Source organism: Bacillus rossius, chromosome 7 (genome assembly GCF_032445375.1).
Source record: "Bacillus rossius redtenbacheri isolate Brsri chromosome 7, Brsri_v3, whole genome shotgun sequence".
NCBI classification, from domain to species: domain Eukaryota; kingdom Metazoa; phylum Arthropoda; class Insecta; order Phasmatodea; family Bacillidae; genus Bacillus; species Bacillus rossius.
In genome coordinates this window covers 72,117,088-72,386,663 of record NC_086335.1, presented here as the reverse complement: position 1 = coordinate 72,386,663, position 269,576 = coordinate 72,117,088, and the positions used below count along the sequence as shown (strand labels likewise).

Sequence of the window (269,576 nt, the reverse complement as noted above, 5' to 3'; positions counted from 1 at the left end):
GTTGGTCTGGTTCCCTGACGAGGAGGGGGGAGAGGTTTCTGAGGAGGAGGACGACGAGCCACTGTGACCGCTGGACCTCAGCCTGGCGGATGCCACGTTCCGGGTGTCCGTGGACGAGCCCGAGGACGGGGAGGAGGCACCGGACAGTTTGGCCCCAGTCAGGACGTGCTGCGCGGACGACAGCGAGCCAGTAGAGTTCACTCCTGTCCCCGCAGTGGAGGCGAGTTGCCCGACCACCCAACCGGACACGAGGGAGCCTACCACACTCTGCCCAGTAGAGACCCATACCAGCACAGTCCCCACCACACGACCACAGAGAGCCCGCCGACGCCCAGCCTACCTGGCGGAGTTCGAGTGGTCCAGGTCCCCGTCGAGCTACTCTACCCGGGCGTGGCCCATAGGGGGCGTTCCAGTGGCGCCAACACTCATGGCCGGACCCATATCATTCCCCCCATCCATGTCGTCCATTCCACCACCACACCACACCCCGACCACACTGAACCCCCCACCCACTTGTCACCATATTGTGCTAGGAGTTGCGCACGTCGCCGCCCAGTCCAAGGAGGGTAACGGACACGGGTCAGGGCGTACCCCCTTGCCATTCATCGAGTGGGAGAGGCATTCAGGGCAGAATCATCACATCACAACACACCACCACTCCACCACGTAGTCTAGGGCTCGCAGTGTGGCAAACGTCAGTGAAGTGCTGAGCGTGTGAAGCGAGGCGTTGATGCACATAGCGGTCTCAGAGAAGGGGGGGGTATTTGACACCGACCGCCAATGCTCCTCTATGTCGCATAGACTGCTATGCCTCATCAACGTCTCGCAAAGGCGTGTGCACTGAACGCGCTCGTGCGTGCAGCAAAGTGTAGTTCGTGCGACGAGGCGAACGCCAGGCAACAAGTGCTACGCCGGCGGAAGGATCCGGCTGGGTGTGGCATATCCCTCCGCCGCACTACAACAAATTATTTTATGTATATTTTTCCACAGGTTTTTATTAAACATTATCTTCATCAATTAATATTTCAGTCCTTTCAAAATCATGTTTCACTGTGCGCTTTGTCCCGAACCTGGCTGGTTCAGTTTCCCGCGAAATTTACACGTTTCCGCGGGAGGGTTGGCGGGGGGTAGGGGGGTCGCCCGCTGCGACACCGGCAGTGTCCTTCAGGAGCTCGAGGAGGCCGGCAGCCTTCGCGCGACGCGGAACCATCAACTCTTGCTTTCACCGACATGTAGTTTCAATAGTATAATCTCTTATTAATCTTTTACGTACAGTTCCGCGGTCAGCCTCAATCTACCATGAGGTATTTCACTTATTCAAATCAGTGCTCCAAGATGAGTGTTCAACGTATTACGTAAGTACTGTGGGAAGTTTACGAGATGATACGTCAGCGCTTCACGCCCCAACTTAGCTTACCGGCTAATTAGTTTTGGCCCGCACGGGGCAGCCAGAAGGCGACACGTGCCACCAAACGTTCTAACGAATCAGTCCCTGGGACACATCTAGGAATCATGTAGAGTTGCCGGAGACACGGGCCTACGTGCCGATAGCCCAGTATAATAAGTATCGTGTAATAGTGAATTGTCTTGTTCGTCAAGGTATAAGTTGTCATGTTAGAGTTTATTTTGTAACTGCCGCATCGTGTGTAAAAGTACGTCCTTCACGCGCATTAAAATCGTGAGCCGCCACTGAGGAAGTGGGCTGCGCGTGTGACTAGTCGATCTGGGACAACTGTTACGGCCAGAACGGGCAGCACTATGTATAGGGCTGTGCCGTAATAAATTCATCATTATCCTCCAGAAACTTTGTGTTCTTCTTCAGGCGTCCCGAGTGGCCATAACAGCTCGGGGGGCCCTACTGCGTTAACCCCTACCTCTATCCACAAGGCCGAACCCTCCCTGAGATCTCGAACCCAAACCAAAATCACATAAAAATCATAGGAGGTAGCGGGGACGGCATCAATCCTCTACCTGAAGACAGGTGCGCGAACGCAGCATGTCAACTAGGTATAAATAATTAAATGTAAGACTCGGAAATGTGTTACTCTGAACGAAAGAATTAAGTTATGTGGTGGGTTCCTTCAAACCGTACTGAAAGTGGGGCTGGCCACCAGGCCGATGTAAAAGGATTAAGAAACTTGTGCTGACCCCACCTTACACCTCAACCTGGAACCTGTATCTGGACCATACAATACATATTACTGTGCATTGTTTAATCATTTTGAATAATAATTATTTTTCAAATATAATACTGTTTTAAAAGCATTTTTGTAAATATTAAAAAATACCTTTCTAGAATAGGTGCTCTCTAAAAAAAAAATAATAATTAAAAATTTGAAAATTGTATTATTACATTCCTCTCAATCTATTTAATAGCTGATAAACAGCATTGCGTTATTTTAAGTAGTACAACAGTTTTCTGTTTTGAACAGTTGTCACGGTTAGGTTAGTTGCATGCTGTATAATGTTATAAATGTTTTGATAGTTTAAGTTGCTGCCATTAAAATCACAATGGTATTTTTTGGGTTATTAGTACTCACAAATACCACTTTTGGAATTTTCGCGTGAGAGAGTGTGTGTATTTTTTCTGTCAAGCGCCAAAATCAGGAAATTGAAATTTTGTAAATTTTTCATGTTATACGAAATTATTACTAACATAAAAAAATATTTTTGAAACATTCAGTTTTAAAGTTAAATATTTTTGATTTGTTCAAAGTTATGTAATTTTTTATTTACGTTAAATCATTATGTATTTGTAAATTATGAAAACTTGTTTTGTTTACGAATACACTGTTTTCATACAAACATTATGAAGTATAAATTCATTAATCTACGACAACAATATTTCAAACTACGAGAGAAAATCTGTGCTGTGCTCTCCCATTGTAATACAAGGTAATTTGAATTTCGCGTGCGTTCTTCAGGCTAAGCCGCTAGGATCGCTGCTTTTGTCATGTTAAAAGGTTTGAGTTTCCTATATTGTTATTGTTTTACAACAATATTTGGTAATATGGAAGTTGTCGATCAGGAAAGTACAAGTAATAAACTAATAGGTAAACCTACATTCAAAAAACGAAATATAAAAAAACAAGTTGCGAGGAAACGGAGAGGAACCGATTATGAAAATAGTAAGTAAAACTGAAAGGAAGGCTTCTTTTTGTTGTTTATTGTTCTCATAGGTTATGAAACACTGACAGCATCAGGAGATTCGTGACATATTAACTGTATCCAGGGGCGCAACAACAAAATTTTCAAAGGGGGGGGGGGGGGGCAATATACCTTTTTATAAAGAATCATCGATCCCCCCCCCTATTGAAGCGGGGGCCGGGGGTCCTCCCCCGGGAAAATTTGTATTTCAAGGTGGAAAATGGTGCTATTTAAGCAGTTTTATTATCTAAAAATTGATTACACAGCACTTTCTTTGCCCCCGTTTGCCCCCACGTCATTGTTTTAGAGGGGGGGGCAATATACCCTTGCCCCCCCCCCCCCCCCTGTTGTTGTGCCCCTGACTATCCGAGTGTTTAGGGTTGCGTCAACAGCACACACATCCCTACATCCCTTTGCCAATGCAACCACAATGTAGAGGACGCGTTTCTAATGAATGGATAGTATCCGAATACTTTTACTGTTAACATAACCTGTTGACATTAGGGCAAATATGTAGTTGGGCGGTATTTGCGAAAAAAATGTTAAAAATCCGAAAATACTTTTATTCTATGCTCTTTAACTTCCTCTTTTCAATAAAAGCGGCGGAGGTAATAAATTCCAAATACTTTAGGAGATATCGAATTTTTAATTTTCATCATATGTAGTTGAGCGGTATTTGCGAAAAAAAATATTAAAAATCCGAAAATACCTTTATTAGATGCTCTTCAACTTCCTCTTTTCATTAAAAGCGGCGGAGATAAGAAATTCCAAATACTTTAGGAGATATTGAATTTTTAAATTTCATCACAATTATAGCAGTGCGTTCCTGTGGCTTTCACCATTGTTTCTTGTTTACGAGCATCTATTTTTTTATTGGATAATGATGTCACGTGATTGTTCGTGATAGGCCAGAATTCAAATTAACCAATACGTGATTATTTACTTCATTTATTGTTTAAAATCGTGTTTAATTACCGCCTCCAACTTAGGCGAGTTTTTAACGTTTCTAATTTTAAAGTCTTATTTTTTATTGTTGCGCAAGTAATAAGTAACAAAAAAATTTTACGTGAGTTGTTTCTGTTCATCCTTTGTCCCGGTTTGTTAGGTCAGGTCAGTTACATTATAAATACTTTAAAACTAAAGAACCATTGAAATAATTTCATATTATTTCTAATGTACGCTTAGTTTCAAAGTATTTATAATGTAACTGACCGGACCTAATCGAACATTTTCATTAATTAGGCATTCACAAACACACGGCAAAATAAAAAAAATGGCGACGGTCGAATGATAAACACAGGTCTTGTATGCAAAATAAGAACGGCGATATCTCCTAAAGTATTTGGAATTTCTTATCTCCGCCGCTTTTAATGAAAAGAGGAAGTTGAAGAGCATCTAATAAAGGTATTTTCGGACTTTTAACATTTTTTTTCGCAAATACCGCTCAACTACATATGATGAAATTAAAAAATTTGATATCTCCTAAAGTATTTGGAATTTCTTACCTCCGCCGCTTTTAATGAAAATAGGAAGTTGAATAGCGTCTAATAAAGGTATTTTCGGATTTTTAACATTTTTTTTCGCAAATACCGCTCAACTACATATTTACCGACATTAGTTATGGGCAGAACGATTCTTTTTACCGAATCGATTCTTTTGTCTCGGTTCCATGTAATGATGGGAAGCCTTCATTTCACAAACTAGAGAGCCACACCCGAAGTTCCCCGAAGTTTACATGATTTCACAGTATCTTTAATGTAGCTATCCTAACCAAATCAACCGTCCACAATGTTGTAAAGTATTTATAATGTAGCTAACCTTACCTAATTGACCATTAGTATCCTCTTATCAACACCTTCATATTTGTTTACAATGAACAAAAAAAAACCGAAGATGCACATCTGGCTCTCTCGTCTGTGAAAAGATAGCTTTCCTGTAATGATGCGTTCAAAAGATTTGTTATTTTCGTTCTACGAGATGTGGCTGGCTCTTATCAAGAATCATAACTCATTTATCCCCTTGGGAGTTTTAGTTACGTCTTTGCGCCTGGCTGGTTATCGTAATCTTCTTGGCTCGGATAGCTGACGTCTAGCTGTATACTGACTTTTACAAAAATATTGACTGTTTATCGCTGCAAATGTTTCTTGCAGTGATGCATATATAATTCGGGAGTATTTGCTTACATAATTGCATTGATGATGATTCCTTTATGCACGTATCTAAGCACGATTATCCAAAGTAACGTCGGTGTGAGAAGCAGTGGTGTACCTGGGTTTTTCGTGGCAGGTTGATTGTACAATGGTTTACCATTGATTTTTGTGAAAGGAAATGGCAACCCCACAGTGTTGGACCTGAGTGGAAAATTTTTCTAAAGTTAAAAAATATATATACCTGATTCAACCGAAAATCAAAATTAGTACCTTTATTTCACCGACCAGGAGTGCGACACACTGAGTTAAACATGTCAAACATATTTACATTAGAAAATGACATATTAGCCAAGTGTTTGAAAAATTACATCAATATTGATATAAGTTTGACAGCTAATGACAATTTTAATATTACAGTTTTGGGTAAATTAAAAATGACAGTTAAATAAACATTTTCACTTTTTTTATATACATTTATAATTTATCATTTAATAAAGATATACATATATACTTAAGCAACAACTAAACAACCTGGTTTTATGACTGCTCTAAAAAGCCAGTACAACTAATATGAAGTAATTACTTAACCCAAAAATTGTAGAATTTTTATTCACTGTTGTGTTTGCAGGCAGCAGTGAAGATGAGACGCGCGTGGTGAAGAAAGACAGAAGCAGCACCAAAGAGAATCCTAATGTTCAGAAGGTATTAAAAGCTGTTTGACTGTTGGGGAGCCGGGGGCTAGTTACATCTCAATTTGTCTAGTATTTTAGCTACCAGATTTTGTATTATTGTGTTATTAAAGAGCAAAATAATGATTTTAAAATACTTTTAAGTATTATGAGAGAACTCACATTAACTCAATAGTATTACTTTGAGAAGGATTTAATAGGTACCTAAATAACTTTTTTTCTTTCTCGTAGCTTAATTCCTGTGTGTTTGTGCATTGGGTAGAATGTTAGCAGTGTGATGGGAAGCCAGTGTGGTCGGCTGGGCCGGGAGCGAATGCGCAGAGAATACAACGCTCGTGTGCTCCTGTCAGGATTGTGTACAAGCAGTGCGTGAGAGATGTTTGTGAGCGCGCAGCAGTGCACACACAGCCTGAGGCGCCTGTGGAGCAAGGGAGGTCGCAGCGAGGTGTGTCGACAGTCGGGGGGCACGCGCCAGCTGTCCGGTGATGCGGACGGCGCGACCGTGTCGTACCGCTCGCGGAAGGCTGCGCAGCGCGAGGGCCCAGCCGACATGGGCGCCACGGCCGTGCTGGAGACGGAGACGGAGACCAGCAAGGATGCGCAGTCCATCTTCGAGAACGCTCTTAAGATAAACAAGGTGAGTGCTCACTCTTAAGGTTATTTTTAAACTTTGCTCTGCATCATGACAATAGTCATACATATTAAGTTTGTAGGTGTAAGGACTGTAATTTGGCTTTTGAATTACATGCACTTTATTTCTCCAATGTAGGAGAAAAAGAATGATCCATTGTTTAATTAATTTCGTCATTTATGACACTGATTCACATGTCTCTAATTACTATATTAAAAACATATTAAGATTATTTTTATTGGCAGTTTCAAGAATGCTAATTTCAATAAATCTAAAAAGCAAGCAAGCAGTGGGGTAGGTAAAGCCATGAACGGTGATTGGCTGGGGCCTGCAGGAGCTGAAGGGAAAGGAAGACGATGGGCTGTACCGCGGCCTCAACAACTACACCCAGTTCTACGAGAAGCGAGACACGGCACAAGGGAACGCCTCCAGTGGGATGGTGAGTGGCATGCTGCAGTCGTGTCCTGCTCCACGATTACCACACAGGGTCTGTTGTCTTCTCAGATTGACTTTTATATTTTACCCTGGTCTTTATCTGTGAGGATCTGACCAGTATTTTTATTTACATTTTTGTTAAATCTAGATCTTAATATAAACTATCACAGCCAGAGTCACAAACTAACATTTGCTTCAGGTTTGAGGCAACATCCATCAAAATGAAATTGTTTCCCATCAATTTTTCATGCCATCTTTTTTGTTTGACTAATTTGCCCTTACAGTCACTTTGCTGTTAAAAGCCTAAGTATTTATGCAAACTTAGGACAGAGCCCTGTTTCTGAACTGCAGCTTAAAAACTAAACAGTCTTAATTTATGACACAGCCTACGGGCACTCACATCAGTGCTAGGCCCGGAGAAAGCAACATGCCTGAGTGGTGCTGTTCCTGACCCGTGTGTTGTTTCAACTTCATAAGTGAATTGTTCATGTTGAAACATGCCACTTTGTTCTCTCTGCAAGCAAGCCAGAACTGACTGTGTGCTGGTGTCTCAGGTGAGGAAGGGCCCCATCAGAGCACCGGCCAATCTGAGAGCGACGGTGCGGTGGGACTACCAACCCGACATCTGCAAGGACTACAAGGAGACTGGCTTCTGTGGCTTTGGAGGTGTGTGTTCCTGCGTGTGGTAGCTTGCGAGTGGAGTGCCTGGTGCACCACGAGAGCCGTGCTCTGCCGTGCTGCAGACAGCTGCAAGTTCCTGCACGACCGCTCAGACTACAAGCTGGGCTGGCAGCTGGAACGCGAGATGCAGGACGGCACGTACGGAGACGCGGACGAAGACCCGCGTCAGTACGAGGTGGACTCTGATGACGAGCACCTGCCCTTCAAGTGCTTCATCTGCCGCTCGTCGTTCAGCGAGCCTGTCGTCACCAAGTGAGTGCCGTCGTGTTCGCTCAGGACCAGTTCCACTGTTACACCTTCTGAAATCTTCTTGAAATGAACCATTTTTTGAAATAACTTGCCAAGATAGTAAAGTACATGTTTATTTAGAGCAAATAGTCAAATTTACCTAATTAAAATATATTTTTGTTGTATAATTTATGCAAAAAAAATTTACAAAGTTAAAACATGTTTGATTTTATTTTGAATTGTTATCAATAGTATAGTTATTTAGGACTGTGTAGCGTAAATTAGAATATTAGTATATGAAAATTGGTAGACAGAGTATCTAACAATTTGTTGTAAGGTGGAGATTTTCAAACTTATAAAAAATTGTTACAGCTTGCACATTACGACAATTAAGTTTCTTTGCTTTTAGATTCAGAACCAAGATTTATTATCCTACCATCTTTTCCCACCGTAACATTGAGTTCTGTGACATCCTGCATTTATGTGTGCATGTGTGTGTGCTTGTGGGTATAAGGTATAAGAGTAATAAAGAAAACAAAGTAATATTTCTCTTTTGCTAAATGCGACCCACAGTCCCCTAGCCTGAACAATTATTTCAGCTGTTTAATATTTTTTAAGTGACATTACTTTAAGTGCGTTGAGGGTGAAATCTTAGTAAGCAGTGGAAATGCAACGAAGTGTACAGTAGAACCCGTTTATAGTGAACCCGCCTATAATGAATTCCCGTTTATTGTGAATTTCCGTCTCAGTCCCGGCAAAATGATGTGAGGTTATGTATTAATTTATTGGATATAGCGTACAACTTTTGTCAATGTTGATACGTTTTCCCGTGTACCACGAACAAATTTTGCCGACATAATGCACATTTATCTCTAATATTTTCATATAATTACAAGTTTTTTCACAAAACGTCTATTCTGGATCACATTGAAGTTTTTCTCCGCAATACGCTACTCGATTGTCCACTGTTCATATTATAAACAAGTCGTATTCGAGTCTCCTCGGTAGGCTACGTGTAGCCATAAATGGTGATCAGGTGAAAATAAAAAATAGTTTTCCCTGCATAGTTAAATATGGGCGAACGCGTGTACATTTATTATGTTATCAAAATTAAACATAAATTATCACCACACAAATACGTATGTACGTTATAGCAGCAAATTCAATATTTTTACGTCTCATTCTTATCGTTCATGTTTCGGACATTTTGATCGAGTAAGGTTCGTAAGACTACCACTAGATAGAACTCTGTGGACTGCAGAAAATTTCGTTCCAGCTTTAGCAACTGCGATACTAAATGATACGTAGTGATCTTTGATGCGCCAGACTCGTTATTTTTCGTTTATTTACTTATGACAGTAAAAAGAATTTTGTGTTATTAAGCTGCAAATGTGCTTCAATAAGAAATACGTACATAAAAATGGGTGAAAAACGCGGTAAAAAAACGTAAGGCATTATCTGTGCGAGATAAACTGGACATTATTGAAAAGGTAGACTCAAACCCCACTGTCCCGCACGTGTTAATAGCAAAGGAACTGGGAATTGCAACATCCACATTAAGTACAATATTAAACAAGCTGAACAATCTTCTTTCTCAAGCTGCGAAAACGTCACAGAGTATTAAATGCTTGAAAAAAGGATAATACGCCGATGTCCAGGAACCATTAGGTAATAGAAAGTTTGTAAATGTGTAGTTCATTAAAAATAATATATGCATTTGCTCATAAAACTGTTGCTTTGAGTATTTTCATTCGTTCTATTCTTGGCTTAGGCCTATGTGTAGTTAAGATTTTGCTTTTGAGTATGTATTGCCAATATAAAAGTTTTCCCAGATATAAAGTTTCCCCTCTATAGTGAACATATAAATGACTCCCTTCAGATTCGTTATAACAGGGTTCTACTGTATATATAAAGAAGTGTTTATGTTTTTGCATGCCTTTTTTTTATGCAAATCTACTTTTTACTTTAACTTTGATGAAATTATGATCACTTAACCTTCAGAACTAGAGGAAAAATATCACTGTGTACATGAAATTTTGTGCAGCCACCTCAACCAGATTCCCCCCCCCCCCCCCCCCCCCCCCCAAACTTTCCATAAAATTAATTTTTTTTATTTTGAAAGAAATTTTGCCCAGCTGATAAATAAAGTAAAATGAAATGATTGTCTATATCTGTTTCGAAAAAGAGTAGTCCACATGTGATTTAGAAAAACCACCTTATTCTAATCCCATCCCTTTTTGCTGTAATTTGGTACTAAATGAAATTCTGTACATTTTCAAAATAAGACAAAAATTAATATCTATGTCTGATTTGGAAAAATACATTTTTTCATCTCCCATCCATCAGTAGTTCAAATTTCTGAAATAAAACAATGCATTTTTGTATTCTAAAAACTCTAAAAAAATATCTGTCTTTACTGTGTAAAGCCTGAGCCGTAGTAAGTACTTTGGCTTACATGTATCTATAAATGTAATTAACACTACATACATATATCCTTTGTGCTGAAAAACATTTTTCTGTTACAAAAGTTATGTAACCAATATGAACATTTTTTTAAACTTATTATTTCAAAAAGTTTAGTTTATTAAATCTAAAAGAAGTATAACTTATAATGCGCGTACACTTTTTTTTTCCCTCATTGAGAATTAGCAGATTCATTTATGCCACATAATCCCGGAATTAGTCAGGTCAGTTTGCTGAAACTGTGCCTGAATCGTGAGTGTCAACTGCTAGTTCCACCCCAGATGTCTTGCGACCGTAGCCCATGCCTGGGGCATATAGGCTGCGGCGCGATTCTCCGTGCACATACAGTAAAACTCGCTTAAGACGTTCCCACGTAACACGTTTTCCCCGTTTATTAAGTTGAAAAAATTATTCCCTTGATCACTTCCATATATCCCTATGTTAATATTTCCCTTTCATAACGTTTGTCTTTATATATGCTTCCTGCATATAACGTTCAGCATTTGTGGGAAAAAAATAAAATAATATTGTTTATCTTTAAGCTTTTGAACAATTTTTAAGGTTAATTTTAAAAATTTACATATTTCCAAATGTTTAATACGTTTATTGGTCCGAATATAAGGCGGCCATTTTTACATAAACGAGAGATGCGAAAATTGGAAGACTCCTTATTTTCGCACCCAAGACGTCAGCACCGCTAACATTAGTTCCAAGCTGAAAGCTACAGTAGAAACATTGTTAAACAAAATGTTCACGATTTTTTATATTAACTAAAACATCGTTACCTCACACGGGGAAAACGATAAATCCACCCAATATTGCAGTAATTCACAATTGTTTAAAGTTGAAAATTAAAATATATGTTCTTGAGTAAAAATGTGAATGTTGAAGCATCTCAAAATGGCAACCTTTTATTACACAATTCATATTTGTACTTTGTGTACAATCGCGTGTTAACATTTACGGTAATTTAATTTCAGATTTTTAACGGAAATATTTGTAATAAAATATCACAGCTATTTTCAGAACGATTGTTTACGTTTACAAACAGAAAATATTAAGAACATTTTGGATGTTATGTTTGGTAATTCACGGCTGCCAACTGTCTTTCCACAATATTTCTTTGTTGTAAAACAAACATTGCCGAACACGCCATATTTACAGGAATTTGGTTCGTTACTACAAAAGCTATTTTAATAATTTCACAGTAATCCACTCTTTATTTATGTAAAAACCTTTCAAACAACATAATTATCATAGATTTTTCTTTAAAATTCATAGGACAGAGACTCTCTGTCAGAGAGTAATATGGACAAATATTCGCGGTCACGTCACCGAAGTTATTCATGGCCGTATGCTTCACCATGGCAGCTAGCCACTTGTTTTGTTCCGGCAAGCTGCATTCTTTGTTTGCTTTGTTACGCTTAACACACTACTAAATAGTAATACGTAGCTTAAGTGAAACGGAAAGTTAAATGCGGTATACATAAATGCAAAAACGATTTTTATCAACACAAAACTTATGTCTAATGAATTTTCACATTAATTTCTACCAAAATTATTTTTACATTTGTTTGGCCTCCTGAAACTGTAGGTCGCCTTATATTCGAGCCAATACGGTAGTTATTTGAACAGAACAAGACCGTCTAAAAACCTGCGCCGCACGCCACACACTCTTCTATCTGTGCGCCATTTCGAGTGACGAATGAGAAACGCGCACGATCGTCGAAACCTGCGCCGCACACCACACACTGTTACTTGTGTGTATTTCGGCGAATCATATGCCTGCGTTTGTTTGGACTGAGAGGCTGTTCCACCAGCAGAGCATTTTCCCCATTCGTGGCTTAACTGACGAATGAGAAACGCCAACGATCTTCAAAACCTGTGCCGCACGACCAATCACCTGCTTGCATTCTCAGGGACTAGAGGCTGTTCCATCAGTACACCAATTTTCCAATTCAAGACACTTGACGAAAACAAAGTAAACCATATAGCGCCAGCTATTACTTTCTTTGAATTCTTTGCGTATATTTTTTAAAACAATAAATGTTAGTTATTGCTTTTTTTGCTAGTGTTTTGATAATACTAATTTTAATGTGCTTATTAAATTAAATACAGTTTTAATAATTCAATTTACTGATAAAAAATACGTCATTAGTTATTCCATTATTCCAGCATGCCAATGATAGTAAGTGTATTTTTGTGTGAAACAGTACATGTCATGTGAGTAAAATCGATTTTTATGTTGGAAATTACTTTTCCCTTTTAAGAAGTTTTCCCTGTTAACAAGTTTTAAGCATCCAGTCCCTTGAAAAACTTCTTAACAGTGTTTTACTGTATCTCTCACGACTCCTAGTTGAACACCAGCAACAAACTATTCCGACTGTGACCCTGCGAGTTGGCATAACTTAACACAGAAGATGCCTCAGTCATCATGCCAGCTGCAATCTTTAGTGGACTACACAGCAGTTGAAACTCCTAAGTTCTGGAATGATATGTACCTTTGTGTTGCATATCCAGACAACAAAATAAAGTACAAATAAAAATTTATATTTAACTAAGTTCTAAACTAGCAACGAATGTTAGGAGGAGAACTTCACAAACACACTTGCCATGCTTCTGCACTAGCTGTGGTGAGCCAGGCAGAGTGGCGTTGGAGCGCGCCTGGCAACATCCTAGTGAAGCCTGTGTTGTATCATTACACATGTTTGCTAGACCTTATGATTCTGTGTAACCAGATGTCCAGGAATTAACTCTTTGCCTTCAGAAATTAGCCAGTGGCCATAAATAGAAGTTAATAAAATGATTATAACCTCGATGAAAGCTAGTCTCTATCTAATGTTTGCTCACTTGATACAGTTTTCAGTAACTAATAGTACAATTCCTAAAATAAAAGGGTGACTTTTATTCAGACAGACACTGTTGTTTGGATTGTGTATTAAATCTTTAAGTTTCCCAACAATGGAACCGTATTCCCAAATGGAACAGGACCGCATCGTGTCAACTGTGGAGACTAGTGTGTCTTGTGAGTCTAATGTGAATGCATTTTGTGCAGGTGCGGCCATTACTTCTGCGAGAAGTGCGCACTAGCACAGTACAAGAAGTCGACGCGCTGTTACATCTGCAACCAGCAGACCAACGGCGTGTTCAACCCGGCGAAGGAGCTGAGTGCGCGTCTCAGGAAGGAGGCAGAGTTGGCAGAGACTCGGGTGTTGAGTCACTCTGACTCGGACTAACACGGCCATGTGAGGCGTGACCTGTGTCACTGGAGTACTGTGTGACATGCAGCCACTCTGACTCGGACTAATGTGGCGATGCGAGGCGTGACCTGTATCATTGGAGTACTGTGTGACATGCAGCCATCTCAGCTCACTGGTCATAACCATGAAGCCATTATCAGTTCTGAAGCTGGTCAAACCAGACATGTGTGTGTCTTCTAAATGCTCTACATGTAACATTCTTGAACTCTGTACAGCCTCACTTGTGCTGTATAATGAAAGTATCTTATAGTGTAGTATTATGAAATGTACTAATTCCTTAAATTTTTTTTGAACACATATATTTCTTAAAACTTAATTGATTTTAATGATGCTAACTTGGTGCCACAGTTTCATTGTTGATTGTAAGACACTGACAGGTTAAGTGACTGCCTAGGGTTGCAGACTGTGTGGCCATGTTTTTATGGTCTTCCATTTATTTACTTCCTAATTATATGAAAATTACTTTTATTAGAACTATCAGAAAGTTATTAATTTACTGTGGGCCTCTATTCAGAAAACAATAGTTGCATTCAATTAGGATTGGTAAGTATTTGACTAGGAAACATTATTTCAGTGGGTTTTTTTTAAGGATAAATGGTGCATTTGCGAATTCTTACTAAAAATTATCAAGTGTTTGTCAATGAAATGTTAATTTGATTATGTGTTTTGGTTACATCAAAAACATAGTTCCAATAACATATTGATTATTCTTATGGGTTGATTCATATCACACTTGCTCACCATTAGCCTTCATTGTAAACATATAGGAGTTGTCCTCGGACAACCATCAGACACAAATTCGAAATGTATGTTTTGATAACGACTGCTTTAAGAGGGACTTCGGCTTACACCTTCTTGCACTGAAGCACAGAGATTGGTAACCTTCGTGGTTCTCGCTAGTGTTCGACGTAAACTGGGCACGGCTGGATCTGTGTTTGCAATTCTTGCACCAACAACGCACTTACATTTGCTGTAAGATAATCTGTTAAAGTATGGTTACGAGGCGAGCTACGAGGTAGGCCAGTGGGCCGGCTAGCCAGTAAGATGCCCGTTAGCTCGCTGGTGGGGCGCGGAACATTAGCACAACTCTCTCTCCCACGCCCTCTTCAGTAACACGTCCATCATCCTTGGGAATCCCATTTTGTTCAGTAAGCTTTCGCAGTCCTTCAGTCACTGGATATCTCATGCCTAGGGACCTGAAAAATTCGCAATCACAATAAACTAAATTAACACAAATTGTGATGCTTTGAATTTAAAATATGATTTTTTTTTTTCCCCCAATTTCTGCACAAATAAACGAATGTTGCGTTTCCTACTGTGCCTGTGTTTTGTACCTCTTCTCCCCAACACCAAGAACCATCAACGTATCGTCACATGCCAGACCAAGGGCTGGAACAGCTTGGTTGAAAAACTACACGCTGGGCATCTAAACTGTGTTGCTTATGCCTCTTTTGACAGCTGATTTTTACTGCCTTTGAAATGTGTCGTGTGACAGATGACATCTTTCTTCCTCTCCTCTCTTTCAGGTGGCCACAGACTGGGAAAACTGGAATAAATCAGGGAATTTTTTATGATATGCTTGTTTTAGTATTGTAAGGGTTTGTTCAATGGCTGTTCGTTATTACAAGAACATGAGTTAGCTGTATCATTTTCAATTTAATAATCCACGCAGAATTTTTTTTTAATGTGCGGTTTAAAGTATGGTGCGGCTAATTCAAAACTTGGCAATGCTGCAATTTAAAGCTGCATAACAAAAGTTATGCTCAATGTTAGTTAACTTTATAATGGATCGTTATATAAAAATAAAATTAAAAAATGTGTTAAGCGCCAGTTGTAGTTTTTGTTTTATTTTTCAAAATAGAATGCTGCACAGACGAATCCAATCACTTTCAAAATTCTTCTCACTCATTCAACTCGTACATCCGCCTGTCAAGAATTGCTCGCAGCTCGGGCGATGAGAATTAGCGAAAAATAATGTAGGTTAAGTCCTTCAGTAACATTTTACTGTAAGTACACAAAATCAGTGTGGCCTCAAACATAGCCGCACCCAGCGAAAACGAATCGCCATGAGCCATACTCCGACGTCGGCAGCCGCAATTTCTAGTTAAAAGTGTCCAAAAAGTTTCTAAACAACAAATGATTAATTTACTCTCTTCGGCATGGCTCTAGCTACCGACGTTAAATTTATCCTCCTCAAAATTCATACATATTTGGTGAGAAGCCACCGAACGCGCCCTCCTGGTGCAGCAATCAACAGACGACCGGTGAAGTCATGCCACCTTCTTCATCACGCAGGAAGGAGAAGTCACATGACCTCACCGACCAATCACACACAATTCAAATCACAAGCCAATAACGGTACACAACATAAGCACTGAAAACCATTTTCCATACATATAGGCAGGGACCAGTGTCTCCAGTTGTTATTTTTTTTTTTTTTTTTTTTTGGGGGGGGGGGGGGGGGGGGGGGTTAATTTCGTGGAAATTTTTGTGGAAAAATATTTCGGAAACGGGGAAACATGAGGAAGTATTTAATCTGCCTGCCTAGTATTACTTCTAATGCCATCTCTTATCCTTTTTCGAACAACACATTTTTACCACCCACCACCTCTGGCTAGCTCAAATTAGGTGATGAGTGGAACATACAGGTTACAGGTCAAGAAGAAAAAAGAAATTTGTACGCAAAGTTCGAGGTATTGCCTGATTTATTTAGTCATTTAAAAATTCATACTAAATTTCGTACAACTGAATATACAAAAATTAAACGTCCATTAAAAAAAATAAACCCCAGAGCCATCGCTCGGCCCAGCGCTCATGTTTTCATCAAAACCGAATAAATTGTACCTTCTATTTTTGAAACATGCCCTAAAAACCATCACTGATTGTAATTGCATGTTTCAGGCTGATAATGTTGAACCTTTAAAGCTATTATCAGATCTACATAGTCTGCTGCTGAACTATCTGTCAATTTTAGTTCCCCCAGAGTGATTAAATTATGTCAGGAGACAATATTTGACAGATTTAAATTTCAGAGATCATGTGATGAATGTTAAATGTATCAACTTGGGATTTAGTTTCAATGAAGCAACAGGTGGTATTGACCACAACGATTTGAGGGTCATAAAAGAATGGTGTGTATCATTTCTTTGTCAATTATGCCAAGAAATCAGAAGAGAATTCCAAAAAATATGAATCTCTTGGAAAAAATTTCCTGTTTCCAGTGGCGTGTGGTGGAGTTATTGTGTGGGTAAGCTGTCTCACCCATCCCCGACCTTAAGGCGGGGGGCCCGGAAAAATTTGGATTTCCAGGTGCAAAATGGGGCTATTTTTGCAGTTTTCCTGGTAGAAGTATAAAATGCACTCGGCCAGCAAATAAGTTTTCCAAGTAATGGGCAGCCTGTTAACCACTCATTTTTTGAATATAAATTACAATTAAAATGTCTAACAAAAGATTTTCCTATTGTTTTTATGTCTAAATCAGGAGTCTGTCTCCACACTGCCAAACACTTTTTTTTTATCTTCAAAAGAAAAATAATTAAAATCAGTACTCAAAAAATTGCAAACAACGCAGTGGCTGTGTTCTCGGCTGGGGCCGGGTTGCAAGTCCTGCTCCATCCCGGGCAGCATACGCTGCGGAACTCACAGCTTACCTTGTTGGCACATGGACGGCAGTCGCAGATGAAGTTTACGTTCTCACTGGCTAGCACTTAAAACGAAAACAGAATAAAATGGGCACTGTTGCACACAATGAAATCATGCCTTATAAGTTGTAAAAATAAAATTTATTGTATTTGTTTGTTGCACGACGCGCACACACAGCTAAGGCCTGCTGCTCTGGGTAGAGCGGGCCTTGAGCGAACATTACCGAAGTAGTCTCACGAAGATACGCGAACCCTTTCCCCCCTCCGCCCGGCCTCCTCACCCGCCCAGTTTTCACGTTACCATGACAACCGGGTGACACACTACCCGACGCGCCCGCTACAGTGATCAGATCGCATTGGCACACAAGATGAAATTACCAGATAGCAAAAATTATTACATTACGCCAAGCAGCATAACAACAGGGTAAGCACTGCTTACCTAACGTCTATTGAATACATGCCACTGCCTGTTTCTCACCCGACTCTGCTACTAGCCAAGTCTGGCCTGACGTGGAGGATATAATGGCCAATTTCAAAGAATTGCTTGGAGCTGACAATGTTGACAGCGCTTTGGATGAATGGCGGGTTCTTCCGTATCAACAATGGAACAAAGTTAATTCAACAGCAGAAGCATTTTGGGGTGATGTGGCTGCCTTTGAAGATGCTGCTGGTGAGAGAAAATTCTCGACTATCAGCAAGTTGGTGACAGGTGTTCTGAACTTGCCGTTCTCGAATGCTAGTGTGGAGAGAGCATTCTCCATAATGAATGTGGTGAAAAACAAATTGATAAATAGAATGCACACAATCACAGCAGATCACATAATTAGAGTGTGGTACAGTTTCAGAAACGAAGGCTGTAATAAATTTGAGCCAAGCACTAAAATGCTCGCCAAGTTTAAGTCAGAGGATGTATATAATAATCATAACGATGTCAATGTCATGTTGCTTTTGGCATAAGTATGGTTGTACTGACATTATTGTTGTTTTATTCCAGTATAAATGATATATAGTTTGAATTAGTAAAATAGTACCTAATAGTAGATGTCGCTTAATTTCATTCGTTAATTGTACTATAATAGGTCAGTCTACTGTAATATTTATCACAGAGAAAAAGTATATTTTGTGTTGGTATATACTCAATATTATCAAAAATAAATAAATAAAATTATGCTGTTTGTAATTGTACTTTAGTCAGTCATTAGACCACAAATTAGTTCTCTTGTATATTTCTGAATTTATTATACCATTGATGGGGTACATAGTCAATGTATTGTATAACTTAAAAATATCTATAGCCTAATCATAAAAATAAAAAAAACCATCGTGATGTGGTAAATCAATAGAACAATGAAAAAACAAAATAATAAAAAAATTCAAAGTGACGCCCGTGCAGCAGGTTTTATTATTTTTTTTTATTTTTCTGGTTAGACTCAATTTTTTTATATATTAAAAAATTAATTTATATACTTTTATTCTTGATACGTACGATAGTTTTACAGCTCTGAACATATAATACCACACCTTTAAGCGGCCAACACTGATAATAAATAATATTTTTAAGGAATAGATAAGGTAGGTTAAAGATTTTTGGGGAAATTTTTTGTCAGCTATGGGGAAATTATGAAAACTTAATCTGGAGACCCTGACAGAGACTTCCCATTCTCCGTCCCTTCTTAATTTTATCAAAAACGTCTGGCCTTGGTTTCCCACGCTCCGAAGAGATATCGTTTCTGTCTCTCTCTTGGTGGGGAATCACCGTTTCTATCTCACTCGCACTTATACGTCTCATACTCATATACCTGCCTCTTTCTAATACTTACATCCCAGATCCCACACCAAGTCCATTGTTCTAGAACTTTATGTAACAGCCCGTTCTGAATAAAAATGTAATATAACACTATAGTACCATATTAAAATCAAAATAATTATTTTAGAAAACATTGATACACAGTGTTAGACAAATATAATTAGTATGTAAACAAAGTTTAAAAGCTTTCTTGAAAACCCTAAATACGTGATTATCAGACAATTATGTAACACGTTAATGAAAGTTATAAACAGCAATCCTAATACAAATTACTTGACAATATTAAACTTATTTAGAAAAACCTGAAAAACTAGGCCAAAACAATAAAAAAATCCAGTACAACGACTTATTTGTGAACAATTACATAAAAAATAGTAATGATTTAAAATGTCTGTTAAAATACAAAGTACATTTTTAAAACACCCAGCAAGTGCAAATATCAATCCTAAAATACATAAAAACGGTAAAATATTCTTAGCGATACTTTTTAAGAAATGTAAACACCCACGGCTGTATGTATGTACACACAGTAACAAAAAGTTACTAGTAAACATTACATATAGTTTATAAAAAAACGCAATAATCAGCTTATACGAAATATGTCGGTAAGACCGGAAAACAGCAGAAGTCATTGTACGCCTACACAATAGCTATTCTAGTGACGTGGTGAGAAGTGTATCCTATTTACACGTCTGGTGTGCGTTTCACCGAGTACATGCTTCGAAAAACTTGATAAAAATACATAAAAGCTGTTTGAAAATGAAATTATTTTACTAATTAGGTATGTGGTTCATCATCCTGTGGCATTCTATAGAGTATAGCTGCTGAACGTTATTAACGTTATTGGAGACATGTGACATGTGAGGCTTTTAAACTCAGGAGCTAAAGTCACGAATCACGATTCGTAATCTTTTCCCCCTGAAATTAAACAACAAAGTTTTGTATCATAGAACTACGGTAATCCCGCACAACCCTCCAGCGAGCTCCCTGTACAGGACTGCCAACTTAACAATATACGATTAGTTAACTCGTGAATAGCACACTCGTAGGGCGGTTGTAATTTTATACTCAATCAACGGCTATTAAACAGAAATCTCTTGTTCGTTTAGTTTAAATTGAACTCGTATGATATAGAAGTATAATGGTAAGGTTTTTGAACTCATACGTAGTTAGATGATCACGTCATGAGAGACCAGGTAGTTGGCAAGCCCGGCTGGAGAGGTCGGGCTGTACCTCGCTGGCTCGACTCAGCGGGGAGCCCCCTTCTGTTTAGGGTGATATATATACACAGGAATAACATTCCGTGGCAGATTCAACAACCAGCACTAGTAAGACCCGCGAGACGTCGTTCTGTTCAAATCAGCGCTGTTTATTGGTAAGTTTATACTTAATACATAATATATGTCATTTGCTACTTCTCGTGTGTTTACTACGTGAATCATTTTCATTTGAGGAAATTTCAATGTAAGTGTAGCTGATATGTTTGTTATTATTTTCGGGACGTGTAAGTTTTAATAAGTCATCCACGCTTTAAATTTCAATATATATTGTGGTGTAGTTTTAAGGAAGATAGTCTACATCCTATCTGAAACTGCGTAGTTTAACACCTTCCATGATATAGTTTTGTCACAGGAAGTTGCAATTCAGATATGGCTGGTACCACCGTGATTTGGAGCCCAGGAAACATTTGATTAACCTGTCATGATGTAACAGTGTAGGTTCTGTTGGTTTGTAATGGCACGACTCAAGAGACTGATCACGTAAACGGAAACCGATCTCGCGGAAAATTTCATTATTGCCATTGCGTGTCTTGCTTCCACAATGCACGAAAACTTAAAAAAATTGCAACCAAAGAGATGATCATTTCAAGGTTACGTAATATTTAGTTTTAAAAAATTCTATGCTTAAAAAGATCATAGCACGGGCAGAATGTCTGTATAACAAGAAACTACAAAGTAATACTAGACCACTAGATATTCTTGTGCTGGAAACAATTTTTTAACATAATTTATTTATAAAAATAAAACATGGCTACAAACGCTGCTAAGTACTCTGCTTCTATTGGTCGCGTGGAGAAACGTAAACGGAAAATCTGCATATCACTTGCAAGGTTATCCATAAATTATATTAGCAATAGGTTTGAAATTTTCGTCCTAACGGTTACTGCCAGGCATAAAAAAATATCAAAACTCATCCCCCACCCTCTGGTGAGAGAACTCCAGGGAATTGGCCCGCCGCCCCTCCCTTTAGTATTTTGCCGGGTATAACCATTAGGTTCATAAGCTTTTTTAATAATTTTGCTTAAGAAAAGGATACTGATCATTTAGTTTGGTTTTTATTTAATATTTCATTAAAACAAGTCATAAATACATGTGTATATGTATATATATATATATAAATGTTATTAAAACCATGGAAACAGATATCAAGTTTATATGAAAGAAACACTTAACAGTAACACGTTTGCAAACTGGTATTAAATGTAGACCACTTAGAAACAATTACTGCTGCTTCTGTGTATGAGACATGTCGGGCTGTAATGGTGAGGAAATACGTTATTTCATTTTTCATTTCATTTATTAGCGTCCTATATTTGACAGTACATATGTCCACGTTTTGTCAGTAACATTATAAATAAAATACAACATCATAATACACTAACAAAACAATATAAAAAAAATAATACATTATAACACAATAATATATGTTACAATAAAAAATGATAATAAAAAACAATGCAGCAATTTATGTAGATGCACTGAGGAATTCATTAACAGAGTATGGAGTATGGAGTAGGTAATCTTTGAGATGTCGTTTAAATATGGTATGTGATTGGGATGCTGTATTTAACAGGGATATCGGTAGAACATTTATTAGTTTAAGGGCCATGTAAAAAGGGTTCAATTCGTATTTTTTTGTTGAATGAAAAGGAATATGATTCTTATAAATAGATCTGGTAAAGTGATTATGTATTTAATTATTCTTTACATACTTAATATTTTGAATTACATAAATGACAACCGAATATATATAAATGGCTGGAAATGTTAAGATTTTGTTATTCAGGAAAATAGGCCTACAAGAATCTGTCTTACTAAGATTATAAATAATTCTAATAACCCGTTTTTGAAGCTTAAATATCATTAGCCAATTTAAGGAATTTCCCCAAAAAATAACACCATATCTCATTATTGAATATATGTTTGCATAATACATAGCCATAACTGCTTTATGTGAAGTTACAGTATTAATAGTTTTTATGGCAAAACAAAGAGAACTAAGTCTACGACACAGAAAAGATATATGATTAGTCCAATTTAGATTCTCATCAAGATTCAGTCCCAGTAATTTTGCTGTTTTTACAGTATTAAGAATATTATTGCCAATAGTCACTTCAATATTATTTAATCTATTTATTTGAGAGTTAAAATATATAATAGAAGATTTTTGAATATTTAGAATCAGTCTTGCATTTGGTTGAGGGTTATGGAAATTCTTTTTTGTAGTTCCTGTAAAGTCTGGCCTGTTACTATAATGGAGGTATCATCTGCAAACATGATAGTCTGGCCATAATCTAGAAACAAAGGTAAATCATTAATAAAAAGCAAGAACAAAAGTGGACCGAGAATTGAACCTTGGGGAACACCAATACCAATTTTCAAAATTTTTGACCTAGAAGTAGTGGTAATATTATTATAAGTCACATTAATACTAGTAATTTGTGAACGATTTGATAAGTAAGATTTTATAATATTGTTTGCAACACCTCTTATACCATATTTACTTAATTTTTCTAATAAAATATCATGGCTTACACAATCAATTAATAAAAATTAATAATAGTTAATTGTAGCCCACTAAGAATTACAATAATCATTCAAAAATAATCTCTGTGCGACATTATGTAGCTAATTTGTTTATGCTATTTTCCACGGACCTACCTCCTAATTCCCTGGTATGACATTTGTTAGGAGTGATTTCGTGAATGAAATGGAAGTTGATTGGAATGTAAATGTGTAAACATTGTGCTTCCTTCTGTGGAAGTCTCAAATCTCGAAACGATGGCAGTGTGTGTGATACATCCGTATGTATTAACTTAAATGAACAATTGGGGATGTCCATAGTGAAAAGTTTAAAAAAAAAAATACGCATTAAATTGTGACACTGGTGCAAGTAGCCACATGTGGGTCTACCATCTTGACTTCAGCTAATGGCTATAGTAGTTTCTGCATTGGACTTTCAACCTATTGGTAATGTGCACTGGTACATATTAAAATTTGACACTCAACGTGCCAAAAAAGTATAACTATCCCTAACTTAGCACGTATAACTATCCCTAACTTAGCACGACTAATTTGTTCCTAAAAATGCTCGTGTTATTCGAAATCGCGTATTCTGAAGCATTAGTTTCCATAAATAGCAAGGCTAATTTAATGTGTTACAAAATTGTGTATATTATATTTACGTAATATAAACGCGTAGAATAACACTCAACTATAAATATGTCACACCATTAATCTTTATATGCCTCCCATCACACTTTGTATGACAAATATGACACAGTGTAACGGGAGATACGTGGTTATGTACTTTATCGTCAATCAGCTGGTTGACTTGCCTGTCCGAGCGTGACCTTCAACTCGCGTTGCATACCTTTTCAAACCATGCTTTACTGACAGTGAAACTGATATTACTGACCGGATAGTTATATTTTATTTTTCAAAAATGAAAGTGTGCTTATTCACGTATCACCACCTGGCTCACACCAATCCTGTCAGGCCAATGATTATTTTTTTAATTGCAACATTCATTTAAAAACATTTTCTATGTGAATCATCTGTAATAGGTGGGGGCCTATTAGGGTTGGAGGGAAACCAGAACCTGGCTAGGACTGGGGTTTACGTGACTGGAGCAGTTAGGTAAGCAAGGTAAATGGTTTCAGGTACACAGACATTTTATTCAAATTCAATATTAATTCAAAATTCATATTACGTTAACATTTCCGATAATGTTAAGTTTAAACAATGCAAAGTTGAATACAAAAAGCAAGAACAAATTCAATATTAATTCACAATTAATATTACGTTAAAATTTCTGATAAAACGAGTTAGTTGACAATTATAATATGAATGGGTAAGCCGGCTACACAGTAGGCGATTCAATCAACGATAGTCAAAAAGGGACATAATTTCCACGTGTGAAGTTATATTACAATAAATGAATTTACAAATCTACCGCAAAGTGCAGGTGCACGAAAGAAAGAAGTTACATTACTCTTTAAAAAACTTTAACAAACAAATACGTGCGACGACGTCTCAGGGGGAGACAGTTACAAACAAAAACGGAAGTGAAGGTTAAGTTAACTTTAAAGCAATAATCCAAACAATTTTTGATCGGTGGCGGCCGAAAAGGAATTTAGACAGAACAAATTCAAACATAAATGATTCTACATTAGGGTGAGGGCCACCGCCTCACTGACGACTCGATCCAACTTACATTTCTCCCCTGAGGTCGCACACGCACGTAGATTAACTAGAAGCTCTTGGACTACATGCTAGTAAAATAACAACAGGTCAGCTACTGCTGACGACCAAGCCTGACAAAGGCAACCAGTAGAAGAAGGCCCTCTACATGGCTGCAGCTGAATTTATAAACTCGCGCGCATGCGCATATTGAAAGGTTGGGGGAAACGAGTACAAATTGAGCAAACACTAGGAGGGGGGGGAATGAGGGAGAAGGATGAGGGGAGTGGCGTGCTGGAGGCCCGCGATGACGCGCGCAGTTCAAACGCTGCGCGCCTAAACACTACACATCTGTTAATTTCTGTTCTGGTATCTAATTTCAAATATATTCTAGCTAGTACAACCAACAGCATCAGACTTATATAATCTTTTGATATGAGTCCTTATTTCGTAGGATTGTGTGCACAGTTGACTTAATTAAAACTTGAGCGCGACCAACATAAGCGTGGCCTTCATGACAATCTGCGCGCCGTAATACTTCTAGTTTTGTCTCATACTTGAACATGATGCATTATGACTTATGTGTGATCAAGCATGTACAGTTACCGGCATCTGAATGGGCAGACATTGCTTTTGTTTGAGTGAATTGCCTGCCACTGGCTAGACTGAGTTCACGGCCCGGTTTGTGACCAGGCGACAACGGCGGCACATCTGTTGTTTACAGAAGTTGAAACAGACTTCATGGCATCATGCCCGACTTTTTTTCCTGCGGAGATTTCGTGTTAACTGGAATTTACAGACGTGCTATTCAAGACTGGGGCAATTAAATTAACATCGCGCTAAATGAATTCGCGCAATCTGAAGACTTGCTAAGTGAGGGATAGGTGTATCTCTAAAATGCAGGCAACAATTTCAGTCTAGAGAGAAATGTCATCAGTTTAGCATTGAGATACTGTCATGTGATGCGTTCGGTACTCCTGTTCAGGTAGCTATGATGAAATAGTGCCATCTTGTTAAACAGATTAATAATTGGATTTTAAAAGAGGGGAAAATTTTTACCAGTTTTCCCTATAATGAATTCTTTTTCATTTATTTACTAATGCCCTGTATTATTTTTAAGAATTCTAGGTTAAATTTTGAGCGCTGAGTTATGTATAAGTTTATTTGCAACATGAAAACACTTTTACTTGTTACTGAGGTTAGATGTTTACAAATCACTGGTGAGAACTGAAAGATTGGCTCACATTTAAAACTATATATTGACGTCCCTCGGCTTGAGGCCCCCGGTTCCCTGCTTGCGTGAATGTCCATTTATGCCCGTACTGCTCTGCGGAGAGTGGGTTTAGGCCAACGTGGCCGGGACCGGGAACTGCGGGACCTGGAGGGAGGAGTTAGGTGGAGAGGAATATTGGTAAATTGTTCCAATAACGATTCCGTGTTGACGGTTTTCACGAGCCCCTTTTATTAACGGTTTATGACCCTGTTGCAGCCTGGCGAAATCACCGCGGAACCAGCTCCCCTCCCACGGCGACCCAGACTCACGTAACACCGTAAGGTCCGCTATGACGCCCCGGCACAGATGCTGCTTACACGTAGTACTAGTCCCGTTAAGCTACACCATGAAGAAGCGCGATGCGCGTGCGTCCTGTTACGTAACGTATGGTCTGGAATTCTCTGCGATTAACGTCTCTCGGAGACTCGTAAACTCAGTAACGCGGCGAATGACTCGCGGAGGCAGCTTGACTGCCGTACTCGGCTGGTAATGTCACTAGACGACTCGTAAACTCCGTAACGCGGCGATAGACTCGCGGAGGCAGCTTGACTGCCGTACTCGACTGGTAATGTCACTAGACGACTCGTAAACTCCGTAACGCGGCGAATGACTCGCGGAGGCAGCTTGACTGCCGTACTCGTGAACTGCAAAACGAGAAGAGGCCACGAGCTCCGGGTACGCGCCTCGCAAGCAGCGCGGAGCGGCGTACGCGACCGTTCTCGTTCGAGCCCTGAACACGACTGACTCTCCCCGCTAGCCCGCGGGCCGGCGCCCACGGGTTGCGGGGAGGGGAGGGGAAATCGGCCGGCGTGGGAGAGAGCCCCGTCTCGCGGCGCGCCAGGCTGCAATTACATACTACATCCTTGCAGAAACACAGAACATTCACAGCTTTGCTCATTAGCCCGCTAGGGCGCACGCGGGTGCGTTCCTGGCCGTCGCACTCCACTGGGGACACACAGGGAGGACGTTGACGAGGCATAACGGCCTGAGGGAGCCGAGGAGACACTTGGGTCGACGTCAATATATATATATATACATATATTCACTATTACTGGCCATCCAAGTTATTTCTCATTTTACCACTATATAATTTTGTGAAATACAAGGTCTCCTGACAGTGATATGCTTCTGTGAAAGAGAATCTGTAAAAATAAAATTATTAACTCATTTGTAAGTAGGTACCCAACTAAAAATTGTGGAGTATTTCATGCAGATTGCTGAAAATACCCGCTGGGAGCAAACCACCAATGATACAGAAGGTGAAATTCAATAAAGCTTAGGACACGTTAGTTAGACGGAAGGGAAATCCTGCATGAAGCAGAACGGGAATGGAGCAGCACTGGGCTTGTTGCAGAGTGGAGCCATGGACAAGGACGCTCAGGCCAACCGCACGAACCAGTGCAACCCGACGCACGAACCGACCGGCCCAGGTGAGCAGCCATCTGCGTCTGTTGTCTTGGCGAGCCTGCTGGATGTTTGTTGTGTTGTGATGGTTTATGTTGTAAGCACCCTAAATGATGATACTGCTGACATTCCAGACCAATAAGAGTCAAGTTTATTATAATTGAATGGCTTACTTTAGGCCCGTAATGGAAAAATGATGACTGTAATTTTTATGTTGCACATGCACCAAGCTACAAAATTTTCACAGGATGGCAGACCCAGGTGTAGCAACATAAACCCATTTATAGTCACTTTCATACAAGTTAGGGGACATACGGTGTGTCATACGAGACTAGTGAAACTACCCTGGAATATATTTGTAAACTAAATAGTTACAGGAAAGAGCAATTTAAAGTTTTAAAAAACATAGGGATTCTGGTATTACAACAATTTAATACATATTCTCCTTACAATCTTCTGTCAGGATTCGTAGGGTTGTAGTTATACTGCGTAGATTATACAAATTGTGCTTTAAGCAAAATATATATGAATACATTTCATTTATCGTATTACTATAATATTAAATAAATGTTCGGTCCATTGGATTGATTATTCCATACTAGATAGGCCTATATGCATATATTTATACTTAAAATATTAAATTAATTATGTTTGTTAGGAAATAATTTCCATGAATACACATAAGTAATAAAAAATTAAACTTTATAACAGCATAACTATCCATTAATTTAATCATTTATAGTCATCTAATGTGTGTGAAAACTTTTTAATGAATTTTAACTAGGTGGGCAGTATTTCAATTAAATTTTTTGTAAAAATCAGGTCGAAGCCAAGGTTTAGTATTTTTGAAGTTTTTTTTATCAGATGTTTTCATTGTATAGTTTAACCTTTTGCTCTGCAAATCTAATGATTTGATAGTAATGTAGCTGCTCCAGTAGCGAATGCTAGTAGTGGGTGCGTAACTACGTGCCAGACGCATTTAGAAATTTAGTGATATTGAATACTGGTCCATATAATTTAAAAAAATTATTGTGAATATTAGTGATAGAAATTGTGTTTATAAACTTTATCAAATGTATAAATATGTTGTTTGTATAATTTATGCATTATTATAAGTCTTTTCATCATTTTACTAAATTAAATAATTTATATGCATGTTTATAATATTATTGAATATGACTACTTAGTATTTATTTAATAAAATTTTATCACAGTAAATTTAAAAAAAAAATTCAGTGTCTTAAATCATAAATAATTATTACTTCTAATGTGTGTACTAAGAACAGACTTAAAAAAAAAAAAAAAAAAATGACAAAATGACAAAAATTGAAATTTTACTTTTTTTTAAATAAGGTAAATACTTAACTAATACTGCTCAACTTAAAATATAACTTATTTAATATATGCAACTTTTTGCACCATTCCACCAGTGAACATAGTAATTAAAGTACTATTGTCATGGAAATGTTGATTCATTGTATAATGTTCTTTGAGCAGTAAGTGTAGACCAATTGTTGTTTTCAAGCATATCTTCATCTAGCTAACTGCACTAAAGGATATTTCTGCTTGAGTAATAGAAATAGGGTGTGCCAAATACATGTCCAATGCAACATTCAGAAAGAAATATGTAAGCTATATTCAGGTCTTAATTTTTTGAGCAGTTTCAGAGGCAGTTGAGTAGATTTAGAAATCATATTACTCGACTTCTGTTATGTATGTGCTCATATGACCATTGTATTTTTAGATGAACTTACTGCTAGCTTTTTCACTGGACTCTTTGCTTCAATTCCTGATAGGAAAGTTATTGTTAAGAATATTCAGTGTTGAATTCTAGAAGTATAATTTCCTGCAAGTCCATAATTAAATTGTAAAATCTATCATCAGGTTCTATCGTATGACTGGTGCCAGAGGTAAATGGAGCCCCATTATGGAAGAGCTTTGGTCACTTGCTGCTTGTCACCATATGCTTATATCACTTGCTACCAGGCCTCAAAATACATTCTGCCTCCAAGCAATAACCTAGCAGTTTCTCCTCTTCATTTAGGACACTACCAAAAATCTTATCCATTTAAATACATTAGTTCTTCCTTCCGGTATTTTATAGTTTCTTGTATCCAGGCAAATTTTCTTGTATAAAGTTGCCATGGTTGTGAGTAAGTTATCTGCGCATATTGCATAACTTGTAAGGTTCCCAATTAATTCTATTAGCAATAAACAATTGACTTTCACGTTTGGACATACACTATCTTGCACATTAAAATAGTTAAGATAAGTGACCGGGCCCAACTATGCCTGCCAGGATTGCCACCGCGCTAGTGGGTTGTGGCTCATGCTAGCAATGTTGGCGGGCCTGTGCAGGTCACCAGGCTGCGTACGGCGGCCAGGGCGGCAAGGCAGACCTGGACAACCGTGCCAACCAACTGAACCCCAACAACCCTCGCTACGACGGCAGCAGCGGCGGAGGCAAGAAGTAGACAGCCTGGCTACGGCAACTCAGCTGTAATGATGTAATCAAACATAATCCTGGTTTACTCTTCTGTACCTCATATTGTCAAATTAGACATCCATGCATTATCTATGTTGTTTATGTAACACAGCAGTGTCAAATAATTAAAGAATTGGATACACTATAAAACTTAGCAGCCTTGTTTCTATTTTGAAATACTAGTTCTCAGTGTTTTGATCTCCAGTCCATGTGGGGGCCAAGTGTGGACGGCCCAACTCCTCTGGTGGATGTGAAGTTCCAGTTAAGGCCTATTGCATGTTTTAACACATTTGGAAACATTATTTTTACCATAATTTATCTTGGGAAGAAACATACCATCTACAATGTTGTGAATGAAGCTCTTAACCAGCAGTCTTCAACTGCACACTCAGACAGTTTCAGCAAGCTCAGTACTGGTGACTACACGAGCGGGTGAGCGACAGGCTTAGCGTGCTGTCTGGAGCATCTGGGGTGTGGCGTGGTGCAGCGAACAAGTGCGTTGAGACCTCAGTTTGTGTTGAGCCGAATAATTGTTTAGCCATCCCAAACATGTGATTTTAGTTTTCATTAATGCAATAAAAATATGTTTAGCCTGTGTATGTACTTGATTCACAAACATTGCCGGATTATTTTTTAATACGTTATATATTGCAGGCTGCTTTTAGATTAACCGAACAATAGTAAACTGACTACGGTACCAGCTGCATTTATTTAAAACTCTGTTTTTCTGGTTTCTAATATTCATTTCTTGAAACTGAAACACTCATTGAGCAATATTATTGTAATTTATTTACATTTGACTATATGTATGTTTACCACATGAAATAGGTTGTGACAAGAACTAACCACACATTAAATACCCTATGGTTATTAGTCACACATTTACAACATAGGCTCAGAACTCTGTGAATTTCAATGTAGGTCAAAAACATCAAAATTTTAAAGAAATACAACTTGGAATGTTAAGATCATAAGCTTCAATACTAAATTAAATAAATGCATACAACCAGATAAAAATTACATTATGTATAAGTAGCCTGAAATGTGTCCTGAGTTCTCTATGTGGTGTTATGTTTATAAAGTTTGTGTGTGAAGTCTTCAATAGAAAAATGGGTTTTTCTTTTTTTCTTGTGATTGATCATTAGTAGAGACCTGAAAAAGTAGATGTTTTTTTTTCTCAAAAATAGGTGTTATATTTCTCAAAACTATGTGTTATTTTTCTCAAAAATAGGTGTTTTTTTTTTAATAGGTATTATTTTCCTTACTTTAAAACTGGTACTGATTTTTTTTTTACAAAATTACGAATTATTGTTTACAAAAACTAACTTGGGAACGCACCACAATGCTGAAATGCCAAATTGACCACAACGCTGACAGCTAGAAAACTGCTGTGTACCACAACGCCGAAATACACTAATGCCGAAAAATGTCATTGCAGGACTGCTACAAAGGTTAGGTTAGACAAGGTTAAGTTAGATTAGATTAGGCTAGGCTAGGTTAAGTTAAGTTAGATTGTGGTATTTCGGTGTTAGGTACATTTAAGAAACACACAAAAATTCATTCAGTTATTTCGGCATTATGGTACACAGTTTTCTAGCTGTCGGCGTTGTGGTAACGACTCCACTAACTTCTGCTGTTCTTGTCTCTTTTTTTAATATTTAACTGTGCAGCTGCATTGTCTGCACATTAACGTTTTTGGGTCAGAAGCGTAGAAACCTTAACGTTTGAATTCTTCTGCCCGTATACACGCATTTACGGGAGGCTTAGGCATTTAAAAAAAAATATGGGTAACTTTATACTTAATTTAACATTAGCTGTACAATTATTTTAAAGCAATGCTCAAAATCCAGAAAACCACAACGAAAACAAACACATATAATCGCACTAACTACGTTACTTGTTGATGATAAAATAATTGGTTTTCGCAGCAAACTTGTTTACAGCTTCGTAGGATTTCATATTTTGAGGTTACGATTGAAGTTCCATACTTGTTGTATGTCTCTTTCGTGTTATTCAACTATAACTTTAAAATATGGGTATAGGAAAGTTTAAAAACTAATTTCAATAATTATTTAACAATAAATATTGTCGTTCGTATTATACTACAACGTAATTTATGTATTAAAGTTTTTGTCAGAAGAAACTTGTTTGTTTGAAAATAACGAACAAAACAGAGTGACCAACATAAAATCTCAAACATTCTTAGCAAGGCCGATTTATTTTCAACCCAAACGTAAAGGCACCGTTAAAAATATAAAAGTAAATTTAATCGATGTTATAAGAATATGAGAACAATTTATGAAAGAAATTGAACATTGCATTTTTATAATTATATAATTATGTATAAATATTTTTCAAGCCCGTGACATTTTATTTTTATAGTGCAACAAGTGAACAACCGTTGAGAAAAGGAAGATAGCGACTAAACTAAAAAATTAAAATAACCGTAGTATCTAGAAAAGTAATGAACTTACGGAAAATCTTTGTAAATATACGTATGTATAATTAATTACGATATATCTTTATTTTGATACGTAATTTTTAGGCGGCTTTAACAAAATTTCTTTAAAATGTGCCAAAATCATGATAAATAGGCATTTTCAATTAAAAGTGCAGAAATTCGCGTTTTACATGTGAAAATGCTTAAATTCGCGTTATCGCGGTAGCGAATTTTTCAGGTCTCTAATCATTAGTCAGGGGCCCCCACAAAATCAAAAAGATGTGTACAAATCTATTATTTCCACTAATAGAAGGAATAAATTCAAAGCAAACAGCAAGAAAGTGGTTCTACAACACCCCCTCCTTTCCAAGTTTTGGATATTTCTTATATCCTTGTAACTGTTCATGATTCTTTTTTTTTATTTCAAGACAAACCCATTTTGAGGTTAGTTTAACCCTCTAGCAAAACTGTTTTTGCCCACATTAATTTTAATTGTGTGCTGATGGAATAAATATGAAAAAAAGTTTGCACTCTTACACCCAGCCACCAGTTACAAGATTAGTAACAAAATACTACATTTAAAATTCATTTTGTTATTTTGTTCCTCCTCACACATCTATAAATCTCCAAAATACCAACCTTTTACTTTATTTAGGCCTGTGCAAATATTATTTTTTTATTAATATGAATAGTTTTTTTTTTTATTCATATTTGTAACACTTAACTTAAATGAGTATTCAATTGGTTATTTGACATCGCACACCTCGTAAGTTTGTTGTATAGGTACCAATGTTCACTGTTGTCTCATTATGAGCTATAAATACCCATTTCACATGTTTTAACAAGATTGCATAGTTAATTAAAAACATGAAAATCATATTTCTGATTTTACACGGAACAAGTATTCACAGTAACTTCACTATGACAAGAATATGTGCATAACTAGGGTTCTAAGTAGGTAAATATTACCTCAATTAATTACTATTTCATGAATGCAGCATTAAAAAACTTCAAGATTTTTATTAAATAATTGGATTTTGCTCTATTTTGCAGTCAGGAAAAATTTACTTAATCCATATATTGAGTAGCTGGTCCTGGAACATAAAGCAAAATAAAAACAGAAGTGAAAGGTAGGCTGGGTTATGTTATGTTAGCTGCTTAAAACTTTTTTTTTCCTTTAAAATATTAAATAATTTATCAATCATTTTATGTATAGTAATTGAAGCTAATTTAACCTAACCAACCTTACACTTATTTGTCTAATATTTCAGAAGCCACTACACTGAATTCAATATTCATGTTTGAAAATAATTTGGTATTCAACTATTCATATTCAATTGGAACAAAAATTATTGAATAATAATTTTATTTTTCAGCCCCCAAGGGCATAAAATTAATACTGGATGGCTTGTATGAAAAGGAAGCATTTATGCAATTTTTATTGCAATGAATGTAGTATATATGTATACATATAATTTATCTGTGCAGTGCAATACACCCGCTTGAAGTAACGCCCTAATTCATTCCAGGAGAACAGTGCTCATCTAAACAGCGGTAATCATGTACATTTTTTACATAAGACAAAATAATTTGTTATCTAATCAGGTAAGTGTACTTGCTGACAAAAATTTAATCAAGACAAGTCCCATTAAAATCAATTTACAACATTAATACATGTCTACAATACATTTTTTAAAATTTTGAATCATTTTGATATTAAAATACCTGAAATTAAATTTAAAAAATTCACAGACCGCATTTATTACAATATTAGGGCATGGGCATAGTAAGCACTAACAACATTTCTGAGTTACAAAACAATATTAATACGTATATGAGGTTTATTTCAGCTATAATAAGAATTTAAAAAAAGCATAAACTTAATGTATTCTATTAGATTATTTAACTGGTTGATGTATTCCCTACACTAAACATGTGTGTATCATGATATGCTTCTAGCGCATTATAGTAGGTGCCGGCTAAACTAGTGCTGAAAGCTTCTGGCTTTTTTCTCCAGAGCTGCTGACACAAGCTGGCATGGTATAAAGCTATTAAGGAAAGAACAAAATACTTTTTTGTTATTTTTGTCACATTATTTGTTGCACTATATTCAATGCTACACAAGTGCTGTTGATATAGTGTGCACATGGAAATAAAAATTCTTGTTAAAGAAAAAAGCGCTACTTCAGTCATACTGTAATTAATTGGTGTTGCTAATTCAAAACTGTGCAAATTATAACATTGTTACTTCATATGGTGGGTATACTTAGTATTATTACATAGTAGTTTATTCTTTCAATACTTTTAAACAAAAGAAAATTTATTCTTTACAACATAAGTGAAATAAAAAATAATATCACTAAAGTTGAAATTTACATCACTTAAAATAAAAACAAAAAAAGCATGTTCCTAGTTATTACTGAATTTTAAAATTTTATGTAACATGCTTACATAGTAGTCCTAGAGTCTGTCCAATAGTATATGTCAAGGAAAAATTCATAATTATAGTAAGAGAATGCATGTTCCTAGTTATTACTGAATTTTTTTAAATTTTTATGTAACATGCTTACATAGTAGTCCTAGAGTCAGTCCAATAGTATATGTCAAGGAAAAATTCATAATTATAGTAAGAGAATATAAAATGAGCTCAAGCATAACAAATCTTTGAGTTACTACGTATATTATAATACGTAAATAGCAGAAGAGCATTGCATGCTGAAGAACTTAATCTAAGAAAATACTTTCTTTTTTTATTTTTGCATCAACTAATCACATTTTCTAATAAAATACTCTGTACAACCTTCACAATTACTAAGTACTACATAATTATATACTAATCCTATATTACTCCAGACTTGTGTGAGTAAAGTTTCACTAGTATTATATCGTTTCCCCTAGTCAAAACAGTATAAGTTCCAATTTTTAAAGCTTTAAAATTAGGTTAGGTCGAATACTTGCCAAAAACCAGTGCACCCATAAAATAATTTTGTATTTACAGTGAGTTGTTCTGTAGGAAACTGGTACATGTAATTTCCCCTTAAAACAAGATAATCAGAACTAATTCAAAATCTATAAACAGAGAAGGGAGCACTCACGGTAATGCTGGAAACTAAAAGTGCTCAAGTGTCAAGTATGTGTCGAACGACTTTGAAACAGCATAGGTTACAGTTAAATAAGGAACAGGGAGTCAATCAAACTGACTGAAATGAGTATTTGGAGATCTGTAATTTTAAACACCCAATGACATGACAAGTTCAGTATACGATGTACACACTCCACACAGCTATTGGTCCAGTCACCGTAGAGAGCACATTCTCCACGCCTGCGCGGAGCCCGGCCGCTCAGCGGCGCTGTCATGCGCTGAAGTCCATGCGCGCCACCAGCGCACGCACGGTCGTCAGCAGAGTCTCGCGCTCCCGTGCGGTCGGGTCAGTCAGCACGGCATGCAGCCGCGCCATGTAGGAGTCGATGTTGCCGACCGTCGGCAGCTCGTTGGAACCTGCGCACGCACCAGTCGCGTGTCCGCCACGACCATGATACTTCATTGATACATGAGAGAGAGAATTTTTTTACAAGTCTGCTTTAAAAGCAGTAAAAATTACATACTGTACTTACTTTAATAATCATTACAACATAGTTGAAACCGAACTATAACTTTACATCATCTAAATCTAAATGGTAACCAAATACCCAGAGAAGGGGTGACTCGCACCTGGCACGGGGATGGAGGCGAAGTTGGAGGCGAGCGTGCCGCGCATGCTGTCCAGGTGCTGCTGCAGCGCGAGGTTGTTGCTGCGCTGCTGCGCCGTCTCCACCTCCAGCTTCTCCACGGCCGCCTGCATCGTCTCTATGTGCTTGTGCAGCACGGCGTTCTGCTGCTCGTAGTCCGTGTTGGCCTTGCGCAGCTGCCGCAGCTCCGCCTCTCGCCCTGCGCACCCCCTCGCGCTCTCACCTCCTCCCCCTCTCACCCTCCGTCCACTTGCACAGCACGACAGCTTCCTACTTCTTCGCAAGCTTTAAAGGTTAAACCAATATTCGTTTCAGAGACGTTAAAATGCCGATATCTCGTTCTCAACTCCGATAACAAAGCAAATTTTTTTAAAATATCTGCGAAATTGAATCTGCTAATGTTATTCTCGTCAAAGCTGCGTTACACTTACTTTATGGAATACAGGATTGAGTAAAAAAATTTGTTTAACAATTGTAATGTTAGAACTGATGTAAAACCATTCAATAAAAAATAATAAAATAACAATGCTAATATTAATACTGAGAATTCTTTAAACCAAATGAAGATTGAATGTGAAACATTAGTTAGGTTAGGTTACTAACATTTAAATATTTAGAATCTACCAGAAATTAAAAAATACCCTTTCACAGGATAATAAAAATACATTATTCATGAATTTAAGAATTACGTTTGTGGATATTTGGTTTTTTTGAATAGAAAAATCACTATTCCTGACATTATCTCCAGTGTATGTGCTGCGTCCAACTCGACGGGATAATCCAAGCATGTGAGCCACGGACAGTACTGTTTCTGTTGGACAGTAAAATTATGATTGTATTTAATTTTAAAATTTATCAATTTGAATCCTTCAGTTCTACTGGAATCAATTAAATCTGTCAATATTCATTTCCATGCTTGACATCAACCCATCACTACAGCAAATATTATATTTATATAGCTTTCACAAAATATTTATGCAATTTATTCCATGGTTTTATGATATTTAAGGAAGTTTTTAATATTCAAAATCAATAAATTTGTTCTTGAGAATCTTCCAATTTTATTAATGGAAGAGATGCTTGGCTGATATTTAGCAAATGAAGTAGTCTATTAAAAATTGATCCTATCGTTAGAAGCTATTAACTTTATATTCTTCTACCCAGGCCTATACACTACCTATTTTCTGGGTTTAGATTAGTTACTTTTAAACTACGTATTTTAAATATACATAATCACATATTTAATTATCAAGTTTCATAACCCACCTTTGTTATGATCCAAAAATTCTTCAGTGAATATCGGTATGTCGAAGCCGGGCATGTCGGATTCCTGCTCCGGCTCCTGAGCAAGCACACGGTCAATAACAACTGTCCCCCAGCCATGCTACGAACCGTACAAGTACATGTAGTCAGTAGCGGATAAGTGCGCACCTCCTCGTGGGCCGCCGCGTCGGTCGCCATCTTGTCGTCACGCTGCTTCTTCTGGGCCTGCTTCTGCATGAACAGCTTGTAGGCCTCCGTCTGCTTGTACGCATGCAGCTCCTTGAGGTAGCGCTCGCGGTCCTGTTCCGCAGCGTCCAGGTACATCTGCGGCAAGACACGGTGCAACACTGCCCTGCACTCGTCCGTGCTGTACCGCTGCCCGCCGTGCACAGGCAAGGTAATCAGTTGTACTGCTGTGGTAACAGCACGACAACACCCAGGGTGTAGCTACCCCTGTAGTCCAGCCGCGACCCCGACCATCACTGGGACTACGAGTTCTGCAACGGCAACAAAAGGTTTGACGATGGTGTTGGACTGCGCTGCGTTTCCCCTGCAAGGCAGCGACACCATGACCGAGGATACACGATGATGGAAAACAAGAAGGCGAAGCCATCCACCGTGAAATGGATGCAGGGCCCTACCCTCTCACCCCACCAAGAACCACAGGTTAAACCCCAGTTTGTCTTCCTCGAACAGGGGCTACACCATGCTCAGAAACAACCAGCTACAGGTCAACACGGTCAGCGTCCCAGAGTGCCATCATGCCATTACACAAGGCTTTAAAGCCATCGACGCGCAGCACTCGGTCCTTCAGAGTGACGAGATACCCAACAAGTTTGTCTTGTGCGGTTGTTGCCTGGATTACCTAAGAAACTATTAGCTATATCATTAATTTGATTTGCTCAAAGAGTAAAAATAAAACATAAGGTAATTTTTTTTAATATATCCAGAACTTATTACTATTTTCCTTGGTTAATAAATTAAAATACATAAAATTGAAGTAATTTACAAGTTAAAAACCAAGGAATGTACTCTACATAATTCTTTAAATTTTGTACTTTTAGTAAATATAAGTTTATGTTTATGGAACTAAACGAGACCTAAATATATAAATACAGAAACAATACCACATTGTTTGCTGATGAATGGCAGTGAAATATTTCAAGTGGTTTTTTTACCTCTGAAGGTTGTAGTCGTAGCTTCCGAGAAACAAGTTAAATACCAAGCAAAAAGTTGGTTAGGTCAGCTACATTAGTAACTAGTAATTTTTTTTTGTTAAAACTGTAATTCCAGAAGCAATACTCTACAACTTTCACAAGTAAATTAAAAAAAAAAATCTTCTTGAAAAATTTATAATTCCATAAACAGGGAATTCCGATAATTCAAGTATTTTACTGGCGGTTGACTGTTTTATTGGTTACCTTAGATTATGTTAGCAACATTACAATAGGTTAATTCCTATTTTACAGCAGTTTAAAAGTATCAGACATTGTCGAATGAACCACTGCGTAAAGCAATGATGGGTTACAGAGGAGAGTTTTGGTCTGTGGATCTAAAAGCTCTAAAGTGTCATGGCACCACACACAATGGGAGTTTTTCACCATTGTAATTCTCCATGTAGTTCACCAGTGGCAAGGAACGTAAATATTTACAGGAATAATTTAACATTGCTGTTTTTGCCAATGAGTTTTAACTTTCAAATATAAAAGAAAACTTTCAAAATATGCAGGCCTGGTTTAAGCACCAAAAATTTAGTTACTTAAATGAAGCATTTTATTTTAAAAATTCTGTACCTCTATTTTGTTTATAATTTTTGTGCATACATTAACCAGCAATAAATTAATTGTTTTATAAGTAGACGATCAATTTAATTGAAAAAAGACTAATAAAATGTGTATAGTTCATATTACCAAATGATAAATAATTACTTATAATTAAGCCAAAATTATTTTACCTATTAAGTAAAAAAAAAGTAATACCACATGGTTATTTTACTGATGAAATAATCTAAATCTATTAAAGTAAAGGTAGGTTTCCAACTAAGTTTGCCAGTCACGCTACGAGGACATGCAGTGGTAGCCACCTGCTTCTGGTCAGCCTGCAGCTGGCTCCACTCCACAGCCAGACGCTTCGTGATCTCCGGGAACGGCAGGTTGGGGTTCTCCGCTCGCACCTTCTCGCGCCTGTCGTTCAGGAACCTCACGTACCCTGCATCAGTTCCCTGTACTGCACTCTTCAAATATACAAGACAGTTGTGCTGTTTCCAAGCACAGACACTGACCGTATTTGGATAATATCTCAACCATAACGCTGCTCTAAATAGCAGCAGCGTGAGAGGCAGCACGTGTAATCACAGTTCAAAGTTATGTAATTAATTAGTGCAACTAAACGAGAATAAAACATGCAAGTGATGGCCACCCGTACGTGTGGCAGAACCGGAACACCTCCCTCCCAGAGGTCATCTCTACAACCCAGCGCGGGAGTGGCTACCTGTGAGTGGCTGGCGCGGTGCCGTCTGGTCGCGCTGGCTCTTCTTACGCTTCTTGCCTTTGGGGAACTTGACGCGTGCCTTGCCGCCGTTGTCCCCGGAGTCCGGCGCCTTCTCGTCGGAGCTGGCCTCCGGCTTGGAGGGGACGCCGGCCTTGGCTGTCCACACACACCGCTCTTCACTACTTGTTGCCATACAAGCCAGTCAACAGATGATCAATTTTTTTTTAAATATGTATGGAAGATAAAACAAGCCAATGTTAAGTATAAACGAAAAAAAAGGAATCAAGCCAGTGTAACCATACAAACAACATTAGTGTGGCTAATCTGCTAATTGTATCAAATTTAAGGTTTCTAAAAGCATCTCTTGAAAGTTCTGAGCAGATAAAACTGAAATAAATTATAATAAAGTATTTCTCCTGAAAATAATTTGGTAGCATTCAAAGTTGCCTTAACATTGAATCATCAATTAAAAGAATAATTTTAACAAAACCCCAACACAGCTTCTTGTTTATAGAAAAGCATATCCTGTGTCTGAACATTAACTGACTTAAGGGACAATCTTTCTCAATCACCAGTAGTATACAGATTTTACCCCCTGACTCACTTGTTTGAATACATCTTGAACACAGATTTTGCAGTGAAACTTCTTTGCTGAGGGGACTACAATTTTCGAGTGTTATAAATTCAGATCGCATGAGACGAATCGTTAAGTACGTGGTGAGGAAACCGGTAGAGGAGAGTGTGTCAGTGGCGAAGCCACTCCAACGCATGCTCTAGCGGCTGAATGGGAAAACATCAAGAGCAAAGGGGATAGGTATGTAGTGAAGCATGCTATACGCCAGTTGTAACGGCCGGAAGGCAGGCGGCAGGGGATGCCATGGGATTCTCGTTCGGCTGCTTGTGTTTTGTCTACTCCTCAGTTTCGTTAATGGCTAACTATTGACACTACCATATTGCTTTTATTTTATTTAAAGTATCTAAAATTTATTTTTTCATGTGAATGGTGTGATTGAAAATGTAAAAAAGACATACAGACTTCAAATGTTAGCTTTATAAGTGTAATTTATGTTCAATTGGAGTGTTTTTTTTCATTTTTTTACATTATTCAGGTGGAGATAGTGATTTAATATCATGCCTAAAAATAATAAAAAGACAGTTGCAGTTAAGAGTATTATCAAAGGCAACATGGGAATATACCACCAAAAGACATGCCAAAAAGTGTCAGTGAACGATGCGAGAGTACAGAATACAGAAAAAGGTTTTTTTTTTTACTTGAGATCATACCCGCATCCATTATGTATCTCTTGTTCAATAAAAAAATACAAATAATTTACCTCTATTCTTATAAGCCAGATTTTTCACTTCAGTCATGTGTGGACTTCACACACACCTTTTTTTTTAAAAATTCTCTTTAAGCCATCTCCCACTAAGCTACCTGAACAAATGGCAGGAAATAATGTTCTCTAATACAAAAATAATAATAAATGACCTTGCTTCTGCCTAAAAAGAGTGGGTCTGCAGTTCTAGACTGCAGCCTACCATTGATGCGGGAGACTTGTAACAGTGTGTGTTATGGTCTAGTCTATCTAAAACAGCAGTTACCAAAAGGTGTTCCGCAGAACTCTGGGGTCCGTGGTAGGGTCACAGGGGTTACCGTGAGTCAGGACAATGTCATATAAAGCAGGCACAGTTATTGTCAAATATCTTTCTTTGAAGGAGTTGGGGTTCCGCCAAAAAAAGTCGATCATAGGGTTCCCTGGCCAAAAAAAAATTGGGAACTGCTGGTCTAAAAGTCTCAACTGGCTGGAAGTCTGCGATAACAGCTTTTCATGTGTAAAATCACATATAACTGTATGCTGTATTTTAAAACTGTGTTGCATTTGCAGTCGTTGCTGACAGGCTTGTGTTGTCTGTTAGGTCTGATACAACGCTCAAAAATGATATGTGTGACACATTTTGTAGGCATGCTGTGTACTTTTTGAACTAAGCTGTTTCCAACTTGCTAGAAAAACAAGTTCTTGCTGATTGCTTTCAAAAATTGACAGGTTTCTTCCGGAATTCACAACTCATTCAAGGGTTCTGTATTTGCCTGATTGGGTGGCCGCTCTGAACAAGGAAGAGAACCAAACATGGACCACATCAAACTGCGGATAGCCGACACACAGCTCTGAACAATACCACGAAGGCAGCACAGATGGCGACAGTCATGACACACAGCACAGTTGTAAACGTCAACACACGTGGGGTTTTTAAGTCCTGACTGCCTCTCCTACCGCAGCCAATGGGCCAACACCACCAAGCATGCTCCTGGTCGGTTGGGCATCTGCGAGTCTTTGATACAGGTGCATGTTCTCTTGCGATGGTTGTAGATACATCTCCTTCCCCCCCCCCCCACAAAAAAAAAATCTAATTTTAAGTGTTACATTAATAAGAAACTCATTAGATTAGATTAGAGAGGCATGCATCTGTACAAATAACTAAAGAGAAATGTGAGGAAGAAACATGGGCGTACCTGACGGGGGCTCTGGGAGGACGGGTGACTGTGTGGGGGTGTCGTCCCGGAGGGGTGCTCCTGGTGATGCCGGCACGGGCTGCTCCATGGCCTCTGGAGCGCTGGGACTGCAAGAGAGCAGGGGCTGCACTCGGACAGAGATGGATGAGTGATGGGTATACAATGGAGCAGGGAAGGGTCATCTGAGGTGATGAGAAATATGAAGGGGTGCGTTTCAGGGGAGAAGTGGGTGGAAAGGCTGGTAAGGCTATTCAAGGTGGTGAAGTGTGAGGGGGGCTGGGGAAAGCTAGAAAATAGCTTCCACAGAGGAAGAATAGACCATGAGTGGAATACATATGGAGGAGACTTTCAAGGGTAAGAATTGTTCTGGTGACAAAAGTGCGGGATTGAAAAGGGCTTGCGGGATTATGAGTGGGGGTGAAGGAACTAAGGAGTAATCTAAGTGAGACTGTGTTAAAAAAATTCTCATAATTTTAAATAATTTGTTTTCTAGTTACCAATAACTATAACGGTTCGCATTCAATAATTATTTTACCATTAAACTTTTCACAATTTTTTTTAGTACGACGCCCCACTTATATGGTATTAAGTACCATAGAATTAATGTGTGGGAGGGCAAAGTAGGCAGAGGACTCTGCTACTGAACGGAAGTCCAATTGCAGATTTTAAAAAAAAATGTTATTTCTAATTTCAAAATGAATAGTATTTTAATTTTTTTTACTTGCTGTGACATTTAAAATTTACCTCAGTGGGTACTATAATTATAACCTCAAAGCTAACTTATCCTTTCCCATTGTAGCAGGACCTTTACAGCCTATGAGGTAATGTCAGGAATAGTGACTTCTCTATTCAAAAAACCTAATATCGACGAAAATAATTTTTAAATTCATGAATAATATATTGTTATTATCCTGTGAAAGGGTATTTTTAAATTTCTGCTAGATTCTAAATATTTAAATATCTGTAACCTAACCTAACTAATGTTTCACATGATTATTTTAATGGCTCTCACATAACCCAAATAATCTTTTGCACATTTTTTTAGTATTTTAGTCATATCACTTACAAACCAAAACACAATTTTACAATTTTTAAAATGTTGCTGACCTGACCTAACCTAACCAACCTTTGGCAATACCTTGGATACCGTGGGTTGGATTGGTGACTTCCTAAGCAACAGGACACAGAGGGTACGTGTGGAGGAAGGAAGGGCTACGTCAGGGATGCCGTAGGGCAGTGTGCTCGGCCCACTGCTCTTCACCATAATGATGAATGATATAGGAGAGGAGATACAACGGCATATTAGGCTTTTTGCATACGACTGCGTTGTATACATGGATGCTGAGAGGAATGGCCTACAGGATGATCTGAAAAGGCTGGAAGAGTGGGTGGAAAATAATGGTATGAAAATAAATGTGGCTAAGACAAAAGTGGTCAGGTTTACTGGGAAGAGGAAGATTGTCAGGAGGGAATATCACTGGAGGGGAGACGTGATAAGTGAGGCCGACAGCTATAAATATCTAGGGGTGGTGCTGCAAGGTAACCTGGGGTGGGTGAGGGGCAGGTAGACAAGGTAGTGAAGAAGAGCAGACAGGCACTGGGCATGCTGGGACGAGTGCTCAGGGGGGGAAGCAGCAGAATACGTGACAAGGCCTATAAAACTATGGTCCGCCCCATGCTGGAGTATGCCGCAGCAGTGTGGGACCCATACACGGCAGCACTTGAGGGAGCTGGAGGGGGTGAAGAGGAGAACAGCTAGATGGGTGAAGGGCAAGTGGAGGAGAATGGACAGAGAAGGGAAGGGGGAGTGCAGTACCACAGAGATGTTGATAGGAATGAGATGGGAGAGCTTAAAGGATAGAAGACAGGAGAGATTGGTCAAGATGTACCAGGTGCTGAGTGGAGTGGGAGGATGGGGAGAGCTGGGGGGAAAAGTCAAAATGGGAATGCCTAGAAGTAGGACGGAAAATACTAGGAAGGTTTTCAAAGAGAGGAGGAGAACAGAAAGGGGAAAGAATGCGATGGTCGTGAGGACGGTAGGGGAATGGAATAGGCTGGAGGAGGAGTGTGTCGGCTGGGAGCGTGGATCAGTTCAGAAGAAGATTGCGGGGAAAGTAGGGAATATGATTGCCACCGGGTACTTCTGTACCCAATTGCAGCTATTATTATTATTATTATTATTATTATTATTATTATTATTATAAAGTTCTTATGGGAAATAAGGCAATTGAAACTTAAAGAGAGAAATGTTGGTTGGTAATTCTGAAGGTGACACTCCTTTCCACAAAAAAGAAATAAAAGTTCTAAAATGATTTTACTATAATTCTTCAAATGTGTGTTATAATAGTCAAATAGTTAATCAATAGTTCACAGTTTAAATCAGTGAATAGATTAGGAAAATTAAATACAAAATTTAAATCGTGAGAACAGTTGGTTAAGTAAAAATACTGTGCCACTGTATTCATAAATTACGTACACAGTAATACAAAACAGTAAAATAAAAAATAAATAGTAAAGTAATAAAAATTAAAAGAAGCTATCCTTCAGAATTACCGTAAAAAGGTACATGGAAAATAGGTTCTACAATAGGACCGATGACTAAAAAACGCTATGGTATTGACGACAGCAGCATGGATATCTTGGATGAGAAGCTTATGATAGCAAGGAATGTGGCTCATTTAAGGATAACAGTGAAAGGAAAGGAGGTTGAATGCTTGACATCGGCTTGTGTCAAATTGAAGAAGTTTTCAAAACCAAATTCAAAATTTAAATATTTACCACCGTGACAAATCTAACGTGAGATATGTGTCTCAACAAGTATAATACCTTTTATTACAGGAAAGAGTTTCAAAAGATTAGTAATTCGATGGCGTAAATATCATAAACATTTACACAATATACACATCAACACAGCAATCACATAGAGTAGCAATCCCTTCGACAACGCAATGAGTATTTGACGCCGACCGCCGGTGCTCCCTCTGGTTCGCACAGGCCGTTATGTCACAACACTTAAGTGTATCAAACACACGCGAGCGTGATGTCCGCCGAGTGTGTAAAAGTGCGCCGCGACGAACACCGAAACGACGACAGCGCCCGGCCGGGTGTGGCAATGCGCCTAATTAAATATGTAATTATTCTGTTCAAATCAAAAACAACCATTTTAATAACAATTTAAAAGATATTTAATTCAAGGGAAATTATGTCTAATTGTTTTATAATCATATATTGTGTAACATGTCTTTTAAGCCCAAAACTGGCCGGGTCTGTTTTCCCGCGCTCCACGTGTTTAGGCGCGAGGCTGCAGGGCGGTCTTGAGTTCAGTTACCGTCGGGAGCTCACAGGGGTCTCACGCTCCGCGAACGCAGAGCCATCAACTTTCACGCTACATCCACGTCTCAGCAATAGTGTAAGTTCTTAAAAATCCTTTTACCAGCTCTGCGCCGACCCCACCCAGTCGCACGATATTTCGTGCGACTCGTCACCAATTAATTTTATCCCAACAGGGAACTTTGCATTTTCTACGTAATTTCGTGTCCAGAGATTAAGGACAGCGTAATTGAGTTACGCAGTTTCGGCTTCACAGCCAATTAATTGTTATCATCGAAGACTCGTAGCAACGTGTGTCGAGTTCTTACTCGCTAACTTTCGCCTTTTAACTTTCATCGTCTGTAAATGTGTTACTGCAAATGTGAAATCTAACCGAGTAATTTCTGATTAATAAGTGACTGTAACGTGTATGATTCCAGCGTACCGGGTTACGTACTTTTTGGGACCTCAATATTTCGCCACAGGTTAGATTGCAAATAACTTTGGAACGTCTGTTTGTATGTGCTGTTTTCCATGTTAATGTAACTGCCTGTAGAAACTCTTGCAGCACAGGAGATCTGTGACTATCCACCGCACCTTTCACATTTATAATCGGCCACTGTATAAGTCGGTGTACACCACTTTGCAACCTATCCTGGTCGCACGTACCGTTGACGTAGAGAGATACGCGTGTCGCAGCGGTCAGACAACAGACACGGCCAGTACCTGGACCAATAAGTGTATCAGTTCTGAATATAGTGCTGTGTCGTGTCAATTCGTTTACCAGTTATTTATAAGGTGTCCCGGGTGGCCTGAACAGCCCGGGTAGGTTTCGAACCGCGACGCGCTCCTGCCTGCAGCCACGAGGCTGAACCCCCATTAAAATCCCTGGGATCACTTTCAACATTAATAATCACTTAAAAAACTTAGACAGGCAGCGGGAGTGGCGTCATATTGTATGCCGATGGACACCGGTATCGACTATCGCTCGGCAATAGTCGCCAACAGAATTATTTAATTTTACAGGGAAAATTAAAGGACCTAACCATGGACCTAACACATTGTAATTAAATAAAAACTCTATGAAAAATGTTAGTGCACTTACTCAAATATGACTCGATATAGCTTTAATTTGATGCACGTCTCCCACAAAAATCACTATGTGCAGTTTGCGGAGAAAATTATTGTTTTGGCCCCAATTACTAACTTGTAAATGTGATCTTAAATATTTTCAGAGCGATTCTGTAAGCTTTATGGTGATCTTATCGCGCATCCTACTGTCCTCAACTAAATAGTTGGGTAGGTGTTTTTAACTCGCTACTGACTCAACATCGATAAATAGGTACCTATCTATAGATCTTGCTACTGTCCTTACGGGCCATATGTGGAGATCTCCCTTTTTCTTTTGGGATCCCTAAAACATAAAAGGTAGCCTTAACTACCATGCAAGAACCGTCCCTTCAACCTCCCTTCTTAAATGCGTCCTTAATTTTAAGTAAAGGAAGTGGTCGACCATTAGATCGCCAGATCCGAGCGTTAAGGCTTCCTAAAACATGATGGCAGACATGTTTTCGAAAAATAAAGTTAATTAATAAAACTTTGACTTTAATTTAGAGAGTAATTGGACTTGTGCTGCTTGTAAATAATAATAATAATAATTTATTATATAAACATATATGAAGAGTTCTACTGCCTATTTTAACATTTTAAAACATTCTAGTGATAGACAGATGACGTCGTCCGACCGAAGGCCACCCTAAAGCTCGACCTGCAACCGCCAGTATCCGACCCCGCTAACGGAACGCGCCCCTAGCCATGGTCCACCCGAGACAGGCGAGCCACTGGCAGACAAGGTAGAATCCGGCCACCCACAATAACCAGACCGACACTACAGTTAATCCCTCTGATAAATCACACGCAGAATAAAAACAACATTGCGTATAAGTTAAATGCTCTCTCAATGAAAATGCGACGTAGGAGTGCCCGGGCACTCACGTGTGAAAATGTGTCAGTACGTTGACGTCGTCCGACCGAAGGCCACCCTAAAGCCCGACCTGCAACCGCCAGTATTCACCCCGCTAACGGAACGCGCCCCTAGCCATGGCCCACCCGAGTCAGGCGAGCCACCAACAACTAAGGTAGAACCCGGCCTCCCCTAAATAAACAGACTTCAATCAACCACGTTATAAAAACAAACACTAATTATTAAACTATATTACGTAGTAATTTAAAGTCGGTTGACGGAAGTGCGACGTAGGAGTGCCCGGGCACTCACGTGTGTAACTACAGCAATACGCGTGTGAGTGTTCCCCTGGCGGCCTTCTGCCTGAATCAATCAACCAGACCTTATGACATAATTATTCAAACCTTGTGTTGCGTCATTAACCCCACCAGAGCAATCTGACAAGAGACGAACAGTCGCTGGTGTTACGTAAAACATTCAAACATAATAATTCTTAAATATAATAACTTTCAATTCATAGAAGGGACAAATGACCTTAATTCAGCCTTTATAATTAATATAAGAATTTAGCATCATTAAATTCTCTTATTAACTTATCAGATCAGAAATTAACGTAATGAGGTCAACCCTGGCGCGAGGGCCACCAAGCCTCGGCCGGACGCCATGACATGACGCCAGTTCAACGCGACTCGTGGACCGGGGCGGACGCACGTCCCACGGAGAGACGTCATCCTTTGTCCACACCGAGTTCACTTCTGGTAAATATAGTCATTCTTCAAACCCTTTTAATAATCTCTCCGTGTGTACCCGGTTCAGCTTTTCGGTCCAGGACCTAATCCGGCCGCATAAATATCACACCCCCCCCTGCACCACACTTGGTCCGCGGGGTAGGTGCATTATCCGGTACGGGCCGACTCCCGAGGACAGAACTTTTGTTAATCTCAGTCGCTGCGGCGCTGACACTCCCCGTAAGGGAACTCTTGAGCGAATTTAGCTGCGGTCCGCGCTCCACTGCCGTGGACGCGAGCACCGCCTCAATACGCAGATTTACGGGATTGGCCGCCTCCAATCACCCTCACCCCTCGTTGAGTAACCAGGCTCAGAAACGCCTAGGGACATGATAATACGGAATAATTAGTGACTTTGTAACATTTCTTTGTAACCTTGTGCAACGCACCCTCGTGTAACATTTTATTTTGTAAACTTGTGCAACGCAACTTCATGTAACAATTCTTTTGTAAACTTGTGCAACGCAACCTCGTGTAACAATTCTTTTGTAAACTTGTTCGACGCACCTCTCCACGTAACATTCGTAAACTTGTATAACGCAACCTCGTGTAACATTCCTTTTGTAAACTTGTGCTACGGTAATTCAGTAACTCTCAGACTCAGTTGCGTGTAATTGTGTAATTTGTATCTTGTAACGTCACCTCTTGTACGACGTGGCGTGTAACCAGCAACGTTACACCAGAGCCACTGTCGACTGAATAAATGACGCACGTCATTTATTACCTCACTTCAGCGTACACTTCTTTCAACCTGCTATTCCCAACCCCCGCCGAGTAGGGAAGTCCTCAAACCCACGCAACACCGCCGACGGTCCTAGTGGGCCACGCAGGGCAATCGACCCCACGACCCAACTACCGACTAGCACCAGAACTAGTCTGGCGCCCACCCGGACTCATTACATTTGCAACAGCCACTCCCGCTAGGAACCGCACCGGGACTCGAGCCCGAGACCCCGGACGACGGCAACGTGAGCGAGTGTCCCCCTGGCGGCCTTCTACCTGTATTAATTAAGTGTTTCAGGTGACATAATTAATACCTCCCTATGTTGGGCTTTTACTCCCCACCAGAGCGGTCTGGCAAAAGACGAACAGTCTCTCGTATGACTTACAGTTCAAAAACATAATCCGTAAACAGGCTAAATCTAAATCGTAGAAGGGATGTGTAATTTAAATTTAGCTTGAATAATCAATGTAAGAATTTAGCGCTCTTAAAATCTCTTGTTAACTTGTTAATTTGGAAAATAACATAATGAGGTCAACCCCGGCGCGAGAAGACACCGAGCCTCGGCTGGACGCCATGACACCACGCCAGTACAGCGCGACTCGTGGACCGGGGCGGACGCACGTCCCACGGAGAGGCAGCATCCTTTGTCTACACTGAAGTAACTCCTGGTAAATATAGTCACGCCACCCAAACTCTTTTTATTAAGCTCTCCGTGCGTACCCAGTCCATCCTTTCGGTCTAGGACTTAATCCGGCCGCGTAAATTAAAAACTCCCTGCACCACACTTGGTCCACGGGGCAGTTTGCCAGCATACAGCACGGGCTGCCTCCCGAAACACCGAACTTTTGTTAAAGTCATGCGCCCTGGCGCTGACCTCACCAACGTAGGACTTGGACTAAGTTAACTGTCGTCCGCGCTCCACCACAGTGGGCACGAACACCGCCTTGAAGCAAAGACATACGGGATTGGCCGCCTCCAATCACAGTCAACGCCTTATTCACGTAACATTTTTAGTAATTTTGTGCCACGCCTTATTAACGTAACATTTTTAGTAATTTTGTGCAACGCCTTATTCACGTATCATTTTTAGTAATTTTGTGCAACGCCTTATTAACGTAACATTTTTAGTAACTTTGTGCAACGCCTTATTCACGTAACATTTTTAGAGTGACTCTGTGTAATGTGTAACTTGTGTACTGCGTGACGTCAGCTTCTGTACGACGTGGTGTGTAATCCACTGTATTACGCCAAACCCACAGTCGCACGAATAAACGGCGCACGTCATTTGCCGCATTAATTCAGCGCCTAATTAATCAGCCCTACAAACCCCCAACCACCACCAAGTAGGGAATCCTAAATATCCCACGCAACACCGGCGACGGTCCTAGTGGGCCACGCAGGGGCAACCGCCCCCACGACCCACCTCTCGACTAGGAACAGAGCTAGTCTGGCGCCCACCCGGAGACATTCCATTGAGAACAGCCTTTCCCGCTAGGAACCACACCGGGTCTCGAACCCGAGTCCCCGGACGATGGCACAGATACTACAGTATATAGCCAAGACATGTGTTCACATTTGATGTTTTGTTAAAGTAGAGTTAAATCGTTTCGTGAGTGTTGATGTTATAAAATAACATTGTGGATTGATTTTAGTTTTCAGGGAGAGTTCTTACTGAAATACATAGCATAATTTTGGTGTTTTGTTAATTAATTCGTAGGTATATTGGGAAATTATGGAGTTTGAGATTATTATATTTGCGTTATCATTACTTCTGGCAAATTATTTGTTTTACTTTTACATTCTTAAAAATCAATTTCTACGAGTTTATAAGTGATTTCTTTTATTAAGAACATAATCTGCGAATATTGGAAAAACAACACTGACGTCGACCCAAGTGTCTCCTCGGCTCCTTCAGGCCGTTATGCCTCGTCAACGTCCTCCCTTGCGATATGAGTGCACCATCTGTGTAGTGCGACGGCCAGGGACGCACCCGCGTGCGCCCTAGCATGCCAGTGGGTTTCTTTTAGTGTGTAAATAATGTAATCGTAATTTATTAATTATTGTGTAAATAATCTTGTAATTTTCTCAAATGTCTCGCAGTGCTAATATGTAATCGCGGCCTGGCGCTCGTCCGCGCTGCGAGGGGAGGGCGCTCTCCCACGCCGGCCGATTTCTCCTCCCCTCCCCCGCGTCCTGTGGGCCACGGCCCGCTGGCGGGCGGGGAAGGGCAGTGTTGCTCAGGGCTCGATCGGGGACAGATGTACACGCCGCTCCGCGCTGCTCGCGGGGTGCGTCTTCTGCGCTCGTAGTCCGACGACAGTGTAACTGCACGGGTTGTCGCGGCAGCAGAGCTGCATCTGCCGAGTCGCTCACCCTGTTGAGTTTACGAGTTACGAGTCACGTCTCCGGTCGAACGTACTAGAACGCGGAAGCGTAGTCACGAACCGCCGAATCCTCGCCGTCATTACGAGACTTTTTACGTAACGGACCACGCACGTGTCGCGCATCTTAGTGGAGCAACTTTAATCGGGGACATTGTTACGTGGGGAAATTTGCAGTTTGTGTCGGGACGTGTTAACGGACAGGACGGTCTTCCGGGAGTCCGGGTCGTCGTGGGAAGGGCGCTCGTTCCGCGACGGACCTGCCAGGCTGCTTCAGTCTCTAAAAGATACAATAAAAGGGGCTCGTGGAACTGTTAGCATTGAGTTATCCTTGGTACCGCCTACCATTCTTCCTCCTCACCTCACTCTCCCTCCAGGTCCCGTATTCCCCGGTCCCGGCCACGTCGGCCTGGACCCACACCTCACCGACGAGAGCAGAACAGGCACAACAGGAATTTCAAGTAAACGGGGAAATAGGGACCAGAAGCCGAGGGACGTCATTTGGCGCCCAACGTGGGGCCGTAAACACACACGAACGCACGGAAGCGCACGGAAGCGCACACGGATGCACGTAAACGCACGCAGAAAGGATGGAGGCAGGTGCGGCCGCGCGGCGTGATAGCGACGCGAACCCGAGACGTCGCGCCGGCGCGCCGGCGAGAGATAACGCGGCGTGAGAGCGACGCGAACTCGAGACGTCGGCGCGAGATTACGCGACGTGGGAGCGATGGGAACCCAAGACGTCGGCGAGAGTTATCAAGGCGCGGGAACGTCGCGAACCAGAGACGTTCGGCGCAAGATAACGTGACGTGGAAGCGGTATGAACCGGAGATGGCGGGCGACGGGACAAGGATCGTTGGCGTGACAGATAGTGTGATGTGTGGTGCAATAGAGCCTGTGTAACCTTTGCTGGTTAAGGATGAATGGTTGTATGATGAATTAACATGTTAAATAATATTGTTCAGGAGCAAAATCTTACTTTTTACACACAATGAATTTAATGCAGATTAAGTTCTTATTTAACTTTGAAGGAAAGCTTATCTTAATTCAAGTAGTTTACCAGAAGCTTGCAAATTAATATGTGGTTATGTTAAATCATGTGAACAATCGGTTGTGTTAGGTTTGCTACCTTAAAAAAACTATAAGAATCACTGAACGATTAATTATAAATACCAATTAAAAATGTAGCTATCTTAATCCAACCGAACTTATTTACTATTTAATATTGTTTTTAATGTAGCACAGGTGGGGTGGGCAATTGTTGTTTCGGGACGGAAGGTAATATGTTTACGTGTGTGGCAAGTAGTGTGGTTCGGAACTGCTCAGGTGTGTTGAGTGGAATGAATGGTACATGGTTCGGCAATGGTGACCAGGAGGGCGAAGTCCTGCAAGGCAGCAGTCAATATCCATTGTGTCACACCATACACACCCTACATTTTAAGTTCTATCCATTCTTCGTGTGTGCGCTAGTCCATACAGTCAGGATTCCAGAACATGGCACATCTGTCACATCATGCTCCATCCACACTTCCACCGGGCCACAATGGCTCCACGCCAAACACTGTCATGCCATAAACACAATAGTCATATCAATTACTACACTCCTAAGGTCAGAAATCTTTTGGCCTTGGGTTCTCTGCCAGCGGAGAGTCGTCCAGTCCATGTTATATGGAACACTCCTCGCAGGTTCAGTACTACGAAAATCATGTAGCCACGCTGTCTACGAATGCTCACACAATGTATTGCGTGCGCCGAGAAAGAAGGTTCACTTGTGACACATCACATGCACATCACAGTCGAAACACGTGACATGTTGTTTATGAACATGGGGCCAAGTGAGTCCGACGAGACACGACCATGAACAATGTCCAAAGTTGGATGGGGAAGGGTGTCCAGCTTGATGAAGGGAAGGGGAATGCTTGTTAAGGAGTAGCGATGGGAGGGAAAGGAGCGATGGGTGAAATTTTAGATATCTGGGATTCGAGACGAGGGAGTACGTTATCACCGTCTATATCTGATGTTGCAGTTATCGAATCCTGAAAAGGAGAAAGAGCGGGGAAGGGAGGTAGCTTGGTGTCTTCAAATGACGAGGAGCAATTGTGGTCTAGAGGGGTCCAACCAATTGTCCCGGCTGATGAACCTACGCTTTCTCACAATTTCTGCACTGTTTTGTTGCCACACTGAGATTCTCCCATGGACTGCTGATGTTTGCTCCATGTTCGGGCAGCCAAATGTCGCGGGTCCATATCCAGTGGAGGGGTGGAGACATTGCAGATGTCGCTCGGTCGCTTTGTTGATGATTGGATGGTTGCTTGCTTGGTGCCAGCTCTATGGAAATATCAGCCCCCAGCTCTGAGGTGGGAGTGGACCATCCGGCCTAATGTGGCTGACAGAGGACGTCACCCACACAGAGAACTCTGCAGCGAAAACTAATCCAAGCAACCCACTTTTTATGGCCAAATTTTGTGGACAGTATACAGGTGACAATTCGAGGCAGCTGTAGGGGTGAATTGTGGAGCAAGGATGAGAAGGCAACAAAACTTTTCTTGGCCCTGTAAGGACCCCTGCTCGAGCTGCTTCAGATAATACCAGTTATGGACCTGAATGTCTACGCTGTATTAGTGGAAGCCCTTGAGCTGAGGTATGGTTACCAACAGTCGAGGTGTACAGGACTGCATTGAAAATATCGAGAGACTTGTGCACCTTGCAGACATAGAGGCTCATTCAGACTTCTGACAGCAACTAGCTATTAGCACATTTATAGATATATTCAAGGGTACAGAGGTTCAGAAAACTCTTCGCCTGGTTCGTCACAAGAAGAGTTGCGATGCCCTGTTTTATACTTTAGAGACAGAAACGGGCACTGCTAAGCCACCCCCAGGCAGCCACAAATCCCCTTCCCAGCCCACAGGAGAGATGCGCACGCCTTGAGAGACGACCGCCAACTCGCGCCTTAAGCGTTTTTTTTTTTTTTTTAATTTTCCCAACCTTACTTAAAGCTATGAGATTTTGGGAGAGGTCTGGGTAGGGAAGACTCTAAGTGCGTCTCAGGCCGAAGCCTATACTCTCTAATCATGCAGGGTTTAAGCCATGCGGGAGAGGGAGCATGTATCATGTGCTAGGAGGGGTATTGGCCAGCCATGGCAACGATTGGCGCCATGACTAACTCCCCTCACTATTTTAGATTAAAACTAGATAAGTTGGGCCCAGGTAAAACCTACATAGACACAGGGAAAACGCTGGGCACTGACATGCGGAATGCAAAATTTCATGCATTAATAACAAGCAGGTTGGTTACAGGAACCAGAAGGATGGTTCCGGAAGAAGAGTTGGACAGAGTAGAAAGACTATTAAGCAAAAGGGCGTGAGCTTGGACATTGTTGTCCGCATTTGTTTCTGTTTTTTTTCCTAACCTAAATTAAAACTAAGTGTATTTGGGAGAGGTCTGGGTTAGGGAAAGACTAAGTGCGTCTTAGGCCGAAGCCTATACGCTCTAATCATGCAGGGTTTAAGCCATGTGGGAGAGGGAGCATGCATCATGTGCTAGGAGGGGGATTGGCCAGCCATGGTAGCGATTGGCGCCATGACTAACTCCCCTCACTGACTATTCTAGACTATAAACTAGATAAGGTGGGCCCAGGTAAAACCTGCATAGACACAGGGAAAACCCTGGGCACTTACATGCGGGATGCAAAAGTTCATGCATTATTGGCAAGCATGTTGATTACAGGAAACAGAAGGATGGTTCCGAAGAAGAGTTGGACAGAGTAGAAAAGTGTCTACCATGCGGGGGTTTGGGGGCTTGCACATTGCTGTGCGCATTGGTTTGGGTGGCACTGGTTGTTTCGGGGGCGACTTTAGTCGTTTCCCGTCAGGCTGCCAGCCAGCCAAATTAATTGAAAGAACATAATTATATTTATATGACCGCAGCACCCAGTTTCGGTGCCGAGGTCGGGGGTTTATATATCCCTCGGGCCACCTTCCCCTATGTGGTTACTCCTTCTTCAGTCTGGACGGCTGGAGGGGAGGGTGGTCAAGTGACGAGTCACGTGACCCCTCCTCAGTCATGTGGTTACCCCCTCCACTGCGCCGCTCTGCGTGGGCCGCGAGCGCTCTTGTTCAAGTGGAGCGCCTGTGGGATTGGCCATCCGCTACACAGGCACGTACCGCGGGTGGCAGTCACTTCGTTGTGGGATGCGTAGCTACCACAACGTTAATACAATAAATATGTATAGGCCTAGTTGTTTTAATAACATTATATTTTATTGCATTTGTTTGGTTGCCATTCTTAACTGAAACCTGTATGTTCCTCAGCAGTGAACTATAATGGAAATATTACAAACTTCTTGTATACTATACTTTATTCTGTTGGTTCTGTTGTATTTTAGTGAATTCTATTGGGCTATGATAGTGTTTTTCACTGTATTCTATGGGTTTTTGTTGGTTTCTGTTGTATAGCATTCTGTTGGGATATGTTGTTTGCTAGTGTTTTTCATTTATTCTTTGTTATCTAGTGTTTTTGATTGTATTTTGTTGGTTTCTTTTGTAAGTCTATCTCTTGGGGTCTGTTTTGCTAGTGATCTTGATTGTATTATGTTATTTTTTGTTGGTTTCTGTTGTAAGGCACTCCATTAATTCTGTTGTTTTCTAGTGTTTTTCATTGTATTCTGTTGGTTTTTGGTGCTTTTTGTTGTAAGCCATTCTATTAGTTTTTTTTAATTTTAGTATTTTTTTGTTTCCTCTAGCAAGTCACTATTTTGGGGTCTGTTATTTTTAGCGTTTTAAATTTTATTCGGTTTTATTTTGTTGGTTTCTGTTGTAAGGCACTTTATTGTTTTCTGTTGTTTTGTTTTTTTTTGTAATGCTTTCATGTTTTTTTAATTTTTTTTTTAATATAGTCTGTTGGATTTTGTTGTTTTCTATTGCAAGTTACTATTTTTGGATCTGTTGTTTTCTAGTATTTTTTATTGTTGTATTGTGTTGGTTTTTTTGTAAATCACTCTGTTTTGATATTTTGTTTTCCAGTTTTTCCAATCTTTTCTGTTGGTTTGTATTGGTTTTTGTTGTAAGGCATTCTATTGGTTTCTATTGTTTCAATAGTTTTACTTTTTTGTTGCAATGCATTGTTTTATGATGTTTTTCTACTGTTTTCGATTGTATATAATTTTTTTTCAGTTATACTAATGGTTTTGAGGGCTGTGCGCACGTTCCCGGTGACTTTAAGGTGTTATGAATGGGCGCCACCACGTGTAAGGGCACGTGGACCCGGCGGAGTCTCTCGCTCAGGGCGTGACGTAGCCCAGGTGGGGACGAGTTACTAGCCCTTTCTACCCTATATAGATCCAGACCTGGCCCGCTCTAGGCGTCGGGCACGCCACACTCCTAGGCTAAGTAGACTCACTCGCCACGTGGTTAAATAAAGTACTCAGGTTTTACTTATACCCAGATTTAATTCCACGGACACGCTTCCCTCTACGCACGTTACACTTTACACGGTTAAAAAGCCTGAGGCACGAATCGGCTTAAGTGAATGCATGGTCCACACACGTGGCCATGCTATAAAGTATGCTTCGTACACAGTGGTTAAAAAAACTCGACTGAGACAATTAATTATTAATGCAGCCCGCCGACCGAGAGCTGCCCCGAGGAATGACGGACGAAAGAGATTTAAGAATTAATTAAGATGCAGAATTACTTGATCAGTGGTTCACAACGGTTGAGATCCCCGGGGTGCTGGCGCGTCTGCTCTCGGTCGGTGATGAAGATGAACTGGGGCGAGAGCTCTGCTCGTCTCGACTAACATGGCGCCTCCGCGCCAACACAATTACCGTTATTACCTTCTGTGATTCCGTGCCCCGGCGAAAGTCAAGTAAATTATAGATTAACATTGAAAAATATATAAAAGCCACTGGCAATTTAAAGTTCATTAATATTTACTTAGTTATTGAAAGTTTATATAAAAACATTCCTACCCTCGTCCAAGTCCGTGCCTATTCGGGTCCGCCCGGGCAACGTCTGTGGTTCTTTCAAGTAACATGATATTTAAATTAAAGAATACATGAGTAACTGCACAAACACTGGGGCAAAAAATGGATGAAAACAAAAGTTTTACAATTAACATTAAACTTAGCAAATTAGGGGTCGCCGCACTGCTTCTAAGCGCCCTCTTGCCGGGCTAGCAACACACACACACACGCACGCACGAGCGGGAGGTTTGAATAGAGTGGTTGGGCGGTGTCATATCGGGCTCAAAGGGGCCGCAGGCCCGGACGACGTCAATTTCTAATGTTTACTATTGAATTCTATTTTTTTGTCTGTTTCTGTTGTAATGTTCTTAATTTGAGTATTAGGTTTTCTAATGGTTTCCATTGTATTCTGTAGGATTTAGTGTATTAGTTTTTTATATTACACTCTGTTCTCTGTTTTAGTGTTCCATTGTATTCTGTTAGGTTTTTTGTTTTAGTAGTATTCGTATTGCATTAGTTTTTTATTGTGTTCTATGACATTATTATGACATTGAGAGTTTCTACCGAGTTGTGTTTGTGTATTTTAGGTTTTTTGGTTCAATTGTGTTTTAGTGTTTTTTTTCCTTTATTTTTGCTATTTAGTTTATTTAATAGGTTTTAAAATAAATTCTGTAAGAGTTTTTTATGTTGTTTTACATAAATTTCAGTTTATTATTAGATTATATAGAAAAATATTTAAAACAAGATACCAATAATAGTATAATGATCCAATGAAACCCACAAAAATTCAACACAACCGAACAGCTATTCGTTAGACAGAAATCATATTTAAAAACCACAGAATCCAATAAAAATACAATAAAAAATATAGAAAATTTGAATTTTTTTTTGCAACAGAATGTTTAAAATAAAAGTTACTAAAATAAACATGAAACAACAGACACTAACAAAAAATAAAAACATATGGTAAACTCTAGAAAACAAAAGATCCCAACAGACCAACTTGAAACAAAAAAAACCAACAGTATACAATCAAATAAACTAAAAAAAACAACAGAAACCAATATAATTACTTACAACTGAAAACATCATAAACCAACAGAATACAATGGAAAACACAAAAAATAGACCCCCAACAATGTGACTTACAACATAAACCAAATAAATACAACCAAAGACACTAGAAACCAATAAGATTGCCTACTACAGATAATATCATAAACCAACAGAATGCAATGAAAAATATTAGAAAAAAACATACAACAAACCAGTGCCTTGCCACTGGAGCCAACAAAATACAAGGAAAAGTACTAGAAAACAACAGAATGCTTTACAACAGAAACCAAAAAAATACAATTAAAACCAATAGAAAACAACAGACTCTAACAGAGTGTTTTCCAACAGAAAACAAAAGAACACAATGGAAGGCACAAATTTAAGATAAGAAAAAGGATTCTTTGCAGTGAAAACAAACAAAACACACATATAATACAATGGAAGTAACTAAAATACCACAGAAAACAACAAAACTCCTTTCAAGAGAAACCAATAAAATGCAACAGTACCTATACAATAGGAAACACTAGAAAACAACAGCCCCCAAAGAGTGAACTACATCAAAAAACAACAGAACATATTAAAAACACTAGAAAAAAACAGAATACTTTACTACAGAAACCAACATAAACCACCATAATACAATGAAAAATACTATAAAACAACTAAACCCCAAAAAATGTCCTGAATGAGAAAAAATACAAATGTATACACTATAATGCAACATAAAATAAAAAAAATGCCTTACAACAGAAACTACCAAAACCCACTACTAGAAAACAACTGATACCAACATACTCTTTTTACAAGAGAAACCAACAAGATACAATGGAAAACACAAAAACCCAATAGAAACTAGCATACTGTTTCACAACAGAAAACAACAAAACCCAAAAGATTCTTTTCATAACAGAATCCAACCAAAACCAATATATTCAGTGTGCTTTGGCAATAGAAAATAAAATAATTTTGTTATTATTTCGTATGTGAGCCTATTTCTTCCACAGAAACCACTGAAACCCAATAAAGCCGTTCTGTTTACAACAGAAACCAACAGAATCCAATAAAATACACTTAAATAACATCTGTCACACAACAGGTAACACTGAGATTCCTGTTGGGTTGTTGGTTTATGTTGTAAATATTTGGTAGGGTTGTGCCGTGTATTAGGGATTTAGGCACGTTTTATTTAAAATTTTGTAATCTTAAATATTTTTGGAAATATTTTTTTTTTCTTATCTTATTTTCTTTACGGCCAGGCCCTCAGCCTCTGTTCTCAGAGGCGAGCTGATTCTCTTTCCCAGCCTCATGCTAGGCTAGCATTCTGGCTAGTATTTCTCCCGCCTCCAGGCACGTCGGGGTCGGTAACTTTATTTCTTCGCGTGACTACCTTTTGCCTACAGCAGCTTGTGAAGCAGTGCTGAGCCCTGCTAACTCTGTCACGAATCGGTATAAGGTTCACTAGCAGCAAGACACGACAGGAGGATCCCGTGGGCCTTGCGTCCCACAGACCATGCGTTTTTTGAAGCCATCCCCCTCCTGCTCACCCACCCTTTCTTCTCAGAAGAGAAGCCAGGAGCGACGACCGCACGGGTACGTTAACCGAAGTCAAGGCCATCTCAGGCTTGACAGCCGCAGTTACGATTCTGGACTTTAATGACATCTAGTGACGGCTGTCGTCACTAACGCCACTTGTGGGCGTCGGCAGCGTCGACACCAGCGCTCGCGCGGAGGTAACGACAACCTCTCTCCCCTCCTTATGTCTCAGGCCGCTAGGTGGCACCTCTGGTTACTCCATTACCCCCTAGCTTGACACTCTCGTCGGTCACTAGTCGATTTATTAGTACTTCTTCTCGCCACCAAAAGATAGCGCCTCAGTCGCGCAGTCACTCCAGTAAGATCTAATTTTTTTTATGCCCGACACCTTCGGGTGGACTCGGTAATTTTCGGCTCAGAGCCTACCCCCCTCCCATTCTCTAGAGATCCCGCGCTTATGATATTCTGGTGATATCCCGCTCTGAACTTACTTCGGTGCGCGCCTCCTGACTGACTGGTACCGTTTGTATCTGCGATCTTCGGCGAATCATCGACATCGCATCGTATATTATGTAGTCTTCTCAGACTAGAGGGATGGAGTCCCTAGCTAAAATTATTAAGCAGTCAGTAGTTTAGTTGAAAGTAGAGAAACTTAGTATTTTTTTTATATTTTTTTAAAATTAATCATGATGACTTCCGTGTCTACCGCGCATCGTGGTTCGGGTTTTCGGAGACGAGATGCCCTCTCCTGAGCGCCAGGACCAACACCCTGTTTTGGTAAGTCTTGACGTCATCCCCCCCTTTAATTTTCCTTCTATTGGCCTTTTGCACCATTTAAGTATACTGTCTGGAAACAGGTCTGATTCTTTGGAATTTGGACTTCTGTTTCAGACAGGGTTCCAAGTTTGGGGCAGCCAAAATCTTCTGCCAGATCCTCTGGAGTCGGTTCCTGAGCAGAACCCACCATCTTTAGGCCAACTACCTCGATCACCGTCTACCTACAGCCCCGGGTGATACCCGAATAATTCTATTATTCTATTCACGAACTCAAAAAAAAAATAGTGTAACCCAGTTAAGACAGCGGACAGTAAAAGCAGTTCGAGGAGACGAAATTTATATAATGTTTTGCGAGGACTATAAGTACAACCTGTAAAGTTACCAATGTTAATTTCATTCATGTTTTTAAATATTGTAATTTTTGTTAAGCATTCAGGGCCGGCCCGATAGTAAATAAGTTCAATTAGTAAATAAGTGTAATTGTGAGGAATGTAAATAAGATCACTTATCAATGAAAAACAGACGTTACTAAGGAAAATTTAATCTATAAAAAAGAAAGAACAATGATTAATAAAATAAGGAAGTCTATAGACGTAACAGTTGTTTTTATTTATTTAATATATAATAACGATCCTTTTTCTCCCAAGTGTTCGTAGGGAGTCTCTAAATTTTCTTTGTTTACTCCTAGTGTCGCCTCTGATGTTGACTTTTATAGCTATTAATTCTGGGCCCCAGTATTCAGAGTTTCCAAATCTTTTTAACCACTTATTTAATTATTCTTTAAGACACTTGGGGTATTACAGGGTGCACTCTTCGTTTATAGCGACTCCCATTCAATGTTTTAACGAACAAACACAAACAAATTAATTTATAACTCCACACACGCAGCTAGTACCATCAAAGATACACCTGGAAAATGTGTGTAAATGCATCTTCAGTGTAAACACCCGGGCTCGGGTTTTCAATGAGAAATTCAAAAAATACTAAGTAAATAAAAATGTTTAGAATGCTTTCACTCTAAAAAAAATTAGCGTGAGAAATCCCAGTCAAGAGTAATAAAAATTTTTTGCCATACTTACACAAGTAAATTAGAACTAGACTCCAACAGGAATTAAGTTTTAATTAAAATAATGAAAAAAAAACTGTAAATAACTGTAAAAAAAACTGTTAAATATGACGCGTGCACGTAGTAAGTAGGTAGTTCAGTTAATACTTGCAAAGATTTTAGCAAACAATAAAGCAAACAGACAGTAACAATAAGTCCCTACAAATTTAAAAAAATTGCCAACCTTGTATTATAATCCTAAAGCTTACTTTGTACGTTTATTGTTTTATGATTATTCAAAAATATTGCATTGTTTAGTGGCTAAACAGAAAAATAAATTTTCTTGCGTATTTTGTGAACTCGTGGGTGTGTACGATGTAAGCATGTGAACAGTTAGTTACATGGAAGCATATGAACAGTTAGTTGCATGGAAGCATATGAACAGTTAGTTACATGGAATTTTTGTTATTTTATTTGGCTACGATGTTACTGTTATTGCGACTCACGAGTGAGAAACCATTGTTAACACGTGAATAATTTGGTCAGCCCACAAGAAACAAACACCAGGTAAAAACATACTAATTGAAGGGTCTAAAATAAAATAATATAAAATATTTATTTCTTCATGCATTTTATGTCATATTATAACATTTCAATACATGCCTACATTTTCTCGTCATTATGTAACAACGAAAGATATCGCTACATAAATATAAATTTAGATTTACTTAGAAGGAGCGGCAAAATTAAGTTTGGTAAAACGATAATCACGTGAGTTGTTGAAATTAGAGTAGCCACCTCCTAGATACAAGTAGGCAGTAAATGGATATAAAGTTTTTACCAACAATATGAATGTGACAATTATTAATGCTAATTTCAAAACATTGTGTCAAAATTGAAGTTATGTTAGTAGTGGGCGTTTCATGTGGAAATAAGAGATTTGTTTCAGACGTTAACACTATGCGTATATTGTTTCTTAAATTTTTCTTTCAAAAATTAATTGCTCTGTATCTCTGTCACAGAAAATAAATAGTTTGAACATCGCTACCCACACTATTTTTATTTTAAATAGTTTGAACATCACTACCCACATTATTATTGTTTTACTCCACCACTACTTTTTTCTGTTTCATTCAAAATAAGACATTTACTATAGTCAGTTTTAAATAGAAATATAAAAATTCATACTCTTATTTTAACACTGTAAATATTTACAACTGAATGTCAACAGTGCGTTCACTAAACTAGTTATCAGCATTTATTTTCAAAAATTGAAAGTTACAGAGTAATGAATTCTAAAAAAAATATGCTGCACATTTCATGTGGTCACAAAACAAATTTACATTTACAGCAGTTGTATATAAGTTAATAATTGAGTAAAATAATGTAATTTTATTCATAAATCTACAACATTTGTCATTACTTACAGGATATTCTTTTTGCAGTTATTATCCTGCAAAGATTTTTGTAAATTATTCAAGACAACAGTTAGATAAAAGTTTTTTTATAACTATTTATCAATGAACAGTCATATTTACCTACTGTTTACTAAAACTACATATGTGAGCTAAAAACAAATACAAATTACTTATATTGCTATAAAGCCAATTTATTTTCTTTTGTGATTGTACAAATTAATATGATAGCCAGATAGAAAGAAGAAAGTCTTACAATAGAGCTAACACATAAAATGATCTCAGTTAACAGCATGAAGTACACAGTACACCCGTATACACCCTAGGAGGGCGACTTGCAAGTGCGACTCAGCACCAGGAATGCGGTCTGCACCACCGTGTAGCGTGCACAGTGTTCTCATTATTTATGAAAAACTATGTCTGAAAATGCCCTCACCAAATTATCTTGAGATACACTCACACATACTTTTTAGCATCATTGAGTCCCAGCATTGTATCGAGAGACTTAGTGGTAATAGCTCACAATTAGACCAGTTAAGTAAACACTCGTGTCTACAGTGGGATATGAGGCCATAATGCCACATCGAAAGTTAGTTCTCTGACAACTTGACATCTAAAGAAAACTTGAATGGGAAAAGTTCAAATATATGTTCATAAATACATTCTGATAAAAATAATCCAATGATTTTGTCTAAATGAAAAACTTAATTAGTTAAAAAACGTTAAGTAGGTTAATATTCTAAGATTTGATCTACATAGCATACAGATTTATGTAACACTTGTCACTTAAATGTAAAATACATTTTACGAATAGTTTTCGCCAATTTTAAACCGTTAGAATTATCAATGACCAAGGTCAAAGTCCAGTGATATCCTGAAGTTACAATCCGGGCTCATGCCAACTGACTGAGGAAGTGACATTTGGCTCTCATTTTTCATTTGATGCTTGAGTTCACCTTGGGGATTCGCTTATATTTTGAATATGAAAGTTATTATCAATTCAACAGTTTTAACCATATCTCCTTTGTCACTAGGATCCCCAAGCAGCCATAACCTGATAAATGCAGTGGTTACATCAAGCCTGTGAATGAGGGCTACCGAAAACCTGACCACAATTTTCTAGTTAACAATCAAACCATAAAACCTGCCTACTGACAAAGTGTAACGGGGTGTGCTCCCGTTGCCGTTTTCCTCTGAACTTCTGTTTTAAACCTGAGTGGGGGTCAATGGACCCAAGTTTGATGACACGGTCAACCCTGTGTCTGGGTCTGCGGGTCAGTTCAACACCCAGACGGTTAAATAACTTTTTTCTACAATCCACCAACTATGAAACAGCCCACGGGCTGGGTACAATCAAGGCCCGCGCGGACTGTCCTGACACTCAACCACCACCATCGAGTCACATCGTGCTGCTTGCGCACAGCGACCCACCAACACCGAACTACAGGCTACGTCACTCCATCAATACATCATGCTGAGACGTAACTACATCAGCCGAGCATGTGACCAGGAGCTCGCTGATGTCGTTGAGGCACAGCTGCGGGAACGAGTGGACCAGAGGCAGATGCAACTCGCTGGCGAGTGCATCGCAGTGCTACTACCACTCGCTGGTGCCCGACAGGATGAGTGACGAGTGGCATTGACGAGGTCGCTGCCGTATCCTTAAGCACATCACCAGGGAAAGAGTGAACTGAAAGCGAACTCGCTGGCAACATCGTGGGACGAGTGACCCACACAACTACTGCAGGGGAATGAATAGTATAGAATGGTGCGAGCCCAATGCCTGCCTGGAGCGCTGTGGTGTGGTCAACAATCCGAGGAACAACCACCACCTGGACTAAGACATTTGAGGTGAGTAATGCAACCTAGCATATGCCAATGTAGGAAATATCCAGAGGCGACCAGCCCTGTTATCGCATGTGTGACACTGAAGTTACCTGCAGAGGCCACGTGACTGGCCTGAAATACAGCAGCTCATCTCTCCCCTCCTATGTACCCTGTCAAGATGGTACCACTGGAATATGGACCCAGGGCCGGCGACCCTGTGGTCACAACCCTCCTGACTCGGCAAGTTTGGAGACTCCGGAGGTCGTTTGCCTTCTGGATGTTGGGTCCTCATTGAATAACACGAACAGAGGTCTATGAGATATTTATGCAGGCACCCACGCAGGTGTACTAGCACCAGATAACCAATGGCAGTTGTCTGTTGATTAGTGATACCAGTGATTCTTTCGGATTGGCAATACAATAGAATGAATTGGAGCGATGCCATCGATCTCAATGATAAGTGATGGTTCAGCGATTAAGGGAGGCCTCATGGATGTAGGCGTGGTGGAGTTCAGGACACGCTGTGAATCGGCAGTGGCGGACATGTGCTCGGGGACACTGGTGCACGGACACGGACCGACAAGAAAAATGTGTAAATAGTAGATAGGTTTCAATTTTTTTTTGTGACAGACATTAACTGAAAATTGTTTCAATATTAATGTGTGAAAAATAAATAAATATACTTAGACTTAATCAATTGGACTATACCTTCGTATCATGCTATCCCAATTTAAAATCATATAATAGGTGATGAGGATGTGGTGAAGGGACGGCAGTGGGAGAGATGCACAGACCATCGGTGCTGATGGAGCTAGGATGGGACACACTGCCAAGGTAGTAAGACTTGTGAAACTGTTTGAGGTGATTAAGGGAAAGGGGGCTGAAGAAAGCTGGGATATAGGTTGAACAGAAGGGGGATAGAGGTAGGAGGAATCATGAGGGGGAGATCCAGAGGGAATGGAGACGAACAGAAAGAGGGAAGCAATTATTCCTGGTGAGGACTGGGTGAGAGAGGAATGGGCTTGGGGGAAGATAGTAGGTTTAAGCGGAGGGAAGGCCTTAAGGAGAAGTCTTCAGGAATTGGGAGGGGAATCCTTTCCACTTGGCGAAAGCCTAATAATAAGAGTATTAGTATATAGTTTCGACAAAAAAATTATACTTGACTTAACATATTGCATTAAAAGTGATACTATAGTGCTGCCTGTCTAGTTTCTTACTTATCACATAATAATACTACTGTTCACATATACACGATGGTGCATTACTATTCCATTTTCGTCCACTTAGTGTTGCAGTTGTCATTTCTAAGAACATGACTATAACAACTCACTAACATTGAATTTCACTGGAATACACAAGGCCAAACACTATTAAAATAACAAGAATATCTTACATCTGACCCTCACAATAATGTTTCCTTCAGATTCTCGCCTAAGGACTATATTAGCTTCTACACTAAAGCATGTAAAAGCAAGTTCATTAAGCAATTAGCTTCATCGCTTTTTTCATCACCCTCACTATGCCCAATACACAGTGCATTGTTTTGTTTAGGTAGCTCAGCCTTTGACAACATCACAGACCGGTTCTTACCATAGTTTCTTCTCTTTACTTACGACCAAAACATCATTATTTCTTTAATATGTCCAGTTGTTTACATATAAATAAACCCTGGATTAGTTATGTACACGGGAAGAGGCACATTCTGCAACTCAGCACTCACAGCAGTTAACGTGAGCCATTCAGGAGTCGGACTCCTGGCAGTGAGCAGGTAAGAGAGAGACCAAGCCAACCTGCGCTCCGCTCGCAGCACATTCTCACAGCAGTGCCACTGTACTATCTGCCGCCTGCCTCGCGTGCCAGCCTTTAGCTCTGAGGTTGTGCCCGTCCCTAACTATTGCCAACACCTCATCCAACAAGTTGCGAGTTAACTGCTAGAGATGTGTGTCGCGCCATCGACTTGGAACCACAGACGACAATGGTTATTTTATCAAATTTATCTGTGTTAAACTATGCTAACAACTTTATAGGAATGAGATTTGAATGATTGTTACACCAGTTATATTCATTTCACTTGGTTTTTGCAAATTATAAGAATTAAAATTATCTGTGCTTACAAGTGGCTAATATTTCATGACAATATTAAATGATTTTTTTAACAACATGAGGCCCCACATAAATATTTCGATTTGTTTTTATATTCTAAATGTTAAAGTTTATGTAATATCTGTTTTCTACAAAATTCATAAAAATGATATACAGTTTTCATGCAGGGGAGATTCTTTAAATTTTCAAGGTGCTACATCAATATTAATAGATTTAAGACAACCGTCGGTGCTCCACCTGCTCACACAGGCCGTTAGGCCTCATTGTCCCTCCTTCAGGGCGTGTCACCGAGGGATGGGAGTGCTAACGGGTCCAGGAATACGTCACATCGGGGCTTCTCGCCGAGCCATCGGAGTGGTCTCTCAGCCAGCATCGGGACTGGATGTGCTCGCGGCCGTGGAGACCATCGCTGCCTTCAACCACTAGCCATCACCTATTAGCCTCAATAAATGCCCCATGGCCCAAAAATTAAACCTGCGGGTTAAAACATCAACACTGCGTATTGCATACTACGTATTTCTTTTTGTATTTTGCGTGTCTGACAACGAGGTGTAGTGTAGACGCTTAATATGGGACTTTGTGGCAAGCTGTGTGCGCCCACGATGTGGACCAACTACATGGGCCCTCTGGGACAGTGTTCTATCTAGTGTAATTGTATGCCCAACTTTGTTCGTGTAAAATTTATGTAACTGTTATTTTTAGTGCCTGACACAGATACTTGGAACCCTTAGTCCGCGCTACATGCTAGCAACTACATCCCAGTCTATGCGACTACATGCCGAACTGCCCGCGAATAGGCTCTTAGGAAAAATCTGTAAGTGTATGTAACTTTGTACGTGTAATTTGTGCCAAACGCACCAGTGGCTAAGTAACTGGACCAGTGCTTAAGCGCAATGTGTCCAGCCATAAGTGTAAGTCAGTTTCGAATCGTCATACGAACAACCTATGACAGTGCATCAGGAGGAGTCCCGGATCTCAAAGGAGACAGGCTAGGCGCAGAGATATCACTGTGTAGAGAGCTGTGTTACTAGTACCAGAAAAGAGTCCAGAACTTCCGTCTTTCATTTCTAATCTAACAACATACCAATGGACCAACACCTTGGGAATCCCTGTTGAGAATTACATCCACTGCCTCCTGCCAGGTGGCCAGTCACCCACACCCCGAGTTCTCATGTGTACTCGAGCTCGGTAATCCGCTAGTTGGTGCTCCGGGTACAACACAGCAACACAACACTGATTATATGGCTTCGCATAGTTATCTGACCAATCTAATGTCTGTCCAGGGAGATAAACATAAGTATTACAGTGATCAGCACATAATATATTATTCTAAAAAATATGGCAATCTAGCTCAAGCAGTCAAAAGTGCCTGAATTTATAAGCAGAAATGTATTTTGAAGATAATGATAGTGCTCTGGCTCTGAAAAACTTAAACAAGTTTTAAGAAAGCAAGTATTAGAATTCAAAATTAGAGAATAAATTGTAAATGAGTAGCATCATAGACTTGTCAAGTGGCGAAGAAAATATTGATTAAGTAAAATCATATTTAATTGAAGAATTTAATCAATGAATTACATTGGATTTAATAATTAAAAATGTTTTTACTAAAATAAAAGTTCTAAAATAATAATAATATGTTAACATCCAAATTCCGAAAAAAAAAAAAAATTGAACTTTATCATGTACTTTTATGTCGGGCTTATTTGGCATATTAACACACATTTTTTTTGAACAAAATAACATTACAATGAGTGTCTATCGATGGAGTTGCTAATCTTACTGACGGCAACAGAAGCATTTTAAATAATAATTTGACAGAAAACGATGTTCAAACAAGTTTTTTCAGTTTTAAATTGTAAGTTGTAAATAGCGATGGACTGTGTCAAAGTACCACCATTGGCTAGTGGAGGGTGAGACATGGCACGGCACTTGAGTGTAGCGTGGTCAGCGTACTGACTACAGTGATGTGGGGGCTCACGAGATGTGTCAGGGTAAGACATGGCACAGCGCTGCAGTCTCCCTAGCAAGATAGTACAGTAAGCGCTCTGATTACTGTGATGTGCCACGTGTCAGCGCTCACGAGATGCGGCAGGGGGCACCACGCGGGCGCAGGTGTGACTTGGCACGGGGCTATTTGCGCCAGGTTCGGTGGATGGCGCGGGTCTCGGCCGCATCGTCGTCCGAGGTTTCGGCGGACTCCGAGGAGGACGAGACGAGTGCTGCGAGGCGCGGGCAGGAGCTCTTGCGGCGCTCTGGGGGCGAAGTCCGGTCGGGGAACAGCTCTTCCTCCGGGATGGGGTTGACTGAGGCGCCCAGCTCCAGCATGGAGCCCCTGCGCCCCACCATCTGCCTTCGGGCTATGCCGGGTACCTGTAAGGAACCTCCTCTCAATTCCCTGGTGGCCCAACCCACATCACTGAGTCTTGCGGAGGCTTCAAGTAACTGCGTAATCATTGACAGACCTGTTCAGTGACTGCACATACAAGTTGCCAGAAAATTATTATTTTGTTAACAAAACGACGGCCGACTGGCATAATTGCTGGGGCGTGCCAAGTCCCGCGCGCCCAGACCGAGCGTGGCCCGCTGGGGAAAGTTGGTGGCTCGCTTGACTCAGTTTAATACCCATCCTGCTCTCATCTGGCCAAGGTCTTAATTGTGTTCAAGTCCCAGCCCATTACTTTATCTAGATTGGTGCAGATCTCATGACATGCAAGCAGAAAATGTTTATGTTGCATGTATGTAGCCAATCGGCTCTATTATTTACAAGTCCCACTCATAATGAGCGAATAGCGGATGAATATTTGGTATGCAGGATCATAAAAATATACACTCTGGTTACAATAAACTCTTGAAAATAATAAAACATAAAATAGTAAGAAATAATATTTTTCATCACAGATAATATGTGGTATTCCGGGTGATGAGAGTAACAGTGTTATATGTCTATAAAACACACCTTATTATATTTTTACTACATGAAATGCTGCCAGGAGAAGTTGAAAATTTGTTAGTTTGTTTAAGCTAATTAGTTCATAATGGTATGGTATGCTCCCATTACTGACAGACTTGCTCAACATGTCCGTGTGTAAATCACACAGCACTCTTTTTGTTTACATTTGCTCCAAAACTGAGATTACCTCATAAAATGTCCAAGGTTGCGGCAGAGGCATCTTCGTGCGAAAACCAGGCGTCAGAATGTTTGTATACACATAGCGAAACGTCGCCAACTCTCATTCCATTATCAACGATGTCAGACTGTACCACTTGCCACCAATTCAAATACACGCGGAAGCCGGTTGTTATTCTTTTCCGAATATGGGTGGGCACAAATTGCACGCCATCTATCTGTCTGGGGGGGGGGGAAGAACTGATCTGCATTTACTACCTTGAAGAAGAAGGCTGCGCGATAAGACAGAGTCTCACTGTGTTGTTTTACAACGGTATCGCGCCTCGTTATCTCCTCGCCGCCCCGCTGCGCACACATGTGTATCAGGTTGCTCACGCCTTGAACCTGAGCTGGCACATCTGCGCGTCGCGCCAGCCTGTCGCGTCACACGCGATAACGATATTCTGCAGCACTGTTAGGCAGATTTCGTGTGCATCAAAAAGAAGCCCAACGTTGGGCGCCACATGATGTCTGCCATCCTGGAACAAGGGAAGTTAAGTTCGGAATAAAGGGGAATGGGGGTTCAAGCGCGAGCCGATGTTATAACTAGCATAACAACTGTGCACCAGCACACAGCAGGATGAGCATGAGACTTCTCAGAGCGACTCGTGCACAACGGACCTAGCCCTGGCTCAAAGCCTCCAGTACGCCGCTCACTCGGAAACTTAACACACGTTTTATTGAGGAAACAAGAACTTAACCTGCACCTCGCTACTGCCCCTTACAATCACAAACAGTACCAAATATTTATATTAAGTCAATACATCGAGGCCGGTCAGTTAATATGCACTACTAGCAATCTACCATTGGGGAGTGTCCGGGCAACGACCTGTCCACCGCGCGGGCTAAAAGCCAACTCTGTGAAGCGCGCTGGCCCTACTACTCCTGCACGCTCATCTCGCATGCAAACACAAAAAACATGAAAACTGGGCAGCGTAAATATTTATACAAAACTAAGGAGCCATGAAATACTAACATTATACCTAAAACTGAGTACATACAAACTTGAATAACTAAAAACTAATTCTAATTATGTGACACAATTAAAAGCAGAACATGTTCACTGCTTCCAATCTTACACTATCTTGCACTATACACGTTTGTGTTGAGTGGTGACGTTCCGCAGCGATCTCAAAGGTACAGAGGGAAATGAAGTTGCACATCATATTTAACATTGCTGTAAAGATACATTTACGTTAAAACACGATTTTTATTATCATTATCTGTTTTCTATAAAACTAGTAGAATTTTTATAACGAGGAATGATATAGGTACCTAGTGTTGAAAAACACCATTTTCATACTATTAGGATTTCATTTACAAAAATGCCATCACACTGGACATTAAAAAAATAAATACCAAAACAATAATGGCATCACCTGTGGGTTGTGGTTAGAATCCTGGAGTGGGCCTAGTGGCTGCTGGCTCGCTTTAAGAGAGAAAATGCACGAGGCGCGGCCACCAGCCTAGCTAACTTCAACCACTGAGTTGTAATCGTGGGTTGTCAGCTGTAACTAGGGTTACCAGACGTCCGGCAAAAGGAGGACATGTCCTCCTTTTTATGTATTTTTTGCGTCCGGCCGGATTTTCCTTAATGCTCCAAAATGTCCGGCTTTTTTATAAAGTGAGATAATTCCTGCAGTTACACTCTGAGTAAAGCGCGCGGTGCGCACTAATGCGCTGTCCGCAGAGTCACCTCACTAGTAAGTAGTTCAATGACAGCTTGACAGGTAGCAGCACATGCAGAAGCACGTGTTTTTAATATGCTGTATATGCGTAGTTTGTTTGATTATTTATACTGAAACTGTATTAAATGCCATAACATTGTAAATTATCGTACTCCATTGTAATTAATTCATGGCTTTTTAAGAAAATATATTGTCCTCCTTTTTAGTGAAATGTCCTCCTTTTTTATTATCAGTGTCTGGTAACCCTGGCTGTAACGCAGTCCACTAGGTCCGTGGCTGAAGCTACATACAAGCAATTATCTGTTATAATGCTGAACTCCTTAATCAATGGAGACGACTGATTCGTACATGATATTACCATGGTCAGACTATGAAGAAACGTACACGAATTTACCTTAATATGTTGTTTTATTACAAGAGCACACTAGTATCTACATTACATGGTGATACATTAGGGGCATACTAAATAATTGTTGACTATGCTTATATTATACATATAGTCCTAGCAGCATTCCTTTGGTGAAATATCACTTGCTGAGATCGGCTAGTGCCCTAAGTTTGTAAAGTTAACTAAGTGACTCGACATTAGTAAATGAAAAATACTTTGCTGATCCTGGCAGATGTATGCATGGGTGTATTAACTTAAACTTGTTCGTCTTGGAGTCGTCCAGATTATATACACGGGATGATTACACTAAACTCAGAGGTACATTATTTGTGTGTACACACGAGGTTTCGCATTTGCCTGGGGTCGCCTTGGGGGCGGATGATTTCCACCAGCGGGGGTCGCTACTGGCAGGGTGGCGACCAAGTTCTCCTTACACAAGTCCTGCCATCAATTACTGGATTATTAAGTGCAAATATATATACATATACTACTTGCTTACCTTATGCTAATAACACTATTAAATGCATATGCATATGAAAGAAAAAATTAAAGAAATATGTTCAAGCAGAATTGAATACTCTGCTGTGACAGTCAGATTTATCCCAACGAGTAGAGGCTGAGACATCACGGGGAAAATTTACATCTTAACGAATTTAAGTTTCCTGTATTGATGTAGGGAAGTCTACCACCACACACGTGAACCCAGACTCGTGCTGATGTAATGCGCAACAGGGAGGTTACCGCCAGCGAGGTGGGCGCGTCCTGCGAGCTGTCCTCGATGAGCAGCACGGAGGTCGGGGCTCGGGGGGACTCCACGCAGCTCTGGTGCAGGGAAGTCTCGGACGAGCTGCCGTGAGAGTCGTGGCCCGAGCCACAGCTCTCTCTTCTGAACAGGCCGATCACAGACGCCACCTTGGGCGTCTCGATGCCTCCTGCCAGCACATGCCTCAAGTCTACTTCAAACTTACATTCACATATATATGACTGTGTTCGAATTATTTTTATTTCATTTAAATGGGTTTGTAAAACAAATGATATGTTCGTTTTTAAAATTTGTTTGCACCAGGTATAATAACTAAATGAAAAACAATGGATGTAAAAAAAATTTAAAATAGCTCTTATAGTTAAATTTTTATGATGTTATTACATGGAATACACTCGCAAATAACTGCAGAAGTCCATAATACATACAGATCAGATCAATATGTCTCGTTTTCCTTAATCCATTCATGGTGCCAGTAAATAAAAGGTAAAGATTCAGTATCTAATGTCTTGTTAAAAATTTTATGTTTTACTCGTTTATTATTTTATTTGCTTATGCATGCATCTATAGAAAAAGAAAGCTCAATATAATCAAATATTTTTAATAAATGTAATTCTTAAAACTTGAAATGAAAAAGATCAATAGTCAAGACATTTAGACCATGAACAAATTATGTTATATGAATTGAAAAGAATAAATTTAAATTAAACAAATAGCAAAACCGAGTCGCCTAGTTAATCAAATACCGTTTAATCAAAAAATTACCCCTTAAAATAATGAATAATAAATTATTTTTCAATATTACACAGGAAGTGACCAAATCTATTATATGATACAGGCGTATTTGCAATGTTACGCAGAAAGTGTTTAATATAATTCAGGCAAGTTACTATTAATTCACTTCCGTCGGACTCATTTCAGGGGAGGAAAACTAAACAGTTATTACAGTCTAACTATTCTACGACTAAAGCAGTGAGGGCGATGGCCAGTAGTACCAATGTTACTGAGGAATGTTGCTGTAGGCCAGGTACTCCTTGTTGGAACACCAGGCAGGAAACTCACTCTGCTTCACCGGACAAGTGCTCTGACCCCTACAGCCCTGTCACTAGGGTAGAGTGTTCCAGGTCTAGCTATGCTATGACTAAAGCAGTGAGGGTGATGGCCAGTAGTACCAATGTTACCGAGGAATGTTGCTGTAGGCCAGGTACTCCTTGTTGGAACACCAGGCAGGAAACTCACTCTGCTTCACCGGACAAGTGCTCTGACCCCTACAGCCCTGTCACTAGGGTAGAGTGTTCCAGGTATAGCTATGCTATGACTAAAGCAGTGAGGGTGATGGCCAGTAGTACCAATGTTACCGAGGAATGTTGCTGTAGGCCAGGTACTCCTTGTTGGAACACCAGGCAGGGAACTCACTCTGCTTCACCGGACAAGTGCTCTGACCCCTACAGCCCTGTCACTAGGGTAGAGTGTTCCAGGTCTAGCTATGCTATGACTAAAGCAGTGAGGGTGATGGCCAGTAGTACCAATGTTACCGAGGAATGTTGCTGTAGGCCAGGTACTCCTTGTTGGAACACCAGGCAGGGAACTCACTCTGCTTCACCGGACAAGTGCTCTGACCCCTACAGCCCTGTCACTAGGGTAGAGTGTTCCAGGTCTAGCTATGCTATGACTAAAGCAGTGAGGGTGATGGCCAGTAGTACCAATGTTACCGAGGAATGTTGCTGTAGGACAGGTACTCCTTGTTGGAACACCAGGCAGGGAACTCACTCTGCTTCACCGGACAAGTGCTCTGACCCCTACAGCCCTGTCACTAGGGTAGAGTGTTCCAGGTCTAGCTATGCTATGACTAAAGCAGTGAGGGTGATGGCCAGTAGTACCAATGTTACCGAGGAATGTTGCTGTAGGCCAGGTACTCCTTGTTGGAACACCAGGCAGGGAACTCACTCTGCTTCACCGGACAAGTGCTCTGACCCCTACAGCCCTGTCACTAGGGTAGAGTGTTCCAGGTCTAGCTATGCTATGACTAAAGCAGTGAGGGTGAAGGCCAGTAGTACCAATGTTACCGAGGAATGTTGCTGAGGGCGAGCTGTAGGCCAGGTACTCCTTGTTGGAACACCAGGCAGGGAACTCACTCTGCTTCACCGGACAAGTGCTCTGACCCCTACAGCCCTGTCACTAGGGTAGAGTGTTCCAGGTCTAGCTATGCTATGACTAAAGCAGTGAGGGTGATGGCCAGTAGTACCAATGTTACCGAGGAATGTTGCTGAGGGCGAGCTGTAGGCCAGGTACTCCTTGTTGGAACACCAGGCAGGGAACTCACTCTGCTTCACCGGACAAGTGCTCTGACCCCTACAGCCCTGTCACTAGGGTAGAGTGTTCCAGGTCTAGCTATGCTATGACTAAAGCAGTGAGGGTGATGGCCAGTAGTACCAATGTTACCGAGGAATGTTGCTGTAGGCCAGGTACTCCTTGTTGGAACACCAGGCAGGGAACTCACTCTGCTTCACCGGACAAGTGCTCTGACCCCTACAGCCCTGTCACTAGGGTAGAGTGTTCCAGGTATAGCTATGCTATGACTAAAGCAGTGAGGGTGATGGCCAGTAGTACCAATGTTACCGAGGAATGTTGCTGTAGGCCAGGTACTCCTTGTTGGAACACCAGGCAGGGAACTCACTCTGCTTCACCGGACAAGTGCTCTGACCCCTACAGCCCTGTCACTAGGGTAGAGTGTTCCAGGTCTAGCTATGCTATGACTAAAGCAGTGAGGGTGATGGCCAGTAGTACCAATGTTACCGAGGAATGTTGCTGTAGGCCAGGTACTCCTTGTTGGAACACCAGGCAGGGAACTCACTCTGCTTCACCGGACAAGTGCTCTGACCCCTACAGCCCTGTCACTAGGGTAGAGTGTTCCAGGTCTAGCTATGCTATGACTAAAGCAGTGAGGGTGATGGCCAGTAGTACCAATGTTACCGAGGAATGTTGCTGTAGGACAGGTACTCCTTGTTGGAACACCAGGCAGGGAACTCACTCTGCTTCACCGGACAAGTGCTCTGACCCCTACAGCCCTGTCACTAGGGTAGAGTGTTCCAGGTCTAGCTATGCTATGACTAAAGCAGTGAGGGTGATGGCCAGTAGTACCAATGTTACCGAGGAATGTTGCTGTAGGCCAGGTACTCCTTGTTGGAACACCAGGCAGGGAACTCACTCTGCTTCACCGGACAAGTGCTCTGACCCCTACAGCCCTGTCACTAGGGTAGAGTGTTCCAGGTCTAGCTATGCTATGACTAAAGCAGTGAGGGTGATGGCCAGTAGTACCAATGTTACCGAGGAATGTTGCTGAGGGCGAGCTGTAGGCCAGGTACTCCTTGTTGGAACACCAGGCAGGGAACTCACTCTGCTTCACCGGACAAGTGCTCTGACCCCTACAGCCCTGTCACTAGGGTAGAGTGTTCCAGGTCTAGCTATGCTATGACTAAAGCAGTGAGGGTGATGGCCAGTAGTACCAATGTTACCGAGGAATGTTGCTGAGGGCGAGCTGTAGGCCAGGTACTCCTTGTTGGAACACCAGGCAGGGAACTCACTCTGCTTCACCGGACAAGTGCTCTGACCCCTACAGCCCTGTCACTAGGGTAGAGTGTTCCAGGTCTAGCTATGCTATGACTAAAGCAGTGAGGGTGATGGCCAGTAGTACCAATGTTACCGAGGAATGTTGCTGTAGGCCAGGTACTCCTTGTTGGAACACCAGGCAGGGAACTCACTCTGCTTCACCGGACAAGTGCTCTGACCCCTACAGCCCTGTCACTAGGGTAGAGTGTTCCAGGTATAGCTATGCTATGACTAAAGCAGTGAGGGTGATGGCCAGTAGTACCAATGTTACCGAGAAATGTTGCTGAGGGCGAGCTGTAGGCCAGGTACTCCTTGTTGGAACACCAGGCAGGGAACTCACTCTGCTTCACCGGACAAGTGCTCTGACCCCTACAGCCCTGTCACTAGGGAAGAGTGTTCCAGGTCTAGCTATGCTATGACTAAAGCAGTGAGGGTGATGGCCAGTAGTACCAATGTTACCGAGGAATGTTGCTGAGGGCGAGCTGTAGGCCAGGTACTCCTTGTTGGAACACCAGGCAGGGAACTCACTTTGCTTCACCGGACAAGTGCTCTGACCCCTACAGCCCTGTCACTAGGGTAGAGTGTTCCAGGTCTAGCTATGCTATGACTAAAGCAGTGAGGGTGATGGCCAGTAGTACCAATGTTACCGAGGAATGTTGCTGAGGGCGAGCTGTAGGCCAGGTACTCCTTGTTGGAACACCAGGCAGGGAACTCACTCTGCTTCACCGGACAAGTGCTCTGACCCCTACAGCCCTGTCACTAGGGTAGAGTGTTCCAGGTCTAGCTATGCTATGACTAAAGCAGTGAGGGTGATGGCCAGTAGTACCAATGTTACCGAGGAATGTTGCTGTAGGCCAGGTACTCCTTGTTGGAACACCAGGCAGGGAACTCACTCTGCTTCACCGGACAAGTGCTCTGACCCCTACAGCCCTGTCACTAGGGTAGAGTGTTCCAGGTCTAGCTATGCTACGTATAAACCAGTGAGGGTGATGGCCAGTAGTACCAATGTTACCGAGGAATGTTGCTGAGGGCGAGCTGTAGGCCAGGTACTCCTTGTTGGAACACCAGGCAGGGAACTCACTCTGCTTCACCGGACAAGTGCTCTGACCCCTACAGCCCTGTCACTAGGGTAGAGTGTTCCAGGTCTAGCTATGCTACGACTAAAGCAGTAAGGGTGATAGCCAGTAGTACCAATGTTACCGAGGAATGTTGCTGAGGGCGAGCTGTAGGCCAGGTACTCCTTGTTGGAACACCAGGCAGGGAACTCACTCTGCTTCACCGGACAAGTGCTCTGACCCCTACAGCCCTGTCACTAGGGTAGAGTGTTCCAGGTCTAGCTATGCTATGACTAAAGCAGTGAGGGTGATGGCCAGTAGTACCAATGTTACCGAGGAATGTTGCTGTAGGCCAGGTACTCCTTGTTGGAACACCAGGCAGGGAACTCACTCTGCCTCACCGGACAAGTGCTCTGACCCCTACAGCCCTGTCACTAGGGTAGAGTGTTCCAGGTCTAGCTATGCTATGACTAAAGCAGTGAGGGTGATGGCCAGTAGTACCAATGTTACCGAGGAATGTTGCTGTAGGCCAGGTACTCCTTGTTGGAACACCAGGCAGGGAACTCACTCTGCTTCACCGGACAAGTGCTCTGACCCCTACAGCCCTGTCACTAGGGTAGAGTGTTCCAGGTCTAGCTATGCTATGACTAAAGCAGTGAGGGTGATGGCCAGTAGTACCAATGTTACCGAGGAATGTTGCTGTAGGCCAGGTACTCCTTGTTGGAACACCAGGCAGGGAACTCACTCTGCTTCACCGGACAAGTGCTCTGACCCCTACAGCCCTGTCACTAGGGTAGAGTGTTCCAGGTCTAGCTATGCTACGACTAAAGCAGTGAGGGTGATGGCCAGTAGTACCAATGTTACCGAGGAATGTTGCTGAGGGCGAGCTGTAGGCCAGGTACTCCTTGTTGGAACACCAGGCAGGGAACTCACTCTGCTTCACCGGACAAGTGCTCTGACCCCTACAGCCCTGTCACTAGGGTAGAGTGTTCCAGGTCTAGCTATGCTATGACTAAAGCAGTGAGGGTGATGGCCAGTAGTACCAATGTTACCGAGGAATGTTGCTGTAGGCCAGGTACTCCTTGTTGGAACACCAGGCAGGGAACTCACTCTGCTTCACCGGACAAGTGCTCTGACCCCTACAGCCCTGTCACTAGGGTAGAGTGTTCCAGGTCTAGCTATGCTATGACTAAAGCAGTGAGGGTGATAACCAGTAGTACCAATGTTACCGAGGAATGTTGCTGAGGGCGAGCTGTAGGCCAGGTACTCCTTGTTGGAACACCAGGAAGTGAACTCACTCTGCTTCACCGGACAAGTGCTCTGACCCCTACAGCCCTGTCACTAGGGTAGAGTGTTCCAGGTCTAGCTATGCTATGACTAAAGCAGTGAGGGTGATGGCCAGTAGTACCAATGTTACCGAGGAATGTTGCTGTAGGCCAGGTACTCCTTGTTGGAACACCAGGCAGGGAACTCACTCTGCTTCACCGGACAAGTGCTCTGACCCCTACAGCCCTGTCACTAGGGTAGAGTGTTCCAGGTCTAGCTATGCTACGACTAAAGCAGTGAGGGTGATGGCCAGTAGTACCAATGTTACCGAGGAATGTTGCTGAGGGCGAGCTGTAGGCCAGGTACTCCTTGTTGGAACACCAGGCAGGGAACTCACTCTGCTTCACCGGACAAGTGCTCTGACCCCTACAGCCCTGTCACTAGGGTAGAGTGTTCCAGGTCTAGCTATGCTACGACTAAAGCAGTGAGGGTGATGGCCAGTAGTACCAATGTTACCAAGGAATGTTGCTGAGGGCGAGCTGTAGGCCAGGTACTCCTTGTTGGAACACCAGGCAGGGAACTCACTCTGCTTCACCGGACAAGTGCTCTGACCCCTACAGCCCTGTCACTAGGGTAGAGTGTTCCAGGTCTAGCTATGCTATGACTAAAGCAGTGAGGGTGATGGCCAGTAGTACCAATGTTACCGAGGAATGTTGCTGTAGGCCAGGTACTCCTTGTTGGAACACCAGGCAGGGAACTCACTCTGCTTCACCGGACAAGTGCTCTGACCCCTAGAGCCCTGTCACTAGGGTAGAGTGTTCCAGGTCTAGCTATGCTATGACTAAAGCAGTGAGGGTGATGGCCAGTAGTACTAATGTTACCGAGGAATGTTGCTGAGGGCGAGCTGTAGGCCAGGTACTCCTTGTTGGAACACCAGGCAGGGAACTCACTCTGCTTCACCGGACAAGTGCTCTGACCCCTACAGCCCTGTCACTAGGGTAGAGTGTTCCAGGTCTAGCTATGCTATGACTAAAGCAGTGAGGGTGATGGCCAGTAGTACCAATGTTACCGAGGAATGTTGCTGAGGGCGAGCTGTAGGCCAGGTACTCCTTGTTGGAACACCAGGCAGGGAACTCACTCTGCTTCACCGGACAAGTGCTCTGACCCCTAAAGCCCTGTCACTAGGGTAGAGTGTTCCAGGTCTAGCTATGCTACGACTAAAGCAGTGAGGGTGATGGCCAGTAGTACCAATGTTACCGAGGAATGTTGCCGAGGGTGAGCTGTAGGCCAGGTACTCCTTGTTAGAACACCAGGCAGGGAACTCACTCTGCTTCACCAGACAAGTGCTCTGACCCCTACAGCCCTGTCACTAGGGTAGAGTGTTCCAGGTCTAGCTATGCTATGACTAAAGCAGTGAGGGTGATGGCCAGTAGTACCAATGTTACCGAGGAATGTTGCTGAGGGCGAGCTGTAGGCCAGGTACTCCTTGTTGGAACACCAGGCAGGGAACTCACTCTGCTTCACCGGACAAGTGCTCTGACCCCTACAGCCCTGTCACTAGGGTAGAGTGTTCCAGGTCTAGCTATGCTATGATAAAGCAGTGAGGGTGATGGCCAGTAGTACCAATGTTACCGAGGAATGTTGCTGTAGGCCAGGTACTCCTTGTTGGAACACCAGGCAGGAAACTCACTCTGCTTCACCGGACAAGTGCTCTGACCCCTACAGCCCTGTAACTAGGGTAGAGTGTTCCAGGTATAGCTATGCTATGACTAAAGCAGTGAGGGTGATGGCCAGTAGTACCAATGTTACCGAGGAATGTTGCTGTAGGCCAGGTACTCCTTGTTGGAACACCAGGCAGGGAACTCACTCTGCTTCACCGGACAAGTGCTCTGACCCCTACAGCCCTGTCACTAGGGTAGAGTGTTCCAGGTCTAGCTATGCTATGACTAAAGCAGTGAGGGTGATGGCCAGTAGTACCAATGTTACCGAGGAATGTTGCTGTAGGCCAGGTACTCCTTGTTGGAACACCAGGCAGGGAACTCACTCTGCTTCACCGGACAAGTGCTCTGACCCCTACAGCCCTGTCACTAGGGTAGAGTGTTCCAGGTCTAGCTATGCTATGACTAAAGCAGTGAGGGTGATGGCCAGTAGTACCAATGTTACCGAGGAATGTTGCTGTAGGCCAGGTACTCCTTGTTGGAACACCAGGCAGGGAACTCACTCTGCTTCACCGGACAAGTGCTCTGACCCCTACAGCCCTGTCACTAGGGTAGAGTGTTCCAGGTCTAGCTATGCTATGACTAAAGCAGTGAGGGTGATGGCCAGTAGTACCAATGTTACCGAGGAATGTTGCTGTAGGCCAGGTACTCCTTGTTGGAACACCAGGCAGGGAACTCACTCTGCTTCACCGGACAAGTGCTCTGACCCCTACAGCCCTGTCACTAGGGTAGAGTGTTCCAGGTCTAGCTATGCTATGACTAAAGCAGTGAGGGTGATGGCCAGTAGTACCAATGTTACCGAGGAATGTTGCTGAGGGCGAGCTGTAGGCCAGGTACTCCTTGTTGGAACACCAGGCAGGGAACTCACTCTGCTTCACCGGACAAGTGCTCTGACCCCTACAGCCCTGTCACTAGGGTAGAGTGTTCCAGGTCTAGCTATGCTATGACTAAAGCAGTGAGGGTGATGGCCAGTAGTACCAATGTTACCGAGGAATGTTGCTGAGGGCGAGCTGTAGGCCAGGTACTCCTTGTTGGAACACCAGGCAGGGAACTCACTCTGCTTCACCGGACAAGTGCTCTGACCCTACAGCCCTGTCACTAGGGTAGAGTGTTCCAGGTCTAGCTATGCTATGACTAAAGCAGTGAGGGTGATGGCCAGTAGTACCAATGTTACCGAGGAATGTTGCTGTAGGCCAGGTACTCCTTGTTGGAACACCAGGCAGGGAACTCACTCTGCTTCACCGGACAAGTTCTCTGACCCCTACAGCCCTGTCACTAGGGTAGAGTGTTCCAGGTCTAGCTATGCTATGACTAAAGCAGTGAGGGTGATGGCCAGTAGTACCAATGTTACCGAGGAATGTTGCTGAGGGCGAGCTGTAGGCCAGGTACTCCTTGTTGGAACACCAGGCAGGGAACTCACTCTGCTTCACCGGACAAGTGCTCTGACCCCTACAGCCCTGTCACTAGGGTAGAGTGTTCCAGGTCTAGCTATGCTATGACTAAAGCAGTGAGGGTGATGGCCAGTAGTACCAATGTTACCGAGGAATGTTGCTGAGGGCGAGCTGTAGGCCAGGTACTCCTTGTTGGAACACCAGGCAGGGAACTCACTCTGCTTCACCGGACAAGTGCTCTGACCCCTACAGCCCTGTCACTAGGGTAGAGTGTTCCAGGTCTAGCTATGCTATGACTAAAGCAGTGAGGGTGATGGCCAGTAGTACCAATGTTACCGAGGAATGTTGCTGAGGGCGAGCTATAGGCCATGTACTCCTTGTTGGAACACCAGGCAGGGAACTCACTCTGCTTCACCGGACAAGTGCTCTGACCCCTACAGCCCTGTCACTAGGGTAGAGTGTTCCAGGTCTAGCTATGCTATGACTAAAGCAGTGAGGGTGATGGCCAGTAGTACCAATGTTACCGAGGAATGTTGCTGTAGGCCAGGTACTCCTTGTTGGAACACCAGGCAGGGAACTCACTCTGCTTCACCGGACAAGTGCTCTGACCCCTACAGCCCTGTCACTTGGGTAGAGTGTTCCAGGTCTAGCTATGCTACGTATAAACCAGTGAGGGTGATGGCCAGTAGTACCAATGTTACCGAGGAATGTTGCTGAGGGCGAGCTGTAGGCCAGGTACTCCTTGTTGGAACACCAGGCAGGGAACTCACTCTGCTTCACCGGACAAGTGCTCTGACCCCTACAGCCCTGTCACTAGGGTAGAGTGTTCCAGGTCTAGCTATGCTACGACTAAAGCAGTAAGGGTGATGGCCAGTAGTACCAATGTTACCGAGGAATGTTGCTGAGGGCGAGCTGTAGGCCAGGTACTCCTTGTTGGAACACCAGGCAGGGAACTCACTCTGCTTCACCGGACAAGTGCTCTGACCCCTACACCCCTGTCACTAGGGTAGAGTGTTCCAGGTCTAGCTATGCTATGACTAAAGCAGTGAGGGTGATGGCCAGTAGTACCAATGTTACCGTGAATGTTGCTGTAGGCCAGGTACTCCTTGTTGGAACACCAGGCAGGGAACTCACTCTGCTTCACCGGACAAGTGCTCTGACCCCTACAGCCCTTTCACTAGGGTAGAGTGTTCCAGGTCTAGCTATGCTATGACTAAAGCAGTGAGGGTGATGGCCAGTAGTACCAATGTTACCGAGGAATGTTGCTGTAGGCCAGGTACTCCTTGTTGGAACACCAGGCAGGGAACTCACTCTGCTTCACCGGACAAGTGCTCTGACCCCTACAGCCCTGTCACTAGGGTAGAGTGTTCCAGGTCTAGCTATACTATGACTAAAGCAGTGAGGGTGATGGCCAGTAGTACCAATGTTACCGAGGAATGTTGCTGTAGGCCAGGTACTCCTTGTTGGAACACCAGGCAGGGAACTCACTCTGCTTCACCGGACAAGTGCTCTGACCCCTACAGCCCTGTCACTAGGGTAGAGTGTTCCAGGTCTAGCTATGCTATGACTAAAGCAGTGAGGGTGATGGCCAGTAGTACCAATGTTACCGAGGAATGTTGCTGTAGGCCAGGTACTCCTTGTTGGAACACCATGCAGGGAACTCACTCTGCTTCACCGGACAAGTGCTCTGACCCCTACAGCCCTGTCACTAGGGTAGAGTGTTCCAGGTCTAGCTATGATATGACTAAAGCAGTGAGGGTGATGGCCAGTAGTACCAATGTTACCGAGGAATGTTGCTGTAGGCCAGGTACTCCTTGTTGGAACACCAGGCAGGGAACTCACTCTGCTTCACCGGACAAGTGCTCTGACCCCTACAGCCCTGTCACTAGGGTAGAGTGTTCCAGGTCTAGCTATGCTACGACTAAAGCAGTGAGGGTGATGGCCAGTAGTACCAATGTTACCGAGGAATGTTGCTGAGGGCGAGCTGTAGGCCAGGTACTCCTTGTTGGAACACCAGGCAGGGAACTCACTCTGCTTCACCGGACAAGTGCTCTGACCCCTACAGCCCTGTCACTAGGGTAGAGTGTTCCAGGTCTAGCTATGCTACGACTAAAGCAGTGAGGGTGATGGCCAGTAGTACCAATGTTACCGAGGAATGTTGCTGAGGGCGAGCTGTAGGCCAGGTACTCCTTGTTGGAACACCAGGCAGGGAACTCACTCTGCTTCACCGGACAAGTGCTCTGACCCCTACAGCCATGTCACTAGGGTAGAGTGTTCCAGGTCTAGCTATGCTACGACTAAAGCAGTGAGGGTGATGGCCAGTAGTACCAATGTTACCGAGGAATGTTGCTGAGGGCGAGCTGTAGGCCAGGTACTCCTTGTTGGAACACCAGGCAGGGAATTCACTCTGCTTCACCGGACAAGTGCTCTGACCCCTACAGCCCTGTCACTAGGGTAGAGTGTTCCAGGTCTAGCTATGCTATGACTAAAGCAGTGAGGGTGATGGCCAGTAGTACCAATGTTACCGAGGAATGTTGCTGTAGGCCAGGTACTCCTTGTTGGAACACCAGGCAGGGAACTCACTCTGCTTCACCGGACAAGTGCTCTGACCCCTACAGCCCTGTCACTAGGGTAGAGTGTTCCAGGTCTAGCTATGCTATGACTAAAGCAGTGAGGGTGATGGCCAGTAGTACCAATGTTACCGAGGAATGTTGCTGTAGGCCAGGTACTCCTTGTTGGAACACCAGGCAGGGAACTCACTCTGCTTCACCGGACAAGTGCTCTGACCCCTACAGCCCTGTCACTAGGGTAGAGTGTTCCAGGTCTAGCTATACTATGACTAAAGCAGTGAGGGTGATGGCCAGTAGTACCAATGTTACCGAGGAATGTTGCTGTAGGCCAGGTACTCCTTGTTGGAACACCAGGCAGGGAACTCACTCTGCTTCACCGGACAAGTGCTCTGACCCCTACAGCCCTGTCACTAGGGTAGAGTGTTCCAGGTCTAGCTATGCTATGACTAAAGCAGTGAGGGTGATGGCCAGTAGTACCAATGTTACCGAGGAATGTTGCTGTAGGCCAGGTACTCCTTGTTGGAACACCATGCAGGGAACTCACTCTGCTTCACCGGACAAGTGCTCTGACCCCTACAGCCCTGTCACTAGGGTAGAGTGTTCCAGGTCTAGCTATGATATGACTAAAGCAGTGAGGGTGATGGCCAGTAGTACCAATGTTACCGAGGAATGTTGCTGTAGGCCAGGTACTCCTTGTTGGAACACCAGGCAGGGAACTCACTCTGCTTCACCGGACAAGTGCTCTGACCCCTACAGCCCTGTCACTAGGGTAGAGTGTTCCAGGTCTAGCTATGCTACGACTAAAGCAGTGAGGGTGATGGCCAGTAGTACCAATGTTACCGAGAAATGTTGCTGAGGGCGAGCTGTAGGCCAGGTACTCCTTGTTGGAACACCAGGCAGGGAACTCACTCCGCTTCACCGGACAAGTGCTCTGACCCCTACAGCCCTGTCACTAGGGTAGAGTGTTCCAGGTCTAGCTATGCTACGACTAAAGCAGTGAGGGTGATGGCCAGTAGTACCAATGTTACCGAGGAATGTTGCTGAGGGCGAGCTGTAGGCCAGGTACTCCTTGTTGGAACACCAGGCAGGGAACTCACTCTGCTTCACCGGACAAGTGCTCTGACCCCTACAGCCCTGTCACTAGGGTAGAGTGTTCCAGGTCTAGCTATGCTACGACTAAAGCAGTGAGGGTGATGGCCAGTAGTACCAATGTTACCGAGGAATGTTGCTGAGGGCGAGCTGTAGGCCAGGTACTCCTTGTTGGAACACCAGGCAGGGAATTCACTCTGCTTCACCGGACAAGTGCTCTGACCCCTACAGCCCTGTCACTAGGGTAGAGTGTTCCAGGTCTAGCTATGCTATGACTAAAGCAGTGAGGGTGATGGCCAGTAGTACCAATGTTACCGAGGAATGTTGCTGAGGGCGAGCTGTAGGCCAGGTACTCCTTGTTGGAACACCAGGCAGGGAACTCACTCTGCTTCACCGGACAAGTGCTCTGACCCCTACAGCCCTGTCACTAGGGTAGAGTGTTCCAGGTCTAGCTATGCTATGACTAAAGCAGTGAGGGTGATGGCCAGTAGTACCAATGTTACAGAGGAATGTTGCTGTAGGCCAGGTACTCCTTGTTGGAACACCAGGCAGGGAACTCACTCTGCTTCACCGGACAAGTGCTCTGACCCCTACAGCCCTGTCACTAGGGTAGAGTGTTCCAGGTCTAGCTATGCTACGACTAAAGCAGTGAGGGTGATGGCCAGTAGTACCAATGTTACCGAGGAATGTTGCTGAGGGCGAGCTGTAGGCCAGGTACTCCTTGTTGGAACACCAGGCAGGGAACTCACTCTGCTTCACCGGACAAGTGCTCTGACCCCTACAGCCCTGTCACTAGGGTAGAGTGTTCCAGGTCTAGCTATGCTACGACTAAAGCAGTGAGGGTGATGGCCAGTAGTACCAATGTTACCGAGGAATGTTGCTGAGGGCGAGCTGTAGGCCAGGTACTCCTTGTTGGAACACCAGGCAGGGAACTCACTCTGCTTCACCGGACAAGTGCTCTGACCCCTACAGCCCTGTCACTAGGGTAGAGTGTTCCAGGTCTAGCTATGCTATGACTAAAGCAGTGAGGGTGATGGCCAGTAGTACCAATGTTACCGAGGAATGTTGCTGTAGGCCAGGTACTCCTTGTTGGAACACCAGGCAGGGAATTCACTCTGCTTCACCGGACAAGTGCTCTGACCCCTACAGCCCTGTCACTAGGGTAGAGTGTTCCAGGTCTAGCTATGCTATGACTAAAGCAGTGAGGGTGATGGCCAGTAGTACCAATGTTACCGAGGAATGTTGCTGAGGGCGAGCTGTAGGCCAGGTACTCCTTGTTGGAACACCAGGCAGGGAACTCACTCTGCTTCACCGGACAAGTGCTCTGACCCCTACAGCCCTGTCACTAGGGTAGAGTGTTCCAGGTCTAGCTATGCTATGACTAAAGCAGTGAGGGTGATGGCCAGTAGTACCAATGTTACCGAGGAATGTTGCTGAGGGCGAGCTGTAGGCCAGGTACTCCTTGTTGGAACACCAGGCAGGGAACTCACTCTGCTTCACCGGACAAGTGCTCTGACCCCTACAGCCCTGTCACTAGGGTAGAGTGTTCAAGGTCTAGCTATGCTACGACTAAAGCAGTGAGGGTGATGGCCAGTAGTACCAATGTTACCGAGGAATGTTGCCGAGGGTGAGCTGTAGGCCAGGTACTCCTTGTTGGAACACCAGGCAGGAAACTCACTCTGCTTCACCGGACAAGTGCTCTGACCCCTACAGCCCTGTCACTAGGGTAGAGTGTTCCAGGTCTAACTATGCTATGACTAAAGCAGTGAGGGTGATGGCCAGTAGTACCAATGTTACCGAGGAATGTTGCTGTAGGCCAGGTACTCCTTGTTGGAACACCAGGCAGGGAACTCACTCTGCTTCACCGGACAAGTGCTCTGACCCCTACAGCCCTGTCACTAGGGTAGAGTGTTCCAGGTCTAGCTATGCTATGACTAAAGCAGTGAGGGTGATGGCCAGTAGTACCAATGTTACCGAGGAATGTTGCTGTAGGCCAGGTACTCCTTGTTGGAACACCAGGCAGGGAACTCACTCTGCTTCACCGGACAAGTGCTCTGACCCCTACAGCCCTGTCACTAGGGTAGAGTGTTCCAGGTCTAGCTATGCTATGACTAAAGCAGTGAGGGTGATGGCCAGTAGTACCAATGTTACCGAGTAAAGGTTGCTGTAGGCCAGGTACTCCTTGTTGGAACACCAGGCAGGGAACTCACTCTGCTTCACCGGACAAGTGCTCTGACCCCTACAGCCCTGTCACTAGGGTAGAGTGTTCCAGGTCTAGCTATACTATGACTAAAGCAGTGAGGGTGATGGCCAGTAGTACCAATGTTACCGAGGAATGTTGCTGAGGGCGAGCTGTAGGCCAGGTACTCCTTGTTGGAACACCAGGCAGGGAACTCACTCTGCTTCACCGGACAAGTGCTCTGACCCCTACAGCCCTGTCACTAGGGTAGAGTGTTCCAGGTCTAGCTATGCTATGACTAAAGCAGTGAGGGTGATGGCCAGTAGTACCAATGTTACCGAGGAATGTTGCTGTAGGCCAGGTACTCCTTGTTGGAACACCAGGCAGATAACTCACTCTGCTTCACCGGACAAGTGCTCTGACCCCTACAGCCCTGTCACTAGGGTAGAGTGTTCCAGGTCTAGCTATGCTACGACTAAGGCAGTGAGGGTGATGGCCAGTAGTACCAATGTTACCGAGGAATGTTGCTGAGGGCGAGCTGTAGGCCAGGTACTCCTTGTTGGAACACCAGGCAGGGAACTCACTCTGCTTCACCGGACAAGTGCTCTGACCCCTACAGCCCTGTCACTAGGGAAGAGTGTTCCAGGTCTAGCTATGCTACGACTAAAGCAGTGAGGGTGATGGCCAGTAGTACCAATGTTACCGAGGAATGTTGCTGAGGGCGAGCTGTAGGCCAGGTACTCCTTGTTGGAACACCAGGCAGGGAACTCACTCTGCTTCACCGGACAAGTTCTCTGACCCCTACAGCCCTGTCACTAGGGTAGAGTGTTCCAGGTCTAGCTATGCTATGACTAAAGCAGCGAGGGTGATGGCCAGTAGTACCAATGTTACCGAGGAATGTTGCTGTAGGCCAGGTACTCCTTGTTGGAACACCAGGCAGGGAACTCACTCTGCTTAACCGGACAAGTGCTCTGACCCCTACAGCCCTGTCACTAGGGTAGAGTGTTCCAGGTCTAGCTATGCTATGACTAAAGCAGTGAGGGTGATGGCCAGTAGTACCAATGTTACCGAGGAATGTTGCTGAGGGCGAGCTGTAGGCCAGGTACTCCTTGTTGGAACACCAGGCAGGGAACTCACTCTGCTTCACCGGACAAGTGCTCTGACCCCTACAGCCCTGTCACTAGGGTAGAGTGTTCCAGGTCTAGCTATGCTATGACTAAAGCAGTGAGGGTGATGGCCAGTAGTACCAATGTTACCGAGGAATGTTGCTGAGGGCGAGCTGTAGGCCAGGTACTCCTTGTTGGAACACCAGGCAGGGAACTCACTCTGCTTCACCGGACAAGTGCTCTGACCCCTACAGCCCTGTCACTAGGGTAGAGTGTTCCAGGTCTAGCTATGCTACGACTAAAGCAGTGAGGGTGATGGCCAGTAGTACCAATGTTACCGAGGAATGTTGCCGAGGGTGAGCTGTAGGCCAGGTACTCCTTGTTGGAACACCAGGCAGGGAACTCACTCTGCTTCACCAGACAAGTGCTCTGACCCCTACAGCCCTGTCACTAGGGTAGAGTGTTCCAGGTCTAGCTATGCTATGACTAAAGCAGTGAGGGTGATGGCCAGTAGTACCAATGTTACCGAGGAATGTTGCTGAGGGCGAGCTGTAGGCCAGGTACTCCTTGTTGGAACACCAGGCAGGGAACTCACTCTGCTTCACCGGACAAGTGCTCTGACCCCTACAGCCCTGTCACTAGGGTAGAGTGTTCCAGGTCTAGCTATGCTATGACTAAAGCAGTGAGGGTGATGGCCAGTAGTACCAATGTTACCGAGGAATGTTGCTGTAGGCCAGGTACTCCTTGTTGGAACACCAGGCAGGAAACTCACTCTGCTTCACCGGACAAGTGCTCTGACCCCTACAGCCCTGTCACTAGGGTAGAGTGTTCCAGGTATAGCTATGCTATGACTAAAGCAGTGAGGGTGATGGCCAGTAGTACCAATGTTACCGAGGAATGTTGCTGTAGGCCAGGTACTCCTTGTTGGAACACCAGGCAGGGAACTCACTCTGCTTCACCGGACAAGTGCTCTGACCCCTACAGCCCTGTCACTAGGGTAGAGTGTTCCAGGTCTAGCTATGCTATGACTAAAGCAGTGAGGGTGATGGCCAGTAGTACCAATGTTACCGAGGTATGTTGCTGTAGGCCAGGTACTCCTTGTTGGAACACCAGGCAGGGAACTCACTCTGCTTCACCGGACAAGTGCTCTGACCCCTACAGCCCTGTCACTAGGGTAGAGTGTTCCAGGTCTAGCTATGCTATGACTAAAGCAGTGAGGGTGATGGCCAGTAGTACCAATGTTACCGAGGAATGTTGCTGTAGGCCAGGTACTCCTTGTTGGAACACCAGGCAGGGAACTCACACTGCTTCACCGGACAATTGCTCTGACCCCTACAGCCCTGTCACTAGGGTAGAGTGTTCCAGGTCTAGCTATGCTATGACTAAAGCAGTGAGGGTGATGGCCAGTAGTACCAATGTTACCGAGGAATGTTGCTGTAGGCCAGGTACTCCTTGTTGGAACACCAGGCAGGGAACTCACTCTGCTTCACCGGACAAGTGCTCTGACCCCTACAGCCCTGTCACTAGGGTAGAGTGTTCCAGGTCTAGCTATGCTATGACTAAAGCAGTGAGGGTGATGGCCAGTAGTACCAATGTTACCGAGGAATGTTGCTGAGGGCGAGCTGTAGGCCAGGTACTCCTTGTTGGAACACCAGGCAGGGAACTCACTCTGCTTCACCGGACAAGTGCTCTGACCCCTACAGCCCTGTCACTAGGGTAGAGTGTTCCAGGTCTAGCTATGCTATGACTAAAGCAGTGAGGGTGATGGCCAGTAGTACCAATGTTACCGAGGAATGTTGCTGAGGGCGAGCTGTAGGCCAGGTACTCCTTGTTGGAACACCAGGCAGGGAACTCACTCTGCTTCACCGGACAAGTGCTCTGACCCCTACAGCCCTGTCACTAGGGTAGAGTGTTCCAGGTCTAGCTATGCTATGACTAAAGCAGTGAGGGTGATGGCCAGTAGTACCAATGTTACCGAGGAATGTTGCTGTAGGCCAGGTACTCCTTGTTGGAACACCAGGCAGGGAACTCACTCTGCTTCACCGGACAAGTGCTCTGACCCCTACAGCCCTGTCACTAGGGTAGAGTGTTCCAGGTCTAGCTATGCTATGACTAAAGCAGTGAGGGTGATGGCCAGTAGTACCAATGTTACCGAGGAATGTTGCTGAGGGCGAGCTGTAGGCCAGGTACTCCTTGTTGGAACACCAGGCAGGGAACTCACTCTGCTTCACCGGACAAGTGCTCTGACCCCTACAGCCCTGTCACTAGGGTAGAGTGTTCCAGGTCTAGCTATGCTATGACTAAAGCAGTGAGGGTGATGGCCAGTAGTACCAATGTTACCGAGGAATGTTGCTGAGGGCGAGCTGTAGGCCAGGTACTCCTTGTTGGAACACCAGGCAGGGAACTCACTCTGCTTCACCGGACAAGTGCTCTGACCCCTACAGCCCTGTCACTAGGGTAGAGTGTTCCAGGTCTAGCTATGCTATGACTAAAGCAGTGAGGGTGATGGCCAGTAGTACCAATGTTACCGAGGAATGTTGCTGAGGGCGAGCTATAGGCCATGTACTCCTTGTTGGAACACCAGGCAGGGAACTCACTCTGCTTCACCGGACAAGTGCTCTGACCCCTACAGCCCTGTCACTAGGGTAGAGTGTTCCAGGTCTAGCTATGCTATGACTAAAGCAGTGAGGGTGATGGCCAGTAGTACCAATGTTACCGAGGAATGTTGCTGTAGGCCAGGTACTCCTTGTTGGAACACCAGGCAGGGAACTCACTCTGCTTCACCGGACAAGTGCTCTGACCCCTACAGCCCTGTCACTAGGGTAGAGTGTTCCAGGTCTAGCTATGCTACGTATAAACCAGTGAGGGTGATGGCCAGTAGTACCAATGTTACCGAGGAATGTTGCTGAGGGCGAGCTGTAGGCCAGGTACTCCTTGTTGGAACACCAGGCAGGGAACTTACTCTGCTTCACCGGACAAGTGCTCTGACCCCTACAGCCCTGTCACTAGGGTAGAGTGTTCCAGGTCTAGCTATGCTACGACTAAAGCAGTGAGGGTGATGGCCAGTAGTACCAATGTTACCGAGGAATGTTGCTGAGGGCGAGCTGTAGGCCAGGTACTCCTTGTTGGAACACCAGGCAGGGAACTCACTCTGCTTCACCGGACAAGTGCTCTGACCCCTACAGCCCTGTCACTAGGGTAGAGTGTTCCAGGTCTAGCTATGCTACGACTAAAGCAGTGAGGGTGATGGCCAGTAGTACCAATGTTACCAAGGAATGTTGCTGAGGGCGAGCTGTAGGCCAGGTACTCCTTGTTGGAACACCAGGCAGGGAACTCACTCTGCTTCACCGGACAAGTGCTCTGACCCCTACAGCCCTGTCACTAGGGTAGAGTGTTCCAGGTCTAGCTATGCTATGACTAAAGCAGTGAGGGTGATGGCCAGTAGTACCAATGTTACCGAGGAATGTTGCTGTAGGCCAGGTACTCCTTGTTGGAACACCAGGCAGGGAACTCACTCTGCTTCACCGGACAAGTGCTCTGACCCCTAGAGCCCTGTCACTAGGGTAGAGTGTTCCAGGTCTAGCTATGCTATGACTAAAGCAGTGAGGGTGATGGCCAGTAGTACTAATGTTACCGAGGAATGTTGCTGAGGGCGAGCTGTAGGCCAGGTACTCCTTGTTGGAACACCAGGCAGGGAACTCACTCTGCTTCACCGGACAAGTGCTCTGACCCCTACAGCCCTGTCACTAGGGTAGAGTGTTCCAGGTCTAGCTATGCTATGACTAAAGCAGTGAGGGTGATGGCCAGTAGTACCAATGTTACCGAGGAATGTTGCTGAGGGCGAGCTGTAGGCCAGGTACTCCTTGTTGGAACACCAGGCAGGGAACTCACTCTGCTTCACCGGACAAGTGCTCTGACCCCTAAAGCCCTGTCACTAGGGTAGAGTGTTCCAGGTCTAGCTATGCTACGACTAAAGCAGTGAGGGTGATGGCCAGTAGTACCAATGTTACCGAGGAATGTTGCCGAGGGTGAGCTGTAGGCCAGGTACTCCTTGTTAGAACACCAGGCAGGGAACTCACTCTGCTTCACCAGACAAGTGCTCTGACCCCTACAGCCCTGTCACTAGGGTAGAGTGTTCCAGGTCTAGCTATGCTATGACTAAAGCAGTGAGGGTGATGGCCAGTAGTACCAATGTTACCGAGGAATGTTGCTGAGGGCGAGCTGTAGGCCAGGTACTCCTTGTTGGAACACCAGGCAGGGAACTCACTCTGCTTCACCGGACAAGTGCTCTGACCCCTACAGCCCTGTCACTAGGGTAGAGTGTTCCAGGTCTAGCTATGCTATGATAAAGCAGTGAGGGTGATGGCCAGTAGTACCAATGTTACCGAGGAATGTTGCTGTAGGCCAGGTACTCCTTGTTGGAACACCAGGCAGGAAACTCACTCTGCTTCACCGGACAAGTGCTCTGACCCCTACAGCCCTGTAACTAGGGTAGAGTGTTCCAGGTATAGCTATGCTATGACTAAAGCAGTGAGGGTGATGGCCAGTAGTACCAATGTTACCGAGGAATGTTGCTGTAGGCCAGGTACTCCTTGTTGGAACACCAGGCAGGGAACTCACTCTGCTTCACCGGACAAGTGCTCTGACCCCTACAGCCCTGTCACTAGGGTAGAGTGTTCCAGGTCTAGCTATGCTATGACTAAAGCAGTGAGGGTGATGGCCAGTAGTACCAATGTTACCGAGGAATGTTGCTGTAGGCCAGGTACTCCTTGTTGGAACACCAGGCAGGGAACTCACTCTGCTTCACCGGACAAGTGCTCTGACCCCTACAGCCCTGTCACTAGGGTAGAGTGTTCCAGGTCTAGCTATGCTATGACTAAAGCAGTGAGGGTGATGGCCAGTAGTACCAATGTTACCGAGGAATGTTGCTGTAGGCCAGGTACTCCTTGTTGGAACACCAGGCAGGGAACTCACTCTGCTTCACCGGACAAGTGCTCTGACCCCTACAGCCCTGTCACTAGGGTAGAGTGTTCCAGGTCTAGCTATGCTATGACTAAAGCAGTGAGGGTGATGGCCAGTAGTACCAATGTTACCGAGGAATGTTGCTGTAGGCCAGGTACTCCTTGTTGGAACACCAGGCAGGGAACTCACTCTGCTTCACCGGACAAGTGCTCTGACCCCTACAGCCCTGTCACTAGGGTAGAGTGTTCCAGGTCTAGCTATGCTATGACTAAAGCAGTGAGGGTGATGGCCAGTAGTACCAATGTTACCGAGGAATGTTGCTGAGGGCGAGCTGTAGGCCAGGTACTCCTTGTTGGAACACCAGGCAGGGAACTCACTCTGCTTCACCGGACAAGTGCTCTGACCCCTACAGCCCTGTCACTAGGGTAGAGTGTTCCAGGTCTAGCTATGCTATGACTAAAGCAGTGAGGGTGATGGCCAGTAGTACCAATGTTACCGAGGAATGTTGCTGAGGGCGAGCTGTAGGCCAGGTACTCCTTGTTGGAACACCAGGCAGGGAACTCACTCTGCTTCACCGGACAAGTGCTCTGACCCTACAGCCCTGTCACTAGGGTAGAGTGTTCCAGGTCTAGCTATGCTATGACTAAAGCAGTGAGGGTGATGGCCAGTAGTACCAATGTTACCGAGGAATGTTGCTGTAGGCCAGGTACTCCTTGTTGGAACACCAGGCAGGGAACTCACTCTGCTTCACCGGACAAGTTCTCTGACCCCTACAGCCCTGTCACTAGGGTAGAGTGTTCCAGGTCTAGCTATGCTATGACTAAAGCAGTGAGGGTGATGGCCAGTAGTACCAATGTTACCGAGGAATGTTGCTGAGGGCGAGCTGTAGGCCAGGTACTCCTTGTTGGAACACCAGGCAGGGAACTCACTCTGCTTCACCGGACAAGTGCTCTGACCCCTACAGCCCTGTCACTAGGGTAGAGTGTTCCAGGTCTAGCTATGCTATGACTAAAGCAGTGAGGGTGATGGCCAGTAGTACCAATGTTACCGAGGAATGTTGCTGAGGGCGAGCTGTAGGCCAGGTACTCCTTGTTGGAACACCAGGCAGGGAACTCACTCTGCTTCACCGGACAAGTGCTCTGACCCCTACAGCCCTGTCACTAGGGTAGAGTGTTCCAGGTCTAGCTATGCTATGACTAAAGCAGTGAGGGTGATGGCCAGTAGTACCAATGTTACCGAGGAATGTTGCTGAGGGCGAGCTATAGGCCATGTACTCCTTGTTGGAACACCAGGCAGGGAACTCACTCTGCTTCACCGGACAAGTGCTCTGACCCCTACAGCCCTGTCACTAGGGTAGAGTGTTCCAGGTCTAGCTATGCTATGACTAAAGCAGTGAGGGTGATGGCCAGTAGTACCAATGTTACCGAGGAATGTTGCTGTAGGCCAGGTACTCCTTGTTGGAACACCAGGCAGGGAACTCACTCTGCTTCACCGGACAAGTGCTCTGACCCCTACAGCCCTGTCACTTGGGTAGAGTGTTCCAGGTCTAGCTATGCTACGTATAAACCAGTGAGGGTGATGGCCAGTAGTACCAATGTTACCGAGGAATGTTGCTGAGGGCGAGCTGTAGGCCAGGTACTCCTTGTTGGAACACCAGGCAGGGAACTCACTCTGCTTCACCGGACAAGTGCTCTGACCCCTACAGCCCTGTCACTAGGGTAGAGTGTTCCAGGTCTAGCTATGCTACGACTAAAGCAGTAAGGGTGATGGCCAGTAGTACCAATGTTACCGAGGAATGTTGCTGAGGGCGAGCTGTAGGCCAGGTACTCCTTGTTGGAACACCAGGCAGGGAACTCACTCTGCTTCACCGGACAAGTGCTCTGACCCCTACACCCCTGTCACTAGGGTAGAGTGTTCCAGGTCTAGCTATGCTATGACTAAAGCAGTGAGGGTGATGGCCAGTAGTACCAATGTTACCGTGAATGTTGCTGTAGGCCAGGTACTCCTTGTTGGAACACCAGGCAGGGAACTCACTCTGCTTCACCGGACAAGTGCTCTGACCCCTACAGCCCTTTCACTAGGGTAGAGTGTTCCAGGTCTAGCTATGCTATGACTAAAGCAGTGAGGGTGATGGCCAGTAGTACCAATGTTACCGAGGAATGTTGCTGTAGGCCAGGTACTCCTTGTTGGAACACCAGGCAGGGAACTCACTCTGCTTCACCGGACAAGTGCTCTGACCCCTACAGCCCTGTCACTAGGGTAGAGTGTTCCAGGTCTAGCTATACTATGACTAAAGCAGTGAGGGTGATGGCCAGTAGTACCAATGTTACCGAGGAATGTTGCTGTAGGCCAGGTACTCCTTGTTGGAACACCAGGCAGGGAACTCACTCTGCTTCACCGGACAAGTGCTCTGACCCCTACAGCCCTGTCACTAGGGTAGAGTGTTCCAGGTCTAGCTATGCTATGACTAAAGCAGTGAGGGTGATGGCCAGTAGTACCAATGTTACCGAGGAATGTTGCTGTAGGCCAGGTACTCCTTGTTGGAACACCATGCAGGGAACTCACTCTGCTTCACCGGACAAGTGCTCTGACCCCTACAGCCCTGTCACTAGGGTAGAGTGTTCCAGGTCTAGCTATGATATGACTAAAGCAGTGAGGGTGATGGCCAGTAGTACCAATGTTACCGAGGAATGTTGCTGTAGGCCAGGTACTCCTTGTTGGAACACCAGGCAGGGAACTCACTCTGCTTCACCGGACAAGTGCTCTGACCCCTACAGCCCTGTCACTAGGGTAGAGTGTTCCAGGTCTAGCTATGCTACGACTAAAGCAGTGAGGGTGATGGCCAGTAGTACCAATGTTACCGAGGAATGTTGCTGAGGGCGAGCTGTAGGCCAGGTACTCCTTGTTGGAACACCAGGCAGGGAACTCACTCTGCTTCACCGGACAAGTGCTCTGACCCCTACAGCCCTGTCACTAGGGTAGAGTGTTCCAGGTCTAGCTATGCTACGACTAAAGCAGTGAGGGTGATGGCCAGTAGTACCAATGTTACCGAGGAATGTTGCTGAGGGCGAGCTGTAGGCCAGGTACTCCTTGTTGGAACACCAGGCAGGGAACTCACTCTGCTTCACCGGACAAGTGCTCTGACCCCTACAGCCATGTCACTAGGGTAGAGTGTTCCAGGTCTAGCTATGCTACGACTAAAGCAGTGAGGGTGATGGCCAGTAGTACCAATGTTACCGAGGAATGTTGCTGAGGGCGAGCTGTAGGCCAGGTACTCCTTGTTGGAACACCAGGCAGGGAATTCACTCTGCTTCACCGGACAAGTGCTCTGACCCCTACAGCCCTGTCACTAGGGTAGAGTGTTCCAGGTCTAGCTATGCTATGACTAAAGCAGTGAGGGTGATGGCCAGTAGTACCAATGTTACCGAGGAATGTTGCTGTAGGCCAGGTACTCCTTGTTGGAACACCAGGCAGGGAACTCACTCTGCTTCACCGGACAAGTGCTCTGACCCCTACAGCCCTGTCACTAGGGTAGAGTGTTCCAGGTCTAGCTATGCTATGACTAAAGCAGTGAGGGTGATGGCCAGTAGTACCAATGTTACCGAGGAATGTTGCTGTAGGCCAGGTACTCCTTGTTGGAACACCAGGCAGGGAACTCACTCTGCTTCACCGGACAAGTGCTCTGACCCCTACAGCCCTGTCACTAGGGTAGAGTGTTCCAGGTCTAGCTATACTATGACTAAAGCAGTGAGGGTGATGGCCAGTAGTACCAATGTTACCGAGGAATGTTGCTGTAGGCCAGGTACTCCTTGTTGGAACACCAGGCAGGGAACTCACTCTGCTTCACCGGACAAGTGCTCTGACCCCTACAGCCCTGTCACTAGGGTAGAGTGTTCCAGGTCTAGCTATGCTATGACTAAAGCAGTGAGGGTGATGGCCAGTAGTACCAATGTTACCGAGGAATGTTGCTGTAGGCCAGGTACTCCTTGTTGGAACACCATGCAGGGAACTCACTCTGCTTCACCGGACAAGTGCTCTGACCCCTACAGCCCTGTCACTAGGGTAGAGTGTTCCAGGTCTAGCTATGATATGACTAAAGCAGTGAGGGTGATGGCCAGTAGTACCAATGTTACCGAGGAATGTTGCTGTAGGCCAGGTACTCCTTGTTGGAACACCAGGCAGGGAACTCACTCTGCTTCACCGGACAAGTGCTCTGACCCCTACAGCCCTGTCACTAGGGTAGAGTGTTCCAGGTCTAGCTATGCTACGACTAAAGCAGTGAGGGTGATGGCCAGTAGTACCAATGTTACCGAGAAATGTTGCTGAGGGCGAGCTGTAGGCCAGGTACTCCTTGTTGGAACACCAGGCAGGGAACTCACTCCGCTTCACCGGACAAGTGCTCTGACCCCTACAGCCCTGTCACTAGGGTAGAGTGTTCCAGGTCTAGCTATGCTACGACTAAAGCAGTGAGGGTGATGGCCAGTAGTACCAATGTTACCGAGGAATGTTGCTGAGGGCGAGCTGTAGGCCAGGTACTCCTTGTTGGAACACCAGGCAGGGAACTCACTCTGCTTCACCGGACAAGTGCTCTGACCCCTACAGCCCTGTCACTAGGGTAGAGTGTTCCAGGTCTAGCTATGCTACGACTAAAGCAGTGAGGGTGATGGCCAGTAGTACCAATGTTACCGAGGAATGTTGCTGAGGGCGAGCTGTAGGCCAGGTACTCCTTGTTGGAACACCAGGCAGGGAATTCACTCTGCTTCACCGGACAAGTGCTCTGACCCCTACAGCCCTGTCACTAGGGTAGAGTGTTCCAGGTCTAGCTATGCTATGACTAAAGCAGTGAGGGTGATGGCCAGTAGTACCAATGTTACCGAGGAATGTTGCTGAGGGCGAGCTGTAGGCCAGGTACTCCTTGTTGGAACACCAGGCAGGGAACTCACTCTGCTTCACCGGACAAGTGCTCTGACCCCTACAGCCCTGTCACTAGGGTAGAGTGTTCCAGGTCTAGCTATGCTATGACTAAAGCAGTGAGGGTGATGGCCAGTAGTACCAATGTTACAGAGGAATGTTGCTGTAGGCCAGGTACTCCTTGTTGGAACACCAGGCAGGGAACTCACTCTGCTTCACCGGACAAGTGCTCTGACCCCTACAGCCCTGTCACTAGGGTAGAGTGTTCCAGGTCTAGCTATGCTACGACTAAAGCAGTGAGGGTGATGGCCAGTAGTACCAATGTTACCGAGGAATGTTGCTGAGGGCGAGCTGTAGGCCAGGTACTCCTTGTTGGAACACCAGGCAGGGAACTCACTCTGCTTCACCGGACAAGTGCTCTGACCCCTACAGCCCTGTCACTAGGGTAGAGTGTTCCAGGTCTAGCTATGCTACGACTAAAGCAGTGAGGGTGATGGCCAGTAGTACCAATGTTACCGAGGAATGTTGCTGAGGGCGAGCTGTAGGCCAGGTACTCCTTGTTGGAACACCAGGCAGGGAACTCACTCTGCTTCACCGGACAAGTGCTCTGACCCCTACAGCCCTGTCACTAGGGTAGAGTGTTCCAGGTCTAGCTATGCTATGACTAAAGCAGTGAGGGTGATGGCCAGTAGTACCAATGTTACCGAGGAATGTTGCTGTAGGCCAGGTACTCCTTGTTGGAACACCAGGCAGGGAATTCACTCTGCTTCACCGGACAAGTGCTCTGACCCCTACAGCCCTGTCACTAGGGTAGAGTGTTCCAGGTCTAGCTATGCTATGACTAAAGCAGTGAGGGTGATGGCCAGTAGTACCAATGTTACCGAGGAATGTTGCTGAGGGCGAGCTGTAGGCCAGGTACTCCTTGTTGGAACACCAGGCAGGGAACTCACTCTGCTTCACCGGACAAGTGCTCTGACCCCTACAGCCCTGTCACTAGGGTAGAGTGTTCCAGGTCTAGCTATGCTATGACTAAAGCAGTGAGGGTGATGGCCAGTAGTACCAATGTTACCGAGGAATGTTGCTGAGGGCGAGCTGTAGGCCAGGTACTCCTTGTTGGAACACCAGGCAGGGAACTCACTCTGCTTCACCGGACAAGTGCTCTGACCCCTACAGCCCTGTCACTAGGGTAGAGTGTTCAAGGTCTAGCTATGCTACGACTAAAGCAGTGAGGGTGATGGCCAGTAGTACCAATGTTACCGAGGAATGTTGCCGAGGGTGAGCTGTAGGCCAGGTACTCCTTGTTGGAACACCAGGCAGGAAACTCACTCTGCTTCACCGGACAAGTGCTCTGACCCCTACAGCCCTGTCACTAGGGTAGAGTGTTCCAGGTCTAACTATGCTATGACTAAAGCAGTGAGGGTGATGGCCAGTAGTACCAATGTTACCGAGGAATGTTGCTGTAGGCCAGGTACTCCTTGTTGGAACACCAGGCAGGGAACTCACTCTGCTTCACCGGACAAGTGCTCTGACCCCTACAGCCCTGTCACTAGGGTAGAGTGTTCCAGGTCTAGCTATGCTATGACTAAAGCAGTGAGGGTGATGGCCAGTAGTACCAATGTTACCGAGGAATGTTGCTGTAGGCCAGGTACTCCTTGTTGGAACACCAGGCAGGGAACTCACTCTGCTTCACCGGACAAGTGCTCTGACCCCTACAGCCCTGTCACTAGGGTAGAGTGTTCCAGGTCTAGCTATGCTATGACTAAAGCAGTGAGGGTGATGGCCAGTAGTACCAATGTTACCGAGTAAAGGTTGCTGTAGGCCAGGTACTCCTTGTTGGAACACCAGGCAGGGAACTCACTCTGCTTCACCGGACAAGTGCTCTGACCCCTACAGCCCTGTCACTAGGGTAGAGTGTTCCAGGTCTAGCTATACTATGACTAAAGCAGTGAGGGTGATGGCCAGTAGTACCAATGTTACCGAGGAATGTTGCTGAGGGCGAGCTGTAGGCCAGGTACTCCTTGTTGGAACACCAGGCAGGGAACTCACTCTGCTTCACCGGACAAGTGCTCTGACCCCTACAGCCCTGTCACTAGGGTAGAGTGTTCCAGGTCTAGCTATGCTATGACTAAAGCAGTGAGGGTGATGGCCAGTAGTACCAATGTTACCGAGGAATGTTGCTGTAGGCCAGGTACTCCTTGTTGGAACACCAGGCAGATAACTCACTCTGCTTCACCGGACAAGTGCTCTGACCCCTACAGCCCTGTCACTAGGGTAGAGTGTTCCAGGTCTAGCTATGCTACGACTAAGGCAGTGAGGGTGATGGCCAGTAGTACCAATGTTACCGAGGAATGTTGCTGAGGGCGAGCTGTAGGCCAGGTACTCCTTGTTGGAACACCAGGCAGGGAACTCACTCTGCTTCACCGGACAAGTGCTCTGACCCCTACAGCCCTGTCACTAGGGAAGAGTGTTCCAGGTCTAGCTATGCTACGACTAAAGCAGTGAGGGTGATGGCCAGTAGTACCAATGTTACCGAGGAATGTTGCTGAGGGCGAGCTGTAGGCCAGGTACTCCTTGTTGGAACACCAGGCAGGGAACTCACTCTGCTTCACCGGACAAGTTCTCTGACCCCTACAGCCCTGTCACTAGGGTAGAGTGTTCCAGGTCTAGCTATGCTATGACTAAAGCAGCGAGGGTGATGGCCAGTAGTACCAATGTTACCGAGGAATGTTGCTGTAGGCCAGGTACTCCTTGTTGGAACACCAGGCAGGGAACTCACTCTGCTTAACCGGACAAGTGCTCTGACCCCTACAGCCCTGTCACTAGGGTAGAGTGTTCCAGGTCTAGCTATGCTATGACTAAAGCAGTGAGGGTGATGGCCAGTAGTACCAATGTTACCGAGGAATGTTGCTGAGGGCGAGCTGTAGGCCAGGTACTCCTTGTTGGAACACCAGGCAGGGAACTCACTCTGCTTCACCGGACAAGTGCTCTGACCCCTACAGCCCTGTCACTAGGGTAGAGTGTTCCAGGTCTAGCTATGCTATGACTAAAGCAGTGAGGGTGATGGCCAGTAGTACCAATGTTACCGAGGAATGTTGCTGAGGGCGAGCTGTAGGCCAGGTACTCCTTGTTGGAACACCAGGCAGGGAACTCACTCTGCTTCACCGGACAAGTGCTCTGACCCCTACAGCCCTGTCACTAGGGTAGAGTGTTCCAGGTCTAGCTATGCTACGACTAAAGCAGTGAGGGTGATGGCCAGTAGTACCAATGTTACCGAGGAATGTTGCCGAGGGTGAGCTGTAGGCCAGGTACTCCTTGTTGGAACACCAGGCAGGGAACTCACTCTGCTTCACCAGACAAGTGCTCTGACCCCTACAGCCCTGTCACTAGGGTAGAGTGTTCCAGGTCTAGCTATGCTATGACTAAAGCAGTGAGGGTGATGGCCAGTAGTACCAATGTTACCGAGGAATGTTGCTGAGGGCGAGCTGTAGGCCAGGTACTCCTTGTTGGAACACCAGGCAGGGAACTCACTCTGCTTCACCGGACAAGTGCTCTGACCCCTACAGCCCTGTCACTAGGGTAGAGTGTTCCAGGTCTAGCTATGCTATGACTAAAGCAGTGAGGGTGATGGCCAGTAGTACCAATGTTACCGAGGAATGTTGCTGTAGGCCAGGTACTCCTTGTTGGAACACCAGGCAGGAAACTCACTCTGCTTCACCGGACAAGTGCTCTGACCCCTACAGCCCTGTCACTAGGGTAGAGTGTTCCAGGTATAGCTATGCTATGACTAAAGCAGTGAGGGTGATGGCCAGTAGTACCAATGTTACCGAGGAATGTTGCTGTAGGCCAGGTACTCCTTGTTGGAACACCAGGCAGGGAACTCACTCTGCTTCACCGGACAAGTGCTCTGACCCCTACAGCCCTGTCACTAGGGTAGAGTGTTCCAGGTCTAGCTATGCTATGACTAAAGCAGTGAGGGTGATGGCCAGTAGTACCAATGTTACCGAGGTATGTTGCTGTAGGCCAGGTACTCCTTGTTGGAACACCAGGCAGGGAACTCACTCTGCTTCACCGGACAAGTGCTCTGACCCCTACAGCCCTGTCACTAGGGTAGAGTGTTCCAGGTCTAGCTATGCTATGACTAAAGCAGTGAGGGTGATGGCCAGTAGTACCAATGTTACCGAGGAATGTTGCTGTAGGCCAGGTACTCCTTGTTGGAACACCAGGCAGGGAACTCACACTGCTTCACCGGACAATTGCTCTGACCCCTACAGCCCTGTCACTAGGGTAGAGTGTTCCAGGTCTAGCTATGCTATGACTAAAGCAGTGAGGGTGATGGCCAGTAGTACCAATGTTACCGAGGAATGTTGCTGTAGGCCAGGTACTCCTTGTTGGAACACCAGGCAGGGAACTCACTCTGCTTCACCGGACAAGTGCTCTGACCCCTACAGCCCTGTCACTAGGGTAGAGTGTTCCAGGTCTAGCTATGCTATGACTAAAGCAGTGAGGGTGATGGCCAGTAGTACCAATGTTACCGAGGAATGTTGCTGAGGGCGAGCTGTAGGCCAGGTACTCCTTGTTGGAACACCAGGCAGGGAACTCACTCTGCTTCACCGGACAAGTGCTCTGACCCCTACAGCCCTGTCACTAGGGTAGAGTGTTCCAGGTCTAGCTATGCTATGACTAAAGCAGTGAGGGTGATGGCCAGTAGTACCAATGTTACCGAGGAATGTTGCTGAGGGCGAGCTGTAGGCCAGGTACTCCTTGTTGGAACACCAGGCAGGGAACTCACTCTGCTTCACCGGACAAGTGCTCTGACCCCTACAGCCCTGTCACTAGGGTAGAGTGTTCCAGGTCTAGCTATGCTATGACTAAAGCAGTGAGGGTGATGGCCAGTAGTACCAATGTTACCGAGGAATGTTGCTGTAGGCCAGGTACTCCTTGTTGGAACACCAGGCAGGGAACTCACTCTGCTTCACCGGACAAGTGCTCTGACCCCTACAGCCCTGTCACTAGGGTAGAGTGTTCCAGGTCTAGCTATGCTATGACTAAAGCAGTGAGGGTGATGGCCAGTAGTACCAATGTTACCGAGGAATGTTGCTGAGGGCGAGCTGTAGGCCAGGTACTCCTTGTTGGAACACCAGGCAGGGAACTCACTCTGCTTCACCGGACAAGTGCTCTGACCCCTACAGCCCTGTCACTAGGGTAGAGTGTTCCAGGTCTAGCTATGCTATGACTAAAGCAGTGAGGGTGATGGCCAGTAGTACCAATGTTACCGAGGAATGTTGCTGAGGGCGAGCTGTAGGCCAGGTACTCCTTGTTGGAACACCAGGCAGGGAACTCACTCTGCTTCACCGGACAAGTGCTCTGACCCCTACAGCCCTGTCACTAGGGTAGAGTGTTCCAGGTCTAGCTATGCTATGACTAAAGCAGTGAGGGTGATGGCCAGTAGTACCAATGTTACCGAGGAATGTTGCTGAGGGCGAGCTATAGGCCATGTACTCCTTGTTGGAACACCAGGCAGGGAACTCACTCTGCTTCACCGGACAAGTGCTCTGACCCCTACAGCCCTGTCACTAGGGTAGAGTGTTCCAGGTCTAGCTATGCTATGACTAAAGCAGTGAGGGTGATGGCCAGTAGTACCAATGTTACCGAGGAATGTTGCTGTAGGCCAGGTACTCCTTGTTGGAACACCAGGCAGGGAACTCACTCTGCTTCACCGGACAAGTGCTCTGACCCCTACAGCCCTGTCACTAGGGTAGAGTGTTCCAGGTCTAGCTATGCTACGTATAAACCAGTGAGGGTGATGGCCAGTAGTACCAATGTTACCGAGGAATGTTGCTGAGGGCGAGCTGTAGGCCAGGTACTCCTTGTTGGAACACCAGGCAGGGAACTTACTCTGCTTCACCGGACAAGTGCTCTGACCCCTACAGCCCTGTCACTAGGGTAGAGTGTTCCAGGTCTAGCTATGCTACGACTAAAGCAGTAAGGGTGATGGCCAGTAGTACCAATGTTACCGAGGAATGTTGCTGAGGGCGAGCTGTAGGCCAGGTACTCCTTGTTGGAACACCAGGCAGGGAACTCACTCTGCTTCACCGGACAAGTGCTCTGACCCCTACACCCCTGTCACTAGGGTAGAGTGTTCCAGGTCTAGCTATGCTATGACTAAAGCAGTGAGGGTGATGGCCAGTAGTACCAATGTTACCGAGGAATGTTGCTGTAGGCCAGGTACTCCTTGTTGGAACACCAGGCAGGGAACTCACTCTGCTTCACCGGACAAGTGCTCTGACCCCTACAGCCCTGTCACTAGGGTAGAGTGTTCCAGGTCTAGCTATGCTATGACTAAAGCAGTGAGGGTGATGGCCAGTAGTACCAATGTTACCGAGGAATGTTGCTGTAGGCCAGGTACTCCTTGTTGGAACACCAGGCAGGGAACTCACTCTGCTTCACCGGACAAGTGCTCTGACCCCTACAGCCCTGTCACTAGGGTAGAGTGTTCCAGGTCTAGCTATACTATGACTAAAGCAGTGAGGGTGATGGCCAGTAGTACCAATGTTACCGAGGAATGTTGCTGTAGGCCAGGTACTCCTTGTTGGAACACCAGGCAGGGAACTCACTCTGCTTCACCGGACAAGTGCTCTGACCCCTACAGCCCTGTCACTAGGGTAGAGTGTTCCAGGTCTAGCTATGCTATGACTAAAGCAGTGAGGGTGATGGCCAGTAGTACCAATGTTACCGAGGAATGTTGCTGTAGGCCAGGTACTCCTTGTTGGAACACCATGCAGGGAACTCACTCTGCTTCACCGGACAAGTGCTCTGACCCCTACAGCCCTGTCACTAGGGTAGAGTGTTCCAGGTCTAGCTATGATATGACTAAAGCAGTGAGGGTGATGGCCAGTAGTACCAATGTTACCGAGGAATGTTGCTGTAGGCCAGGTACTCCTTGTTGGAACACCAGGCAGGGAACTCACTCTGCTTCACCGGACAAGTGCTCTGACCCCTACAGCCCTGTCACTAGGGTAGAGTGTTCCAGGTCTAGCTATGCTACGACTAAAGCAGTGAGGGTGATGGCCAGTAGTACCAATGCTACCGAGGAATGTTGCTGAGGGCGAGCTGTAGGCCAGGTACTCCTTGTTGGAACACCAGGCAGGGAACTCACTCTGCTTCACCGGACAAGTGCTCTGACCCCTACAGCCCTGTCACTAGGGTAGAGTGTTCCAGGTCTAGCTATGCTACGACTAAAGCAGTGAGGGTGATGGCCAGTAGTACCAATGTTACCGAGGAATGTTGCTGAGGGCGAGCTGTAGGCCAGGTACTCCTTGTTGGAACACCAGGCAGGGAACTCACTCTGCTTCACCGGACAAGTGCTCTGACCCCTACAGCCCTGTTACTAGGGTAGAGTGTTCCAGGTCTAGCTATGCTACGACTAAAGCAGTGAGGGTGATGGCCAGTAGTACCAATGTTACCGAGGAATGTTGCTGAGGGCGAGCTGTAGGCCAGGTACTCCTTGTTGGAACACCAGGCAGGGAATTCACTCTGCTTCACCGGACAAGTGCTCTGACCCCTACAGCCCTGTCACTAGGGTAGAGTGTTCCAGGTCTAGCTATGCTATGACTAAAGCAGTGAGGGTGATGGCCAGTAGTACCAATGTTACCGAGGAATGTTGCTGTAGGCCAGGTACTCCTTGTTGGAACACCAGGCAGGGAACTCACTCTGCTTCACCGGACAAGTGCTCTGACCCCTACAGCCCTGTCACTAGGGTAGAGTGTTCCAGGTCTAGCTATGCTATGACTAAAGCAGTGAGGGTGATGGCCAGTAGTACCAATGTTACCGAGGAATGTTGCTGTAGGCCAGGTACTCCTTGTTGGAACACCAGGCAGGGAACTCACTCTGCTTCACCGGACAAGTGCTCTGACCCCTACAGCCCTGTCACTAGGGTAGAGTGTTCCAGGTCTAGCTATGCTACGACTAAAGCAGTGAGGGTGATGGCCAGTAGTACCAATGTTACCGAGGAATGTTGCTGAGGGCGAGCTGTAGGCCAGGTACTCCTTGTTGGAACACCAGGCAGGGAACTCACTCTGCTTCACCGGACAAGTGCTCTGACCCCTACAGCCCTGTCACTAGGGTAGAGTGTTCCAGGTCTAGCTATGCTACGACTAAAGCAGTGAGGGTGATGGCCAGTAGTACCAATGTTACCGAGGAATGTTGCTGAGGGCGAGCTGTAGGCCAGGTACTCCTTGTTGGAACACCAGGCAGGGAACTCACTCTGCTTCACCGGACAAGTGCTCTGACCCCTACAGCCCTGTCACTAGGGTAGAGTGTTCCAGGTCTAGCTATGCTATGACTAAAGCAGTGAGGGTGATGGCCAGTAGTACCAATGTTACCGAGGAATGTTGCTGTAGGCCAGGTACTCCTTGTTGGAACACCAGGCAGGGAATTCACTCTGCTTCACCGGACAAGTGCTCTGACCCCTACAGCCCTGTCACTAGGGTAGAGTGTTCCAGGTCTAGCTATGCTATGACTAAAGCAGTGAGGGTGATGGCCAGTAGTACCAATGTTACCGAGGAATGTTGCTGAGGGCGAGCTGTAGGCCAGGTACTCCTTGTTGGAACACCAGGCAGGGAACTCACTCTGCTTCACCGGACAAGTGCTCTGACCCCTACAGCCCTGTCACTAGGGTAGAGTGTTCCAGGTCTAGCTATGCTATGACTAAAGCAGTGAGGGTGATGGCCAGTAGTACCAATGTTACCGAGGAATGTTGCTGAGGGCGAGCTGTAGGCCAGGTACTCCTTGTTGGAACACCAGGCAGGGAACTCACTCTGCTTCACCGGACAAGTGCTCTGACCCCTACAGCCCTGTCACTAGGGTAGAGTGTTCAAGGTCTAGCTATGCTACGACTAAAGCAGTGAGGGTGATGGCCAGTAGTACCAATGTTACCGAGGAATGTTGCCGAGGGTGAGCTGTAGGCCAGGTACTCCTTGTTGGAACACCAGGCAGGAAACTCACTCTGCTTCACCGGACAAGTGCTCTGACCCCTACAGCCCTGTCACTAGGGTAGAGTGTTCCAGGTCTAGCTATGCTATGACTAAAGCAGTGAGGGTGATGGCCAGTAGTACCAATGTTACCGAGGAATGTTGCTGTAGGCCAGGTACTCCTTGTTGGAACACCAGGCAGGGAACTCACTCTGCTTCACCGGACAAGTGCTCTGACCCCTACAGCCCTGTCACTAGGGTAGAGTGTTCCAGGTCTAGCTATGCTATGACTAAAGCAGTGAGGGTGATGGCCAGTAGTACCAATGTTACCGAGGAATGTTGCTGTAGGCCAGGTACTCCTTGTTGGAACACCAGGCAGGGAACTCACTCTGCTTCACCGGACAAGTGCTCTGACCCCTACAGCCCTGTCACTAGGGTAGAGTGTTCCAGGTCTAGCTATGCTATGACTAAAGCAGTGAGGGTGATGGCCAGTAGTACCAATGTTACCGAGTAAAGGTTGCTGTAGGCCAGGTACTCCTTGTTGGAACACCAGGCAGGGAACTCACTCTGCTTCACCGGACAAGTGCTCTGACCCCTACAGCCCTGTCACTAGGGTAGAGGGTTCCAGGTCTAGCTATGCTATGACTAAAGCAGTGAGGGTGATGGCCAGTAGTACCAATGTTACCGAGGAATGTTGCTGAGGGCGAGCTGTAGGCCAGGTACTCCTTGTTGGAACACCAGGTAGGGAACTCACTCTGCTTCACCGGACAAGTGCTCTGACCCCTACAGCCCTGTCACTAGGGTAGAGTGTTCCAGGTCTAGCTATGCTATGACTAAAGCAGTGAGGGTGATGGCCAGTAGTACCAATGTTACCGAGGAATGTTGCTGTAGGCCAGGTACTCCTTGTTGGAACACCAGGCAGATAACTCACTCTGCTTCACCGGACAAGTGCTCTGACCCCTACAGCCCTGTCACTAGGGTAGAGTGTTCCAGGTCTAGCTATGCTACGACTAAGGCAGTGAGGGTGATGGCCAGTAGTACCAATGTTACCGAGGAATGTTGCTGAGGGCGAGCTGTAGGCCAGGTACTCCTTGTTGGAACACCAGGCAGGGAACTCACTCTGCTTCACCGGACAAGTGCTCTGACCCCTACAGCCCTGTCACTAGGGAAGAGTGTTCCAGGTCTAGCTATGCTACGACTAAAGCAGTGAGGGTGATGGCCAGTAGTACCAATGTTACCGAGGAATGTTGCTGAGGGCAAGCTGTAGGCCAGGTACTCCTTGTTGGAACACCAGGCAGGGAACTCACTCTGCTTCACCGGACAAGTGCTCTGACCCCTACAGCCCTGTCACTAGGGTAGAGTGTTCCAGGTCTAGCTATGCTATGACTAAAGCAGCGAGGGTGATGGCCAGTAGTACCAATGTTACCGAGGAATGTTGCTGTAGGCCAGGTACTCCTTGTTGGAACACCAGGCAGGGAACTCACTCTGCTTAACCGGACAAGTGCTCTGACCCCTACAGCCCTGTCACTAGGGTAGAGTGTTCCAGGTCTAGCTATGCTATGACTAAAGCAGTGAGGGTGATGGCCAGTAGTACCAATGTTACCGAGGAATGTTGCTGAGGGCGAGCTGTAGGCCAGGTACTCCTTGTTGGAACACCAGGCAGGGAACTCACTCTGCTTCACCGGACAAGTGCTCTGACCCCTACAGCCCTGTCACTAGGGTAGAGTGTTCCAGGTCTAGCTATGCTATGACTAAAGCAGTGAGGGTGATGGCCAGTAGTACCAATGTTACCGAGGAATGTTGCTGAGGGCGAGCTGTAGGCCAGGTACTCCTTGTTGGAACACCAGGCAGTGAACTCACTCTGCTTCACCGGACAAGTGCTCTGACCCCTACAGCCCTGTCACTAGGGTAGAGTGTTCCAGGTCTAGCTATGCTACGACTAAAGCAGTGAGGGTGATGGCCAGTAGTACCAATGTTACCGAGGAATGTTGCCGAGGGTGAGCTGTAGGCCAGGTACTCCTTGTTGGAACACCAGGCAGGGAACTCACTCTGCTTCACCAGACAAGTGCTCTGACCCCTACAGCCCTGTCACTAGGGTAGAGTGTTCCAGGTCTAGCTATGCTATGACTAAAGCAGTGAGGGTGATGGCCAGTAGTACCAATGTTACCGAGGAATGTTGCTGAGGGCGAGCTGTAGGCCAGGTACTCCTTGTTGGAACACCAGGCAGGGAACTCACTCTGCTTCACCGGACAAGTGCTCTGACCCCTACAGCCCTGTCACTAGGGTAGAGTGTTCCAGGTCTAGCTATGCTATGACTAAAGCAGTGAGGGTGATGGCCAGTAGTACCAATGTTACCGAGGAATGTTGCTGTAGGCCAGGTACTCCTTGTTGGAACACCAGGCAGGAAACTCACTCTGCTTCACCGGACAAGTGCTCTGACCCCTACAGCCCTGTCACTAGGGTAGAGTGTTCCAGGTATAGCTATGCTATGACTAAAGCAGTGAGGGTGATGGCCAGTAGTACCAATGTTACCGAGGAATGTTGCTGTAGGCCAGGTACTCCTTGTTGGAACACCAGGCAGGGAACTCACTCTGCTTCACCGGACAAGTGCTCTGACCCCTACAGCCCTGTCACTAGGGTAGAGTGTTCCAGGTCTAGCTATGCTATGACTAAAGCAGTGAGGGTGATGGCCAGTAGTACCAATGTTACCGAGGTATGTTGCTGTAGGCCAGGTACTCCTTGTTGGAACACCAGGCAGGGAACTCACTCTGCTTCACCGGACAAGTGCTCTGACCCCTACAGCCCTGTCACTAGGGTAGAGTGTTCCAGGTCTAGCTATGCTATGACTAAAGCAGTGAGGGTGATGGCCAGTAGTACCAATGTTACCGAGGAATGTTGCTGTAGGCCAGGTACTCCTTGTTGGAACACCAGGCAGGGAACTCACACTGCTTCACCGGACAAGTGCTCTGACCCCTACAGCCCTGTCACTAGGGTAGAGTGTTCCAGGTCTAGCTATGCTATGACTAAAGCAGTGAGGGTGATGGCCAGTAGTACCAATGTTACCGAGGAATGTTGCTGTAGGCCAGGTACTCCTTGTTGGAACACCAGGCAGGGAACTCACTCTGCTTCACCGGACAAGTGCTCTGACCCCTACAGCCCTGTCACTAGGGTAGAGTGTTCCAGGTCTAGCTATGCTATGACTAAAGCAGTGAGGGTGATGGCCAGTAGTACCAATGTTACCGAGGAATGTTGCTGAGGGCGAGCTGTAGGCCAGGTACTCCTTGTTGGAACACCAGGCAGGGAACTCACTCTGCTTCACCGGACAAGTGCTCTGACCCCTACAGCCCTGTCACTAGGGTAGAGTGTTCAAGGTCTAGCTATGCTACGACTAAAGCAGTGAGGGTGATGGCCAGTAGTACCAATGTTACCGAGGAATGTTGCCGAGGGTGAGCTGTAGGCCAGGTACTCCTTGTTGGAACACCAGGCAGGAAACTCACTCTGCTTCACCGGACAAGTGCTCTGACCCCTACAGCCCTGTCACTAGGGTAGAGTGTTCCAGGTCTAGCTATGCTATGACTAAAGAAGTGAGGGTGATGGCCAGTAGTACCAATGTTACCGAGGAATGTTGCTGTAGGCCAGGTACTCCTTGTTGGAACACCAGGCAGGGAACTCACTCTGCTTCACCGGACAAGTGCTCTGACCCCTACAGCCCTGTCACTAGGGTAGAGTGTTCCAGGTCTAGCTATGCTATGACTAAAGCAGTGAGGGTGATGGCCAGTAGTACCAATGTTACCGAGGAATGTTGCTGTAGGCCAGGTACTCCTTGTTGGAACACCAGGCAGGGAACTCACACTGCTTCACCGGACAAGTGCTCTGACCCCTACAGCCCTGTCACTAGGGTAGAGTGTTCCAGGTCTAGCTATGCTATGACTAAAGCAGTGAGGGTGATGGCCAGTAGTACCAATGTTACCGAGGAATGTTGCTGTAGGCCAGGTACTCCTTGTTGGAACACCAGGCAGGGAACTCACTCTGCTTCACCGGACAAGTGCTCTGACCCCTACAGCCCTGTCACTAGGGTAGAGTGTTCCAGGTCTAGCTATGCTATGACTAAAGCAGTGAGGGTGATGGCCAGTAGTACCAATGTTACCGAGGAATGTTGCTGAGGGCGAGCTGTAGGCCAGGTACTCCTTGTTGGTACACCAGGCAGGGAACTCACTCTGCTTCACCGGACAAGTGCTCTGACCCCTACAGCCCTGTCACTAGGGTAGAGTGTTCCAGGTCTAGCTATGCTATGACTAAAGCAGTGAGGGTGATGGCCAGTAGTACCAATGTTACCGAGGAATGTTGCTGAGGGCGAGCTGTAGGCCAGGTACTCCTTGTTGGAACACCAGGCAGGGAACTCACTCTGCTTCACCGGACAAGTGCTCTGACCCCTACAGCCCTGTCACTAGGGTAGAGTGTTCCAGGTCTAGCTATGCTATGACTAAAGCAGTGAGGGTGATGGCCAGTAGTACCAATGTTACCGAGGAATGTTGCTGTAGGCCAGGTACTCCTTGTTGGAACACCAGGCAGGGAACTCACTCTGCTTCACCGGACAAGTGCTCTGACCCCTACAGCCCTGTCACTAGGGTAGAGTGTTCCAGGTCTAGCTATGCTATGACTAAAGCAGTGAGGGTGATGGCCAGTAGTACCAATGTTACCGAGGAATGTTGCTGAGGGCGAGCTGTAGGCCAGGTACTCCTTGTTGGAACACCAGGCAGGGAACTCACTCTGCTTCACCGGACAAGTGCTCTGACCCCTACAGCCCTGTCACTAGGGTAGAGTGTTCCAGGTCTAGCTATGCTATGACTAAAGCAGTGAGGGTGATGGCCAGTAGTACCAATGTTACCGAGGAATGTTGCTGAGGGCGAGCTGTAGGCCAGGTACTCCTTGTTGGAACACCAGGCAGGGAACTCACTCTGCTTCACCGGACAAGTGCTCTGACCCCTACAGCCCTGTCACTAGGGTAGAGTGTTCCAGGTCTAGCTATGCTATGACTAAAGCAGTGAGGGTGATGGCCAGTAGTACCAATGTTACCGAGGAATGTTGCTGAGGGCGAGCTATAGGCCATGTACTCCTTGTTGGAACACCAGGCAGGGAACTCACTCTGCTTCACCGGACAAGTGCTCTGACCCCTACAGCCCTGTCACTAGGGTAGAGTGTTCCAGGTCTAGCTATGCTATGACTAAAGCAGTGAGGGTGATGGCCAGTAGTACCAATGTTACCGAGGAATGTTGCTGTAGGCCAGGTACTCCTTGTTGGAACACCAGGCAGGGAACTCACTCTGCTTCACCGGACAAGTGCTCTGACCCCTACAGCCCTGTCACTAGGGTAGAGTGTTCCAGGTCTAGCTATGCTACGTATAAACCAGTGAGGGTGATGGCCAGTAGTACCAATGTTACCGAGGAATGTTGCTGAGGGCGAGCTGTAGGCCAGGTACTCCTTGTTGGAACACGAGGCAGGGAACTCACTCTGCTTCACCGGACAAGTGCTCTGACCCCTACAGCCCTGTCACTAGGGTAGAGTGTTCCAGGTCTAGCTATGCTACGACTAAAGCAGTAAGGGTGATGGCCAGTAGTACCAATGTTACCGAGGAATGTTGCTGAGGGCGAGCTGTAGGCCAGGTACTCCTTGTTGGAACACCAGGCAGGGAACTCACTCTGCTTCACCGGACAAGTGCTCTGACCCCTACACCCCTGTCACTAGGGTAGAGTGTTCCAGGTCTAGCTATGCTATGACTAAAGCAGTGAGGGTGATGGCCAGTAGTACCAATGTTACCGAGGAATGTTGCTGTAGGCCAGGTACTCCTTGTTGGAACACCAGGCAGGGAACTCACTCTGCTTCACCGGACAAGTGCTCTGACCCCTACAGCCCTGTCACTAGGGTAGAGTGTTCCAGGTCTAGCTATGCTATGACTAAAGCAGTGAGGGTGATGGCCAGTAGTACCAATGTTACCGAGGAATGTTGCTGTAGGACAGGTACTCATTGTTGGAACACCAGGCAGGGAACTCACTCTGCTTCACCGGACAAGTGCTCTGACCCCTACAGCCCTGTCACTAGGGTAGAGTGTTCCAGGTCTAGCTATACTATGACTAAAGCAGTGAGGGTGATGGCCAGTAGTACCAATTTTACCGAGGAATGTTGCTGTAGGCCAGGTACTCCTTGTTGGAACACCAGGCAGGGAACTCACTCTGCTTCACCGGACAAGTGCTCTGACCCCTACAGCCCTGTCACTAGGGTAGAGTGTTCCAGGTCTAGCTATGCTATGACTAAAGCAGTGAGGGTGATGGCCAGTAGTACCAATGTTACCGAGGAATGTTGCTGTAGGCCAGGTACTCCTTGGTGGAACACCATGCAGGGAACTCACTCTGCTTCACCGGACAAATGCTCTGACCCCTACAGCCCTGTCACTAGGGTAGAGTGTTCCAGGTCTAGCTATGATATGACTAAAGCAGTGAGGGTGATGGCCAGTAGTACCAATGTTACCGAGGAATGTTGCTGTAGGCCAGGTACTCCTTGTTGGAACACCAGGCAGGGAACTCACTCTGCTTCACCGGACAAGTGCTCTGACCCCTACAGCCCTGTCACTAGGGTAGAGTGTTCCAGGTCTAGCTATGCTACGACTAAAGCAGTGAGGGTGATGGCCAGTAGTACCAATGTTACCGAGGAATGTTGCTGAGGGCGAGCTGTAGGCCAGGTACTCCTTGTTGGAACACCAGGCAGGGAACTCACTCTGCTTCACCGGACAAGTGCTCTGACCCCTACAGCCCTGTCACTAGGGTAGAGTGTTCCAGGTCTAGCTATGCTACGACTAAAGCAGTGAGGGTGATGGCCAGTAGTACCAATGTTACCGAGGAATGTTGCTGAGGGCGAGCTGTAGGCCAGGTACTCCTTGTTGGAACACCAGGCAGGGAACTCACTCTGCTTCACCGGACAAGTGCTCTGACCCCTACAGCCCTATCACTAGGGTAGAGTGTTCCAGGTCTAGCTATGCTACGACTAAAGCAGTGAGGGTGATGGCCAGTAGTACCAATGTTACCGAGGAATGTTGCTGAGGGCGAGCTGTAGGCCAGGTACTCCTTGTTGGAACACCAGGCAGGGAATTCACTCTGCTTCACCGGACAAGTGCTCTGACCCCTACAGCCCTGTCACTAGGGTAGAGTGTTCCAGGTCTAGCTATGCTATGACTAAAGCAGTGAGGGTGATGGCCAGTAGTACCAATGTTACCGAGGAATGTTGCTGTAGGCCAGGTACTCCTTGTTGGAACACCAGGCAGGGAACTCACTCTGCTTCACCGGACAAGTGCTCTGACCCCTACAGCCCTGTCACTAGGGTAGAGTGTTCCAGGTCTAGCTATGCTATGACTAAAGCAGTGAGGGTGATGGCCAGTAGTACCAATGTTACCGAGGAATGTTGCTGTAGGCCAGGTACTCCTTGTTGGAACACCAGGCAGGGAACTCACTCTGCTTCACCGGACAAGTGCTCTGACCCCTACAGCCCTGTCACTAGGGTAGAGTGTTCCAGGTCTAGCTATACTATGACTAAAGCAGTGAGGGTGATGGCCAGTAGTACCAATGTTACCGAGGAATGTTGCTGTAGGCCAGGTACTCCTTGTTGGAACACCAGGCAGGGAACTCACTCTGCTTCACCGGACAAGTGCTCTGACCCCTACAGCCCTGTCACTAGGGTAGAGTGTTCCAGGTCTAGCTATGCTATGACTAAAGCAGTGAGGGTGATGGCCAGTAGTACCAATGTTACCGAGGAATGTTGCTGTAGGCCAGGTACTCCTTGTTGGAACACCATGCAGGGAACTCACTCTGCTTCACCGGACAAGTGCTCTGACCCCTACAGCCCTGTCACTAGGGTAGAGTGTTCCAGGTTTAGCTATGATATGACTAAAGCAGTGAGGGTGATGGCCAGTAGTACCAATGTTACCGAGGAATGTTGCTGTAGGCCAGGTACTCCTTGTTGGAACACCAGGCAGGGAACTCACTCTGCTTCACCGGACAAGTGCTCTGACCCCTACAGCCCTGTCACTAGGGTAGAGTGTTCCAGGTCTAGCTATGCTACGACTAAAGCAGTGAGGGTGATGGCCAGTAGTACCAATGTTACCGAGGAATGTTGCTGAGGGCGAGCTGTAGGCCAGGTACTCCTTGTTGGAACACCAGGCAGGGAACTCACTCTGCTTCACCGGACAAGTGCTCTGACCCCTACAGCCCTGTCACTAGGGTAGAGTGTTCCAGGTCTAGCTATGCTACGACTAAAGCAGTGAGGGTGATGGCCAGTAGTACCAATGTTACCGAGGAATGTTGCTGAGGGCGAGCTGTAGGCCAGGTACTCCTTGTTGGAACACCAGGCAGGGAACTCACTCTGCTTCACCGGACAAGTGCTCTGACCCCTACAGCCCTGTCACTAGGGTAGAGTGTTCCAGGTCTAGCTATGCTACGACTAAAGCAGTGAGGGTGATGGCCAGTAGTACCAATGTTACCGAGGAATGTTGCTGAGGGCGAGCTGTAGGCCAGGTACTCCTTGTTGGAACACCAGGCAGGGAATTCACTCTGCTTCACCGGACAAGTGCTCTGACCCCTACAGCCCTGTCACTAGGGTAGAGTGTTCCAGGTCTAGCTATGCTATGACTAAAGCAGTGAGGGTGATGGCCAGTAGTACCAATGTTACCGAGGAATGTTGCTGAGGGCGAGCTGTAGGCCAGGTACTCCTTGTTGGAACACCAGGCAGGGAACTCACTCTGCTTCACCGGACAAGTGCTCTGACCCCTACAGCCCTGTCACTAGGGTAGAGTGTTCCAGGTCTAGCTATGCTATGACTAAAGCAGTGAGGGTGATGGCCAGTAGTACCAATGTTACCGAGGAATGTTGCTGAGGTCGAGCTGTAGGCCAGGTACTCCTTGTTGGAACACCAGGCAGGGAACTCACTCTGCTTCACCGGACAAGTGCTCTGACCCCTACAGCCCTGTCACTAGGGTAGAGTGTTCAAGGTCTAGCTATGCTACGACTAAAGCAGTGAGGGTGATGGCCAGTAGTACCAATGTTACCGAGGAATGTTGCCGAGGGTGAGCTGTAGGCCAGGTACTCCTTGTTGGAACACCAGGCAGGAAACTCACTCTGCTTCACCGGACAAGTGCTCTGACCCCTACAGCCCTGTCACTAGGGTAGAGTGTTCCAGGTCTAGCTATGCTATGACTAAAGCAGTGAGGGTGATGGCCAGTAGTACCAATGTTACCGAGGAATGTTGCTGTAGGCCAGGTACTCCTTGTTGGAACACCAGGCAGGGAACTCACTCTGCTTCACCGGACAAGTGCTCTGACCCCTACAGCCCTGTCACTAGGGTAGAGTGTTCCAGGTCTAGCTATGCTATGACTAAAGCAGTGAGGGTGATGGCCAGTAGTACCAATGTTACCGAGGAATGTTGCTGTAGGCCAGGTACTCCTTGTTGGAACACCAGGCAGGGAACTCACTCTGCTTCACCGGACAAGTGCTCTGACCCCTACAGCCCTGTCACTAGGGTAGAGTGTTCCAGGTCTAGCTATGCTATGACTAAAGCAGTGAGGGTGATGGCCAGTAGTACCAATGTTACCGAGTAAAGGTTGCTGTAGGCCAGGTACTCCTTGTTGGAACACCAGGCAGGGAACTCACTCTGCTTCACCGGACAAGTGCTCTGACCCCTACAGCCCTGTCACTAGGGTAGAGTGTTCCAGGTCTAGCTATGCTATGACTAAAGCAGTGAGGGTGATGGCCAGTAGTACCAATGTTACCGAGGAATGTTGCTGAGGGCGAGCTGTAGGCCAGGTACTCCTTGTTGGAACACCAGGCAGGGAACTCACTCTGCTTCACCGGACAAGTGCTCTGACCCCTACAGCCCTGTCACTAGGGTAGAGTGTTCCAGGTCTAGCTATGCTATGACTAAAGCAGTGAGGGTGATGGCCAGTAGTACCAATGTTACCGAGGAATGTTGCTGTAGGCCAGGTACTCCTTGTTGGAACACCAGGCAGATAACTCACTCTGCTTCACCGGACAAGTGCTCTGACCCCTACAGCCCTGTCACTAGGGTAGAGTGTTCCAGGTCTAGCTATGCTACGACTAAGGCAGTGAGGGTGATGGCCAGTAGTACCAATGTTACCGAGGAATGTTGCTGAGGGCGAGCTGTAGGCCAGGTACTCCTTGTTGGAACACCAGGCAGGGAACTCACTCTGCTTCACCGGACAAGTGCTCTGACCCCTACAGCCCTGTCACTAGGGAAGAGTGTTCCAGGTCTAGCTATGCTACGACTAAAGCAGTGAGGGTGATGGCCAGTAGTACCAATGTTACCGAGGAATGTTGCTGAGGGCGAGCTGTAGGCCAGGTACTCCTTGTTGGAACACCAGGCAGGGAACTCACTCTGCTTCACCGGACAAGTGCTCTGACCCCTACAGCCCTGTCACTAGGGTAGAGTGTTCCAGGTCTAGCTATGCTATGACTAAAGCAGCGAGGGTGATGGCCAGTAGTACCAATGTTACCGAGGAATGTTGCTGTAGGCCAGGTACTCCTTGTTGGAACACCAGGCAGGGAACTCACTCTGCTTAACCGGACAAGTGCTCTGACCCCTACAGCCCTGTCACTAGGGTAGAGTGTTCCAGGTCTAGCTATGCTATGACTAAAGCAGTGAGGGTGATGGCCAGTAGTACCAATGTTACCGAGGAATGTTGCTGAGGGCGAGCTGTAGGCCAGGTACTCCTTGTTGGAACACCAGGCAGGGAACTCACTCTGCTTCACCGGACAAGTGCTCTGACCCCTACAGCCCTGTCACTAGGGTAGAGTGTTCCAGGTCTAGCTATGCTATGACTAAAGCAGTGAGGGTGATGGCCAGTAGTACCAATGTTACCGAGGAATGTTGCTGAGGGCGAGCTGTAGGCCAGGTACTCCTTGTTGGAACACCAGGCAGGGAACTCACTCTGCTTCACCGGACAAGTGCTCTGACCCCTACAGCCCTGTCACTAGGGTAGAGTGTTCCAGGTCTAGCTATGCTACGACTAAAGCAGTGAGGGTGATGGCCAGTAGTACCAATGTTACCGAGGAATGTTGCCGAGGGTGAGCTGTAGGCCAGGTACTCCTTGTTGGAACACCAGGCAGGGAACTCACTCTGCTTCACCAGACAAGTGCTCTGACCCCTACAGCCCTGTCACTAGGGTAGAGTGTTCCAGGTCTAGCTATGCTATGACTAAAGCAGTGAGGGTGATGGCCAGTAGTACCAATGTTACCGAGGAATGTTGCTGAGGGCGAGCTGTAGGCCAGGTACTCCTTGTTGGAACACCAGGCAGGGAACTCACTCTGCTTCACCGGACAAGTGCTCTGACCCCTACAGCCCTGTCACTAGGGTAGAGTGTTCCAGGTCTAGCTATGCTATGACTAAAGCAGTGAGGGTGATGGCCAGTAGTACCAATGTTACCGAGGAATGTTGCTGTAGGCCAGGTACTCCTTGTTGGAACACCAGGCAGGAAACTCACTCTGCTTCACCGGACAAGTGCTCTGACCCCTACAGCCCTGTCACTAGGGTAGAGTGTTCCAGGTATAGCTATGCTATGACTAAAGCAGTGAGGGTGATGGCCAGTAGTACCAATGTTACCGAGGAATGTTGCTGTAGGCCAGGTACTCCTTGTTGGAACACCAGGCAGGGAACTCACTCTGCTTCACCGGACAAGTGCTCTGACCCCTACAGCCCTGTCACTAGGGTAGAGTGTTCCAGGTCTAGCTATGCTATGACTAAAGCAGTGAGGGTGATGGCCAGTAGTACCAATGTTACCGAGGTTAGTTGCTGTAGGCCAGGTACTCCTTGTTGGAACACCAGGCAGGGAACTCACTCTGCTTCACCGGACAAGTGCTCTGACCCCTACAGCCCTGTCACTAGGGTAGAGTGTTCCAGGTCTAGCTATGCTATGACTAAAGCAGTGAGGGTGATGGCCAGTAGTACCAATGTTACCGAGGAATGTTGCTGTAGGCCAGGTACTCCTTGTTGGAACACCAGGCAGGGAACTCACACTGCTTCACCGGACAAGTGCTCTGACCCCTACAGCCCTGTCACTAGGGTAGAGTGTTCCAGGTCTAGCTATGCTATGACTAAAGCAGTGAGGGTGATGGCCAGTAGTACCAATGTTACCGAGGAATGTTGCTGTAGGCCAGGTACTCCTTGTTGGAACACCAGGCAGGGAACTCACTCTGCTTCACCGGACAAGTGCTCTGACCCCTACAGCCCTGTCACTAGGGTAGAGTGTTCCAGGTCTAGCTATGCTATGACTAAAGCAGTGAGGGTGATGGCCAGTAGTACCAATGTTACCGAGGAATGTTGCTGAGGGCGAGCTGTAGGCCAGGTACTCCTTGTTGGAACACCAGGCAGGGAACTCACTCTGCTTCACCGGACAAGTGCTCTGACCCCTACAGCCCTGTCACTAGGGTAGAGTGTTCCAGGTCTAGCTATGCTATGACTAAAGCAGTGAGGGTGATGGCCAGTAGTACCAATGTTACCGAGGAATGTTGCTGAGGGCGAGCTGTAGGCCAGGTACTCCTTGTTGGAACACCAGGCAGGGAACTCACTCTGCTTCACCGGACAAGTGCTCTGACCCCTACAGCCCTGTCACTAGGGTAGAGTGTTCCAGGTCTAGCTATGCTATGACTAAAGCAGTGAGGGTGATGGCCAGTAGTACCAATGTTACCGAGGAATGTTGCTGTAGGCCAGGTACTCCTTGTTGGAACACCAGGCAGGGAACTCACTCTGCTTCACCGGACAAGTGCTCTGACCCCTACAGCCCTGTCACTAGGGTAGAGTGTTCCAGGTCTAGCTATGCTATGACTAAAGCAGTGAGGGTGATGGCCAGTAGTACCAATGTTACCGAGGAATGTTGCTGAGGGCGAGCTGTAGGCCAGGTACTCCTTGTTGGAACACCAGGCAGGGAACTCACTCTGCTTCACCGGACAAGTGCTCTGACCCCTACAGCCCTGTCACTAGGGTAGAGTGTTCCAGGTCTAGCTATGCTATGACTAAAGCAGTGAGGGTGATGGCCAGTAGTACCAATGTTACCGAGGAATGTTGCTGAGGGCGAGCTGTAGGCCAGGTACTCCTTGTTGGAACACCAGGCAGGGAACTCACTCTGCTTCACCGGACAAGTGCTCTGACCCCTACAGCCCTGTCACTAGGGTAGAGTGTTCCAGGTCTAGCTATGCTATGACTAAAGCAGTGAGGGTGATGGCCAGTAGTACCAATATAACCGAGGAATGTTGCTGAGGGCGAGCTATAGGCCAGGTACTCCTTGTTGGAACACCAGGCAGGGAACTCACTCTGCTTCACCGGACAAGTGCTCTGACCCCTACAGCCCTGTCACTAGGGTAGAGTGTTCCAGGTCTAGCTATGCTATGACTAAAGCAGTGAGGGTGATGGCCAGTAGTACCAATGTTACCGAGGAATGTTGCTGTAGGCCAGGTACTCCTTGTTGGAACACCAGGCAGGGAACTCACTCTGCTTCACCGGACAAGTGCTCTGACCCCTACAGCCCTGTCACTAGGGTAGAGTTTTCCAGGTCTAGCTATGCTACGTATAAACCAGTGAGGGTGATGGCCAGTAGTACCAATGTTACCGAGGAATGTTGCTGAGGGCGAGCTGTAGGCCAGGTACTCCTTGTTGGAACACCAGGCAGGGAACTCACTCTGCTTCACCGGACAAGTGCTCTGACCCCTACAGCCCTGTCACTAGGGTAGAGTGTTCCAGGTCTAGCTATGCTACGACTAAAGCAGTAAGGGTGATGGCCAGTAGTACCAATGTTACCGAGGAATGTTGCTGAGGGCGAGCTGTAGGCCAGGTACTCCTTGTTGGAACACCAGGCAGGGAACTCACTCTGCTTCACCGGACAAGTGCTCTGACCCCTACAGCCCTGTCACTAGGGTAGAGTGTTCCAGGTCTAGCTATGCTATGACTAAAGCAGTGAGGGTGATGGCCAGTAGTACCAATGTTACCGAGGAATGTTGCTGTAGGCCAGGTACTCCTTGTTGGAACACCAGGCAGGGAACTCACTCTGCTTCACCGGACAAGTGCTCTGACCCCTACAGCCCTGTCACTAGGGTAGAGTGTTCCAGGTCTAGCTATGCTATGACTAAAGCAGTGAGGGTGATGGCCAGTAGTACCAATGTTACCGAGGAATGTTGCTGTAGGCCAGGTACTCCTTGTTGGAACACCAGGCAGGGAACTCACTCTGCTTCACCGGACAAGTGCTCTGACCCCTACAGCCCTGTCACTAGGGTAGAGTGTTTAAGGTCTAGCTATGCTATGACTAAAGCAGTGAGGGTGATGGCCAGTGGTACCAATGTTACCGAGGAATGTTGCTGTAGGCCAGGTACTCCTTGTTGGAACACCAGGCAGGGAACTCACTCTGCTTCACCGGACAAGTGCTCTGACCCCTACAGCCCTGTCACTAGGGTAGAGTGTTCCAGGTCTAGCTATGCTACGACTAAAGCAGTGAGGGTGATGGCCAGTAGTACCAATGTTACCGAGGAATGTTGCTGAGGGCGAGCTGTAGGCCAGGTACTCCTTGTTGGAACACCAGGCAGGGAACTCACTCTGCTTCACCGGACAAGTGCTCTGACCCCTACAGCCCTGTCACTAGGGTAGAGTGTTCCAGGTCTAGCTATGCTACTACTAAAGCAGTGAGGGTGATGGCCAGTAGTACCAATGTTACCGAGGAATGTTGCTGAGGGCGAGCTGTAGGCCAGGTACTCCTTGTTGGAACACCAGGCAGGGAACTCACTCTGCTTCACCGGACAAGTGCTCTGACCCCTACAGCCCTGTCACTAGGGTAGAGTGTTCCAGGTCTAGCTATGCTACGACTAAAGCAGTGAGGGTGATGGCCAGTAGTACCAATGTTACCGAGGAATGTTGCTGAGGGCGAGCTGTAGGCCAGGTACTCCTTGTTGGAACACCAGGCAGGGAACTCACTCTGCTTCACCGGACAAGTGCTCTGAACCCTACAGCCCTGTCACTTGGGTAGAAAGTTCCAGGTCTAGCTATGCTATGACTAAAGCAGTGAGGGTGATGGCCAGTAGTACCAATGTTACCGAGGAATGTTGCTGAGGGCGAGCTGTAGGCCAGGTACTCCTTGTTGGAACACCAGGCAGGGAACTCACTCTGCTTCACCGGACAAGTGCTCTGACCCCTACAGCCCTGTCACTAGGGTAGAGTGTTCCAGGTCTAGCTATGCTATGACTAAAGCAGTGAGGGTGATGGCCAGTAGTACCAATGTTACCGAGGAATGTTGCTGTAGGCCAGGTACTCCTTGTTGGAACACCAGGCAGGGAACTCACTCTGCTTCACCGGACAAGTGCTCTAACCCCTACAGCCCTGTCACTAGGGTAGAGTGTTCCAGGTCTAGCTATGCTACGACTAAAGCAGTGAGGGTGATGGCCAGTAGTACCAATGTTACCGAGGAATGTTGCTGAGGGCGAGCTGTAGGCCAGGTACTCCTTGTTGGAACACCAGGCAGGGAACTCACTCTGCTTCACCGGACAAGTGCTCTGACCCCTACAGCCCTGTCACTAGGGTAGAGTGTTCCAGGTCTAGCTATGCTACGACTAAAGCAGTGAGGGTGATGGCCAGTAGTACCAATGTTACCGAGGAATTTTGCTGAGGGCGAGCTGTAGGCCAGGTACTCCTTGTTGGAACACCAGGCAGGGAACTCACTCTGCTTCACCGGACAAGTGCTCTGACCCCTACAGCCCTGTCACTAGGGTAGAGTGTTCCAGGTCTAGCTATGCTATGAATAAAGCAGTGAGGGTGATGGCCAGTAGTACCAATGTTACCGAGGAATGTTGCTGTAGGCCAGGTACTCCTTGTTGGAACACCAGGCAGGGAACTCACTCTGCTTCACCGGACAAGTGCTCTGACCCCTACAGCCCTGTCACTAGGGTAGAGTGTTCCAGGTCTAGCTATGCTATGACTAAAGCAGTGAGGGTGATGGCCAGTAGTACCAATGTTACCGAGGAATGTTGCTGAGGGCGAACTGTAGGCCAGGTACTCCTTGTTGGAACACCAGGCAGGGAACTCACTCTGCTTCACCGGACAAGTGCTCTGACCCCTACAGCCCTGTCACTAGGGTAGAGTGTTCCAGGTCTAGCTATGCTATGACTAAAGCAGTGAGGGTGATGGCCAGTAGTACCAATGTTACCGAGGAATGTTGCTGAGGGCGAGCTGTAGGCCAGGTACTCCTTGTTGGAACACCAGGCAGGGAACTCACTCTGCTTCACCGGACAAGTGCTCTGACCCCTACAGCCCTGTCACTAGGGTAGAGTGTTCCAGGTCTAGCTATGCTACGACTAAAGCAGTGAGGGTGATGGCCAGTAGTACAAATGTTACCGAGGAATGTTGCCGAGGGTGAGCTGTAGGCCAGGTACTCCTTGTTGGAACACCAGGCAGGGAACTCACTCTGCTTCACCAGACAAGTGCTCTGACCCCTACAGCCCTGTCACTAGGGTAGAGTGTTCCAGGTCTAGCTATGCTATGACTAAAGCAGTGAGGGTGATGGCCAGTAGTACCAATGTTACCGAGGAATGTTGCTGAGGGCGAGCTGTAGGCCAGGTACTCCTTGTTGGAACACCAGGCAGGGAACTCACTCTGCTTCACCGGACAAGTGCTCTGACCCCTACAGCCCTGTCACTAGGGTAGAGTGTTCTAGGTCTAGCTATGCTATGACTAAAGCAGTGAGGGTGATGGCCAGTAGTACCAATGTTACCGAGGAATGTTGCTGTAGGCCAGGTACTCCTTGTTGGAACACCAGGCAGGGAACTCACTCTGCTTCACCGGACAAGTGCTCTGACCCCTACAGCCCTGTCACTAGGGTAGAGTGTTCCAGGTCTAGCTATGCTATGACTAAAGCAGTGAGGGTGATGGCAAGTAGTACCAATGTTACCGAGGAATGTTGCTGAGGGCGAGCTGTAGGCCAGGTACTCCTTGTTGGAACACCAGGCAGGGAACTCACTCTGCTTCACCGGACAAGTGCTCTGACCCCTACAGCCCTGTCACTAGGGTAGAGTGTTCCAGGTCTAGCTATGCTATGACTAAAGCAGTGAGGGTGATGGCCAGTAGTACCAATGTTACTGAGGAATGTTGCTGTAGGCCAGGTACTCCTTGTTGGAACACCAGGCAGGGAACTCACTCTGCTTCACCGGACAAGTGCTCTGACCCCTACAGCCCTGTCACTAGGGTAGAGTGTTCCAGGTCTAGCTATGCTATGACTAAAGCAGTGAGGGTGATGGCCAGTAGTACCAATGTTACTGAGGAATGTTGCTGTAGGCCAGGTACTCCTTGTTGGAACACCAGGCAGGGAACTCACTCTGCTTCACCGGACAAGTGCTCTGACCCCTACAGCCCTGTCACTAGGGTAGAGTGTTCCAGGTCTAGCTATGCTATGACTAAAGCAGTGAGGGTGATGGCCAGTAGTACCAATGTTACCGAGGAATGTTGCTGTAGGCCAGGTACTCCTTGTTGGAACACCAGGCAGGGAACTCACTCTGCTTCACCGGACAAGTGCTCTGACCCCTACAGCCCTGTCACTAGGGTAGAGTGTTCCAGGTCTAGCTATGCTATGACTAAAGCAGTGAGGGTGATGGCCAGTAGTACCAATGTTACTGAGGAATGTTGCTGTAGGCCAGGTACTCCTTGTTGGAACACCAGGCAGGGAACTCACTCTGCTTCACCGGACAAGTGCTCTGACCCCTACAGCCCTGTCACTAGGGTAGAGTGTTCCAGGTCTAGCTATGCTATGACTAAAGCAGTGAGGGTGATGGCCAGTAGTACCAATGTTACTGAGGAATGTTGCTGTAGGCCAGGTACACCTTGTTGGAACACCAGGCAGGGAACTCACTCTGCTTCACCGGACAAGTGCTCTGACCCCTACAGCCCTGTCACTAGGGTAGAGTGTTCCAGTTCTAGCTATGCTATGACTAAAGCAGTGAGGGTGATGGCCAGTAGTACCAATGTTACTGAGGAATGTTGCTGTAGGCCAGGTACTCCTTGTTGGAACACCAGGCAGGGAACTCACTCTGCTTCACCGGACAAGTGCTCTGACCCCTACAGCCCTGTCACTAGGGTAGAGTGTTCCAGGTCTAGCTATGCTATGACTAAAGCAGTGAGGGTGATGGCCAGTAGTACCAATGTTACTGAGGAATGTTGCTGTAGGCCAGGTACTCCTTGTTGGAACACCAGGCAGGGAACTCACTCTGCTTCACCGGACAAGTGCACTGACCCCTACAGCCCTGTCACTAGGGTAGAGTGTTCCAGGTCTAGCTATGCTATGACTAAAGCAGTGAGGGTGATGGCCAGTAGTACCAATGTTACTGAGGAATGTTGCTGTAGGCCAGGTACTCCTTGTTGGAACACCAGGCAGGGAACTCACTCTGCTTCACCGGACAAGTGCTCTGACCCCTACAGCCCTGTCACTAGGGTAGAGTGTTCCAGGTATAGCTATGCTATGACTAAAGCAGTGAGGGTGATGGCCAGTAGTACCAATGTTACCGAGGAATGTTGCTGTAGGCCAGGTACTCCTTGTTGGAACACCAGGCAGGGAACTCACTCTGCTTCACCGGACAAGTGCTCTGACCCCTACAGCCCTGTCACTAGGGTAGAGTGTTCCAGGTCTAGCTATGCTATGACTAAAGCAGTGAGGGTGATGGCCAGTAGTACCAATGTTACCGAGGAATGTTGCTGTAGGCCAGGTACTCCTTGTTGGAACACCAGGCAGGGAACTCACTCTGCTTCACCGGACAAGTGCTCTGACCCCTACAGCCCTGTCACTAGGGTAGAGTGTTCCAGGTCTAGCTATGCTACGACTAAGGCAGTGAGGGTGATGGCCAGTAGTACCAATGTTACCGAGGAATGTTGCTGAGGGCGAGCTGTAGGCCAGGTACTCCTTGTTGGAACACCAGGCAGGGAACTCACTCTGCTTCACCGGACAAGTGCTCTGACCCCTACAGCCCTGTCACTAGGGAAGAGTGTTCCAGGTCTAGCTATGCTACGACTAAAGCAGTGAGGGTGATGGCCAGTAGTACCAATGTTACCGAGGAATGTTGCTGTAGGCCAGGTACTCCTTGTTGGAACACCAGGCAGGGAACTCACTCTGCTTCACCGGACAAGTGCTCTGACCCCTACAGCCCTGTCACTAGGGTAGAGTGTTCCAGGTCTAGCTATGCTATGACTAAAGCAGCGAGGGTGATGGCCAGTAGTACCAATGTTACCGAGGAATGTTGCTGTAGGCCAGGTACTCCTTGTTGGAACACCAGGCAGGGAACTCACTCTGCTTAACCGGACAAGTGCTCTGACCCCTACAGCCCTGTCACTAGGGTAGAGTGTTCCAGGTCTAGCTATGCTATGACTAAAGCAGTGAGGGTGATGGCCAGTAGTACCAATGTTACCGAGGAATGTTGCTGAGGGCGAGCTGTAGGCCAGGTACTCCTTGTTGGAACACCAGGCAGGGAACTCACTCTGCTTCACCGGACAAGTGCTCTGACCCCTACAGCCCTGTCACTAGGGTAGAGTGTTCCAGGTCTAGCTATGCTATGACTAAAGCAGTGAGGGTGATGGCCAGTAGTACCAATGTTACCGAGGAATGTTGCTGAGGGCGAGCTGTAGGCCAGGTACTCCTTGTTGGAACACCAGGCAGGGAACTCACTCTGCTTCACCGGACAAGTGCTCTGACCCCTACAGCCCTGTCACTAGGGTAGAGTGTTCCAGGTCTAGCTATGCTACGACTAAAGCAGTGAGGGTGATGGCCAGTAGTACCAATGTTACCGAGGAATGTTGCCGAGGGTGAGCTGTAGGCCAGGTACTCCTTGTTGGAACACCAGGCAGGGAACTCACTCTGCTTCACCAGACAAGTGCTCTGACCCCTACAGCCCTGTCACTAGGGTAGAGTGTTCCAGGTCTAGCTATGCTATGACTAAAGCAGTGAGGGTGATGGCCAGTAGTACCAATGTTACCGAGGAATGTTGCTGAGGGCGAGCTGTAGGCCAGGTACTCCTTGTTGGAACACCAGGCAGGGAACTCACTCTGCTTCACCGGACAAGTGCTCTGACCCCTACAGCCCTGTCACTAGGGTAGAGTGTTCCAGGTCTAGCTATGCTATGACTAAAGCAGTGAGGGTGATGGCCAGTAGTACCAATGTTACCGAGGAATGTTGCTGTAGGCCAGGTACTCCTTGTTGGAACACCAGGCAGGAAACTCACTCTGCTTCACCGGACAAGTGCTCTGACCCCTACAGCCCTGTCACTAGTGTAGAGTGTTCCAGGTATAGCTATGCTATGACTAAAGCAGTGAGGGTGATGGCCAGTAGTACCAATGTTACCGAGGAATGTTGCTGTAGGCCAGGTACTCCTTGTTGGAACACCAGGCAGGGAACTCACTCTGCTTCACCGGACAAGTGCTCTGACCCCTACAGCCCTGTCACTAGGGTAGAGTGTTCCAGGTCTAGCTATGCTATGACTAAAGCAGTGAGGGTGATGGCCAGTAGTACCAATGTTACCGAGGTATGTTGCTGTAGGCCAGGTACTCCTTGTTGGAACACCAGGCAGGGAACTCACTCTGCTTCACCGGACAAGTGCTCTGACCCCTACAGCCCTGTCACTAGGGTAGAGTGTTCCAGGTCTAGCTATGCTATGACTAAAGCAGTGAGGGTGATGGCCAGTAGTACCAATGTTACCGAGGAATGTTGCTGTAGGCCAGGTACTCCTTGTTGGAACACCAGGCAGGGAACTCACACTGCTTCACCGGACAAGTGCTCTGACCCCTACAGCCCTGTCACTAGGGTAGAGTGTTCCAGGTCTAGCTATGCTATGACTAAAGCAGTGAGGGTGATGGCCAGTAGTACCAATGTTACCGAGGAATGTTGCTGTAGGCCAGGTACTCCTTGTTGGAACACCAGGCAGGGAACTCACTCTGCTTCACCGGACAAGTGCTCTGACCCCTACAGCCCTGTCACTAGTGTAGAGTGTTCCAGGTCTAGCTATGCTATGACTAAAGCAGTGAGGGTGATGGCCAGTAGTACCAATGTTACCGAGGAATGTTGCTGAGGGCGAGCTGTAGGCCAGGTACTCCTTGTTGGAACACCAGGCAGGGAACTCACTCTGCTTCACCGGACAAGTGCTCTGACCCCTACAGCCCTGTCACTAGGGTAGAGTGTTCCAGGTCTAGCTATGCTATGACTAAAGCAGTGAGGGTGATGGCCAGTAGTACCAATGTTACCGAGGAATGTTGCTGAGGGCGAGCTGTAGGCCAGGTACTCCTTGTTGGAACACCAGGCAGGGAACTCACTCTGCTTCACCGGACAAGTGCTCTGACCCCTACAGCCCTGTCACTAGGGTAGAGTGTTCCAGGTCTAGCTATGCTATGACTAAAGCAGTGAGGGTGATGGCCAGTAGTACCAATGTTACCGAGGAATGTTGCTGTAGGCCAGGTACTCCTTGTTGGAACACCAGGCAGGGAACTCACTCTGCTTCACCGGACAAGTGCTCTGACCCCTACAGCCCTGTCACTAGGGTAGAGTGTTCCAGGTCTAGCTATGCTATGACTAAAGCAGTGAGGGTGATGGCCAGTAGTACCAATGTTACCGAGGAATGTTGCTGAGGGCGAGCTGTAGGCCAGGTACTCCTTGTTGGAACACCAGGCAGGGAACTCACTCTGCTTCACCGGACAAGTGCTCTGACCCCTACAGCCCTGTCACTAGGGTAGAGTGTTCCAGGTCTAGCTATGCTATGACTAAAGCAGTGAGGGTGATGGCCAGTAGTACCAATGTTACCGAGGAATGTTGCTGAGGGCGAGCTGTAGGCCAGGTACTCCTTGTTGGAACACCAGGCAGGGAACTCACTCTGCTTCACCGGACAAGTGCTCTGACCCCTACAGCCCTGTCACTAGGGTAGAGTGTTCCAGGTCTAGCTATGCTATGACTAAAGCAGTGAGGGTGATGGCCAGTAGTACCAATGTTACCGAGGAATGTTGCTGAGGGCGAGCTATAGGCCAGGTACTCCTTGTTGGAACACCAGGCAGGGAACTCACTCTGCTTCACCGGACAAGTGCTCTGACCCCTACAGCCCTGTCACTAGGGTAGAGTGTTCCAGGTCTAGCTATGCTATGACTAAAGCAGTGAGGGTGATGGCCAGTAGTACCAATGTTACCGAGGAATGTTGCTGTAGGCCAGGTACTCCTTGTTGGAACACCAGGCAGGGAACTCACTCTGCTTCACCGGACAAGTGCTCTGACCCCTACAGCCCTGTCACTAGGGTAGAGTGTTCCAGGTCTAGCTATGCTACGTATAAACCAGTGAGGGTGATGGCCAGTAGTACCAATGTTACCGAGGAATGTTGCTGAGGGCGAGCTGTAGGCCAGGTACTCCTTGTTGGAACACCAGGCAGGGAACTCACTCTGCTTCACCGGACAAGTGCTCTGACCCCTACAGCCCTGTCACTAGGGTAGAGTGTTCCAGGTCTAGCTATGCTACGACTAAAGCAGTAAGGGTGATGGCCAGTAGTACCAATGTTACCGAGGAATGTTGCCGAGGGTGAGCTGTAGGCCAGGTACTCCTTGTTGGAACACCAGGCAGGGAACTCACTCTGCTTCACCAGACATGTGCTCTGACCCCTACAGCCCTGTCACTAGGGTAGAGTGTTCCAGGTCTAGCTATGCTATGACTAAAGCAGTGAGGGTGATGGCCAGTAGTACCAATGTTACCGAGGAATGTTGCTGAGGGCGAGCTGTAGGCCAGGTACTCCTTGTTGGAACACCAGGCAGGGAACTCACTCTGCTTCACCGGACAAGTGCTCTGACCCCTACAGCCCTGTCACTAGGGTAGAGTGTTCCAGGTCTAGCTATGCTATGACTAAAGCAGTGAGGGTGATGGCCAGTAGTACCAATGTTACCGAGGAATGTTGCTGTAGGCCAGGTACTCCTTGTTGGAACACCAGGCAGGAAACTCACTCTGCTTCACCGGACAAGTGCTCTGACCCCTACAGCCCTGTCACTAGGGTAGAGTGTTCCAGGTATAGCTATGCTATGACTAAAGCAGTGAGGGTGATGGCCAGTAGTACCAATGTTACCGAGGAATGTTGCTGTAGGCCAGGTACTCCTTGTTGGAACACCAGGCAGGGAACTCACTCTGCTTCACCGGACAAGTGCTCTGACCCCTACAGCCCTGTCACTAGGGTAGAGTGTTCCAGGTCTAGCTATGCTATGACTAAAGCAGTGAGGGTGATGGCCAGTAGTACCAAAGTTACCGAGGTATGTTGCTGTAGGCCAGGTACTCCTTGTTGGAACACCAGGCAGGGAACTCACTCTGCTTCACCGGACAAGTGCTCTGACCCCTACAGCCCTGTCACTAGGGTAGAGTGTTCCAGGTCTAGCTATGCTATGACTAAAGCAGTGAGGGTGATGGCCAGTAGTACCAATGTTACCGAGGAATGTTGCTGTAGGCCAGGTACTCCTTGTTGGAACACCAGGCAGGGAACTCACACTGCTTCACCGGACAAGTGCTCTGACCCCTACAGCCCTGTCACTAGGGTAGAGTGTTCCAGGTCTAGCTATGCTATGACTAAAGCAGTGAGGGTGATGGCCAGTAGTACCAATGTTACCGAGGAATGTTGCTGTAGGCCAGGTACTCCTTGTTGGAACACCAGGCAGGGAACTCACTCTGCTTCACCGGACAAGTGCTCTGACCCCTACAGCCCTGTCACTAGTGTAGAGTGTTCCAGGTCTAGCTATGCTATGACTAAAGCAGTGAGGGTGATGGCCAGTAGTACCAATGTTACCGAGGAATGTTGCTGAGGGCGAGCTGTAGGCCAGGTACTCCTTGTTGGAACACCAGGCAGGGAACTCACTCTGCTTCACTGGACAAGTGCTCTGACCCCTACAGCCCTGTCACTAGGGTAGAGTGTTCCAGGTCTAGCTATGCTATGACTAAAGCAGTGAGGGTGATGGCCAGTAGTACCAATGTTACCGAGGAATGTTGCTGAGGGCGAGCTGTAGGCCAGGTACTCCTTGTTGGAACACCAGGCAGGGAACTCACTCTGCTTCACCGGACAAGTGCTCTGACCCCTACAGCCCTGTCACTAGGGTAGAGTGTTCCAGGTCTAGCTATGCTATGACTAAAGCAGTGAGGGTGATGGCCAGTAGTACCAATGTTACCGAGGAATGTTGCTGTAGGCCAGGTACTCCTTGTTGGAACACCAGGCAGGGAACTCACTCTGCTTCACCGGACAAGTGCTCTGACCCCTACAGCCCTGTCACTAGGGTAGAGTGTTCCAGGTCTAGCTATGCTATGACTAAAGCAGTGAGGGTGATGGCCAGTAGTACCAATGTTACCGAGGAATGTTGCTGAGGGCGAGCTGTAGGCCAGGTACTCCTTGTTGGAACACCAGGCAGGGAACTCACTCTGCTTCACCGGACAAGTGCTCTGACCCCTACAGCCCTGTCACTAGGGTAGAGTGTTCCAGGTCTAGCTATGCTATGACTAAAGCAGTGAGGGTGATGGCCAGTAGTACCAATGTTACCGAGGAATGTTGCTGAGGGCGAGCTGTAGGCCAGGTACTCCTTGTTGGAACACCAGGCAGGGAACTCACTCTGCTTCACCGGACAAGTGCTCTGACCCCTACAGCCCTGTCACTAGGGTAGAGTGTTCCAGGTCTAGCTATGCTATGACTAAAGCAGTGAGGGTGATGGCCAGTAGTACCAATGTTACCGAGGAATGTTGCTGAGGGCGAGCTATAGGCCAGGTACTCCTTGTTGGAACACCAGGCAGGGAACTCACTCTGCTTCACCGGACAAGTGCTCTGACCCCTACAGCCCTGTCACTAGGGTAGAGTGTTCCAGGTCTAGCTATGCTATGACTAAAGCAGTGAGGGTGATGGCCAGTAGTACCAATGTTACCGAGGAATGTTGCTGTAGGCCAGGTACTCCTTGTTGGAACACCAGGCAGGGAACTCACTCTGCTTCACCGGACAAGTGCTCTGACCCCTACAGCCCTGTCACTAGGGTAGAGTGTTCCAGGTCTAGCTATGCTACGTATAAACCAGTGAGGGTGATGGCCAGTAGTACCAATGTTACCGAGGAATGTTGCTGAGGGCGAGCTGTAGGCCAGGTACTCCTTGTTGGAACACCAGGCAGGGAACTCACTCTGCTTCACCGGACAAGTGCTCTGACCCCTACAGCCCTGTCACTAGGGTAGAGTGTTCCAGGTCTAGCTATGCTACGACTAAAGCAGTAAGGGTGATGGCCAGTAGTACCAATGTTACCGAGGAATGTTGCTGAGGGCGAGCTGTTGGCCAGGTACTCCTTGTTGGAAAACCAGGCAGGGAACTCACTCTGCTTCACCGGACAAGTGCTCTGACCCCTACAGCCCTGTCACTAGGGTAGAGTGTTCCAGGTCTAGCTATGCTATGACTAAAGCAGTGAGGGTGATGGCCAGTAGTACCAATGTTACCGAGGAATGTTGCTGTAGGCCAGGTACTCCTTGTTGGAACACCAGGCAGGGAACTCACTCTGCTTCACCGGACAAGTGCTCTGACCCCTACAGCCCTGTCACTAGGGTAGAGTGTTCCAGGTCTAGCTATGCTATGACTAAAGCAGTGAGGGTGATGGCCAGTAGTACCAATGTTACCGAGGAATGTTGCTGTAGGCCAGGTACTCCTTGTTGGAACACCAGGCAGGGAACTCACTCTGCTTCACCGGACAAGTGCTCTGACCCCTACAGCCCTGTCACTAGGGTAGAGTGTTCCAGGTCTAGCTATGCTATGACTAAAGCAGTGAGGGTGATGGCCAGTAGTACCAATGTTACCGAGGAATGTTGCTGTAGGCCAGGTACTCCTTGTTGGAACACCAGGCAGGGAACTCACTCTGCTTCACCGGACAAGTGCTCTGACCCCTACAGCCCTGTCACTAGGGTAGAGTGTTTAAGGTCTAGCTATTCTATGACTAAAGCAGTGAGGGTGATGGCCAGTGGTACCAATGTTACCGAGGAATGTTGCTGTAGGCCAGGTACTCCTTGTTGGAACACCAGGCAGGGAACTCACTCTGCTTCACCGGACAAGTGCTCTGACCCCTACAGCCCTGTCACTAGGGTAGAGTGTTCCAGGTCTAGCTATGCTACGACTAAAGCAGTGAGGGTGATGGCCAGTAGTACCAATGTTACCGAGGAATGTTGCTGAGGGCGAGCTGTAGGCCAGGTATTCCTTGTTGGAACACCAGGCAGGGAACTCACTCTGCTTCACCGGACAAGTGCTCTGACCCCTACAGCCCTGTCACTAGGGTAGAGTGTTCCAGGTCTAGCTATGCTACGACTAAAGCAGTGAGGGTGATGGCCAGTAGTACCAATGTTACCGAGGAATGTTGCTGAGGGCGAGCTGTAGGCCAGGTACTCCTTGTTGGAACACCAGGCAGGGAACTCACTCTGCTTCACCGGACAAGTGCTCTGACCCCTACAGCCCTGTCACTAGGGTAGAGTGTTCCAGGTCTAGCTATGCTACGACTAAAGCAGTGAGGGTGATGGCCAGTAGTACCAATGTTACCGAGGAATGTTGCTGAGGGCGAGCTGTAGGCCAGGTACTCCTTGTTGGAACACCAGGCAGGGAACTCACTCTGCTTCACCGGACAAGTGCTCTAAACCCTACAGCCCTGTCACTTGGGTAGAGTGTTCCAGGTCTAGATATGCTATGACTAAAGCAGTGAGGGTGATGGCCAGTAGTACCAATGTTACCGAGGAATGTTGCTGAGGGCGAGCTGTAGGCCAGGTACTCCTTGTTGGAACACCAGGCAGGGAACTCACTCTGCTTCACCGGACAAGTGCTCTGACCCCTACAGCCCTGTCACTAGGGTAGAGTGTTCCAGGTCTAGCTATGCTATGACTAAAGCAGTGAGGGTGATGGCCAGTAGTACCAATGTTACCGAGGAATGTTGCTGTAGGCCAGGTACTCCTTGTTGGAACACCAGGCAGGGAACTCACTCTGCTTCACCGGACAAGTGCTCTGACCCCTACAGCCCTGTCACTAGGGTAGAGTGTTCCAGGTCTAGCTATGCTACGACTAAAGCAGTGAGGGTGATGGCCAGTAGTACCAATGTTACCGAGGAATGTTGCTGAGGGCGAGCTGTAGGCCAGGTACTCCTTGTTGGAACACCAGGCAGGGAACTCACTCTGCTTCACCGGACAAGTGCTCTGACCCCTACAGCCCTGTCACTAGGGTAGAGTGTTCCAGGTCTAGCTATGCTACGACTAAAGCAGTGAGGGTGATGGCCAGTAGTACTAATGTTACCGAGGAATTTTGCTGAGGGCGAGCTGTAGGCCAGGTACTCCTTGTTGGAACACCAGGCAGGGAACTCACTCTGCTTCACCGGACAAGTGCTCTGACCCCTACAGCCCTGTCACTAGGGTAGAGTGTTCCAGGTCTAGCTATGCTATGAATAAAGCAGTGAGGGTGATGGCCAGTAGTACCAATGTTACCGAGGAATGTTGCTGTAGGCCAGGTACTCCTTGTTGGAACACCAGGCAGGGAACTCACTCTGCTTCACCGGACAAGTGCTCTGACCCCTACAGCCCTGTCACTAGGGTAGAGTGTTCCAGGTCTAGCTATGCTATGACTAAAGCAGTGAGGGTGATGGCCAGTAGTACCAATGTTACCGAGGAATGTTGCTGAGGGCGAGCTGTAGGCCAGGTACTCCTTGTTGGAACACCAGGCAGGGAACTCACTCTGCTTCACCGGACAAGTGCTCTGACCCCTACAGCCCTGTCACTAGGGTAGAGTGTTCCAGGTCTAGCTATGCTACGACTAAAGCAGTGAGGGTGATGGCCAGTAGTACAAATGTTACCGAGGAATGTTGCCGAGGGTGAGCTGTAGGCCAGGTACTCCTTGTTGGAACACCAGGCAGGGAACTCACTCTGCTTCACCAGACAAGTGCTCTGACCCCTACAGCCCTGTCACTAGGGTAGAGTGTTCCAGGTCTAGCTATGCTATGACTAAAGCAGTGAGGGTGATGGCCAGTAGTACCAATGTTACCGAGGAATGTTGCTGAGGGCGAGCTGTAGGCCAGGTACTCCTTGTTGGAACACCAGGCAGGGAACTCACTCTGCTTCACCGGACAAGTGCTCTGACCCCTACAGCCCTGTCACTAGGGTAGAGTGTTCCAGGTCTAGCTATGCTATGACTAAAGCAGTGAGGGTGATGGCCAGTAGTACCAATGTTACCGAGGAATGTTGCTGTAGGCCAGGTACTCCTTGTTGGAACACCAGGCAGGGAACTCACTCTGCTTCACCGGACAAGTGCTCTGACCCCTACAGCCCTGTCACTAGGGTAGAGTGTTCCAGGTCTAGCTATGCTATGACTAAAGCAGTGAGGGTGATGGCCAGTAGTACCAATGTTACCGAGGAATGTTGCTGTAGGCCAGGTACTCCTTGTTGGAACACCAGGCAGGGATCTCACTCTGCTTCACCGGACAAGTGCTCTGACCCCTACAGCCCTGTCACTAGGGTAGAGTGTTCCAGGTCTAGCTATGCTATGACTAAAGCAGTGAGGGTGATGGCCAGTAGTACCAATGTTACCGAGGAATGTTGCTGAGGGCGAGCTGTAGGCCAGGTACTCCTTGTTGGAACACCAGGCAGGGAACTCACTCTGCTTCACCGGACAAGTGCTCTGACCCCTACAGCCCTGTCACTAGGGTAGAGTGTTCTAGGTCTAGCTATGCTATGACTAAAGCAGTGAGGGTGATGGCCAGTAGTACCAATGTTACCGAGGAATGTTGCTGTAGGCCAGGTACTCCTTGTTGGAACACCAGGCAGGGAACTCACTCTACTTCACCGGACAAGTGCTCTGACCCCTACAGCCCTGTCACTAGGGTAGAGTGTTACAGGTCTAGCTATGCTATGACTAAAGCAGTGAGGGTGATGGCCAGTAGTACCAATGTTACCGAGGAATGTTGCTGAGGGCGAGCTGTAGGCCAGGTACTCCTTGTTGGAACACCAGGCAGGGAACTCACTCTGCTTCACCGGACAAGTGCTCTGACCCCTACAGCCCTGTCACTAGGGTAGAGTGTTCCAGGTCTAGCTATGCTATGACTAAAGCAGTGAGGGTGATGGCCAGTAGTACCAATGTTACCGAGGAATGTTGCTGAGGGCGAGCTGTAGGCCAGGTACTCCTTGTTGGAACACCAGGCAGGGAACTCACTCTGCTTCACCGGACAAGTGCTCTGACCCCTACAGCCCTGTCACTAGGGTAGAGTGTTCCAGGTCTAGCTATGCTATGACTAAAGCAGTGAGGGTGATGGCCAGTAGTACCAATGTTACTGAGGAATGTTGCTGTAGGCCAGGTACTCCTTGTTGGAACACCAGGCAGGGAACTCACTCTGCTTCACCGGACAAGTGCTCTGACCCCTACAGCCCTGTCACTAGGGTAGAGTGTTCCAGGTCTAGCTATGCTATGACTAAAGCAGTGAGGGTGATGGCCAGTAGTACCAATGTTACTGAGGAATGTTGCTGTAGGCCAGGTACTCCTTGTTGGAACACCAGGCAGGGAACTCACTCTGCTTCACCGGACAAGTGCTCTGACCCCTACAGCCCTGTCACTAGGGTAGAGTGTTCCAGGTCTAGCTATGCTATGACTAAAGCAGTGAGGGTGATGGCCAGTAGTACCAATGTTACCGAGGAATGTTGCTGTAGGCCAGGTACTCCTTGTTGGAACACCAGGCAGGGAACTCACTCTGCTTCACCGGACAAGTGCTCTGACCCCTACAGCCCTGTCACTAGGGTAGAGTGTTCCAGGTCTAGCTATGCTATGACTAAAGCAGTGAGGGTGATGGCCAGTAGTACCAATGTTACTGAGGAATGTTGCTGTAGGCCAGGTACTCCTTGTTGGAACACCAGGCAGGGAACTCACTCTGCTTCACCGGACAAGTGCTCTGACCCCTACAGCCCTGTCACTAGGGTAGAGTGTTCCAGGTCTAGCTATGCTATGACTAAAGCAGTGAGGGTGATGGCCAGTAGTACCAATGTTACTGAGGAATGTTGCTGTAGGCCAGGTACTCCTTGTTGGAACACCAGGCAGGGAACTCACTCTGCTTCACCGGACAAGTGCTCTGACCCCTACAGCCCTGTCACTAGGGTAGAGTGTTCCAGGTCTAGCTATGCTATGACTAAAGCAGTGAGGGTGATGGCCAGTAGTACCAATGTTACTGAGGAATGTTGCTGTAGGCCAGGTACTCCTTGTTGGAACACCAGGCAGGGAACTCACTCTGCTTCACCGGACAAGTGCTCTGACCCCTACAGCCCTGTCACTAGGGTAGAGTGTTCCAGGTCTAGCTATGCTATGACTAAAGCAGTGAGGGTGATGGCCAGTAGTACCAATGTTACTGAGGAATGTTGCTGTAGGCCAGGTACTCCTTGTTGGAACACCAGGCAGGGAACTCACTCTGCTTCACCGGACAAGTGCACTGACCCCTACAGCCCTGTCACTAGGGTAGAGTGTTCCAGGTCTAGCTATGCTATGACTAAAGCAGTGAGGGTGATGGCCAGTAGTACCAATGTTACTGAGGAATGTTGCTGTAGGCCAGGTACTCCTTGTTGGAACACCAGGCAGTGAACTCACTCTGCTTCACCGGACAAGTGCTCTGACCCCTACAGCCCTGTCACTAGGGTAGAGTGTTCCAGGTATAGCTATGCTATGACTAAAGCAGTGAGGGTGATGGCCAGTAGTACCAATGTTACCGAGGAATGTTGCCGAGGGTGAGCTGTAGGCCAGGTACTCCTTGTTGGAACACCAGGCAGGGAACTCACTCTGCTTCACCAGACAAGTGCTCTGACCCCTACAGCCCTGTCACTAGGGTAGAGTGTTCCAGGTCTAGCTATGCTATGACTAAAGCAGTGAGGGTGATGGCCAGTAGTACCAATGTTACCGAGGAATGTTGCTGAGGGCGAGCTGTAGGCCAGGTACTCCTTGTTGGAACACCAGGCAGGGAACTCACTCTGCTTCACCGGACAAGTGCTCTGACCCCTACAGCCCTGTCACTAGGGTAGAGTGTTCCAGGTCTAGCTATGCTATGACTAAAGCAGTGAGGGTGATGGCCAGTAGTACCAATGTTACCGAGGAATGTTGCTGTAGGCCAGGTACTCCTTGTTGGAACACCAGGCAGGGAACTCACTCTGCTTCACCGGACAAGTGCTCTGACCCCTACAGCCCTGTCACTAGGGTAGAGTGTTCCAGGTCTAGCTATGCTATGACTAAAGCAGTGAGGGTGATGGCCAGTAGTACCAATGTTACCGAGGAATGTTGCTGTAGGCCAGGTACTCCTTGTTGGAACACCAGGCAGGGAACTCACTCTGCTTCACCGGACAAGTGCTCTGACCCCTACAGCCCTGTCACTAGGGTAGAGTGTTCCAGGTCTAGCTATGCTATGACTAAAGCAGTGAGGGTGATGGCCAGTAGTACCAATGTTACCGAGGAATGTTGCTGAGGGCGAGCTGTAGGCCAGGTACTCCTTGTTGGAACACCAGGCAGGGAACTCACTCTGCTTCACCGGACAAGTGCTCTGACCCCTACAGCCCTGTCACTAGGGTAGAGTGTTCTAGGTCTAGCTATGCTATGACTAAAGCAGTGAGGGTGATGGCCAGTAGTACCAATGTTACCGAGGAATGTTGCTGTAGGCCAGGTACTCCTTGTTGGAACACCAGGCAGGGAACTCACTCTGCTTCACCGGACAAGTGCTCTGACCCCTACAGCCCTGTCACTAGGGTAGAGTGTTACAGGTCTAGCTATGCTATGACTAAAGCAGTGAGGGTGATGGCCAGTAGTACCAATGTTACCGAGGAATGTTGCTGAGGGCGAGCTGTAGGCCAGGTACTCCTTGTTGGAACACCAGGCAGGGAACTCACTCTGCTTCACCGGACAAGTGCTCTGACCCCTACAGCCCTGTCACTAGGGTAGAGTGTTCCAGGTCTAGCTATGCTATGACTAAAGCAGTGAGGGTGATGGCCAGTAGTACCAATGTTACCGAGGAATGTTGCTGAGGGCGAGCTGTAGGCCAGGTACTCCTTGTTGGAACACCAGGCAGGGAACTCACTCTGCTTCACCGGACAAGTGCTCTGACCCCTACAGCCCTGTCACTAGGGTAGAGTGTTCCAGGTCTAGCTATGCTATGACTAAAGCAGTGAGGGTGATGGCCAGTAGTACCAATGTTACTGAGGAATGTTGCTGTAGGCCAGGTACTCCTTGTTGGAACACCAGGCAGGGAACTCACTCTGCTTCACCGGACAAGTGCTCTGACCCCTACAGCCCTGTCACTAGGGTAGAGTGTTCCAGGTCTAGCTATGCTATGACTAAAGCAGTGAGGGTGATGGCCAGTAGTACCAATGTTACTGAGGAATGTTGCTGTAGGCCAGGTACTCCTTGTTGGAACACCAGGCAGGGAACTCACTCTGCTTCACCGGACAAGTGCTCTGACCCCTACAGCCCTGTCACTAGGGTAGAGTGTTCCAGGTCTAGCTATGCTATGACTAAAGCAGTGAGGGTGATGGCCAGTAGTACCAATGTTACCGAGGAATGTTGCTGTAGGCCAGGTACTCCTTGTTGGAACACCAGGCAGGGAACTCACTCTGCTTCACCGGACAAGTGCTCTGACCCCTACAGCCCTGTCACTAGGGTAGAGTGTTCCAGGTCTAGCTATGCTATGACTAAAGCAGTGAGGGTGATGGCCAGTAGTACCAATGTTACTGAGGAATGTTGCTGTAGGCCAGGTACTCCTTGTTGGAACACCAGGCAGGGAACTCACTCTGCTTCACCGGACAAGTGCTCTGACCCCTACAGCCCTGTCACTAGGGTAGAGTGTTCCAGGTCTAGCTATGCTATGACTAAAGCAGTGAGGGTGATGGCCAGTAGTACCAATGTTACTGAGGAATGTTGCTGTAGGCCAGGTACTCCTTGTTGGAACACCAGGCAGGGAACTCACTCTGCTTCACCGGACAAGTGCTCTGACCCCTACAGCCCTGTCACTAGGGTAGAGTGTTCCAGGTCTAGCTATGCTATGACTAAAGCAGTGAGGGTGATGGCCAGTAGTACCAATGTTACTGAGGAATGTTGCTGTAGGCCAGGTACTCCTTGTTGGAACACCAGGCAGGGAACTCACTCTGCTTCACCGGACAAGTGCTCTGACCCCTACAGCCCTGTCACTAGGGTAGAGTGTTCCAGGTCTAGCTATGCTATGACTAAAGCAGTGAGGGTGATGGCCAGTAGTACCAATGTTACTGAGGAATGTTGCTGTAGGCCAGGTACTCCTTGTTGGAACACCAGGCAGGGAACTCACTCTGCTTCACCGGACAAGTGCACTGACCCCTACAGCCCTGTCACTAGGGTAGAGTGTTCCAGGTCTAGCTATGCTATGACTAAAGCAGTGAGGGTGATGGCCAGTAGTACCAATGTTACTGAGGAATGTTGCTGTAGGCCAGGTACTCCTTGTTGGAACACCAGGCAGTGAACTCACTCTGCTTCACCGGACAAGTGCTCTGACCCCTACAGCCCTGTCACTAGGGTAGAGTGTTCCAGGTATAGCTATGCTATGACTAAAGCAGTGAGGGTGATGGCCAGTAGTACCAATGTTACCGAGGAATGTTGCTGTAGGCCAGGTACTCCTTGTTGGAACACCAGGCAGGGAACTCACTCTGCTTCACCGGACAAGTGCTCTGACCCCTACAGCCCTGTCACTAGGGTAGAGTGTTCCAGGTCTAGCTATGCTATGACTAAAGCAGTGAGGGTGATGGCCAGTAGTACCAATGTTACTGAGGAATGTTGCTGTAGGCCAGGTACTCCTTGTTGGAACACCAGGCAGGGAACTCACTCTGCTTCACCGGACAAGTGCTCTGACCCCTACAGCCCTGTCACTAGGTTAGAGTGTTCCAGGTCTAGCTATGCTATGACTAAAGCAGTGAGGGTGATGGCCAGTAGTACCAATGTTACCGAGGAATGTTGCTGAGGGCGAGCTGTAGGCCAGGTACTCCTTGTTGGAACACCAGGCAGGGAACTCACTCTGCTTCACCGGACAAGTGCTCTGACCCCTACAGCCCTGTCACTAGGGTAGAGTGTTCCAGGTCTAGCTATGCTACGACTAAAGCAGTGAGGGTGATGGCCAGTAGTACCAATGTTACCGAGGAATGTTGCTGAGGGCGAGCTGTAGGCCAGGTACTCCTTGTTGGAACACCAGGCAGGGAACTCACTCTTCTTCACCGGACAAGTGCTCTGACCCCTACAGCCCTGTCACTAGGGTAGAGTGTTCCAGGTCTAGCTATGCTACGACTAAAGCAGTGAGGGTGATGGCCAGTAGTACCAATGTTACCGAGGAATGTTGCCGAGGGTGAGCTGTAGGCCAGGTACTCCTTGTTGGAACACCAGGCAGGGAACTCACTCTGCTTCACCGGACAAGTGCTCTGACCCCTACAGCCCTGTCACTAGGGTAGAGTGTTCCAGGTCTAGCTATGCTACGACTAAAGCAGTGAGGGTGATGGCCAGTAGTACCAATGTTACCGAGGAATGTTGCCGAGGGTGAGCTGTAGGCCAGGTACTCCTTGTTGGAACACCAGGCAGGGAACTCACTCTGCTTCACCGGACAAGTGCTCTGACCCCTACAGCCCTGTCACTAGGGTAGAGTGTTCCAGGTCTAGCTATGCTATGACTAAAGCAGTGAGGGTGATGGCCAGTAGTACCAATGTTACTGAGGAATGTTGCTGTAGGCCAGGTACTTCTTGTTGGAACACCAGGCAGGGAACTCACTCTGCTTCACCGGACAAGTGCTCTGACCCCTACAGCCCTGTCACTAGGGTAGAGTGTTCCAGGTCTAGCTATGCTATGACTAAAGCAGTGAGGGTGATGGCCAGTAGTACCAATGTTACCGAGGAATGTTGCTGAGGGCGAGCTGTAGGCCAGGTACTCCTTGTTGGAACACCAGGCAGGGAACTCACTCTGCTTCACCGGACAAGTGCTCTGACCCCTACAGCCCTGTCACTAGGGTAGAGTGTTCCAGGTCTAGCTATGCTTTGACTAAAGCAGTGAGGGTGATGGCCAGTAGTACCAATGTTACCGAGGAATGTTGCTGAGGGCGAGCTGTAGGCCAGGTACTCCTTGTTGGAACACCAGGCAGGGAACTCACTCTGCTTCACCGGACAAGTGCTCTGACCCCTACAGCCCTGTCACTAGGGTAGAGTGTTCCAGGTTTAGCTATGCTATGACTAAAGCAGTGAGGGTGATGGCCAGTAGTACCAATGTTACCGAGGAATGTTGCTGAGGGCGAGCTGTAGGCCAGGTACTCCTTGTTGGAACACCAGGCAGGGAACTCACTCTGCTTCACCGGACAAGTGCTCTGACCCCTACAGCCCTGTCACTAGGGTAGAGTGTTCCAGGTCTAGCTATGCTATGACTAAAGCAGTGAGGGTGATGGCCAGTTGTACCAATGTTACCGAGGAATGTTGCTGAGGGCGAGCTGTAGGCCAGGTACTCCTTGTTGGAACACCAGGCAGGGAACTCACTCTGCTTCACCGGACAAGTGCTCTGACCCCTACAGCCCTGTCACTAGGGTAGAGTGTTCCAGGTCTAGCTATGCTATGACTAAAGCAGTGAGGGTGATGGCCAGTAGTACCAATGTTACCGAGGAATGTTGCTGAGGGCGAGCTGTAGGCCAGGTACTCCTTGTTGGAACACCAGGCAGGGAACTCACTCTGCTTCACCGGACAAGTGGTCTCGCTCTCGTCATCTCTCTTCCAGGGCAGCATCGTCTCTGTCGCAGTTGGCGTCGTCACACGACTGCTGTCACCTGCAACATTGTAACTATTCTGTCTCCGCTCCCTTCATGCTTTCATAACTTACAACAACTGAACAAGAAGGTGCATATGGTAAAGAACAAAAAAAAAAATTCATTTTCAACAAGGATAGTTTTATTTTGTTTATGTAATTGATACGTGTACCATATGTTTTCACCATGGTAAGAGATGTATTTCAATCATTAGGTGTTGGGAGGGACATTTAAAGAATAGTTGAAATGGGGAAATTAGAACTTAAAAATTAGGCAAATGGAACAATCCAAGAGTAGAAAAATTTAAATGCCTTAACACATGGATCAATGATCAATCTGACCTAAAACAATAAATAAATGAGAGTATCATGAAATTATCCAAGACAAACTACAGCATGAGCCAGATACTGAATTCGTGAGAATTGTTATCAAAAACAAAGCTTACAGTGGCGTCCTGGCCCCTCAATGGCACAACAACTCTAAGGAGAAATAAAAGTGAAAGAAAATGTCTGGTATTTGAAAAAGAGATATTAGACCTGTAAATACGTAAATGCATGGAGCAAGTGAAAATTGAATAACCCAATGTGTCTCAAAACTGAACTCTTTATGCCTTAGATGGGCAGGGTAGGCGACTAGCATGCGTTAAAAGTGAAAGACCTGGAGGCACTAGACCACGATCAAAGTGGCAAGATGACGTGAAGAAAGACTGAAGAGAGTTGTGGGAGCCTGATGACTAGTGGCAGCCAATAACAAAACAGATTAGTCACATTGAGAAGTCAGCGAGGGACATAACATTTATTTATCGACTTATTTTATGTGGTGAAGTCGACCACTTAACCACAGACTTGTTATACAAATAAATGTAAAGTAACAACAAAAAAGAAAACATACATAACTAAGCTAACCAAAATAAAAGATAATAAACAAGATGATAAACAATGTATAAAATGAAATACAAACTAAATAAACAAAACAATTACTAGCAAATAATGAAACATTATTCATGCATTTTGAGCTACATGTTACTGATATCACAATTAATACTTTTTTTTCAATAGTAAACACACAAATAAATTTTATTTAACAAAACAATTAAAATAAAACTCATGTCAATTACATTTTCAAAACTACTTATCGTTAATTCTGCTTGGTAAAACTTGTAAATTAGCCCCGCATGAAATACCCTGTCGAAGGCTTTCTCTACATCTACATAGTCTTGTACGTTAAAGGCACTCCGCCAAACTGTTCAGCATTGATAAATTTAGACAATTTTTGGAACATAGATAATTCCTTCTGGAAATTTATAACCAAGCCAAAAGCCATTGCTGCAGAATTTATAGTTGTGAATTTTTACTACTTTGAAAAGAAATTTAGGTGTTGGCGCTTTGACTTAATAAAAGATTTCGGAGATGCAAGGCCCATATTTCTTTGTCACTCACCATTTTCCGAGTCTTTGGACAGCTTTTTGGCAAGGTCTGCGCCACTGGGGTCCCCTGCAAGCACACAACACACATAACATAGTAGTGATTCGCGTACACAACGCACAATACAGCAGCGGTATGCACACACAAGGAACAACATAGCAGTGGCCTACGTACATAATGCACAACATAGCAGTGGTTTGCGTACATTATACAAAACAGGGTTATCGCGAAATAATGAAAACTGCGATTGTTGTGTGATCTACTTAAAATAAATGTTGTATGTCAAAATAGTTTTTCACAGCTCTAGTTTTACCTTTTATGATTTTATAACTTATCTAATTTTTTGAAGATACATATATAATTATTCTAGCATAGAAAAAGAACCCTCGAACAAAAGGTTTCGCTAGAGGCTGTCTTCAAATTATTATTTATGTTAAGGTAATACTTACATTATATTTTAGGTTGTACCATTTCTTTAACTATCTTGAAATATACCATACATCTGAAGATCTGTGACAAGCCAGCTGTGGATCATGTTTACCCTGAGCTATGCCATTTAGGCAGTAGCTCGATCCTGGACTCCAAAAGTTCTAAAATAGACAGGATATAAGGAACAGCGAAGGCATAGAAAAACTATATTTAAAGGTTGAACACAGATGATGAAGGTATGTAGTTGAACTCGATAAGGTTGCAGTTAAATCTTGAACTGGTAAACTGGGTGAGCACCACTGCAATCAAATGCAAGGTAAAATAATTAATTACAAAATGCAGAAGAATATGATGGGGAAAATTTTTGTTGATTTGCATCCACCTAACAAATATATATGTTTTTAATAAGTTACCGATTTAAAATGGTGCTAATCCCAAATTTTGTTGATGAACGTTCAGGAGAAAACACTTATCCCTACACATTTGACTGGTAGAGGCAAATGGAATAAAATTCTTCTAATAAGCAACTAAATTCTGTATTGTAGATGGTTTCACAAATGTTTTACTTGAGCTAATGCAATGACGAAGTGAAACGCCGGCCGACCCAAAAAAAAACCTGGAGAACATGCAGTGGTTCAGTCGCTTGGTCCGTCAAAATCCTGTCTGTCAACATTTAATGGCAAATAAAGATGGTGTTACCCTGTGAGGGGTTTAATAGAAAAACTGTGATTGGCATGTTCTGAGTATCTACTTGTGTGGCAGGGCACGCACAGCCGTGCGGCAACACTGCCGGTGGTGCAGTGAGAAGAAATGTGAGGCCCCGATTGTCCGCGGGCCGATTTAAGTGGAAAGTCACTTGTTGGTGACGCGACTGGAGAGTGATGGATTGGGGGAACGATGTCACACGACGCAGAGAGAGATGTGCAGGTGGCAGCATCGTGAGGCCCCTCATTGGTCGCTGCCGTTAGGGGTCGTTCGCACGAAAAACGCGGATTGAACTTAGGTTTGAGTGATGCCAGGTTTTGAGCTCTAGTGGACTCGTGAAAAACCATTGATAGTTAAATTTAATGAATGTTAAACGATGAGATATGTTATTACCATGAATGTCCCTGAAAATGTATTTAAAGAAATACATGAAAATTGCTGGTCGACCGTCGATTGTCAACCGGGTGACATTTGATTCGCCGGTGGCGGCGTCTGTTTGTTGCGCTGCACTTGAGGTCGTGCACGCAGTTCAGTTGTTACCTGCGCCGTGCACCCCTAGCAATCCGCCGATGAGGCAAACGGCCTGAGCGTCAGGTGGGGCACCGATGGGTGTAGTTAGCGCTATTGTCATGTGCCTAGCATTTAGCGCAGGGAATATAGACTTGCGCACTATTGTCAAGTACACGTCGATAAGGCCCTGCTTTGGATGGCAATTTTTATTTCCTTACAGAAATTATTATTTTTTTTTGTTTGGGCCTTTGTTGGGAATGGTAATGATTCCCTTTCTCATTTACTATAGATAATTCAAAATAAAAATTTAGGTGCTAGAGATATTATCAGGTAGGTAAGTATTTTAAGAAGAAACATTCTATATCAAGAATCTTTAAGCAACACAGTTTATTCCTTAAACCAACTAGATCTGCAAACATATTGATTGATGTACTCTGTTAACATGAACATTATTACACATATAAATGAATCTGTACCACGATTATCAAGTGCACTATTATAATATAATAGTGAACAAATCAATCAATTAACACATTTAGGTTTCGAGTAAGCTAGAATCTAGTTCATTACAGGTGTACTTAGAGTTTACATCTGAAAGTGATCCCTAATATGTATCTACACCGCTTTTCCAGGATAAATCTCGCATATAATGAATATAAGATGTTAAAGCAAGTTAGTCATATACAATTACGATTGTAAAATAATGCAAGACTACTTAAGTATAAGAAAATATTTCTAACATTTATTCAAGCGAGAGATAAGTGATTAATTTTATGTAAAGAAAATAATTGAGCTAATATTTATAGTAATGTGTATAATTATATTGCTCGTGCAACTGAAATATAAAGTTTCTAAACCACTTAAAGTTTACTCAAAAATAATTAAAGTAACACATCCAGAGAGTTCTTAATTCTATAACATACACGAGTATGAGTATTGTTCATGGTAATTCCTTCACATATGTCCACCGATAAGTTCATCGCTGCAGGCTCCCCAAGCATCTTAAAGGATACTCGGACACGGAATCATGGAACTGGAACACACAGCTCCGGAAGATGCCTCATTCTCCTCGAAACCATGAACTCTCGAAGATGGAGCACCATGATTTGCAGTTAACTCTTGGATGCAGACAGGGGCGCAACAACAGGGGGGGCAAGGGTATTTTCCCCCCCCCCCCTTCTGAAACCTTGAAGTGGGGGCAAACGGGGGCAAAGAAAGTGCTATGTAATCAATTTTTAGATAATAAAACTGCTTAAATAGCACCATTTTCCACCTTGAAATACAAATTTTCCCGGGGGTCCCCCGCTTCTATATGGGGGATCGATGATTCTTTATAAAGAGGTTTATTGCCCCCCCTTTGGAAATTTAGTTGTTGCGCCCCTGGATGCAGAACAGTTTACTTTGTAACGATTCTCTGAAGTTCTGCACTGGCACTAGATGAAGCTGATTCTGAAGAGGAGTCCCTGTCTGTCAGGTCACTGCGGCACAGAAATTATTGTTAAAATCAATTTATCTATTTTTTCAATTTCTGGGATAATTTATAAATACATCTGGTCAGCGCTTATCATATAACGTATACAATATAATACATACATGGTGGTTATTGCTGCTACATGTAATTTGCGAACAGCAATGCTTAAGACTAACAACAGCTTTTTCTCTTCGTAAAATCCATTAATCTTACATAAATAACAATCCTTATAATCACAGGATAGTTTAGACATAGTCTTCTTAGGCTGGAGATTTCTTTGATGCGAATTACGACATCGAATGTCCCATTCGAAGTTACTCCCTCGACTAACTCGTTCCTAATAGTCTTTAGCAATACATTTCATTCACTGCTGTTCCTTTCAACCACTCAGAAGGGTTATTACAAAATTTACTTAGCAATGAAACCACACGTTATTATCAAAATCACATACATCAGACTGATATTATATTTATAATATTGTTACATGCATGCTGGGAGGCAAGGCCGCGACGCCCGGGCGGGCCTTCCAGCGAGCCCCAGCGGCCCGCATGGGTGCTGACGTCATGCGAGTCATGCGTGCCCCCTCCGCTCCCCGCTCGCCCTCCCGCCACGAACTATTGTCACCGACACTTTGAGCGGCCTGGGAATTCTGCGGCTTTCCAAAGGCCGCCGCGCGGAGTGGCGCGAATAAACGTCGCCTTTCTGGACTTTTCGGGCGTCGGGTCGGCCCGGGATGACACGTCTCAACACAGCCGCTCTCGTTCCTTCGAGGACGCCATGGGGATATAAGCGACGACGCCGGCCTTCACGGTAGTTCGTGAGTTTGGGGAGTTCCGCGAGTGAAGGGAGTGCGACATCGGCGAAGAGGGCGAGAGACCCCCTCGAGAGTGGCGCGACGGGATCGAGAGAGTGCGAGTGAGTGGCGCGAGACTGTGTGTGAGGACTGTCGAGCCAAGCAACAGTGAGGAGTGCGAACTGTGGAACTTTATAGACATTGAGTGACTTGAGAATAAACATTTTTAAGTGTCAGTGATTGGTGATCAGACATTTTTAAGTACAAAAATTTATTGGTAAAGTAAATATTATTAATTAATAAAACTGTAATAAAACTTAATTTGGCATTCTCTTACGAACCCAGTTTCCCCCACATTATTCGTAACAATGTTTCTTACGAATATGCACTTCTAAGCTAAGAATAATTTACTACACAGAAAAACAATTAACTAATTGAACAAGGACATTCATGAATTGAGCATAATTAGCACTAACACGACTTCCTATTTGATTCCAAGAGAAACTAAATATATATATATATATAATTTAAAAAATCAACATACGTTATGTAAGTGAATAAAAAAAATTGATAACATTACGAGATTATATTAAATCATTGTAAAAAATTTGGAATAAATTGCAAAATTATTCGATAGAAATAAAATTACCTACTACAATAATGTGACTATGAGAGAATACTTTCCACAATGGCATTAAGGCGCAGATGATCTAACTAGCAACTGCTACTGTACAAGTCCGCTAAGGCTCTACTGTAGTGTTCTTATAATTAAGGAGCAGGCTTCTAAATGAGCAAATACTACTGTACAAGACCTCAAATGCACTACTTCAATGTGCCTATACTGAATGCGCAGGAACTCTAGACTAGCGACTGCTACGGCACCTACGCAAGACAAGAGGCTCGCTAGGATGCAGTGCGCAGGACCACCTACCGCCGTCGGGGTTCCGGCGCCAGGGTAAGGACACTTCAGCTGCTGTGGGCAGATCGGCGAGGCTGCCGGCGGCTCTAGAATACTGCGTGACGACCCGGCACGGGCGAGGTGGCGGGGCCAGCAGGGAACTGGGGGGCTCGCCTGGCAGGACACACACACTTCAGGCGGGGACACACACTTCAGGCGGGGACACACACTTCAGGCGGGGTCATACACTTCAGGCGGGGACACACACACTTCAGGCGGGGACACACACACTTCAGGCGGGGACACACACACTTCATGCGAGGACATAGCGGGCAGAACACACACACTTCAGGCGAGGACATAGTCTGGCAGGACATACACACTTCAGGCGAGGACATGGCCTGGCAGGACACACACTTCAGGCAAGGACATGGCCTGGCAGGACACACACACTTCAGGCGGGGACACACACACTTCAGGCGGGGACACACACACTTCAGGCGGGGACACACACACTTCAGGCGGGGACACACACACTTCAGGCGGGGACACACACACTTCAGAGGCGGGGACATAGCCTGGCAGGACACACACACTTCAGGCGAGGACATGGCCTGGCAGAACACACACACTTCAGGCGAGGACATAGTCTGGCAGGACATATACACTTCAGGTGGGGACATAGTCTGGCAGGACAAACACACTTCAGGCGAGGACATTGCCTGGCAGGACACACACTTCAGGCGAGGACATGGCCTGGCAGGACACACACACTTCAGGCGGGGACAGTCTGGCAGGACATACACACTTCAGGTGGGGACATAGCCTGGCAGGGCACACACACTTCAGGTGGGTACATGGTCTGGCAGGACATACACACTTCAGGCGAGGACATGGCCTGGCAGGACACACATACTTCAGGCGAGGACATGGCCTGGCAGGACACACACACTTCAGGCGGGGACATAGCTTGGCAGGACACACACACTACAGGCGGGGACATAGCCTGGCAGGACACACATACTTCAGGCGAGGACATGGCCTGGCAGGACACACACACTTCAGGCTGGGACATAGTCTGGCAGGACATAGACACTTCAGGTGGGGACATAGCCTGGCAGGACACACACACTTCAGGTGGGTACATGGTCTGGCAGGACATACACACTTCAGGCGAGGACATGGCCTGGCAGGACACACATACTTCAGGCGAGGACATAGCCTGGCAGGACACACACACTTCAGGCGGGGACATAGCCTGGCAGGACACACATACTTCAGGCGAGGACATGGCCTGGCAGGACACACACACTTCAGGCGGGGAAATAGTCTGGCAGGACATAGACACTTCAGGTGGGGACATAGCCTGGCAGGACACACACACTTCAGGCGGGGACATAGCGGGCAGGACACACACACTTCAGGCGGGAACATAGCCTGGAAGGACACACACACTTCAGGCGGGGACATAGCGGGCAGGACACATACTCTTCAGGCGGGGACATAGCGGGCAGGACACACAAACTTCAGGCGAGGACATGGCCTGGCAGAACACACACACTTCAGGCGAGGACATAGTCTGGCAGGACATATACACTTCAGGTGGGGACATAGTCTGGCAGGACAAACACACTTCAGGCGAGGACATTGCCTGGCAGGACACACACTTCAGGCGAGGACATGGCCTGGCAGGACACACACACTTCAGGCGGGGACAGTCTGGCAGGACATACACACTTCAGGTGGGGACATAGCCTGGCAGGACACACACACTTCAGGTGGGTACATGGTCTGGCAGGACATACACACTTCAGGCGAGGACATGGCCTGGCAGGACACACATACTTCAGGCGAGGACATGGCCTGGCAGGACACACACACTTCAGGCGGGGACATAGCTTGGCAGGACACACACACTACAGGCAGGGACATAGCCTGGCAGGACACACATACTTCAGGCGAGGACATGGCCTGGCAGGACACACACACTTCAGGCTGGGACATAGTCTGGCAGGACATAGACACTTCAGGTGGGGACATAGCCTGGCAGGACACACACACTTCAGGTGGGTACATGGTCTGGCAGGACATACACACTTCAGGCGAGGACATGGCCTGGCAGGACACACATACTTCAGGCGAGGACATAGCCTGGCAGGACACACACACTTCAGGCGGGGACATAGCCTGGCAGGACACACATACTTCAGGCGAGGACATGGCCTGGCAGGACACACACACTTCAGGCGGGGAAATAGTCTGGCAGGACATAGACACTTCAGGTGGGGACATAGCCTGGCAGGACACACACACTTCAGGCGAGGACATGGCCTGGCAGAACACACACACTTCAGGCGAGGACATAGTCTGGCAGGACATATACACTTCAGGTGGGGACATAGTCTGGCAGGACAAACACACTTCAGGCGAGGACATAGTCTGGCAGGACAAACACACTTCAGGCGAGGACATTGCCTGGCAGGACACACACTTCAGGCGAGGACATGGCCTGGCAGGACACACACACTTCAGGCGGGGACAGTCTGGCAGGACATACACACTTCAGGTGGGGACATAGCCTGGCAGGACACACACACTTCAGGTGGGTACATGGTCTGGCAGGACATACACACTTCAGGCGAGGACATGGCCTGGCAGGACACACATACTTCAGGCGAGGACATGGCCTTGCCGGACACACACACTTCAGGCGGGGGAATAGCTTGGCAGGACACACACACTACAGGCGGGGACATAGCCTGGCAGGACACACATACTTCAGGCGAGGACATGGCCTGGCAGGACACACACACTTCAGGCTGGGACATAGTCTGGCAGGACATAGACACTTCAGGTGGGGACATAGCCTGGCAGGACACACACACTTCAGGTGGGTACATGGTCTGGCAGGACATACACACTTCAGGCGAGGACATGGCCTGGCAGGACACACATACTTCAGGCGAGGACATAGCCTGGCAGGACACACACACTTCAGGCGGGGACATAGCCTGGCAGGACACACATACTTCAGGCGAGGACATGGCCTGGCAGGACACACACACTTCAGGCGGGGAAATAGTCTGGCAGGACATAGACACTTCAGGTGGGGACATAGCCTGGCAGGACACACACACTTCAGGCGGGGACATAGCGGGCAGGACACACACACTTCAGGCGGGAACATAGCCAGGAAGGACACACACACTTCAGGCGGGGACATAGCGGGCAGGACACATACTCTTCAGGCGGGGACATAGCGGGCAGGACACACAAACTTCAGGCGAGGACATGGCCTGGCAGGACACACACACTTCAGGTGGGGACATAGCCTGGCAGGTCACACACACTTCAGGCGGGGATATACACACTGTAGGGGTGTTAGGCTGGTTTTGCCCCGCACAATGGGACCAATAAAAAACCTACTAATCACAATTATTCATCTGTCACCACACCTCTCTGCCCCTTCTACCCTGCCTCCCAAACCCAATTTAATCTAACTTAATGACTCTTCAATCTCAATAATTTTCAATTACTCACCCGCAACCGTCCTCTTTACCATATCATTCAACATTCAATTAGTCTTAGTTTGTGTTTATCAATTAGTCTCATTAATATTTCCCCTTCACTTAGTTAAGATATTTTATTGATTGGTCCTAAGAGGTGTGATCTTAGTATCGAACTTTGTTGGTAGATGTCAGTAGTGTAGGCCATTTTTTAATGTTGGTTTTTGAAATTATTCCTAGGTGTCGCTGGTGGTGTCTAACTCGGATGATGTCACAGAAGTTTGAAGGCTTTGCTGATGGATAGCGCCACCGCTGCCGCACATTTTTGATTTTTATATTAATTTTTTATAAAACCGTCTTATTGGCGGGTAGGATTTGAAACACGATAGCAGTGGGTGATCTCGAGAACATGTGGCAAGCATGCTAACTACAAGATCACATGACCAGCTGAGTATGAGAGGATTAAATAAGGTCAACAAGATTAGCAGAGAATAAAATTAACAAAGGAGGAGGATAAAATGATTCAAACATTTTGTCTGGGTATTCAAATGAAATGGTGGAAGGAGAAGACAAATATGAGAGTTTTAAAGTATCGGTGACCATATTTTAAAACATCTCTGGAGTATGTTGCAAATAAATGTATATGTCTCTCGCTCAATCTTCAATGGAGAATATTAAAGTGATGGCTATCTTTGCCAACATCTACCAGGTTCTGGAGTAACCTGAAATGTGTGTAGGCTCTCTGTGCAGGTCGCATTGTCTCAGCAGATTGTAGTCTTGCGTATCTTAAAAGTGCATATGTTTCTTAACACATTTTACCATCTTAAAATGAAGGGGTTTATTTATAATAAGAGCACTTAATAAATACTTGGAGTAAATTGATCATTATTTTAATAGTTAGTTTTCATTACAAGCACTATGTATACTCTCTCTTATTTCTTCAGAACATCTTTACAACCAAACTACAGAACTAAAATGGACATTTAAAATTAATTTCCAAATTTGATAGCTTGACATTATTTAAAAGAACACACATGCACAGAAATATAGTGAATAGAAATAATATGTTCAAAAGAGTAAACATATACAGAAATAAAAAACAAGTTTAGATATTTTATGGGCCAGGCATCCAGCCAATTTGAAAGACTCCATGGGCAATAGACCAGAAACCTAACCACATCCATCCCTGCATGTGACAACATCCCCACAACACTATTTAAATATGTAACTTCTTATGCAAGATGCAAGCCCTCAAGAACAGGAATCCACCGCACTTGAACCTCGCCCACACTGGCTCGAAGATTCACGTGCAGTCTTGAGTTCTGTCCACCACAGCAAACACTGGATGTGGCAAACCAGCAAGAGCGCTGTTAGACACATCGTGTGGAGCAGATACCCACATGCACATGTGTCGAAGATGAGTTCATGGATGGAACAGGCGTGGCAAGCACATAACGCGAGCCCTCCTCCACATCACTTGGACTTGGGTCGCTCAAAACTATGAGGGAGGGGAGGTAGTGGAGCGTGAGAGCCAGGTACTTCGATGTCTGAGGCAGGGGGCAGCAGCATTCGCTGCTATAATTTTTTCAGCTATTTCTTCTGCAGCAGCCTCAGATGCACACGGAGCAGCCACAGCGGCAGCTGGTAGCTGTGGAGCGGCGGCAGCTGGTAGCTGTGGAGCGGCGGCAGCTGGTAGCTGTGGAGCGGCGGCAGCTGGTAGCTGTGGAGCGGCGGCAGCTGGTAGCTGTGGAGCGGCGGCAGCTGGTAGCTGTGGAGCGGCGGCAGTTAGAACTCTATCCTCGCTCAACAAAGGAGAAGTTCACAAGCTGGCAGAAGCTTTTTTTGTAATTTTTCCTTCAATTTTTATTTTATTTTTTATTATTTTTGTGGTTATCTGATATTAAGGGCCCCGCCTACCTGGGCACACATACGGTGTGCAGAGCTTCAGGAAAAACAACGCGATTTCAAAACTACTCAAGATATCCGATTGGGGCCTATTTACGAATAGCATTTAAGAGTTCGCTGAGGACCGAAAAGTACTTTTAATTTCGGATTAAGTTTTTAAACTGTATTTTTAGAAGCGTTAAAATGCATAAAACGCGTGTTTTCAGAGTAATTTTTAAGCATAAAACAATCAGTACAGATTCTTGAATGCACTTAAGGGGCTTGCATAACACCTTTATCTTCATTTCTCCGCCATATAATGTTACGGTCACCGCTCAAATTTCACAGTTATCCTGTGACGACGAGACGAATGCGCGCCAGTTCAGAGACTTGCGCTTAGAGACTATACCGCGCTGGAAGCACCAGCGAAAGTCGCGCTCATCACCCCGCCTCACTAACACACATACACCCCTGACGAGGCGGGCCCCTTAAGGAGAACATGGGTTAGTTTTCTCCGTGTGCTCCTGATTATTCCTGTCAAAACTTCTGCTGCTGATATTCTCCGAGTGTTTATGGTTATTTCTGAATATTGATCTTTCCACAAATTATTTGTTACTTAACGAGTCAAGCAATTTTATTTTGAGTTACATTTAAATTGTGAATTTCCGCTACCAAATTATCACTAAAAAAAACGTGGAATTCAAACAAAAAAACATTTCTTCCTTCTTTTGCGATCGTTAGTGAGCATCCCGCATCCCACATAAAATAAATAAATAATATTTACCTACATGCAACACGTGGCGTCATCTGTTGACAAGAATCGGGACTACTTACAAGTTCCTTAGAATGAGATAAATTAATTCTCGTCCTTTTCGTTAAATGAGCTTCCTTTTTTTTGTGCTTCCTTTTTTTATTGTGCTTCCTATTCGTTTATCGTGCTTCCTAATGTGCTTCCTTTTCTATGATTATGCTTCCTCTTTGTCGAATGTGCTTCCGATTGTGCTTCTTCTTTGTCGAATGTGCTTCCGATTGTGCTTCCTTTTCTATGATTGTGCTTCCAATTGAGTTTCCTTTTCGTTGATTGTGCTTCCAAATTTGCTTCCTTTTCTATGATTGTGCTTCCAAATATGCTTCTAAATGTGCATCCTTTTCTATGATTGTGCTTCCTCTTTGTCGAATGTGCTTCCGATTGTGCTTCCTTTTCGGTGGTTGTGCTTCCAAATGTGCTTCTTTTTTCGTTGATTGTGCTTCGGTGCTTATATTTAATTTTGTCAGGGTTAATTTTGTAATTTCAATGAATATCCAAAGAAAAATAATCTTAATTAACAATAAAACAGGTAGAAGATAAGCAAACCAGATGTTTTTTTTTTTAAATTCGGTTACGATCCACCTTCCTAGTTCCTATTGTGAGAACTCATTAAATTTTAAATGTTTCTCCTTTGTGTCATCTGATTATACAGTTGTTACTGTGTAGCCCATATAAGGCAGCTTCCAGAACTTTTATAAATAAATGTATATACAGTTTTTCTTTAATAACACAAGGGCAGTAACACCACCTACTGGATGCGCCTGACTACCAGCTAGATATGACTTGCCACCTAATGGACGTACGTTACTGAACGCTGAATAGACATTCCTGGTCACCAGCTGGTCCTGCCTTGTTGCTGACTGTACATGCCTAGCTGACAAACTGAATGCACCTGGACGCCGATTACGTGCCTGGCTACTGAATAGAAAGGTTTAACTACCAACTGGATACGTACTCACCTTTCAGTATCTTCGAATATTTAACCATGAAGCGATGAAAAACGGTCCTACACGCCGTGACTCCTCGTGGTTTCTTGTACACGTTCAGCGCTGTTGCGCTACGCGGCTGGAGCTGCTACTGGATGTGCCTGACTACTGACATGGTGTGCCTGTCCGCCTATTACGTGCTTGGCTACTCAATAGACATGCCTTGTTATTCAACTGTTATGTATAACTGACTTGAAAACACATGTCAAGGAATGCAAAGGACTCGCTTCGCCTTCTGTGAAGACTGCAGAAATCGAGAAACGCTAGTAATTTACTTGTTTGTATTTGTAGAATTTATGTTGTTTTTTTTTTTAATTTGAATTTGTGTTGCTTTATTTCTCGAGCCTGTAATCTTTATGATAATATTAATTAAATAAGTATGCTGAAATTATATTGTTTTGCATCGATCAAGGATAGAATCGAGGACGGATATCGTTCAAATAAATCATTATTTTAATAAGTGTTTTTTTTTTATGAATTTTGGTATTTTTCGGAATTTCAAGGTCAATAATTACGAATTTCTAAGGTGTTATCCAAATGTCAAGATGGCGGATACTGTGAGAGATAACTGTCTGTTAATAAATAATACTGCACACTAGTGGCTAAGAATTAAACTAATATAACGGCAACACACACTAGCAGATGACATGTGTACTACATGACACTAGTGCTCTTAGTAACAAGTATTGAAAACAAGATGGCGGTGATGTTCTCTAGCAGGCGATGTGTGTTAACTAGTGCTCCTGGTAGCGAGAACTGAAAACAAGATGGTGGATCCAAGATGGTCACTGTTGTCAAGGTCAACGGTCAAATTTTTAGGTCAAAGGTCAAGGTCAAAGTCAAGGTCAAAGTCAAGGTCAAATGTCTAGTGAACAAAAATTAAACTAACATTGTGGTAGCACACTCTAGCAGGCAAAACAATATGGTGGCCACCAGCAGATGAAAACAAGATGGCGGACATGATGCATACTAGCTGTCGATATATACCTTGGCATTAGTGGTGAGAGGCCAGTCTGCCGGCAGCTTCCATAGAGGAAGAATCTGTCATATATGTATATTTTTATTTTTGCCTGCACCGGGTTCAAACGAAGGATGTGAAGTGCATGTTTTCAATAATACTTTATTAATGTTTGATTAATTTAATATTATATAAATTTAAAACATTTTCCATTAAAATCTGATAACAATTACAGTTTTTGAAGATTGTGTATGAGACATCATAACCCAAGATGGCGAAATGTTTTTATATAAATTTTTATAAATTTCAAAAAAAATTCCCGATTTTATAGCATAATAATTACGGATTTTCAAGATGGTGACCATAACAAAAATTGCAACATTGTTTTTAAATTTTTTATTAAAAATTTTAAATAAATTTTTTATGATTTTTTTTATTTTTTCCCGATATTCTAGCATAATAATTATGAATTTTCAATATGGCGACTTAAACGAAAATTGCAACATTAGGGAGTTTGGCATTCGATTACAATATGGCGGGAAGTTCGAGAAAACAAAATGGCGGAATTCAAAATGGCAGAAAGATCCAGAAAACCAAATGGCAGATCCAATATGGCCGCCGGGATGAAGGTCAAAGGTCAAAGGTCATCCAAGGTGGCCGCCGTTACGTCACAATCCAAGATGGCGGTCCGGTCCTCTCGACTACTCCTGTGGAAGCCTGGGCCAGAAGGAACTATTATTTACTACTCACATGCTAACAAACCACAAAATGAATATTGAAGTAGAGCTCGGCCGTAGACTACCTACAAACACGTAACAATTGTGGACTAATCAGAATTAAGGATTTGTGCCGAAAAACGGACATTTGTTTCCATGTGAGCGTTACCAAAGCAACTCAATTTAACCTACACAGTAATTGATTTAAAATCATTTTTTTAACACATCTGCATTTCATCACAAGGAAAGACATTTACGAACATCACACTTCAGGAAAACAAATTGCACAGACCTAGAAATATTTCAATTTCTTAAACATTGGCTCTGAATTTATATCAGCTATATCAGGAGGGGGGATAGGAAAAGCAAAATCGCTCGCTATAGCTGTATCCACTTTACACAAAGAACATGTTAAATGGCAAACAATATGGGAACTGCTGAAATACAGTTTTTTTGGATATACGCCATTGCAGTTTTAATTGTCATAAAAAAAATCCGAACTTAAAAACATAAAAATATCACAAAAAACAAGACTGAATCAACTTATGTTGGACAAACAGAACCAACAATGAAACTAAACAAGTATTATGAACAACACAACGACGACAGCACGGACAAAAGTTATTCAACCTCTAAGAATCAGACAGCACAAGAATCCCGTTGAAGGAACTTAGTTATGAAAAATAATATAACAACACTGTGCCGTTAATTACTAATTTCGACACTATATATTTTAAATTTTTATTATGATTTTAAATTTTTTTTGTGTGGAAATTTTATTTGCTCTACTATAGTGTGATTTTACTTTGTTAGTCTGGTGTACTCCTCTGAGTTAAACTTTGTCTCAGTGCTCTGAAGCCCCTTTCCCATCGGCGTATCGGATATTTTGCTGGCCTAATCCCTGACTGGCAGACAGCTTACCATTTCCCCCACCTTCAGTCACGCCTCAAGCCTGTAATATCATTTCTCTTCGAGACCCAAACTGCATAGACAAGCCTGTAGCTTGCAGGCGACCAGTTCTCAGAGACGAGCTGAGATTGGCCTTTTTCATCACGTATTAGTGTTAAGTTCGCTCCTCTGCAGGCACGACGGGACGTAGATTCCCAGCAGCGTTGCATTTTACCCTCACCCCCCCCCCCCCTTCTCAGTTCCAAGTAAGACCAATGACCGGTCGTAACCCCCTGGGCAACTGTGACCGTCCTCAAGGTCTCCTCGCAAAAAAACGAGTGCGCCAAAACTGATCGCAAGCGCTACCTAGCGACCAAGTCGCGAACTTCTCCGCTAGCCTACCCTCTAGGGCGCCAGAGAGCAGCACCTGCTTTCCCTTGAGTTATATGGACGCCGTGGGCGAGTCGATTGTTTTCAACTCAGACCCCTCCGACAGAGTTCTCTACTGTCGCCTAGTGATGCCAACTTCAAAACTCCTGCCAGAGTTTTTTTTTCCGCCCGCATTCGGGCAAGTTCGGAATCTTTCGGCGGCCCAGACCCCCTCCACCTGTAAGAGCCGGCGCCCCTTTTTAATTACGAGACGCGGTTTGCCGCGACACAGATCAGCGCGCGTCACGTTTGCAGACAGATCTCCGGCGAGCTCAGAAGACTCTGGAAGACTTCATCCGACCGCTAGCGACTATGTAATCGTCCTAAATAAGGGATGCTATCCCTCAACTAAATTCAAGTAGATTAGTCTGTCTGCATAGTGTTAGTAATTTTTTTGTTTTGAAATTTTCCCTTTTAATTTTTTTAACTATTAAGAAATCGTCCGCGCCCAGCCGCGCAAATCGCGAGCTACGGACCATGGCTGACTCCGCGATGGCAGCTTGAAGGCAACTTCCCTGTTTTGGTGAGTGATAATTCGCGACCTCCCCTACCTCCTCTTAGATTTTTCCGGGCATTTCTTGCCCCATGTACTGTCTGTATTCAAGTCCTAATCAGTCTTGATTTGGCTTGTTACAGTCAGGGGTTCGACCTCCCAGCGATGCACATATTCAGCTAGATTCGAGATCCAGCAACTACTGGTGGACGAATTGTCCACCAGTATGTTTTTCGGCAGTCCGAGATCCATCCATTAGAAGAAGCAGCTTTCTTCCATTCTACAGTTCGGCATTTTTAACTCCACACCTGGAAGACTCGGGTGATATGGTTTCTATTTCTATTCCCCCCCTTTTTAAAGACAAACCAGCGATAAGTGACTATCCACTTAATCCACTGATATGGTAAACTAATCAGCGACAAATTTAATGTAGTAGAACATTGCAAGTTGTAATAATGTATCAATACAATGTACTTTGTTTTAAATAATCGCGGGCCGGCCCCTTTTCGTTTTTCTTTTGTTTTTTTTTAAAAATCTTTGAAACTTGTTAAAACCTTTTGTATGTAAAGTAATGGAAACAAGATAATTCATCAGGGCAAATAAAACAGGGAAACTATAGATGATAATCGTGTAGTTTTTATTTATTGATTTTAACGATCCACCAACTTCCTCCTTGCTTGTTACAGGAAGTACCTAAATTTTGTTTGTTCCCCACCTCGTGCCGCCTCTGGTAAATCAATTTATTTAACTTATTTTTTTATCCAGCAAGTTTCCAAGGCTCTTTTTAATTAATTCAAAATAATTCAATTTTGAGGCTCGAGGGGTGTTACAACACAGACGAACACAGTTGGCTAACAACGTGGAGACAGATTAAATGCAGGCAGACAACAAACCTGAACAACGCAGCAAACATATAAACACAACGATGAAGATAAACAAGTACTATGGACAACACAACGATTATAGCACTGACGAACACAGAAGGTTTCCAATGACAACAGTTGCGACGTTTCAGGAACTGACGTCTGTTCTCATCAGGCACAAACAGACTGATCAGTTCCGTTTGTCGTACACCAGCTGATTCATTCTTGTTTTTTTTGTAAATTTTTTATCTTTATTTTTATTTATTTTCTGAATATTTCCTTGACAAACTGCAAAGGCGTATATTCAAAAAACTGCACTAAATTAAAATTCTCATTGCATTAATCATTTGAAGAACGAATATGGAAATTGCTTCAAGGACCAACGAATTTCTACTTCCATCGAGTATTAAGCTTGTATTCTGCAGTCGAAGTTCGCTCTCAAGGCGATATATAGCAGCACGGTGCTTGCCGTTGTAACCTAGGCCTCAGTATCGATCCTATCGATCGTAGTCAGCTGAGCCGTTTTCCCTGGCTCGAGTGCCAGGAAACAGGCTCCGCCTCCTCCGGCTGACGTCACCCAGTCTGCTCTTCCAGGACACGGCGCACACTCCGAGGCCAAAGTTTTGTTTGTGCCGAATAAGGAATCGCCTATAAATTGTTTCAAAACATTTAGCTTCAGAAATTCATTTGCTAAATAATATTTAATGGGAAGATAAACTCATGCTGAAAACATGACAAAAAAATTATAGTTTAACCGTTTAACACAAGCAAATATTCTAGCTTTGACTCACCATAAATTCATAAGAATACGGACTATTTATCGTTACAGTTGATTTAAAGTGAATATTGAGGCTTCACTTTGATGAAAAGTGCCTAAACACTTGCTTTTTGCGGTGACAGATATATCGATATCAGTGGTGGATACAGAAATGTTTTCGGGAAGTTGGGATATATCCGCCCCTCTCTTCCCTTGCGTTCGCCACAATCAGTAATGACACATTACTCAACGGCCAAGTTAGATCCATATAATCAAGTGAGTAGTGGCCCAAGCTGGGACTTGTTTTATTCTCTGAAGAGCACGGATAGAGTGGGAAGAGCGTCACTACCATGAGGGTGCACCCCTTGGTGGGAGTAAAGTACTTCCCAATAACATTCTACAGTTTAAAGGAGAAAATCCAGCTTTCAATTATTATGGAGAAATATACAATAAAAAAAGGCAAAACTTATATTCCCATCACATTACTATCAGACCTACTGAAGGCAGCGTGGGCCAGTAGACGACGCTGGCGCCTCTGGTTCGACCCCAATATGGATATGTTATTTTTCCCGTTTTTAAAGTTATCTTCGATAACTGAAAATTCCTATTTATTTATAGAAAAAAAAATTTTATATACTAAATTCAACTGCTAGAATGAAGGTCATGAAATAAGCAAAACACTGTTATAAATGCACAACATACTTTATTTTTCAAACGCATACCAAAATGTAACAATATTTACACATCGTTGCCACAGTAACTTTTACAACACGTAAAACACATGTTCTCTTCGTACCAACCACATTGTACAAATGTCACAGTTTGCATTAACATTTTTTTTTATGTGTAAACATATTTTCTCTCGGTATTCCACATTTGGCCGAAGTAAGTTCGTGAAAATATATATTTTATCCCGCTCAACATATTTATAAGGAATTCTAGTTTAAATTTGGTGTCCTAGTTTCTTATTATAGGTTTTTTTTTCAACAGCAGAACACACGAATTTGCTCGTTATCGAGGCTAGATGTTTACACATCACTGGCGAGAACTAAAAGACTCGTTCTCAACATTTTTTTTACAAATTCAAATGGAAGTAGATTACATTAATATAATTTTCGAATGTGACTCTTGTTTCTATCTGTTTTACAGAAGACCAAGCATATTTAAACATGTTTGTAGTAAACTTTGGAGTGCTAAATTGGTGAAGTACTGTAACCCCTCCCCTTATCACTGACAGAAGCGAGGCACGGGGGGGGGGGGGGAGATAAATGTAACAGAGATAGTGTCAAAGTACTGAGTACTACTATAAACATATTTATTAACAAACTCCATTTACAATTCAAGCCATAAAGCTGATCAATTATGCAGTTTATTCAGTTATTATTGGTCTTCCAATATACTGCCTTATTCCTCCATAGCTCTGCGAACATAAATGTTTAAGGGTAAAACACTAGCCTTAAATCAGATGTATACATTACCCTTAATTACAATAACTGAATGATAGATCTTTAATGTTCCGTTATTGCACCCAAAAAAAAGGGTAAGTAGTGTCTAATGAGGCAGTTACACTGTCAAAAAACTATTAACAGTTGTCACATTATACTTGACCCATAAATCGTTTACAACATGTTAGTTAACCGAAAAATCAACATATTGCCATTATTTTTAAACGAGATCAGAACTGTGAATATATTTAATCATTTACCAAATTTATTGTACTGTATACCAGATAAAATGCGTTAAACACGAATATAATATAATTTTAGTTTTACAAATTATATGAACAGCAAAACCTCAAGCATATAGGTAGTGAAATTTATGTAAGCTATAAACCAATCATAGTTCACGATTGACCAAGCACTTGAGCACATAATGGCCGGTAACATACAGTATTTAGAAGGCCGCACATACAGCACACTACAAGAACGACACTATGGGAAGAAGAGGCCAGCCAGAGGTGTCCACTGCTGACGGCTGCCTCCTGCTCGACGAGCCCACCTGGTGCGTCACGGCATCCCCTCTCATCGCCGCGCTGCTCGGTCACCGGAGCCTCGTCCCACTTCCTCGACCAGCCAGGCTCAGGTGCGCTGCGACCCCAGTACATCTCTCATTCCACACACACCCAGAGTTCAACGATTGTTTGCGTCACCGCTATCGCTAACTGCAAATCATGATCATATAAGTCTTGTAGGCGACGTCTTTCCTGCTTCTTGTTACAAGTCGTGAAACACAGTCTGTCACTCGCTAACATCGCCTGCTCCAAAACAAGACGTCACCCTTAGCCAAAGTTCACTTCACTCGTGGCGCCGAAAATATTCCAAGTCAACTTCTGCGAAATTTTTCCAAGTCCCAGTACCTCAACGAAGTACTCCTTGAACAGTGTTGGGGTGTCTACTGGTACTCAAAGGGCTTGCCAGAAATGAAGTCCTCGTGCGGGCTCTTGTGGTGACGACAGCTGGTGGCAGTGACTTCTTCATTGCCTCCCTCACAGGCCGTCGGCACACGCGCGCCGGCGACACCAGGAACTACTGTGTTCCCGGGACTCTGGGTGGGGTACCAGTCAACATTGCGACGGCGTGCGAAGTGGTAGATTAGCTGTCGCTTGTTGCTTCATTCTGATTTAGTGTTCGCTGAATGGCGGTATTTGTACCCAAAACCCGACCATTCATAAGCTGTTGGAAACTCTAGTTGGTTGGCCGGATATTTTTTTTTCCTAACCTAACTAAAACTAAGTGTATTTGGGAGGGGTCCGGGTTAGGCAGGGACCTAGGTGCTTCTCAGGCCGAAGCCTATACGCCTAGTCATGCTGGGATTAGCCATGCAGGGAAAGGGTCGCATGCATCATGTGCTAGGAGGGGATTGGCCAGCCATGACAGCGATTGGCGCCATGACTTCACGGCGCGGGAATCCGAAGACGCCCGAACCTCTCCGAGCGGCTCCGATGTCGTGACTAAGCGCGCAAACACCTGGCGCGCGCGTCGTTCTGGATCTCTGTGTACGTTCACCGAAGTTAATGAAACAGTACTAATTAGTGTATTTTAGTAGCGTCTTAACGCGACGCTATTTCCCGCTGTTCTTGTGATAGAATATGGACATGGGTGAGTACAGAGCTTCGAGAAATATCTGTTTTAGTTAACATACACAAAAAATTACAGTGAGTAAAATTTTTACACTGATAGTCCGTACTGTGGTAAATTAAAATTTATTTTTTGTATTTTCAATAAATAAACATTAATGTTCAAGTAATCAATAAAAATCTATTAGAATTGAAAAATAAAGTATCCAAATTGGTATTAAGTCTGAGTTGCCAGAGATTTTGTAAAGAAATTTCATAAGACAATATATATGCCAATTTAATTCAAGTATTGTAATTAAACCAAATATATTATGATAAAGATAAAATGATTCGCTTTATGCGATTAAAATTTAAATGTTTTAAATTCAACATGTTATTGACACTATAAAAAATCATTGGAATGATGTTTATTCTGTTTATATAGTACGTAATGAATATCTAGTCATATAAAAACTGTTGTTTAAGCTGCAAAAAGTTAAGTTTCTTAGAATATCATTTTAAATATAACAATTTTGACACTCATACAAATCAGATGTGCAATCTTCAGCCATTGGTTTAATGGTAGTTCAACGATGAATTGTACAAGATTAAGTTCTTAAATTGAAGTTATAAAATCAGGATAGACCTTTAATACATTTTAAGTATTACTGGTGGTTTAACATGAAGGAAAGTAATGTTTTAAAATTGGCCGAAGAAGACATTCTACAAACATAATGAAGATTTAAATCGTTACCACGTCGATACGAAGTATACCAATAAGCTTAACTAAGCAGAAGAATTGAGTTCTTGTCAAGAAACGATTGAGAAGCATTATTTTGAAAATAGCGTATATCCAAATCAAGAAAAGCTCAACTAACTACATTAGACAATATTGTTATAAAAGGGATACACACGACTAGTAATCGAAGCTAGTAAAGAATTTGATAGTTCTGTGTGGACTACATAATTTCGTGCCCAGTAAATAATTTGTCACTCCAACGTGTGACTATAAATGTTATAATTCATACTGCAGTCAGAGGCTCTAGCCGCTGGCTCATGCTGCCTTAGCGATTCTGAGTGCAACGTAACGGAAAATATAAGATGAACATCGTTTTTCAATAATTGACTGTTTCTAGAGAACTATTGAGAGTTGGGTTTTCTCTTTTACAGGATGAAATTCTATTGGGAAGTCGTAAAGGAAAGTCAAAATCGATGAACCAAAGATCGCGCCACCTCCTTGTTAGCCAAAGACCATCCTCACGAGTGCATGAGCCGCAGTGGGGCGATATGGGCGATACTCACGTGACGTCTTGGCTGTGAAGGTGATGCCGCTGTCCCAGTCGTCTTTAGTGGACTTGCTGGGCGGCCGCGGCAGACCCTCCGCATCATCCTCAGCCTCCTGCAGCACCTCGTCGATGTAGTCTGCAACCACCACCACACGTCACCCAGGTGCAGATACCGCCACACGTCACCCAGGTGCAGATACCGCCACACGTCACCCAGGTGCAGATACCGCCACACGTCACCCAGGTGCAGATACCGCCACACGTCACCCAGGTGCAGATACCTCCACACGTCAAACAGGTGCAGATACCACCACACGTCAAACAGGTGCAGATACCGCCACACATCTGTCGTATGCAGATGCCACCACATATCAGCCAGGTGCAGATACCACCTATATGGAGAAATATTCTGACAACTTTGAAATTATTATTTAATTATTTTTCTTCATGTTAAAATTAATAGAGGTATGCCAGGTTATATTACTGATGTGTAATAGTCTTTAGTGTATCCTTTCTGTATGAAAACTGTATAAACATGCTTGTTATATTGCAATTACTGGACCTATACGATTTTTTTGGTTCAATTCCACTTTAAAAAAAACTGACTGGGAGTGGGAGCAACCAGAAAAGAAGATTCTGTTTTCAAGATTGGAGTTGAATTCTAGCTTCTGGTTGAACAAGAAGTTTTGTTTATTTGATAGAGAGTTAAAATATTTTTACACATGGTTTTGGTGTGAATTATAACTAAAGACCACGAACATTAATTTACGAAGAACTGTCGTTATTGGTAGAACAACATTTGAGTGAATAATTCGTCGATACTGAGTTATGGAGTTAGTCAAGGTGTAGACTCCGCCGATGTAATTCTATGGTACATGTGGATAAAAAAGTCAAGAGCCACATTGTTCGAACTAACTACAAGATTCTGTGAAATGACAACGACCCATCCGAGTGCTGTAGGTTTTTAGGCAGTTTCTTCGAGAAAACTCTCAGTGTCTGCGGTGAGCCACCAGTCGAATCATCTTCAGCTATGTCGCTGCTGCGATTCACATGGTCAACGGACAACCGGAGATTGCTTCTCTCCACAAGTCCAGTCTGCAACTATTTCCGACAGTTGAACACTCCACAAAATTCACATTGTATTGTGGCAAAAATAGGTATGGTTCATGGTATGTAAAACTTGTCATTCTGTTTCAGGGTAAATGTTGTGTTATATGATATTAGGTAACTAGCATTCTCTTTCGAAAAGTTAGTCAATTTAATTTGATGATTGCTGCTTCAATTTAACTCTTTACGTGAATTGCTAATAGATTTTTGAAACCATATTTTAACGTTAACTCCTTTACTGTTTCTCACTATATCCCATAGGATCCCTGAGTATTAAATTTATCTTGTTTGTTTACTGTACTGACTGACTAGTTGTGCAAAGGTAATTGGTAATATTTGAACCATATCATGCACAACTAAATAACTTAATTTTTCTTTAGTTAACTTGATGACATGAAGCCAACTGATTTAATTATTTAATCCCAGCGGAGGAGCTGTTGTCAGGAGGAGCTAGCGCTGCAGTCAGTGGGCAAGTACCAGAGCAGCGAGGAGTACCACGAGGGTACATGACCTGACCTGACCTGGCTGCACGAGCATGCAGTGAATCCAAGTGGTAGGCAGCAGTCCAGTCCGGACTATGGTCATCAGCACAGCCAAGAGAAGCAAGGCGAGTAAGGTCTACAATATTTGCCTTCACTTCTCTTGGAATAATCACTGAACATTTTAACATCAGTAAAGCAGCTGTCATGAATTTCTCAAGAATTATTTTGAACTTTAAAATAAATAAAGTGTCCATACTATATTTTATTTATACAGTCTGTTTAACTACGATTAATTATATTTAGTCGGCGTGTGTCTTACCCTGAAAATATTGCCTTAATAATGGTAGATAATATGAAAAAACTAGTTTTTACTGATTAACGGCCCTAACTAATATTTGGTTACGTGGAATAATGGTTAAATGCATTGTTTTGTCCTAAGTTTAGCGAGTCGAGCGAGTTAAAGTGATCGGCGGGAGCTCGACTTATAACTAAAAGATGATGTCAATACGAGCAATATTGTGTTTCATCCTTTTTGGCTTTGTAATAATTTTTATCGACTGAATTTGGTCTTGCTGCTGTGTACCCTGTCCACCTGCAATTTTCTATTTCCTTCCATAACGAGTTTAGAAAACCAGTTAATCCGTCACATAACAGAACCATTACTAAGGAGAAGTCCAGTTACGCAGTGGAGCTGCCATGCCATTGGAAAAATGTTGTGTATTTCCTCATTGAATGTAATGTGTGAATGTTCTTGTGGAGAGTGGTGGAACTACTTGCCGTGGGAGAACTGCTTGGCGGTGCCGTTCTGCGTGATGCCCGGGAAACTGACGTGGTTCTGCTTGCCTTCCTGCAACACCACGTGACCATGCATCATTCCAGCGGCCAGCGCATCCGTGGCAGTTATCTGCATTCCAGCCAGTGCTCCTCGTGTGCAACAAAAACACGATCGAGCACACAACTACCAAAACTCTCAAACTAAAACTGGCACATGTGCCCGTGATATTCAGGAGTCTAACCCGTGCCAGCGACTCTTCGAAAGTTTTACACATTCCCTGAAGGCAAAGATTTAAAATGCCAATGGATAAATGCATGTAAGAGATTACAACAAATGTTTTACAAGCTGTAAACAAACATTTGCGCGCACGTTCAAACCAGTTATTTTGTGAGCAATCGGTAACACACAAAAACTAAATGTACAATGTAATTTACATAATCTTTAAGTCATGCTAAACAAACGCAAGACCGTTGTAACACTTTCATAGACGAAGCGAGTTAAGTGTTTAGCCATCAGTGTTCACATTTTTGGACTGTTTATTGGTACCGAATAACAGTTTTGAATGCCCTGGCTGGAGCGTGGACGGGAGGGCATCAAGGAGCAGTTGGGCACCAGCGACGCGACACCTCAGAGGCCGGAGACTCCTGGGCGACGAGATTCTCTTTTTCCTAACCTAACTAAAAATAAAGTGTATTTGGGACGGTTCCAAGTTAGGGAGGGGGCCTATGTGCGCCTCAGGTCGAAGCCTATACGCTTTACTCATGCAGGGTATTAGCCTTGCAGGAGGGGTCGCATGCATCATGTGCTAGGAGGGGATTGTCCAGCCATGGAGCGATTGGAACCATGACTAACTCCCCTCACTTCTTAACTCTAGACTAAACCTAGATAAGTTGGACCCGGGTAAAACTAGCATAGACACGGGGTAAACCCTGGGATCTTTCATGCGAGAAGCCACGCACATTGCTGTAGGCAGGCGGGTTCTGTATGAGTTATCCGTGATCATCTCGTTGTCTTAACTACCCCGATGTTGAAGACATACCAAGCCCTAATTAATTCAATCAGGTGTACACAATATCTGCTGCCTGTGTTACGAGCTAGGAAGTGCCCGGGCAAGCCCAGAAGCAATGTAGCGCATGCGGTAGCACAGGGCATTAGCGCGGAGGTACCTTGCCCAGGCGCTTGCTGCGCTTGTGGTGGTGCCGTCGCTCGCCCACCAGCCGCCTCATGTTCATGTGCATGCGGTAGTTGACCTGCGTGGACAGGTCTCTGTCGTGCACCGCGTGGCGGCTGTAGCTGAGGCGCCGGTGCTGCGACAACAACCAACACTCCACTCAGCAACACGTCACCAGGCCTGTCGTCTGTCACGGGCGTGGCTCTGGGAAGGGAGTGCTCACCCGGCGGTAGGGCTGGCAGAGTTCCTCGGCCAGTAGGTGGTGTATCCTGGCGTCTGTCAGGTCCTTCTTGGACGGATTGTACTCCAACTCCTGCATGTCGATGTTCCACGTGCTGGAGTCGAGATGGCTGAAGCTGGTGCTGTGGACAAGCACGAGGTCACTGCTTGCTCCCTGCTTCTGGCTCTGCCGCTATACTTCCCTTCCTTCTGCTTCTTGCCCTCGCCCATACCCTGTCGCTCACCTCCTGGCCCTAACACACACCCCTCTTTGCTATAACTCTCCCTATTCTCTTCCCCTCCTTCTTCTTCTTTCCCTCGCCTCCTGGCCATAACACACCTCTCCTTGCTATATCTCTCCCTATTCTCTTCACCACCTTCTGCTTCTTGCCCTCGCCTCCTGGCCCTAACACACCCCTCCTTGCTATATCTCTCCCTATTCTCTTCACCACCTTCTGCTTCTTGCCCTCGCCTCCTGGCCCTAACACACCTCTCCTTGCTAAACCTCTCCCTATTCTCTTTACCGCCATCTGCTTCTTCACCTAACCTCCTGGCCCTAACACACCTCTCCTTGCTAAACCTCTCCCTATTCTCTTTACCGCCTTCTGCTTCTTCACCTCACCTCCTGGCCCTAACACACCTCTCCTTGCTAAACCTCTCCCTATTCTCTTTACCGCCTTCTGCTTCTTCACCTCACCTCCTGGCCCTAACACACCCCTCCTTGATATATCTCTCCCTATTCTCTTTACCGCCTTCTGCTTCTTCACCTCACCTCCTGGCCTTAACACACCTCTCCTTGCTAAACCTCTCCCTATTCTCTTTACCGCCTTCTGCTTCTTCACCTCACCTCCCCATCCTTTTTCTTAATCTTTTGTATACCTACCATCAACAGAAATTGACAACCTACAGATAAAACAAAAAAAAACATGTAAACATGTAAACACATAAATACAAAATTATATACTAATGGAATTTCTACCAATAAAAGTAAAAATTATTTATCATTAGTGTTTAAGTATAATTTTCTATGTAAAATAAATACACTAGTATGCATAAGTATTGAAGTCGGTGTGTGTAGGTGTGTGTGTGTGTGTGTGTGTCAGGCCATGTTAATATTCATCGAGGCTTGGCAAGTCTGTGCACTGGCCGTCTGGTCACCCGTATGCGTATGTCCAAACCCTAGATTGACTCACACGCTGGGATTGCTCGCGGCTAGGGCGCAATAGGAGGAGGGTGTTGGGGGCTCGGGCGCGTTAGGAGGAGGGTGTTGGTGGCTCGGACGCAATAGGAGGAGGGTGTGGGTGGCTTGGGCGCGCTAGGAGGAGGGTGTTGGTGGCTCGGGCGTGCTAGGAGGAGGGTGTTGGTGACTCGGGCGTGCTAGGAGGAGGGTGTTGGTGGCTCGGGCGTGCTAGGAGGAGGCTGTTGGTGACTCGGACGCAATAGGAGGAGGGTGTGGGTGGCTTGGGCGCGCTAGGAGGAGGGTGTTGGTGGCTCGGGCGTGCTAGGAGGAGGGTGTTGGTGACTCGGGCGTGCTAGGAGGAGGGTGTTGGTGGCTCGGGCGTGCTAGGAGGAGGGTGTTGGGGGCTCGGGCGCGCTAGGAGGAGGGTGTTGGTGACTCGGACGCAATAGGAGGAGGGTGTGGGTGGCTTGGGCGTGCTAGGAGGAGGGTGTTGGTGGCTCGGGCGTGCTAGGAGGAGGGTGTTGGTGACTCGGGCGTGCTAGGAGGAGGGTGTTGGTGGCTCGGGCGTGCTAGGAGGAGGGTGTTGGTGATTAGGGCGTACTAGGAGGAGGGTGTTGGTGGCTCGGACGCAATAGGAGGAGGGTGTGGGTGGCTTGGGCGCGCTAGGAGGAGGGTGTTGGTGGCTCGGGCGTGCTAGGAGGAGGGTATTGGTGACTCGGGCGTGCTAGGAGGAGAGTGTTGGTAGCACGGACGCAATAGGAGGAGGGTGTGGGTGGCTTGGGCGCGCTAGGAGGAGGGTGTTGGTGGCTCGGGCGTGCTAGGAGGAGGGTGTTGGTGATTAGGGCGTGCTAGGAGGAGGGTGTTGGTGGCTCGGACGCAATAGGAGGAGCGTGTGGGTGGCTTGGGCGCGCTAGGAGGAGGGTGTTGGTGGCTCGGGCGTGCTAGGAGGAGGATGTTGGTGACTCGGGCGTGCTAGGAGGAGGGTGTTGGTGGCTCGGGCGTGCTAGGAGGAGGGTGTTGGTGACTCGGGCGTGCTAGGAGGAGGGTGTTGGTGACTCGGGCGTGCTAGGAGGAGGGTGTTGGTGGCTCGGGCGTGCTAGGAGGAGGGTGTTGGTGGCTCGGGCGTGCTAGGAGGAGGGTGTTGGTGACTCGGGCGCAATAGGAGGAGGGTGTTGGTGGCTCGGACGTAATAGGAGGAGGGTGTGGGTGGCTTGGGCGCGCTAGGAGGAGGGTGTTGGTGGCTCGGGCGTGCTAGGAGGATGGTGTTGGTGACTCGGGCGCAATAGGAGAAGGGTGTTGGTGGATCGGACGCAATAGGAGGAGGGTGTGGGTGGCTTGGGCGCGCTAGGAGGAGGGTGTTGGTGGCTCGGGCGTGCTAGGAGGAGGGTGTTGGTGACTCAGGCGTGCTAGGAGGAGGGTGTTGGTGGCTCGGGCGTGCTAGGAGGAGGGTGTTGGTGGCTCGGGCGTGCTAGGAGGAGGGTGTTGGTGGCTCGGGCGTGCTAGGAGGAGGGTGTTGGTGGCTCGGACGTGCTAGGAGGAGGGTGTTGGTGGCTCGGACGCAATAGGAGGAGCGTGTGGGTGGCTTGGGCGCGCTAGGAGGAGGGTGTTGGTGGCTCGGGCGTGCTAGGAGGAGGGTGTTGGTGACTCGGGCGTGCTAGGAGGAGGGTGTTGGTGGCTCGGGCGTGCTAGGAGGAGGGTGTTGGTGACTCGGGCGTGCTAGGAGGAGGGTGTTGGTGACTCGGGCGTGCTAGGAGGAGGGTGTTGGTGGCTCGGGCGTGCTAGGAGGAGGGTGTTGGTGGCTCGGGCGTGCTAGGAGGAGGGTGTTGGTGACTCGGGCGCAATAGGAGGAGGGTGTTGGTGGCTCGGACGTAATAGGAGGAGGGTGTGGGTGGCTTGGGCGCGCTAGGAGGAGGGTGTTGGTGGCTCGGGCGTGCTAGGAGGATGGTGTTGGTGACTCGGGCGCAATAGGAGAAGGGTGTTGGTGGCTCGGACGCAATAGGAGGAGGGTGTGGGTGGCTTGGGCGCGCTAGGAGGAGGGTGTTGGTGGCTCGGGCGTGCTAGGAGGAGGGTGTTGGTGACTCAGGCGTGCTAGGAGGAGGGTGTTGGTGGCTCGGGCGTGCTAGGAGGAGGGTGTTGGTGGCTCGGGCGTGCTAGGAGGAGGGTGTTGGTGGCTCGGGCGTGCTAGGAGGAGGGTGTTGGTGGCTCGGACGTGCTAGGAGGAGGGTGTTGGTGACTCGGGCGCAATAGGAGGAGGGTGTGGGTGGCTTGGGCGCGCTAGGAGGAGGGTGTTGGTGGTTCGGGCGCGCTAGGATGAAGGTGTTGGTGTTAAATTTAAACCATTAAATTGTTTGTATGTAGCTGCGTGGAGGTGTGGAACGTCCACGTTTGCGATCTATTGAGTGCCTCTCCGTCTCGGCTGTTCTACGTCCGCGTGTGTGATTTAAGTTGTACTGAGACGTAATGCACTAGCTGCATGATATAATTTTAATATTAATAATAAATACAATTTTAAAAAGTTCGAACACACATAGGCAAAGTGTAGTTAAAAAAACAATGACAGTCGGTTTTGTGGTAAGTAACCTTAAATAGTAATTTACTTAAAATTTAGGGTTTTGCCTATTCTAAGACACTACATCCAGCCAAAAAAAAAAGCAAAACAAACTTTATGAAAAGTACGTTGACGTTGAAAAAATTTGCAAAACAAAATATTGAAAAAGAGTTTAAGAAACAACACTAATGGTAAGTGGTGCTCGTGAACGCGGAGTATGCCTACTGCACACTCTAGGCGGCTGTGGTGGTTACCTGTCGTCAGTCCTCAAGAGGGGGAGGTCTGCCCCGGGACAGGCCCCGCTGGGGAGACACACACAGGAACACCCTTGTCAAGGCAAGCCATTTCCAACTTACACAATACATTTTTTGACAGTTTTATCTGCCCAGAAGTTTAGTATTAGGTACTAAGCCTTAATTTCTGCAAATTTCTGAAAAAATATTTTAAGAATTTTACTTCGAAGCATAAAAATTAAAAACTACTTTGCTGTTAATACATCAATAATACTAATGTTTGCAAAAAAATGTGATGTGGGCCACGTAGACGACAAAATCGTAGATAAACTATTTTTTGACAGTTGTCTGAAATGTTCCTTGTTGTATAAAATACAAATGACGAGCTCTCACACAAGATTATCATTTTACCATAATCACAAACTCGACCTAAATTTTATGGTTTATGTCATTAACACTATACGAATATGAGGACTGGAACAGTAATCAAAAATGTTAAACAAAAATAGAGACAATATTCAAAAAGTATTTTAAAAAAAACCTTTTCCAATGATTTTAACTGTGACAAATATTATAAGCTTGTTATATAATTATAAAAGTGTTGAAAACCTCTTTTTTTAATTTCCAGCTTTCTCGTTGATGTAGGTCTAATATTTCCTTTTATTTTAGTAAATACTAAAAAATACTAAAAAAAATTATAATATTAGACCTTAGATAAGTATGTTACGTTTAATATTTTATTCAATATGGATTTCAAGGTATCTGATGGTATTGCCATGATAATTTAAAAGATAATAATAACGAAATAAATAAAATCTCTAAACATCAATGCTGGGATAGAACTAGGAATAATTAATTTCTTTTGTTTTAATTTTCCCACGTTACATAATTTTAAAATATCTACGAAGTATTATAATTTTAATTTCATTATCTAAGGTACAAGAAAATGTTTTAACAAATGGATACATTAAATTGACATTTATTTTATGTATCCAAAAAGTAAGCAAATTGTAAATACTCTTGTTCTTTCCTAAACAATTTTATTGCTCTTAACTAACAAATTTTATTGCTTCTTTTAAGACATGTGCATATATAGTAATGAGGTAAGTCTTACTTCCATGAGAGACAGTGTACTATGTTTTTATATTGTCAGTTCGTCTATGGCGGGTGTTTAAATTTCTGTGTTTATTTCTGATATTTTAGAGCTGTTAAACCCGTGGAGATATTAGTCTAGTTAGTATCATTATATTAAAAGTATTAGTATTAGTATTATTATTTCATTGTACCTCCATTTTTCTATCAACAGATTGAAAACTTTATGGACGATAATTTTATAAAAAAAATAAGATTTTTAAAGAAAGTTATTGACCATGAAAGTGATATTAAGATTTGTAAGAGTAGTGACATGTCAATGTGTTTAACACTTCTTTGTATTCATTCATTTGTTAGTATATCCTGTGACTTCACTTCCTGTTAGAATTGAGAGCAAACAGGGCTTTTCCTGCTTCTTTAAAAACTAGAACACGTGATTTATCTGGACTGTATTTCCTAAGAAATACATCAGTAAAAGTACTAACTTATTTTGATATGCTTAATTAAAGCAGGGAAAATCTATGTATGGATTATTATAATCAATTGTACAGATAACGTGAAGATTTTGTGAGCAAAATTTCAGACAGTATTTTACTAATTCATTTATTTAACTTCACCGTTTTGTGTTGTATACAAGATTACTAAATAAACAAACATATAAACCAAGAAAACTGCTAAGTGAAGGATGGAGTGTAAATAATTTCTAGGTCAATATATTTTGGATAGGTAGTTGAAGAAATGCATATATTTGATTATAATTGAAAACTGAAAATTGATTAATTTTTGAGTAACATTAATTGAGAGACATCAATTCGGGATTTTATTCTAAAATTCTCACTCTGTTGTCGTATTTCAAAACTTATTTCTTATATTTCCAAAGCCATATAATACGTCTACTAACAGAATATCTTAACATTGTTTTTCTGTGAGAATTTAATGAAACTGGATACTTGTAAATGATCCACTATTAACTAAATACGTCTAGGCAAGAAACTTTAAGCACCTTTGAGGAAGGAACATTGACACGTTTGCTTAGCTATAGTCATTGAGATGGCTGTTATCAGGGTAATATGCGATTATTTATTTACATTTATGGAACTATTTTGTGTTATTTTGCTTTGAAGTGTCGCGGTGCATGGAAATGTGTTGCACCGCATGGAGAAGTGTCGGGCCGCATGGATAAGTGCCGCGGTGCATGGAAATGTGTTGCACCACATGGAGAAGTGTCGGGCCGCATGGATAAGTGCCGCGGTGCATGGAAATGTGTTGCACCGCATGGAGAAATGTCGGGCCGCATGGATAAGTGCCGCGGTGCATGGAAATGTGTTGCACCACATGGAGAAGTGTCGGGCCGCATGGATAAGTGCCGCGGTGCATGTAAATGTGTTGCACCGCATGGAGAAATGTCGGGCCGCATGGATAAGTGCCGCGGTGCATGTAAATGTTTGCACCACATGGAGAAGTGTCGGGCCGCATGGATAAGTGCCGCGGTGCATGGAAATGTGTTGCACCACATGGAAAAGTGTCGGGCCGCATGGATAAGTGCCGCGGTGCATGGAATGTGTTGCACCACATGGAGAAGTGTCGGGCCGCATGGATAAGTGCCGCGGTGCATGGAAATGTGTTGCACCACATGGAGAAGTGTCGGGCCGCATGGATAAGTGCCGCGGGGCATGGAAATGTGTTGCACCGCATGGAGAAATTTCGGGCCGCATGGATAAGTGCCGCAGTGCATGGAAATGTGTTGCACCGCATGGAGAAATGTCGGGCCGCATGGATAAGTGCCGCGGTGCATGGAAATGTGTTGCACCGCATGGAGAAGTGTTGGGCCGCATGGATAAGTGCCGCGGTGCATGGGTATGTCGTGCCACATGGAGAAGTATTACGCGTATGGAAATGTGTTGCACCGCATGAAGTGTGTGGACAGTGAGAGCGAACACGAACTACAAGTGTCCTTAGCATTTATTTCATCAACTAGGTTTAAAACATTTGTTAGGTGATTGATAAATTGAAAATCATGAGATAATTGTAAATATTAATTTAGTAAACAAATATACATTTTATTAATTGTAATCGCCTTTCGAACTCTCATTCCTCCGTTCGAAACAATTTGTGTTTATAAAAATAAATTTATAGGTACAAATGTAATTTGTGAAAATAAAATACACGTAAACAAATAATATTAAATAAATGTTAAAAGTATATTAATATAAATAAAACTATTAATAAAAATTTATTTGAATAGATCATTAAAAAAATATGTCAGAAACACCAAACCGAAGAGAAATATTTGTAACAATCATTCTGAAATTAACTTATTTAACAAAATAGTATCGTTGGGCAGGATTATGACAGAAAACTGGTTGATACACTTTAAAATACATAAACGTAATATTGTCACGTCCCATAAATTAACGTTTCACTGAATTTAAAATTTTGGTGTCTGTTAAAATTTACGAGAAAAAATTATTACATTAATTATAAAACAAATTTTATCAAACATGATTTGTATAAATATGTAAATAATTCTGTCTTTTGAAAATTATATGTTATATTTTAGAAAAAATCAAGATAAAAAGAAAATGATATAGAAATAAAAAATTCATAACTTTAAAAAAGAACTCGGAAACAGAATGAACTATTAAGTAAAAAATAATATTTTTAAAAATAGAGTAGACTATTCATGTTCGAAAAAAATTATCAAACTTCGTTTCTTTAGGAGATAAACTGAGTAACTATTTTCAAAACAAAAATTGGATCGTAGAAAAAATATTTCAATCAAATTTTAGTCAAAACATTAACCTGATAAAAAATAATTTTAGTAATTAAGAGGCAAAATTGCAACAAATACTTAATTGGTTAATCATGTAAATACTTCTGTTTTTCTTGTAGATGAAAGTTGACGCCAAAAAGGTCATGTTGCAGGAGGCTGGAGACTACAGGTTGAGGTGGAATGGGCCAGAGACTAAAGTATGGATGTTTGGGTGGCAGAGGCAGGAGGCTGGAGACTACAGGTTGAGCTTGAATGGGCCAGAGACTGAAGTATGGAGGTTTGGGTGGTAGAGGCAGGAGACTGGAGACTGCAGGTTGAGGTGGAATGGGCCAGAGACTGAAGTATGGAGGTTTGGGTGGTAGAGGCAGGAGGCTGGAGACTACAGGTTGAGGTGGAATGGGCCAGAGACTGAAGTATGGAGGTTTGGGTGGTACAGGCAGGAGGCTGGAGACTACAGGTTAAGGTGGAATGGGCCAGAGACTGAAGTATGGAGGTTTGGGTGGTACAGGCAGGAGGCTGGAAGCTACAGATTGAGGTGGAAAGGGCCAGAGACTGAAGTATCGAGGTTTTGGTGGTACACGCAGGAGGCTGGAGACTACAGGTTGTGGTGGCAGAGACAAGAGACTAAAGTATGGATGTTTGGGTGGTAGAGGCAGAGGCTGGAGACTACAGGTTAAGGTGAAAGAGACAAGAGACTGATGTATGGATGTTTGGGTGACAGAGGCAGGAGGCTGGAGACTAAAGATTGAGGTGGAATGGGCCAGAGACTGAAGTATGGAGGTTGGGGTGGTACAGGCAGGAGGCTGGAGACTACAGGTTGTGGTGGAAGAGACAAGAGACTGAAGTATGGATGTTTGGGTGGTAGAGGCAGGAGGCTGGAGACTACAGGTTGAGGTGGAAGAGACAAGAGACTGAAGTATGTATGTTTGAGTGGTAGAGGCAGGAGGCTTGAAACTACAGGTTGAGGTGGAATGGGCCAGAGACTGAAGTATGGAGGTTTTGGTGGTACAGGCAGGAGTCTGGAGACTACAGGTTGTGGTGGAAGAGACAAGAGACTGAAGTATGTATGTTTGAGTGGTAGAGGCAGGAGGCTTGAAGCTACAGGTTGAGGTGGAATGGGCCAGAGACTGAAGTATGGAGGTTTTTGTGGTACAGGCAGGAGGCTGGAGACTACAGGTTGTGGTGGAAGAGACAAGAGACTGAAGTATGTATGTTTGAGTGGTAGAGGCAGGAGGCTTGAAGCTACAGGTTGAGGTGGAATGGGCCAGAGACTGAAGTATGGAGGTTTTGGTGGTACAGGCAGGAGGCTGTAGACTACAGGTTGTGGTGGAAGAGACAAGAGACTGAAGTATGGATGTTTGGGTGGTAGAGGCAGGAGGCTAGAGACTACAGGTTGAGGTGGAAGAGACAAGAGACTGAAGTATGTATGTTTGAGTGGTAGAGGCAGGAGGCTTGAAGCTACAGGTTGAGGTGGAATGGGCAAGAGACTGAAGTATGGAGGTTTTGGTGGTACAGGCAGAAGGCTGGAGACTACAGGTTGTGGTGGAAGAGACAAGAGACTGAAGTCTGTATGTTTGAGTGGTAGAGGCAGGAGGCTTGAAGCTACAGGTTGAGGTGGAATGGGCCAGAGACTGAAGTATGGAGGTTTTGGTGGTACAGGCAGGAGGCTGGAGACTACAAGTTGAGGTGGAAGAGACAAGAGACTGAAGTATGAAAGTTTGGGTGGTAGAGGCAGGAGGCTGGAGACTACAGGTTGAGGTGGAAGAGACAAGAGACTGAAAATGTGTATGTTTGAGTGGTAGAGGCAGGAGGCTTGAAGCTACAGGTTGAGGTGGAATGGGCCAGAGACTGATGTATGGAGGTTTTGGTGGTACAGGTAGGAGGCTGGAGACTACAGGTTTAGGTGGAGGAGACAAGAGACTGAAGTATGGATGTTTGGGTGGTAGAGGCAGGAGGCTGGAGACTACAGGTTGAGGTGGAAGAGACAAGAGACTGAAAAAGTGTATGTTTGAGTGGTAGAGGCAGGAGGCTTGAAGCTACAGGTTGAGGTGGAATGGGCCAGAGACTGAAGTATGGAGGTTTTGGTGGTACAGGCAGGAGGCTGGAGACTACAGGTTGAGGTGGAGGAGACAAGAGACTGAAGTATGGATGTTTGGGTGGTAGAGGCAGGAGGCTGGAGACTACAGGTTGAGGTGGAAGAGACAAGAGACTGAAAAAGTGTATGTTTGAGTGGTAGAGGCAGGAGGCTTGAAGCTACAGGTTGAGGTGGAATGGGCCAGAGACTGAAGTATGGAGGTTTTGGTGGTACAGGCAGGAGGCTGGAGACTACAGGTTGAGGTGGAAGAGACAAGAGACTGAAGTATGAAGGTTTGGGTGGTAGAGGCAGGAGGCTGGAGACTACAGGTTGAGGTGGAAGAGACAAGAGACTGAAGTATGAAGGTTTGGGTGGTAGAGGCAGGAGGCTGGAGACTACAGGTTGAGGTGGAAGAGACAAGAGACTGAAGTATGTATGTTTGAGTGGTAGAGGCAGGAGGCTTGAAGCTACAGGTTGAGGTGGAATGGGCCAGAGACTGATGTATGGAGGTTTTGGTGGTACAGGTAGGAGGCTGGAGACTACAGGTTTAGGTGGAGGAGACAAGAGACTGAAGTATGGATGTTTGGGTGGTAGAGGCAGGAGGCTGGAGACTACAGGTTGAGGTGGAAGAGACAAGAGACTGAAAAAGTGTATGTTTGAGTGGTAGAGGCAGGAGGCTTGAAGCTACAGGTTGAGGTGGAATGGGCCAGAGACTGAAGTATGGAGGTTTTGGTGGTACAGGCAGGAGGCTGGAGACTACAGGTTGAGGTGGAGGAGACAAGAGACTGAAGTATGGATGTTTGGGTGGTAGAGGCAGGAGGCTGGAGACTACAGGTTGAGGTGGAAGAGACAAGAGACTGAAAAAGTGTATGTTTGAGTGGTAGAGGCAGGAGGCTTGAAGCTACAGGTTGAGGTGGAATGGGCCAGAGACTGAAGTATGGAGGTTTTGGTGGTACAGGCAGGAGGCTGGAGACTACAGGTTGAGGTGGAAGAGACAAGAGACTGAAGTATGAAGGTTTGGGTGGTAGAGGCAGGAGGCTGGAGACTACAGGTTGAGGTGGAAGAGACAAGAGACTGAAGTATGTATGTTTGAGTGGTAGAGGCAGGAGGCTTGAAGCTACAGGTTGAGGTGGAATGGGCCAGAGACTGAAGTATGGAGGTTTTGGTGGTACAGGCAGGAGGCTGGAGACTACAGGTTGTGGTGGAAGAGACAAGAGACTGAAGAATGGAGGTTTGGGTGGTAGAGGCAGGAGGCTGGAGACTACAGGTTGTGGTGGAAGAGACAAGAGACTGAAGTATGGATGTTTGGGTGGTAGAGGCAGGAGGCTGGAGACTACAGGTTGAGGTGGAAGAGACAAGAGACTGAAGTATGTATGTTTGAGTGGTAGAGGCAGGAGGCTTGAAGCTACAGGTTGAGGTGGAATGGGCCAGAGCCTGAAGTATGGAGGTTTTGGTGGTACAGGCAGGAGGCTGGAGACTACAGGTTGTGGTGGAAGAGACAAGAGACTGAAGTATGGAGGTTTAGGTGGTACAGGCAGGAGGCTGGAGACTACAGGTTGAGGTGGAATGGGCCCGAGACTGAATTATGGAGGTTTGGGTGGTACAGGCAGGAGGTTGGAAGCTACAGGTTGAGGTGGAATGGGCCAGAGACTGAAGTATGGATGTTTGGGTGGTACAGGCAGGAGGCTGGAGACTACAGGATGTGGTGGAAGAGACAAGAGACTGAAGTATGGATGTTTAGGTGGTAGAGGCAGGAGGCTGGAGACTACAGGTTGAGGTGGAAGAGACAAGAGACTGAAGTATGATGTTTGGGTGGTACAGGCAGGAGGCTGGAGACTACAGGTTGAGGTGGAAGAGACAAAAGACTGCAGTATGGATGTTGGGGTGGTAGAGAAAGGAGGCTGGAGACTACAGGTTGAGGTGGAAGAGATAAGAGACTGAAGTATGTATGTTTGAGTGGTAGAGGCAGGAGGCTTGAAGCTACAGGTTGAGGTGGAATGGGCCAGAGACTGAAGTATGGAGGTTTTGGTGGTACAGGCAGGAGGCTGGAGACTACAGGTTGTGGTGGAAGAGACAAGATACTGAAGTATATATGTTTGAGTGGTAGAGGCAGGAGGCTTGAAGCTACAGGTTGAGGTGGAATGGGCCAGAGACTGAAGTATGGAGGTTTTGGTGGTACAGGCAGGAGGCTGGAGACTACAGGTTGAGGTGAAAGAGACAAGAGACTGAAGTATGAAGGTTTGGGTGGTAGAGGCAGGAGGCTGGAGACTACAGGTTGATGTGGAAGAGACAAGAGACTGAAGTATGTATGTTTGAGTGGTAGAGGCAGGAGGCTTGAAGCTACAAGTTGAGGTGGAATGGGCCAGAGACTGAAGTATGGAGGTTTTGGTGGTACAGGCAGGAGGATGGAGACTACAAGTTGTGGTGGAAGAGACAAGAGACTGAAGTATGGAGGTAAGGGTGGTAGAGGCAGGAGGCTGGAGACTACAGGTTGTGGTGGAAGAGACAAGAGACTGAAGTATGGATGTTTGGGTGGTAGAGGCAGGAGGCTGGAGACTACAGGATGAGGAGGAAGAGACAAGAGACTGAAGTATGTATGTTTGAGTGGTAGAGGCAGGAGGCTTGAAGCTACAGGTTGAGGTGGAATGGGCCAGAGACTGAAGTATGGAGGTTTTGGTGGTACAGGCAGGAGGCTGGAGACTACAGGTTGTGGTGGAAGAGACAAGAGACTGAAGTATGGAGGTTTGGGTGGTACAGGCAGGAGGCTGGAGACTACAGGTTGAGGTGGAATGGGCCCGAGACTGAAGTATGGAGGTTTGGGTGGTACAGGCAGGAGGTTGGAAGCTACAGGTTGAGGTGGAATGGGCCAGAGACTGAAGTATGGATGTTTGGGTGGTACAGGCAGGAGGCTGGAGACTACAGGTTGTGGTGGAAGAGACAAGAGACTGAAGTATAGAGGTTTGGGTGGTAGAGGCAGGAGGCTGGAGACTACAGGTTGAGGTGGAAGAGACAAGAGACTGAAGTATGGATGTTTGGGTGGTACAGGCAGGAGGCTGGAGACTACAGGTTGAGATGGAAGCGACAAAAGACTGCAGTATGGATGTTGGGGTGGTAGAGGCAGGAGGCTGGAGACTACAGGTTGAGGTGGAAGTGACAAGAGACTGATGTACGGATGTTTGGGTGGCAGAGGCAGGAGGCTGGAGACTACAGGTTGAGGTGGAAGAGACAAGAGACTGCAGTATGAAGGTTTGGGTGGTAGAGGCAGGAGGCTGGAGACTACAGGTTGAGGTGGAAGAGACAAGAGACTGAAGTACGGATGTTTGGGTGGCAGAGGTTGGAGGCTGGAGACTAAAGGTTGAGGTGGAATGGGCCAGAGACTGCAGTATGGAGGTTGGGGTGGCAGAGGCAGGAGGCTGGAGACTACAGGTTGAGGTGGAAGAGACAAGAGACTGAAGTATGAAGGTTTGGGTGGTAGAGGCAGGAGGCTGGAGACTACAGGTTGAGGTGGAAGAGACAAGAGACAAGAGACTGAAGTATGAAGGTTTGGGTGTTAGAGGCAGGAGGTTGGAGACTACAGGTTGAGGTGGAAGAGACAAGAGACAAGAAACTGCAGTATGGAGTTTGGGTGTTAGTGGCAGGAGGCTGGAGACTACAGGTTTAGGTGGAAGAGACAAGAGACAAGAGACTGCAGTATGGAGGTTGGGGTGGCAGAGGCAGGAGGCTGGAGACTACAGGTTGAGGTGGAAGAGACAAGAGACTGAAGTATGAAGGTTTGGGTCGTAGAGGCAGGAGGCTGGAGACTACAGGTTGAGGTGGAAGAGACAAGAGACAAGAGACTGAAGTATGAAGGTTTGGGTGTTAGAGGCAGGAGGCTGGAGACTACAGGTTGAGGTGGAAGAGACAAGAGACAAGAGACTGCAGTATGGAGGTTTGGGTGGTAGAGGCAGGAGGCTGGAGACTACAGGTTGAGGTGGAAGAGACAAGAGACTGAAGTATGAAGGTTTGGGTGGTAGAGGCAGGAGGCTGGAGACTACAGGTTGAGGTGGAAGAGACAAGAGACAAGAGACTGCAGTATGGAGGTTTGGGTGGTAGAGGCAGGAGGCTGGAGACTACAGGTTGAGGTGGAAGAGACAAGAGACAAGAGACTGCAGTATGGAGGTTTGGGTGGTAGAGGCAGGAGGCTGGAAGCTACAGGTTGAGGTGGAATGGGCCAGAGACTGCAGTATGGAGGTTTGGGTGGCAGAGGCAGCAGGCTGGATGCTGGAGCCCCAGCACACACCTGCAGTTGAGCGCCCCCAGGTGACCGCCACCAGTGTAGTTGCGGAAGATGGCTGACATGGACTCGGTGCCCGAGATGTTGCCGATGGTGGATGCGTTGCGCCGCATGTACTCCATGGCGTCGCGCATCGCCAGCTTGGAGTACGTCTCGAGGATCTTGGGCTCTGCGCCCTGGTGGTTGCGGATGAGCAGGGGGCGGATGAAGCGGTTGTCGAAGCGCTTGAACCTGCAGCAGACGCGCAGTCGGTCACCGCTAGGGGCGCTGCTGTCAGTTCCCACGCCCTCTCAAGCGACAGTCAGTTCGGACCAGGGTGGCGTTTGTATGTTCGGTTACGTCATTTTATGTTTCTTGGAAAAGTATAAATATTGTTTAGAATATCATTCAATGTATTTCATCCTGTTGTAAAATTTTTCATCTGCGAATATTGTAATCATTTTCTGAATCCATAATAATTGTATACACATAAATAAAACTGTTATCATCAGTTCAATGAATAATTTTAGTATGAAGATTGATCTTAGAGTAAGAATTTGGCTAATAAATTTCTGTTATGAGGGCGGAGGAATACATTGTATGTCTGAAGAAATATTCGTTTTATTTTACCTAAACCAACAGCTCTGAGGTCCTTTAATAATATTTATTTTAAACCAAAGTAAATGTTCTCTATTGTGTACCAAACAATTCGTACTGGTATGGCGAAACAGAAACATGAGCCTACCAATCAGCTCCACCCTTGAGACATGACCTCCGTGCCTCGGCTAGCGAGCTGCCTCTGTGTTCAGCCGGCAGGGACCGTGTATGGCCACGCGACACTCCACATGCAGAACACTCTTTGGAGAAATAATTTATTGAATAACAATTTTCCACAATATTCTGTAAAGTTAAAATTATTTTTCTTGTTTGTGTTTTAAAAGTTGTAAAAATAAGGTGAAAGTATTTTTGTAATGAACATGTTTCACTGTTAATAAACAAATAAAAATCTGCACTGAATGCAGACAACTGAAGATCGCCAGACGTGTCCTCGGTAGCGCCTCACCAACCTACCTGTGTTCCCCTCTGCCCCTTCAATTCCTTCCCCTACCTGTGTTCCCCTCTGCCCCTTCAATTCCTTCCCCTACCTGTGTTCCCCTCTGCCCCTTCAATTCCTTCCCCTACCTGTGTTCCCCTCTGCCCCGTAAATTCCTTCCCCTACCTGTGTTCCCCTCTGCCCCTTCAATTCCTCCCAAGCTACTAGACAGGCACTGTGTGGCCGCTACGAGGTAGTGGATTGCCTAACTGACAGGCGTCAGAGAAAGATAGAGAACTTAGTGCTATCAGCAACATCTCTGTGAACTGTTTCGTATAGTAAAACTATATTAGACCATTTAGATAGCTCAAAAGATTGTTATTGGTCCATGGTTATGAAGCACGCCGCGTGGGACCCAGTGGGAGGAAGCACTTGCTACAAAGTGAGAGCCCAGAGATGGAAACGAGCAGAGGAAACCGGGTGTGGCTGGTGAGGAGCTCCATACTTGTCGCGCAGGTGATGGTTGCCATGGTGACCCAGGATGTCCTCCACTCCTGCCATCACGTGGTCCATGATCTGTGAGCAACAACGAGCAACAACATCAGCCACCTCGAATCGAATTAATTTACACTCGCGTAACACCAGTGCCTCTCAGCGAGTAAACCAACAGCAGATGTCACAAGTCTGGCTCCAGGGTGTTAGACGAGTGCACGAGCAACTTCGTAAAGAAGTATTTAGTGTGCAGGAATATGCTCAGAAAGGTTTTAGAGCCGAGTAGTTTAAACTTTGTACCGGCTAGGTAGCGACATGGAACTCATGAAATGCACTTTGCTGTTAGACAGTAAAATGCTATGACTGTTTTCTTAGAACCTGCTCCTTCAACTTTCTTGGATCTACCCGAGGCCAATCAAACTCAAGCCTATTTTTTCTCGGCATCTGTAGTATTTTGCTAACAAAATAAATAAGAAACTATATTATTATAATTTTCTTTTATATTCATTATAATATAGATAAAAATATTTTCCTAGGGTCGTATTTCCACTATATTGATCATATTAAAAGACTGTTTTGATGTCACCATATAACACGAGAATTTGAAACAGTTTGTTCACATACTACACAAGATTTTATATACTTCATATTGTGTTCGTAAAAAAGCAAGTAAGACATTATTTTTAGGTTATTTATTGCATCGCCGGAAATAGTTAATATCTTGTAGTTACTATTTTGTATCACTTAATTTCATTGATTAGGTTTTGCGATAAACATATAAATGGAGAATTGTGTCACCTATAAATCGTTTGTAAACTAATAATTACGTATGATTCTAGCAATTGGTATCGAATTAACTTATTTATTGAATTTGCTTGTAACTACGTTACTTTTCATTTCTAAAACAAACTAGTAACTTATTTCAACAGTATTATTTTTAAAACACAGGTTTCCCGAGCAGCTAATATAAACAACAATGCAAGCATGCACTTTTTAACACTATAACATTAATGTCTTAGGATGAACAAAAAATTGAAAACCATTAATTAACCCAATATTTTCGGGACAACAATCGAAGATATCATGTGACAATCAGGAATCATATTTTGGATTGTTCATTCATGTACAGAATCACTTAACCCTAGATTGGCTGTCACCAGGTTCATTATTAAATTATTATAGCACATTTATTGGCCAATGCTCAGCATAGTTTTATGTTTGCTTCACCTCAAGATGAAACACACGATAGAAACATTGAGAATGAAAGTAATTAGAGCAGATGCAGTCCCGATGAGAGGGACCCCAGAGGGAGGTAGACGTGTGACGTCACGGCGATGACGTACCCGCTCGTGGATGCGCTCGTTCATGGACGGCTTCCTGCGCTCGGCGCGCTTCACGTTCAGGATCCTGACGAGGGGCTTGATGGTGATGCCCTGCGACAGACAGGCATCTTAGGGCGTTTCACTCGGCACTCAGTGTACTGAAGAGTGGCTGGTTTGTGCTGTCCTGTGACATACAAGAATTTTAGAGCACTTGTGAACGTGTTCACCATTTAGCACTCAGGATCCTGACAAGTGGCTTGTTTGTGGTGACCTGCAACAGACAAGTATTGTAAGGCAATTCTGAATGTGATCACCACTTAGCACTCAGGTACCTGATGAGTGGTACCTGATGAGTGGCTGGTTTGTAATTACCAGTAACAGTCAAGCATTAAGGGCATGTCTGAACATGATCACCATTTAGCGCTCAGTATACTGAAGAGTGGCTTGTTTGTGATGCCCTGTAACATAAAAGCATTTTAGGGCATCTCTGGAAATAGTTACCACTTAGTTCTAAAGAGTGACTTGTTTGTGATGACCTGCAACAGTCAAGAATTTGAGGGCATGTCAAAATATGGTCGCCACTTAGCAGTCATTATCCTGAGGAGTGGCTTGTTTGTAAATCCCTGCAGCTGTCAACCATGTGAGGGTAGGATGAATATGGTCACCGCTTACTGCCAAGGATCCTGTTGAGTGGATTTTCGGCGATGCCGTTCAACAGACAACCATGTGAGGTCATGGTGAATGTGGTCACCACTTAGTGCATAGTATTGTGATGTTTGGCTTGTTTGAGATATCCTGCAACAGATAAGCATTTTAGGGCATGTCTGAATACTCATGACTAAGCATCCTGTATTGAATTCAAGTGCTTGTGTATAATGCCCTGCAACTGACAAGGATTTAGAGGCATGTATAAAAGTGGTCATCACTTAGTGCTCAGGATCCTAGTGAGTGGCTTGATTCTGGAGCTCTTCAAAAAATATCAATGAGCATGGTGAACATAGTCACCACTTACTGCTCAGGTTCCTAACTTGTGGTTTTTTTTGTAATTCCCTGCAACGGACAACCATATGAAGATACGGTGAACTTAGTCACTACTTAGCGCTCAATATCCTGAAGAGTTATTTGTTTGCGATGTTCTGCACACCACAACCATCTGAGAGCATGGTGAACATGATAACCACTTTGCGCTCAGTAACCTAAATAGTAACTTGCATGTGATGACCTGCACAGACAGCATTTTAGGGTATGTCTGTAGTTGGTAACCGCTTAGCGCACAGTATCTCAAAGTGTCTTCTTTGTTATTTCCTGTACCAAACAAACATTTTAAGGCATATTTCAATGTGGTCACCAGTTAACACTCTGTATCCTAAAAAGTAAATGTTGTTTGTGATAACCTGTAACAGACAAGCATTTAGGGCCATGGTTGAGCATGGTCAATGCTTAGTGATCGGTATCTTGAAGAGTGTTTGTGTAACCCTGCAACTGACAAGAATTTTAGGGCATATCTGAACATGGTCACCACTTATTCACAGTATCCTGAAGAGTGGCTTGTCTGTGATGACCTTCAACAAACAAGCATTTTTGAGCATGTCTGAACTTGCTCGCCGCTTACCGCTCAGTATCCTAATGAGTGGCTTGCCTGTAACAGTCAAGAATAAGGACGCACGTAAAACATGTTCCCTGCATAGTAACTGGTTTGAGATTCCCTGCCACAGACCCGAATTTTAGCCCACGTCTGATTGTGGTCACTGCTTAGCACCCAGTATCTTGAAGAGTGGCTTGTTTTCATTTCCTTGCAATGGAAAAGCATTTTAAAGCACATTGAATGTTGTCACATCTTAGCTATAAGTATTTCTAGAACAATGTTTTTGTGATTCCCTGCAACAGATAAGCATTTTCTGAAATTGGACACAGCTTATCACTCATTATCTTGAAGAGTGGCTTGTTTGTGATGCCCTGCAACACACAACCATTTGTAGGCATGATAAATATGTTCACCACTTCGCATTCATATCTTTATGAGTAGCTTGTTGGTGAAGCTCTGCAACATACAGCCATGTGAGGGCATGGTGGTTGAAGTCTGGTCTTAGAATTCATTATTCAAAAGTGTAGTTTGTTTGTGGTGCCCTGCAACAAACACCGGGTTAGGAGATGATGATTATAGTTAGCCATTAGCATTTAAGATACTTACTTGTGGCCTGTTTGTATTGCCCTGCAACACACAACCATGTGAGGGCATGTTGAACGTGGTCACTGCTTACCGCTCTGGATTCTGACGAGTGGCTTGTTTGTAATGCCCTGCAACAGACAACAATTTAAAAGCATAGGAAACTTAGTCACTACTTAGCACTCAGTATCCTGAAGAAATGTTGTTTTTAATGCTGTGCAATCACAACGATGTAATGATATATTGGATGCGGTCACCATTTAGAGCACAAGATCTTGACGTGTGGTTTGTTGGTGATCCACTGCAACAGAGAATAAGTAAGTACATAGTTTACTTGGTCATTTCTTAGCTCTCAGATTCCTGATGTATGGATTGTTGGTAATTCCTTGCAACAGACAAGCATATGATGGTATGGTGAACCAGATAACTACTTAGCACTCAGGATCCTGACGAGTGGCTGTTGGCGATTCCTACAATAGACAACCATGTGAGGTCATTGTGAAACTAGTCACAGCTTAGTGCTTGGCATCATGACGAATGTCTTGTTGGTGATGTTCTGCAACAGACAACCTGTAAGGCAAATGGTTAATGCTCAGTCTCTTAACCAGTGGCTTATTGCTGATGGTCTTAACAGGCAACCATGTGAGGTCATGGTGACCATGGTTACCACTTTAGGCCCAGGATTCCTACTTTTAGCTTGTTGGTGATGCCCTGCAACATACAACAATGAGAGAGCATGGTGGGCATGTTGAAAGGGTTCACATCTTAGCGTTCAGAATTCTGAGGAAATCTTGTTGGTAATTTCTTGTAACAGACAATAATGTGAGGATATGGAAATGTGGTTACGACTTAGGGCTCAGGATCCTGGGGAGTGGGTCTGTTTTTTGGGATGCCCTGCAACAGACAAGCATTTGAGGGCATGTTTGCATGTGGTCACTGCTCGGTGCTTAGTCGGGGCATTTATTCTCTGAAATTGCATGTGCTTACCATCACAGTTTGTAGTTAAATTGTATGATGCATATAAATTTAAGCACAGCCACTAGTTATAATATTTCCTAGTAGAAATAAACATTGCTAACAACTCTTAATTTAATATTTTTTGTCAGTGATTTGATAAGTTGTTACGTCTCTGTAAATCCATTTATAGCCAAAATATTTTTATTTTAATCAAAAGTTTTTTTAATTTGGTAATTTAATTTCTATCATTATATTATACAGTAATTGCTTGTTTACTTATATATGTTGTTATGGGGTGAAGTGTATTATCCCCTAACTTATCATAAGTGGACGCTCGCCATATCGGCGATATGCTGTCTGGTATCTTCGAAGCCTGCGAGATAGACTACCAGCATTGCAGTTAATGCCTGAGATACAGTCCACTCGCCGTACGGACAAATATGTGTTCCACTGTATAAAAACCCTACAGTGACAGGAAATGATGTCACAGGAAGTCATAGGAAGTCAGCCATCTCAGATGGTCGAGTATATAAGTAATTTTAAGCTGTTAGTACATTGTTTTGAAAATAAGCTTGCCAATGATTCTGGTGCACAGCAATAAAGTGAAGTGTAGGGATATAATTTTTCATTATATTGTTATAGCATAACAGTACATTAATGCTGCAATATTTGTTACAGTGTCGCTTTCGACATAACCTGGTACACCAGCAAATGGAAACAGTCAGAAACGATAAAAAAATTTGTGAAGCAAGAATTTTATTTTATAATTTGTGTGATATACTATAGCCTTTGTTTTTTGACAAATAATCTTGTGCTGGTACATAGCATGTACTCTATTACTTAGAGGTTTTGGGACGCCCACCCAGTTATTGGGCTTGGTAACAATGTTACCCTATTTTATTTACTTCGGGTCTAAGTTATTACGAGAACTATTTGGGAGAGAGGATGGTTGTTGGCAGTAGGTTTTCAGTACTGCCTTCGCAGTGATGTTCTCTGCAGTGTGTGGAACTGAAGTCAGGCTTGAGGTGTCAGAGTGTGAGCTGCCAAGAGAGTGGAGCTAGCTGCGTGAGGAGTCAGGCACCGTCAACTAGCCTCGGCAACAAGTGTTCGTAGAGTGGCCGTGGTGGAGTTGTGTTCTGGAACTGGTGCAGAAACTATTATGGGCTGCGATCGAGTTGATGTGCTGGGCTGTGGTGGTGTACATTCCGCTAGTTTGAGCCAAGCGAGAAAGCTAGTCTTTTGTTAATCGGTGATTGTCGGCGAAGTATTCTGATGCTGAACTGACATCAGGCCTTGGGTCCCAAAGGCCTTGGAGCAACATGGAGTTCCAAAGGCATAATGGCAAAGGCCGGTCCAGGGCAGATCTTCTGCCCTGAAAACAGACTGCGAACAGGCCGTAAAAGCTTGATCTCAAGGGAGCAGGAGACAATGGGATAACTGAGGAGCTTATCCTGCGGATCTCCTTTCTCAAGGTGACTCTGTGGTCTGTACTGGGACAGTTACCCTGTGAGCTTACACTAACCTGTACGAGCGTACAGGTCGGCGACACCCCAAGTGCCATGAAAAATTCGGCAGAAGTGCGGCACGGGGTTTCCTCAAGGCACCCTGGCCGTGTGGTGTCGATGCCCTTGGATAACCAATCCGAAACGGGCGGAGTTGTGAGCAGCCTCTGCTCTGGTACTAGCTTGGATAGCTAGTAGAGGTTGGATAGAACCTCGTTAGGATCACGGGCTCTCTGGGTTTTCTGAGTGGCCACAGATATGTGATGTGATAGGTTCGGATAGGCATCCTCAGTGCTGCTGGAGGAACTTAGCCAGTAAGATACTGTTGGTTGCTGACTGGGCTAAGGGTGTTGGTGGTGTCGATGCTGGGATGAGTAACCTCCGCCTCTCGACATAGTCTTTCCCCGATGCCTCCAAGCCGCGCTGAAGGGGCGTATCCACTTCTCTCGCCATATGGGCCACGCCACCCTTCTTGGGGTGCATATATCGCCACGTAGGTTACCGGCATGCAATAAATCCGCAGAAGCAATAGCTGTAGATATGGTGACGAAAATGTTATTCTGCTTCACATAGCATGGGATGCTGTGAAACACTGGAGGAATATAGTGTGATGAGAAGGGAGGGAGAGGCATCTATTTGTAAGTACCAGGCAAAGTAGATGACAGCGAGGGTGGTTGTAACGATAATGGGCTGCTCTATGTTGTGTGAGTTATGAGCAGAACTGCAAGACTACGCTGGAAGAAGGGGAGTGAAGGAGAATCATGTACATCGAAGAAAATTGTGAAGTAGATGTTGGCAATAGTGGTGGTGAAGAACATAGTATACAGCTTCATGTGACATAGGTTAATGAGAGCACTGAGCGACTACACACGATGAAGAGGAGAGAATGAATGGCACGTACCTGGAAGAACACGGTGAAGTAGATGACGGCGATGGTGGTGGTGACGAACATAGTATACAGCTTCATGTGACATAGGTTAATGAGAGCACTGAGCGACTACACACGATGAAGAGGAGAGAATGAATGGCACATACCTGGAAGAACACGGTGAAGTAGATGACGGCGATGGTGGTGGTGACGAACATGGGTTGCAGCTTCACGTGGCTTGGGTTAATAAGCAGCACCAGTGCGAAGGCGACGGCACCGCGCAGCCCTCCGTATGACATCACGAACTTCTCCACCTTGTTCAGCTTGTAAAGGCGGAAGCGATTCACAATGGCCGTCAGCAGGATCACGCCTACGCATGAGAATAATTGAAATGTCACTTGTGTAGTTACTGCGGCTTTATTGGCTGCCAATGTTGCCGCTTCAACTGCTTTACACTGTACTGCAATTCGCTTTCCATTCTTGTACCCTAAATGTTTAACCATTGTTATAGTGCGGTTAAGATTGATAAAATAGCATGCACTCAATTTCAGTCCAGTGTGTTAACACAACAATTCGGTGAAATGTTATTTGTAACTTATCGTTTTAGTGCTAATGTATTTTACTGTGTTGAGATTGGTGAAGTTTTTCATGTGTGATCTACTGACAATACTGTAAAACTTGACTTATCCTTTTGTTGTCAGTAATTCACGGACATTTTTTATTTGATGTATCCCAACCTAAGCACCATATCATCTGCACATCTCCGCCACAATCCAACAAGCAGTGCAGTGTTGTGATCAAAACTTTGCTGCGGCCTGTCCCCTCCCCTGGCTCCCGCTGGATCGATGGCAGCAGACCACGCCTAGCTCGGCCCCGTGGCTCGAAGCGGGTCGCACACTGCCTCTCGTTGTTGCGACCGCAGCCTGCTTCAATAACATGTCATGTCTACTGGCATTTATATTTCATCTATTGTGTCATCGTAGTATAATATTTGATATTGCTTGTTTCTTTCTTTCAATATTCTTGCAATGGGGAATATTAATTTAAAACGTTTTTGTAGAATATTCCATTACTGGTTTTCTCTGTATGCCTTAGAGAAACCACAAGAAAAATTTCTCACTGTCACAACAAACTCGTGTTTGTTGCTGTTAAAAATAATTTTGAGTTAGACATGAAAATAATTTTTAATGTATAGAAATATATCTTTGTGGCAGCATAGGTAAAGCCACACACATTGTTACTTGGTCAAACTAACCTCTATTTTTATTAAATATAAAATAATAAACATTAAAACATATTTATATATGTCAACAAACAGAAGTTCTATCGCAAATGCCAGCAAGCAGTGACGCAAGTGTTAGCCCTAACCACTTGGATCTCATGTGCCCTGTCACACCCGCATACTTGGGCGGCTGGAAAGCAGGGGACGTCCTATAGACCCACTCATGAGCCTTGTTTGGTACATCAAGCAGTGGTAGTGGACCTCCCTCCTCAGACCACGTGGCCACGGCGCAGGTACGTACCCACGGCGCGGTACACGGAGCAGAAGAGGATGGTGAGGAAGACGAACCACGTGTTCCAGTCGTGGCTGTCGTTCACCGTGGACACACCCAGCAGCATGAAGATGATGGTCTCCGACGACGAGCTCAGCATCTTCATGGCGTACTTGATGGTGGTGTGCGACTTGTGCGAGATGTTGGCCTCCACGTAGTTCTTCATGGTGATGCCGCAGAACGTGATCCTGGAACACACGACACGCAGTCCGTAATCCGCGCGGCCAGAGCACTTTGTGTTGTGCAAGCAGAGAAGACACAACAAAAATCATACATTTCAATATTAGGTCACAGGAAGACATTGATCGATGTTTCAAATGCCGGGTAGGAATGAAGATAGTTGAACTCATTTTCTGTCAATTTCTCATAGACTTTCTTCGTCATCTTGAGTTATTTAATTTTAAGCAAGTTCTGGCATCAATATCATCTCCTAACTACTTCTTTATGCTCTTATTTTCCGAATTTGCTTAGTCCTAAAACATAGTCCTCGTAGTTATCCAGAGAACTGTACTAAACCTCATTTGTACTACTAACTAAGAGTTAGACATGCTATAATCTTAATGATTGTGTGTTTGAAACAAAATTAAGTATTTTAAACAAATATAAGACTTAAAAATAATTAGGTTGAAATATATGGATGAGATTCCTTAGTGACTATAAAGTAATATTATAAAAGGTGTAGGAAATAAAGAAAGTGTAGCAAATAGATAGTTATTTGGTTTTGCTTCTTGTTTAAACCAATTTAATTAATTCCATTCAAACTTAACAAGTCAGAAAATAAAGGAAAGAAATCAACGATGGGCTGTTATAAGAATAAATTCCAGCATTCATCTTAAGTGAGTTCGGTAAACCATATATATATATAATGATGGATGAACCAGAATTAAAAAAATATTAATCCCGATATCTCAGCGTAGCACCGGATTGCATGGTTGTGGAAATGTAGAGAATGAGACACAAGCGACGATGCAGGACGGCGCTGGGAGACGTGAGTGGCAGGTGCAGAGACACGGAGATGGTAACTCACGCGAGAATGCCGGACATGTGGGAGATCTCGGCGCTGAGAAATGTGAGTGTCAGGTGCAGACAGAGACACGGAGATGGTAACTCACGCGAGAATGCCGGACATGTGGGAGATCTCGGCGCTGAGAGACGTGAGTGGCAGGTGCAGAGACACGGAGATGGTAACTCACGCGAGAATGCCGGACATGTGGGAGATCTCGGCGCTGAGAGATGTGAGTGGCAGGTGCAGAGACACGGAGATGGCAACTCACGCGAGAATGCCGGACATGTGGGAGATCTCGGCGCTGAGAGATGTGAGTGGCAGGTGCAGAGACACGGAGATGGCAACTCACGCGAGAATGCCGGACATGTGGGAGATCTCGGCGCTGACAGATGTGAGTGGCAGGTGCAGACAGACACACGGAGATGGTAACTCACGCGAGAATGCCGGACATGTGGAAGATCTCGGCGCTGACAGATGTGAGTGGCAGGTGCAGACAGAGACACAGATGGTAACTCACGCGAGAATGCCGGACATGTGGGAGATCTCGGCGCTGACAGATGTGAGTGGCAGGTGCAGAGACACGGAGATGGTAACTCACGCGAGAATGCCGGACATGTGGGAGATCTCGGCGCTGAGAGATGTGAGTGGCAGGTGCAGACAGAGGCACGGAGATGGTAACTCACGCGAGAATGCCGGACATGTGGGAGATCTCGGCGCTGAGAGATGTGAGTGGCAGGTGCAGACAGAGGCACGGAGATGGTAACTCACGCGAGAATGCCGGACATGTGGGAGATCTCGGCGCTGACAGATGTGAGTGGCAGGTGCAGACAGAGACACAGATGGTAACTCACGCGAGAATGCCGGACATGTGGGAGATCTCGGCGCTGAGAGATGTGAGTGGCAGGTGCAGACAGAGACACGGAGATGGTAACTCACGCGAGAATGCCGAACATGTGGAAGATCTCGGCGCTGACAGATGTGAGTGGCAGGTGCAGACAGAGGCACGGAGATGATAACTCACGCGAGAATGCCGGACATGTGGGAGATCTCGGCGCTGACAGATGTGAGTGGCAGGTGCAGAGACACGGAGATGGTAACTCACGCGAGAATTCCGGACATGTGGGAGATCTCGGCGCTGAGAGATGTGAGTGGCAGGTGCAGACAGAGGCACGGAGATGGTAACTCACGCGAGAATGCCGGACATGTGGGAGATCTCGGCGCTGAGAGATGTGAGTGGCAGGTGCAGACAGAGGCACGGAGATGGTAACTCACGCGAGAATGCCGGACATGTGGGAGATCTCGGCGCTGACAGATGTGAGTGGCAGGTGCAGACAGAGACACAGATGGTAACTCACGCGAGAATGCCGGACATGTGGGAGATCTCGGCGCTGAGAGATGTGAGTGGCAGGTGCAGACAGAGGCACGGAGATGGTAACTCACGCGAGAATGCCGGACATGTGGGAGATCTCGGCGCTGACAGATGTGAGTGGCAGGTGCAGACAGAGACACAGATGGTAACTCACGCGAGAATGCCGGACATGTGGGAGATCTCGGCGCTGAGAGATGTGAGTGGCAGTGCAGACAGAGACACATATGGTAACTCACGCGAGAATGCCGGACATGTGGGAGATTTCGGCGCTGAGAGATGTGAGTGGCAGGTGCAGACAGAGACACGGAGATGATAACTCACGCGAGAATGCCGGACATGTGGGAGATCTCGGCGCTGAGAGATGTGAGTGGCAGGTGCAGACAGAGACACGGAGATGATAACTCACGCGAGAATGCCGGACATGTGGGAGATCTCGGCACTGAGAGATGTGAGTGGCAGGTGCAGACAGAGACACGGAGATGGTAACTCACGCGAGAATGCCGAACATGTGGAAGATCTCGGCGCTGACAGATGTGAGTGGCAGGTGCAGACAGAGGCACGGAGATGATAACTCACGTGAGAATGCCGGACATGTGGGAGATCTCGGCGCTGACAGATGTGAGTGGCAGGTGCAGAGACACGGAGATGGTAACTCACGCGAGAATGCCGGACATGTGGGAGATCTCGGCGCTGAGAGATGTGAGTGGCAGGTGCAGACAGAGGCACGGAGATGGTAACTCACGCGAGAATGCCGGACATGTGGGAGATCTCGGCGCTGAGAGATGTGAGTGGCAGGTGCAGACAGAGGCACGGAGATGGTAACTCACGCGAGAATGCCGGACATGTGGGAGATCTCGGCGCTGACAGATGTGAGTGGCAGGTGCAGACAGAGACACAGATGGTAACTCACGCGAGAATGCCGGACATGTGGGAGATCTCGGCGCTGAGAGATGTGAGTGGCAGGTGCAGACAGAGGCACGGAGATGGTAACTCACGCGAGAATGCCGGACATGTGGGAGATCTCGGCGCTGACAGATGTGAGTGGCAGGTGCAGACAGAGACACAGATGGTAACTCACGCGAGAATGCCGGACATGTGGGAGATCTCGGCGCTGAGAGATGTGAGTGGCAGGCGCAGACAGAGACACAGATGGTAACTCACGCGAGAATGCCGGACATGTGGGAGATTTCGGCGCTGAGAGATGTGAGTGGCAGGTGCAGACAGAGACACGGAGATGATAACTCACGCGAGAATGCCGGACATGTGGGAGATCTCGGCGCTGAGAGATGTGAGTGGCAGGTGCAGACAGAGACACGGAGATGATAACTCACGCGAGAATGCCGGACATGTGGGAGATCTCGGCGCTGAGAGATGTGAGTGGCAGGTGCAGACAGAGGCACGGAGATGGTAACTCACGCGAGAATGCCGGACACGTGGGAGATCTCGGCGCTGAGAGATGTGAGTGGCAGGTGCAGACAGAGGCACGGAGATGGTAACTCACGCGAGAATGCCGGACACGTGGGAGATCTCGGCGCTGAGAGATGTGAGTGGCAGGTGCAGACAGAGGCACGGAGATGGTAACTCACGCGAGAATGCCGGACACGTGGGAGATCTCGGCGCTGAGAGATGTGAGTGGCAGGTGCAGACAGAGGCACGGAGATGGTAACTCACGCGAGAATGCCGGACACGTGGGAGATATCGGCGCTGAGAGATGTGAGTGGCAGGTGCAGACAGAGACACAGATGGTAACTCACGCTAGAATGCCGGACATGTGGGAGATTTCGGCGCTGAGAGATGTGAGTGGCAGGTGCAGACAGAGACACGGTGATGATAACTCACGCGAGAATGCCGGACATGTGGGAGATCTCGGCGCTGAGAGATGTGAGTGGCAGGTGCAGACAGAGGCACGGAGATGGTAACTCACGCGAGAATGCCGGACATGTGGGAGATCTCGGCGCTGACAGATGTGAGTGGCAGGTGCAGACAGAGACACGGAGATGGTAACTCACGCGAGAATGCCGGACATGTGGGAGATCTCGGCGCTGACAGATGTGAGTGGCAGGTGCAGACAGAGGCACGGAGATGGTAACTCACGCGAGAATGCCGGACATGTGGGAGATCTCGGCGCTGACAGATGTGAGTGGCAGGTGCAGACAGAGGCACGGAGATGGTAACTCACGCGAGAATGCCGGACACGTGGGAGATCTCGGCGCTGAGAGATGTGAGTGGCAGGTGCAGACAGAGGCACGGAGATGGTAACTCACGCGAGAATGCCGGACATGTGGAAGATCTCGGCGTTGAGGTAGGCGAGGTAGGCCATGACGAAGATGAAGATGGGCTCGATGACGCGCACTTCGAGCGTGAAGCGGGTGACCAGGGCCGTGAGGAAGCCCCAGAGGACGCCGATGATGGTCCCGCCCAGAGCCACCACGAAGAAGGAGGCGAGGCCGCTCAGCAGGTCCGAGTACAGGATGTTGGCCGGCCCCATCTCCGAGTACGCCTCGAACATGTGGTACAGCACCTGCCGCGTCGACACCAGCTCACATCCCGGGCCTGCCTTCACCTCTGTGACATCTCCGCACCATCCAGAAGTTACACGTATAATCACTTCAAAAATATTATTTCCTTAACCTAATCTCTACCAATATTTATGAACATATCTCATATTTTTATCAGTGCCCCAATATCAGCTGCTACATTCAAATATTTTGGGTTACTGTCTTATCCATGCTAGGGCGTACTACTTTTCTACTGTACAATAATCGAGCACTATTACCATTCTATAAAAAAATTATTTGATTAAACTGGATAAAGCTGCCATCTATTAACATTCGTGTGAAGTACCTTCTGCTACTTTGAGATGTATCAATCAATTTGTAACATTAATAATTTACCCTCGTGTGATTGTTTTCTTCTTAGGTCTGTTGAAAAGACATTAAAATTAAACAATTTCTCTTTGTGATGAATATAATGTACATTTTATTATGTAACTGTATAAGGGTATATACAGAACGATAAAATAAGGTACCCCTCTTTTTCAAATATGAAAAAAGTTGTTCTTCCTGTTGCTGTTGTGTATTGAAACATGACTATGAAGCACTATTGGTGAAAACAGGCTAAATGGGTCAGCTTTACTAGGCTTTCACCTTCAAGCAACAAGGATCAAGGAGCTGCAGTTAAGAAATTTGTAACTTATCCCCACAAAATATTAAATAGACGTGTTTCCTATTTGTATTTGTGTATAACTGTATTTAAATATGGACCCTCCTACTCCACGAAAGAAGTTGAATTCAGAAAAGAAAAAGAAAATACCCATGTTCTGTTTTGAGCTGGATACACCCTGGTTACTAGATGTTAAAAAACAAGGGTTGGAGGACAAACAAAATCGTAACTCCCTTCGTAGGCACAAAATCGAATTCGTACGAATTATGTATTAATATTATAATTTTTATCTAAAACTTTTGTCTTAAACAATTTTCAATTAGACGAAACATTGCTGCAAGAGATTGAAAAAATTAGAGGTAGAATATTAAAAAAATTATAACTCCCTTAATAAATACACTATCAAATCCACTCAAAATTTTTGTAAATCTTGTAATGTTTATCTAGAACTTTTGTCTGAAAACAATTTTTGATAAGAAAAACCATTGCTTAAAGACGCTTTAAAAAAGGGGGATGACAATTAAAATTTATTTTATAAAATCCGTACCTTTTACACTATTAAGTTAATTCCTTTTTATTTTAAAACTTAAAAATATTATCTACAACTTTCATCCGAAATTATTATTTATAAAACTTACTGCAAGGGGTGGAAAATAACAGGGGTTGAAAGATAAACAAATTCATAACTCCCTTAATATGCACAATATTAAATCCTTTAGAATTGTGTGTACACTGTATAAATATTATCTAAAACATTCTGCTGAAATACTTTTCCATACGACAAACCACAACTGAAAGGGGTGGAAAAAACAAGGGTTGAAAGTCAAACAAAATGTATAACTCCGTTAGTAGGTACACTATCATATCCCTTCAAACTGTTTGTAAATCTTATAACTTGAACTAAAACGTTTGTCTAAAACCATTTATGATAATACAAACCATGATTACAAGAGGTTGAAAAAAAGGGTTGGAATGAGAAAATAAAACTTCCTTTTCCAGGTACACTATCGAATCCATTATTATTTTTGTTTAACTATCTAAATATTGACTAAAACTACTGTTAAAATATTTTTTTTTACCCCACCATTACTGCAAATAAAAAATAATCATTACTTTTAAAAATACATATACTATCATATCCGTTATTTATTTAATGAATCCTAAACTTCATCTAAAACTTTGGCTGAAACAATTTTTGATGGAACGAATTATTACAGTAAAAACATATGTTGAAATTTAAAAAAAAAAAACAATCAAAACTTCCTTAGTATCAAATTCGTTTGAATTTATTTTAAAACACCTTAATATTTTCTTAAATCTCGGTGCAAAGCAAATTTTTATACGACCACGTTATTAGTGCAAGGGATGAAAAATAGTGCGAGAAGGTCAAAAAATTAAACAATTACCTTAATTACCATAACGTATGAAATTTTTTCTAAACTATTCTATGCTGCATTCTAATATATTCAATGCTGGATACATTGAGCTAAAAATTTACGTAATATTTTCACTGCATGGAAAATGAGCAAGTGTTTAATTGATCATTTTGTAATATTGAAGAACATTAATATGTTATGTATATTAGATTCTTAAAATGTTCAGTAGTTTGTAGAAGTTTCCAAAATATTTCCAGAATAAATAGGTTCTTCGAAACTACCTACGCCTGCAGACTGTACCGAAAAGGAATATATATATTTTTTTAATTGTACACAATGATTTGTCATCATAATGCCTATAAAAACCAAACGGTGACCAGGAGCAAAGCCGTACGCGACTGGTGCTTGAAGCTGTTCACTCAGTGAAAGGCTCTGTGGCAGTAACAAGGACAGGGGAAGGAAGACCTACCACGGTGACGGCGTCGTTGAGCAGCGACTCGCCGAACACGATGATGTAGAGGATCTCGTTGACGTGGATCTCCTCGAAGACTGCGAGCACAGCCACCGGGTCCACGGCCGAGATGAGCGCCGAGAACAGGAACATGTCCAGAAGCGGAGTGTCGCAGCCGAACAGCCCGCTCTGGCCCGCGGCCCACAAGGACACACCTGCAGCACACTCGCCTGTCACTCACTCCTGCATGGGGCGCTCTGCTGGCACATGGGCTCTTACAGCATGTAACATTGCTAATTTTAATTGTATGTTTTAGAGCTGTAGGTGTGTGGGATTTATTTTTACCGTTTCTGTGGTTTCAAATATGCATTGTTTTTATTCTAGAATTTTACTGCTGCCGACTACTACTCCACAAACATATCATGTTCTGATAACTTTTGTAATCAACGATAATAATTTTTACTCACATCCCTTTTGGTGTAAGAGTACTTGAAGGTATTGAAGCAGCCTTAGAGTTTTGGTGTGATTTTTATTCAAGTGGATGCCGCTAGTAATAGACGCTACTTCTGGCAGGGTGTGAGGACTGTAGTTACTCACTGTGTAGAGTGAGTAGTAGGCACATAACTGTAAATATATTATTTATTGTATGGGATTTTTTAAGAGAAAAGGTAGCTTATAATTTGTTTTTAAAGTTCACTTGCCATTATTGGAAAGCTTTGTAATTTAATAAAAATAAAAAATAAATAAAAAGATTTAAAACTAACACTTAGGATTTTTAAAAAATTATAAATTTGGGAGGAAGTTACATTTGTGTTGTTAGATTGTTTGTTAATGTTTACTTTGTTCACTAAACCAACGGGCCTTGTTTTCTGTGGTTTGCACGAGAACTGTAGCGATTAAAATCACATACGAAATGTGCATAACATTCCCACAGGTCTTCATGATAGGTTCATGAGGTAAAACACCCCACTTAATTAAACTTGTTTTTATTCACAATAGGAAGATAATATGTTCTAGTAAAAGAAAACCAAGCAGAATTTCATAGTCACCATGAACAAATAGCATATGTAGGCAACAGTGGAAGCTAGCCCTATAATGTAACAAACATATCACTATGTTATGGTGAAGCACATCCAACTAACACTGGACATCCTTGCTCATACTGGGAAACCATTTGTGAGCACTACAGAGTGTTGACTTTAAATAATGATTTCGTTACCATGATTCTACAAAAACTTTTGTCATCAGTATGAGAAAAAATGTTGTAATTAAGAAAACATAGCCAATAATGGCGAATACAATAATATATTGATGGCTTAGGACACAAACATTGCTGTATTCAAATTTCTTAGCTTTCTGATGCTGCGAAGTGAATGATTGCAGATATTATGGTTTATATAACATTAAAACTCAAATAAATTCTTATTTAAAGTTTATTTAGATTGCTTATGTATGCACATATGCAAGAGATGCATCTGATGGTTTACAAAATAACCAAATGACCTCAAAATCAACCATGGCCATTAAATGTTGTTTATTTTTTTATAGCGATGGTTGATGACATGGCAATGCTGTGTGGAGCAGGCAAGTCCAGGCATGGATCATGGAACATTCAGTGTGGAACAGAGCACACATATCACGAGCGTGTTAAAGATGGTGCCCAGCACGGCGAACAGCAGGATGGAGCCCAGGTGGTCGTAGAACAGGCGGTTGGGCATGCAGCATGCAGAATGGACAGGAGCGCACCTATAGCAAGCGTGTTGAAGATGGTGCCCAGCACGGCGAACAGCAGGATGGAGCCCAGGTGGTCGAAGAACAGGCGGTTGGGCATGCAGCATGCAGAATAGACAGGAGCGCACCTATAGCGAGCGTGTTAAAGATGGTGCCCAGCACGGAAAACAGCAGGAAAGAGCCCAGGTGGTCGAAGAACAGGCGGTTGGGCATGCAGCATGCAGAATGGACAGGAGCGCACCTATAGCGAGCGTGTTGAAGATGGTGCCCAGCACGGCGAACAGCAGGATGGAGCCCAGGTGGTCGAAGAACAGGCGGTTGGGCATGCAGCATGCAGAATGGACAGGAGCGCACCTATAGCGAGCGTATTGAAGATGGTGCCCAGCACGGCGAACAGCAGGATGGAGCCCAGGTGGTCGAAGAACAGGCGGTTGGGCATGCAGCATGCAGAATGGACAGAAGCGCACCTATAGCGAGCGTGTTGAAGATGGTGCCCAGCACGGCGAACAGCAGGATGGAGCCCAGGTGGTCGTAGAACAGGCGGTTGGGCATGCAGCATGCAGCATGGACAGAAGCGCACCTATAGCGAGCGTGTTGAAGATGGTGCCCAGCAGGGCGAACAGCAGGATGGAGCCCAGGTGGTCGAAGAACAGGCGGTTGGGCATGCAGCATGCAGAATGGACAGGAGCGCACCTATAGCGAGCGTGTTAAAGATGGTGCCCAGCACGGCGAACAGCAGGATGGAGCCCAGGTGGTCGAAGAACAGGCGGTTGGGCATGCAGCATGCAGAATGGACAGGAGCGCACCTATAGCGAGCGTGTTGAAGATGGTGCCCAGCACGGAAAACAGCAGGAAAGAGCCCAGGTGGTCGAAGAACAGGCGGTTGGGCATGCAGCATGCAGAATGGACAGAAGCGCACCTATAGCGAGCGTGTTGAAGATGGTGCCCAGCACGGCGAACAGCAGGATGGAGCCCAGGTGGTCGAAGAACAGGCGGTTGGGCATGCAGCATGCAGAATGGACAGGAGCGCACCTATAGCGAGCGTATTGAAGATGGTGCCCAGCACGGCGAACAGCAGGATGGAGCCCAGGTGGTCGAAGAACAGGCGGTTGGGCATGCAGCATGCAGAATGGACAGGAGCGCACCTATAGCGAGCGTGTTGAAGATGGTGCCCAGCACAGCGAACAGCAGGATGGAGCCCAGGTGGTCGAAGAACAGGCGGTTGGGCATGCAGCATGCAGCATGGACAGGAGCGCACCTATAGCGAGCGTGTTGAAGATGGTGCCCAGCACAGCGAACAGCAGGATGGAGCCCAGGTGGTCGAAGAACAGGTGGTTGGGCATGCAGCATGCAGCATGGACAGGAGCGCACCTATAGCGAGCGTGTTGAAGATGGTGCCCAGCACAGCGAACAGCAGGATGGAGCCCAGGTGGTCGAAGAACAGGCGGTTGGGCATGCAGCATGCAGCATGGACAGGAGCGCACCTATAGCGAGCGTGTTGAAGATGGTGCCCAGCACAGCGAACAGCAGGATGGAGCCCAGGTGGTCGAAGAACAGGCGGTTGGGCATGCAGCATGCAGCATGGACAGGAGCGCACCTATAGCGAGCGTGTTGAAGATGGTGCCCAGCACAGCGAACAGCAGGATGGAGCCCAGGTGGTCGAAGAACAGGCGGTTGGGCATGCAGCATGCAGAATGGACAGGAGCGCACCTATAGCGAGCGTGTTGAAGATGGTGCCCAGCACGGCGAACAGCAGGATGGAGCCCAGGTGGTCGAAGAACAGGCGGTTGGGCATGAAGTACCCTGCGTCCAGGATGATGGGCGGCAGCATGTACAGGAAGAAGGTGTCGGGGGTGAGCGGCGACACGTGCACGGAGCTGGTGTGGAACAGCAGCACGCCGATCACCACGCCCACCACGATCAGCAGGCACGACTCGGGGAACACCTTGTTCAGCTTCGGGGTCATGTGGAAGCCTGCAACACACAGAGCATCTGGCTCGGCCACTCTGGCCTCTGCCGGCTCGACTCTGCTTGTTTGAGGAGCAGATGTGTTGTTATGGAAGTTCAGGCTACTATATAGGTATGATAACTTTGTCATATTTCTTACACTAAATTGAATATAGCAAACATATTACAAGCATCAAAGGCAAAATGGAATACACACAAGTTCAGGCCAGGATAAAATCATGAGTGAGTATTTCAACACATACATACGTTACGCCTATCTTGTGTGTGTGTATATTTTGTACGGGAATGTCGAACTATTACTAGGGAACCAGTGTAAATCCAGGAAAATGCAAGTATACCACTCGGAGCACAGCGCCAGTATGTCTCAGTGGCTCAGCGGGGCTCAGTTCGCCGGAGGCCTGGGAGGGTGGTTGGCGGGGTGCGGTGGCGGGGGAGGGGGTGAAGCGCCGCTTGTAATTAGACGGCCCACGCGTCTAGGGCTGGTCTCATTAGCGAGAAGCAGTACCGTCACTACAGCCGCAACTGCGGGCGTTTGAGTGCTGGCAAACACACGCGCGTCTCGCCTGCAGTAACGGAACAGCTCTGTGCGCGCTGGTGCGCTGGTGCGGACTGTGACGTCACTGGCTCCCGCTCTGTTCCCCCCCCCCCTCCCAGACTGGATCACGACACTGCTGCCACAGCCCAGGGGTAGCACAACACAGAGTTATCGACGGGGTAGGGTGTCCAAAAGGGTGAGGGTTACAGCTGTTTGTTTGTATGGGGGGGAGGGAGGAAACTTTTTTTTTTGTTAATGTTGCTCATTAGAAAACACTGAACGAATCTTATGACTGCAATACTGAGAACAGAAAAAAGCCCAGTCGTTGCTGGCAATGGTCTGAATTGTATGTTGGGTCCTAAAGGATCCTGTAACTTCGTATGTAAGTACATACGTGTGCATGTCAACGACGTGTCTGGTTGGATATGTTACAGTTACACTAAGGCGAGTGTCCTGACACTCTGCATAGCATTGTTGGGTGTTTATGTTGCATGCCAACAAGGTTCTCACTTAAAGTATTTTGTCACATTTCAACGAGGTTCCTGATAACCCACAGGTATTGATTGGCCACGAAGTTCATTAATTGGTAACAATGTCCCTGCCTGTACATATTTGTTTCGCATTGCAACAAGATTCCTGAGACTCTTATGTGTTTGTGTTGCATGACAACGAGATTCTGATGTAATTTTTTGGTGATATTTCAGTTAGGCTCCTCAGAAGGAAAAGTCTAAGGTTCACACGTGTCCATTCCGTGGCCCGAATAGTTCCGAATTTTACCGAAGTTCGACTCCGTTCGTGCAACTTTGCTCGAACTGGCGGCGGAGTGAGTGGTCAGTGTAACCACTCACCACCAGGGGCGCTTGCGTCCCTGGTCACTAAATCCAGTCCTGGATAAAAAGCAAAGCGGACCACGAGTCCAAGTGCCCAACCCCCGCATGGTAGATTCTTTTCTACTCTGACCAACACATCATCCAGACCATCCTCTGTCTCCTGTAAATTCTTACAGGTAATGCATGCCAAATTGCATCCCGCATGAATGTGCCCAGGGTTTTCCCTGTGTCTATGCAGGTTTTACCTGGGCCCAACCTATCGTCATGGCCCCAATCGCTGCCATGGCTGGCCAATCCCCTCCTAGCACATGATGCATGCGACCCTCTCCCTGCATGGCTAATCCCAGCATGACTAGGCGTATAGGCTTCGGCCTGAGACGCACCTAGGTCCCTCCCTAACCCGGACCCCTCCAAAATACACTTAGTTTTAGTTAGGTTAGGAAAAAAAATCCAAGGGGTGAATAAAAACATGCATCTTTCATAGACGTTAGTGACAGAGAAATGAGAGAATTTTCAAGATACATTTTTAAAAAAAATGTGAGCAAGCCTTTAAGTATCCGCTAATATTGTGAGAACCTGATTTTTGGAACTATTGACAGTGATGACCTAATCATCTTGGAGAAACATTTAAAGGCTGTTACAGAAAGTCAAGATGGAATTTCTTCTAGTGTCCTACTACCACTGGAACTCGCCGCCTCTGTCGTGCTGTGGTGTGCAACTCGCTCGTGCCACTACTCGCCGGCTCCCACTGCGGTGTCTCCCACTGCGGTGTCTCCCACTGCGGTGTCTCCCACTGCGGTGTCTCCCACTGCGGTGTCTCCCACTGCGGTGTCTCCCACTGCGGTGTCTCCCACTGCGGTGTCTCCCACTGCGGTGTCTCCCACTGCGGTGTCTCCCACTGCGGTGTCTCCCACTGCGGTGTCTCCCACTGCGGTGTCTCCCACTGCGGTGTCTCCCACTGCGGTGTCTCCCACTGCGGTGTCTCCCACTGCGGTGTCTCCCACTGCGGTGTCTCCCACTGCGGTGTCTCCCACTGCGGTGTCTCCCACTGCGGTGTCTCCCACTGCGGTGTCTCCCACTGCGGTGTCTCCCACTGCGGTGTCTCCCACTGCGGTGTCTCCCACTGCGGTGTCTCCCACTGCGGTGTCTCCCACTGCGATGTCTCCCACTGCGGTGTCTCCCACTGCGATGTCTCCCACTGCGGTGTCTCCCACTGCGGTGTCTCCCACTGCGGTGTCTCCCACTGCGGTGTCTCCCACTGCGGTGTCTCCCACTGCGGTGTCTCCCACTGCGGTGTCTCCCACTGCGGTGTCTCCCACTGCGGTGTCTCCCACTGCGGTGTCTCCCACTGCGGTGTCTCCCACTGCGGTGTCTCCCACTGCGGTGTCTCCCACTGCGATGTCTCCCACTGCGGTGTCTCCCACTGCGGTGTCTCCCACTGCGGTGTCTCCCACTGCGGTGTCTCCCACTGCGGTGTCTCCCACTGCGGTGTCTCCCACTGCGGTGTCTCCCACTGCGGTGTCTCCCACTGCGGTGTCTCCCACTGCGGTGTCTCCCACTGCGGTGTCTCCCACTGCGGTGTCTCCCACTGCGGTGTCTCCCACTGCGGTGTCTCCCACTGCGGTGTCTCCCACTGCGGTGTCTCCCACTGCGGTGACGGCGACTGTTAGAGATGCTCAGCGCCAGGGCAACTCAAGGTTGAAGTAGAGTGACAACAGTCTAGTGTTGGAGAGAGTTCTTCTAGCGCCCGGGCCTCGGACACATCCACTGACCCAGGGCTAGGCTCGACCGCATCATCGCCGACTCGCGTACTGAGCCCTAGTCAGGTTTCCATGCAAAAAGGTTACTGGGAAAACCATAACTTTCGCACACGCCATTAAAAAATATTAGAATTTTCCTTTTTAATAATAATAATGAAGTTTCACAATGACAGACACATCATAATTCAAAATGGCGAAAAGTTCTAGAATCTAAGATTTCAAAATGATGGAACTTCCTATTATCCAAGAGGGCAGGATCTAAGATGACAGGTTGGTTAAAGGACAAAGACAAAAAGTCAAGGTGAAGTTCATGACCCAAAAGCCTAACTAAACCTATTTTATGATATTTGGATCTTCTAGTGGCAAAACACTTTGAAGTAATAATATTTCGAATTTTAAAAATTTTAAAGGTAATGATTTCATACAAAGTTGTAATACTTGAGATTCTGTATTTTTTAAATTTTTTTCGATAGAAAACCTTTCTTTAAAAAAATTGAGAAATGTTTAGTACTTTAGGTTTTCATATTTTTAAACAATTATTACAATTCTTTTCAAAAATTTGAAGGTCAAGTTCAAAGTTAATTGACAAGGCCAATGCTAAGATCATCCAAGATGGCGGCCGGGTTCAAGGTCAACCAAATAGGCACCCCGCTCCGCACCAGCCACAGGAGTCGCTGTTGTAGACTACTGGAGGAGGAGGGAGGGAGGGGGCGACACTGCAGTGCGCGAGGCGAGGCTGGAGGCAACACGAGCGGCAGGGCCAAGGGCAGACCCCCCCCCCCCCCCCCCCTCTCCTACTCGCGGGTCAGCAGTATTGATTCGGCCCATTCCCCCGCCCCCGCCGCGGGTCTGGTGGACCCTCCTCGCGAGAAGCAGCGCACGCCACTGCCCGGGTCTGCGCTGCACTACGGCCCTTGTGCGGCCCCAGGGCCCAGGACTAGCCCCGAGCATCTGGGGGCCTTTCGAGCAGAGCAAGTGTGGTACATCGACTATGGCATTGTGCTCTCGCACTACGCACATGATGACGTCTCCGTGGCGCCCGATGCTACCCGGCCAACAGCGCCAAGCGTTGGAGCCGCTCGGACGTCGCCTATGCGGCGTTTCCGGTCATGTAGGCCCAGAACAAACTCCGATGTTTTCTATCTCAAGTTCCACTGTATCAAAGGTCCCCAATTTTCCCTGGACGGAGAGACAGCTCCGAGTCGACGACCGAGGCGCGGAGTTGCTGCCGCCCGAAGCTCTGATTTCCATTTCATCCCTTGTGCCCCTCGCGTTAGACACGACAGGTTACAATTGTCTATATTGCACTGGTACAATATGACGAGCAAGCCAAACATGTGAGGTTACTGCTCCTAGCGGTCACGACAACCACAGCAGGCGCGCAGGTAGCTTGAACTATGGTTGCGGCCACGGGAGAGGGGAGGAACAACGCGTCACAGCCACAGGATCACACCAAGTATCCCGCGGTCTCTGTTGGCAGCACTGGTGCGAGTTTTGCAACCAGCCATGAAACCAGTCTTTTTACGACCTACGTCATCATTTCCAGTTTTACAAACCGTGACGTGTGTTATGTATCTGCATGGCGTATTTGGTTGTTGCTGGAATGTACAATACATTCACAGAAGAGAAAGGCGAAGAACGATAGATGGTGCTTGTTCGATGAACATCGCTGTCTCCCGGCGTGTTGTCGAAGTGAAGTCGAACAAGTCAGTTAGTACGTAACATTATTTCCAAAAACTATTTACTTATTTTACTTTAATAAATTGTTGTTACACGATCGTAGTTGTTTATAAAACTTGAGTTATTCAAATACAAATTCTAGAGAAACAATATACAAAATGTTGTTCTGTCTGCGGAATATGGAGGTTATCAGTCTCAACACGGCGTTCTTGGCAACGAGTCGAGGCATGTGGTGAACTTGCAGCAACGCCAGCAACGTCGAGACGCTGCCTAGCAATGGCTGACAAGGAGAAGAGTGTTAGTGCTAGTCATACTGCTGGTACTGGTAAGTGATAATAACTGTCATGTACTGTATAGTCCTTTCACGGTAAAATGAGCTTTTAAGGTACAGGCCAATGTGTCTAAAACCTTTGTCTTCTCTGGCATAGATCTGACAACAGAACACACCTAAGAAAGGACACTGCAAATAGCAGAGATTGTGCATTGGAAGTTAAATTAAGTTAAAATTTATATTTTCTTTCCCTAATTCACTACCAATTTAACTATATAAGAAAAAATAAACTAACTTTCATGTTAAAGTTCGCGCAGTAAGGCCGTCATTTGTTGCTTTGAAAGTGCTCACTTTACCTGTAATGGGCTATAGTGATACTATATATTTTGTTTAAATGTACCATGTCGATAGCCATAACTATAGTGATACTTTTCAGAACAGTGCTCCGAAGATTTAAGGGTGGGGGTGAAACGTAATCTGTAAGGTCGTCTGACTATTTTTTTTTCTATTTTCCTATTACGAGTAAAAAAAGTATTAGTTTTCAAGAAAACTGCGTCGCTACACACACACATGAGACTATACATACAAAATTAGCCAACATACTAACCGTGGTCCACCATTTTAACCATGGTCCAACATACAAAATGGCAAAAAATATAAAAAGGGGGGGGGGGAGGAAGCACAGGGGTTTTGGTCATGACCAGTCCCAGATATTATACTATCGTAATTAATGTATAAATATTTCAATTCAAATTATAATATTTTTTTTATAAAATTTTGTATTATTTATTAGTTTGAGTGCCCCTACAAAACACTTTTCTAGATAGCCCCTGTATAATGGTAAGTAGAAGTATAATACAGACATAAAATTATTACAAGACTACAAATATATATATTGCTTGTTGAGATGCCTGCGCAGATGACTGGAGGAAAACACGCTTCAGAAACAACACTAACGACAGTGAAAGTCACTCACCAGCATGCTGCAATAATGAATTATCTGACAAACTGTACTACTATGTCATACGATTCGGCAACTCCTACTCCCAGAAACCCTTTGAAGTTTCGCGATTGTGTTAAACATGGATCAACAAGGCCCGTTTTGGAAGAGTATCCCAGAAGTACATACAGCAAGATTATTCACAGATCTCGTGAATGCAGTTCTCAGGAGAAGTCTGTCGTACTTTAAGAAAGTAAGAACATTTTGGTGTGGTTTTCAGAGATGCAGTTTGCTTGTCTGACTCCATGAACATCCAGCAGCTAACATTCAGAAAGACAAAGTACAAAATAAGCTTGATAATCATAGGAAAAAAATTTTAATTTGTTTCCTTGGAGCAAGAGATCATAATTCCACATATTTTTCTGTGATTGTTGCTCTGACAAGTGCACTTTATGAACGATTTAGAAAAGAATCAAGTGAACTCATTAGGCCAGTAGGAAATCTTCTGATCCTAAATATCTCTTCACATGATTATGAAGTGATAACCAGCTTAGTTGGAGTAAGAATACCACACTTTTCAGCTGAAGTAAAGCTTCTCAAAAACAGAGAGAACACATCAGGCCGACCAACAAACGCTCCAACTGGGACTGGCTAGGAGATGCTACCCATCACTAGTACTCGCATGTTCAGCATCTCAGCATCTCAGCATCTCAGCATCATGGGGTGGCAAGTTGTGGTGCTGAATGAGCATTTTCCAAATCGATATATGACGAAATGAAATTCCTGTCTACAATGACACCGAATCAATGTGATAAATTTTTTTGTTTCCTTTTTTGTAACAACAAATTATTACTGCAATATCAGTGAATAGAGTCATAGAAGATTTTAAAAACAAAAGTTAGCAACCAGGAGAAAGCAGACTAATTCCATAAGAATAATCAATAATGCGAAATATTTGGGGGGAAAAGTGGCAATTAAAGAGTATTTCGTAATAGTTAATCATTTGAATAATTAAATAGTTCTACTACATCTAATAGTAACACTTTTAAGAAGTATTTTAAGGTAAATATAATTAAAAACCATCGCTTGAATGTTTTTATTTTGTATGCCTAATTATAATGTGTCATTCTCACTATTAAAACTGCCCTGAACTTACTTGTGCATGAAATGTTTGTTGGTTTGAATGCTAAAGAATACTTAGTTGTAATTAAATAATCAGTTAGATTTCAAATAAGACTAGGAAAAGTGATCTCGTTTGAATTACATACTTTGTAAAAGAGGGTTGTTAACAAAATCGAGCTGTATTTCTAATTTAAATTTTTAAAATTAAAAAATAAAAAAGAATATTTTCCTGAAATAAATTTTATTAGTGAAATATAATCCTTTAAATAAATGTGTGATTATTTTGTTTGACTGTTCCAAATTCAAAGTTAAAGTACATGCAAATTCATGTTTGCACATATAAATATATTTTCCAGTTAATTCTAAAAAATAAAAAATATAAATTCTTTACCTAGTAGCGATATGCGTGAAGCCTTGTCATCGCGTTCTAGCATGGAATAATATTTTTTTTTTCAATGTTAAGATTAAAAACCCACTTACCTATAAAACATTTTTTACACCCTAAATCAAAATTGTCGTTGGGGATGGCCACCAGACTAGACTATCCTCTTTAAAAGAGAATTCCCTGACTCACGGCACAGCGCTCTTGCCACTCACCGACCAGTGTCTTAACCCCCCCCCCCCCCCCCCCCCCCCCGGCAACCCAACTGGCACAGTGGCAGATATGGGCCCAACCTGAACTTAGTGTCTGCGATTACTTATGACATACAGTTACTAAACATTTTATTTAATGATTACTTTGGGACTCAAGTTGACTCCTATCAACCTTTGGGACGCTTACACTGAAACTGATCTCTAGTCATGCCCGTCAGTTTACTGGCTGCACATTCATTGAGAATTCACAAACAGCATTCATTGTTAGCAGCGAGACATTATGTTACTACTACAGTTGCTCAAGTCATAAAGTGTACAAGTATTAAAAAAAATATGTTTAGTGTATTCATCCCATCAGCCACTAAACGCTACGGAATTTCTATTCGCTAACTAACTAAAACGGGAGTATTATGAACTTTGTAAACTTTAGAATTTAAAGATTATTTTTAAAAAAGGATTAATATATGTAGTTCTTATAGTTGAAGTAACCTGGTTAGAATATCTTACCTTATCGATTTTAGTAGTCAAGTTTAATGTGACATTTTTTGGTGTACTTGGTGATTCATCTATTTTGCCACTGTGTCCATATAAACTTATGACATTTATTGACATCGTGCAAATTGTGTATGATTCAGGACAAAGGCTTTTGGAGGACGTTTGGAAATATTTATTAAAAGCATTTTGCCCGCATCTAGTGTTTCAGTCTTTTTTTTTTTTTTTTTTTTTGTTCCTTTAGGTTGCATTATTAATTGTCCCGTGCTTTTTTAGTAAGGTCTTCGCAATGCCTCTGCAAAGTTTTGGTTGGGCTTATACAACAGCATGCCTCTTTTACTGTAGCATTTTTTTCTTTGATGAATTTTTTCACTGTGTCGATTTGAGTGGCCATGAAGTTGAGTGGCCATGAGGTCGGGCACCGCACTCTACTGACTCACATTCGGCACCTAGACCGTCCATGCTAGCCGGTGCTGCCAGTGGGCTGAGTGTGCCGTGCCGCATGCAGGTTTGTATTGACTGAAGGCCGCGTGACCCCAGGACAGGACGCGCGGACCTGGCACGCTCCAGCACTAATAATACTCGCCCGACGAGGGCCGGTATAAATAGAGACGGCGAGTTCCAGCCAGCGAGGCGGCCTTGCTGCGTCTCGCCACCATCACACGTCACAGGACAAGCTCCCTTGCCGAGTGGCTGACTGCGTGGGGAAGTGTCTTTTAGACAAGCCATTGGCTTTCTAATGCGGGCTGTCGTTATTTCTGACTGCATTTATTCCACGGAATTATCTATCTAGTCTAAACGTGTAACTTTTGACATCAGCTGATACTGAGTTTTTCTCTGTGTGTTTGTTCATTTGTCTTTGTTTTCATTCCTGAGGTTTTCTGAGCCTACTTACGCCAGGCGCTATTGACACATGTCGTATATTTTCTATTAAATTCACTTTTACACTTTTGAATACCATCACAAATACTTGTAATTTTAACTAATTTCCATTTAAAATTCGTAAAAAAATGTATTTGTAATCGATCACGTTCCTACAACTAAAATTAATTTTCTTATCACTGTTTATAGCAACTTTGTAGAACAAATTCTTCTTAATTTACTTTAATTCCACTCGCAATGCGCACTGCTCATTTGTTACAACAATGCCTTCCATCGCGCACTCTCAGTTCAAGCTTACTCTCACAGCAATGCCTTCCATCTCGCACTCACTCACAAAGCTTACTCTCATTTGTCACAAGCATGCTTCCCAAACTGAAATCTCACATTAAGTCTACACCCATTTGACTATTCTGTAACGGTGTGTATAGTAATAACACTTCTATACCTAACCCTGTGCTGCAGTGAGCCCGAAACATAGATACGTTTAGTCGGTATAATTCACCTAGTGTAAGTGGCGCATATGGTAATCCGTCCCAGGTACCGAGAGCAGGCTGGGACGCAGCGACAAGCAGCGAACAAGAGCTGACGTCACCGCAGCTCCACGAGCTGCCAGTGACAAGAGAGTCCAACACCCACCCAGCTACGACCTGGAGCGAGCAGAGGCTGTGTCAGAGCTAGTGCTCGCTGGGCGAGTACACGAGCCAGTGAGGGGACTCGCCGACCTACTCGCAGTGTCGAGCGAGCAGAGGCTGTGTCAGAGCTAGTGCTCGCCGGGCGAGTACACGAGCCAGTGAGGGGACTCGCCGACCTACTCGCAGTGTCGAGCGAGCAGAGGCTGTGTCAGAGCTAGTGCTCGCCGGGCGAGTACACGAGCCAGTGGGGGGACTCGCCGACCTACTCGCAGTGTCGAGCGAGCAGAGGCTGTGTCAGAGCTAGTGCTCGCTGGGCGAGTACACGAGCCAGTGGGGGGACTCGCCGACCTACTCGCAGTGTCGAGCGAGCAGAGGCTGTGTCAGAGATAGTGCTCGCCGGGCGAATACACGAGCCAGTGGGGGGACTCGCCGACCTACTCGGAGTGTCCAGCGAGCAGAGGCTGTGTCAGAGCTAGTGCTCGCTGGGCGAGTACACGAGCCAGTGGGGGGACTCGCCGACCTACTCGCAGTGTCGAGCGAGCAGAGGCTGTGTCAGAGCTAGTGCTCGCCGGGCGAATACACGAGCCAGTGGGGGGACTCGCCGACCTACTCGGAGTGTCCAGCGAGCAGAGGCTGTGTCAGAGCTAGTGCTCGCTGGGCGAGTACACGAGCCAGTGGGGGGACTCGCCGACCTACTCGCAGTGTCGAGCGAGCAGAGGCTGTGTCAGAGCTAGTGCTCGCCGGGCGAATACACGAGCCAGTGGGGGGACTCGCCGACCTACTCGGAGTGTCCAGCGAGCAGAGGCTGTGTCAGAGCTAGTGCTCGCTGGGCGAGTACACGAGCCAGTGGGGGGACTCGCCGACCTACTCGCAGTGTCGAGCGAGCAGAGGCTGTGTCAGAGCTAGTGCTCGCTGGGCGAGTACACGAGCCAGTGGGGGGACTCGCCGACCTACTCGCAGTGTCGAGCGAGCAGAGGCTGTGTCAGACCTAGTGCTCGCCGGGCGAGTACACGAGCCAGTGAGGGGACTCGCCGACCTACTCGCAGTGTCGAGCGAGCAGAGGCTGTGTCAGAGCTAGTGCTCGCTGGGCGAGTACACGAGCCAGTGAGGGGACTCGCCGACCTACTCGCAGTGTCGAGCGAGCAGAGGCTGTGTCAGAGCTAGTGCTCGCTGGGCGAGTACACGAGCCAGTGAGGGGACTCGCCGACCTACTCGCAGTGTCGAGCGAGCAGAGGCTGTGTCAGAGCTAGTGCTCGCCGGGCGAGTACACGAGCCAGTGAGGGGACTCGCCGACCTACTCGCAGTGTCGAGCGAGCAGAGGCTGTGTCAGAGCTAGTGCTCGCCGGGCGAGTACACGAGCCAGTGGGGGGACTCGCCGACCTACTCGCAGTGTCGAGCGAGCAGAGGCTGTGTCAGAGCTAGTGCTCGCCGGGCGAGTACACGAGCCAGTGAGGGGACTCGCCGACCTACTCGCAGTGTCGAGCGAGCAGAGGCTGTGTCAGAGCTAGTGCTCGCCGGGCGAGTACACGAGCCAGTGGGGGGACTCGCCGACCTACTCGCAGTGTCGAGCGAGCAGAGGCTGTGTCAGAGCTAGTGCTCGCTGGGCGAGTACACGAGCCAGTGGGGGGTACTACTCGCAGTGTCCAGCGAGCAGAGGCTGTGTCAGAGCTAGTGCTCGCTGGGCGAGTACACGAGCCAGTGGGGGGTACTACTCGCAGTGTCCAGCGATCAGAGGCTGTGTCAGAGCTAGTGCTCGCTGGGCGAGTACACGAGCCAGTGGGGGGTACTACTCGCAGTGTCCAGCGAGCAGAGGCTGTGTCAGAGCTAGTGCTCGCTGGGCGAGTACACAAGCCAGTGGGGGGTACTACTCGCAGTGTCCAGCGAGCAGAGGCTGTGTCAGAGCTAGTGCTCGCTGGGCGAGTACACGAGCCAGAGGGGGTACTACTCGCAGTGTCCAGCGAGCAGAGGCTGTGTCAGAGCTAGTGCTCGCTGGGCGAGTACACGAGCCAGTGGGGGGTACTACTCGCAGTGTCCAGCGAGCAGAGGCTGTGTCAGAGCTAGTGCTCGCTGGGCGAGTACACAAGCCAGTGGGGGGACTCGCCGACCTACTCGCAGTGTCGAGCGAGCAGAGGCTGTGTCAGAGCTAGTGCTCGCTGGGCGAGTACACGAGCCAGTGGGGGGACTCGCCGACCTACACGCAGTGTCGAGCGAGGAGAGGCAGTGTCCGAGCTAGTGCTCGCTGGGCGAGTACACGAGCCAGTGGGGGGACTCGCCGACCTACTCGCAGTGTCCAGCGAGCAGAGGCTGTGTCAGAGCTAGTGCTCGCTGGGCGAGTACACGAGCCAGTGGGGGGACTCGCCGACCTACTCGCAGTGTCGAGCGAGCAGAGGCTGTGTCAGAGCTAGTGCTCGCCGGGCGAGTACACGAGCCAGTGAGGGGACTCGCCGACCTACTCGCAGTGTCGAGCGAGCAGAGGCTGTGTCAGAGCTAGTGCTCGCTGGGCGAGTACACGAGCCAGTGGGGGGACTCGCCGACCTACTAGGAGTGTCCAGCGAGCAGAGGCTGTGTCAGAGCTAGTGCTCGCTGGGCGAGTACACGAGCCAGTGGGGGGACTCGCCGACCTACTCGGAGTGTCCAGCGAGCAGAGGCTGTGTCAGAGCTAGTGCTCGCTGGGCGAGTACACGAGCCAGTGGGGGGACTCGCCGACCTACTCGCAGTGTCGAGCGAGCAGAGGCTGTGTCAGAGCTAGTGCTCGCTGGGCGAGTACACGAGCCAGTGGGGGGACTCGCCGACCTACTCGCAGTGTCGAGCGAGCAGAGGCTGTGTCAGAGCTAGTGCTCGCTGGGCGAGTACACGAGCCAGTGGGGGGTACTACTCGCAATGTCCAGCGAGCAGAGGCTGTGTCAGAGCTAGTGCTCGCTGGGCGAGTACACCAGCCAGTGGGGGGTACTACTCGCAGTGTCCAGCGAGCAGAGGCTGTGTCAGAGCTAGTGCTCGCTGGGCGAGTACACGAGCCAGTGGGGGGTACTACTCGCAGTGTCCAGCGAGCAGAGGCTGTGTCAGAGCTAGTGCACGCTGGGCGAGTACACGAGCCAGTGGGGGGACTCGCCGACCTACTCTCAGTGTCGAGCGAGCAGAGGCTGTGTCAGAGCTAGTGCTCGCCGGGCGAGTACACGAGCCAGTGGGGGGACTCGCCGACCTACTCGGAGTGTCCAGCGAGCAGAGGCTGTGTCAGAGCTAGTGCTCGCCGGGCGAGTACACGAGCCAGTGGGGGGACTCGCCGACCTACTCGGAGTGTCCAGCGAGCAGAGGCTGTGTCAGAGCTAGTGCTCGCTGGGCGAGTACACGAGCCAGTGGGGGGACTCGCCGAACTACTCGGAGTGTCCAGCGAGCAGAGGCTGTGTCAGAGCTAGTGCTCGCTGGGCGAGTACACGAGCCAGTGGGGGGACTCGCCGACCTACTCGGAGTGTCCAGCGAGCAGAGGCTGTGTCAGAGCTAGTGCTCGCTGGGTGAGTACACGAGCCAGTGGGGGGACTCGCCGACCTACTCTCAGTGTCGAGCGAGCAGAGGCTGTGTCAGAGCTAGTGCTCGCTGGGAGAGTACACGAGCCAGTGGGGGGACTCGCCGACCTACTCGGAGTGTCCAGCGAGCAGAGGCTGTGTCAGAGCTAGTGCTCGCTGGGCGAGTACACGAGCCAGTGGGGGGACTCGCCGACCTACTCGGAGTGTCCAGCGAGCAGAGGCTGTGTCAGAGCTAGTGCTCGCTGGGCGAGTACACGAGCCAGTGGGGGGACTCGCCGACCTACTCGCAGTGTCGAGCGAGCAGAGGCTGTGTCAGAGCTAGTGCTCGCCGGGCGAGTACACGAGCCAGTGGGGGGACTCGCCGACCTACTCGCAGTGTCGAGCGAGCAGAGGCTGTGTCAGAGCTAGTGCTCGCCGGGCGAGTACACGAGCCAGTGGGGGGACTCGCCGACCTACTCGCAGTGTCGAGCGAGCAGAGGCTGTGTCAGAGCTAGTGCTCGCTGGTCGAGTACACGAGCCAGTGGGGGGTACTACTCGCAGTGTCCAGCGAGCAGAGGCTGTGTCAGAGCTAGTGCTCGCTGGGCGAGTACACGAGCCAGTGGGGGGACTCGCCGACCTACTCGCAGTGTCGACCGAGCAGAGGCTGTGTCAGAGCTAGTGCTCGCCGGGCGAGTACACGAGCCAGTGGGGGGACTCGCCGACCTACTCGCAGTGTCGAGCGAGCAGAGGCTGTGTCAGAGCTAGTGCTCGCTGGTCGAGTACACGAGCCAGTGGGGGGTACTACTCGCAGTGTCCAGCGAGCAGAGGCTGTGTCAGAGCTAGTGCTCGCTGGGCGAGTACACGAGCCAGTGGGGGGTACTACTCGGAGTGTCCAGCGAGCAGAGGCTGTGTCAGAGCTAGTGCTCGCTGGGCGAGTACACGAGCCAGTGGGGGGACTCGCCGACCTACTCGCAGTGTCGAGCGAGCAGAGGCTGTGTCAGAGCTAGTGCTCGCTGGGCGAGTACACGAGCCAGTGGGGGGACTCGCCGACCTACTCGCAGTGTCGAGCGAGCAGAGGCTGTGTCAGAGCTAGTGTTCGCTGGGCGAGTACACGAGCCAGTGGGGGGACTCGCCGACCTACTCGCAGTGTCGAGCGAGCAGAGGCTGTGTCAGAGCTAGTGCTCGCTGGGCGAGTACACGAGCCAGTGGGGGGACTCGCCGACCTACTCGGAGTGTCCAGCGAGCAGAGGCTGTGTCAGAGCTAGTGTCCGCTGGGCGAGTACACGAGCCAGTGGGGGGACTCGCCGACCTACTCGCAGTGTCGAGCGAGCAGAGGCTGTGTCAGAGCTAGTGCTCGCTGGGCGAGTACACGAGCCAGTGGGGGGACTCGCCGACCTACTCGCAGTGTCGAGCGAGCAGAGGCTGTGTCAGAGCTAGTGCTCGCTGGGCGAGTACACGAGCCAGTGGGGGGACTCGCCGACCTACTCGCAGTGTCGAGCGAGCAGAGGCTGTGTCAGAGCTAGTGCTCGCTGGGCGAGTACACGAGCCAGTGGGGGGACTCGCCGACCTACTCGGAGTGTCCAGCGAGCAGAGGCTGTGTCAGAGCTAGTGCTCGCTGGGCGAGTACACGAGCCAGTGGGGGGACTCGCTGACCTACTCGGAGTGTCCAGCGAGCAGAGGCTGTGTCAGAGCTAGTGCTCGCTGGGCGAGTACACGAGCCAGTGGGGGGACTTGCCGACCTACTCGCAGTGTCGAGCGAGCAGAGGCTGTGTCAGAGCTAGTGCTCGCCGGGCGAGTACACGAGCCAGTGGGGGGACTCGCCGACCTACTCGCAGTGTCGAGCGAGCAGAGGCTGTGTCAGAGCTAGTGCTCGCTGGTCGAGTACACGAGCCAGTGGGGGGTACTACTCGCAGTGTCCAGCGAGCAGAGGCTGTGTCAGAGCTAGTGCTCGCTGGGCGAGTACACGAGCCAGTGGGGGGTACTACTCGGAGTGTCCAGCGAGCAGAGGCTGTGTCAGAGCTAGTGCTCGCTGGGCGAGTACACGAGCCAGTGGGGGGACTCGCCGACCTACTCGCAGTGTCGAGCGAGCAGAGGCTGTGTCAGAGCTAGTGCTCGCTGGGCGAGTACACGAGCCAGTGGGGGGACTCGCCGACCTACTCGCAGTGTCGAGCGAGCAGAGGCTGTGTCAGAGCTAGTGCTCGCTGGGCGAGTACACGAGCCAGTGGGGGGACTCGCCGACCTACTCGGAGTGTCCAGCGAGCAGAGGCTGTGTCAGAGCTAGTGCTCGCTGGGCGAGTACACGAGCCAGTGGGGGGACTCGCCGACCTACTCGCAGTGTCGAGCGAGCAGAGGCTGTGTCAGAGCTAGTGCTCGCTGGGCGAGTACACGAGCCAGTGGGGGGACTCGCCGACCTACTCGCAGTGTCGAGCGAGCAGAGGGTGTGTCAGAGCTAGTGCTCGCTGGCCGAGTACACGAGCCAGTGGGGGGACTCGCCGACCTACTTGCAGTGTCGAGCGAGCAGAGGCTGTGTCAGTGCTAGTGCTAGCTGGGCGAGTACACGAGCCAGTGGGGGGACTCGCCGACCTACTCGGAGTGTCCAGCGAGCAGAGGCTGTGTCAGAGCTAGTGCTCGCTGGGCGAGTACACGAGCCAGTGGGGGGACTCGCCGACCTACTCGGAGTGTCCAGCGAGCAGAGGCTGTGTCAGAGCTAGTGCTCGCTGGGCGAGTACACGAGCCAGTGGGGGGACTCGCCGACCTACTCGCAGTGTCGAGCGAGCAGAGGCTGTGTCAGAGCTAGTGCTCGCCGGGCGAGTACACGAGCCAGTGGGGGGACTCGCCGACCTACTCGCAGTGTCGAGCGAGCAGAGGCTGTGTCAGAGCTAGTGCTCGCTGGTCGAGTACACGAGCCAGTGGGGGGTACTACTCGCAGTGTCCAGCGAGCAGAGGCTGTGTCAGAGCTAGTGCTCGCTGGGCGAGTACACGAGCCAGTGGGGGGTACTACTCGGAGTGTCCAGCGAGCAGAGGCTGTGTCAGAGCTAGTGCTCGCTGGGCGAGTACACGAGCCAGTGGGGGGACTCGCCGACCTACTCGCAGTGTCGAGCGAGCAGAGGCTGTGTTAGAGCTAGTGCTCGCTGGGCGAGTACACGAGCCAGTGGGGGGACTCGCCGACCTACTCGCAGTGTCGAGCGAGCAGAGGCTGTGTCAGAGCTAGTGCTCGCCGGGCGAGTACACGAACCAGTGAGGGGACTCGCCGACCTACTCGAAGTGTCGAGCGAGATGAGGCTGTGTCAGAGCTAGTGCTCGCTGGGCGAGTACACGAGCCAGTGGGGGGACTCGCCGACCTACTAGGAGTGTCCAGCGAGCAGAGGCTGTGTCAGAGCTAGTGCTCGCTGGGCGAGTACACGAGCCAGTGGGGGGAATCGCCGACCTACTCGCAGTGTCGAGCGAGCAGAGGCTGTGTCAGAGCTAGTGCTCGCTGGGCGAGTACACGAGCCAGTGGGGGGTACTACTCGCAGTGTCCAGCGAGCAGAGGCTGTGTCAGAGCTAGTGCTCGCTGGGCGAGTACACGAGCCAGTGGGGGGTACTATTTGCAGTGTCCAGCGAGCAGAGGCTGTGTCAGAGCTAGTGCTCGCTGGGCGAGTACACGAGCCAGTGGGGGGTACTACTCGCAGTGTCCAGCGAGCAGAGGCTGTGTCAGAGCTAGTGCTCGCTGGGCGAGTACACGAGCCAGTGGGGGGTACTACTCGCAGTGTCCAGCGAGCAGAGGCTGTGTCAGAGCTAGTGCTCGCTGGGCGAGTACACGAGCCAGTGGGGGGTACTACTCGCAGTGTCCAGCGAGCAGTGGCTGTGTCAGAGCTAGTGCTCGCTGGGCGAGTACACGAGCCAGTGGGGGGTACTACTCGCAGTGTCCAGCGAGCAGAGGCTGTGTCAGAGCTAGTGCTCGCTGGGCGAGTACACGAGCCAGTGGGGGGACTCGCCGACCTACTCGCAGTGTCGAGCGAGCAGAGGCTGTGTCAGAGCTAGTGCTCGCTGGGCGAGTACACGAGCCAGTGGGGGGACTCGTTGACCTACTCGGAGTGTCCAGCGAGCAGAGGCTGTGTCAGAGCTAGTGCTCGCTGGGCGAGTACACGAGCCAGTGGGGGGACTCGCCGACCTACTCGGAGTGTCCAGCGAGCAGAGGCTGTGTCAGAGCTAGTGCTCGCTGGGCGAGTACACGAGCCAGTGGGGGGACTCGCCGACCTACTCGCAGTGTCCAGCGAGCAGAGGCTGTGTCAGAGCTAGTGCTCGCCGGGCGAGTACACGAGCCAGTGGGGGGACTCGCCGACCTACTCGCAGTGTCGAGCGAGCAGAGGCTGTGTCAGAGCTAGTGCTCGCTGGTCGAGTACACAAGCCAGTGGGGGGTACTACTCGCAGTGTCCAGCGAGCAGAGGCTGTGTCAGAGCTAGTGCTCGCTGGGCGAGTACACGAGCCAGTGGGGGGTACTACTCGGAGTGTCCAGCGAGCAGAGGCTGTGTCAGAGCTAGTGCTCGCTGGGCGAGTACACGAGCCAGTGGGGGGATCGCCGACCTACTCGCAGTGTCGAGCGAGCAGAGGCTGTGTCAGAGCTAGTGCTCGCTGGGCGAGTACACGAGCCAGTGGTGGGACTCGCCGACCTACTCGCAGTGTCGAGCGAGCAGAGGCTGTGTCAGAGCTAGTGCTCGCTGGGCGAGTACACGAGCCAGTGGGGGGACTCGCCGACCTACTCGCAGTGTCGAGCGAGCAGAGGCTGTGTCAGAGCTAGTGCTCGCTGGGCGAGTACACGAGCCAGTGGGGGGACTCGCCGACCTACTCGGAGTGCCCAGCGAGCAGAGGCTGTGTCAGAGCTAGTGTCCGCTGGGCGAGTACACGAGCCAGTGGGGGGACTCGCCGACCTACTCGCAGTGTCGAGCGAGCAGAGGCTGTGTCAGAGCTAGTGCTCGCTGGGCTAGTACACGAGCCAGTGGGGGGACTCGCCGACCTACTCGCAGTGTCGAGCGAGCAGAGGCTGTGTCAGAGCTAGTGCTCGCTGGGCGAGTACACGAGCCAGTGGGGGGACTCGCCGACCTACTCGCAGTGTCGAGCGAGCAGAGGCTGTGTCAGAGCTAGTGCTCGCTGGGCGAGTACACGAGCCAGTGGGGGGACTCGCCGACCTACTCGGAGTGTCCAGCGAGCAGAGGCTGTGTCAGAGCTAGTGCTCGCTGGGCGAGTACACGAGCCAGTGGGGGGACTCGCCGACCTACTCGGAGTGTCCAGCGAGCAGAGGCTGTGTCAGAGCTAGTGCTCGCTGGGCGAGTACACGAGCCAGTGGGGGGACTCGCCGACCTACTCGCAGTGTCGAGCGAGCAGAGGCTGTGTCAGAGCTAGTGCTCGCCGGGCGAGTACACGAGCCAGTGGGGGGACTCGCCGACCTACTCGCAGTGTCGAGCGAGCAGAGGCTGTGTCAGAGCTAGTGCTCGCTGGTCGAGTACACGAGCCAGTGGGGGGTACTACTCGCAGTGTCCAGCGAGCAGAGGCTGTGTCAGAGCTAGTGCTCGCTGGGCGAGTACACGAGCCAGTGGGGGGTACTACTCGGAGTGTACAGCGAGCAGAGGCTGTGTCAGAGCTAGTGCTCGCTGGGCGAGTACACGAGCCAGTGGGGGGACTCGCCGACCTACTCGCAGTGTCGAGCGAGCAGAGGCTGTGTCAGAGCTAGTGCTCGCTGGGCGAGTACACGAGCCAGTGGGGGGACTCGCCGACCTACTCGCAGTGTCGAGCGAGGAGAGGCAGTGTCCGAGCTAGTGCTCGCCGGGCGAGTACACGAGCCAGTGGGGGGACTCGCCGACCTACTCGGTGTGTCCAGCGAGCGGAGGCTGTGTCAGAGCTAGTGCTCGCTGGGCGAGTACACGAGCCAGTGGGGGGACTCGCCGACCTACTCGCAGTGTCGAGCGAGCAGAGGCTGTGTCAGAGCTAGTGCTCGCTGGGCGAGTACACGAGCCAGTGGGGGGACTCACCGACCTACTCGCAGTGTCGAGCGAGCAGAGGCTGTGTCAGAGCTAGTGCTCGCTGGGCGAGTACACGAGCCAGTGGGGGGACTCGCCGACCTACTCGCAGTGTCGAGCGAGCAGAGGCTGTGTCAGAGCTAGTGCTCGCTGGGCGAGTACACGAGCCAGTGGGGGGACTCGCCGACCTACTCGGAGTGTCCAGCGAGCAGAGGCTTTGTCAGAGCTAGTGCTCGCTTGGCGAGTACACGAGCCAGTGGGGGGACTCGCCGACCTACTCGCAGTGTCGAGCGAGCAGAGGCTGTGTCAGAGCTAGTGCTCGCTGGGCGAGTACACGAGCCAGTGGGGGGACTCGCCGACCTACTCGCAGTGTCGAGCGAGCAGAGGCTGTGTCAGAGCTAGTGCTCGCTGGGCGAGTACACGAGCCAGTGGGGGGACTCGCCGACCTACTCGGAGTGTCCAGCGAGCAGAGGCTGTGTCAGAGCTAGTGCTCGCTGGGCGAGTACACGAGCCAGTGGGGGGACTCGCCGACCTACTCGCAGTGTCGAGCGAGCAGAGGCTGTGTCAGAGCTAGTGCTCGCTGGGCGAGTACACGAGCCAGTGGGGGGACTCGCCGACCTACTCGCAGTGTCGAGCGAGCAGAGGCTGTGTCAGAGCTAGTGCTCGCTGGGCGAGTACACGAGCCAGTGGGGGGACTCGCCGACCTACTCGCAGTGTCGAGCGAGCAGAGGCTGTGTCAGAGCTAGTGCTCGCTGGGCGAGTACACGAGCCAGTGGGGGGACTCGCCGACCTACTCGGAGTGTCCAGCGAGCAGAGGCTGTGTCAGAGCTAGTGCTCGCTGGGCGAGTACACGAGCCAGTGGGGGGACTCGCCGACCTACTCGGAGTGTCCAGCGAGCAGAGGCTGTGTCAGAGCTAGTGCTCGCTGGGCGAGTACACGAGCCAGTGGGGGGACTCGCCGACCTACTCGCAGTGTCGAGCGAGCAGAGGCTGTGTCAGAGCTAGTGCTCGCCGGGCGAGTACACGAGCCAGTGGGGGGACTCGCCGACCTACTCGCAGTGTCGAGCGAGCAGAGGCTGTGTCAGAGCTAGTGCTCGCTGGTCGAGTACACGAGCCAGTGGGGGGTACTACTCGCAGTGTCCAGCGAGCAGAGGCTGTGTCAGAGCTAGTGCTCGCTGGGCGAGTACACGAGCCAGTGGGGGGTACTACTCGGAGTGTCCAGCGAGCAGAGGCTGTGTCAGAGCTAGTGCTCGCTGGGCGAGTACACGAGCCAGTGGGGGGACTCGCCGACCTACTCGCAGTGTCGAGCGAGCAGAGGCTGTGTCAGAGCTAGTGCTCGCTGGGCGAGTACACGAGCCAGTGGGGGGACTCGCCGACCTACTCGCAGTGTCGAGCGAGGAGAGGCAGTGTCCGAGCTAGTGCTCGCCGGGCGAGTACACGAGCCAGTGGGGGGACTCGCCGACCTACTCGCAGTGTCCAGCGAGCAGAGGCTGTGTCAGAGCTAGTGCTCGCTGGATGAGTACACGAGCCAGTGGGGGGACTCGCCGACCTACTCGCAGTGTCGAGCGAGCAGAGGCTGTGTCAGAGCTAGTGCTCGCTGGGCGAGTACACGAGCCAGTGGGGGGACTCGCCGACCTACTCGGAGTGTCCAGCGAGCAGAGGCTGTGTCAGAGCTAGTGCTCGCTGGGCGAGTACACGAGCCAGTGGGTGGACTCGCCGACCTACTCGCAGTGTCGAGCGAGCAAAGGCTGTGTCAGAGCTAGTGCTCGCTGGGCGAGTACACGAGCCAGTGGGGGGACTCGCCGACCTACTCGCAGTGTCGAGCGAGCAGAGGCTGTGTCAGAGCTAGTGCTCGCTGGGCGATTACACGAGCCAGTGGGGGGACTCGCCGACCTACTCGCAGTGTCGAGCGAGCAGAGGCTGTGTCAGAGCTAGTGCTCGCTGGGCGAGTACACGAGCCAGTGGGGGGACTCGCCGACCTACTCGGAGTGTCCAGCGAGCAGAGGCTGTGTCAGAGCTAGTGCTCGCTGGGCGAGTACACGAGCCAGTGGGGGGACTCGCCGACCTACTCGGAGTGTCCAGCGAGCAGAGGCTGTGTCAGAGCTAGTGCTCGCTGGGCGAGTACACGAGCCAGTGGGGGGACTCGCCGACCTACTCGCAGTGTCGAGCGAGCAGAGGCTGTGTCAGATCTAGTGCTCGCTGGGCGAGTACACGAGCCAGTGGGGGGACTCGCCGACCTACTCGGAGTGTCCAGCGAGCAGAGGCTGTGTCAGAGCTAGTGCTCGCTGGGCGAGTACACGAGCCAGTGGGGGGACTCGCCGACCTACTCGCAGTGTCGAGCGAGCAGAGGCTGTGTCAGAGCTAGTGCTCGCTGGGCGAGTACACGAGCCAGTGGGGGATACTACTCGCAGTGTCCAGCGAGCAGAGGCTGTGTCAGAGCTAGTGCTCGCTGGGCGAGTACACGAGCCAGTGGGGGGTACTACTCGGAGTGTCCAGCGAGCAGAGGCTGTGTCAGAGCTAGTGCTCGCTGGGCGAGTACACGAGCCAGTGGGGGGTACTACTTGGAGTGTCCAGCGAGCAGGAGTGTCTAGGACTGCTCGGTGAATGCGGTGGACCTGTGGGGGATATGCGGCTCTCCAGATGACGAGTACCAGCCGAGCTAGTGACGCCACATTGGCCTCAGCTTGTGCCAACCACGGCATTCACCCCGAGACTGTAATGAGTGGGAATTAATTAGAATTTAAAGTTCAGTGTCTGTTGTGGAGTATAGGAGTTTGGTAATTTTGCATTAAAGATTTATTTTGAATGTACACGAAGTAATTTTTGGGCTGTTGTGTCATGGAGTCGTAAACACTTCCTTTAAATATTAAAGTCCATCTAGAATATTGTTCAAGTTATTAATTTCTCAGTGCTCTTTATTTTGTTAATTATTACAATATGTTATTATGTGTTTAGTATGTGTAGGCTTTAAATTGAGTGCTGTGAAAGGAAGACCCAGCTACGTCAAGTTGTAAACAGCCCAAACTTATACTATATTTTTTATTTATTTATATTATTTTCCGGTAAATATACTGTTTAAAAATAATGGTAGGTACCTGTAGTTTGCATGTCCCCCTATATTTTTTCCAAGTTTGTTGGTCACTATCACAACAATTACTTTAATTGTGGACACTTAAATAATGATGAGTTTACGTCTACGCAAAAATAACTAAATAAATTTAGCTAAAAAAAACTGCTCATTTAAAGATTTAGTTGTAAAATAAGTCCTTTTAAATAAAGCTTATTTATTTTCCATTAAAAGCTAATATACCGTGATCAATTTCACGTGAGATAGCAAATAATAAAATAATACTAAAACAGCTTTGCAATTATTATTTATAATTTGACCTGTTAACACTAGTACAAGTACATTTTTTGCTGTAACTGGGGTATAACAATGTGCATACAAGTTTGTATCGCAGAAGAGAAGAAATAATTCTAAACTCCATACACACGATACCTAGAATGTTAACAGAAAACCAGCCAACGCAGTTGCCTACAACAGTCGCCTACAACAGGTTGTCGCCATTTTTGTTTTGCGCTCACTAGGTTCAAACCGAGGACTCCATGATTTAACCGCGGTTTTGTAAAAATGTTTTTAAATAATTTTCCATTAATTTTAATTTTTTTTCTCGAATTTTTGGTATAATTATTTACAAATTTTCAAGAGGGTGGCCGTGACGTTATAAATTCAAATTGGCGGGACGTTTTAATAAACTTTTTTAATTAATTTCTTTTTAATTTTAAAAATTTTACCATTGAAATCGGATAATAATTTTCAAGATGGTGGCCGTAATGAATATTGTAACGGTGACGACACAATTCAAAATGGCGGCCATAACATCTTAATTGTCAAGATTATGACCTAAGTGGCTTAGGGCGACTTGCTTTTAGGACTCTTAAGCCGTTTTTGGGACATTTAAAGCAACTGGTTTTTGAGGACTACAACGGGAAATTTGTCATCAAAATGGGATTTTTTAATCTCAAATTAGGAAAATTTTAATTTTTCAAATTATTTTGGCAGAATTTTTTTTCAAACAACTGAGTTTTTGGATGATTTTGTCTAATTTTGGGGTAAGTTCAAGGAATTGTAAGTCATTTTTGGCAAATTTTGAAGGTTAAGGTCAAAGGTCAAGGTCATAAAAGATGATCGCCGTGACGTCACAATTCAAGATGGCGGACATCAGCTTCACACCCAGAATCCAGACTGAAAATCATTCGATACTTACTACTATAATTATTTATTTTTTATTTGGTTATTAGATATGTATATTTTTGACAGCTGGAATTATTAAATAAACTTTACTTAAACGAATTATGATATTCTTTCACCCTTTGCTTTCGCTTTTACCCTTTGCTAGATTGCTGGCAATTAGAACTGAAGATATGTTTGCATACAGATTGTTTTGCAAACTATTCAGAACGATAAATAACTTGGTCCCACTAGATAGTCCAACACTCCGGCCCTGGAGTCTAGGCCACACTGTGCGCAGTTGCTGGGGAGGGTAGTCGGAACACGCCTCGATGAAACACGCCCGACGGGAACTGAGGTCGCCATGACACCTGCTTATCTTATCTGCCGCGTGGGCCTTCAGCTCACGAGAAGGTTACTTTTTTATATCAGCAGGTGATTTAGCTCTCGCTGAAGCCAGGCTTCTACTGTTTGCATTCATTACGAGGGGTTGTCAGGACTGCCGTATATCAGCGCAACTCACCCAGTGTACATAGACACTGCTGCATGGCACTCAGCCAATTGTTCAAACTGATATCGAAATTGCTAAGATACTACATCATCTCATATCTAGATGAAGAACGATACATAAAGCCAAGCAATAAACCACATCTGGGCAAACATTAAAGATTGTTTTGGGACTGCGAGACTCTGAAACTGAGAGAGACCTCCTCTGGTTGGCACTAACAGCCGAACAGCCAGGAAGACTTCGGTGCCTGTCTCGCAGGCGTGGTGACAGGACAGCATCTGGACAGCCACATGCTGAGTGTGCTGTCACATCACACTGGACAGTGTTCGACCTTGCTGAGGCAACAACTGCAGTCGCATACCTCAATGAGCACGTCATGGCTGTCAGCGCAGGCTAACACATGCCAGACGGCAGTCCTCGCAGTTGCTCGCATACTTGGTTTAAATGTTGTGTTTTGCATTCAGTGGTTAACTTGGTTATTATTAGCCCTTGACTCTGGTCCATGGTCGGACAACCCACTGCTTCGTCCGCGGACTTCTCGTGGAAAGAGGAGTCTGTTCCTGTTGAGGGCCCAGAAGTGCGGACAGGCCGATAAGTGCAGTCAAGTAGTCATTTAAAAGCACTGAGAGCAGTTTCGAAAGGAAAGTCTTGTCCCGTGTGAGGCTAAAGGAATTTGTCTCTAATGTTGATTTATATGTGCACAAGTGTTGGCACGACACCATGACAGCGGCACGTGCACTAGCCGTTTTAATCAACTTAGCTTTAAGGAATTTTATTCGCGCAACTCATTTAGTGACAGGCAGTGATAAGGTGTGAATTTTGAGATTAATTTTATGTAACATTCTAGATTATTAAAAAGGCACTTATTTTGAATTATTTGTGTTATTATAGATTTGTGTACAGTTTGAAACAAATTTTTATATAGGCCTAATGCGTGAGCTGTATGTGTACGTCAGACATACGGTCGATGTTTAACAGGTCTCTTAAGTAAGTTGGTGACTCACGAATTTAGCGTGTTTTAAAGCTGAAGAAGTGTAACAGGCTTTATTGAGGGTTAGCAAATCTGTTGTCTGTTTGTGGGATTACTGTAACTACATAAATGTTAGTCCGTTCGTGAATATAAACTTTTTCAAATAATGTAAACTTTTTTTAATGAATTTCTACGTGTTCGTGGTGGACTTGACTTCACTCAGTTGGAACTCAGAAGAAGATTATCCACAGTTTTACTGCATGTCAAATTGATTTTAATAATTTGGACTCTGAAATTTAATGTTCACTTCGTTTAATTAAATGTGGCAAATCATTCGGAAAGGACCTCACCAGAGACGTGAGATGTAAAGGCATGAGGCTTAAACAGTTTATATGTTTTTATTTTGTTTAGCAACTTTTATAAAAAAAAAATTTGCGAATGTCTAAATGTTTTCTGTGCAAATATTTGTGACATTGTCAAGTCACATTTTTTATGTAATCTAGCAAGAACAATATAAAATCTGTGTTGCAAGTGGTATAATCCAAGAAGACAAAGTTGTTAAATTTTTGCGACCAATATGCTTTGTTGTTTTTATAGATTTATTGTACTCCTGGGTACCGCTGTGAAATGAGTCAGCACGTGTAGAAATGGACAGGTAATATAATCTCGCGTGCATTAGGAGATGGGGTTGGTGAAACAGCTACGGATTTAAAAGCTTTCCTCGCATCTTCTGCAATTGGGTCAATTATTTTTGGCCCCTCGGTTGTTGAGTGGAGCCGGTAGCAAACATCAATACCGCAGAGGGGCCGCATCCATCACAGTGAAGACTGCGTCGCCTGCAGGGACAGCGGCCATCTGCACTAACCCTAGCAGTAGGCACTCTGACACTGTTCCAGACTGCTCGCGAGTGGAGCCGGACAGCCACTCACCGATCTTGGCGAGGCTGGCGCAGAAAATCCACACTAACCCTAGCAGCAGGCACTCTGACACTGTTCCAGACTGCTCGCGAGCCGAGCCGGACAGCCACTCACCGATCTTGGCGAGGCTGGCGCAGAAGATCCACACTAACCCTAGCAGTAGGCACACTGACACTGTTCCAGACTGCTCGCGAGTGGAGCCGGACAGCCACTCACCGATCTTGGCGAGGCTGGCGCAGAAGATCCACACTAACCCTAGCAGCAGGCACTCTGACACTGTTCCAGACTGCTCGCGAGCCGAGCCGGACAGCCACTCACCGATCTTGGCGAGGCTGGCGCAGAAGATCCACACTAACCCTAGCAGTAGGCACACTGACACTGTTCCAGACTGCTCGCGAGTGGAGCCGGACAGCCACTCACCGATCTTGGCGAGGCTGGCGCAGAAGATCCACACTAACCCTAGCAGCAGGCACTCTGACACTGTTCCAGACTGCTCGCGAGTGGAGCCGGACAGCCACTCACCGATCTTGGCGAGGCTGGCGCAGAAGATCCACACTAACCCTAGCAGTAGGCACACTGACACTGTTCCAGACTGCTCGCGAGTGGAGCCGGACAGCCACTCACCGATCTTGGCGAGGCTGGCGCAGAAGATCCACACTAACCCTAGCAGTAGGCACACTGACACTGTTCCAGACTGCTCGCGAGTGGAGCCGGACAGCCACTCACCGATCTTGGCGAGGCTGGCGCAGAAGATCCACACTAACCCTAGCAGTAGGCACACTGACACTGTTCCAGACTGCTCGCGAGTGGAGCCGGACAGCCACTCACCGATCTTGGCGAGGCTGGCGCAGAAGATCCACACTAACCCTAGCAGCAGGCACTCTGACACTGTTCCAGACTGCTCGCGAGCCGAGCCGGACAGCCACTCACCGATCTTGGCGAGGCTGGCGCAGAAGATCCACACTAACCCTAGCAGCAGGCACTCTGACACTGTTCCAGACTGCTCGCGAGCCGAGCCGGACAGCCACTCACCGATCTTGGCGAGGCTGGCGCAGAAGATCCACACTAACCCTAGCAGCAGGCACTCTGACACTGTTCCAGACTGCTCGCGAGCCGAGCCGGACAGCCACTCACCGATCTTGGCGAGGCTGGCGCAGAAGATCCACACTAACCCTAGCAGTAGGCACACTGACACTGTTCCAGACTGCTCGCGAGTGGAGCCGGACAGCCACTCACCGATCTTGGCGAGGCTGGCGCAGAAGATCCACACTAACCCTAGCAGCAGGCACTCTGACACTGTTCCAGACTGCTCGCGAGCCGAGCCGGACAGCCACTCACCGATCTTGGCGAGGCTGGCGCAGAAGATCCACACTAACCCTAGCAGTAGGCACACTGACACTGTTCCAGACTGCTCGCGAGCCGAGCCGGACAGCCACTCACCGATCTTGGCGAGGCTGGCGCAGAAGATCCACACTAACCCTAGCAGTAGGCACACTGACACTGTTCCAGACTGCTCGCGAGCCGAGCCGGACAGCCACTCACCGATCTTGGCGAGGCTGGCGCAGAAGATCCACACTAACCCTAGCAGTAGGCACACTGACACTGTTCCAGACTGCTCGCGAGCCGAGCCGGACAGCCACTCACCGATCTTGGCGAGGCTGGCGCAGAAGATCCACACTAACCCTAGCAGTAGGCACACTGACACTGTTCCAGACTGCTCGCGAGTGGAGCCGGACAGCCACTCACCGATCTTGGCGAGGCTGGCGCAGAAGATCCACACTAACCCTAGCAGTAGGCACACTGACACTGTTCCAGACTGCTCGCGAGTGGAGCCGGACAGCCACTCACCGATCTTGGCGAGGCTGGCGCAGAAGATCCACACTAACCCTAGCAGCAGGCACTCTGACACTGTTCCAGACTGCTCGCGAGCCGAGCCGGACAGCCACTCACCGATCTTGGCGAGGCTGGCGCAGAAGATCCACACTAACCCTAGCAGTAGGCACACTGACACTGTTCCAGACTGCTCGCGAGTGGAGCCGGACAGCCACTCACCGATCTTGGCGAGGCTGGCGCAGAAGATCCACACTAACCCTAGCAGCAGGCACTCTGACACTGTTCCAGACTGCTCGCGAGTGGAGCCGGACAGCCACTCACCGATCTTGGCGAGGCTGGCGCAGAAGATCCACACTAACCCTAGCAGCAGGCACTCTGACACTGTTCCAGACTGCTCGCGAGCCAAGCCGGACAGCCACTCACCGATCTTGGCGAGGCTGGCGCAGAAGATCCACACTAACCCTAGCAGTAGGCACTCTGACACTGTTCCAGACTGCTCGCGAGCCGAGCCGGACAGCCACTCACCGATCTTGGCGAGGCTGGCGCAGAAGATCCACACTAACCCTAGCAGTAGGCACTCTGACACTGTTCCAGACTGCTCGCGAGCCGAGCCGGACAGCCACTCACCGATCTTGGCGAGGCTGGCGCAGAAGATCCACACTAACCCTAGCAGCAGGCACTCTGACACTGTTCCAGACTGCTCGCGAGCCGAGCCGGACAGCCACTCACCCATCTTGGCGAGGCTGGCGCAGAAGATCCACACTAACCCTAGCAGTAGGCACTCTGACACTGTTCCAGACTGCTCGCGAGTGGAGCCGGACAGCCACTCACCGATCTTGGCGAGGCTGGCGCAGAAGATCCACACTAACCCTAGCAGTAGGCACACTGACACTGTTCCAGACTGCTCGCGAGTGGAGCCGGACAGCCACTCACCGATCTTGGCGAGGCTGGCGCAGAAGATCCACACTAACCCTAGCAGTAGGCACTCTGACACTGTTCCAGACTGCTCGCGAGTGGAGCCGGACAGCCACTCACCGATCTTGGCGAGGCTGGCGCAGAAGATCCACACTAACCCTAGCAGTAGGCACACTGACACTGTTCCAGACTGCTCGCGAGTGGAGCCGGACAGCCACTCACCGATCTTGGCGAGGCTGGCGCAGAAGATCCACACTAACCCTAGCAGCAGGCACTCTGACACTGTTCCAGACTGCTCGCGAGCCGAGCCGGACAGCCACTCACCGATCTTGGCGAGGCTGGCGCAGAAGATCCACACTAACCCTAGCAGTAGGCACACTGACACTGTTCCAGACTGCTCGCGAGCCGAGCCGGACAGCCACTCACCGATCTTGGCGAGGCTGGCGCAGAAGATCCACACTAACCCTAGCAGTAGGCACTCTGACACTGTTCCAGACTGCTCGCGAGCCGCACCGGACAGCCACTCACCGATCTTGGCGAGGCTGGCGCAGAAGATCCACACTAACCCTAGCAGCAGGCACTCTGACACTGTTCCAGACTGCTCGCGAGCCGAGCCGGACAGCCACTCACCGATCTTGGCGAGGCTGGCGCAGAAGATCCACACTAACCCTAGCAGTAGGCACTCTGACACTGTTCCAGACTGCTCGCGAGTGGAGCCGGACAGCCACTCACCGATCTTGTCGAGGCTGGCGCAGAAGATCCACACTAACCCTAGCAGTAGGCACACTGACACTGTTCCAGACTGCTCGCGAGTGGAGCCGGACAGCCACTCACCGATCTTGGCGAGGCTGGCGCAGAAGATCCACACTAACCCTAGCAGTAGGCACTCTGACACTGTTCCAGACTGCTCGCGAGTGGAGCCGGACAGCCACTCACCGATCTTGGCGAGGCTGGCGCAGAAGATCCACACTAACCCTAGCAGTAGGCACACTGACACTGTTCCAGACTGCTCGCGAGTGGAGCCGGACAGCCACTCACCGATCTTGGCGAGGCTGGCGCAGAAGATCCACACTAACCCTAGCAGCAGGCACTCTGACACTGTTCCAGACTGCTCGCGAGCCGAGCCGGACAGCCACTCACCGATCTTGGCGAGGCTGGCGCAGAAGATCCACACTAACCCTAGCAGCAGGCACTCTGACACTGTTCCAGACTGCTCGCGAGTGGAGCCGGACAGCCACTCACCGATCTTGGCGAGGCTGGCGCAGAAGATCCACACTAACCCTAGCAGTAGGCACACTGACACTGTTCCAGACTGCTCGCGAGTGGAGCCGGACAGCCACTCACCGATCTTGGCGAGGCTGGCGCAGAAGATCCACACTAACCCTAGCAGTAGGCACACTGACACTGTTCCAGACTGCTCGCGAGTGGAGCCGGACAGCCACTCACCGATCTTGGCGAGGCTGGCGCAGAAGATCCACACTAACCCTAGCAGTAGGCACACTGACACTGTTCCAGACTGCTCGCGAGCCGAGCCGGACAGCCACTCACCGATCTTGGCGAGGCTGGCGCAGAAGATCCACACTAACCCTAGCAGTAGGCACACTGACACTGTTCCAGACTGCTCGCGAGCCGAGCCGGACAGCCACTCACCGATCTTGGCGAGGCTGGCGCAGAAGATCCACACTAACCCTAGCAGTAGGCACTCTGACACTGTTCCAGACTGCTCGCGAGCCGAGCCGGACAGCCACTCACCGATCTTGGCGAGGCTGGCGCAGAAGATCCACACTAACCCTAGCAGTAGGCACACTGACACTGTTCCAGACTGCTCGCGAGCCGAGCCGGACAGCCACTCACCGATCTTGGCGAGGCTGGCGCAGAAGATCCACACTAACCCTAGCAGTAGGCACACTGACACTGTTCCAGACTGCTCGCGAGTGGAGCCGGACAGCCACTCACCGATCTTGGCGAGGCTGGCGCAGAAGATCCACACTAACCCTAGCAGTAGGCACACTGACACTGTTCCAGACTGCTCGCGAGTGGAGCCGGACAGCCACTCACCGATCTTGGCGAGGCTGGCGCAGAAGATCCACACTAACCCTAGCAGCAGGCACTCTGACACTGTTCCAGACTGCTCGCGAGCCGAGCCGGACAGCCACTCACCGATCTTGGCGAGGCTGGCGCAGAAGATCCACACTAACCCTAGCAGTAGGCACACTGACACTGTTCCAGACTGCTCGCGAGTGGAGCCGGACAGCCACTCACCGATCTTGGCGAGGCTGGCGCAGAAGATCCACACTAACCCTAGCAGCAGGCACTCTGACACTGTTCCAGACTGCTCGCGAGTGGAGCCGGACAGCCACTCACCGATCTTGGCGAGGCTGGCGCAGAAGATCCACACTAACCCTAGCAGCAGGCACTCTGACACTGTTCCAGACTGCTCGCGAGCCAAGCCGGACAGCCACTCACCGATCTTGGCGAGGCTGGCGCAGAAGATCCACACTAACCCTAGCAGTAGGCACTCTGACACTGTTCCAGACTGCTCGCGAGCCAAGCCGGACAGCCACTCACCGATCTTGGCGAGGCTGGCGCAGAAGATCCACACTAACCCTAGCAGTAGGCACTCTGACACTGTTCCAGACTGCTCGCGAGCCGAGCCGGACAGCCACTCACCGATCTTGGCGAGGCTGGCGCAGAAGATCCACACTAACCCTAGCAGCAGGCACTATGACACTGTTCCAGACTGCTCGCGAGCCGAGCCGGACAGCCACTCACCGATCTTGGCGAGGCTGGCGCAGAAGATCCACACTAACCCTAGCAGTAGGCACTCTGACACTGTTCCAGACTGCTCGCGAGTGGAGCCGGACAGCCACTCACCGATCTTGGCGAGGCTGGCGCAGAAGATCCACACTAACCCTAGCAGTAGGCACACTGACACTGTTCCAGACTGCTCGCGAGTGGAGCCGGACAGCCACTCACCGATCTTGGCGAGGCTGGCGCAGAAGATCCACACTAACCCTAGCAGTAGGCACTCTGACACTGTTCCAGACTGCTCGCGAGTGGAGCCGGACAGCCACTCACCGATCTTGGCGAGGCTGGCGCAGAAGATCCACACTAACCCTAGCAGTAGGCACACTGACACTGTTCCAGACTGCTCGCGAGTGGAGCCGGACAGCCACTCACCGATCTTGGCGAGGCTGGCGCAGAAGATCCACACTAACCCTAGCAGCAGGCACTCTGACACTGTTCCAGACTGCTCGCGAGCCGAGCCGGACAGCCACTCACCGATCTTGGCGAGGCTGGCGCAGAAGATCCACACTAACCCTAGCAGTAGGCACACTGACACTGTTCCAGACTGCTCGCGAGCCGAGCCGGACAGCCACTCACCGATCTTGGCGAGGCTGGCGCAGAAGATCCACACTAACCCTAGCAGCAGGCACTCTGACACTGTTCCAGACTGCTCGCGAGCCGAGCCGGACAGCCACTCACCGATCTTGGCGAGGCTGGCGCAGAAGATCCACACTAACCCTAGCAGCAGGCACTCTGACACTGTTCCAGACTGCTCGCGAGCCGAGCCGGACAGCCACTCACCGATCTTGGCGAGGCTGGCGCAGAAGATCCACACTAACCCTAGCAGCAGGCACTCTGACACTGTTCCAGACTGCTCGCGAGCCGAGCCGGACAGCCACTCACCGATCTTGGCGAGGCTGGCGCAGAAGATCCACACTAACCCTAGCAGTAGGCACACTGACACTGTTCCAGACTGCTCGCGAGTGGAGCCGGACAGCCACTCACCGATCTTGGCGAGGCTGGCGCAGAAGATCCACACTAACCCTAGCAGCAGGCACTCTGACACTGTTCCAGACTGCTCGCGAGTGGAGCCGGACAGCCACTCACCGATCTTGGCGAGGCTGGCGCAGAAGATCCACACTAACCCTAGCAGCAGGCACTCTGACACTGTTCCAGACTGCTCGCGAGCCGAGCCGGACAGCCACTCACCGATCTTGGCGAGGCTGGCGCAGAAGATCCACACTAACCCTAGCAGTAGGCACTCTGACATTGTTCCAGACTGCTCGCGAGCCGAGCCGGACAGCCACTCACCGATCTTGGCGAGGCTGGCGCAGAAGATCCACACTAACCCTAGCAGTAGGCACTCTGACACTGTTCCAGACTGCTCGCGAGCCGCACCGGACAGCCACTCACCGATCTTGGCGAGGCTGGCGCAGAAGATCCACACTAACCCTAGCAGCAGGCACTCTGACACTGTTCCAGACTGCTCGCGAGCCGAGCCGGACAGCCACTCACCGATCTTGGCGAGGCTGGCGCAGAAGATCCACACTAACCCTAGCAGTAGGCACTCTGACACTGTTCCAGACTGCTCGCGAGTGGAGCCGGACAGCCACTCACCGATCTTGGCGAGGCTGGCGCAGAAGATCCACACTAACCCTAGCAGTAGGCACACTGACACTGTTCCAGACTGCTCGCGAGTGGAGCCGGACAGCCACTCACCGATTATGGCGAGGCTGGCGCAGAAGATCCACACTAACCCTAGCAGTAGGCACTCTGACACTGTTCCAGACTGCTCGCGAGTGGAGCCGGACAGCCACTCACCGATCTTGGCGAGGCTGGCGCAGAAGATCCACACTAACCCTAGCAGTAGGCACACTGACACTGTTCCAGACTGCTCGCGAGTGGAGCCGGACAGCCACTTACCGATCTTGGCGAGGCTGGCGCAGAAGATCCACACTAACCCTAGCAGCAGGCACTCTGACACTGTTCCAGACTGCTCGCGAGCCGAGCCGGACAGCCACTCACCGATCTTGGCGAGGCTGGCGCAGAAGATCCACACTAACCCTAGCAGCAGGCACTCTGACACTGTTCCAGACTGCTCGCGAGTGGAGCCGGACAGCCACTCACCGATCTTGGCGAGGCTGGCGCAGAAGATCCACACTAACCCTAGCAGTAGGCACACTGACACTGTTCCAGACTGCTCGCGAGTGGAGCCGGACAGCCACTCACCGATCTTGGCGAGGCTGGCGCAGAAGATCCACACTAACCCTAGCAGTAGGCACACTGACACTGTTCCAGACTGCTCGCGAGTGGAGCCGGACAGCCACTCACCGATCTTGGCGAGGCTGGCGCAGAAGATCCACACTAACCCTAGCAGTAGGCACACTGACACTGTTCCAGACTGCTCGCGAGCCGAGCCGGACAGCCACTCACCGATCTTGGCGAGGCTGGCGCAGAAGATCCACACTAACCCTAGCAGTAGGCACACTGACACTGTTCCAGACTGCTCGCGAGCCGAGCCGGACAGCCACTCACCGATCTTGGCGAGGCTGGCGCAGAAGATCCACACTAACCCTAGCAGTAGGCACACTGACACTGTTCCAGACTGCTCGCGAGTGGAGCCGGACAGCCACTCACCGATCTTGGCGAGGCTGGCGCAGAAGATCCACACTAACCCTAGCAGTAGGCACACTGACACTGTTCCAGACTGCTCGCGAGTGGAGCCGGACAGCCACTCACCGATCTTGGCGAGGCTGGCGCAGAAGATCCACACTAACCCTAGCAGCAGGCACTCTGACACTGTTCCAGACTGCTCGCGAGCCGAGCCGGACAGCCACTCACCGATCTTGGCGAGGCTGGCGCAGAAGATCCACACTAACCCTAGCAGTAGGCACACTGACACTGTTCCAGACTGCTCGCGAGTGGAGCCGGACAGCCACTCACCGATCTTGGCGAGGCTGGCGCAGAAGATCCACACTAACCCTAGCAGTAGGCACACTGACACTGTTCCAGACTGCTCGCGAGCCGAGCCGGACAGCCACTCACCGATCTTGGCGAGGCTGGCGCAGAAGATCCACACTAACCCTAGCAGTAGGCACACTGACACTGTTCCAGACTGCTCGCGAGCCGAGCCGGACAGCCACTCACCGATCTTGGCGAGGCTGGCGCAGAAGATCCACACTAACCCTAGCAGTAGGCACTCTGACACTGTTCCAGACTGCTCGCGAGCCGAGCCGGACAGCCACTCACCGATCTTGGCGAGGCTGGCGCAGAAGATCCACACTAACCCTAGCAGCAGGCACTCTGACACTGTTCCAGACTGCTCGCGAGCCGAGCCGGACAGCCACTCACCGATCTTGGCGAGGCTGGCGCAGAAGATCCACACTAACCCTAGCAGTAGGCACTCTGACACTGTTCCAGACTGCTCGCGAGCCGAGCCGGACAGCCACTCACCGATCTTGGCGAGGCTGGCGCAGAAGATCCACACTAACCCTAGCAGTAGGCACTCTGACACTGTTCCAGACTGCTCGCGAGCCGAGCCGGACAGCCACTCACCGATCTTGGCGAGGCTGGCGCAGAAGATCCACACTAACCCTAGCAGTAGGCACTCTGACACTGTTCCAGACTGCTCGCGAGCCGAGCCGGACAGCCACTCACCGATCTTGGCGAGGCTGGCGCAGAAGATCCACACTAACCCTAGCAGCAGGCACTCTGACACTGTTCCAGACTGCTTGCGAGCCGAGCCGGACAGCCACTCACCGATCTTGGCGAGGCTGGCGCAGAAGATCCACACTAACCCTAGCAGCAGGCACTCTGACACTGTTCCAGACTGCTCGCGAGCCGAGCCGGACAGCCACTCACCGATCTTGGCGAGGCTGGCGCAGAAGATCCACACTAACCCTAGCAGTAGGCACACTGACACTGTTCCAGACTGCTCGCGAGTGGAGCCGGACAGCCACTCACCGATCTTGGCGAGGCTGGCGCAGAAGATCCACAGGCCGATGATGAAGGGCGTCTCGACGCGCGCGAACTCCACGGCCGCCACCTCGTAGCGCTTGACGGGGCGGCGGGTGGGCTCGGGGGCGGCGGGGGGCGGGCTGGCCGCCTCCTGGGGCTCGTCGGGGCCGTAGTCCAGGTCGGGGGCGGGCTCCGCCGCCAGCGCGTGGCTCGCGGCCCGCGGCGCGACGGGCGCGACGGGCGCGACGGGCGCGACGGTGCGCACGGACCACAGCGCCGCCCCCGCGCGCGCGGCCAGTAGCGCCAGTAGCGCGAGCAGCAGCAGCCGCCCGCAGCCCGCCATGGCGAGCCTCGCACTGCGCCAGCCGCCCCCCGCCACACCGCCCCCCGCGCAGGCGCCTGGGCGCGCGTAGGTGCTGCCAACCTCACTGCCTGCCGCTGGCTGCCCGGGCTGCCACCACACCGGCACTACAACTGAGTGGGCTGTGTTTTCATACCATTTTTCTTTTCATCGAAGCAAACTTATTATTTCTTATTTGTTTTGCAGTATTTTAGAACTAATTTACTTACATTGTTTTGAAATAATAAAGACCCGTGGGGTTCCACGTCCGCCTGTCTTTCTAATTATTGGTATTTAGTCACAGCTAGCTTAGTTATGGATAATTATTTTCCTTTGAATGTATTTAAAAATTCGGACATTATTTAATTTAAGTTACTAAGCAAGGGTTACGTATTTCACTTGTTTTGGAAACATTTTATCGGTACTCACTAAATACTTCAATTTGCATGTATCTTTTATACTTATATACACTAACATTCGTGCTAACAAATATGTGTAGATTCAGCAGTTATGCTTTACAGCGCAATGCCAGTAACCGAGCTGGAAACTTTCTATAAGTACTTGATACAAAATTAATTTGATTGATACGACAATATTTTATAAGTTATTTATGTCATACGCTAGTATTTGCAGCCACAAAATTACAGTCTGCTTTTAAATTTATCATGTTATATTGATTACACTTACAGAGAAAATCGCCCATCGTTAGTTTGAACTATTATTTTACTTATAGCTAAATACACACATTTTAATAAAGCCTAAAATTATATTTACTTTAATCATAAATTGTAAAAAATTATCCAATTCAGTGACAATCATCAATACTGCTTTCTCACATCAACAACTTCTCACCTCGCAATAGCTGATGATTGGTTCCTCAAAGCGACGTGTGAACAATTAGACTTTATAATCATACTATTTATTTGTTATCGCTGGAAGACATGAATAGACTACGCACAACTAACCAAGATGCAAAAACACGGTAATAGTCACTGTCGTTTTGTCTCACTTTGTTTCACAACAGTCATTACAGAAGGTGCACGCGTGAAGCTGTGAGTCCAGCCAACAGACAGTATACGCTAACACGCTATGCAGTTGTCCTGCGGGCTAGGAGTTGCGTGGTGCCCTGAGCTGCCCCTGCGAGTACCACAGCCCGCATGCAGGCGTGTTGTGCGTTTTTCAGACCTGACAGGCGCGTCTTTAAACATTTTACTAACCCTGGGAGGCATACCTAACATTTCCTAAATCCTTGCTTTGAGGGGAGAGGGGGCGGTTCAAAACCTTCTCGGTTAAAAAAGAATATATAAAATCTTTTATATATACTTATAAATGTTTTCAGTGTTAGTACAGCAGTTTGTCATACTTATTTACTAAAAAAAAAAAAAACTATAAAAAATTTAATCTCATAGTTTAAGATTATGTTGTACACAAAATTCTTTACAGGTTGGGGCTTAAACTTTTTCATTTACACATCCTAACTTTGGAATTTTTATTAGGCATTACTAATATCTAGTACTCACCTTCAATTAAGCATACCTGTATTATCTTGCGTTCATCTTAATTAATTTACAAAAGAGGACTCCAACATATACTATAGAAATAAAATCTGTTAATAATCCTAAACTTGTAATTTTACCAAAGAAATATGTGAGCTATCATGTAGTACATTTAACATTTTCCTAACCAAGTGTAGGACAAATATTACGGATTCGTGAGAATTTTCGCTTACAGTTTCAAAAGTTAAAACAACACCTCTCAGCCTCTGTACTGTATCAATTGTTTGATTGCGTTGTACCAGGTAAAACTGGCACTAAACACGTGACGACTTACATTATGGAAAATAAGTTACGGGAGGAAAATTTCTTACGAAAGAACCATACTTTTGGTTTTTTCTCGCGGAGGATTTTAAATGTTTCAAGTTGCCAGAACTGGGCTAGGCAGGAACGTGCGTATCCTCAGTGCGTGACCGTTGTCATCGCATTTCTCCGAAGCTGCGGCCACGCGTGTAGCTTTGGCATAGCTGTTCCTCCATAGCTTGTATTCAGTTAAAAATAGCATTGTAATGTTGCTAATGCTGAGCATCTGGAAGTACGGAGTGTCGTAGGAACCGGGCTCTGGGGATTGCGTGGGTGAGCGAGGGGAGCCCAACCGCCATTTTGGATTGTGACGTCACGACGGCCATCTTGGATGACCTTGAACTTTGACATTTATCTTTCAAATGAAGCGAAAATTGTCAAAAATTGCCAAAACTTTACCGAAATTAGCCCGAAATTCACCAAAATTTCCGGTTTTTAGGGGAGAAACCTGGCCAAAAAAAATTTTAAAAATTACAATATCGAGGGAAAAATTACCTTTTTGCGGAAAAATTTCCCTTTCAGACCTTAAAAAGTCTATGACTTAAAGATTTCCAAAAGTAGCTTAAAATCTTTATCGAAAACTACCGCAACCCGCTGAGCTCATGAAACAAAAATTAAGTAAACAGATTCTACAATTTTTTTAGAAAGAGGCAACATGTATTTTCTATGTATCTAAGTGAAATTTTAAGACGATAAAGATAACAAGATAAAAATAGTTTATTTACAAGTTCAACATAAAGTCTTAAAAATAAAGGCTACTTAGAGACAAACACATAAATGTAAATAATATTCTATTTATTAGTATAGCTCTACTGATAAAACAAGGAAACATAAATTATTTTAACTAATTAATTATTAAAAGAAAAAGATCACCTGGGCGGTTGCGGTGGCACGGTGGGGCGCAGGTAAGGACATGAGTCTTGTTGTGCCGCTTGCTTCGCTCTGCTTATTCAGGTAGATTTCGAACACATTCTACCTATTGTAGCCGTTACCATAGTGCGCCTTACGGAAAACTTTTATATACTTTTTCTTTTCATTCTCATCCTACTAGCCGGCAATTAATTCGATCGATTATTGTCCTTGGTTCAATCATTGATTGATATAACAAAAAAAAGACAATTTTATGTAAAAAAAACACTTCTTAAAAAAATCCTTGTAAAGTCCTAAAATAAGTTAAATTCCTCATACACCAATCGCCAGTATGCTAACGAGGCCATCTCGAAAATCAGTAATTAATACATTCCAAAAAAAAATGCCTTTGCGAGAATCAATCAAAATTATTTCACAGATATAATTAGAAAACAAAACCTTTAAAAAATACGCCAGTCCAACCATCTTTCGGAAACAAAATCTGTCATTCATTTCAGCGACACACCGCGCGAGACGCGATGGCATATCGCATTTAGTCGGAGAGTCTGTCGCATGTCATTTTTATCGCGTTGAAGTCACTCATGTATAACACGTGATAGCTTAGCGTCCTTCACGCTAGTGTGTTCCCAGAACGAGTTTCCCTTGAAGTCAATTAAGACGTCAAAACTACTTTTATTTTGGATATCATGAAGCAAGCCGGAATACGATTACTTTGTTTTAAACTCTGGACTCATTGCAAGCTGTACAATGTTCTGTATCGAGCCGTGCCTCATGCAAAAGTACGCTCGGTTGCGCAATAACGACGTCACGAAGTTACGCAAGCTCGTCCATTGTGGACGGTAGAAGAGCAGGGCTGGCAACTGTGCTCGTTACGTCGCGTCCGCCTCTTCGCTGCATCGTATTATACATTATTTCTGGAGTGTTGAGGGAATACATACACGTAACAAGCATAGCTCGTAAAAAAAGGGTCTGCAATCGCAACGACTTGCGTAACATGGAATAAAAGTAAGCCTCGTTCTAGGAGCCGGAGGCGCGGGACGATAAAGGCGACAGCTGCTGGATCCTGGAGGCACAGATGCAGCCTATCCTGAATGACGAGTTACTCGCGTCCCCTCACGCTTCTCGTGACTTCTCAGGTTTAAGGCGCTTCTTTTAGTATTTTGTTTGGACAACCAACTACTGCTTATATCCTTTTTTGGTTTATCTACGATAGTAACGTGTTTTATATAAGCATTAAAAGTTTAAAAAAATGTTAAAATTTTGTAAACATAAACAGTTGACTGCCAAAAGTTCATTTCTTTGTGAAAACACAGGTTGGGTTAGTGTCAAATGAATTCAGATATCCTGTTACGGCTGGTTTCTCATTGGAAACAGACACAAAATTAAAGGATTCTTTGGTTGACGCTGTGTTTGTTACTATTCGGGAACAGCAAGTTGCTAACAAGGCGCTACTTGTGTGCTCTACGTGCGAGCAGTGGGACAATACGAGAGGGCGATGCTACGTGAGGACAGCTACGTGAGGACAGCTACGTGAGGACAGCTACGTGAGGACAGCTACGTGAGGACAGCTACGTGAGGACAGCTACGTGAGGACAGCTACGTGAAGACAGCTACGTGAGGACAGCTACGTGAGGACAGCTACGTGAGGACAGCTACGTGAGGACAGCTACGTGAGGACAGCTACGTCAGGACAGCTACGTGAGGACAGCTACGTGAAGACAGCTACGTGAGGACAGCTACGTGAGGACAGCTACGTGAGGACAGCTACGTGAGGACAGCTACGTCAGGACAGCTACGTGAGGACAGCTACGTGAAGACAGCTACGTGAGGACAGCTACGTGAGGACAGCTACGTGGAACATGTGGAGGAAGGAGTGGAAGCATCACGTGCAAGGGACACCTGCCCAAACTGGCCTGCTGCAACTTGCAGGGCCTCAAGTGTTTCCAGAAACAACAATGGACAAGAGAAGGCTGTGTACAGCAGAGCCTGTGTGATGTTACAGCTGTTTGAAGATAACAATTTGAACACTACGATGTAGGAAGCTGAATCGTGTCGGCCGTTGTCTAAAGCGAGATTATCTACCTTTTTGCTATCGAGTGGAGGTGGGATTTTTCGGACTGGAACTAATGGGCCCGTGCCCAACACCAAGTTGGTGTTGCCCGTACCCAATACCGGCTCAGGGGAAGGGATTCCTACTTGTCACGACGCATCGTTGCGCCGCGCTGATTCGAGGCCTTTCCTTTGACAAACTGCCATGCAGACACCATTGTGCGTGCCTTAACACGGGGGTTTCTCCCATGATGGGTCTACACTCGCATCATTTTGACATACAACGTGTCACAATTTCCAGGCGGAAATGGACGTACTACGCACGAGGTGGTGCGTCACGGTTCAGCCACACCGTGTACCACCCTCGCGCTATACTACAGAAGGCGTAACCAGGAAATAAAGGCGCAGCTAAGGCTCCGACTGGTGGAAGACCACACCCAGTGGTACTCTCACATTCCGGGCATATGACGTCTCGTGAACACCTGCCACACCTCTTGTCGAGGGGTGAAACCTCCCCTTACTCGACCAATATCAGCCGCAAGACGGGTGTGCGGGGCAGTGGCGTAGCCAGGATTTGTGTATGGGGGGGTGTTAAGAAGCATGCCCTCCCCCCCCCCCCCCCGTATTAAAGCGGGGGGTCCGGGGGTCCTCCCCCGGGAAAATTTGGATTTTAAGGTGTAAAATAGTGCTATTTTAGCAGTTTTCGGTACTTAAATTTAAATATTGTAATGGTAAAAATTTTATTAATTTTAATATGAAATTTGTTTGAGTGATGAATGAGAAATTAATTAAAGATTTGGTGCTAAGGGGGGGGGGGGGGTTGAACCCCCCAAACCCCCCCCCCCCCCTGGCTGCGCCCTTGTTGCGGGGAAGACATCGATGTCCTGATTGGCAAACAGCCAGAAGAAAGGAAGGCTCTGATTGGCCCACAGCAGCAGCCAATCAGGAAGCACCTTCCCCTCAGGCAAGAGTATATACAGGCAGGACAACTGGTAGGTAACTGCTCCCTGATGATGGCGACTACAATGTCGACCGAAACGTCGGTTAATTATTTGCCAAGGATACTGCTACAACCCAGAAGCCAAGCCACTTCAATTTGTGTATATTCATGATTAGATTTTAAAAATTGGGAATAAAATTAATTTAAAAAGAAATTCACAATTTAAAAGTCAAAAACTACAAAAAAAAGTTTAAAACGTATTTAACTTCTCACTGTTTAATAGTGTTTGATATTTTCTTCACAAATTCACTCTAGATGTAAGTAGGGACAAGATCATGTGGTGAATTTTGATATAACCGAGCAGCATGTCATAACAATGCATAGCACCAGAATACAAGTTATATCATGGAATTAAGTAGCATTTATCCAAAACTTAATTCAAATTATAAAAAAAGTAACTATTTAATGTTTGAAATTCAAGGAATAACTTTTCCAGACAAAAAATTGCACCAGTGTGCATGGATATGAAAAATGAATTTAATTTGTTTTATCATAAGTATATTGTATTATCACCGAGGGTAGGTTTAGCTGTCATGCTTCCCATGGTGCCGGTATTGGGATAATATTTACGTTCTCGGTGACGGTTAACTTGCTAACAGCCGAGAACAGGAACTGACCCATCAGTAGTGGATATCAACCTCTTGATGTGGCAGTTGAATAAATACAAAGTTTCTAAATAGTCTGTTAATGCAATTGAACCAGTTCATCCTTTACAGAACCGATGATAAATATTGTCAAAGTCATGTGTCCACACAAATCTGTATATTCAGATATCCATGACTTTACATGACCTATTAAATCCAAATTTATAGGACTACATTTTTTTTAAATAGTTAATAATTTTGTTGGGCAATTTTCTGAAATAAATAAACAAAATCCAGTCTTCACCCCCTCCCCTAAGCAGGCCTGAACCAACACCACCTTACACTCACCACTCAGTATGTAATACTGCACTACGCACATAGCTACTAACCACAGTCTGAGTCATGGCATACTGAACCTTGGCATTTTCCCTTCAAATTATTATCACTGGGGAATTTCAATTATTTTTTCATTGACTTTCCCTGACCAATTCTAACATCTCTGACTTTTACCTTATTTTCCCTGACTTTCCAGGACACAGGCGGCTTGAAAATTCCTACTGGGGAAGTCAAAGGATAGCACTTATAAATTCCCAGCATCTTCATTATACCCAAAAGAAATTTCCCTTTCCATTCAAAAGACAGCCATTTCTTGTTAAAGGCATACTTTTCAATGAGTAATTTTAAATCAGTAATATTTTTAAATATTCCAATGTGTAAACTGGTTGTGTGTTTCATTTCAACTTTGCATGAGTAACAGATCACAATAAATGTGAGGTGATAGTTTACATTACAACATAAATACCTATGTAGTTAGTAGTTACAGTACACAAATGTAGTTTTACCAAGCCAACATTATCTTCCAAAACAAAAGGATTGTGGGGTTCTAAAAAAAAATAAAAACACACAAGGAAAGACATTATTTTTCATTCTTTTTGAGTTAGTAAATTACTTAATAATATTTTATTCTGTTCTTGATCTTTCAAATAATTAACATGTTTCTTGCACATGTCACACTAGCCTCTTTCATACAACCATGAGAAATATTTTTGCCGAAACAACAAGCAATGGAAAATGCCTATTTATCACCTATACCATATTTTCACATGCGCTAACACTGTGCGGAAAGTAGTTTTTTCTTTGTTCTTGGTATTGAAATAATAACATAAATAATCATGAACAAATTGTCTGGTGCTACAATGACAGCACACGTCACCGAGACTGAATAATGAAACGCAGACGGGCCAGAAGCGCCGGACGGACTAGATGGGGTCGTTCCCGACCACGGGCACGCGCACGGTGGCCGCGCACAGCCCCAGCCGACGCACTTGCATGGAGCTGACGCAGTGCCAGCGGTCCGTGCGCGGGTTGTACTTCTCCACGGTGTTGAGCTGGTGGATGCTGTCGTGGCCCCCCAGGCAGTACACCCGCCTGGAGCACACCGTCGCCCCGAAGTCGCTGCGCGGGAAGCTCATGGTGGTCAGGGGCGTCCACTCGTTGGTCAGTGTGTTGTACCTGCACAGTGGACGCAAAACTCAAGGTTTCGCAAATTTCCAGGGGGGAGGGAGGGGGGAGGGGGGGGGCAATTGTTTTGCACGTGGGGCTAACCGACATGTCATCTCTGGATACGGTGCTTGTATTCTGTACACCGCCCATATTTCAGTCTGCATGCATGCAATAAGCAGAAAACTTTAAAATACACAAAACTTTTTCCATACGACATAGTTTTGACATCAAATACATTTCACAATCACGCGTTTGGAAGTGCAGGCAGGCGCCCCAAGTGATGATACCCTGCTCCCCCCTTCCCATGGATTCTACACCCATGCCCGTGACAATTGCAAACTATGCCAAGTCTCCGAAAACAAAGCATGGTTTTACAAATATAACCAATTGTCCATTAAATTTTTTAACTTTATGCATGAAAACCTTATTAGATATACAATACATCAGCGAAGCTTGTGGTGTGGTTTACAAGAAAAGGTGCAAATTCACAAGAGCGTTCAACAAACATGAGTTTACTTGAGCTGCTCAACAACAACAACATAATACAAGCAGTGCAGGAATATAATAAATATTCACAGCATTTTTAAACAAATTTATTGAAAGGGGTCCCCTTAAAAAGTGAATATACACTATTAGCAACAAACTGTATTCGTTTATATGAGTGGGAAAAAAATCAAGCTCTGCACCCAATCTTTTATAAAATTTGGTCTGACGGTCTCCAAATTACAGAAATCACTAACCTCTCCACGGTCTTGAGGCAGCGAGCCTGTACACAGCCGCCCATCACGTATATGTACTCGTCCATGGCGACACAGCCAAACTTGCTCCTAGCCTGGAGCATGGGGGCCACTGCCTGCCAGCGGCCAATCACAGGGTTGTATCGCTCCGCCGTCCGCAGCACCTCTGTGTCTGTAGCGGAACTGCCACCTGCACACAACACTACCCTTACTGCAGCCAGCGGCCAATCACAGGGTTGTATCGCTCCGCTGTCCGCAGCACCTCTGTGTCTGTAGCGGAACTGCCACCTGCACACAACACTACCCTTACTGCAGCCAGCAGCCAATCACAGGGTTGTATCGCTCCGCTGTCCGCAGCACCTCTGTGTCTGTAGCGGAACTGCCACCTGCACACAACACTACCCTTACTGCAGCCAGCGGCCAATCACAGGGTTGTATCGCTCCGCTGTCCGCAGCACCTCTGTGTCTGTAGCGGAACTGCCACCTGCACACAACACTACCCTTACTGCAGCCAGCAGCCAATCACAGGGTTGTATCGCTCCGCTGTCCGCAGCACCTCTGTGTCTGTAGCGGAACTGCCACCTGCACACAACACTACCCTTACTGCAGCCAGCGGCCAATCACAGGGTTGTATCGCTCCGCCGTCCGCAGCACCTCTGTGTCTGTAGCGGAACTGCCACCTGCACACAACACTACCCTTACTGCAGCCAGCGGCCAATCACAGGGTTGTATCGCTCCGCTGTCCGCAGCACCTCTGTGTCTGTAGCGGAACTGCCACCTGCACACAACACTACCCTTACTGCAGCCAGCAGCCAATCACAGGGTTGTATCGCTCCGCTGTCCGCAGCACCTCTGTGTCTGTAGCGGAACTGCCACCTGCACACAACACTACCCTTACTGCAGCCAGCGGCCAATCACAGGGTTGTATCGCTCCGCTGTCCGCAGCACCTCTGTGTCTGTAGCGGAACTGCCACCTGCACACAACACTACCCTTACTGCAGCCAGCGGCCAATCACAGGGTTGTATCGCTCCGCCGTCCGCAGCACCTCTGTGTCTGTAGCGGAACTGCCACCTGCACACAACACTACCCTTACTGCAGCCAGCGGCCAATCACAGGGTTGTATCGCTCCGCTGTCCGCAGCACCTCTGTGTCTGTAGCGGAACTGCCACCTGCACACAACACTACCCTTACTGCAGCCAGCGGCCAATCACAGAGTTGTATCGCTCCGCTGTCCGCAGCACCTCTGTGTCTGTAGCGGAACTGCCACCTGCACACAACACTACCCTTACTGCAGCCAGCGGCCAATCACATGGTTGTATAGCTCCGCTGTCCGGAGCACCTCTGTGTCTGTTGCGGAACTGCCACCTGCACACAACACTACCCTTACTGCAGCCAGCGGCCAATCACAGGGTTGTATCGCTCCGCTGTCCGGAGCACCTCTGTGTCTGTTGCGGAACTGCCACCTGCACACAACACTACCCTTACTGCAGCCAGCGGCCAATCACATGGTTGTATCGCTCCGCTGTCCGCAGCACCTGTGTCTGTTGCAGAACTGCCACCTGCACACAACACTACCCTTACTGCAGCCAGCGGCCAATCACATGGTTGTATCGCTCCGCTGTCCGCAGCACCTCTGTGTCTGTTGCGGAACTGCCACCTGCACACAACACTACCCTTACTGCAGCCAGCGGCCAATCACATGGTTGTATCGCTCCGCTGTCCGGAGCACCTCTGTGTCTGTTGCGGAACTGCCACCTGCACACAACACTACCCTTACTGCAGCCAGCGGCCAATCACAGGGTTGTATCGCTCCGCTGTCCGCAGCACCTCTGTGTCTGTAGCGGAACTGCCACCTGCACACAACACTACCCTTACTGCAGCCAGCGGCCAATCACAGGGTTGTATCGCTCCGCTGTCCGGAGCACCTCTGTGTCTGTTGCGGAACTGCCACCTGCACACAACACTACCCTTACTGCAGCCAGCGGCCAATCACATGGTTGTATCGCTCTGCCGTCCGGAGCACCTTAGTGTCTGTAGCGGAACTGCCACCTGCACACAACACTACCCTTACTGCAGCCAGCGGCCAATCTCAGGGTTGTATCGCTCCGCTGTCCGGAGCACCTCTGTGTCTGTAGCGGAACTGCCACCTGCACACAACACTACCCTTACTGCAGCCAGCGGCCAATCACATGGTTGTATCGCTCCGCCGTCCGGAGCACCTCTGTGTCTGTAGCGGAACTGCCACCTGCACACAACACTACCCTTACTGCAGCCAGCGGCCAATCACATGGTTGTATCGCTCCGCTGTCCGCAGCACCTCTGTGTCTGTAGCGGAACTGCCACCCGCACACAACACTACCCTTACTGCAGCCAGCGGCCAATCACAGGGTTGTATCGCTCCGCCGTCCGGAGCACCTCTGTGTCTGTTGCGGAACTGCCACCTGCACACAACACTACCCTTACTGCAGCCAGCGGCCAATCACATGGTTGTATCGCTCCGCTGTCCGCAGCACATCCATGTCTGTAGCGGAACTGCCACCTGCACACAACACTACCCTTACTGCAGCCAGCGGCCAATCACAGGGTTGTATCGCTCCGCTGTCCGCAGCACCTCTGTGTCTGTAGCGGAACTGCCACCTGCACACAACACTACCCTTACTGCAGCCAGCGGCCAATCACAGGGTTGTATCGCTCCGCTGTCCGCAGCACCTCTGTGTCTGTAGCGGAACTGCCACCTGCACATGCTACACTTTCTCCTACCAGTAGCCACTGTTAGATCACTTCACTCCCATAAAGGCTATGATAGTTTGATTCCCGTCTTGGTTGAAGCTGAATTTTTTTTGCATTTTTTAAATGCAGTAGATGTTGTAATATGTCAATTGGTCTTCTGGGGTACCACTGTTTTACACACCCTTCTTTATGTCAAATCCGCGTTCTCATCTCGACAGCCCTCATTGTCGTAATGAAACTGACGAGACGACTTGACTTGATGGCAACTCCACAAGCAACAGCCTCTGTGTCACGGACCTGCTACACGCTGGCCGCAACACAATGTTCCTCTAAGCAATCTGAGAGTATCATCCATGGGCTACTCTTCACGGGCACTGCTGCCGAGACTCAACTAAGAGCCCGAGTGCCTCACAACAGACAACTACACTGGAGTTAAATACTGACGTTACAATTAATAGTTGATCATTTAATCCTATAGAACCATGACTGTTCAAAATAACTAGAAATAATTTTTAAAAAAAATGATCAGCTTGATATGAGAAAATCAGCAAGAAAATTTCACAGCAAAAAAAAATTCTTAGTTGTAGTAGCTACACCTGACTTAAGTGCTGTCAACTCACCCACTCCCCCTATGGCGTACATGACTCCAGTGACACACACAACTCCGTGATGTGCGCGGTGCGTCGACATGGGGACGGCATCTCTCCACGCTCCGTGACCAATGGGCGCAGCCTCAAACTTCTACACAGGCAGGACCACGACAGTGTAACATGGGGGTTGTCTCTCTTTTAACTTTGTAAACAATCAACTATGAAGTTGCATTTTCTATTGCAGGCGTGCAGTTGAACACTTTTGGTCACCCTCATTACAACCTTAATTTGACTTGTGTGTATTAATATCCCATTGTTAAGTTGGCAATGCCATGGGCTGAATGTTCTATGGAATTAAACAGACTGCAGAAGTTACTGTTGTGTTGCAACAATTCCCATTTCAATGTGTGACATTAATTAAGGTGTGCTGAAAATAACATTGCTCTTAGACAGAATATTGCTTAAGAATAAATTATTCTTATATGTTAAGGGTTGCAGCACACTTAGTTATCGCGTGGCCTGATACTCTGTTTGGTCATGAAACCATCCTCAATATGCTCACATCACCTCCACAGTGGTCACTGAACTCCACGAGTAAGTATAATTTGTTTAATCCAAACATCTCAGCAGTCACGTGAAGCTCTGCGAGCAGCGCAGTTATTGTAGGTGTGTCGTGTCTGGTCTGCCGCCCAACCGGACGCGTCGCCGGCAAGTGTCGTGTCTGCCTCACTGCGTGAGTAAAGGTGAGGAGGGGAAAATTTTATAATAAACCAGCAAGCAAGAGAGCAAGAGTATGTGTGCGTGTGCATGTGCGAGTGTGTGAGAGGGCATGTCGCATGTGGCAGTGTTGACGGTTCTCCTTCCCTCTCATCATTGTAAATGTCCCGTGAACTAGCACCCACGCAATTAATGTGTCTATCGTAGGGTCCACACCAGGGCCATATTTCATACACACAATTAGCTAAGAAATATAACACTTCAATTGTATCCATGGAATTCTAGTGTGACCTTTATTCGAGGGCAACCCTTTTGATGAAAATGATAGCTTTTTTTGCTCAATATTAAAGGTGCGACCCTTCCGCAGGTAAATACAGTAAGTTACGAGCATTCATTTAGCGATCACACTGAAGCAATACCACTGTTTCCAAACACCAACAAACATGTACAAATTATAACCTCGGTCATTAAAGGTTGATAAACAATTAACGTCGTTAAACAATAAACATGTGGTTGATGCAGCGGTCACTATATAATATGTACTGGTCAGCAGTGTGTTGTGATGCAGGTGAAGGCTAGACAGAGACAGAATTGGAGCCGTACCCAGACAGTGGTGTGAACGCCTGACGGCCCCATTCCGCCCGCGACATGCAAACAGCCGTCCACGAACACGGCTCCCGCTCCCTCCACGGCCGCAGGCAGGCTTGCCAACTGCCGCCAGGTGTAGGACTCTGCGCTGTAGCACTCCACCGACTGCAGTGCACGGCCCTGGTTACTACCACCTTCGAACAACGACACCTCACGATGCACTGCCGAGTTACCGGGACCTTCTCGACACTACTCTCACAGTGCACCATTTCACATACTCCGGTGCTTTCAATAAGAAGTGGGTGGTGCAAGTTTAGCCTTGGCGGCGGTGCTCTTGTAGGGGGGAGAAGAGGTCTGCCTGCCGAACCTTAACCAGCAACGAGCTATAGTATAGTGCTTATGGAAAAGAAGCATTAGTGTGTATCTTCGCCACTTAGAAGTTTGAGGACTGGCAACCAGGCCTGAACCCAGACGACTTGGCACAAGAGGCAGGTGGATCAGCAGAGGAGAGAGGAAGTGCTCCTACCCGCCACGTACACGTGGTTGTCAGCACTGGCGACGGCTGCGTAGAGGCGCGGGCAGCTCATGGCAGCCACCACCGCGCTGTCTGCCAGCGAGCCCGACTCGTGGATCACCTTCGGGACGATGCAACGCCACGTGTCGTAGCCCAGCGTGAAGCACTCCACGCTGCCCACCGCCACGCCGTTGCTCTGCCCACCAACACCCAGTATCACCTGCCACAACCCGACCATCATCCCTCCGAGACGGAAACAACGTTACAGACCTGACTGGTTAATTTTTGACTTTAACTTTGTTTTATAACTTCCATTGTTTGCATACAGACACACTTAAAACCAGAATCTCCGCTCACGAAAGAGAACCTGACGCACCTCTTGCTCGGAGAAGAATCTCTGCCTCTTGAGGAGCCTCCGGGAGCATACAGCATCAGCAGCCTGCTCCTGGCGCTCCTCTAGTGAGCACATTGCCAGGGCCTCGTCAACTGCCTCGCGCAGCACATCTGCCACCTTGGTGCCGAGACCAGGCAGAGTCCTGTACACCAGCAACACTGCCGAGGGTACTTGGTGTAGCCTCAACACGCCCAGAAGCTGTCCCAGGTGCTGAGCCCTCTCCCCCTCGTCGTGACAGGTCCAGCTCACCACGCTCTGCAACACAGCGCAGCACATCTGCCACCTTTGCCTGGCTACTATGCACCTTCTTCTGCATTAGTTGTCTGTAACCAGCACACAAAAAATTATTTTATTGGTTGATTTCATATAGATTGACTCATATAATTTATCAATATACACCCACCTCTCGAAGTAATACCCTACTTAATTACAGGAAAACAGAGCACTAATCAAAATGGTGCTGATAAATTATTATTATTTCATAAGAGCGTATGTTTATCAAAATTATTTGTTTTCCAATCAGTTAAGTGTTGCTTGCCAACAAACATTTTAATGAAGACACTCCTCCTGTTGAATTCAAATAACAGTACTATTTTATGTCTAAATACATTTGAAGTACATTTAAATAAATGCTCAGTAAAATTTTGATATTAAGCAACCTAAAATTAAATTCAAAAATTTCACAGACAGATTGTTGGGCATAACATTCCTAAGAGGCTCGAACAAAATTTCTGAGTTACAAAATAATAGTGTTACTAATATAGGAGATATATTTCAATTCTAATAAGATTTTTAAAAAATCAGGGTGGGTAGTATTGCTACACTATCGTAATTTTTTTTTTAGTGAAAAGTCTTTCGTTGACCATCAGGTATAATGTTAGAGGAAAGAAATGAAACTCACTTTTAATGAATTTATTTATTTGTTTTTCGGATAATCTTAATATGATATTTTACATTTATCAGGTGTAATTAAATATTTACTTTACCTAATAATTAATATATTTCAAATGTGGTAGTGAAATAAATACGTGACAATGGTTTGCAAATATAATCCATGTTGCATGCGTAGGTCAGATCCAGACAGGTCCGAGCAAGTGAATTCTGTTCACGTGGGTCGTTCTTAAGCTCAAGCCTGAATTGTTTATTTAGATTTTCTGTCATTATAAGTCCATCGTCCTTAGCAAGATTGAAATCACCAAGAAGCATCACTGGAACTTTCGAGTCACCGGTTAGGCCCACGTAGTCGATCAACTCGCTATAGGGAAAGAGGTAACCGGTAAGAAAGAGCGCTAGATAGTTGAAAGCGATCTACCGATGTGCATAGCACATGGCGAGCATGAATCGGGAAACATCCGGAAGGTTCACCCTCACCACTGCCAAGTCAGCGACGTGCGTGAATGTCAGTTCGAGGGGAATGGGCATTGCGTTGTAGGGAGAGTCATTCCTTCGGTAGACAGCGATGCCACTCGCTCGAGTTGGCAGGCCGACTGATGCACAAGATGAAAGTTACGTATGTCGACTACGGAACCGCCCCCGAGTCTGTGTGCACGACGAGACCTTGTGTGTTCACACAGTATGTGGTAAGCTTGCCCGAACAGGGAGTAGTCACGTCCACGAGGCGCCGAATATCTACAGAGACTGTATGCAAGTGATGGCTGGCAAGCCTCAGATGATGACGAATGTAAGCTATGTCTGACATGCACATCGTATAAGGTGTGGCAAGCACTTCAACCTGTATGCACCCACCTATTCCGTAGTAGATCGCTGGAAATGACAACTCCTCAGCATACGCGTCGTAGATAATATTCTCGGGTATGTTCTGCCAACCCGGCACAATGTCCAAACAATGCTCTTCATTCCACTAAAACGTGTTCTTTCGAGCGTTGAATGCTCTCAGACTCAGGGACCCTGTTCGCCTATAGAGGCTCAACCGCCTCGAAAATCTTACTCGACCCCGCTACAGTACACGCAAGGCAAACAAGCCCTGAAATCTTCTAGCCTTACTCTCCAGAGCTGCTGCTGAAATACAGGACGGCGTAACATAAACATTGGCTGAATATTCTGGCCGTCGTCAGAGATAAATACGCACTGAATGGTATTGATGTTTTTTTTTTTTATCAATTTATTAGGAACAAGATTATAAGGTCAATTCGAATAAAACCAAAATAACACCGGAAAGCATGTCTACACAACATAGTATAACACCAAAATGCAAGTTAACACAGCATTTGTAAACAAAATTAAACGAAATTCACGAATTCAACCACCAAATTTACAAAATTTTAATCATATCATAATAATGTAATCTTTTATTTAGTAAATTCAATGATTGTAATTTATTTAGCATAAAGTTTGTATGAAAAATTATGAACTAATTTAATTGCAGAAAATGATTTTCACTTTAATTTAGCATCTTTGATTAGTAACACTTATTACATAATGATGTTGGCACATTTTTCAGACATAAAAATTGGCAAATTATTTTCATTTTTCTGAGTACCTATATCTGTCACAGACATGAATATTACATATTATTTTATTGTTAAAAGTGCATTATGTATAAGTCTCAATGTCACTATTTTCTTGAAAAAGGTATTGAAAAATATAATTTTTGTATTTATCACTATTTTTATAAATATAAACAATGCATAAAATAAAAACAATAACACCAAACTCGCCTATTTTAAAAACTAAAGTGACCTAAAAATAAAACCCTGCGTCCTTGTCCCTACACATTATAAATTTGTTGCTTTGTTTTTAAATGCTACACAAGTGTGGTTGCCATTGTGTGGGCACGGAAATATATACATTCGCGTAAAAGAAAAAAAAACTCTACTTCGAATCTATAACGGCACTACTTCAAACCATGCCGTAATTTTCTGGCGTCGTCACTTCAAAACGGTGCTAATCGAACGACGTTACTTCGAGGGGCGGGTGTATTGTAATTGCTACCTTCCACAGCTGTCCAGTGAGAATCACTGGCCCACAAGCAAACTGAAGGGTACACCTGGGCGAACCTCGTCGCCCGGCGCTGCGTGGCTGCCGCTGTGTCCGCGAGGAGAGCTCGACAGGCCGTGCTATCAGCTCACGTGGAGTAGGTGCAGGTGGGGGACTGCCGTGCACGGCGCGGCCCTCACCTCCAGCAGCTGCCCCTCGTCGGAGACGTGCACGGTGCGTGCAGACAGCACGTCCAGTAGGAGGTCTGGTGGCGCGTGCACAAACTCCTCCTCCTTCACCACCTTGTGGAAGTTGTCGAGGGCGTGCTGGAAGGCCTCCCGCGCCAGGTCGTGGGCGTGGCGCAGCCTGGCGCGCACGCACACCGACAGGCAGTTGGCGGGACTGAGTGCAGCCAGCAGGTAGCGCTGGCACGCGAACAGCAGCTCCGGGAGCTGCAGGAAGTCTGCGCCCTCCATCAGCGCATACACGTTGTCCTCAGTCACCTGCAGGCATTCCCCTCCCGACATTCAGCTACCACACTTATGTAGGACTCAAACAAATTTATACTTTAAAACAATTAAATATTTATGCCAGGGTGATTTTCTATGGATAAATATCAAGAAGCGTGTTGGCCAGGAGAACCGTATAAACTGGAATGGTGAAGACATAATTAACAATATTTTGTTATAATTTTTAATAAAGTCTCTCCAACCTACTCATCACAAACCATGATGTCAGATACATATCCACCTAATGATTGTACATGGGGTGCATGTAAGATATGTTAGTAATGGATGTATAAATTAACATTACCTCAGAGAATAATAAAGCTAGTGCTTGACACAGATTCAAACAGGAATTTGTGTTAGACTTACGGTATCTGGTTACCAGTTCATGTTATTAACATGCATGAAGATCCTGCTGGAGTACATCTTGGGGTGTGACACAGACAACTGCAATCCCAACTAATCCAAAACCTCCCTGTTCTCAGCAAAGACGATGTTAGTAACAAGCTGAGACACACCTTACCATGGCCAGAATGCTTAAAGCTTCCCAAATGCCACAGCACAGCGCCAACTTCCTCGCATTTGTTTATTTAGTTGATTCAGAGCACAACTGTTTTAACACTCTAACCGTACTACGTGAGAATGTACCCCGCAATTTAAACATTTTACTTAATGCCGAACAGCGAAATAAGTAAAGGTTAGGGTTGGTGTTCAGGCGTCTGAAATAATTATATTTACACAGCTCAACACAATGACAAAGCTGAAAGAAGTGGCGTAGAGGCGGAGCTAAAGGTACCAAGTGTTCCTTGCGCCTGCTGTGATCCCAGTGAGACCTCTCTCTACTGTGTGAGCTCCCCTCGCTACTGGAGGTAAGTGTTCACGCTGCTCCACTCTAGCCAGCGACCCTGTGGCCTTCGTACCGCTGAGGTACCACCCTCCTAGGAGCAAGCAGTGTACGGCACAGCTCACTGGGATACAGGCTAGCCAGCAGCAGGCAGTTCTTTGAGTCCGGCCCATACTCAGAAGGCCCCGCTGATAAGACATTTGCTGATTCAATTATTGAGCTAATAAAGTTAATGTATCTGCATCTGCTAAGTCAGTGAGTCACGTCCCCGGGGTCAAACTCTGTCTCCATATCTCAAGGAAGCAAGTGTCTGTCGACAAGTGACGGTGTTCGAAACACCGACTGTTGTCTCCTGTCCATGCCTATTTCTTCTTTAATCTTTCAATCCAACACACAACATTACAATATTTTAATTTGTCGAATCAACAATCAAACTTTGCCTTGTGGGGACTAATCGGGAAGCCTTTCACAACAGAAATGAAAATTCATGCCTTCTTATACATGACATGGAAATGAAACATTTGTAACAACAGCTAAGATAACTTTATTCACTACTCACCAATATTTCTGATGTATAAATGTACGTTATAATAGATTTCAAAACCTTGGATTCAATTTCAGAAAGAGAGACTTTTTCTTGTCTTGCTTAGCCTTTCACAACAGAAATGAAAATTCATGCCTTCTTATACATGACATGGAAATGAAACATTTGTAACAACAGCTAAGATAACTTTATTCACTACTCACCAATATTTCTGATGTATAAATGTACGTTATAATAGATTTCAAAACCTTGGATTCAATTTCAGAAAGAGAGACTTTTTCTTGTCTTGCTTCTTTCATGTCTGAAATGAACATCAACCTGTAACAAATGACAAGTCAGCTAGGAGCCCGGTCACTCGCCGAGGAACTAGAACCAGTGACCCCAAGAGACATGCTGCCCACGACACTAACTGCAAAGATACTCCCTCTATCAACTGGTCCCTGCAGCAGATATTTGCAGTGCTGACTTTGACATCACTAATACAGATACTGTTTACTTATCTGGATCTTTTCAATGAAGGCAAATGAACCAACAAAATAATTTTTTGTGTATCTACGATTAAAACTAGGTTACTTTCACTTGGGGCATTGAGTGGTCGTCTCGACAGTCGGGCTCGATTCCCGGCGAGGTCCAACAAGATTGTCCGCAGGTGAGAAGTGGGGTGGACGTTGCCGTGGCCTGAGGGGTTTCTCGGGGCTCCCCCCCCCCCTCCATCTCTGTTCCTCGGGTGGGGCAGCCGGCTCCTGTGTCAGCCCCACCCAACCCCCTCGGGCGGGAACCTACAGGTCAGTCTTCATTTCATGAGATATTACAAGCAGTTAACTATAGGAGAATGTTTTATCATTTTTATGTTTTTGATAGTTAACAATCCTCATATATTACCATTTCTATATATCTTGGTTATGTGGTGACATTGGTACCAATAACATAGCACTAATTAAGATATTTTAGAAGTCATATAATAAATGTTTAACAGTGTTTCTAACCTTTTGTAAATTATTTTTTTTATATATATATTATTTGTGCAAACATCTTGAGTACTTTTCCTAATTTTATTGGCCAGTTTTTAATTGAACTATTTTGCTAAATACTGAACATCTAGTTTTCCTTTCCTGGAATATTCAGGTGTGCTCAAAAGACGCTTGCATCATATTTTCTTCTGCTTTCTTACAAGCAATAGCACCGAGTGGTTTGGTTTGTAAATGAGCCATTAAGGTGCATTTAACATGGTTTTCGACCAACTTTTTACAGAGTGAATGTTTGTGATATTTGAACATTTGACTGAAAACACAGTACACTGCATACTTCTCTAACCAGTGTTAATCTGTGCATGTCCATGATAAATATCAAGGCGTGAACTGTGGATGTACTTCCTGAAATCAGGCTTTTCAGATGTTTCCTTCAAGGTGTTTCTGGTTAATATCGTGGAGAAACTGAATTGATGGAAAAATCATCACCCTCCAGTTGGAAAGCTGGATAGGTATCAAGATGTCATCTGTATGTGGTGTCTGAAGTCTTTCCCGGGCATTGAACTGTTCCTACTGAACCGTCACATAATCCTTCCGATGGGCCGAGGCATAACGATGCCACGCTGCTGCTACACATAATTCCCTTCTGTAAAAACACAGATTAACAAAGTTATTTTGTTCTCATATTGAGCTTCACTAATGGCTGAGATAATAAATTTTGTCCTGTGACTGTTTCTCTGGAACATGTGGACAGCTTTTAGTACTGTGTTTTTTGTGCTTGAGTTTACCTTTATTCTTATCATAAAACAGCAAAGCAATGAACTATTACCAGATTGTTATTCTAGTGGAATGACTGTGATCCATCTTGTATCACAAATTAGTTCTCAGAAAAGATCACACTTACGACTGCATCACTCTCTTCCATATTTAACTTTAGACAAGTGTAGAACTCTCCATTGTTTGTGGGCTAAATACTAACCAACCATTCTCACAATATTGTGATGTATTTGTTATTGTCAATTACTGTTTAACTGCTTGAAGTATAACAACGCCCGCTTAAATAATGATTCGAAAACATGCCAGAATGTAAAATAAAAGTATTATGGAATTTTTATTTAAACGGAAAAGTGGTGCCCCTTCAGAATTACTTTTAAAAAAAGTGCCAAAAACACGTTCTAACAATAAAAGGTCGAAATTTCGAAATTTGGAGAAAGGTTTTCATGGTAACCATACTATTCTAACCTGAAGAACGGTGATGCAGCTGCTAATACCACTTTATGAGCTCTAATTTCCTCTGGACCTACGGTCAGCGTCACATCGCACAGAATACCTTCAATTCGAAATTCCTCAAAATTATAGAGTAAAATTGAAGGGTGCATACTATCACTAAACTTGAATTCAGGACTCATATCCAACAGGCTACGAATCGAAACAAAATAATGACATATCAACCAGTCGTCTCAAGGCGGTTGTTTACATAAACAATAGTAGTGACAGGAATGTTCATAGGAATGTGTATGGCTGCCACTGGCCAGAGAGTCCACACAAGGAAAAAATATTTCGTACCAACTTAAGCGAGAAGAAAGTATTAGATTTGAAAAAAAAAGTACTAAATTATAATTTTTATGGTTTTAACAATTTAGGAAGTTATTATGATATTGCAATGCTCTAACTTAAATATCACACCACACACATACACACATACACAGATACATTCCATAGTTTTTAAAAATAATTATGCTTAATAATAAAACATATTGGAGTTACTGTAATAATATTATATTAAAGAAAAAAGTACTAGATCTGAGCGTAAATGTACTTGACCACTAAAAAACTTATAAAAGTACTAGATCTAGTACGAAAGTACTAACTGTGGACACCCTGCAACTGGCTGCAAATGCCGCGCTACTCTAGCTTGTTCCGGCGTCAGCGACTCGCTCGGTACCTAACTGTGCATGCAGTATCTGACGCCATACGGTAGTCTTTTCAACTTATTTTACTCAACTACGTCAAATACTGAAAAGTGTGCTGAAATAAATTACATATATATTTTTAATATTGTCATATTTAAAATATTAAGTAATATTTTGAACATCACTTTAAAAGAAAGTCAAACTTAAAACCATTCTGTGAACAACTCAAATATTAAATGTTAATTGCACTAATTAACACCGGATTTTAACAAAACAATCTAAGCCTATTTCAGGGGTGCCCACAAGCGGGGGTAACGACGCAGACTGCATCATTAAAATTTCAGGGGGGGGGGGGTGGTTAAAAAAAACGAGAATAATGTATATATTATTTACATAATTATAGCTTCTAATGTGAAAATACGTTTCTGGTGCTTTGATAATTGAAAGGGATCTTGTAAATAAAATTGGCAACCCCGCACTTTCCTCAACAAAAGCAGTTTGGCATCTGTCGGTTCAGGATGGAAATATATTACTTGACATGACCAAAATTATTATTAGAAAACCAGTTTTAATTAATGCAAAATGTGATAAAATATAATATAAAATAATTGAGTAAATAATTGAGAAAATGGCATAAAAAATTTCGGTGAGGCAGGGGGGCCGCATCATTAGTTTAAAAGGGGGGGTGAGTCATAGTGTTTGGGGAGGGGGGCACCTCTGACTATTTTGTCATTTATCAGCACAAAATAAATCAAAAATAATTATCAAATTAATTAATTATAAAAATTAAAGTTTAAAGCATTAGGTACTGCCGCCACCCGTCCCTATGGAATAGTTACGGGGAATGCCTAGCGGGCTAAGGGCGTAGCTTTAGATTCGTTGTCCGGTGGGCGCCAGGCTAGCTTGGAAGAACTAGACAGTGAGGAGGTTCGTGGGTTCGCTGCCCCAGCGTGCCCCGCTAGGTACGTCGGCTTACGGTCGTGATTGGCTTACTGAGTGGATACAGGATGCGCCCTAGGCAGTGTAGGAGACTGCATACTTATACATGTGACAATGAAATTACACACGAGTTGGACTGAATTATTTTAATAATGCGCCGTTATGCACGATTGACACACAGCACTGGTACACGTTTATGACATATCACTACATAGCACTACATGATTACGTTACTCAAACTACCCTAATCTCCGCGGCAGTCTCGCGGGTCGGTATGGTTACCGGAGACGGCCAGTACCGTGAGTTAACCCGTGACGTGGTTACGCGGGGTGTTTGTTAAGGCGGTCGGGATAGGCCCGGCTCTGCCGAAAATGGTCCGGGGACACGTGAGCAGCGGTAAAGCGAGGTTGTGATATATTTACTTACTGAACATAAAGACTTATCGGTGCACTTAAAATGTAAGCTACTCACCGGACACACGTCCGCCCCGGCCGTGAGTGTTCGAAGACTGCCGAAGATGGCCCGCCACGGGGGGGCGGGAGGACACATCCCACCCCCCCCCCCCCCCGTGCCGCACGCTAACACCTTTATTTTATCTTAAAGTTATAATTTTATATAATAAATCCTTCCAGGTACTTAATTAAAAATTAGTACCTGGAAACTGTTTGCTGAGGGCTTAATATTTCTATCACTAATAATTAACTGTTTGAAAATATAGTCACATGGAAGACTGTTGTTTACAAGTATTAACACTGATGAGATCCTGGATTTCATTTAATGTCACTGACAAATATCCTTGTAATTAGAATCTTATGTTTTAATTGTTACGTAGGTCAGGTGGCGAATCCCTCACTTGACTCGTTCCGGATGTGGCTGGGACGCGCTCCGAACGGGAGGGTCACTGATCGGGTGAGAACCGGCTGAAGGTAGCGTCGGTACGACGTCAGTACTTATATATAAATAGGATATATGTATATGTTATCCACTAAACACGTGACTTCAATCATTAAAAAAATAAAAACAACTAAGTTGGAATATGAACCCAGGAAATGTGCAACGAAATAAAGCTTATTGGTTAACCTTTACAAATGAATACTTATAATAATATGAGATGTTTCGTCCTTCAATAAATAAGTATTGATGTGGGCCTTCTTTGTCGGCACTAAAGGTCCTGTCACTCTGTCCAATATTTGTCACCAATATATTTGACAATATAGTTGGAAGAGAAGTATTGAACATAAAATCGCTTTCAATTTTTTCCATCAAACATCAAACATATTTGGACAAACAACCTCAAAAGTGTTTTTTTTTTTTTAATGCCCACTATCAAAGTATATTTCTAGTCTGAGCTATCAAACACGTTTCAATTTTTTTCTCAATTTTGAAAGTAAAGACTGTAACACATTGCTGAGTGGAAAATATGAATTTGTTATTTTTTCCGTCACCCGACCTCTGTGAAAGGTCCGGGGGGTACCTGACGGGCGCTAGGGGCGTCGCGATGCTCTTGTTGTCCGGAGGGGCGCCAGGCTAGCTGGCTGCTAGGCCGTTGATGTTGGGTCGTGGGTACTCTGCCCCCGCGTGCCCCGCCAGGTACACGGCTTGAATGTAACCTGAATGGTTCACCCTTGGTTGTGAAGGCCGCTCGGCCGTGTGGAGGACGGGAGATTACAGAAAATGATTGTATACAAGTTGGTGAGAATACATTTAATTTGGGAGTTTCACTGGGGGTCCATGTGGGTACACGGTACGCTCTACAAGTCTGCTCCGCGGTTCAGTCCTGCTACAAAAATTCTCACCAACACTTAGCGACGTCTAGCAGTTACACAATTAACAAGAAAAAAACACTACGAGACAATGGTTACCGCGGCAGTCTCGCGGGACGTGGGTTGATGCTCGCTGGAGACGGCCAGTGCCGAAAGTTAACGGGTGCATTAAAACATGTTCCAGGTGCCCAATTAAAATGTAGCACCTGGTAATTGGGTGCTTAAGGCTTAACAATGGTTTTAATGTATTTAATTATTTAAATTGTGACATCAAGTTGGCGACTGTAAATTTACTAACATATTGTCCCACTGCGAATTGTTTTAGAGGGATTTATCCTATTCTGACTTGATCATAGTCACAGGCATTTTAATTAAGGCCAGTGGCCGCGGTGACTGTTAATGAGGTTTGTTGTCTGCTCCGTGCGTGGTGTAATCGCCCGGAGTGGCTACGACTCACTTATTACATGTCGGGTAATTAGTAATTTCGTACTAATAGCTTTTCCCTTAATTGAATTATGGGTTCAGCCTCCAGGGTTCCATACCTTTAAATTTCATTACGTCTATTGGGGTCACGCCCGAGGCGCTCGCCTGACTCAATCCGGCTGGGTAAGGGACGCGCTCCGAAAACGGGATATGTTACTGGCGGTGCGGACCACGGGGTAAACGGCCATGGTCGGTACGAAGTCATTTTGAACTTGAATAAATTTAAATCACAATAATATTCGTTACATTATAAAATAATTTTTCGGAGATTTTTAAAGTTTCAAAAACAAATTTCATTTTTATACATAAAATATTAACATTATTTTAGTTATTTAACTTTTTTAATCTCTTTAATCGGTTATGTGCTCTTCGCCATTATAAAGAATCGTGAGATAGCAACGGATGTCATTTCAGGTATCGCTAGGAACGATTTTGATTGGCCGATTGCAACTAACATCCAACTTATTTTAGGACTCTGTATATATGCAAAATATTTTGTGGAAACTTAAGCCATACTACTTGTCAAACAAACATGGCTGCGCTAATGATGTTTTCGGTGACATTATAACCCTCCAATTTCATTTGATACAACATAGGTATTAGAAGGGGTTGGAAGCAAAAATTTGACAGTGTGACAGGGGCTTTAGCCCACCGTTCATTTGCTGTGATGTTATCTCAAAATGAAAGCTTAGCTTCGATAGGTCGAAGTGCCGTCCGCCGCGGTCTCGTGTTCGAGGTCGGGCACAAGTCCTAGCGGGGTGGCTGGCTTTCTTAGAGATTTCTGTTCCGGGGGGGCGCCAGGTTAGCTTGGTGTCTAACCGTGTGATGGTCGTGGGTTCGTTGCCCCAGCATGGCCCGCTAGAACCGTCGGCGGTGATGGAATTTGTTTCCTGATTACGTTGGGTTGTTTAGGTTAATTTACATACAATGTTCTGGTTGTTCTACGGGTCGCACGTCGTGCACGGGAGGTGCTGGGTGGACGTTTTATTGTTCACGATTTACACTGGTTCAATACATTGGGCGCGAGGTCTACTCGGCGGTACATGACTGCCAGTGAGGCGTCGGAACACGTAGAAGTTTTGGTTACACTATTATTACAATTACACTTGACAAAACGGCACTCTGTGGTGCACTTACGTACACGAATACACTCCACATGTTTTCTGAGAGGGACACCTGCGTGCCTCTACGTGTGTTTACTTATTAAGCCCTCATGCCAGTCGCAGTTGAGGGAGAGTGTTCGATTAGAGTCGGCTAATCCCGTAATTGGTAAATTGCGACGCGCGGGCCCACCTGTGTGGACCGCGGCTCGCTACTAAATTAAAAACACGTCTACGATTGGATGTATCCTGTGCCTGTGCACTGGGCGATTAATTAATGTTCTGGGGTGGCGGGAGACGGCCCGTACCGTATACTGCACGGCCCCACGTAATGCTTTGTGTGGGGCGTGTTAAATTGACGAGGCTGGGATAGGCCCTACACCGGAAAAGGACCGGGCGCATACGGGGAGTATTTAAAAAAGGGTTTCGGTTGTGACTATAATTACCAGATGGACGTTCGATGAACACAAAGAAATGATGGCTCCCCGTGGGATGTGCGTCCGTCCCGGTCAGCGAGTCGCGCTGTACTGGCGTCTGGCCCTGGCGCGTGGGGAGGGGTGAGCTCCCTGTCGCGCCAGAGTTTCTAAAGTTCCGTTATTCGTAAAAAAATACATTAATAATAAAAAGCAAGTGGCTCTAAATTCATACAATAAAACTGCCGTCGTCCGCGGTCTCGTGTTCGAGTCCGGGCGCGAGTTCTAGCGGGGTGGCTGGTCTGACTAACGTTTTATGTTCCGGGAGGGCGCCAGGCTAGCTCGGTGTCTAACCAATGAGGGTTCGTGGTTCGTTGCCCCAGCGTGGTCCGCTAGAACCGTCGGCGGTCTTGCCTGGGAATTTACGTTAAAGAAGAATGCGTGGGATTGCCGTAGTAGCGACGTGCCTTTATTCAAGGGATTGACGTCACACCATACAATTACTGAGTACAGACATGCCCCTGAGGGCTACTTGTCCGTTGCGGGGTGCAGGCCGGTACATGTTCAATGTTTCGGGGCACTGGTTTCTCGGGTAACAGTATGCAGGCCAAGTACACTTGATGCAAGAGAGGCGCGCACAGATGACGTGGCGCAAAGTTACGTTGACAAAGTACACTTAATGAAAGTTAGGCGCGCACAGATGACGTGGCGCAAAGTTACGTTGACAAAGTACACTTAATGAAAATTAGGCGCGCACAGATGACGTGGCGCAAAGTTACGTTAACAAGTACACTTAATGAAAATTAGGCGCGCACAAATGACGTGGCACACAGAGGTTGTGGGCGACTGGAGTCGGCCAGTCCCGTAAGCGATTGTTTCTACGCTGGTGCCGTGCCCACTGGGGTGGTACACGCACCGCCACTAAACTTGGCGAAGTTTTCCTTGCGGGTTTGTGGTCAGCGCGAAGGCGCGTGGCCTTAAGAAAAGTTCTGTGGTTTGCGGGAGACGGCCCGTGCCGTATGCTGAAGAGCGACCCTGCGCACCAGGTGTGGTGCGGGGCGTCTTTACGTTTACGCGGTCGGATTAGGTCCTGAACCGTAAAAAACGGACCGGGCACGCACGGAGAGGTGAATAGAAAAAGGTTTGGTTTATGCTAAATGACTATATTTACCGGACGTTACTTGCGATGAAGACAATGGATGTGTTCTCTCCGTGGGACGTAGGTCCGTCCCGGTCCGCGAGTCGAGTTGAACTGCGGAACTGGCATGGCATCCGGTGGCGCGTCGGCCCCTGCCGCGCCAAGCTTGACCTCATTACGTTAAAAACTAAATGACTGCGTCTGGAAGAGACTTTAAGGTCGCAAAATTCGTAATTAATTGTTTGAGGGGGAATGGGTGTGGTTCGTCTCTAGTCCACTCGGATTTAGTGTGCTTTATAATAATAATGTCTGGTTTGGCCGTTCGGCTCGGTGGCTCGCTCGACTCGGGTGGGCCACGACCAGGGGTGCGTTCCGTTAGCGGGAGAGTATACTGGCAGGTGCAGGTCGGGCTTAGGGATGGTCGTCGGTCGGACGACGTCAAAACTTTATGATTAACTTATTATCTATATATATATTTTAGAATTGACATTTAATAAGTTTGTCTAAAATAAGTTTGAATATTAGAGTCAAGCTGGAGACTGTCTGTTTCTTGATAACTACTCCAGTGGCGAATGATAATGCTAATTTGGGGTGGTTTGCGTTACGTCACACATTTCACTACTGAATTTAGGCTGAAGGCCGCAAGGGTTGCACTCACAGCTGTTTTAGTATAAAGCTACATGTGAGTGACCCGGGCACTCCTACATCGCACT

General features: G+C 46.8%; 4 protein-coding genes across 6 annotated transcripts; 1 reads left to right on the top strand and 3 right to left on the bottom strand.

The window, feature by feature from the left end:
• The first annotated feature begins 2,432 nt into the window (after positions 1–2,432).
• LOC134534382 (E3 ubiquitin-protein ligase RNF113A) lies at positions 2,433–29,718 on the top strand. Of its 2 annotated transcripts, XM_063372842.1 has the most exons (8): positions 2,940–3,128; positions 5,926–5,999; positions 6,444–6,623; positions 6,952–7,056; positions 7,607–7,718; positions 7,796–7,985; positions 13,480–13,669; positions 29,630–29,718. In XM_063372842.1, the coding sequence occupies exons 1-7, from the start codon at positions 2,954–2,956 to the stop codon at positions 13,658–13,660; spliced, it is 1,017 nt and encodes a 338-aa protein (XP_063228912.1). In that variant the 5' UTR covers positions 2,940–2,953; the 3' UTR covers positions 13,661–13,669; positions 29,630–29,718. The 2 variants fall into 2 exon arrangements, with proteins under 2 accessions (XP_063228913.1, XP_063228912.1); XM_063372843.1 differs by lacking the exon at positions 29,630–29,718 and having other exon boundaries at positions 2,433–3,128; positions 13,480–14,999.
• Positions 29,719–35,402: 5,684 nt separating this feature from the next.
• On the bottom strand, positions 35,403–45,221 carry LOC134534383 (high mobility group protein 20A). Its single transcript, XM_063372844.1, has 8 exons — positions 45,017–45,221; positions 42,191–42,297; positions 39,679–39,834; positions 39,272–39,396; positions 37,357–37,512; positions 37,192–37,267; positions 35,909–36,124; positions 35,403–35,695 (listed from the first exon to the last, which is right to left on the bottom strand). The coding sequence occupies exons 2-8, from the start codon at positions 42,276–42,278 to the stop codon at positions 35,550–35,552; spliced, it is 963 nt and encodes a 320-aa protein (XP_063228914.1). The 5' UTR covers positions 42,279–42,297; positions 45,017–45,221; the 3' UTR covers positions 35,403–35,549.
• A 17,128-nt stretch (positions 45,222–62,349) lies between these two features.
• Positions 62,350–241,273, bottom strand: LOC134534381 (sodium/hydrogen exchanger 3). Its single transcript, XM_063372841.1, has 18 exons — positions 240,849–241,273; positions 205,234–205,497; positions 201,811–202,007; positions 199,068–199,324; positions 194,399–194,616; positions 193,043–193,245; positions 187,403–187,492; positions 186,073–186,143; positions 184,562–184,786; positions 170,387–170,525; positions 170,159–170,299; positions 168,995–169,064; positions 166,645–166,764; positions 150,033–150,173; positions 145,209–145,262; positions 143,626–143,790; positions 73,064–73,254; positions 62,350–69,450 (listed from the first exon to the last, which is right to left on the bottom strand). The coding sequence occupies exons 1-18, from the start codon at positions 241,183–241,185 to the stop codon at positions 69,211–69,213; spliced, it is 3,123 nt and encodes a 1,040-aa protein (XP_063228911.1). The 5' UTR covers positions 241,186–241,273; the 3' UTR covers positions 62,350–69,210.
• A 7,187-nt stretch (positions 241,274–248,460) lies between these two features.
• On the bottom strand, positions 248,461–262,658 carry LOC134534380 (kelch-like protein 20). Of its 2 annotated transcripts, none has more exons than XM_063372839.1 (9): positions 262,357–262,658; positions 260,350–260,464; positions 258,453–258,755; positions 255,298–255,570; positions 254,934–255,141; positions 254,423–254,601; positions 253,133–253,253; positions 249,785–249,971; positions 248,461–249,053 (listed from the first exon to the last, which is right to left on the bottom strand). In XM_063372839.1, exons 1-9 carry the CDS (start codon positions 262,521–262,523, stop codon positions 248,801–248,803), a joined length of 1,806 nt encoding a protein of 601 aa, XP_063228909.1. In that variant the 5' UTR covers positions 262,524–262,658; the 3' UTR covers positions 248,461–248,800. The 2 variants fall into 2 exon arrangements, with proteins under 2 accessions (XP_063228909.1, XP_063228910.1); XM_063372840.1 differs by having other exon boundaries at positions 261,944–262,606.
• Between the last annotated feature and the right edge of the window lie 6,918 nt (positions 262,659–269,576).

Excerpts from the sequence above, each read along its gene's own strand:
- LOC134534382 (XM_063372842.1), top strand. The coding sequence starts at position 2,954 with ATGTTAAAAGGTTTGAGTTTCCTATATTGTTATTGTTTTACAACAATA. Across the intron at positions 7,057-7,606 it reads GGAACGCCTCCAGTGGGATG|GTGAGGAAGGGCCCCATCAG; the intron begins GTGAGTGGCATG and ends CTGGTGTCTCAG. Across the intron at positions 7,719-7,795 it reads TGGCTTCTGTGGCTTTGGAG|ACAGCTGCAAGTTCCTGCAC; the intron begins GTGTGTGTTCCT and ends GCCGTGCTGCAG.
- LOC134534383 (XM_063372844.1), bottom strand. The coding sequence starts at position 42,278 with ATGGAGCAGCCCGTGCCGGCATCACCAGGAGCACCCCTCCGGGACGAC. Across the intron at positions 39,835-42,190 it reads CCTCCCAGAGCCCCCGTCAG|CCAAGGCCGGCGTCCCCTCC; the intron begins GTACGCCCATGT and ends GTGTGTGGACAG. Across the intron at positions 39,397-39,678 it reads ACCGCGCCAGCCACTCACAG|GGTACGTGAGGTTCCTGAAC; the intron begins GTAGCCACTCCC and ends GAACTGATGCAG.
- LOC134534380 (XM_063372839.1), bottom strand. The coding sequence starts at position 262,523 with ATGAGTCCTGAATTCAAGTTTAGTGATAGTATGCACCCTTCAATTTTA. Across the intron at positions 255,142-255,297 it reads GATTCTTCTCCGAGCAAGAG|GTGATACTGGGTGTTGGTGG; the intron begins GTGCGTCAGGTT and ends GGGTTGTGGCAG. Across the intron at positions 254,602-254,933 it reads CAACCACGTGTACGTGGCGG|GTGGTAGTAACCAGGGCCGT; the intron begins GTAGGAGCACTT and ends CGTTGTTCGAAG.
- LOC134534381 (XM_063372841.1), bottom strand. The coding sequence starts at position 241,185 with ATGGCGGGCTGCGGGCGGCTGCTGCTGCTCGCGCTACTGGCGCTACTG. Across the intron at positions 199,325-201,810 it reads TCAACGACGCCGTCACCGTG|GTGCTGTACCACATGTTCGA; the intron begins GTAGGTCTTCCT and ends TCGACGCGGCAG. Across the intron at positions 69,451-73,063 it reads ACGCGCCCACCTCGCTGGCG|GTACCCGGCATAGCCCGAAG; the intron begins GTAACCTCCCTG and ends GGTTCCTTACAG.